General features: G+C 47.5%; 3 protein-coding genes and 1 pseudogene across 7 annotated transcripts; 2 read left to right on the forward strand and 2 right to left on the reverse strand.

Moving 5' to 3' along the window:
• Positions 1–34,202: 34,202 nt before the first annotated feature.
• COL26A1 (collagen type XXVI alpha 1 chain) lies at positions 34,203–191,492 on the reverse strand. Of its 3 annotated transcripts, none has more exons than XM_081131653.1 (13): positions 191,119–191,479; positions 149,125–149,247; positions 127,505–127,602; positions 53,668–53,729; positions 46,636–46,789; positions 44,335–44,433; positions 43,587–43,739; positions 41,592–41,675; positions 39,683–39,735; positions 38,505–38,540; positions 37,193–37,240; positions 35,312–35,396; positions 34,203–34,610 (listed from the first exon to the last, which is right to left on the reverse strand). In XM_081131653.1, exons 1-13 carry the CDS (start codon positions 191,274–191,276, stop codon positions 34,450–34,452), a joined length of 1,314 nt encoding a protein of 437 aa, XP_080987779.1. In that variant the 5' UTR covers positions 191,277–191,479; the 3' UTR covers positions 34,203–34,449. The 3 variants fall into 3 exon arrangements, with proteins under 3 accessions (XP_080987779.1, XP_080987781.1, XP_080987780.1); XM_081131655.1 differs by having other exon boundaries at positions 127,505–127,608; positions 191,119–191,463; XM_081131654.1 differs by lacking the exons at positions 43,587–43,739; positions 44,335–44,433 and having other exon boundaries at positions 127,505–127,608; positions 191,119–191,492.
• A 9,667-nt stretch (positions 191,493–201,159) lies between these two features.
• On the reverse strand, positions 201,160–201,708 carry LOC308554163 (large ribosomal subunit protein uL22 pseudogene; annotated as a pseudogene). The gene has a single exon. The product of its transcript is annotated as a large ribosomal subunit protein uL22 pseudogene (transcript).
• A 22,408-nt stretch (positions 201,709–224,116) lies between these two features.
• IFT22 (intraflagellar transport 22) lies at positions 224,117–230,512 on the forward strand. 2 transcript variants are annotated; one of them, XM_081131900.1, is made up of 5 exons: positions 224,117–224,490; positions 228,659–228,735; positions 228,846–228,935; positions 229,204–229,406; positions 230,014–230,512. In XM_081131900.1, exons 1-5 carry the CDS (start codon positions 224,452–224,454, stop codon positions 230,160–230,162), a joined length of 558 nt encoding a protein of 185 aa, XP_080988026.1. In that variant the 5' UTR covers positions 224,117–224,451; the 3' UTR covers positions 230,163–230,512. The 2 variants fall into 2 exon arrangements, 1 of the variants encoding a protein (XP_080988026.1); XR_013998423.1 differs by having other exon boundaries at positions 224,348–224,490; positions 229,204–229,617.
• A 43,766-nt stretch (positions 230,513–274,278) lies between these two features.
• FIS1 (fission, mitochondrial 1) lies at positions 274,279–278,040 on the forward strand. The gene is made up of 5 exons (XM_081133133.1): positions 274,279–274,437; positions 275,321–275,453; positions 276,794–276,870; positions 277,302–277,407; positions 277,742–278,040. The coding sequence occupies exons 1-5, from the start codon at positions 274,393–274,395 to the stop codon at positions 277,837–277,839; spliced, it is 459 nt and encodes a 152-aa protein (XP_080989259.1). The 5' UTR covers positions 274,279–274,392; the 3' UTR covers positions 277,840–278,040.
• Positions 278,041–279,544: the final 1,504 nt, after the last annotated feature.

Below are 279,544 nucleotides of genomic sequence, written 5' to 3' on the forward strand. Positions count from 1 at the left end.
AAGGAAAGGAAGGAGGGGAGGAATGCGTTCTTCCTTCCTTCCTCCTTTCTTTCCTTCCCCTCCTGGGACTATTGTCCATGCATGCCTGGTGGAGAGAGGAAGGGCGGGGGATCGGTGGCTTGTCGAGTGTGAGGCAGTGAGGTCAGGAGGCAGGTGGATGTTAGGGACGCAGCGGCCGGTGTGGGATGGAGAGCCGGGCCTGTACGAGCCAGCGTAGGAAGAGCAGGCAGTGCGACGAGAAGAACCCATGGACCAACCCAGAGCACTTCGAGCAGGAGGAGAACCAGGCAGAGATGGCAGTCGGCCGGCTGAGAGGTGGGAACTGGGGCTGGAGGATTTGATGAGGCCGAGATCAAGTGGAGAAATGCCAGCAACAGGGGATCCGACCTGCCAGGCCCCAGGCTCAGGTCCGTGTGTGCTTACTCATCTTATCTCTGTGAGTCTGGGAAGGGAAACTGAGGTCCAGAGCTTGCCCAAGTTCAGTGTCAGAGTGTGGAACCCAGGTACCCTGGCTCTGAGCCTGCATCTGTAAGTGCTCCCTAACACCGCCACCCAAAGCAGAGGGATGGGGGGCAGAGACTGAATTTGGGTTGACGAGTAGCTCCCGTTCCTTGTTCCCTTGCCCTCCTAAGCTCCTTGTTTCCTCTAGGGAAGGTGAGAAAAGAGCTGTCCCCATCAGCCCAGAGCTCCCCCGCTCAGAACACAAGAAAAAAGTTCAGTGAGCACTGGTGGGAGAGGCCGGAGGATGAGGAAGGGAAGTATCTGAAAGAGGCCTCCTGCCCAGGCCTCGCTCCCTCTGCTCTCTAAGAGTTTGGCTTTCCTGGAAATCAAGGACTCAGCTGCCCAGGAACTCATCAGACCTGTTTGTGTCCCAAGGAACCAGGCCAGAGCCAAGCTGGAAGGAGTGAGTGCCACGGGCACCAGCTCGCCTGCCTGGCAGCTCCCTGCTCCCCTGCTCCATGACACCTAGATCTGCCTGCTCTGCAGTGGCCTGGCTCCATGAGGACACAGGGTGACCAGTGGGGAAGGCCAGAGAGGCTCTGTGCAACTCAGGAGAGAAGACTAGGGCCATTCTTTTGCTCATTTATTCCTCCATTCTTCAGACATTCATCCACTTACACTCTCTCTGTTTCAGGGCCCACCTCTGTCTTCAAGGGGCTCTGGGTAGGGGAGCCACTGTGGCCTGGCTCCAGTGGCCTAGGAGAAAGAAGGTGGTAGGGGAGTGGTGGGCCAGTTGGTGACTCCAAGGCCCTCACCTCTGCCTCTCTTGGCATCTCTATGGCACGGCTTGCTTATGGCCCACCCCTCTTCCCCCCACTATGGGTTATTGGTAGCCTGGGCTGCCCCTGACCTGAGCCCACCACCACCTGCCTTCAGTCTCCATGACTCTCTATCCTGTTCTTGAGGGGTTTCTGGATTGGCTTCGTAAGATTGACTGATGGGGTTCCCCCAGGTCCTCCTCTGGTTGAGGCAGCTGGGGTGATCTACAGAGTTGCCCTTTCCAGGGGTGGAGGCTGAGGCTCCCGAAAACTAGAGTGAAAGTGGGAGGAACATGCATGTTGATGGATGCCTCATCTCTCCTGAGTCTTATCTGGAATCACCTTTTTAAAGGGACAAGAACTCCCATGGCCTCCCTAACCTCCCCTTGCACTGCTGTCCTTTTGGCTCCAGCTGCACAGCTTTGTTCAGTTCCTTGAGTGCCCTACATTTCCTTCCGCCATAGGGCCTTTGCATATACTATTCCTTCTGCCTGGAACACTATCCCACCTGGCACCACCCCTTTCTTTGCCCAATTACTCCCCACTGAGCTTTCTGCTCTCAGCTCCCCATCATATCCCTAGGCCCTGATGCCTGGAATAGGTCAAACCCCCTTCTGTGAGCTTCCATGGCACCATGTATTTTTAGTTAGGGAGATGTAGTGGTGTTTGTCTTCCCCACAAGGCGGTAAGGCTGCAGTCAGATTGGATCTTGTCCATCAGTGTACCCCCAGCACCCTGCACAGGGCCCAATACCTAGTAGACTCTTGGGAAACATTTAACCAACTCCAGGAGGCCTAGAGAGCTAACCCTGAATTGCAGAGGCCTCTGGAGGCAACTTCCATGACCAGCTGCTGTGTGCTCTGGGCCTCCAAGAAGACACTGTAGGCCAGAGGGTGAGGCCAGGACCTTCAACCAGTCCAGAGCCATCCCCTGGGCTCCATGGGGCCTGCCCTGTTTGTCTGGGCCTTAGTCTCCCCACAAACAGAATGGACTCTGTGGCTCTTGGGGTCTCAGGGATCTGCCATCCCTGGGCCTGCCTGGCTGTACTGCACTGAAGGTGATCTGTCTCAGGAGCTGGCCAGACTGGCTCTCCTGGAGTTCTTGGTGGCCCCAATCCGAGCTTGGTAGGTGATAGGCCAGCACCCCCAGGCATGACCATGGCAGGCCCTGGTATCCCCAGGAATCTGGCCCTGCCCTGGCCTCACTGGCTCCCCCAGCCAGCTGGGTCTCATTGAGGGTAATTAGTCCAGCGAGATGCCTGGGTCTTGGCATTTCATTTTCCACTGTGATCCATCAGCCCAGGCCTTCGGACTGTGGCCCCCCATATAAATCATGAGGGGGTAGCTGTTAAGAGAAACAGCAAATTCCTTCCACCCATGTGGCTGGCTAAATTGACTCTGAGAGCAGATTCCCTCCTGGCACTCTCTCAAGAATGGCCAAGTCCTTTGAAGGTCTTTCCAGGACAGACCCCAAGGGCTTGGAGCCGGCTGGGCGGGAATCTCCTGGGGAGCCTCTGCTGCTGAGGGAGGACAGGGCCCCTCCAGGACCACATGGCTGCTGGAGACACCCTGCCTGATGTGGCTTCATCATCACTCTATGTCTCTGTGGCAACCATGGGGGTGACTGCACCTTTTCTTTTTCACAGCCTGGAAGTGGCTGATGGTGGGGGGTTGTTGATGGGGTCCTCAGCCAGGGACACTAAACCTCAGAGCAGTGAAACATCCTGGTGGAATTTCAGGCCTCAGGGGTGGTGAATGCATGCGGTGAGGTTCCAAAGGGACCCCTGTAGCCACAGTCTGTTTGGTGGGAAATTCTACTCCATTCCTGCTGCAAGCTTAGCCTCGGGCTGAGCCAAGGTTTCAGTCTGGCTGAGGGTTAGTTAGGGCCTCCGGGAACCCCTAAGTGTCTGTGTCTGTTGGTCTCTTCCTGTCTGTCTCACACATAAAGCCCTCAACTCTCACTTGACAAAGGAAGAGAAGTTCTGCTAGGGAAACAGTGAAAGGTGGTAGGGACCTGTGCTGGCTCTGGAACCAGAGGACTGAGTTTGCATCTGGTTCCACCACTTCTAGGTGGGTGACTCTGGCCAAGTCACTAACTGTCATTGAGAGTGACATGATCACAGATGCAATTTAATATCCTAGGGTGACAAGTGCAAAGTCCGGAAAGGTCTGCGGAACTGAGGAAGCACAGAAGAGATGCCCAATCCAGCCTGGAAAGCTTCCTGGAGGAGGTGATAACCTGAAGAATAGCTGGGAGAAATGCAGGCAAAGAGGGGATGATGTCAGGTCTCCAGGTGAAAGATGGAGAAGGAATTTTCTTCCAGAAAAGTCCCTTACTGATCACATCAAGGAGAGGCTCGGTTTGGTGCTGGAAGTCTGGCCAGACCATTGCCCTTCTTGACAACCAGGGAGCAGACCACAGGCTGAGAGCCATCCTTTGGACACAGCAGCCAGCTAGGATTGAACAGCACGGCTTTGCTTCATTCTATATATTTTTATGGTCACCCTCTGTTGATGGCGTGTGAGACTAGCTTTTCATTTTTGGTAGAGAGGTTTTTAGAAAAGCTTTCTTTAAACTAAATGTATGTACATGAGTTGATTTAAGGAAAATGGTTAATGTAAACAATATTTAGGGGCACAAATCATAAATGTGGGATGGAATCACTGAGGCTTGGGAAGGGCTGAATTCTAGAGAAGAGGCTGTGAGAGACTATTCTGAAAGCAAATGTTCCAGAACTCTCGTAATACAGGTTCTAGAACCCCTATGCTGAAAGCGTGAGCTTTCAGTCTTGAGTTCAAATCTCCTTGAATGAAGAGACTCCATCCTGGAGCCAAGGGAATGTGGCTGCTTGTTGATAGACAGAGAGACAGACAGGCTCCCAACCACACGAGTGTTTGTTGCTGGGCACTCACATGAGCTTGGAGTTGATTGTCTTGAGGCTAAACTCCGTGGGCGATTCAGGAGCCATCTCAGTCCCGTGGATGTGGCATCTGACACTCTCCTAAGCCTGTCCCGGGTGGCGCTCTCTACCCCCACAACACCTGCCCCTCTGCACCAGCCTCTTCCAGCGAGTGTGGCCCGGGGTTCTCAGGCTTGCCTGGTGCCTATGTGATGAGGGCTGGAGCAGACGAGGTTTCAAAGCTTCCTTCTTGGTTCAGTTGGGACCATCCAGCCAAATTTGCTTGGTACAGGCAGAAGCCTTCAGTGCTATGACCCCAGCCTCTTGGGGTCAGCAGGCCTCACTGATCAGATGCTGAGGCCACTTAGGGGGAATCTTGGAGTGGCCTCAGCCAGGACCAAGGAGGGGATGGTTCTGCTCACCCCAGGAGGACTGGATCCCCCACTTCTGGGGAACTAACACAGACACAAGCCCAAGGGAGAGAGGCCAGAACAGAGATGGGGAGGCTGGGGACAGTGTCCTGTGGGCCTGTGTGAGCAGGGTGGGGATATCCTATCTTCAAATTCCTGTCCTGAGGCAGAAGTAGGACAGGTTCCTCGGGTGTCCCAGGAGGCAGAGCCAGGCAAGTATCTGGGAATGACAGGGACTCAGCCTTTGGTCTGTTCTGAGGAAGAACCTTTTGCCAGCCTGAGCCATTGTGCAAAAAGATGCCTCAGTAGAGAGTGAACTGCCCATGGCTTGAGGTATGCAAGCCAGTGGTGATGACCATGTGGCAGAGATGGGACAAGCTAGCTTTTAGAACCAGAGTCACTCCTCAGAGTAAAAAGTTAGGGGTACATAAATCACCGAGCCCATTGCCTGGCATGCAATGGGTGTCTCTCCCCCACCCCACAGCTTCAGTGTGGTCCAACCAGAATCAGAGCCCACAGCAGGCTAAGCCAGAAGGACCCTCTGGGGTATCTGAGGTACACAGTGCTCTGTGAACAGATGAGGAAGCTTAGGCCCAGAGGAAGATTTCCCTTCACAGCTGCTTCTCTGCTCCCTCCCCCTTTCCATTCAGCCCAGTCCCTGACCCTGCTCAGGATCACATTCCCGTCCAAGGCCTGTTACTGGGGTGATGGATGTCAGAGGGATGGGTGGGGGGGTGAGGGGGCACATTAACATGCTGCCTCTTGGGTGATGTTGGGGGATGTGAGGTGGGATTTCAGGTCTGCTGAGGGACTTGGGACTCTTAGCAGGGAGAAGGCATCCAGGGGAGGGGCTGTGTCTTGCCTCTCTGGGGTCCAGACCTGTCTGTGCCACAAGGACACTGAACTGGAGGTGGGAATGAGGGTGAGGCTGGGGCCATGGGTGAGGCTGGGGCCGTGGGCGTGGGCGTGGGCGTGGGCCTGGTGAAGGGACTGGGAGGGACAGGCCAGCCTGGAGCCGCCCTAATCTAGGGCTTAGCTCTGACTTCAAAGCTGGCGGATTCGTTGGAATGTCCAGCCCTGGTGGGGGCAAAAGGGGGATGCCTGGTTCCCATCAAGCTCCGGAGAGTAACTGCAGCCTCTTGGGGGCTGTGAGGATAAAGTGGGTGGCATGAGGGCAGGGCTGGGGATCTCAATGGAGGCATATGGTGTGGGGGAGCCCCAGCCCCTTACAGCTGTGTGATTTTGGGTCTGTGGCTTAACTTCTCTGGGCCCTTGTATTCCTCATCAGAGAAACAGGGTGAGTTTCCCAGGGCAGTACCTGGTGAAGCGCCTGGCCCAGGGTGGGGGGACCCCAGTCTGTGCGCGTGTCTGAGCACAAGCTTTTGCTGCAAGGGCGGCCTTTGTGGCCCCACAGCACCACCTACTGACAGCTGAGCAGCTGTGCCCAGCTCTGGCTTCCCCAAGACCTCCTGGGCTAGGCATCTTCTGGGTAGCCACCGGCACAAGTTAAAAGCACAATTTTGGAGCAGACAAGTCTGAATGTGAGTCCAGGCTGCCTCAATTTCTGGATGAATGATAAAGCAAGCTCTTTAACCTCTTCAGTTTCTGTTTCCTGAAAACGGTAACAGCAGGCAGAGTACTCACTGTTCCTTATATACATTCACATATGTCTCCCAAAGACCACAGGGAGTAGAGCCCATGGATCCCCATTTTATACATGGGGAAACTGAAGACTGAGAGGGTAAGATACTGGCCCTAGGCTGCACAGCCAGAAAGTGGCAGAACTGGGATCTGAATTCAAGCAGCACGCTCCTCGACACTTAGTTGTTGCCACTGGGCTAAGACACAGTTGGAGGTAAGAGTTACTCCTGGTAATTCAGCTGAAACCCTTGACTCAAGGTGGTATAGTATGGTGACTCCAGCACAGAATCTGCAGTTGTTCTGGGTTCAAGTCTCGGCTCCACCACTCACTGTGGGAACTGGGCAAGCCATTCAATGCTTGGTGCCTTAGTGTCCTCATTAATGGCTTGGTGCAAGGGTCACATGTGAGACACAGAAGGAACACAGCACCTGGCAACAGTGAGATCTTTGTTGTTCTCGTGTATCAGCAGTGTCCTTGCTCTGAGCAGGTGGCTGGTCCCCGTGCACCCAGGGATGGTACCTGAAGCAGTCCTCACACTACCACAGTCCTTTGTCCCTCAGGCACCAAGAGGCTGGTGATTGGGGAAGGGGACTGAATGCTCAGAGGAAAGGGACCTTCGCCCTGGTTCTGATGTCCAGGGGAGAGGGTGGAGGCTGCCTGAACCCTGGAGCTTCGAGGGGAGAGAGAGACAGCCAGGGTGAGGTCTCGCCTGTTGTAGCCTGATTCTCATCTTCCTCCAAATTTGTTGGGAGAAGGGGTCCCTCTCCTTGTGGGCCTCCAGGGGCCTCCTGTATAGCCTAACCCAACCACCTACTTGGGAACCCGGGGGTGGGGGCTCCCAGGACAATGATGTGGGTAGGAGGAAATGCCTGCCACCATCTGTCATGTGATCCCCTCTGAGACCCTTTATTTCCCAGTCTGCAAACAGGACTACCTTGTACCTCCAGCCATTTCCAGCTCTAAAACTCTCCCAACCTTTTCCTTCCCCCTCAGCACTCCCATCAGGTGTTGGGTAAGCCAAGGACATGGGCTCTAGGTCTCCACATACCTTTGTTAGCCATGGTGGGGGATGGAAGGGCCAAGGATGGGGCCACAAGGCTCAGGATCCAGGGACAGCCATTCCAGTCTAGCCTGCCCTCTTTCCACGTGGGCCTCCCCTTCAGCTCAATGCCCCTCCCAAAAATGCCCACTTCAGCTCTGTAATTACTGGTTCTTCTCCTTCCTGCCCCTCCCCCAAGCTTCATCAAGTCTTTGCCAGCAGACAGGAGTTGGCTGTAAAAGCTGGAGGCCTGAGCCAGCTTGAGCACATCCAAATAAAATGGAAAGGGAATTGGGCACCCCAGAAACCCACTGTCCAGATTGGGAGACTTTCGAATGGGATCACAGATCAAGCTGGGAGCAGAGGAGCCTTGGTGGGGAGCTAAGGACCCTCACTGAGCCACCATCCAGGGAGGCACTCCTGGACAGGGGCTGTCCCTCTAAAAACCTACCAGTGAGGGGGTGAGCTCCCTGTCACAGAGTACTGCCGGGGTGGATGAGGGGAGGCGAGGACTGGGCGACCTGGTACGTAGCCCTTGCCAGTCTCCGTTACACTTGGACCTCCACTCTGAGGCTCAGCCCTGCCACCTTCTGGGAGGTGGGCCAAGCAGGCAGAAGAGTCTATTTTACAGATGAGGAAGCTGAGGCCCAGAGAGGGAAAGCAGTTGCCTTTCCACATGCAGGCAGGAAGCGGCAAAGCGAACCCCCGAAGCTCTGAGCCCAGCGCTCTCCCCACTGCCTGCCCTGGGGCTCCAGCCCCTGACTTGAGTCTACTCCCTGGGGACTGAGCACAGAGGACGTGGGTCCCCAAAGAGTGCTCAAGGTTGGGGCTGCTGGGGCTTGGGAGTGGCTCTGGTCCTGGACCTTGGAGGTAGAAGAGGAAGGAGGGTTTAGATACAGCAGGGATGGAGAGGCAGGCGATGGGAGATGCTTGGAGCTGGAGAGGGAACTGGTACTTTTTGAGCACCTTCTTGTTGGGCCTGATGCCTTGGGCTTCATGTGGTTGATCTCTCTGAAACCTCTCTGAAGCCCTGTGAGATTGGCCACAATAGAGCTCAACAAAGAGCTCATATTCCAACTTTTTAAAAATCTTACATATCAATAATGGAAAGACAACACTCCACCCAAAACAAATAGGTAGGTGACAAAAAAAATATCCTAATGGCCAATAAAGACCTGAAAAGATGCTCAACCTCATTCCTCATAAGGAAAGCACAAATGAAAACTTCAATAAGGTGCGTGCCCACCAGAATGGTTAAAATGAAAAAGATGGGTGCTCATATCCCCATTCTGCAGACGAGGAGACTGAGGCTCGAAAAAGCTAAGACACTTGTCCAATCGCCAAGGACGTCCAGGGCTATCTGCCTTCAAAGCCTGCCGTGTTTCTGCTTCAAGGGTGTGGTCAGGCTGGCTTCCCCTGACAAGAGACTTCCTGAATGCCTCAGTCTCTTGACAAACCACTGGTGGGCACCTCCTTTGGCCAGTCCTGTGCTGGGCACTCGAAATCAGGGCTGGTTCACCCTCAGCCTCCATTTCTGAATAGTTGTGTCCAGAGAGCAATGGGCTGCACAGCGTCCTGTGGGGCCTGGAGAAGAGAAGCCCTTGCTCCCAGGGGCGGAGGGAGCAGCCTGGGCACTGATGAGCTGGGTTTGCCAGCGCAGGTGGAGCTCAGGAGGCAGCAGCCAGCCAAGCTCTGCGGGTGGTCGGGAGGCAGGCCCCGAGGGTCAGGCGACAGGGCCTTGGGCCTCCAGCCAGATCTAGGTGGTTGTACTGAGGGCACTGGAAGCTGCCTTCCAGGGCTCAGGCACTGTAGGCATGGCCTTCCCTGCAGGGAATGAATGGAAAGACCAGGCTGTCATCCACAGAGTGATGACAGAAGCCACTGCTGGACCCAGGGTGGGGCACCGTGAGAGGTGTGTGTGCCCGTCCTGGACTCCTTCCCTGTGAATACTTGGAGAAGGCAGAGGCTGCTGCCCTGTCTTCACAGAGGGCAGAGGGTAGCACTCTGCCCATTTAAGTTCCATTTTCTCTGGCTCAGCTTTGGCTCCCGAGTCATGCTCCGTGAGTTCACAGTAAAGTAGGCCTTCCCATTAGCTGCAGGCCAAGGCTTTCTGGCAGATTGCATCCAAGATGGAACCAGCTGCTCCCCTGGCTGGTCACTTCCCCATAGACAGCTGGTGGCCATTGAGGGACAAATCCCAGACCCAAAGTCCCTTTAGTTCCAGCCCCCAGCTGGGCCCAGTGTCGGGGCCACTAGTCTGGGGTAGTGTGTGTCTTCCTGATGTCACCAGTGAGCTTGCCAAAGCCGACTGACCAAAGCAAATGGGCTGCTGTGTCCTGAAGAGCAGGAACTGAGGGGGCTGAGCTGGCGCTGTCCTTCCAGGTACACAGGGCACTTGGTGGGGTCTGGGCCCCAGTCGGTCTGGGCTTACTGTCTAGGGCGGACACCCTGCTGGCTGCCTGCATATCCTGTAGTCCCACCATCTGCAGCCCTTTCTGGATTTAAATGTTTGTCCATGAAGTGGGGTGTTGGCCAGGCCTGGGAGGCCTGGGGGCCTGTGATTTGTGTTCTCCACACTGGGTCATCAGAGGCTTTATGAGGCCCTCTGGCAGGCCCACTGGGTTTCCACGAGGTGAGATCATGCACCTGAAAGCAGGTCCCTCCCAGCCCTGAGCCCTGAATGGGCCTCTTGTTCTCCAGAACCTGGCTGTCAGTGCCCAGCTTAGCGGGAAGGGGCTCTGGAGGCTGCTCCTGCCAGGCGAGAGTCTCTGCCAGGCGAGGGTGGCAAGAATTCAGGCATCTCAGCCTTGGCCTTGCATGTGGCCGCAGGTCAGGAGACCCTGACCTCTCTGCACCCCTGGTCCTAGCAGCTGTGCCGTGGGGAGGGGGTATCACATCACAGAAGCTGCACTGTCGGACCCTCTCAGCATCCTAGCAGTTTCTGATACCCAAACACTCAGTGAGAGCTTCGGGGCTCCTTCTTTCAGCAGCTGGACTCCAATGCTTCCCCTGGGGCCCAGTCACTGCTCTCGAGGTGCTTCCAGCCCAGGGAGGAGAATGACAAGTCAGTGAGTCTGAAGGATTTGGCATGGCAGGTGGGCTCCTCGAGGGACGAGCACAGAGAAGGGAGTGAATGCTGGCCCGGGGGTGAGAGGGGGCTGCAAGCGCTGCCCAGATGTCTAGGCAGGAAACGGAGGCTGGGAAGGCAAAGGAAGGAGTGAGGGCATGGTACATGCAGCAATCGGTGCAGGATCGGGGCTGGCCACTCACAGGCCCATGAGGCACTGGTGGAAGACAGAGAGGCAGGCAGGGGGCAAGGAGGGAGACAGCTGTTGTAACCCCCCAGCAAGAGGCATGAGGCCTGGAGCACTGGCCAGGGCAGAACGGTGGGGACAGTGGGGACAGGGGGGAGCAGGGGGATCAGGGGGGAGCAGAAGAAGGCAGGCTGTAGGAAAGTTGCACGGGCCTCCCTGTCCAGCTGGGCCCACTTTCAGGTCCATATTCTCTTTCTTCAAAATCCTCGGTCCCTCCCCATCTTCAGAAAGTTTCATTCTGACCTCTCCTCCATTGCTTTCATAACATTCCTCCCATAATTTGTTAAATATTTGCACAGTTTGCCATTTTTACACTCCTTAAAACTTTCAAACTTTTAAATACCAAACAAACAAATAAATAAGTCAGCAAAACCACAGTGTTGTTGTTGTTTTTAACTTAGTGGACTAAGTAAATAAATGCTCGGAAACACATATAAATACTTTTATGCAGTATTTTAAGTTCAAAATGATACATATTTAATGTTCTGCAGCAGAGGTTGGTAACTCCCTGTAAAGGGACAGACAGTAAATCCTTTAGGCTCTGCAGCCATACAGTCTCGGCCACAGCCACACAAGTCTGCCCTTGTTGTGCAGAAGCAGTCATGGACTATATGCAGATGAATGAGCCTGCCTGTGTTCCAATCACACTTTATTTATGGAGACCAAAATTTGAATTTCATATCATTTTCATGCATCGGTCACCAAATAATGTTCTTTTGATTTTTTTCCAGACATTTAAAAATGTAAAAATCATTCTTACTTTGCATGCTGCACAAAAACAAGCAGCTGGCTGTTTTCAGTAGTTTCCTAACTCCTGTTCTATAATGTAGAATGGTTAATCTTTTAAAAAATAATAAATACTTAGAAATGCATATACATCTAGTAAATGGGTATACCATTTGTCATAGTTACACACTGCTGCAACAAACAGCCCCCAAACTTAGGGTTTAAAGCAATAACCACCTTACTAAGTCTTGTGATCCCATGAATTGACTGTGCTCAGCTGGGAGGTTCTTCTGCTTCATGTGATGTTTGTTGGGGCTGCAGCTATCTGGGGGCTTCACTAGGCTGGAGCATCTCAGATGACTCATTCATGTGACTGGCAGCTGATGTCGGGTTTTGGCTGAGTTCTTAGCTGGGGTTGTCAACCAGAATGCTTGATTGTGGCTTCTCCACATGTTTTGGAGCATGATGGTTGGATTCCGTGGGGGGAAGAAGAGAGAGTGGAGAAAGTAGAAGCTGCCAGTGTTCTTAAAGGCTAGGACTGAAACTGACACTGTGTCCCTTCCATGGCATTCTATGGATTAAGCAATCAGGAGGCTAGCCGAGACTCAGGGGGAGAGGAAATAAATCCCTTGAAGGGAATGACACATAATCTGTCACCATCTTTAACCCACAATACTACCTGTCAAGGTCAACAGGTAGATGAATGAACTGGTGTGGGTTTCAAGTGATTGCTGGATGCTTGAATGTTCATTGACTACACATATGAGTACCACAGCCAGCCAGATAGTGAGGACATGTTTCTAGCCAATTAGTGGCTAACATTTATTGAGCACCTACAATAGGCTCATTGAAAGTATGATATTTTTGTATCTCATAATACCTTGTGAAGTAGAAACTTGTTATTCTAGTTTTACAGATGAGAAATAAAGGGTTAGAGAGCTCCACCTGGGAAGTTTAAGTTGCAATGTCCACGGGACACCCCATGATGAAGCCCAGATGTCAGGGAGTGCTGGGGTCTGGGTCTCAGAGGGATATCAGGGCTGAGTGGGGGCAAAATGGCTTAAATGGTAAGAAGTGACTTGTCCAAGGTCACCCCAGCATCATGAGTCTAGCTGAGACAAAAACTCAGTGCTCCCAACTCAAGGCCCTACCCCAGTAGGGGCTCACTCAGCATTACTCCCTGGACTTGGAGGAGAGAGCTCCACAATTTCCTTAAAACTTACTGTGAAATTAACAATAGGTTCTCAGAGCTGCCACAAGCAGGTTCCAGCACCAATGAGCTTTTACCCCCATCCTCCAGCTCCATGGAGCAGGGTAGAGTGGGGTGGGAGCACATGGATATCCATGGCCTGTATAAGGGGAGAAGTGGGCTAGTAACCATGGAGAAAGGATCCATATGTGGCCATCCCCTGAAACTCAGGGGGATTGGCTAGTTGTTTTATTTACTCATCTTTATTCTCTCCCACAAATAAATTCAAGGAATTTTATAGCGAGGAAGACAATGCAATAAGATGGAATGAATTAAGAAGAATTTGGGGACTGATAAAAGTTAGTGTTTTGAGGGAATCGAACAAGGCCAGCAGCGAGACCCAAAATTAAAGCCACAAATTATTTACCTTCTTCTGATCTCCTGGGCTGCCTCCCCTCCCTTGTGGTCCGATGATGCACTTGGCTCTCTGTGCCAGACTGACACCTGAGAAGTGAGAGGGTCTGGGGGAGAGAGGGCTCAAGGACACCACTGCTTTCTTTAAGTCTCTACAGGGACGTTCTGGGACAACAGGAATACACGGGGTCCACAGAGCAGAACTAGGATCAACATGGAGCTCCATCTGAGAAAGAGCAGTTCACAGTCAGAGCTGTTCATAGAGGAGCCTCACTGCCTAGGAAGGCAGCGAGTGTCTTGTCAGAGAAAGTGTATAAGCAGATGCTGGACAGCCACTGATTGGAGGTTTTCTGGTCACTTGACTTGAAGGCCCACAGTGCAGGCTGTTGACCAGTCAGTGCAAGGAAGAGGTTAAGAATGTGGCTCTGGGCCAATGTCCAGTTCAGCAGCTTCCTAGTCATGTAGTCAAATTTCTTATCCTCTCTCTCTGTGCCTGGGTTTTTCTGCCTCCTCACTTCCACCCTTATGCCCTCCAGGTACCCTCCTAACTGGACTCCTAGCAGAAATATTCCTGTTCTCCTAGTCTTCCCAAAGCAAGGTGAGCTTAAGAGGGGCAGGTGCATTAGTGGTGGTAAGAAGCATCAGTGCTCCGGGGCTCAGCCTTCCCTTTCAGCTCCTGACTATGCTTCTCTGCTGCTTCTGATGACCTTTCTCTGAGAGGGGGTACTGGAGGCAGGTCTCACTTCTGATCCCTCTCTGTCTCCCAGATCTCAACACAGGCCTGGCACATAGAAGGCCTCAGTGAGTGTTTGTTAAATGAATGGGTGAGAGGATGGATGGGTGGATAGAGGATGGATGTTGGGATTAATGGATGGATGGATGGATGGATGGATGGATGGGTGGATGGATAATTGGATGGGTAAATGGATGGGTTAGTTGATGAATGAATGATGGAATGAGTGGATGGGTGTATGGATGGGTGTAAGGATAAATGGATGGATGGATGGATGGATGGATGGATGGATGAGTAGACAGTACGTAGAGCAAGGAAGGGAGGGAGGGGTAGTGCAAGGCCCTTTAATACAATTGCAAAGCATTCTAAGCTCCTTTATTTTGTTTTATCTTCACTATTCTGTTTTGAAGGCATGGCTAGAACTATTAATTCCATCTACAGAATTGAACATTGAGTAAAAAACTGGTAAAGCAACTTGCTCCACAGCACACAGGGAGAAAGTGATTGAGGCATGTGAAGCAGACCTGCTCGCTGGCCTCAGGGAGCTCCTAGAGGAGCAAGTCCATGAGTAGTTGGATGGGATTGGGGCAGAGGCCTGAGCTAAGTGCTGGGGACCCCAAACAGTCTGGAAGGAGGACTCTGAGTTAGCATTTCTGAGAAGGTGAGGCAGGGCTGGACATGGAAGGCGATATTGGAGGTGGCCAGGTAGAGAAAGAGAAGGCCACTGATTTAGGGCCAAGGCTGTGTAGGACCCCAGGTCGCAGCAGCTCAGCTCCCCTCTGGGACAAGCCAGCCATCCTGGGCAGCTGAGGTGGGGGATGAGTGGTGGAGGGGGCAGGGCAAAGTCAGGGAGGGTGGTGGGGAGGGATCTGCGGATCATCCAGCTCCAGGCTGTGGAGTTGGGATCTCATCTGAGGCATGGGGAGTAAGGGGGTCTCCTTGCTGAGAGAGGAAGAGTGTCGGCCCTCGCTCAGGCTCTCTCCCCCCTCACCCGCCACCCCGCCCACTCTCGGCACCCAGCCACCTCCAGATGCACTGACCTCAGCCAGGTCTGGGCGGCAGTGCCACCCCCTGGGGCAGTGAAAAAGCCAGCCAGGGCAGGGGCCCACCCACGACTGCCCACCCCAGGAGCGTGGCCCGTCCGCCCCGGGCGCCTGCCGCTCCGCAGGACCCCAGGGCTGGGTTTGGGAGGCGCGGGCCTCAGAAGCTGCCTCGCAGCGCCAGGTGCGCCCGCGCTCATTAGGCCCCTTGCGAGGCCGGGCTTTCAGTGTCTTTCTGAGAATCCCCGAAGAAGAAAGAAATCAAAGGCTGGGGATTGAAAAACAAGGATGAGGAGATATAAAACAAGATTTCTATCTAAATAATTTCCTCTAATTGCTAGTAAGAGACATTAATTTTCCTTTTGAAGCTCCCCGCGGCCTGGGGCGCCCGGGCCGTGCCAACACGGCAGCGCGTCGAGCCGGATTAGCTCAGCGCCGCCCGCAGCGCTGGCGGGGCGCCCGCGGCGGGCGGGGGCGGCGGCGCGCTGGGTGCCGCTCGGCGGCTCCGGCTGGGGGTGCTCAGGGCGGGGGGCAGGGAGGGGAGAGCCGGGTCTGGTGTGCAGAGGCCCAAGTATGACAGGCCTTCGCAGCTTCCTGCCGTGGGTCCCCTGACCGCCCTGGGACGATGGAGAAGCATGGGGACCTTGGAGGCCTGGCGCCCTCTGTGTGTGGAACCACTGGGCCTTTGCACGTGTAACGCATTGGCGGGCTGAGGCCTAGGGGACTGACTGCTTTCCCGCCTCTCCCACCAGGCCTGACTGCAGCCCCATGGAGGAAGCCCCGGGAGGGCAGCAAGGGTGAGGCCCGGGTGACAGAGGCCAGAGCAGGTTCCTGCCTGCGCTCCTCACAGCTCCCACTCCTGGGTGAAGAAGGCCTCATTGTTTTCCCCATTTTAGAGATGAGGGCGGTGAGGTTTGAGGTTGAGGATAGGTCTCACTGTAGGAGGGAGTCTGGGCTGAATGGAGCTTCTGTCCCCGGGCCCTGGTCCTCAGATAGCTATGGGGAAAGCACAAGGGAAAATCTTAATTCTTTAGGAGTGCGTTCAGAACAGTCCTAATCTGTCCCCAGCTCTCTCCAGTCTTTTCTCTAATTGTCCCTTGTCCTGCTCTCTCCTGCAGCGGGGCTAGAGGCCTCTTCTGGGTCCCTCTAGCCCTGCTTTCACTAATCACACTAACTGCTATTCCCCCTCACTCGCTGGCACTCCCTCCCACCTGGGAGCACTTCAGGGTCTGGGCTGCAACTGAGACCCCTCAGTGTCCCATACCCGGCCTGGGGCACACATCTGTTGGGGTACACAGAGTTGCTGGATGGAAGGCAGGCCCATGCTCCCAGAGGTGTGAGGTGTTTTAGATGGTGATGGAACTCACATCGTCTTTACCCTAAGAGAGTTTTCCTTTCCTTTTGATCCCTTCCAAGTTATGAAAAATAGAACACATATGTTCCTGATTAATTTCTCCAAAATCACGGAAATGTTGACTTTTTAAAAGAGTGATTTTGTATGGAGTCTCCTTTTAGATTCTTTCAAGACTCCCTTTGCCCAGGAAGCTGAGTTTGGGGAAGAGAAGGGCCAGCTTGCCACCCACAGCCTCTCATTGTCACAAAGGCTGGCCCTGGTTGGCAGGTGTCCCAGGGAGTCCCCACTTCACTTACATTTCTCCTTGACTCTCCACAGCCCTCAGGATAAAGACTGGGCTCCTTTGCCTGGCATTCAAGGCCTCCACGGTGTAGCCTTCCCGCCCTCTGGGCCCCCCAATCTCTTCCCTCAGTCACCATAATATCCAGCCTCATTGACCTTCCACTTGCTCCCAGAACACACCAGTTGTTCCTTTCTCTATCCCTTTGCACATACTGTTTCCTCTGCTGGGAATGCTCTCCCTCTACTTTTCCCCCTGACAAACTTCTACTCATCCTCCAAAACCCAGTCCCAATGTTTCCTCATCTGCTCAGCATTTGCTGCCTCACCCAGGCAGCTCCCTGTGCTTGCCCCAACTTTCCAAGAAACAAATCCTCATTTGACCAAAGAGGCCTGGACACACTGCCTTTGGCCTGCCTCCCAGGGTCACTGAACCAGGCTCACAAAGATGAAAGGCTGGTATGTCGTGGTAAGAAGTAATACAAGGGGAAAGACAAACCTTCCCCAAATGAAAGCCATGCACAGTGTTTATTTTTGGTATTTTATGGGGTGCTTTTGAGGATGGAAGATGGAAAAAAAGAGTTCTACCAGGGACAAGCAGCAGATTTCACCCTTGGAGTGGGAGGAAGGAGAGAGGAAGAACTGCCCCTCTGGTCCAATGCTGACCTCTGGGCACCATCTAGGTTCCAGAGGAGCCAGAGTTGCTGCCCCAGCCCAGAGCTGGTCACAGGTAGGATTCTGGATCCCAACAGTGGGTTCCTCTGGCTCGCCCACCTTTCACCCCCATGCCTAGCCCCACCCTGAACCTCTTCTCAAGTGCTTTGTAGATAACCTTGTAAGGTAAGTAGGATCAATACAACCCCCATTTTATAGATGAACAAGCTGAGACCCAGGCATAAAAGGTTGGCTTAAGGCTGCATGTTCAATTAGCAGCCAGCAAGGACTAGAACTTGGAGCATCTGCCCCACAGTTTTGGCTGGTTCATTCTAGTCCAACTGTCTTCAGCCATTAAAGAGGCAGCCCTGGGAGGTTTCAGCCTCCTGCCCTGATAGCAGAGGGCACCGAATCAGTCTGTCTCCTCTAAGCACACCAGGCCCTGCCTTCCTGAACTTACTGCTTCCCCTCCTTACCACAACCTTCTCCTTCTATGCTTGAAGAAGGGGAGCAGACCATGCATGAAAAGTTATAGCCATGAAACCACATGCCTAGCTGTGGGAGGCTGTTCAGTGGACAGGTGGGCCCGGAGACAAGAAAGACCTTCTTATGCCAGATTGCCTCCCCCTTATCCTGATAAGGACAGAGGACCACAAGCAACCAACCCTCTCTCCAGACTCATGAGAGCTGGGGAAATCAGAGGGCTTCCTGCAGGTAGGGCCCAGCTGTGGGTGGGAGCCTTCCTCTCGTCTTCTTGAGTAATGGGAGCCTGAAACCACAAGAGAGGCTGGGAGGAGCTAGAGTCTGGGAAAGGCCATGGGTGCTGCTAGGTGTCAGCCCAAGGGAAGGGTGGTGGTGAGGATGTGAAGGGCAGACAGCGTGACCCTCGGGGAGCATGTATTCTATCATGGAAGACTGTGAGGCCTTGGATGAACCCCACTTCCTGAACACCTATTAGAAACCTGGTTCTGGGCCTTTTATAACCAGGCCCCAAGAGAGGCCTGATGGTGGACATAGACCATCATTTGCCATTTGAAAGGGGCCTGGGTGTAAATCCTTCTTCAACCAATCCCAGTCTAGATTCATTTCTGACATCTCAAGGCTCTGCTAGAGCCCCTTCTTGCCCTCTCTTGTGAGTTGCCCTTAATTAAACACTCACAACCAACCTGGCAGGAATGTAAATGCTCATCAATTAACCACACACATCTCTATTTCCCTGCATTTTTTGTGATTAGCCTGGGTCATGTGATTAGTTCTGGCCAATAGGATATAAGTGGAGGTTACCTGTGTCACTTCTGGGCTGCAGTAATCTTACTTATTTATTTAAATATACCTTTATTGATTTCAGAGAGAGGAAAGGAGAGGGAGAGAGAGATATAGAAACATCAATGAGGAGAGAGTCATTGATTGAGCCCGCAACCCGGGCATGTGCCCTGACCAGGAATCGAACCCCAACTGCCTGGATCCCAGGTCGATAGTCAACCTCTGAGCCATGCCTGGCCGGGCTGAGGGAATCTTAGAGGGACACTCATTTCTGATAATAAAGCTATAAGATGGAGGAAGACCTGCACACCAAACTTTACAGGGGCAAAAATTAAACCTTTGTGTTGGGTTAAGCAACTGAGGTTTGAGGCTTTCTCTAATACTCAGGTTGGTTACCTGAGTATTATTACCCCGAGTAACACAATCCTGGAACATAGAGATTTGAGTCTCTATCCTGCAGATGAACACACTGAGGCCCAGGAAAAGGACTTGGCAGCAATCTCTAGTTACAGGCCCACTTCAGCCCACAGTGACTGACTCCAGACCCCAAGAGGTGTTCCCTGCCCCTTGCATTGTCAGCATATTGAAAACAGCCCCAGGGACACAGGCCCAGGAGAGGGAAGAGGCAAGGAGCAGCTCTAACCTGTTTTCAAAAACTTGCATATTGTTAAAACCCCATCAGGCTCATGTAAACCATGATATGTGGGGCAGCTGCTGTTCAGGAAAGTACAAAGGAGGCCTAAAATGGAGCAGATGCCCGGGCCCCCCAGGACTGTGGAAGGATGTGCGTGGAGTTCGAGGGCAGCATGTGGGGCTGGCTGTCAGACGCTCCACCTGCAGCGCGATGGATGGCAGGTAGGGCCATTAGGACAATGGAAAGAAGGAGGAGATAGGGCCTGATTTACAAGCCCCGGGCAAGAAAATGCAGCCAAGATTTATGAGGGCTCAAGTGACTCATTGGAGCCGAGTTTATTATCCATCACATACATCTGAATGTATATTTATGACTTTCCAAATGATCCTGTCTCATTGAAAATTATGTCCAGAGAACATCGATAGCAGTTCATCAGCATTGAGAAGGGCCGATCCAGAGTAGAGTTCAAGGCCTCTCCTAGTCACCCAGGGACAGCAGCGGCTAGTCTCGTTTGTGTGTACACAGGTCCAAGAAGCAGGCACAGGCCAATGGGCACTCTGAGCCGGGCCCTGCACTGGAGCCAACGTGCAGAGAGGAACCCATCTCACAAGGTCCTGCCTGCACCCCACTGTGCCAGGCACCGAGCTAGGTGCTGGATCTCACAGGGATACTTAAGAGGCTGCCCAACGGGAGGGTGAGAATACTAGTTCTGTCACTTAACTGCTGAGTGACCCCAAACAAGCTATTTAACCTCTCTGAGCCTCAGTTTTCTCATCAAAAAGACGGAAGTAACAATGATGGTTACTCCACAGAGTAATTAGGAGGCATACAAGATACTACATGTAAAGTGCTTACCCCAGTGCCTGGCATTCAGTAAGTGCCCATAAATGTTATTTTTCTGTTATTATCATGATTATTACTTTAGGTATCATAATGTAATGTTTGGCAGAACCTGACCATCAAACCAAACAAAACAAGACAAATTTCTGGCTGAGGCCCCATTTAGTTGAAGAATGATCACTTACCTGGTTTGCACATGTGGATACCAGAGAGGGAGGCCCAGGCAGTCAGATAGCCATCAAGAAGACATTTTTATATTGGAACTTTATGATTACATATGAGAAATGATTATGAATGACTTAACCTGCCCAAGTCTCAGATCCATAGACGCTTTACTAAGCTCAGAACTTCATCACAAGTGGAAATAAGAGCTGATATTCTGCCAATACACACTAGTATGACTGTCTCTTCCATATGTGTCAGTAAATAGCAACCACCCTAAATGCTGAAGTGCTCTCCTGCTGCCCTGGCCACTCCACCAGGATCCCTTGTTTAAAGAACTGTGTTCTGATCCTTGATTATGGTTCAGACAAAGAGGCAGGCAGCCATTGTGGTTGCACATTCTCCCGTTGTTGCAAGCCTCTCCCCCTTTAGCTGAAGTGACCTCCAAGGAATTTAAAGAACTGGCATTCTTTCATCCACCTCCTTCCCTTTTTGCCTTTTCTTTGGGAGATAGACATCAAAGACTAAGACATCAAAAAACAGTCACATATGTTAGAAAAATTAGAAAGTGACCATGCATGACCAGGGAAAGGTTCAGTAAAGATCTGAAAAGACCTTATGTTTACATCTCAGGCTGATGATCCTTGGCACAGATACCTACCATAAATAATTGAAAAAACATTAAATAATGACCAAAAAACCAGCAAATCTGCCCTCGCTGGTGTGGATCAGTTGGTTGAGCGTTGTCCCACGCACTCAGTGGCTGGTTCAGTTCCCTGCCAGGGCACATGCCCAGGTTGTAGGTTCGATCCTAAGTTGGGGTGTGTGTGGGAGGCAACCAATCAATGTTTTTCTCTCACATCAATGTTCCTCTCTCTCTCCTTCTCCCTAAAATCAATAAAAACATATTCTTAAAAAACACAGCAAATCCTCAGGTATGAGAAGAATCTTATCTCCAGAGTTATCACATAATTTGGCATTCAACTGGATTCAAACTGGATCCAAGAGTCCAGTTTTCAACAAAAAAATATTACAAAGAAATCATAAAAATCAGTTGCATGTCAGCTGTAATTGGAAAGTAAATTAATTTTTTTTTTCTTTTTTTTTTTTAATATATTTTTATTGATTTCAGAGAGAGGAAAGGAGAGGGAGAGAGCGATAGAAACATCAATGAGGAGAGAGTCATTGATCGAGCCCGCAACCGGGCATGTGCCCTGACCAGGAATTGAACCCCGGTCGCCTGGATCCCAGGTCGACACTCAACCGCTGAGCCACCCCCAGCCTGGCGTAAATTAATTTTTTTAAATATAAAAGTGGGCAAGGGAAACAAAAGAAAAGACAAACATTTGGGCTACATCAAACTAAAAAGGTTTTGCACTGCAAAGAAAACCATCAACAAAATGAAAATATAACCCACTGAATAGGAGAACATATTCCCAAATGATACATCTGATAAGAGGTTAATATACAAAATTTATAAAGAACTTCTACAACTCAACATCAAAAGCAAACAATCCAAATTAAAAATGGGCAAAAGACCTGAAGAGACACCTCTCCAAAGAGGTCATACAAATGGCAATAGATATAAGAAAAGATGTTCAATGTCACTAATCATCAGAGAAATGCAAATTAAAACTACAATATTACCTCACATCTGTCAGAATGGCTATCATCAATACATCAACAAACAAGTGTTGGTGAGGATGTGGAGAAAAGGGAACCTTCATGCACTGTTGGTGGGAATGCAGATTGGTGCAGCCACTGTGGAAAGCAGGATGGAGTTACCTCAAAAAATTAAAAATGGAACCGCCTTATGACTCATCAATTACACTTCTGGGACTATAACTGAAGAAACTCAAAACTCTAATTCGAAAGAATATATGCACCCCTATGTGTACTGCAGGGTTATTTACAATAGCTAAGGTTTAGAAGCAGCCTAAGTGTCCGTTAGTAGATGAGTGGATAAAAAAGCTGTGGTACCGTTACACAGTGGAATACTACTCAGCTGTAAAAAAGAAGGAAATCTTACCCTTTGTGAGAGTATGGATGGACCTGGAGAGGATTATGCCAAGTGAAATAAACCAGTCAGAGAAAGACAAACACCATATGATTTCACTTAAATGTGGAATCTAATGAACAAAATAAACTAACGAACAAAATAGAAACAGACTCATAGAGACAGACTGACAGCTGTCAGAAGGGAGAGGTTAGGGTACTGGGTGAAAAAGGTGAAAGAATTAAGAAAAAAAAATCACAACCTCGTGGACATAGACAACATTATGGTGATTACCAGAAGGAAAGAGGGTGGGGAGGTAGAAGAGAGTAAAAAAAAGAGAAAAAGAAATAATTTTAAAAGCATGCAAATAAACAGAAAAGTATGGCCCATTCAAAGGAAAAAATAAACAGAAATTGGCACTAAAGAAGACCTGATGGCAGGTATACTAGACAACAACTTTAAAAGGACTGTCATAAAGATGTTCAAATCCAGTCAACCTGTTCCCCCTTCCCCACCCATTCCTTCTTAAAATCCACAATAAAGTCATTATTCATGCATTCCCCTTGCTCCTTCTGCCTACTGATTGATTCAGGTCCTTCCCCGTGTGGCACTACATAGCATGCCATGGCTTCTGTTTCTAGGGAACTGTGAGTAAAACGCCTTCCTTCACAGCAGTCTTCTCCTGATCTGTTGGCCGCATTATCCCTGATTAAAACAAATCCCAAGTACATTTTAATACAAGCTCCCAATCCTTCAGGGCATTTTCCTCAAACTGGCACTTTAGCTGAGCCTTAAATAGACAATTCCAATGGTCAACCAGGCTGACTGCTTCCAGGTAATTGTGATAGTGATAGTTAGAAGTAAAGTGGATCCTATTATCATGTATCTGTTGTCCCTCCTTTGCTGTAAAAATAGGCCTCAAGGTCAAAGGTATAGTTGTGAAGGATTCCAGGTTGGAAAATCAGTCACTTAATAAGCCAATGTATGATTGTAGCAGAGGCAGCAAACACATATCTGGAGCAGATGGACATTCATCTTCTCTTGCCTGTGGACAGCGGAGCTCCTGGTTCTCAGGCCTTCAGACTTGAGCTGAATTATACCACTGGCTTTCCTGTTTCTCCAGCTTGCAGGTGGCAAACTGTGGGACTTCTTGGCCTCCATGAGCCAATTTCTATAATGTACATCTCTCTGTTTCTCTGTCTCTCTTTCTCTATCTCTCTATACATATATGTATGTGTGTATATATATATATATATACACACACACACACCATATAGAATATATATATCCTATTGCTTCTGTTTTCCTGCAGAACCCTGACTCATACAGCATCACTGATTATTCTTTCCCTTGAAAATTATTGAAATTTTCCTGGTTCTTTGTAAGTTGAGTAACTTTGGATTTTATTCTGGAAATCTGCACATTATGGTAGGGAATTCTAGGTCCTATTAAAATCTTCTGATAAATGTTGATTTTTTTTTTTTTTTTCACAGAAGGAAATCATTATGGCTGGGTTCAGACCCCAAGTCTCGATGCTCTCTTTGAGCTGTGATTGCAGTGCAAGGTACATTTTTTAAAACCTTTGCAATGTTATTCTGGTCAACCCCATGTACACTCCCCAGAGGCCCGTTTGGGACAGTGGTAGTGGTCTATCCTAGGGGATAATAAAACTACGGCCTAGAAGTCAATCCAGTCTGTGGATTGTTGTGTAAAGGCCTATGAGATATTTGAAATGGGGGAGGAAAGAAGGAAGGAAGGAAGAAAAAGAAAGAGGGAGAGAGAGAGAGAGACAGAGAGAGAGAAACATGACAGAGAATGTAAGTTACCCCCAAAGCCTATTTACTATCCAGTCCCTTACAGAGAGGTCTCTGTCCTCTGTTCTCAAAGCCTCGCTATGCCGTCTCAGGGTAGTTTCACGCAGGCATAATTCAAGCCTTGGGGCTTTTCCCACACATTAAAGAACCCCTTTTTCTAGCTTCGTCCTCCTCAAGACCTCCCCCTACTCCAGCTCTCCAAGGCCCCTCTTTCTGGCTCTCACCGGAAAGCCAGGGTTTCAGTCTCTCTGTGCCACCCTGCACTTCCTACAGCGGGGTCCTTCTTAGGGAAAAGTGGCAGCAGAAAAGAGAAAATTATGGGGATTCTCCACCCTCTTCAGATTAAAAGGCCCCTTGCCCAAGTGATCAGAGAGAAGCTTTTCCTCTCAGGTTTAGGTGCATGTGTCACTGCTATTGTGGTCACCCCAGGACTGCAGATTCCTGGCTGGGCTTGCCTCGGGACAAGGACAGTTAAAAGCAAAAGAAAAACATTGGGATTTTCACCCGTGCTCAGTCCTGCAAGATACCCTGTTCCTGGTTCTCTGAACAGAAAGCCAGGGTCTTTCTTAGAGCTTATGCTCTTTACATGCACTTCAGGGTTCCAGGATTTAGGCTGTGCTAGAGCTTAACCTGGAAATGTGGAGGAAAACAAGCCAGGAAACTCATTGCTATTTCAGTTATTCTTTGAGTTTTGATTCCCCTCCCCAGCCTACTTCCTATGATTTACTCTTCAGAGTCCTTAGAGAGCCAGGGTTTTAGTCTGGTCACTTACGTATTCATGCTTTACATATTCTATCCAGGCTTTTTAGTTGTAATCAGTGGGAGCTCCAAGGTGGGCTGGCTCACACTATTTTAGCGGGACCCATCAGTCCTGTAATTGGGTATTGTACACTGACAGAGCTAAGCTCACTTATTAATCCTGACAAGTTGTTCACAGATCAAAATTTTTTTCTAAATGCAAAAGGATTTCATCTGGGAATAATGGCAATTTACTGCCTCCCTTCCAATCTTTACATCATTTTCTTGCTTTACTATAGGAGATGGCACACTTTTTCTGTAAAGGCCAGGTTGTATATATTTTAGACTTTTCAGGCCAGGTGGTTTCTGTTGCAAAGACTGAGCCCTTTAATTGCAGTGTGAAATAAGCTATAGACACTGTATAAATGAGTGACACAGCTGTGTTCCAATAAAATTGTCTTTACACAAACAGGTGGGGGGATACACTTCTGGAACTGCAGAGTAAGGACTGCAAAACATGCTGCCTCATAAAATCAATGAGAATGCTGACAAAAACTATCAAAATCAACTTTTTATGACTCTGGAAATTAACCAAAGGCTTGCAATAATCTGAGGAGCATTAATTTAAAAAAAAAAAAAAAAAAAAATGGCTGAATCACAGTGGGAACAGCAAGATTTGTGAAGTTTTTACCTGCCTTATTCCTGTTTCTCTCCCCACTGCTCTGTTGCAGACTTGAGAAGCGATGGCCTCGCAAGTCTGGTGGCTGTGAAAACCAGCATCCCAGAAGCCAATAGAAAGGGAAGAACAGGTTTGGTGCTTCCCAAAGGCCCCATCCCCAGAGAATCCTCACTATGTGACCTGTCTAGCAGCTCCCTGGAAAGCTCAGCTCCATTCTCAGAGACTGTCTTTATTTGACCTGACTCAGAGCTTGCTCTGTGTGAGCAGCACTAGAATCACTGAGACCCCCAGGTACTGTGCTGAATTCCCCACTCTGACTCTGAGGGAAGCTGTGGCTCCCCTCCACTCAACCAGTCAGACTTGCAGGATCAGCCCAGGCAGCCACAGGAAGCAGTATTCCCTGCAGAGCAGTACCCCCAGCAGTTTCCTCACCAGAAGGTTCTGGATTTGGGCTGTGTTGGTGGTTGTCTTGTTGACAGACTATTTTCTTTGTCTGGTTCTCCTGAGTTCTTGCTGATTTGGACCCCTCCAATATTCTCCCATTGAATTACTTTTCTGCTTTACCCAGACAAGCAGAGTAGGTTTTGATTGCCCACAGCTAACAACCCCTATTGTTATGCTATTTTCCACTTAACATTATATCACAGACACAGTACCGTGCCATTAAATATTATTCAAAATATTATTTTAATGGCTGCACAATATTTCATCATATTTATGTACCAAAATTTCTTTAGCCATGACTTAGTGCTTGAGTAAATTATAAATTTCTGTTAAATACTAACAATGAATGTTATTGTATTCACATTTTTAGCTTCAATTCTGGCCATCTCTTTAGGATGTCTTACGAATGAGGCTACCAAGTTAATGGTATGAACACTTTAAAAGTTCTTGTGGCATAAAACCAGTTTTCCCCTGGAACTTTTACACTAATTTGTACCCTCATATTTGTACCCTCACAGGTTAGAATGTTTTATTTCATTCTACTCAACAAGATTGGGTGATATAATTTTAAACAATCTTTGATAATCTGATAGGGGGAAATCTTATTGGTGTTTTAATGGGCATTTCTTTGAGTACCAGTGAAGCAGAATATCTTTAAATGTTAATTGCATACTTTTATTTCTTCTTTTGTACATTTCCTTTTGATCATTTTCCTATTGGAGTGTTCATTTTCATTGATTTGTAATTGCTTTTTATATATTGAGGTGTTAACCCTTTGTCATATTTTGTGCCTTGATTGTAGTTCCCCATAAATTTAATTAAATGGTTCTTTAAAACATAGAGTTTAAAATTTTTATGTGTTAAATTCTCTCTTATTCTTCCATATTTTTCCACTGCTTTTATGTTTAGAAAATCTTTACTCACCCCAAGATCAAATATTTGCCTACAGTTTCTTCTAGTTTTTTTTTATGATTTCCCTTTTTACGTTTAATTCTTTTAAATCCTCTGAAAGTTATATTGGAGTATGGTGTGAAGGAAAGAGCTAATTTTATTTCTTTCAAATAGCTAAGCAAATGTCCCAGCATCATTTATTGAATAATCTGTTCTTTCCCCACAGACTTGCAATGCCACCTCAGTAAGCTGAGACTTGGTAGTCGCCATGGTAACAGGGCTGCATTAAAAGCATTTGTTCTCACAAAGTGGAGGGCTGGTGCCCAGCAGGGCTCAGTCTGGCCTCACTGCACGTCTTCCCTAATTAAGATACACCTTTTGGTTTTGTCTTTTAAAAAAATTCTCCCTTTATAGCCACAATGTAGAAGGAAAATTAAGGCCAAGGCTCTTTCACGCTCAATCTGCTGAGTTGGGCATGCCAGTGTGGTTGCAGCGGCAGGGGGGCAAAGGATGGGAATCGAGGTGAGAAAGTGGACAGTGATTTGCTCCTATTATTTTCTGAGAACCTAGAGGTATATCATCAAGGTCCTTGAATAGCTGGAGGGTGGGGTAGGATGGTCATGTTGGGGAATGCAGCTCTAATGGAAAACAAAGCAGAGACTGCTCTGTTGGCCCAGCAGGAGCCCAGCTTGAGACCCTAAGCATCCCTTCCCCTCCTTGGATGGCATCTTCTGCCACCAACAGGCAGCAAAATCCATCCTGGAGCTTTTGGCCTTAGGTTCCTGGAGTCCACCTTCCTTATAGGGTATCTGTGTTTAGCCTTGGGGGCAGGGGGGACAGGGAGCAGGACCTGGGCCTGTACTCATCTGCCAAGAAGGAGGAGACCTTCTTACTTTGGGGAAAGTCCCAGGGAGCCTAAGCACTGTGGGGAGAAACCGTGAAGATGTTTGACTGCCACTTTGAACACTGGGTGAGTGCAAAGCCATCTCCTGCAAGAGGAGAGTGAGCAGAGGTCACAGCAAGCCACAGGAAGATGCAGAAGTCACAAGCAGGCAGAAACTCTGAGGCCGGACACAGAAAAACAGTGGCTGTGAGAGGGAGGATTCACCCAGAGCTGAGGTTAATCAGCAACCTCCTCCAGCTGCCCAGGCCCCAGGGATAAGTCAGAGCTGGCACTCTTCCCCTGGGACTTGACCCTACTCCCACCTGTCCTTGAGGTCCCCTGATATCCCTTGAGCCTTGCCCTAAGCCCCTGTTACTTGAGATACTTGGAGGGAACTGGGAGTGGTGCCATTGGCCTTCCACTTGACGTGTCTGCAAGCAGTGCTTTTGGCCCAGGGTCTCCAATCTTAACCACTAACCCCCTCCCTAGCCCTCCCTGAGAGCCCAGGTACCAAGGCCTGCTAGAGCACCGGTCCAGGTGTCTTTCCTCTTATTCCCTCTCTCCCTCTGCTCAACTGAGACAGAGAACAGTCTGAGGACCTGGTAGGTGAAGAACCTGGTAGTGGGAGGACCAGCACATCTCCTCCCCACTCACATCCAACAGGAGCATCCTTTGGGTGCAGGCCCTGACTCCTGAGGTCAGCCCTTCCCAGCCCTGTGCTGCGAATGGGCTCCAGGTGGGCTCAAGTGTTGGCCCTTGGAGGCTACCAGGGTGGTGCTGGGACAGCCAGAGACCTCAGCTGGGCACAGCTGCTAAGTGCAGCCCTGGTTATTTATCTCAAGTGCTGTGCAAATATCCTGTTCTCTGTGAGCTGTAAAGTGAGAAAGGTCAGGAAGTTCTACCCCAGTTGATAGAACAGCTTGACTTCAGGAGCGGCCAAGCCTTATGGCTGGCATTCTAGGTCACCCACTGGTACTGGCATTGCTGGGGTTCTTGCTGTGCCAGGAATCTTGTAGGGAGGACAGTGCTGGGGGGAGAAGGGTAAGTGACTCTGTCCCTGTAGAATCCTACAGAAGCCTCACAGATCAAGCCTCAGGGTTTGGATGAGATTTCTGGAATACGCTGATCCCACACATCTGCTGGGACCACAAGTCATCATAGTGGTTAAGGTGTAGGCTCCTGCTGGGCCATAAAGACTAATGAAGCATTGATATATGCCACATGGGTGAGCCTTGAAATCATTATGCTAAGTAAAAGGAGCTAGATGTAAAAAGGCCACACATTGTATGAATCCATTTGTATGAAATATCCGGAACAGGCAAATCCACAGGGACAGAAAGCGGATTGCTGGCTGCCTAGGGGTAGGGGGAATGGGAGGATTGGGGGTATTAATAAATGATACAGGGTTTCTTTGGGGGGGTGAATGTAATGTTCTGAAATTGATTGTGGTGATGATTGCACAACTCTGAATATAATAAAACCCCCTGAATTGTACACTTGAAATGGGTGAGTTGAACAGGATGTGAATTACAGCTCAGTAAAAAAAGCTAAATTACAAAAAAGAGGATGTAGGCTGCAGGGTTACATAGCTTGGGTTCAAATCCTGACCCTACCACTTACTATGTGGACATTGTTGGGCAAGTCACTTAGCAGCCTTGTGCATGAATTTGCTCACTTGCAAAATGAAGACAATTAAATCACCTGTTCCGTCAGGTTAGTGTGGGAATTAATACACATAATGGGCTCAGAACAGTGCCTGACACACAGTAGGCAGCTGCTCTTCCTAGTTCAGGGAAGCAAACCTTTATTGGACAAGGTGGAAAATGAGAGCCCAGAGAGGTTATGTGGCTTGCCCAGGGTCACACTGTAGGCTGAAGAACACCCTCCACCCCCAAATATATGTCCAAGTCCTAATCCCTGGACCCTCTGCATGTGACCTTATTTGGAAAGAGGGTCATTGTGGATGTGATTAAGTTAAGGATCTTAAGATGAAAAGATCATCGTGGATTACCTGACTGTTCATGAAGCCCAATGACAAGTGTCCTTGCTAGAGACACACAGAGGAAAAGATAGACATAGGGAAGGCAGCCATGTGAAGACAGAGGCAAAGGTTGGAGGGATGCAGCCACAAGCCAAAAGAACGCCTGGAGCCACTAGATGCTGAAAAAGGCAGGGAACAATTTTCCCTGGAGCTTTCGGAGGGAGCACGGCTCTGACAACACCTTGATTTCAGACTGTGGCCTCCAAAACTGTGAGGATACATTTCTGGCAGTTGTCAGAGCAGCTTCAGGAAACTTGTACAACCACTCAGCCCACAGTGCCAGGGCTGGGACTCCTGACTCCAGTGATCACTTGGGACCCTTCATTGCATTTATCTGTGAATAAAGAACAGCTTCAACCCCAGATACCATGAAGGTTCTGGAGGCGAGCTCTATGATCCCCTTTTACAGACAAGGACACTCAGGCCCTGTTGTCACTTGCCCATGTCACACACCCATGAATGTGGGAGCTGCGTAGACCTGTCTCCTCCAGCCACACCGCTCATTAGATTTACCAGCCCCTGCCTGGAACAGTATTTAATTTGCCTTTTACAATGCATCAGTTGCAAGTTCATTAACTGGCAACTGAAAGTTGTAGGTGATATTAGAATTTATTAATAACATTGGAAATAAATCTCCCTGGAATTCAAGTAATTAAAAATCTTGTGAAATCCTCTTTTTTATAATCTATAAAACAGGTCCGGAATTAGGTGTTCCAGAACCTGTGGGGGTGGTTAGGATTGCAGGTATGGGAAGTTGGGGTGGGGAGGGGCTTCTGTTCTACCCTAGGCCATTCTTGGATACCCTCCTGCCCTTGCCCACCACCCACTCACAAGTTAGAGACTGGCCCGCGTCTGTGCTCTTTCAGTGTCTTGGTCCCCCAGGCTCAGATGGGCAGGGGGGTGAGAAGGAGAGGGTCTCCTCCAGACAGTACAGTCACAGGCTAGGGCCTTGGGGCAACAAGGACTATGGCTGCTTTGGACCCCAGAGGAGGGGCCTGTAAAGGAAGTTGTCAGTGAAGTGCTGTCAGCCCATCCCACCACACACACACTTGTGCACATGCACACACGCACCTTCGCATGCTTGCACACATGTATGTACTCATGTATGTGTGTGCACACACTCATGCATGTACCAGGGGTGGGAGCCTGTTGGCATTTGAAAGGAAATGCTGGGTTTAATCTGGACGTTGGGACACAGGAGAGAAGTGTGTGCAGGAAGCAGCACCTAGCAAGAGACTGGGGAGCACCCTCAGGGGGTCAGGGGATAGAGAGCAGAGCAGACTTAGGGAGGAGACAGGCTGGGGTGGAGTAAGGGGTGGCCTTGCTAATTCTCCCTCATTAGCCCCCTGGGCACAGGGATGGGAACTCAGGGATGCCCTTCACTCTCCTCCTGCCTTGGGCTGACCCTCCTGAGCCCCCTCTGCAGGAGCTGGGAGAAGGGTAGTTTCAGGCAGTGGAGGTTGGCTGGACTCTGGACACCCAGTAATGGCATCTTAGCTGAGGGCACTGGGGGACTTGCTTCCCCATTCTGAGTCACCATTGGGCCCTTTAGGCTGAGCATTGAAGTGCAGGTTGGGGTTTGCACACATGAGCACAAGCATACTCACGGTACGGGACAGAATCAAGGACCAGAGTGTCCCAATCTGACTGGGTTGGGCTGCAGGGGTCAGAGAAGGTGATGCATGTGAGGATCTTGCCCAGAGCCAAGAGCTGTGGCCCTGCTGTGGCTGTAAGTGCCCAAAACTCCCTCAACCAGTACCCACAGGTTGACAGCGATGAGGCCAGCCAGTGAGAGAAGCCGTGGCCTGACTACCTGCCAGGTGCTGCCGTTTGTACAGCCGCAGCCTGAGGACAGCCTCAGGTTGCAGAGCCCAGGCTAGGGTCCAGGAACAGGGAGCCACTGCAGGTTCATGAGTAAGTGTGGGGTGCTGTCAGGTTTGCATTTCAGAAAGATAGTTCAAGCAAGGTGGAGGGGAAGGGGCAGACTGATGGTGAGAACTTGCCAAGGCTGCCTGTGGCTACCTGTCTCCTAAGGGTCAATTTCCTCTCCCTCCAGCGTTTGGGGTCCTCCAAGATCTGGTGCTTGGCAGCTGCTTCAGGGTCCTGTGAGAACTCCTTCTGCTTCCACCCCATTCTGCTCTGTTCATCACCCACCACCACCGGCCTCCGCTCACACGTGTCTCCCTTACGGTGCCACTCCTCGGTCTCTTGGTTTGTATGAACTCCTCTTTCCAGAACTCGGCAGCCAAGAGCAGCCTCCCCGAATCCCACAGACCTGTCCTGAAACCCACTTTCACTGTCGACTGGCTGTGTGATCTTGGGCAGGCCACTCAGCTTCTCTGGGGCTGATGACCCTCCACAAAATGGGGAAAGCAGCTGTGAAGCTGAAGGGAGGTGAGGCCTGCTGAGTGTTCAGCATGATGCCTCATCTCAGCCTTACGAAGGACCAGGTCATGTCCACCTCCTTGGAGAGAGCCTGTCCCATGACCCCAGCCCTGGGGACTGGGCCCTCCTCTGCAGTCTTGACCTGTCCACCTGCTGGCAGGGACCTCCCCTTGGAAGTTGGTTCCCTCCTGCACCTTTCCACCCCCAGTGGCTCTGAGGTGGGCTTGGGAGCACCTGGACATCCTGCTCCCTTCCTAGGGGCTCATTCCAGGCCTTCCTCCGACAGTGCAGGATCCAAGGCCAGGGGACAAGTGGAGGTTTCCCATATGTCTAAATATTTTAAAGTTATATGTTGCGTTAACCAGCTTAAATAAAATATGCTCTATGTTCCTCCTTTGACAAATATCCTTTACAGGGACCTAGATGGCCAGGTTGACTTCAGATTGCGACCTTGCAGAGTTATGTGCTGGAACACGACAGCTTATGGAGAGCCTGCCCCTGGCCCTTTGAACCAACACCTCCCCGCCTCCCTGCCTGCTTCCATCCTGTACTGAGGGGGTTTATGTGCATGTGTGGACAACCACCTGCACTCTGTTCAGTCCACACCCTCCCAAAGCAGCAGCCCCCTGGTCTAAGGGTGCATATGCTGGTGGTGAGTGGTCTGCCTTTAAAACGCAGGGAGAAGCCCATGCAGAGCCTGGGCTGGGGACCACCAGGGCAGCACATCTGGTGTCCTGGGGAAGCAGAACAGTATCTCTTAGGGCCTCATTCTGCCGATGGGTCTGGGAGGGTGAAGTGCTTCACTAAGGTGTAGAGGACTTAACTAGTCAGGTAGCATTAGGTCTGTGGGAGCCCCAGGGGGTGCTTGGGGCAGGACAGAGGCTCCAGTGAGCTAAGAAGGTGGCCTGGAGAAAGAGAAAGGGGCTCAGCCATCTGGGAGAAGTACTCACGCCTCTGCCAGCCCATCCTTTCCCTCCTGCATCCTTGCATGCGTGCTCTGTGTACATTTTGCCCAAGAGGTCACCAACGGGCCACCCTTCTCCTCCCTCCGAGCCTTGTCCCTTGCTGTCTGCCCTGCATGCAGAGTCCTTTCCTGTTTAGCTGACTCCTGCTGATCCCTGAAGATGCCTTTTTCCTCCATGGTCCTTCCTCATTAGCTGTCCCCTCTGCTGTATTGATATGACCCCGTGGCCACCTCCTGCCATATGTGTGGCACTGGCCAGGACTCACCTGTCTTCACATCCAGTCACACTGTTCCTTCTAGGAATAGCTTCCTGCAGCACCTGAGGGTCCCTATTGCCAGGCTCGCGAGGCCCCCCCACAGCCGCCCCCACACAATATGAGACCCCTCAGTGGGAAGAGCACCTTTATTGTCAGAGCGTCACAGGCTTCCTGCTGGCCTCTGACCCCCCCTCCACGGAGACAGGCCTGTGGGAGGCCGCACCTTAGCCTCAGGGACAGTTCTGCCTCAAAAGGGGCAGTCAGAGCCTTGAGGCAAAAGAGGTTACAGGGTGAGGAGCAGGCCGCAGCCTCCCAGGAGCACCTGGAGCACTGGGGGCCATCGCTCCTGCTGCGAGGGGAGACATGCTCGGGGTGGCGCCAGCACCTGTGAATCTGAGTCTGCTGCCCTCGCTTGAGTGTGGGTCCTGGCCCAGTGAGAGAGGAGCACCAGGGTGGCCAGGGTCACAGGGGACCCGTGGCCTTTGAGGCCTTGAATAACTTTGAGGGCTGTGGTCTGAGCTGCTCTGTCTGGGGCACCTGGGGTCTGTTGTGAAGCTGCCTGGGCGCACTGCCCTGAGGGAAGGCACATCTCCCCCAGCAGGCCTGGGACTCCTTCCTCCACTTCATCAAGGAGACATTAGACCTGTCATGTAATGCAGAAGTGGCCAACCCTACAGATCCTAGAGAGACTGGGAGAAGGCAGGGCTGCCAGGAATGCCCCTTGGGGGTGCATGTTCCCATTAAATCCCCCCTCCTCTGGTTCAGGGGAGGGCCCTGGTGGGGGTGGGCTCAGAGAGACTGGGAGGCATCAGTGGGCTATCCAGTTTGGTTTGAGGACTCCTGCACACCCAATGCTCCTTTCTCAATCCCCAGGCCCATGTGACTGCCATGGATTTATTGGAATTGAGGAAGGAGACCCAGGGCCCTGCCCTCCTTCCCACTGTCCAGTCCAGCCTCCCCATAGTCTTGTGCTCGCCCTGTCTGAGTTTCCCGTGAAGAGGGGAAGATGGCGAAGTAGAGAGTTCAGGAACTGAGAGGCCTAGGTCCAAATCCAGCCCCAGTCCTCCACGGCCTGGTGGCTTTGCAGGTTATTTGTCCTCTCCAAGCCTCTGTTCCCCATGTAAAGTGGGGATAACAAGCCTACCTCCTAAGGGTTAAATGAGACAATGTAGGGAGAGCTCCTTGGACAGGCCCAAATGTCACAGGAACTCAGTAAATGGTAAGTATTATGATTATTCTCAAATCCTGCCTGGCCCACCCAGGGGGTGGGAGGTGGGGGAAGGCAGGAATAAGAGCAGGGCTCTGCCAAGGGTGCTGGGCCCTCTGGACCCTGCCCCTGGAGGTGCCATCCATCTCCAAGGCCCCCAAGCCCTGGGAGCCAATGTTCCTCATGAGTATCCATGCCTGGAACCCAGTCCCATTAGGGGTGCCTTCAGGATCCAATGGCCACACAGGCTTCAGGGCTGGGTCTCTGGTGGGCTGGGCTTGTCCTGGAGAGTTGGGCCCTTACTTTCCACTGCTGGCCCGGCCAGTGCTCTTCTGCACAGGATTGGGGCCAAGCAGGGCAGCGAGGGAGCCATCGGGTGGTGCGCCACCACGCTTCATCTTGAGGTTGGCTCTCAGGGCGGCATCCTGGCCGGAGCCCCCCTCAGGGGAGGCCAGGGGATCTGGAAGGAGAGCAGGAGAATGGGCTTTGGGAGCACTGAAAGGAACCTTCACTTCTGCTCCCTGGCCAGCAAAGGGAGTGCTGTGCCCATCAAGGACAGGGTTTTCTACTCATGCATTCACTCACACACTCATTCATTCATTCATTCATTCATTCATTCTTCAACAAATGCTGACCAAGGCTGGGCTCCAGGCCCTGAAAAGGTGCCAGTTACCACCCTGCTACCCCATGGAAACCCTGCCCCATGAAGGAACAGAGGCTCTGAAGAGCACTGTGAGGAGAGAGGAGGTCGACTTCCCAGAAGTGAACTTGGAGCAGGTCCTGAAGTGGGAGTTGGTGTTTAGCAGGCAGAGGGACCAGCTGGAACAAAGGCATGGAGGTGGAGGGGGTGACTGGATGGTGGCTCTGTGTCACTGGACACCAGGCTAGGCTGGGAAGGGACTTAGGATCTGATGAACCTAGATGTCAGTCATGGGCAGCAGAGAGTCACTGAGAGTCCTTGAGCAGGGGAGGGACAGGGTCAGGCTGGGGTTTGGGGAAAACTATCCGGCAGCCAAGTGAAGGGAACGTGGAGACAGGGAGTCCAGAGACAGTGGCAGCCGTCATAAGGGCAGCAAGGAGGGGAAGGCGGGAGCAGAGGGAAAGTCCCAACTCCATGGCCAGCTGTGGCCTACCCATTCCTGGGCCCCGGTCACTGCTCACCGTGGATCCCAATCATGTGCTCCAGGATGAGGACCCTCTCTGCCAGGATCTTCAGGGCCTCCCGCAACTGCTGCACCCCCTCACCCTGGTGGGGAGGAAGCAGCGAGGGTCAGCGCCATTCCGCTTCGGTGTACATGTTGTCCCAGTCCTCCCCTTCCTGCCTCTTCCCTCCTGTCACCATCAATACAACAGCCACCATCCACCGCGTGCCAGGGATGGCGTTTGAATTCTTGTTCACAGACAAGGAACCTGAAGCACAGAGAGGGTAAGCAGCGTTCCCTGGACACACAGCCTGGAAGTGGCCAACAGGGGCTTCGCACCCAGATCTGTTCCCTCAAGTCTGGGCTCTTCCTGCTCCGCAGCTGTCTGACTGCTTCCCCTGTGAGCCCTTCTTTCTAGAAAATACCTTGCAGAGCACCTCGCAAGGACCCACGGCGGGGAGCTTTGCTGGTTTCTCCTCGGCACTGCCCGCCTGAGAGCCCACCTCCGAAAGAAAAGGGGAAGGACAGCCACCGCTTCTGGGGTGCTGCAGGAGCGCAGGATGGTGGCGAGTTTGCATCTCTGAGACCTGGCCTATATGTGGGCAAAGGACCTTGTGTGCCAGGACACGAGAGCAAGCTGATTTATTGAGAAGCAGGTATCAAGGCCACTTTGAAAAGAAAAGTGATGGTGAAGGGACAAGGCCCGCCTGGAGTCAGCAGCAAAACAGACACCTTTTGCTGGTTTAACATGGCAACTGTCATGACATTCAGATTAATTTAGCTTAAAACAAAACAAAAGAAAACCAAAAAGCATCCTACTAGGTTCCAGGAGAGGATTCCTCCCACCAGTGAACCAAAGTCCACCAGAAGCTGTGCTCTGGACAGTATCTGGGATGAGGGTATCCCCGGTGAGGAGCAGGGGGTTCAGGCCCCCCTGTCAGGGACCCAGCTGAGCCCTGTGTCCCTGGGCCACAGGTTGCATGCTTATGAAATGAGGAGGGAAAAGTCCCAGGTACCCTCTCAGTGGCCTGTGAATCTGTGCTCACGGCCCAGCTCGCACATCTTCCTCCCACTGCCTCCTGCGCCCACCATGGTTGCTCTGGTTCCAGCATCGTCCCCCTTTTCCAGTCCCACAAGGACCTCTGGAAGGTCTCTCAGCCCAGTCCACCTCCCACAGCTGCTTGCTTCTAATACCCATCTCACTAGATTCCACCCCCGCTTGGAACCTCCCCAAGCTCTCTCACTTAAGGGGAGCCACTTGCCTACTCAGGGGACTTATTCTCAGCTTGCCTCCCCTGCTGGGGCCTCCTCTGCTGGCCCCAGTACCCTTGCCCCCTTTATCCATCACCCCAGTCCCCCAGTGCCTCTCCGGCTCCCAGAAGGTAAAGGGTTCCCCATGGCCATGTCCTCACCCCGCTGCATCCCCCCCACACACCCCATTTGGGCCCCTGTGTGCTCCCATTCTCCCCACTGTCCTCTCTCACACCCACCAGCCATCTGTCCACCTGCCCCATGCATCCTTCAGTTTTCCAGCCCTTGACCCTGTGGCCACATCAGTGCTCCAGGTGCTGGTCATGAGAGAGCCCTGTCCCTGGAGAGGAACCCTGCATCCTGAAGCCTCCTCGGCAGGTCTGTGGCTCCTCCTGTCTTCTCCAGCAGGGGCTCCCCTGGCCCGCCGCCCTGGGCCAGTCACCCCATCTGTGCCATCCCCACAGCAGAATCTTCACACTGTGCTGTGATTTTCACTCATCTGTCTCCTACCCTGGGCTGGGACCCCATTTACCCTGTGGGAAGTGCTGGGGTCAGGGCTGAGAGGTGTCAGCACAATCTGTTGGGGACCGTTCTCCCACTAAGACACAGCGGAGGGGAGCAGGTAAGCAGGGGCCAACGGCACAGTTACCTCTGCGGCAGCTCTCTCCTCCTCTTCCCCCCTCCTGCCCGGCTCGCCCTAGGAAGAAAGTCACGCAGTCAACAGTGGCGCAGGGGGGTCTGGGGGGCTAGGGTGAGCAGAGCAGTGGAGGGCCAAGGCCCTGGTCACCCTGCGCAACCTCACTTGGGAGGTGTCTAAAGTTTACTTCAGGGGCTTAATTCTGCTTCTGGGGCAGGGGAGAGTCAGGTTTGGAACCTCATGAGCTTATGTTTTGGGCTCTTCCAGGGTTCAAGTCCCCTGCCTCTTAGGACTCTGCTTTCCTGTCCCTAAAATGGGGCTAGCCTCACAATAATATCTACCTGGTACTTACTCTTGTGTGACCTTGAGCAAGGTACTTGACCTCTCTGTGCCTCAGTGTTCTCTTCTCTACAATGGGGTAATAATAGTATCTACCTCATAGGCCTATCAGAAGGATTAAGTGAATTAGCATTGTAATGAGCTTAGATCGAGCCTAGTGCCTGGAACCAGAGATGCTGTGAAAGTGTTGTCAAACATTACTAGACAGGAGCCCGGGAGGAGGCACGGCTTTGGAGGCAAACACGCCTGGGTTTAAATCCTGCCTCTATGGTTGCCTTCCTGTGTGACCTTGGAAAAGTTACTTAACCTCTCTGGGCTGCCAGTTCTGGCAAATGGGGATAATAAAGCAGTCTTGCTGGGTTGCTGTGAAGCTTAAATACACTATGGATGAAGAGCACCTCCACTGTGGCTAGCACATAGTAGGTGCGCAGCAAAAATCCATCCTTCCTCCCTGGCCCCATTGCCTCTCCTCCTCCCCTCCCCGCTTCCCCATAAGGCTTTGGGCATGAAGGAGGTTCTCCTCCTAGGTGTAGGAGTTGAGGTTCATAAATTCTTGTTTCTAAGAATGGAAATTAGAAGTCAGCTTTCTAAGCCTCTTAAATTCTGGGAGGTTCAGAGTCAAGAAGGGATGTTCTATCTAGGTCCATAACACGTTAATTAAGGGGTCCCTGGAAGAGACCTTGGAACTCTCATCCAACCCGCTCTAACAGGAGGCTATTTCAGTCCTTGCTCACACTCCCAGTGAGGTGGCTCCTCACCTCCCAAGGTCACTCCTTCTCAATTTGGGCATCTGGGGCTGCACTCAGGTTGCCCCTTTCTGTCCTCTGCCCTATCCTGGCTGAGATGGATAAGGCCATGTTTGGGGAGGTTGTGGGGCTGAACTCGGGTAAGGCTGCCTGGGAGAGTTCCCACCCACCCGGTACCCTGGGCATGCACCAGAGCCCACTGCCCCAGGTGTGGCCTATCTAAATAGCCCCACACTTACAGATGGGCCTGTCATGCCCCGCTCTCCAGCCAGGCCCTGCAAAAAATCAAAGCAGATTAGTCCTTGCCTGCCCTCCTTGGCCAACCCCTCAGCCCTCCCCTCCTCATGCAATGGGCTCTGGATCTGAAAAATAGGACGAGAGGACAATGGCATGGAGGAAATGGAAAGGCCACACATGGGGGCCTCCCAGGCTCTAGAGCCACCTTCCTCTGGCTCCTAAGTGAGCCTCAGCTGAGACCTCGGTCTTCTTATCTACAAAATGGAGCAATCAGAAAAGGGGAATAGATGGCAAAGCACACATCCCCACCCTCACCCCCCACGTAAGAGAAAGACCCTCAAAGACTGAATGAGAGCAATGGTGATATCAAGGGAACCACACGTGGACTCCATCAGTGCTCATGCCCAGCTGGAAGGCTCCCAGAGTCCCAGTGTCTGACACAATCAAGGTCCCCGGAGATGTTTGGTTCATGAACAGCATTTATTAAGGGTCTACTCAGGGTTTGACATTTTCTATCTATTATCTCCTTGATCCCTCACAATAAACTTGCCTAGAAGGGATTTTTATCCTCATTTCACAGATGGGGAAACTGAGGCCCAGGGTCAGCAGCTGGAAATTGGCACAGCTAGGCTTCAAACCCCAGTCTGTCTGTCCTGCTGAGAGGAGAAAGTAGGGGCCACCTGGTCTTCCATTGCTGTCCCTTCTCACTCCTATCTGAGCCCTGTCTAGGAGGACCTCCCCCCAAATCCTCAGAGGCCTTGATTCCTTGGCAAGGGAAGGAGATGACAGTTAGGTCACCAGACTGGCCCCACCGTCCACAGTGAAGCCACAGTCCAGCCCCTCTGTGATGAGCAGAGGAGGCTGTGGATATTCTGACACTGTCAATATTTGAGCTAACCTTAGCCATGATGGAGGCCCAGACAGGCCCTAGCAGTGGGTCCTGGAAGAGCTTGTCCACTGTGGAATGATGCTGGCATAGAAGAAATGAGCAGCAAAGAACACTGCTGCTAATAAACCAGAATTTCATGCCTACTTTTCCCTGGGTCCCACCTGGGCCCAGGTGGAGACCGGCCAGGTAGACTGGTTCCTTCCTGAGCAACTCCTGCAGGCAAGAAGCCTGGCTCCTCCTTTCCTAGGAAGCCAATGCTCCCTCACATGCCTGAAATAGGAGAGGCCTTACCTGGGATCCAGGTGCACCTGGGGGTCCTGGGGGACCATGTGGTCCTGGGGGACCTGTTGGCAGAGTCACCGATGGTTAACTGGGGCCAGAGCAGCCCTCCTCCCCTCTGGAGAGGGACATTCCCACCCTCCCACCCCAGCCCCTGCCCTGGGTCTGTCTCCATGGGCAGCAAACAAAGATTTAGTGAATGAATTTGGTGAAGGAATGGGGAGCACACACTCTTGCCCAAACTCTTGCCTGGGTTACAACTGCTTCTTGATAACACCCTCCACGTGGACACCCAGAGCCCACCGCCACCCACTCTCTCCATGAGGCCCCTACACCCCAATCTGCTTCTCCTCCCAGGGCCTCTTCCATGGGGCCACTGTGCACCCTGTCCACAGCCAGCCAGTCTCCTGGCAAATCTCTCCTGGTTCTGGCCCTCCTTGGGACTTTGGACCGGACTCCTCCAAGGTCATCCTTCTTGCCTGGGTTACTACAACTGCTTCTTGATCAATCACCCTCCACGCGGACACCCAGGAACCAACCGTTCAGTGAGATCCCTCTCAGTTCCTCCATAGTCCCAGATACCCTCCCAGAAAGTCCCTCTACTTCTGTGCCTTTGCCAATGCTGTTCCTTCCTCTTGGAGCTTTTCCATTCCCTCCACATCCCTGCAAATTTTTCCCACTGGTCTTTCCTACTAATCTCAGGCTGAACGTCTCCTCCTCCAGGGAGCCTCCCCAGCACCTCTCCTCTAGGCAAACTTCTGACATGGACCAGCCACCACCCTGGCTGCGGTCAGTTTCCATGTCTGATTGCCTCATGGGTCAGAGAAAGTCCATGGTCAGGCGAGGCCACCTGTGCCCAGCTCAGGAGGCAGTGTTCGTGACTGAACTTAGAGCACGCTTGGAAGAGTGAGGCCCTTGTCCCTGCCTGTACAGGCCTGTGCCTCCTGAGCTGCAGGGAGGTCCCTGATGGGCTGTACCAATGTGCCCCCTGATGCTTGATGACCTGCAGGAAAGTGCATCCCAGGTAGGAGCACATCTTGACTCAGTTTAAAAACAACCCTTCTTTCCAGTCAGCAAGTCACCCGAGGCCCAAGTGCTCTCAAGCTCATTCCCTCACCTCATCTGAGCCTTTGCTCAATGCCACCTTTGAAATGAGGCGTGCCCTGGCCTGGCCCTCACCCAGCCCTGCTTTCCGTCCATCACCCTCTCAGATCTGTGGACTGACTTATGGTGTTTGAGTCAGGTTTGCCCTCTTCCACTACAGTAAGTACCAGCAGGACAGGAGCCTTTGTTTTATGAGCGTTTGCTTTGTGAGAGGGACCTAGGACACTGCCCAGCAGATAGGATTTGCTCAGTGAGTATTTGTAAAAGAGTAAATGATAGGGAGTGAGTGCTCTGGGCCTGGGGACATCCACATAGCCGGGCAGGCAGGGCTTTGGTGGCCTTGGCCCCATACTCCCCTCTCCTCCAGTGAGGACCCATGGAGGGTGGGGGTCAAGCCAGATCCAGGGTCACTGAGCCCCAAAGCCTCACTGAGCCCCAGGGTCATCCCTTCCCCCAGGGCTACTGGTTTCTGCCTAAAGGCCAGGGGCCTCGCGCCTCTCATATGCCCCACCCGAGCTGCTCCTGTGCTGACTTCATGTGCCCCAGGCCTTGGCCTCCGCGCATCCCGGTGCATCTACTACCCTGGTCCACATGAGGGCAGCTCTGAACTGCTTTATGTGGGCACCAGGAACTTGGGGCTCCTGTGTCCAGTCCCACAGATGAGCTGCCAAACACCAGTTTGGGGCAGCCCCAATCCTCAGCATCCTGCCAAGGCCACTGGCCCCCAAAAGGCCCCCCCAAGGCGCCTTGGCCAAGGCTAAGCCCAGGAGGGGGTACCCAGTCTGGGCCATCCTGTGCTGCTGCCCTCTGCACTTACCTGGAGGGCCAGGGGGACCCCGGGGTCCTGGGACACCGGCCAGTACCGTGTCCACGGCCGCAGAAGCCAGCTGTGAGTCTCCATCTGCAGAAAGAGCAGATGGCCTGTGACCCGGCAGGGTGGAGCCGGCAGAGCTGGGAGGCTGGGCCCGAGGTCCCCCAGAGTGGGGATGGGCACCCCGGACCCCACTGGGCCTCAAAGCAGCCCTGGCAAACAGATGCTATTGCTCCCACTGCTCAGAAGAGCACACTGAGGTCAGATCAAAGGGCAGCGAAAGCCCAGTGGGCTTCATATAAAGGAAACTCCTTCCTGAACATTCCAGACCCTTAGACTCACCTCCCCAAAGCCCCAGGCTGGCACTGTCTTTCAGGGTCTACCCCACATGCCTGTCCCGATGCACCCCACTGGTTCACTCATTTGGGGCCTTCTCTAGGAAGCCCTCCCTGCTCACCACTCTGAGCTGCCTCCATCCGGGCTCTGGGGCAAGGTGGGGTCTGTCTAATGACCTGTCTCCTCGGCTCCTCTAAGGTGAGCCCCGTGTGACTTCACCCTGCCCATCCCCAGAGCAGCTGGGCCCAGGAAATGTCTGGAATGAGTGTGGCTACCTCTGCCCCTCCTTCCACACAGGGAAGCCTGGACTGTCCTACCATAGGCCTCACAGCAGGCGGGCCCCTGAGGGTACTCAGTCCTCACCAGTTGTTTCCACTGGGACACCCCTATCTTCCCAAATGTTCACACCCCAAAGGCTGCCCTCCCTCAGGGACCTCAGGGCTGGGGGAAGGAGGGTCCTCTCTGAGGAGGGCTCTGGACACTGGAGGTGGTAGGGGGGCAAGGTCAGACACAGGGCATCATGGCCAGGCCAGCAGCCCTCGGATGGCTCCTCATGGCCCTGGGGTGTGGGCTGCTGAGCCCTGAGACTCTCAAGTGAATCACAAGTGCCATCCGTTCCCTCCCTGCCCAGGGGCATCTCTGAGCCCATATGCAGGTGAGAAAGCAGAGTGTTCAGTGAGTTAACATTCGCTCCATATCCCTGTAGAGAGCCAGGCCCCTTCCCAGGCCCTGCCCTGCTGGCCCGGCCCCTGCACTCACTGAGGACAGCCCAAGACCCCCAATTCACTTGAGGATGAGCCCCCCCTCTTGGTTCAGGCGATGGCTGGGGGCTGGCTGTGTTTTACAAGCCCAGAGCAACTCCATCAAGAAATATTATCATCCCTACTTTACAGATGGTAAAACTGAGGCTCAGAGAGGAACAGTGCAATTCAGGTCCAGGTCTTAATACTCAGGTGAGGGCTGTGCTGCCTGAAGGGACAGAGCACCAGCAGGACAGGGGTTGGGGTTTCTCTAACAGCTGACAAAAGGTCCCTTCCACCACAGTGCCCAGGATGTGCCCACTCATCCCCTCTCCTCAACGTTTTATGTCTATGATGTCACTTTGCTTCTTATAAAACCCTTCCAGGTTGCCCAGGACACTTAACAAAAATGATGTTCCCCAGGGGCCTCAGCTCCCTCAGCCGGGCTTCCCCAGGGCGGGCAGTGTTTCTGGAAGCTCAGAGGTGCCCTCTCGCACCAGCTTATGGCCCCTGAGGGCAGGAGTCTGCTTTTCTCACTGCTGTATCCCAGTGACTACACACAACAGGTGCTCAATCAACACTTGTCGGATGCCCTGCAGTGAGGGGACTTGTGATAAGGAGATGGGGTCACAGAGGACCTCAGTGGTGCTGCCATCACCAAGGAGGGAAACTGAAGCCAAAGAGCAGAGTGACCTTTGGAGGGGTCAGGACCCCAGGGGTAGGAGCTGAGCACCAAGGCAGGGACAAGTCATGCTGGGGTGGGGGTCAGTATCGGTCCCTCAGGGATCCCCGCCTGTCCAAGCCCACTCCCAAGCCAAAACCCCACTCTCTGATAGGTCCCTTTACCGGTCCTCTGGGGAGGGCTCATCCTCCAGCAGACAGTGTGGCTCAGGCCTGCCCCCCCCCCCCCCAGGCCAGCACTCACTGTCCTTGTCGGTGGGTGGCTGCAGAGAGTAGAGAACGCCTTGGGGGCCATTTTGAGGGAGACCCGGGCTGCCTGCTGGGCCGGGGGGACCAGGGGGTCCAGGGCGCCCCATCTCTCCAGGAAGCCCGCGGGGCCCTGGTGGCCCCAAGAGGCCTGCAATGGGGAGAAGAGGAGTCATGTGAGGGCTGAGCCTGGCAGCCAACATTACTGACAGGAAATAGGCCCTAAGGGGACAGGGTTGGCAAGGGTCAGTGACAGTCTCTAGACCGCAGTCTCCCTAGAGGGCTGTCTTAGAATGTAAGTAAAATGGCTTCCCCCTTCCCTGCCCTGTGCAGAGGCACCCGTGGGTCAGCTGGTGGCAGGGGGAGGAGGCAGGGACGGCTCTGGCCTGATGCCCTCTGCCCCCCCCCCCCAGGGACCTTAGCTCTGGAGCAGGAGCGCCAGGAGTGGCAGCCAGCCTGATGTGGGGTCACTCCCTGGCAGGACCCAAGAGGAGTCAGGGGCTCTCCTGAGGTGTTTAAATGATTAAGAACAACCCCAAGCCCCTGGCAGCCCCACCTCCACGTTGGCACCCACAGCCCCCAGAGCCTTCTCTTCTTCCTGCAGCCCAGGGTGAGAACAGGCCCTAAAGTGCCCTGGGTGGGCAGCATAGGGTGCTGGTGGGTGTATGAAATGATTTCCCTGCTTAGACTGGGGAGAAACCCCAGTCCCCATTCCCAGGGACAAAGGACAAAGTCACTGTCCTTACCAGGAGGCCCTGCTGGGCCTTTCTCTCCTGCCTGGCCCCGGTCACCTTTGGAGCCTGGGGGGCCTGCAGGCCCTGGTGGTCCTGTCTGCCCCGGGGGCCCTGGGAAGAGAATGAGATGAAGCCTGAGAATACTGTGGGCTGAGCTGGTGGCTCCTGGCCCGACCACCTAAGCTGTCTGGACGGACCTACACCCAGGAGCCCCGTCCACCTGAGGCTGCCCAGAATTGGCAAAGGGACCAGTCAGCTCGAGTTAGTCATTATAGTTGACATACCATTTTTGCACCGATTAACCTCTATGATTTCAAGAGCTGTTGTTTCCATTTGACAGGTGGGGAAACTGAGGCTCCAAAAGGTGTGGTCCCCTTGCTCAAGATCCCAGAGCCAGAGTGTGGATAAGTCCGGTTCCCTCTCTCCATGTCCTTATGTCTCCTGCTCAGAGTTGGAAAATGGGCTTGTGGCAGAGAGCTCCCCCTAAGGCCTCTTCCCAAGACTCCAGGAAGCCCCAAAGGACATGCCTGCCCACCTCTGGAGTCTCCAGACCCCACGGGTGAGTGAGAGGAGATAAAGACGTAAGAGGCCCACCATGTGGCAGGGGGACAGCCCCTTCTCCCTCTGGAATGCCTGGAGCGAGTGCTCAGAAATGCTTGCTGGACTGATGGAGGGACCTGAGCTGGCTCTTAAGGCCCTTCCATCTCTGACTGCATGTGATTGTGGCCTAGGAGGAAGGGCTTGACCGGCTGCTGGTTTGGAGAGGCTCCACCTGTGCTCTGGGATTCCAGGAGGAATCTGGGTGTCACCATTTGTAGGGTTTGTTCGCCACCTGGTGGCCATTCCCTGGGAATGCGCAAGGTCTGGCCCAGAGCCCCTCCCAGCCTTCCCCTCCACCTGCAAGGAGTTAAGGCCTGGGTCCTCCCCAGGATGAGAGGCCTCCTTCTTTCTCAGCCTCAGAAGAAAGATTTGAAGAACATGGATGCGGTGCAGCCCTTTGGGGTGAGACCTTGGGGACAGTGGCTAGAGAAGTGGGCCAGGGGACCCAGAGTGAGAGGCTCCCCCACACCCATTGCAGGCCTGAGCTCGTCCCTCCTCCCACAGCCTCAGCCCCTCATAGGAGTGCAGAATATCTGCTCCTCCCCCAGCCCCAGGACTGGCCACTGGAGGCAAACTGTCCCACTGCTGGGGGTCTCCCTCCCAGACTTGCTCCAGCTCCCAGGCAGAGGAAGCAAGGGAGGGGCTCGGGGCGTGTGCTCAGAGCAGAGTCTGGGGATTGCAAAGAAGCTGGGGGCTCAACTGAGAAAGAGGAAGAGAGGAGAGGGAGGGAGATCATGGCCTCCAAAGGGCTCCAGTGGGGCCAAGAATCATGGGGACAAAGAGCCCCTGGCTCACTCACTGGGTAACCCCAGGGGCCACTTCTCTGAGTCTGTTTTCTCCTCTGTAACCCCAAGCTTTATGAGCTTACCAGAATAACGAGGAAGGATGTTCACACTAGGGTGATGTGAAATATTTAATAACTGGTACAGCGTGGACACTGACCAGTCAGAAGGGACACCAACCTTAAACCCCTGAGTTCAGCCATACTGACAGGTGCCAGCTAAATGTCCACTCAGGTAAAGGCCCAGCACAGTGGCCAGTACAAGGCAGGCATTCAACAATTCGAGCTACTATTACTACAATTATTACTACTATCTGTAAGCTCAGAGAACAGAGTCCTGACCAATGGACGGAGGCTGCAGAAATAAATTTTTATCCCTGATTTTACCATGTGGAGGGAAGGGAGAAAATAACAGGACAGCAGATGTCCTCTAGCGAGGAACCCACAGAAGGTGGTAGGAGGCAGTAAGCTCCCCGTCCCCGGGGATATGCAGATAGGGGCTGCTGTACAGTGAGCCAGCCAGGGAGTGGGATGGGCTAAGCGCCTAAACGAAGACGCTAAGGGGCGTCAGGGCAGCAAATGAGGACAGTAGTTGGGTTGTATACAATAAGGAATGGGGGGTGGGGGGGGGCTGTGACAAACTGCAGAGCTTGGACAAGATCTGAGAGGCAGACATGACTTAGCTGCAGCCAGTTGTTTCCATGAGGGACTGTTAGCCCCAATGGCCAAATCCTCCATTTTTCTAAGAGAAGCCAGAAATCTTCATTTTTATGTGAATCCCCCAGTGTTTAAATGGTAGCTCAAATTTTTAAAATGCCATGCAGGCTTTTTTGACCCAGGGCCTAGTGTGTGACCTACTTGTGGACTCCCTGGGAGGCCATGCCTGGGACCTCTCTGGCTGGTCCGAGCCCTCTCTTGTGGGCTGCACTCACCAGCTGGGCCTGTGGGCCTTCTTCGGGGCCCTGGGTGGGCAAGAGGGATAGCGTCAGGGAGGAAGTCCTCATTCCAGGGTGGTGGGGTGCTCTGGGGGGCCGGCAGGTCATTGTCCGGGCTTGAGGGCCGCTCTGCTGCTTCCAGCAGGAGAACCTGGGCCAGAGAAGGGCAGAGGGTCAGGCCCGGGCCAAGACAGGGACACGTGTGGACAAGGAGAGTGCCCCATGAGACCTGCAGTTGCCCCTGCTGGGTTGGGGGTTGACCCTCCTCAGTGGGACCAGCATTCATTCCACTTGCTAGAATGCTCTCATCCCTGCCCTCCTCTCATTTCAGGAAAGCCCTCCTGGACCCTCAGGCTCAAACAAGTCCCCATTGGACACTTTCAGAGTCCCTGTACATTTTTTCTAGAGTGGCCATTACTGGGATTGGAGGTCTGTGGTTGTTTGAGTAATGACCATGGTCACCTCCACCTCACTGGCTCCTCCAAAGGTGGGGACTGGGCATGCTTGTCCCCCACACTGCTTGGCTCAGGGCATAAACAACATGGTCAGGGAATGTTTGTGGATGGATGGACAGATGGCAGGTGGGAAGGAGGGAGGTAAATAAGGAGAGGAAAAAGAAAAGGAAAGAGACTGAGGGAGAGAGGAAGGAATGAAGGAAGGAAAAGGAAGGGAGGGAGGGAGGGGCCTAGTGTGGTACATGAATTTTAGTAGGAGCTCTGGGAAAACAAAAGGAGGCTGTGATCACTCAGGGGCAGCCTGGAAAGCAGCCTGTCTTCTCCCCTTGAGGGAGTCAGTGGCCAAAGACTACAAAGTCCCAGGGCCTGGGCAAGGAAACTCTCCCTAATTCCCTTGAGCTGGGAGCCAGGTCTCTTGGTCCCAGCAAAACCCCGCTGCCTCTGAAGAGGCCAGCAGGGGGCGCTGTGTGCCCAGGATCAGGGCAGGGCAGACCAGCAGGTACCAGAACCTAGGTAGGCCCACCCAGGTAGTGTGGCAGGAGAGGGCACTGGGGTCCCTCAGCTGTATTAAATGGAGTCTGGCTTCCTGCTCATACCCAGTGGTGTGTCCCTGGTCCCATTGTCCCATCTGACCAATGGGGAGGAAGAAGTCTGGTGTTTCAGATTCACTACAGCTCTTGGGGTCCAGAGCCCTGAATCCTGCTAGAGTACTAACCCCTTACTTTCCCCATGATTAAGGGGGTCTGGGGATGGGGCAGAGGGTGGTAAGGGTGGGCCTGTCTGGGGGGCCCGCTGTTATCATGATCACTGATTCCACAGGCACTGTCACCCAAAAGCATCCGTACCCCAGCTCCCAGGCATAAACCCCCACCCTGTCCCATCCTGCACTCACTCCCTAGGACTCCACCTCCCCACTTCCAGGAGGGTCAGGACCTGTGCATTTGGCCTTTCCCAGGCCCCACCCCAGTGCCCCTCTGCCTGCAGTCACATGTCTCCCCTGGCCTGTGGCCCCAGGCTCCACAGCAGCCTCTTGCCTTCCCTACCTCCATTTGCCCCCTTCACCTCCGGGAGCCCCCCCACCCCACCCCCCACCACACACACAGCAGTGAGATGAAGACCTCATGCCAAATGAACCCTATCCAGTACCCGTCCAAACCACCAGTGTTCCCATACAGGTGCCCATCTGCCTCTCCTGGGCCTCACCTTTGGCTCCTCCACTCTGCTCCTTTCTAGCCACCCTAAATGACCCCTAGGCCCCCTCCTGACCCAAGACACCCTACCTCCAGCCCCTTGCTCCTTCATGGTCCTCTGCCAGCCCTGCCCTTCCCTCCTGAGGAAGATCCTGAGACTCCAGTGAGCCACCTCCTCCTCCCTACAGTCTGTCTCACCCTCTGGGCAGAGGGGGGCCCTCCGTTCCGCCCCTGTACACTCACTTTGTGCCAACGGCTGGCTAGAGCGAGCGGGAGCACAGGTTAAGTGCCACCTGCAGCTAGTTTGAATTCTGGCTTTCCCATGTGGCCGCTGTGTAACCTTGTGCAAGCATCATGACCTCTGTAAGCCTCAGTTTTTCCATCAGCAAAATGGGGATGATAACAAGCTACCTTCACAGAGCTCAGGCCTGGCCTGGGCTGAGGTTTCCCAGGAATGTGGCAAAGGGTCCTTCTAGGCACCCGCAACCCCACCAGTTCTGCAGTGTTCCTGGGCCTGGGTGACAGTCTCTGAGGATCCTTGGGAACCAAGTGTCTCATCTGTGTTGGGTAGCTGGGCTCCTGCCCTGTGAGGCTCCAGTGACTTCTTTGAGCCCCTTCCCTATCTGATCCTCACAAGACACCATGAGACAGGAAGGGTCACTGTGGCCACATCACAGGCAAGGTGGAAATAGAAGTTCAGAGACCACAAGTGTCTTGCCCAAGGTCACTCAGGAAGCAGATAGTAGGGCCAGGGCCCCATGTGATGCCTCGTTCACCTCTTCACATCTGGGCCCACAGCCTCAGCTTTAGCAGAGCTTCAGGAAGGCCAGGAAAAGGGGACCAGCTGGCTCAGGTCACACAGCAGCTTCGAGGTGGAACCTTGTCTCCTGATCCCGGAAACCCCATGAGGAGAAGAGGGTAAGATTCCTGCCTCAATTGCAGAGTTTTCACTGGAAGCTGGCTAGACAGTCACAGTCAGGGGCTCTGGGGCAGTGGAGGGGCTGGGGAGTGAGGAAAGCTGGCTGTCAGTAGCAGGAGATAGGGGGGGCCAGGACAGTGGATGTGAGGATGGGGGTGAGGAGAACTGGCAGGACCTGGTGCCCTGGTCTTGGGTTAGGGGTGGATGAAGGTGGGAGTGGCTCTCCCAATTTTGGCCTGGTTCTGGGGACAGTGGGATTGCCACCAGTCAAACAAAGGCATGGGAGAGGGTAAGACTGGAGGTGAAGATGACCTCTGTGGGGGTGGGTTCAGTGTCTGGGAGGGACCTCCATATGGACATATTTAACAGGGAGTAGGCAGGAGCAGTAGGGGGTAGGGGCAGCTTGGAGGTATTAAACGAGGGGTGCCTGACTTGGGCTCCTGGGGGCAAACCCTGTGTTCTTCCATGGCCAGGCTCTGGACACCCCTGAGGGGACCTGCCTCATGCAGCTTTGTCCCCACACAAAAGGCCTGGCCCACTTCTGCCTGGGGTACCTTCCCCCCACACACAAGGCCCACAGAGCCCACAGACCCAGGCAGAGGAGCACTGACCACGGCCAAGTTAGCATCAGCCCTGGCCGGAGTCCAAGCCCTCCTGGCCTGGCTGTGGCCAACCTTCTGGAGAAACTGATCCCACCCCTGCCGGGCATGAGATCACCAAGGCAGGCGGCAGTGGGTGTGGGGACTCAGCCCAAGAAAACCAGACCATGGACTTCCAGGGCAGTGGCCCTAATGACATCATTGTGGTCTGGCTGATTGGCACCAGACACCAGCAGAACTCCGAGGCTTCTATGACCCTCACGCAGGGAATTCCCTTCGGGCTCCCTCCCACTCCTTGTGGTCCATGATGTCAGAGTGTAAACTGAGGGGGAGGAGAGGAAGGAAGGAAAAAAGCTTTTTCCTGCTGGCCTACAGGCAGTGAAGATGGAGCTGACTCTGATAGCTGTCTGAACCCCACCACCCCTTCTTCCCTTGCTCCAGAACCCCCTATTGGGCCCCAGAGAAAGAATCATGATTGGCCAGGTAATCATTTTCCCAGCTCCCTTGCAACTAGGAGGTGAGCATATAGCCCAGTGCTGGCCAATGAGAAATGAGTTTGTTGGAGTTACTTTCTGCTTTTGAACATAGTGTTAGGATGTGATGCCTTGAGCTGCAGTAGCCACTTTGTAACCATGAGGCATGGACCATGAGAAGGAAAGATAATTCACTAAAGAGGTAAAGCAGGAAACTGTCAAGAGCCTGGGTTCTTGAGCCACAAAACCAATCCCAGGACTCCTATTTCTGGACATTTTGTTGAACAAACAATAAATGTCCTCAAGGAATATGCTGCCATTAGGTTGCTGTGACTTGTACCTGAATGCATCCCTCCTGACACACTAAAACAGGTTTCTTGTCTGAGGGAGCAGAAATCTCAGCTTTCAGGCTCTTAGGTTGCTGCTCTCTTATGTCAGCTGCTTGATTTGAATCCCGTCAGGGGTCTCGCCGCTTGGCTCTGCTGTCTGCCATCAGCCACCAGACCCCAGCCTCTGGCCTGGCTCACCCCAGCTCCATCTGACCCCTGCAGGCTCATCTGACCTTGGTACAGCCCTTGGAGCTGCAGGGCTGTCCAGAAAACTTGCCTAAATTGTGTCCCTCTCCTTCTCCAGGCCACTACCTCTCAAGGCTCTCTGACCCAGACCAACAAAATTCCTAGTGGCCTTATTTCTCTAGGAGATGCTTAGTCATGGAACAGGCAGGTGGGCAGCTAGAAGGCACAGGAGCTGAGACAGGAGCTTTCCAGCCCTTACCTGGGAATCCAGAAGAAAGTGGGCTGCTGAGCCGGGCTCCCTACAAGCAAGTTGGTGCAGCCACCTCTTTGCATAACCCAGACCCAAGCTACCTCCCCTCACTCCCCACTGAGCTTCCCCCTGCCTCAGAATGTCCCAGTGAGAAGCAGGGGAGTGACTCCTTCAACTTCTATTTTACCGGGCAGCAGAATGAGGCCCAGAGTTGAGAAGGGACGTGCCAAGGCAAGGCTACTGCTAGGACAGGAGCCCTAGCCCTGGTTCCTCCTACACATCCAGCTGTCTCCTCCATCCCCCAAAGTCTGCAGACGGGTCAGGATGCTCAGGGCAGAGAGCAAGCCTGGCCACCAGCCTGCTGCCCGAGGCCATGCTGCTGGGGCCGAGATGGAGGGAGGTTCAGGACTGGGGGGACGTGGGAAGGAATTGCTCATGGCAGGAGGGCATGGGTGAGGGCCAGGTGGGTGGGGACAGCTGGCACTGTACCAGTCTTCCCCCTGAGCTGTGACTTTTAACACCCCGAGGTGCTGGGCTGGAGCCAGGGCAGGCTGTGGGCCGATGCTCTGCCAAACCACGCGGAGGCTTCAGGTGCCTGGAAAAAGTCCGTCAGGCAGCTGGCCCAGGGACCCTGCCTTTTCTAAAATCTTGGGTGCCAGAAGTTTACCCCAGCATCTTCCCCAGGACCCGACCCCTTCAGGGCTGCCCTATCTCCGGCTTGACCCACGTAGCAACATCTGCTCCCTGAAGCCTTCCATCTCCAGCCCCCCAAAGCCACTGACCCCCAGGAAAGCAAAGGGTCCCCACCCAGGCCTGTGACCAGGAGCCTGGGCTGCTGGAGGAAACTCCCTCCCCCAGAAGGGGTCGAGGACAGAGAGGCCATTCATGCCCTGGGCTTTAATGTCCTGTGCTCCACACGAATGTCTCCCGGGCACCTGTGTCTTCATCTGTACAGCGGGAACAGAGAAGTGGAGATGATAACATGGACCCTCACGCCTATCTAGCACCCATTTCCAAAGCCGGGTCCCACCAGCGAATCACCTGAGGCTCCAGCACCCTGGGAAGCTGGTATTTTCATCCATCCCACAGATGAGGAGGTGGGAGCTGACTAAAGTCACCCAGCTGGTGGGTGGTGGTCCCACGTATGTCTCACTCCCCTTGACAGTCACCTGCAGCTCCCACCCGACTGGGCAGGTGCACTCACGGTCAAGCTTTCAAGGCAGGGGCAGGGCCAAAGGCAATGTAGGCTTGGCAAGGGCTGTGTATGTGTAGGTGTGTCTATGTGTCTATGTGTGCCGTATCTGTACGTGTCCCTGTGTGTATATATGGTATGTGTATGTTGTGTCTCTGTGTGTCTGTGTGTTCATGTGTATCTTTATGTGTCTCTCTGTGTGTATGTATGTGTGTTCATGTGTGTGTATCTGTATTTATGTCCATGTGTACCTGGTCTCTATGTGTTATCCATTTGTGTGTGTGTGTGTGTCTGCAGGGGGGACCTGCCAGTCAGACTCTCCTGGGCTTGAGGCCTGACCTCCGGACCTGCTCTCAGGGATCTTGCGTTGGGGGTCCCTCAGCCCACCTCAGTGCTCTCCTCACTCTGGCCTCCCCGGTAGCTGGCTGTTACCACGCCACCTTCTGTGGTTAAGACAGTCTCCCCTGGGCCAAACCACCTGCCCCAGCTGGGAGCTCTGCCTCAGGCTCAGGTAAATCCAGCCTCCCGGTGCTGACTCTGCCATGGGGCCAGGCAACCCTTCCCCTTGCAGTTTTGCGGCCCCAAGGGGTCTATCTTCCCCAAGCCCAGCGCCTCTCAGACCTCTGGAGTACTAAGGAGAAGAGAGCATAGCCCATGGCCCTCACTGCTTTGCCTGCTCCCTACCTATTCCTGCCAAGGGCTTTCTCTGGCCATGAGTGAGCTTGGGGGCAGGCAAAAGTTGCAGGGAACACCACCCAGCAGATGCCTCGCCCAAAGAGGGATGGGAGCACCCTGGGACCTCAAGGCCCCCTCTGCAGCAAACTGCACTGTCTCCCCAGGGGCCCTCACTGCCCCGCAACACACCTGCACCTCACACATTCAACCCTTCCCTGGCTTACTTCCTCTCTCTTCCCCCAATACCACCTGGGGCCATTCCCAAATAAATACTTACCTTTATCAAGTCCTTCTGCCTCTGGGGTGAGCTGCTCCTCCCCCTGATGTAGACAGGCCCAGGAATGGCTAGTGCTGGGAGGCTCTTCCTCCATCAGCTAGCTCCTCTGTGCCTATTCCCATGCCAGATAGCAGGAGGAGGGGCCAGAGATAGGGACAGCAGCCCTGGGGAGGGGGGGGCACTCCTTCCTCTTTCCTTTGAGGGGTTGACTTCTGGGCATCCAGTCTCCCAGCCCCCGAGGCCTATACCCAGACCAGCCTGCAGCCCAGCCCGGCCCAGCCCTTCAGATTTCTTGCTCTCTCTACTACTTTCCTCCACCCCAGAAGGAGCCACATAGACCCCAGCAGCACCAAACCCTGGGACCAGGCTGCTCAGGCCTGCTGGGCTCCCTGAGGTTAGGGTTTCCCCAGCCATACCCCGCAGATGCCTGATGCACCCTCCCCACAGCCAGCTCTCCTGACTCAGTTTCCCCAGTCTCTCTGACCTTGGCCTCCAGCGTAATCAGTCGCTCACTCATGTCGCTGAGCCGAGTACAGTTCATGCATTCTGAAAGAAAAAAGAAGCCCAGGTGAGAGTGGAGTGTAGATCCTGGGGAGAGAGCAGCCCAGCCACCAGGACAACCTCTGGATAAGCAGGCAGGGAAATCTTTGATATGCCTAGAAAACTCCTACCCATCTATCAGGGCCTCATCCTAAGTATCCCCTCCTCCATGTAGCCTGCCTGACCTCTGAGCCTCCTTTCTGAGTATCCACAGCACATAGTAGGGGCTCTGTTAATTCAGTGAAGTGTCTGAGCCAGCGCTGGGCCAGCACCTGGATGTCTTGTCAGCCTGGAAGCTTCATGAGGTCAGGGGTCTTGGTTTATTTTGTTTTCCCACGAATCTCAGACCTCACACAAAGTAAGGACTCAAAAATATCTGGTAGTTGATGAATGGACAGTAAATGAAATGTGCTCCCTGACTTTGAGAACTATAGTCTCAAAGACACAGCTGGTAAGGCCTATGCCAAAGTTGAAAGAACAGAACATGCAAGACAGCATCATGGGGAATGCCTCTGCCAGTCTGGGTGTGTGCGGGGTGGGGGGTTAGGGAGGGCATCCTGGAGTCAGTGGCATCAAAAGTGAGGCCTGAGGGATATACAGTGATTGGCCAGGTGAGGAAGAGGGGAAAGGCCAGGTTCAGCAGCGGGAAGAACAAGTGCTGAGGCCTGGAGGGGAGCAGGATGGGGGTCTGCCAGCAGCCTGGCCAAATCACAGCGCCTCTGGGGGCTACCGATGCTGGTGTGGGGGCCTTAACACAGAGGGCCTGGCAGAAGGACTCCTGAGGCCACCGGGCAACTGCTGGGAGGAGGTCAAAGTCAAGGGCAGTTTGCATTTTTAAAAGTTCACTCTGGCAGCAAAGTGCACAGTGATAGGAGTGGGAGCGACTGGAACCTGGAAGGCCAATTAAGAGACCAGTAACAGTTAATCCCAGCACACATCTCCCTGGGCAGTAATTATCTGTTTATGTCTGTCTTCCCAGAGAGCCAGAGCTCTTTAACGAGGAAATAGATGGTTCAAAGCTGTTCTAAAGAGCTTTTATTGCTCTGGAAGTCAGGGGACACCTGAATTCTTCACTCAGTTCAAAGCCTGACCCTACAGGAACCCATTCTGGTTAAACAGACACAGACACACGAGAGACTGGGTAACTCAATAGTCTCACTTGGTGTGTGGAGGCCCCTTGGCTGCAGTGAGGCCTGCAGGATCCATGGGGCCACACCAGCCTGTCCTTGGAAAGGTCCCCATCACTGTCACTGAAAGCAAATCACCTTGCTAATGTCCCTATTCTAAAATGGTGATTGCTCTGTGAGAGGTGGGGGTTGGGGGGGATGACCAGGGGGTCTCTGGGTCTCTGGGCCATGGGGATAGGTGGTTCAGGCTGTGTCCTTGCCAGGAGTACCAGCCTCAGGGAGGCCAGGGAGTGGACATCCACTGCTTTCTGCTCGCCAGCCCTACCTGGGTTTATAAGGCCTACTATGTGGGGGGCAGAGGCCCAGTGCATCCTTATCTCCCTCCCTGTTCCCCTGGGCTGGGCCCAGCTGGGGGTTTATAGGCATTTTTTAGGAACAGAACTTTTCTCCCCAATAAACCTTGTTAGTAACCTCAGTACATAAAACAGATTAAAGGCTGAGAGATAAACACTGAAACTTTAAAACAACTAGAAGAATGTATACAGTTGTCTGATTTGGGTCGGGGCAGGACTTCACAAAGACTAGCGAGAGAGGAACTGGTTTTTGGTTGAATGGGGGTGGGGGTTGTACACACTTGGTTCCCTCTAGTTTCTCCCGGGAAAGGGGTGGTAAAGAAATGGAAAGGGGTAAACCACAGAGCAAAGGGAAGGGCAGAGGAGAACCCGCAGAGAGGAGTGCCGCCAGTAAGTGAAACGCAGCTGGTGGCTGAGGCCCAGCCTCCTCGAAACACAGGGGCTCAGGCCCTCCAGGCTCCCGGCTCAGGCTGGGGCAGCCCCAGGTGGGAGAGGGCGGAGTCCTCCCCAGGACTCCCCACCTGAGGAGAAAGGCCCACAGGCCAGTCTGACATTGGGGGAGGCCCCCTGGTGAAATAGCTGGGTTCCCAAAGCCCCCCTGCCCCTCGCCCATCAACAAGGCCAAACCACAGGGAAAGAGCCCGAGAGGCTTTAGTGCCTCTTTCTTACAGACAGCCCAGTATTTCAGAATTCCTGGGCCTCTGAAAAAAGCCTGTAATGGGAAAGACAGAGATCAAAACAAACAGGGTCCCATTTATCCACCCACCCATCCTACACCCCATCCATCCATCCCACCACCACACAACCATCCCCTCATCCACCTGGCGGCGCGGGGCTGCCCAGGAGCCCCTTGGTGACTCTGTGCTAATACTGACAGGGTGGGCAGCAGGGCAGTAGGGTGGGGGTGCCTGCCCTCTGAGCAGAGGCCCCTGAACCGTCCTGAGCAGCTATGTCTTATGGGGAACAGGCTGGTTCCGGAGGACAGGCTGCGAGAGCCCCAGCTCCCCGCTCCTCACCACACGGGAGGGCGAGGGCCCACCCCATCCAGGGGCAGCAGGAAGAGCATGGAGTGGGTAGGTTGTAAATTAGGGCCCCAGCCCCACACACGGAACATTCTAGCAGTGTTTATGGACCTTCAACAGAGTGTTTCCAGGGCCTGAGGCAACAAATAGGACTCCTTGCAGGGGGCAAGGTCAGCAGAGAAAGGGGGAGTCTCGGGCTCTCTCAGGAACCTATTTCTGGAAAGTGTGCTGGGCTTAGGTCCAGTTTGCTCTGGCACTGGGCACCCTGTTTGGCAAGTGAGGAGCTTCTTGGCTGTTGGTGGGCACAGGGGGTCCAGTTCCCCAGCCGCAGAGAGGCCCGGGAGGCCCAGCCAGCAGGCAGGGGCAAGTCCGTCAGCTTGGCCTGCCCATGCCACCTGCCCTGGCAGGCACTCTGAGACCAGGCGGTTTTATGGTCCCCCTGGCATTCTGTCATCGACAGGCAATTAAGTTCTGTTTGTTTAGCTTTCTCTAATTATTCATGGAGAGGTGGAAACGTGGAAACTGCGCTGATGGGTAACTGGCTTTGTGACCGGCTCTGGGTCTTGATTTTCCTCACTAACATGAGGACTCCTTCTGGGATTCTGCAGGTTCCCACCCTCTTCCCCAGCACACACAGGCTCACGAGCACCTGCCCGCCGAACATGTCCTAGTGTCTAGGACACAGATGCAGAAACCTGTGTGAGGGAATCTTTGCCAATATGTACATATTGGAAGTGTGGATGTGCCAGACAAACCAGGGTGTGTGTGTGTGTGTGTGTGTGTGTGTGTGTGTGTGTGTGTGTAGGTGGGAGAGAGACACAAAGAGACAAAGAGAGAGACTGAGACTAACTCCTTGGTGCAGTCAGTGGAAAGAGAACTCTGTAGATGCCACTAACTCACTGTGCAGCTTGAGAGGCCCTCATTGCACCTCTCTGCACCTCAGCTTTCCTATCTGTAAAAGGAGTTTACTTTGGATCAGCTCCAAGGGCCTCAGCGTCCTGGACTCTTTGCTCCTGCCACCTGTACTCGCCCTGGGGCTCTTGCTGCTGGGCTCTGTCCACCTACAGCCAGATATTAGTTGCCAATCCACCTGCTATTTGCCTTTGGCCAGCACTGAGACTGGTGATGGCTCTGCACCCAAAATTCAGGACCTAGCTCCTGAATAAGGCTGAATTCCCAAGGCCTGACCCCTGCAAAGGACTTCATCCATAGGGTAGGAGTTGGCTACTGCAGAGGAATCTAAAGAGGCAGAGTGAGTCCACTCTGAGGCTTGGGCCATGAGGCTCCAATAGGGAGAACCAGGGCACAAGGGTGGTCCTATCCCCAGAGACCCACCTCCCTCTGTGAGAGGCCTTAGAGATGGGTCTGCAGGGAGGGGGCATGAACAGGGTGGATGTCACCAGAAGACCAACACAGCATGGCCCAGAGGGAGGAGATCCCTAAAATCCCCCTGAGAACTTTCACCCTAGCCAAGACTCTTAGATCCTGTTAAGAGAAGAAAGCTTCAAAGAGGTCAATGGAGCCAGATGCTGTAGGGACAGGGGTGGGGCAGGCCAGATAGGTTGGTCATGAATGTTCACAGGGGACCATAGGAATAAAGAGGTGATGAGTGGCCTTAGTTTCTTCAGTGGGACAAGAGATGGGCTGAGGTGAAACCTCCAGCACAAATACATCTGCACCTTTCTGTCTTACTACACAGAGGGTGAGCCCTGATCCCCTGAAAAGGTTAGCCTTGGGCCACACCTTTTAGTGTCTCCCTCCTCCCCCACTGGGGCCTGGAGGTCAATTAAGACCCTCCTCCACTAGTGAGACTTTGGTCACCTCACCCTCTCTCAGAAACACTGAACAGCTATCATTGCTTTCAGGACAAAGTCCTGTCTTGGCTAGGCTTAGCCAGCCTGCACTTGTCTCTTTGCCTTCCCCTCTCACCACCACACTCCTATCTAGGCCAGGTCAACCGCCTCCTGTCAGGACACCCTACCTGAGATTTTCCCAAAGCCCAAAGGCTCTCTCCAGTCTTCAAGACAGAGTTGTTCTTTTGAGGGAAGAGGATTTTCTGGCTAATATTCTGTACCCAGCTCGACTATCCCTCAAGGTTTGAAGAGAGAATGAAGACATTTGTACACATGCATGATCTCAAATATTTATATTCCAGGCACCCTTTCTCAAGATGTTGAGGATGCACTCCACCAAAACAAAGGAGTAAACTAGAGAAAGGACCCAAAACAAGGAAACAAAGACAAGTTCCACATGGGAGAGAGATCAAGGGATATCCTAAGAAGGAAAATGAAGGAATGTCACACTATGACAGTGTGCAGTAGGCTGGAGCACAACCCAACCACATTAGACCAAAAGACAGAGGGTTCTAGAAAGGAGAGAGCCCCTGGTGTGTGTGAATGTAAGGAAAGAAGAATTAAACTTCTTTTGGAAATACGGGGTGAATTAGTGGCATGCCAAGTGAAACACCTCTATAACATGGCATACAAAACTAAGCAAACAAAAATGAATTCTTAATTTCCAGAAAAATGAAAAGTCTAAAGTGAAGAGAAGCACCTTGGTACAAAACCTGAATCAACCATGAATAGCATTTGCTTTATTATAATACTCTATTCATTGTCTATTAAATCTAACCCAAATTGTGATACAATTATTTGGGAGTTGGGGAGGAGGAGACGACATGGGGGATGGATTAGGGGAGAAAAAACACACCAGAACCTTGCATAAGAGGAAGTCAACAGAAACTAAGATTAAAAACCAAGAGAAATAGCAATATGTAAATATTACTTAGCACTATGGAGGTAAGCACCCCCACCAAAAAAAAGTGCTTGACTAAAGGGAATCAAAATTGGGAGTAAAGAGGGACATAGAGGACTGCTCTATCTCTTTCTCGTTGTAAAAGCCTTAAAGGACTATTTGTCTTTATAAAACAATAAACATAGTTAATATACATAATTAAATTTTTAACTGGGTAAAAACATGAAACATGCTCATTATGTTATGTCAAAAATACACAAAATTGTATCTGTATTCTGTTTATAATTATGTAAAAGATGAACAGTCAAGGAATGGAATGTATTAAAACAGAAATAGTTGCAGTGGTAAGATTATGGGTGTTTTGCCCTTGTTTGTCTAAAATTTCTGAGTGATATTTTATTCTGTTGGCTTACTTTCTGGATTTAAAAATGGGGCCAACCATCCCTACCTCAATAAGGTTGCTATGTGGAGTGGGAGAACTGAGGGGGAGTGGTGTCTGCCTACCCTGGTCCCCTTGTCCTGGCTTTTGACAGTGACTCCCAGCACCTGGGTCCCTGGCTTCCTCATCTTCGCCAGCTCTCAGCTCCTGGCTTGGCTATCTCACCCTTCAAGGCCACTAACACCCTGAAGGCAGCTCCCTCTTCAAGTGGGGCTGGTGGCCTCTGTTCCCTTCTGCATCAACCCAGCTCTGGTTCCACATGGTGGCAGGCACACAGTAAGCTCTTAATAAATGTCCATGGATTGAATGAAACAGGTACCCCTCGAAGGCCATTTGTTCATAGTTCTCAGTCTTCTTAACAGAGCAAGAGAGGACCTTGAAAATCATTTATAGGTAGGGAAACCAAGGCCCAGAGAGGAAAGGGAGTTGGCCGAGTTCATGGCCTCATGACATATGAGCCACCCCACGTCTGTGAAGGTATTTTATAGATATGGTTAACACCTATAATCAGTTGACTTTAAGTAAAAGAGGTTACCTCAAATAATGTGAGTAGACTTCACCTGACCAGTTGAAGGTCTTAAGAGCAAAAACTGAGGTTTCCCAGAAAAGTAGGAATTCTGCTTGGAGACTGCATCAGCAGATCCTGCCTGAGTTTCCAGCCTGCTGGCCTGCCCTAAAGATTTCAGACTTGTCAGCCCCTATAATTGCATAAGCCAATTCTTTAATATGTATCTATAGAGATAGATAGATAGGTAGATCTACGTATGCAGGGTGTCCCAAAAAAAAGGAAATATACTTTGAATAATTACTAATTCCAATGGGTTAAATCTGAAAAAAAGAAACATCAATTGAGCTATCAAAAAATGTATGTGTATACATTTTTGGGGACACCCTACATATAGACACACACATATCTTCTTGGTTCTGTTTCTCTGGGGAACCTGACTGATACAAAGCCCTACAAACTAATAGGCCCTAACCAGACTCATCAGCCAGAGCAGTGTCTCTTGAACTCTTAGGAAGGTTCCGTAATTCAGCTCCAGCTGCCTTAAAGATAGTGCTATCAGACTTAGCAAGTAAAAACACAAAATTTTGGCAACCCTACTTAGTACTTCATTCCTTCTACAGATATGCTTTCTCTGGGACAAGGACCCAGAAATAAGCAGCCTTACCTTCAAGGGCCTCTGGACATGCTGAGGGACAGCGCCAGTCTGTGTGCCTCTCCTATGCTGAAGGATGGGGCCAACCCCAGCTAGGGGATATCAAGAGGGCTTCCTAACAGGTGGAGCTGAGCATGGAAAACTGCTAGTAAAACATTGCTGAGCACGTGCTCTGGCCTAAGCCCTTTACATTCTTTTTGTGTAAGCCACGGAGCAACCCTGAGGCAGGCACTAGATTGCTATCTCCAGTTTGCACATGGGAGAAGTGAGGCACAGTGAGGCAAATTTGTCAAAATTCTCCAAGCCAGAAACTGACCCAAAAGCACATACTCTTTGCTCTTAACCACTGACTATTTAAGGTCTGACATAAGGTTGCTGGTGTTCACCACACGCCTGCCCCACTCAGGCTCAGGTCTACGACTCTGCATGTACTGACACCTGAAATTCTTCCATCAGCCCACAAGGGACCCTTTTGTCCCTCCTACCTATGGAGGAGGAAGCAGACGGATGGTGATGACCCTCCAGCCCAATAGCACACAGCTCGAACAGGTGCCAGAGGCTGCTCCTGGCCCTCACTCCTCACTTTCATGGGATTCTTCCTAACCTCGCACTGGCAACCTGCCCAGGCAAACCTCACTCAGGGCCCTACTTAAGCTTCTGTAATAGGTAGGAATCCAGTCAGCCATGAGGATTGAAGAAGCTTGAGGGGACAGCAAGCCAACTGAACTCCGTGGGTTTCTAGAGGTCTCAGAGGTGTCCAGGCCCCTGGAGCAACCAGGGCATGATAATTCTAGATTTCTCCAGTCCTGGTATCTCCAGTTCAGCCTGCAGTTCTAAGGTGGCCACTGGTGCTCTGAGCCCAGCCCCGTGGATAGCAGAGAGGCCCTGGGCGTGGGAAGCCACCTGTCCAGTTAAGTTGTAGAGAGCTGCTTGTCCAGGTAATCTCGGACAGACTGGATTTTTCTGAAGCCACACATCCCAAAAGGAAGGGCAAAGAGAGCAAGGTCAGGCCAAATGTAGGGGCCCTGCCCTGTGCCTCCCCTGTGCTCCCCAACACATACCAGAGCAATGAATCCCATCAGGGGCCAGGGAGCCTGCTGGTCGGATAGCACTGTGGCTTCCTGCCAGTCCCAGCCATAGGGCTCGTGGACAGGACAGAATAATTAAATTCCATCCTTTTCTGTATCAGGGATCACAGAGAAGGCAAGATTATTCAAGAACTTCTGCCAAGACTTTTATTGAAGAGTAACTTGAGTTCCTTCTGGGAGAGGGGCAGCCTCGCATGGTGTCTTCACTGTAGAAACACTAATCCCCAAAGAACTGGCTGAGAAGCACTGAAGTTTCTCAGAATACAATGGTGGGTTGCCCACCTCCACCCCTACGGTTGGCACCCTTTCAGGAGCCCCTGGACTGTGGAACTTTCTGGCAATGTTCAGACTCACCCCCTGGGGAAAAGGGATAACACTAGTGAGTGAAATCAATTCAGCGATGTTTACCAGGCACTTAGTGGATGAGAGACAAAACTACCCTTCCTTGTGAGTAAGGAGGATGAGATTCAGAGAGGTTCAGCAACATACTCAAGGTCACATAGACTGTCGATTAAAGGCCAGAATCAGAACCCAGATTTCCTTCCCATAAGGCCATGTGGGCTGAGCTACGTGCCCTGGCCAGGGCAGCAACTTTCAATGTGATATGAAGACAAGTGCCTATGACATAGCTGGACATGGGCAAAGTCTGTGACTTCTATACCTCACCATGGCCCTAGGGGCTCTGCTGGCCTGGCTAGCCAAATCTGTCTTCCTCCCTCTCTACCTTCATATCCAGCCCAGAGTAGCTTTCCTCCAACAAAATCTAAAGAAGAATTATTAGAATTATTAAATTAATTGAGCAAGGTCACTGGAATACAAAGACAGTTTACAAAAAATCAACCATATTCCTATATACTAGTGATAAACAAATAGAAAATGAAAATTTTAAATACCACTCACAAAAGCACCATTGTTTAAGAATAAATCTACTGAAAACCATAAAACATCACTGAGAGAAATTAAAGATCTAAAAAAATGGAAAGATATACTATGTTCATGGTTTGGAAGCCCCAATATTATAAAGATGTTAATTCTCCCCCAGTTGATCTATAGAGTGAATGCAATTCCATTCAAAATCTCAGAAGGCTTTGTGTGTGTGTGTGTGTGTGTGTGTGTGTGTGTGTGTGTGTGTGTGTTGGCAAGTTGATTCTAAAATGTATGTGAAAATGCAAAGGTCTAAGAATAGCCAGGGCTATCTGGAAAAAATGGAAAACAATATAGAAGACTTATACTACCAGAATTGAGACCTATTATAAAAGTATAGTAATTAAGACACTATTGTTGATTCAAGGAAAGACCCATACTTACACAGTCACCCAGTGAAAGAAAAAGACACAAATGCAGTACAGTAGAGAAAGGATAGGCTCTTCAATAAATGGTGCTGGGTCAATTGAATATCTAAATGGAAAAGTAAAATTAAAAAAAGCAAACCCTAACTCACAACACACATGGAAGTCAATTTGTGACGGATTGTATATCTAAATATAAAAGATAAAACAATACATCTTTTAGAAGAAAACGTAGATGACTACCTTCATGACCTCAGAATAAAGATTTCTTAAACAAGACACAAAAAGCACTAACATTAAAGAAAACTTTGAAAAAGTGGACTGCATTAAAATTAAGATTTTCTTTTCACCCAGAAGACACCATTAAGAGAACAAAGAGGCCTATCACCAAGAGGAAGAGGATTCTTGGAATACTTATATCCACGAAATAAGATATCGAACTGGCCAATAGTCATATGTAGAGGGGCTCAATGCAGCCATATAAAGAAATGCAAATTAAACTGTGATACTCCCATACTCCCACAGGAATGGCTAGAATTAAAAAGACTAACACCACCAAGTACTGCAGAGGATGGGAGCCCCTGATCTCTCATACAGTGCTAATGGAGTGTCTGTGGCATAACCATTTAAAAATCATTTGGCAGTTTCTAATAGGGCTGATTAGAAGGCCACTCTCTGACTCAGCAATTCCATCCCCAGATATAATCTGACCAAATGAATAAATATGTTCACCAAGAGCCATGTACAAAAATATTCATGGAGCGCTGCTCATAATAACCAAAAGTTACAAAAAACCCCACAAATTCCCCTTGAGGAATTTGATAAATAAATTGAAAATCCACATGAAATACTACATAGTGACAAGTGTGCACAAACCGCACGCAGCCTGTGAATGAACCTCACAGAGATAATGCTAGGTGAAGGATGTCAGACCCAAAGAGCACACACTGTGTGATCCCATTTCTCCAAAGTTCCAACATGGACAAAACAGCTCTAAGGTGCTGGCATTCACAGTGGTTACCTCAGGGAGGGCAATTACTGGAAGAGGCAAGAGGAGGGCTCCTAAGATGATGAAAATGTGCTTTCTTGATGTGGGTACTGGTTTCTAGGTGAAAAGCATGAGCTGTTCTCTTGCTCATTCTGAACCACCAATCTGCCATGTCACCCTCTAATGCTCCCTATCACCCTGAGGAAAAACCCCACAAGCATGGGCTACATGCTCTGAGCACCTCACTCTTCTAGGCCTTTGGACTTTGCCTAACTTAACTCATTTAGAAATGGCTCCCAGCATACCTCATTGATAAGCTCTTTTTTAAGCACCACCTCCTCCAGGAAGCCTTCCTTGACCACTCCAGGTGGGCTTAGGCACCCACCGTCTCATCAGTTGCCATGTGCCCTGTGCATACCTTTCTTACAGCACTCGTCACCTTGGATGGAATGATGTTTTGGGTATCCCTCTTCCATGTGGGCTGTGAAACCCTTGAGAGCAGGGCCCATGTCTCAACCGTTCTTGTATTCTAAAAAATGGGGGGAGGCATATTCCACTGTCACATGGAGCTGCAAAGATGCTCATGTGTACTCTCAGGAAGTGTCAGTGCTGCCCGTGGGGAGTGAGGGTGTGCAGGAGGCCTACCCTGGAAGACCTCAGGGGACCAGGAAAGAGGAAGGGGGGCTGCTCGCCTCCTGCAGGGGAGGTGTGTGCCTGGGGGCATCTGTCCTTGTGCACCCTGGCAGCTCTGTGCCAGGAGCTTCCTTACTGTGCAAGGGAAGTGCTGCAGCCCCCAAGCAGCTGTTTTCCATTTCCACCAAGGCCAGAAAAAGCGGAAAGGGCTTAAGGTAGAGATAAGGAAGCCGTTTTGATGCTGAAGTTCATTATATTCTGGCTTGTGTCACCCTGGGAGGGGAGGAAGGGAGGAAACATTCTCTTCCGATTTCACAAGAGCAGAGTGTCTGGCCCATGTGGAGCGATATAGGTCATAACAATGATCAGAAAGAGAAAATGCAGACTTACATTCATGCACTTACCGTGAGCGGGCACTGTTGGAAGGGCTAGGCCTATGCTGATGCACCACTTTTCGTGTAAATTCATTCAATTCCTACAATAACCCAATGTGGTAGGGGCCATTATGATCTCCATTTTATAGATGAGGAAACAGAGGCACAGAGAGGTTAGGTAGCTTGCCCGAAGTTACACAGCTAGTAAGTGACAGCCTGGATCCAATCTGAGGCAGTCAGAGGGTGGCACCTGGCTCTTGACCAGCACCCTGGCTGGCTTTAGGAACTGGCCTGAAGTCCCAGAGGGCTCCTTGGGTCCCTGCCCTGATGGCTTTCTCCAGGCTCCAGCCCCCACCTTGCTGTCCTCTGGAATTCCTATCCCCACACTGCAGGCTCTGCGGTGGGACTCTACAGCCTTTCCCCAGATGTCATCCTGGCCCCCAGTCCCCGCTGAGGGTACTGTGGAATTTCCTTTCTAAAACATAAGGCCTTTGAGTTCTGTGGGGAAACAGCAGGAATTAAATAAATGCATTTCTTTAAGAAATGAGACCCCCTCCCCAAAGTTAGCTGTGTTCCTTTGCTATATGGGGCTCTCTTTTACCCACTCTTCCAGAGGGCAGCTGGGCCCAACTAAAAAGAAGCCCAAGCTGGCAGTGGCATGGGGTGGGGGCTCAGTGGCAGAGTGTTTGGTACTTGGGGTGGGACCTCAGGGCAACATCAGTGGCCCCGAGAGGGTCAAAGCACCACTGAGGGGTCTGAAATGTGGGAGGAGGCGGTCCACATGTCCATGTGCTGGAGTGCAGACATGCAAGAACATGCATGTGGGTGTGTACATGTGTATGTGTGTCTGTCTGTGTGTCTGGTCTTAGTCCTTACACATGGGCAGAAACTCAGAAACATTCTGCTGTGTGTTTCTATGCTGTGTGTCCTTAGGCAGGGTACAGCTCTCTCTGAGCCTTAGCTTCCCATGGGTTATATGCAGGGACAAACTGCACGCTGTCTCATGGCCCTGCCAGCCAATTGTTCTCTGAGTAACTGTAACTGGAGCCAGAAGGTGTACGAGCTGGGCATCCACCCTTCTCTCTCCTGTGGGAAAGGAGCAGACCTTTGCTTCCTGTGAGCAGACAGGCCATGTCATGGTAGCTCATTCTCAGGCTTCTGTGGTGAAATGTGATGCCCTGTGAAACATCCCACAGGCTGGAGACGCTGCTGCCCGCAGGCGCAGGCGGTGTCCGGGTGAGGAGTAGAGGCCCTGCTCCCATCTCGGTGCATCTGCTCCCTGTCAGTGGGCTCTCAGCTCTCCGCCAGGATAAAATAGGACAACAGTCCCTGCCCTGTGCGGCCAGGAGGCCCAGTCCAGACCTTTGCCACTAGCCCTTGGGAAGTCCTCTGGCCTTTAGTCCCTGCTGTTTGCCCAGGGAGAAAGTGCAGGGAGGGGACGGGCTCTCCCTATGTTCGTGCTGGGTAAGGCAGCTGCTGTGACATCCAGAAGCCCTCAGGAGCATCTTGGGGCTGAAGGTGGGGGCTCTGAGGGTCTCGGGCAATGCTCCTGGGTAAGCCCACCAAAAACACCATCTCTGGGGCATGCAGGGCAGCACAGCTAGGGTAAACAGAGGGCTCTCAGGACCCTCCAGGACTCCAGGTGACAAAGCCAGTCCTCTGCCCAGGAGAGCCTTTTGTATTTGGACCATTTTGGAGAAAAACTCATCTAAGAAGTGCCTGACCACCCATCCTATCAAGCAGAGGCACCCAAGCACCTCTGGAGGGCAGCTTACCCCTAAACTAAATGCCCGTCTCTACTGCAAACCTTCTCTCCGTCCCCACTAACTTCCAGGCTTTCTGAGCCCTGGCTTCCAGGTTTGCGTTTATGGTGGCCCTGAGTTCTCCTGCATGTTGATACTAATTCCCTGTGGCAAGTACTTTCTTTTCCATTCCCACTGGCTGTTTGTAATGATGTGACAAGAGCTGCACTGTCTGGGTACCTCTAGCTCTCTCCTGGGCATCACAATTGTTCATTACGAATCCTCACAATAGGTGTTTTGATTCCTGTTACAAATGATGAAAATGGGGACTTGGAGAGGTTGCTTGAAGTTGCTCCAGGCCCCACAAGCAGGGACAGGACCTGCTCCAAACCCTGCATTCAGAGACCTCCAAAGCCTGCGTTCTTTTCTGAATGATTCTCGGCTTCCTATTGCTTTGCCACCTTGGAGACCTCACAAGCAGGGCAGTTAGAACCCCACTGTCGGTAAGAGCACCCGAGAAGGGTATGTGAACTTTAGTGCCTGTCCCCTGAGGCCCCCAGAGGCTGCTCAGACCCTGTTGTGGCTGCATCACCTGCCAGGCAGGTTGCCCTGAGGCAAATAACTCACCTTTGGACAGGGAAGTTATAGCAGGTAAGTGAGTGTGACTCAGTTAATGTATTTCTTATCAGCACTGTTCCAAATGGGCTGCGGAATGGCTTTCCTTCAGACTGGCATGGCTGGGACAAGTCCCCAGAAACCAATGGCATGAGTATGGAGGGCGAGAATCCTGCAGGATAAAGTACTTTTGGGCCCTCGGTGGGGGACGGAGTGGGATCCCCGCACCCAGGGGGTGCTTGGATGAAGGCAGCCATGCTATAGTTTGCTCAGTGGAGGGTTTCGGGTCTCCTGAGTGTCCCTCAGGACTTGAAGATGATTTCATCACAACAAAAATAAGTGATCCAGTCTCTGTAGCCGTCTGGGATAGTGAGAAACTGGGAGGTGTCATCTGTATACATTTTCTCGTTCAAGGTTCAGTGATTCAGTTGCTTCTCTTGGGTGGATTTCTGAGGCTGATGTTGTTAATATGGAGTTATTGCTTAAAGCACTCTTACTCTCTTTTCCTCATCCAGAAAGAAATCATAAATATCTCCAGGGTACCACAGAGCTGGCAGGCAGCCTCACCTGGGCCTGAAAGATGACACCAGCCTTGCCGAGGGAGATAAGCACTGTGATTCTTGACCCGCTTGGACCTGTGGGGTCTGTGCTGCCATCGCTGTGTGTCACTGGGAAAGAATTCCTTTTAATAGGATTCCAAGCCCAAGGTCAAGGTTCAGGGGCCATAAATCGAAGGTGGCTGAGGAGGGTCCTCCAGACCATGGGAGGGGGCCTTCTGAACTCCAGGGGACTGTGAGGAGCACCCACAGCCTGGGACCTAGGGTGGGGTCTGCAGCACCAATCAAGGCTCAGTAGGGAGCAAGGAACTCTCTCGGAAACAGATGAGGTGCCCGAAAAGAGTAAGCAGGGGGTGGCATCTCTTTGGACACTGGGGTTTTTTCAGAAAGAAATGGTAGCAGAGTTTTAAGAACTAAAGACAAAGTCACTGGCCCTTCTCTAGGTTGGAGGTCTGGAGGGGGCAGCAGAGGAGGAGCCCCAGGAGAAGAGGAAGGAGGCCTGGGGAGCAACTCTGCACCTTTCTCTGCACGCACCTGGGCAGGTTCCTTCTTGTCTCGGGCTTCCCTACTCTTCTAGAGGCAAGGTGAAGGCCCAAGGTGGCTTCAGCTTTAACTCATGGTCCAGCTGAGCTCTAGGGAAGGCCCTGGTTTCCTCGTGAGGCCATCTGCCTTGTGATGGCTGTTTAGGGAAGCTGGGAGGTGAGTGTGGGCGCTTCCTCTGACACGGGGCCTCCAGAGTTCTCCATCAGAGATTAAATCCCAGGCTACAGGGACCACAGGCCTGACCTTCTGTTGCAGAAGGACTCAGGTAGTTCCCACATGCTTTTTTAAGAGGAAGAAGCCTTTTTCCTGTACTCAGTTGCTTCTGGGACCTAGATTGATAACAAATCAAAGAGAAGCTGCTCTGACTACAGAGGGTGGGAGCCCAGAGGTCCCAATCAGCACCTCCTACCCCCGGGCTCAAGGTGGGCAAGAGGAGGGCAGGTCTCAGTGCCCCAACCTCAGTTCTCAGACACCCAAGGAAGCAGCATGTGAAGAGGCCCGTCGCACATCTCACAAGGGTGTCATGCCCACACAGAAGCTACCTGCTTGGTGGCACTGGGCAGTATGAGCTGAATTCCCTCAGGCAGCATCTGGTGCTTCTGGACCTGGCCTGCCCTCTCCCTGCACACCCTACTCTCGGGGGCCACCATCCACTGGTTAGCTGCCCCCTCCATCCCTCCTAGCCAGAGTAGGTCTGGCTGGAGCCCAGGTCCACCTGGTCACTGGTTGAGACACAGTGGGAGGAGGCCAGGGAGGAGGGTTAGGCAGGGGAGGAGACTCCTGACTTTCAGGTTCAAATCTGGACCTCACATTTCCCAGCAGGAGGAGGTTGCCATGCACTTGAGGAGCACTTGAGGGAGCCCTGCTCTCAATAGGCACAGACCCTCACTGAGGACAGCTCTTTCTGCTAATTGCCTGTATTTTCCAGCCAGGAGGATCACTTGAACACAATCTGACTTTCTTAGAGACACTTCTTCCTGTCCCACTACCCCCTGGAATAGTTTAAAACACATTTGGACAATACACAGGTGTTTGCACAGGATTTACAGTGGTTGTCTAATAGTTTAAGGCTTAGTCACCTCTCTGCCCTTTCCCCCTTCCCCCCACCTCGATCTGTGTGACCTTGGGGAAGTTACTTCAGTTGCTTTGCCTGCAAGACAGGGAATATTCAAGGCCACCTCCTCAGGCCCTGACCTAGTTTGAGAGAAAGCAGGTTTAGCACAGAGTGTGTGTCAGAAAGGGCAGCTGTTCTTTGTACTCTGTATTAGAAAACAAATCTCCCATACAACTGTAAAAACCAGAAGGCTCTTAGAGCTATCTCATCCGGGACCTTTCTTTTTACAGATTAGAAAATAGTTCTGGGGTGGTAAGTGTCACAGTCATACATTTGAGGAGGTGGCCGAACCAGAGCTAAACCCCAGTTCTGGGCATGCATCCGGCAGCATTCGCACTCTCTTGGGGGGCACATCGTTACTTCTACTCAGTCATTTACACCATAGTGAGAATGAGTCCATACAATACTGCTGAGGGCACAACTTATCCCCACAATTAAGGAGGGCAAGAGATAATTCAGCCCAGAAAAGTGAAAGGTGGTCCAGGATCCAGAAATGCCAATCCTCCTCTTTGGTCAACAGTTCCATCGGTGTGCAGGTTTGAGGAAGGGCACAGGAAGCCGTCTGCTCAGGCACAGAGTGCAGTTACTGGGTTAGGGCTCCAGCACCCAGACGCTGGTCTGGAGAAGTTTCTGTTCCATGAACAGGCTGGCATCTAGTGTCCTATCCCAGGCTTCTGAGAACCTAGCTAGATTCACAGAGTGGCAGATGGGAGAAGGCTCAGGCCAGAAGCAAAGCCCTTGCAGGGGAAGTGAAAGGACAGCCAAAGGCTGACCTCAGAGTCTGATGCCTGCTCCCTGCTCAAAGCTGGGCTAGAGCATGGAGGAAGTGGAGAGCCCCAATCTCCTCCCCTCAGCCTCGGAGCTTTAGGGATATGACAGGGATGGGACTGGGGTGCAGGTTCTCATGGGAGAGAGATCTGTCCAAGTGTAAGGGAGGGCAGTCTGATCCAGTTCCCCCTAGTTGCCTTCTCCCTCTCTCCTACACCCAAACTCTGCAGACCAGCCCCACTGCATCTGGAGGCACATGTGGCTGCCTGGGAGGAGGGCCCTGACATGAGCAGATTCCAAGCAAGCAGTCTCAGCAGACCCCAAGGGCCTGGGCTGGGGTACAAGGTAGGGTGAGGGCAACTGGGATAGGACCTACACAACTCTGCTTTGGGACTGCTCACTGTCCCAACAGATCCAAGTCCTGAAGGACAACAGGAGTCAGGAATGAGCTTCCCTAATGGGAGGGGGGTCATCCAGTCCCCTGCTTCTTCCAATACTACTCCCCCAACCCCGGTAAGGGGGAACCCCCAGAGCCCTGACAGGCAGTCATCCAAGACTGCAAAAGTCTGCCGATCTGGTGTAAAATGCTATCTCATTGTGGTTTGAATTTGCATTTTCCACTTTGCTAATGAGGCTGAACATCTTTTTATAGGTTTTTGAGCCCTTTCTCTCCGCCCTGCCCCCCACCCATGTGAAATGCCTGTTCATGTTTTTGTTTTTTTTTAATTATTGATTTTAGAAAGGGGGAGGGAGGGGACAGACAGAAAAACAGAGAAATATTCATTGGTTGCTTCTTGTATGTGCCCCGACCAGAGATCGAACCCACGACCTTGGGGTATCAAGATGGCTTTCTAACTGAGCTGCCTGTCCAGGGCTCTGGTCTTTTTCTTGACCCATTTTTCCATTAAGTTGTTCTTTTTCATATTGATTCACAGGAGTTCTTTCTGTATTTCTAGTACCAATCCTTTGTTAATTATATGCATTGCAAATATGTCCTCCCAGTCTGTAACTTGTGGTTTTGGCTTGAAAACACCACCTTTTGTCATCTCCAAAGTTTTCCAATCTATTTACCTTTAATTCCTTTAACTCAGGAGTGGGGAATGTCTAGCTCTCAGGCCGTATACGGCCCGCAAAATCTTTTGGTCTGGCCCTGCCAAGGGAACCTCAGGTGGGATTCAAAATTCGATAAATCTAGGATCTTTTTTCATAGCTAATTTTGAAGTTGACAATTTTGTATGGCCAGCGAATGATAAATATCCAAATGGCCCTTGGCAGAAAAAAGGTTCCCCACCCCTGCTTTAACTCAAAGTATTTTGTGAAGTTGTGATAGTTACCTCTGAAATCCATTCATGACTTTAAAGGGACACAAATTGGTGCAATGTTGGCTGTGGGATTAGTAGTTGGTATATATGTAGCCAGAAGTTCTTTTCTCTGCCTGGTTTGCAGTTTTCATCATGAATAGGTGTTGAATTTTATCACTTAAACTGTAAATTAACTGAAATACATGAATAGGTTTTTCTAAACTCTGTATGTCTTCCTTGGAAAAGTGTCTATTTATGTCCTCTGCCCATTTTTAATTGGATTATTTGTTTTTTTGTTCTTCTCTACATAACATACATATATGTATAAATGTATACATATATTCACAAAACATGGTGGGTGGGTGGGTGGGTGTCCAAGGACCTTTCCAGCTCTGACATCCAAGCTCTGTATGCACATGAGGACTCTGATGCTGGGATCACACACATACGCATGCACCCGCAATATCAGGCGCACACATGTACGTACACAACATGGATGTCTCTTAAGCCTCCCTATAGTTCATTCCAAGCTGAACTTGACTCAAAGGCCAAGAGGTGAGACACCCCCTCTCAGCTCCCAAGGCCTGTGGAAAGTGAGGGTCTGCAAGAGCCGGGCAGGAACAGCGGCAGCCCCTGGAGGCAGGCTTGAGGCTGGATGTGAAGGATAGGATCAGCTTTCAGCACCAGCTCCTGGAATAGCCCCAGATGGAAATAACCCTGGAAAGTTCTGGAACACAGAATACTTTCTAAGGAAAGTAAGGCACTTCCCACTGCCCAACATTTGCAGCAATGGATAGTAAATGACCTCACAGATATTCATTTGAGAAACACTGTCCAACACCCTGGCCAGGAAGCACTGTCCTGAGCACTGGGGATTCAGAGCATGAGAACACAGACCCAGCATTTGATAGCTTCCTCTCCTGGGAGAGACAGCCCACAAGACCATGGTAACAGCAAGCCAAGGAGGTCTAGGGCTTCCTGAGGGTGGTGACATCAGAATATAAAGAACAAGTCAGAATTACTGAAAAGGGAAAGTGGTAATTGGATAGTTTCCAAACCTAATTTGGTTGATAATTCCCCAGACAGATGCTGTGAGTCTGAGGCTCCAGCTCATGTTTGACCAGGGCTCTGCCAGTTGTCTGAGGCAGCGAGATCTGTCCCCAACCATCAGAACCCTTTCCCAACACCTGGGGCTCATCTGACAGGCCCAGCAATCCCTATACACCCAGTGGGCTGTAATTACAGTTGACCACTTAGCAAACAATGAGGCCAAACCAGAGAGAGTAAGGATCTGCCCAAGGGTCTGCTGGTGGATCTACCCACCAGCCAGTCAGAGGCAAAGCTGAGCCAGAGCCTGGAGCCCACATGCCAGCTGCAGCAGGGCTCAGGCCTCTGCAAGTTCTTTGTGGCCCAGTCAGGGCTCCCTGCGCTGTTACCATTCTCTTAAAGAAAGTCTCAAATTCTCCGGACAACAGGCTCCCCACTACCCGTGGTGTAAAGGGTAAACTCCTCAGTTGGCCCTTCAAGGCCTCTGTGCCTCCCAGCCCGTCTCTCCACCCCTCCACCTCCCCACATTCTCTCTGCAATTCCCACAGACCTCACTACTCCCTGGCTCTTGGCCTCCACAAACCACCCCCTCCATGAGCAGAAGCTGCCAGAAGCCTCACAAGAGAAGATGCAGAAGCCCACGGTATGTGTGCCTATGTGTGAGCCTGTTTGCGTGTGTATGCCTGCGCATGTGTGTAAATGTGACACATTCCTGTTGGCCTGCGCATGCACATGCCCATGTGCACATGTTCACCATGGCTGTGCTTGTGTGAGCCTGTGTGTGTATGTGTGTTTTTAATAGAAAGGAGCTTTCATTTTTTTTAAAATATGCTTTTTATTGATTTTAGAGAGAGAGGAAGGGAGAGGGGGAGAGAGAGAAACATCGACGAGAGAATGAAACATTGATCTGCTACTTCCTGCATGCCCCCCATTAGGGATCAATTCTGCAAGTCCAGCATGTGCCCTGACCGGGAATCAAACCAGTGACCTCTCATGGGCGACGCTCAACCAACTGAGCCACACCGGCCAGGGCAACCTGCGTGTGTTTGTCCGGGTCTGTCTTGTACGCAGGGGTGTGGGTCGTGTTGTGTAAGCCTGTGTGTGAGTGTGTGAGGGGAAGGGAAGAGCTGCTGTCTGTGTGCCATCCTCCCACACATCTCAACCATGGCCGAGCAATGGACATCAAAGGAGCAGGGGCCATGTCAGGAGGCTGGGGGTCCCGGAGGGCTTCAAGATGCACCCGCCTTGATACTCCAGGCAGGGTTGGCTTTGCCAATATTTAGCACCTCTTATTCCTAAGCAGCCTTCAGTCCCACCCTTAGGACAAGACAAGGAGGCTGTGGGCTTCATCAAAGGCTCCAAAACCAAGGTCAAGTGCAAATTCAAGGAGGGACCTCAGCATCCTTCATTTTCTCTATGAAAATGGGGAAGCTGTTTACCTCGATTGAAGATAAAGAAATAGACTCAGGAGATGAGAATTAGCAAGATTACCCAGGATAAGCTCCCACTTGAATTTGGTCTGCCTGACTCCCAGTCCAGTGCTCTTTCCTCCACCCACACTGCCTCCCCAGGCCAGGTCTTGGGCTGGGGACCTCAGATGAAGAGTCAGCATCACTGCCCTGGACCAGCCATCTCCATGCAGGATACAGAGCTTCCATAAGCCTGAGGGTGGATGGCACCTCCAAGCTTTATGACCTGATGATGGGGGAAGACTCAGGAAACATCTCCAAGTGAGAGACTTTCATCTCCAGCGTCTGCCTTGGAAGGGCTGCCTCCAGCTCCATGAGTTCTTGAAGGCCTGGCAGCCTGAGCTCAGCTAAGACTCCAGGCAGCTCGAAGAGATGCAGGTCAGTGGCAGGAGCCCTTGGGGGCCTGCAAGGGGAGGAAGCGTCAGTCTGGTCCATCTTGGGAGGTGCACAAGGTGGCAGCAGGCCAGCATCATGACCTCCATGGTCATAAACCTAGAGCATAAACCTGGGGCTGGTAGAGAGGAGGGGAGAAGGGGATGGCTGGTAGGGAGGAAGGAATGGCTGGTTCACATCCTACATCTCTCCCTCTAGCTGGAGGAGGCCAAGGGTGCTGCGTCACTAAAGCTATTAGAGGCTGGGGGAGGAAAGGACCACACACTGATGCCAGGAATGGGAGAGTGCTTAGGAGAATATATCTCACTGAAAAGGCAGGGGATAATTCCCCCAAATGTATCCCCAGTCACACCCAGCAGGTACAAGGATTCCAGGCCCCAAAAGCCTGACTTGGTGGGGTGGCTTAGCAACTGTGTTAAGGCCAGTGGAGGGTTCAAAGCAGGACAGAACACCTCAGATGCTTCTCCCACTTTTTCTATGGTCAACCTTCCATCAGCCATTCATTCAGCAGATGCCTACTGTGCCCTGCTGTGGGTCAGGTTATGGCACATAGTGGCCAAAGAGTCCAACTTGCTCCTTGCCCTCAGGGAGCTTCAAGTCTGCTATAAGAGACATGGGGACACCAGGCAGCTACTACAGTGTCCCATGTGCTGTGGTGGTGGTAGTGATGGGCCATTTGGGAAACAAGAAGAGAAGCCTCGAGTCCAGACATGATTTGTAGGTGGAGACCCCCAGAGAGGGAGCAGGTGAAGATGGCAGGGAAGCTGGTCAGGTAGCGGGGCCAGCACGTGTAAAGACCCCAAGGGCAGGATGAGCTCATCATGTTCCAGGTCAAGGTGACTAGAACACAAGCTCCGGCCTCACCATGCCAGGCCCTGTGAGCCAGCTAAAGGCCTGGTATTTACGGCCTGGTATTTATCTTCAGAGATGCAGAAGCTGACGAACAATTTTAAAGAGAATAGGGAGCAGAGGGGCCTTGACTATGACTATGAAGCTTACACTTCTGGAAACTTCACTAGCAAGGACTCCTTCAAGGCCTCAAGGGAAACTCAGGCAATGTGTTCATATGCTCACGTGTTTTCATAAAATTCGACCAACAAGAGTTTTTTATGTACTCCTTTTATTAAAAAAACACCCTCAACTTGTATAAACGTCAGAGCCCATGAGCCCGGATCTGCCTCCGGGTGATGCGATCAGACTTGGTTGTTAGAAGGTGCTCCAGGCACAGGATGTACAGCACCAAGAAGCCCCCTGTACACTACGGACTTGGGCGGATTATGATGTGTCAGTGGCAGTTCATCAGTTGTGACAAATGCACCACTCTGGTGGGGGAAGTTGGTAATGGGTATGGACAGAGAAATCTTGTTCCCTGTGCTCAATTTTACTGTGAACCTAAAACTTCTCTAAAAAAATAGTCTTTAAAAAAAATTGCAGTTGGAAGGTGCTCCTGGGCAGAGTCGGGGTGATGGATGGGGTCCACTTTCAGAGCAGAGGGTCTTGCCCGTTTCTTCAGACATACAGTAGGTTCTTGGCCTGCACTGGGTGCTCTGGAAAAGCTGATGGAGGGAGAACTACCCTTTGAGGAAAGCTTTCTCAGCCTCACACTGAGGTGGATGCTGGATGCCAAGGGCACTTCCTACAGAGAAGAAAGGTCCCCGTCATTCCCAGCCTTGGCTCGGCTCTCGGTTGATGACCATGCCATCTCCCAGGCCCACACCTGACCCCGGGGGATGGGGCAGCTGCAGGGAGCTGGTGACAGAGCCCAGCCTGGGAAGACCAATAGCATCTAATATTCAGTCTGACATCATCTGGCTGCAGTTCCCAGAGACTAAAATTAGGCAGAGAAAATTTAGGATGTTGCTTCAGAGTTCCAAAAAAAACAGGAGCGAGGGCCAGAAAATGGATCATAAAAGAATTTTTGTGACTCAGTCCCAGCTAGAGAAAACAGGCATGAGCTCCACTCATGAAAAGAGGCTGAGGAATCTTTCATCCCCTCACTATAAAGGGAGACCCAAGCTCCCTGTGCTAACATGCTCCCACTAGGGGTTTCCCGGTTCAGCCCCACTTCATGGACGAACCAGAGAGATGCTGGGTCAGCTGGAAGCAAGCTGAGTTCTGTCTTGAGTCCACCTCCTCAGTACACTGCTCTGCTCCCCAAGAACATTTGGTTTCTTCCCCACTTATGAGGGGCGAGGGGGTCCCGAAGGGCCTGCTGCTCCATCAGAATTAAGTGTGTTTTTCCCCAAGAATCAGCTGAAAAAGGTGTGGGCCACTCTGATGGGCAAGCAAGTGCCTGAGATTTTGAAAGGCGACACCCCCACCCCCACCCCATGTGAAATGGGCTCAGCAAGGATTTGGGGTCTCCTTGTTCTACCACGGGAGCTGAAAGCTCTTAGGTACAGGCTTTTTAATGAGAGATCAAGCAACGCCTCCCCAGGCATTTACCGTCTCTGAACCCTTGGGAACTGTTAGCAAGAGTATCTACCTAGGCATGTTTTAGAAGAAACTGTCCAAAGCTTTGTCCAATCCTCAGAGTGAGGGATCCATGACACTCTACATGTTAAAACCATTGCCCTGACAGTCTAGTTCAATCCTTCTATTTATATATGAGAAACTGAGGGAGGGATGGTTTGAGATGCTAACACACACAGTGCAACAGGTCAAGAACAGGTGGAAATTGTTGAATGTCAGCTGTAATTGAAAAGTAAAATTAAAAATAAAACTATAAAAAAAAGAACAGGTAGAAAGATGGAGGAGGAAAATATATCAGGGCAGAAAAGTCAAATGAAGCCAGAGGTAAGTGAGGGCATAAAAAACAGAACTGGGAGAACTGCCACAATCATCAGTCATCAGGTACAAATGGGGCTCTAGGCTTTCCAGGAGGTGAAACAAAGGATCACATGTCTAGGACAGAAACCATCAGCTGCTGGAGAAAACTGAGCTTGCACTTCTGGCAAAGGTCTGAGAAGTTCCTACTGGGGCCTCACAAAAGGAGGGTAAGTGGGAGGGTAGTGATGTCCCCATACCTGCTGGGCAGAGATCCAATCAGCACTCACAGAACCTCCCCCAGGGTTTCCCAGGGCCTCCCAGGGCAAGCCAGGGTAAGGCAGCGCCCTCACCAGTCCTGTGGGCCATTCTATCGCCCTCACAGGGCTATGGTGAGAATTACAGGAGCAAGTGGACACAAATCCCAGCCCCACCCCCACATGGAGTCCGGCCCAGAGTTAGCAGGTGCTCTATACAGATGTGAGTTTCCTTCCTTAGAAGAAAGGAAAGGAAAGATCACCAATGAGCGCTGTTGAGAATGATGGAGGTTGCAGGGTGGGCATCGGTTAGGGCTCAAATTTTCTGACACCTTCTGGACAGCAGTATTCCCAGCACACCCTTCACGTCCCAACAAATCTGTAATCCTGGCAACACAGCAGAAACTTGGGTCTGATTTGGGGATTTCATTTCCAACTTATTTGGGCAAATTCTGTCAGAGTTGCAGAATAAATAAACAGGGAGGTGAATGGGAAGACTAGCATGGCCCCCAGAACAGGAGGTCGAAAGTCCAACCCCAATGCAAAATCTGCGGGAGAACAAGCTGCCAGAGACCTTGAAGATTTTCAGTAGCTGACCCAAAGGGAAAGGGAAATGTGCTCTCTGCAGAAGCCAGAGGGATAAACAAGAAGTGAGAGCAAGGAAGGGGCAATCCCCACCCCAGAGCAGCACAGCCAACTCAGAACTGGCCCACCCAAGGCATTTCCAACTCAGCACACAGAGCCTTTCTGAGGCTGCTACACAGCCTTAGTGGTGAGTAAACCCAAGGTTTTCATTTCAGAAACAAGGAAATGGAAGCTCAGAGAGAGTGAGATCCTCCCCACAGCACACGCTGGGCAGTGGCAGAGCCAGGGGAAGAACCATGCTTTTAAAATAAACCAGAACCATAGATCTATGGTGGACTGATTTTCAACAAGGGTGTCACGATCATTCCATGGGGAAAGAAAAGTCCCTTCAACACATGGTTCTCGGAACGACTGGATATCCACCTGTGAAAGAATGACATTAGACCCCTGTATACAAAAATTACCTTGAAATGGGTCAACAAACTAAATAAGAGATAAGACTCTTAGAAGAAAACACAGGGTAAGTCTCCATGATCTTGGATTTGGCAATGATTTCTTAGATATGACACCAAGCAACAAAAGAAAAAATGGATACACTGGACTGTATCAAAATTTAAAACTTTTGTGCCTCAGAGGACATTATCAAGAGAGTGGAAAGAACAATCTAAAGAATGGGAGAAATTATCTGCAAGTCATATATGGGTGGGCAAAAGTAAGTTTACAGTTGAGACACAAATACATAATAGAATAATTAATAAATAATAATATAAGAATAAACTCAGTGTTTCACGTCCTCATAACTGTAAACCTACTTTTCCCCACCCCTGTATACATTTGAAAAGGATCTAGTGTCCAGGATATATAAGTAACTCAACAGCAAAAAGACCAACAACCCAACTTAAAAAGGAACAAAGGATCTGAATAGACAGTTCTCCTAAAGTGACATACAAATGGCCAAAGAGTACATGAAAAGATGCTCAACATCATTAGTTATTAGAAACATATAAATCAAAACCATAATGAGCTACCGCTTCACACCCACTAGGAGGTTAACACTTAAAAAAATTTTTTAACAGAAAATCACAAATGTTGGTGAGGATGTGGAGAAATTGGAGCCTTTGTACATTACTGGCAGGAATGAAAAATGGCTCAGTTGCAATGGGAAACCATTTGGTGGTTATTTAAAAAGGTAAACAGAAGACCGAGTCATTCTACATTCAGATATCTACCCACAAGGATTGAAAACAGGTATTCAGACAACTACATATGTACACGAGCTCACTGTTCCGAGCCAAAGGTGGGAGCGGCCCAAATACCCACCAACGGATGAAGGAGTGAACCACCTGTGGCATGTTATTCCGCCTTTTTAGAAAGGCACCAAGTGCTGACACATGCTACATGCACCGTGGATGAACCTCCGAAACATTACACTAAGTGAAAGAAGCCAGACACAAAAGGCCACATATTGTGTGATTCTATTTATATGACATTATCAGAATAGGCAAGTCCATGGACACATGGAAACAGAATGTAGATTGGCAGTTGCCAGAGGCTGAGGGGAGGAGACAATGGGGAGAACCTGCTTAATTGCTTATGAGGTTTTACTTTAAAGTGATGGAAATAGTTTGGAATCAGAGAGGTGATGGCTGCACATTGTGAAGGTACTAGATGCCACTGAATTGTTCATTTTTAAATGGTTAATTTTATGTTGTGTGAATTTTACTTCAATAAATTATCTAAGAAATAAATAACCAGAAAATGTACTATAAACCACAGGATAAGCTTCCTGAGGCTGGATGGGCCCCCCATTCCTTCTCAGGGTCCTGAGCCAATAAGTCTTCACCTGCCCCATGGACAGCTCACACCAGCCTTTGCTGGAGCTGAGCCATAAAAGGACGCGTCCAGCCTGACATCTTGGGCTTTGCTCTGCTGCATGGACCCCGCCTCAGGAATGACAGACAAAGTTATGTCCAGTAGGAAGGGGTCTGGGTCTGAAATGGTACCACTTCCAGTTTGTAAATCCCTCCCAGGCTTCTGTCTCCTTTCAAAAAGGTAACTGCCATCCTCACTGGAGACTTCCTGCCCCACAGGCACTGCTTGTCTCTGGAGTCGATTTACATAGCCTTTCCCACAGCTGCCTGCAAGCCCCAGGCAGATGTGATATTAGCCTAGTGAAGCTGAGGCTCAGAGGGGTTAACAACTCTGCCAGGACCACATAGTGGGTGGCAGAGCTGGGACACGAGCCCAGGCTTCTGATCCCCAGGCTTGTGTGACACTCAATGTCCATTTCACCTCCAGCCTCCTACGGTACAATCTCGCTGCTCCCACAGGTCATGATGCCAAGACAAAGACTCTGAGGGCAAAGCTCTGGGCACCACCCATCCCATTGTATCTGACCCTTTCCCTATCTCTGCCCCTGGGGCTCCAGGCCCCCCCCACACACACACCAGAGCTTCCAGTCCTAAGACTTCAGGGCAAGAGCCAGCAGCTCTCAGACAAGCATGCTTCCTCACCTCTTCTCTTTAGGGGTCCTATTCCTCCCCTGCAGTCAGACCAGGCACTAATCCTAGATCCACCTGTTCTGACAAAGGGCTCTTGAGCAAATTCCTTACCCCCCAGGGCCTCGGTGTCCTCTTCCGTAAAATGGGACTATGAACAGGGTTGCTGTTGGTCTGGTGAGAAGACACAAAGGAGCTCACTATAGTGGTCAATTAATGTTAATTGTTATTATTCACTTTTCCCCTTTAGCTCCCTTTTGTAAAAGGGCTTACTTACTAAATAAATAACGTTTGCTAAGGAATGTTTAATTTTAAAAAGCAAAATGCTCAAAATGAGTGGAGATGATTTTCACAAGCTTTCGAAAGTTCCTACTCCGAGGCCAGGATTAGGCAGGGGTCTGAAGACTCAGACCCAAATACCACCTCATTCCTGCTGGCAAGAAGTCCGCAGTCCAGGGACATCCAAGCTTTTGTTAGGCCTGTGCCTGAGGACTGCCCAGGAACCAGGGAGCCTGGAGGAGGAGGGGAGTAGACCTGCCTGGCCCTGGTCAGGAAAGGCTTTCTGAGCCTTGAGACATGACAAGAAGCTGACCAAGCAGAGAAGAGGCAGATCAGAATGGGAGGGATTTCTCAGCAGAAAGAATGAATGCAAAAGCACAGAGGCGGGAGATAATAATAATATAAAAGAAAAATACTAATATAGTATTTTCAATGTGTCAAGCCCTATTTTAACATTTTGCAAATATTAACTCATTTAAACTTCACAACAACCCCATGAGAAAGTTCTTACCATTACCCCCATTTGACAGATGAAGAAGCTGATTGAACACAAAGGTAAAGGAACTTTAGAGCAGGTATGTGGTAGAGCTGGGATTCTGTCTCCTAAATCCACACTCTTGATCACCATGGTAGGGCATGTTTAGAGCCTCAAACAGCTCGATATCATGGGAGATTAAGATGTGAGTGGATGACAGGGACTGGAGACGTAAGGGTCCTTAGTTATCTAGCATTCCATGAGATGTTTGGATTCAGAACACCGCATGCACAACCCTAGGGGGCGCCATCACTGCACAGGCATCACTGATTTGTATGTTTATTACAATCATTTTCCAGCAGATGGCAGACAAGCGCCTTGAGGAAGGAGCACTTTCTCCTAATCTGCACAAAGACACGGTACACACTAGTGGCGGTGCTGTTTGGCTTATATCCAGAGAGCCTCAAACAAGGAAGGGGGATGTTTCATTTCCATCTTGAACTGGAAGCGGCTGGAGCAGTCCAGGTCATCGGTGGACGAGATCTAACCATTAAATGGTCAGGGTCAGAGAAGAGGAGATGGGTTCAAGGGCTTTGTACACAGAAGGATCCACAGGACTTGGGGATTCCTGGAACTGGGGCCACAAGGAGAAGAAAGAGTTGGGGCTTTGAGGTTTCTAGATTCAACAGCCAACAGATGGAATGGCACTCATCACTGAGCAAGGAGCATCAGAAAGGGTTCCAGGGAGTGGCAAGGAGTTGGCTTCTGGACATGTTGGGGTGAGGGGGCCGTGGGAATCTCAGAGGGACATCCAGAGGGTGGTTGGAAGTAAAGGAATGAACCTCATTCAGCTCGTGAGCTATCAATTCGAGATGCTAAGCACTCCAGTGGGAACCCCATGGTGGTCCAACCACCTTGCAGAGCCATTGTGAAAAACCTGGGCAGGAGCAGTATCTTCCTGTGTTTTCAGAGCAAGTTGAGGTGAAGCCAAGATACGTTTCCATCCCACCATAGGGAGACCCTGAGAGACTGTCCCCTTCCTGCACCATGGGGCTGCAGATCCCTCTTACTAATGAGAAAGAGTTTGTGTTTCTGGAAACACAAAGAGTTCTGAACTCCCAGGAACACTGCAGCTGCAAAGGGAAGAAAAAGAACCAGGGTCCCACAGTCTGGATACGGTGGACCCAGGTCGGCACTGAGGACCCACCTCCAGTTTCTAGACCAGCCATGTGGCCCACCCATGGTCTCAGGCCCCTTCTCAGCTCCCTTGAGCTGGAGCTGCTGTCCGAGGGGGCCAGGCGGGCAGGTCTGGACGGGGACTGGTTTGGTTTCTGCTAAGAGGCCCCCACCAGCTCTTTGATTAGCAGCCAAGACATGCTTCTTTCCAAGTCAAAAATAAAATAAAATAAAGCATGTTACAAAGTGATTCCCTCTCCTCCAGCTCATTTTAATGTGGTTTTCAGCATTGGTTTATTGTGAACAGCCCTGTGCACAGAAAACATGTGCTTGCAATATGCCTGTCACAGTCGGGATTCCAGGAGGCCGCCTGGCTTCAGCAATCAAGACGAGCAGGAAGGAAGTTAAAAGCATGTCTTTGAGGATCAGGTAATTGGTGACTCTCAAATATTTGTCCTAAAGGCTCTGAATGGGTCTGCTTTTACCGTGTTCTTTCCCTCTATAAAATCAAGGCTTTCTCCAGCCTGGCAGAGGGAAGGGGGAAGAACAGGATGGGGAATTTGAAGGCTGTGTCATGGTGCAGGGACCAGGGGTGGGGGGACAGCCCAGGGTATGATTTCTCCTGTCTTAGGGTCATTGGAAGTGGAATGAGGTGGGGAGGGAAGAACTCTCCAATAGGAGATCAGGAGACTGAGGGTCTAGCCTGTAACAACATTCTGTGTTACCTTTCACAAGTGCCTGTTTGTCCCTGGGCTGCTGGGCTTCAGTTTCCCCATCTATAAGAGAAGGTATTTGGCCTAGGTGTCAAAAGGTGACTTCCATCTCTGACATTCTCTGGTTCTCTGTGTGGGGACAGTGGAGCAGGGCTGGTGGCGTGGCCCAAGCCCCAACCGGATATTGTGGGGTCCTTGCAATTAGAGTCAGAGGGTGCCTTCAACATTATCGAGTCCACCCCAATGTGGTATCTGACTCTGTTTCAACATCCCCCATCAACAAGAAGGCCACTGTCTCTCTGAAAATTTGCCTTTGGGTCAGATTCTTAGTCTCTTGGTCCCAGGTGTGCCTGTTGGTCCTCCCTGAGAGACCCTGGTCCCCTTCCCCACCCATGACAGCTCTTTAGATGTCTAGGGACCACGGAAGAATCTTCCCTGGATCTGTGTCCTTGGCCCAATATCACCACTCTGCAGCCTCTACCTGCAAGTCCTGGTGTCCAGGCCTAACCATCTTGGGTAGGCTGGAGTGAATAAGAGCCAGTTCTGCTAACTGCCTCCCTAAAGGGGTTGAAGGAGGGAGAAAGGGCAGAGGAAGAACATTTCTTGAGCACCTATGATGTGCCAGTCATGCTTGTCCCATATATTCCATCATGTTCTCCTCGTGGGTACCCTGTTTTATAGTTGGCTAACTTGCCCAAAGTCAAACTACTTGCCTATAACACTCAGAAGTATCAGGAGGCAGTAAGCCCAGTGGTTAGGACCTGGGTCCTAGTCCAGCTTCATCTCTATTCAGCTGTGTGACCCCAGGCAAGTCGCTTAACATCTCCAAGGCCCAGTTTTTTATATGCAAAATTGGTGTAATAATAGCACCCACTTCCTTTGGCTGTGGTGGGATCTAGTTCACATAAAACACCTGTCACAGTAACCTGGCTTCACTGGACTCTCCTAGAGTGCTGGGGGACCAGCAGCCATCACACAAAGGACCTCTTTCAGGAGGGAGGCTGAAAGTCATATTTGGTTCTTTGAGAGATGGTGAAACCCTGTGGTCTCTAGAAGACTTCATCAAAGACCAAGGACTCTAAGCCCCTGCTCCCTGGAGCTGTCAGCTTGGCCTCACAGCCCTCGGGGGAGGTTCGGGCTTGGGGTGTGAGCTCCAATCACACACCCTGCTCTTCCTTTCTGTTCACCTTCCTTTCATTTACTGGATGCCTTGCCTCAGCTTACCAGAACTTTCTGGGGCCTGGTTCCCAAGGAGCTCTACTTTCTATAGATGCCAAAAAGGCTTCAGGGTGGGACACAAATAAAATGAAAAGCAAATATTACAGTGTGTGGTTTCCTATAATCACCCCAGTCTCAGAGCCATTTCTGAATGGCAGAGGAAGGACAAGTACACACACACACACACACACACACACTCACTGCAGGAAGGGCTGAAAGTGGACCAAGTCCCTGCCTGAGTCAGAGAATTTAGACAATCAAGAACCCAGGCTCTGGTGCTTGGTGGCTAGGGACTGTGGGCAAGTGACTAAACTCTGAGCTTGGGGACCTCATGTGTATACAGTAATGAGTAAGTAAAAAAGTCATAAAAACCCTCTCTGTCTTGCCAGCTTCTGGGGCCCTGGAGAAGGACCAACGAAGCAGCAGAGGGCAGATGTTTGTGAATTAGACCCCAGCACACATGCCAGTTCTCAGCAGCAGCAATGGAGTTGCCCCTACAGATAGAGATGCTGGAGCCTCGGGTGTGAAGAGCATGGTGGAAATCCCCAAATCAGGAATAGCATGGATGGGGAGGGCGCTGAACCGGGGTCCCTAAATCCCAAAGTGTGAGGAGGGGCAGCTTGAGGTAGAGGGGCACTGGCTTACACAGGGACAGTGAGCCCAGGGGAACAGGGAAGTTGGGGTCTGCAGGAGACAGACATAGAGAAAGGGTCAGCTGGTGCCGTATACACGGTCCCCTTCCCGTAAATCACTGTAAATATTGAACAAATGTAAAACACCTTTGCCACCAAGTGGGGTCCACAGACCAGCAGCCTCCAAATCTCCTAGAAGCTTGTTAGAAATGCAGACTTTCAGGCCTGGCCCCATACCCCCCCAATCCCAATCTGTTTGGTTTTTTAAAAATATATCTTTATTGATTTCAGAGAGAGGAAGGGAGAGGGAGAGAGAGAGAGAGATAAAACATCAATGATGAGAGAGTCATTGATCTGCTGCCTCCTGCACGCCCCTGACTGGGGATCGAGCCCGCAACCCCTACATGTGCCCTGACCGGGAATCGAACCCCAATCACCTGGATCCTAGGTCGATGCTCAACAGCTGAGCCACACCCTGCAGGACCTAATCTGCATTTTAACAGAACCCCAGGTGATTCATGTGCACAACACAGTGTGAAAAACACACACTGGGGTCAGTGTGCAGAGACCTCACAGGGTCCCAGCCCTCTCAGAGGAAGAGCTCCCTGCAGAGATTCTGGTCTGCCCCAGGAGGGGGGAAGAGTGTCCTCCCTAGAAACACCCAAGGAGAGAATGGACAGCAATTGGTGGGCATTCCAAGGGGAGGGTTGGTCCCCACAAAAAACATGGGTTGAGGCCGTCAAAGGCCAAAAGGCTCACCCATATTGGATCATGGAGGACTCCAGTCAAGCTGCCCCCCAGGGTGTAGCTGTAAGACCCCATTCATGGGTCCCTGGGGACTTGGGGACTCAGGCTCAACTCCTACCCAAGCCCTGTCTCCTCCCTGGCAGCTGTCAGTCCCTTAGAAGACTCAGTTTCCAGCTTTGAAGGAGTTTCTGAGTGGGGGCCAGTTGGTGTGGAATGCCTAATCCCCTCTCTGAGCCTCAGTTTGTCCACTTCAACAGAAAGGGGGTTGGGCCAATGACCTCGAAGGCTTGGGCAGGGGTGATATATCCTGTGTGTATTTTTCTAGAGAGCTGTTTTGAACTAAGATTATAAAACCATGCACACACAGCCCATTTATACACATAGCCCATCGTGTACACAAAGCCCATGCCCATACGTCCTATGTCCACATACACCAAACATACATACCATGTACACACACTGCCCATGCCTGCACATACAGTCTTTGCTTGCACAGCTCATGTTCACACACATCCCCAGCACACTCACATTGTATACACAGCCTATGCTTGCACACAAGGCACATGTACATGCCTGGCCAATGCACACACTGACACACACACACATGCACATATTCCATGAACATACAATACCAAGAGTCTGAGCACTATTGTGGACAAGGCTCTGTACTGGGCACTGTGGGGATGACCATCATGCCCAAATGGAGCACGCGGTTGAGCAAGAGATTCAAGCCTGGAGCAGAAACAGCAAGCAGAGAGGGACAAAGGCCAAAATGAGTGGCAGCTCCTGGAGAGCCTGCCTTCCTTCTAGATGCACTGGGAGAGGCATCCTGGAAGAGGTGCCAGTGAATCTGGAAAAAGAGTGAAGATTTTTGGGTGAAGAGATGGGCCATCACCAAGGGAGTCACCTCTGAGCTCATAGCCCCTCTTAGCCTCACCCCATCTCCACCTTTGAGGCAGGAGCCCCTGCAGATCCACAGGGTGGCAGCAGGAGCTGGCGCAGGGCAGGCGTGGGGATGTGTGCGTGTCTCTGGGCCAACAGCTCTCATGGTCACCAACCTATTTCTTCCCTAATCCCACAGGCTTATTTCAGTTGGCAGATACCTAAGTGATATTTAAAGGGCCTCGTTTAGATAATCAGGGCAATTTTCTTTTTAATAAGAATAAAAGTAAAACACCTCCGGATATGAGGCTTAATTCCTGAGCCTTGCAGTAAGATTCTGGTTCTAATGAAGCTGATAGCCCTGCCCCAAAAGCCTGGCTCCATCCTGTAGCCAAAGCTCCTGGACCAATGTGTGTATGTAGCCAGCTTACATGAGGGATGTTAAAGATGAGTGTGACTTAGGATCCAAAGACTAACACCCACAAGGAATACCCTAGGAGTCTGTGATCATGGGATTTGCTGTCAAAAGACCCCCCTCCTCCCCAGATCACAGATCTCTGCATAAGGCCAGGTGCAACAGGCTCCTTGGGCCTCATCATGACCTGGAAGAGATGCCGCCAGCCCATCAGGCCCATTTTCATGCCCACTGGACCACCTTTCTATGTGGTTCCCAGGCCCCTGGTATCCAAGCTCTGGGTATGTCAGCCAGTGGAAAAAGGGACCACCACTGGGCATTTTTACACACCCCACCTCAAACATGCCAACTCCCAATGGAGCCCTGAGTTCCACAGGAATTCAAGACGGAAGGGAAAGGTTTCCATGAAAACCCCTGCTCCTTCTAGCAAGGTGCAGATCAGCAGTTCAGACTGTGCTAAGGTCTTAAGGCTGCCCACAGGCAGAAACACTTCCAGCAAAATGAACTTTGGCTGTTGTCCTGGACCAGATATGGGTGTGCACACAGTGAGCTGTCCAGGGCATCAACTCAACTGCCCTCCATCTTGATGAATGAGACTCAGGAGAAGAAGTTTGAGGTGAAGTAATTTGCACACATGCTATTGCTGAGAATTGTAGTGGTGACTTGAACCCAGGTCTGCCTGAATCCCTAGCTCCCTCCTCCCCAGAACTGCTTCCGTGGGTTCCCTTGCCCCAGTACTGGGGTCCTGTCAGGAGCTACTCAGTGATTATTATGGTCCCCCAAGTGTTAATCCCTTTGGGGTCAGATTTTCCTTAATCTCTGAACCTCAGCTTTGCCATCTGCAAAGAGGGTGATCATCGGGCCTTACCTGTTCCCAGACCAAGGGGAGCACGTGCAGGCACGTAGAGAGCTGTGGAGTTTGCCCCTAGTCCCTGCACCTCTGGGGGCAGGAAGATAGAGACACACAAAGCCCATGTGTCAACTCCAGTGAGGAACAAGCTTCACACAAAACTGGCTCAAAGTGGCAGTGAAACAAGCTTCCTTGAACCTGAGTGAGGCCCCCTTGATGGCTTCTCCACTCCCCCTCTACCAACCCCTCGCCATATGTAGCAGAAGGTCGCCTTTCAGGACGCTGGGTGGTGTTGTGCTCATTCATTCACACATTCATTCACTCCTCAAGCATTTGTGGAGCCACAGGATACAGCAGGAAACATAGTAGACAAAGCCCTAGAGGGATCTACATTCCAGTGGAGAAGATAATTAGCATAATATTAAGTCAATTATGTAGTACTGGAATGCAGGGAGTGATAAGTGCCACGGGGAGAAAGAAAGCAGAATAAAGGAACAGGTCGAGTGAGGGGCATGCAAGATGGGAGAGTGTCCAGCTGAAGGAAACAGCACAGGCCCTAAGTTGCCCCATTTGGGGCAGAAGCCATGTTGGAGAAAGGGTACACACACCTGAGAACAGATCACAGAAGCTTTAGGAGGCAGGCATTCCCCAGTCCATTTCTGGAGCAAGGAAGAAGGGGCCTGGAGAGGGGTCCGGAGCTTCCAACTTCATCTGTGACTCAGCCCCCAGCAAGTCCCAGCACCACCACTGCTCAGCTCTAAACTGAGAGTCCCAATGCCCACCTCCCAGGGTGGCTGGGAGGACTCGGAGATCACAGCTGTGGACATAGGTCCCAGGGTCAGCCAGTGGCCTGTGTCCACACAGATAGCTGGGGGACTCCCACCACACGGCACCTCCTGCGGTGCCCCCCTCCACAGCCCGACCTTCCTGGGAAGGAGCATACCTCTGCTCCCCCAATCTGGAAAGCATTGAGGCCGAATGGCTCCATTTCAAGCACAATTATTACAAACCCTTCAGGGAATGTGAGTTCCAAAATGAAATCTCTCTGTCAAAACTTTCATTAATGTGCCGTTGCTGTGTGGGGATCGGCTTACACCCGTGCCTGTGAGCGCTCAATGGAGACCAGATTCTCGGGGGTGCCGCGCACAGAGCCAGCGCCCAGCCTTTCTGCCTCCTCCCAAGTTTGCAAACTCCAAAGAATCCAACTCCAGCCCGAGTCTCCAAAAGACAACAGCCTTTGTCTTGGGAACACGTCCACCTGATATCACCAATGCCGGTGACCAACACATCAAGGAAAACACACTATTACACGCTTGTTTCCAAGAACCCTCTCTGAACTCCAACCAGCATCACGAAATAACTCATTGGCGTGCAGCATCGTGAGCACGCCACGTGTGTTCCAGATAAGGAAGCGGGGCTGAGAGGAATGAGATGCAAGCCTCGTCCAGCTGCTCAGAGCCAAGGAGAACCCAGGGCTCCCAGCCCCTCACCTAGTGCTCACGCCGCCCCCAGGCCGCTGGGCCCGCACCTGGACCTCCTCCCTCAACCACTCTGATGCAGCTCGGACAGCCCCCGGATGCCCAGGGAAGCACCAAGGTTTAGTTTTCCTATAAGGCAAACTAAGGGCCTTAGTGTGGGGAAATTCCAGGGCCGGAAGCCCCAGGTCTCCCTTCCCACCAGCCCACATGGCTCTTCTCAAATGGACTGAGTGGTGAGACAGGGAAACAGCACAGCAGTGACCCCCACTGTCCCTGCGTCCCCTCCCGTGTCTGGAATCCTCCTCCTGGAATACCAGGGGGTCTTTCTGAAATAAGGGCCTGAACTCTGCTCACACCCTGCTCACTAACCTTGAATGGCTCCCCAAGGCCAAGAGAACCAGGTTCAGACCAGCCAGGGCGGGCAGCATCACCAGGTCCAGCCACCCTCTCTCCAAGCACCCGTGCCGCAGGGCACACAGAGCCACGAGCTTCTCCCGGAACCTACCTCCATGCCTTTGCACTTGCTGTTCCCCCATCCAGAGGGCCTTTCCAGCCCTTTTGTGGTTATTAATCCTCACCCAAGGATATTTTTTCCATTGCTTTTTTAGAGAAAGTGTAAAGGGGGGGGGGGAGAGGAACATCAATGTGAAAGAGACACATCGATTGGTTGCCTCCCACACACACCCTAACCGAGTGGGGATCGAACCTGCAACTCAGGTACATGCCCTTGGCCAAGAATTGAACCCGAGACCTCTTGGTGCATGGCTGATGTTCTAACCACTGAGCCACACCAGCCAGGGCTCCAACTCATTTTATTTGGCCAATCCCTCCTCACCTTTTCAGGTCCTCTTCCTCTGAGAAGCCCTCCCAGGCCCCTGGCGGAGCTGGCCATCCCGGCCCATCATCTCTTCTATTACAACACATATTGGCCATGTCCAGTTTGTCTGTGTCTGTCCCCTCACTGAGCTCCTCGGGGATAAGGACGGGGTCTTATTCCTCTTAGAATCTCCAGCATTTAGCACAGGATCTAACTATGAGATTTTGGTTCAGGGCACAGATCATTACAGGGTATAGGTCAAGTCCCAGCACTGGCGCTTACAAGCTGGGTGAGCTCAGGCAAACTATTCAACTTCTCTCATCCTTAAAGATGAGTTTCCTTATCTACAAAATGATCCCAGTCTCTCATGATTGTTGCAGGGATTAAATAAGGAAGGATTAAATGTCTTCCAAGGGCTCAGCCCAGTGGTGCTCAGCACAGGTTAGAGAAAATAAGATGAACACAAAATAGGATGAACCTCTTGTTCCCCAAGCTGTGGGTCATGGCTCCAAACACTGAGAGCACAGAGTGATCACCTGCCTCTCCCACAGCAACACACTGTCCAAGCCCTTACTTTGCTTCCCAAATGCTGCAGACTCAGTTTAGTAACAAACTAGATGCAGAGGAAGAAAGAAATGAAGGGTAAGAATGATGCAAGGTTTCCCACCTGCTAGGTGCACATGCCTGTGAGCCATAAACGCCCACCCCTTGGGGGCAGAAGCACCAAGGGGGCCCTTTCCCTAGGTCTCGCTCTGATAAGGCCATGGGGCCTCTGGCCCCTGGCAGGTACATGTTCCTCCTGGCCCATGTTAGGGGCCAGTGGCCCAAGCCACTCTTGGCTCCTGAACCCTGATGACTACTGTTGGGTGTGGCCTGCCATCAGCCCTGTGGCCCTGGACACAGCCCACTGGTCTGGGTGTGAGCTGGTTTGAGATCCTGCTCAGCAGGAGTGCTTCATTCCAGATGGTGGCAAATGGTCTTGGGAAATGTAATGTCAAGTTTGCCTGGAGACATGGAGCTGCTGGGGGCCAGACCACATCGAGTAACCATTTTCTGGTTGTGTGGAAGGCCTCTGAAAGGCCTAGAGTGTCTGAATGTGGTGGCACAGCACTCCAGGCTGCCCATAGTGCCTGCCTATTCCCTGGCACCAAATCCCTCTGTCAGAGGTCCCCTGGAAACTTGGGAAGCTAGACGACTTCTCTTGAGAAGAAAGGGAAATCAAGGCCACGTGCTGTACAAAGCCCCAACTGCCAAAGCCCCCAGTGCCAGTTCTGACTGACATCAGGATGTGTTGGGCAGATAACGTTACAGCGCTGCGTGCTGGTGACAGCTGGGCTGATGGCTCCTCTTCCCCGGGGCGGCTCCCTGATAGCCTGACATTCTCTGCAGATAGTGTAATGCCTCTTGAAGACAACACTCGATATCTTTTTTCTCCAGGCCAGAATAGTATCGGGTCAATTAATTTCTAAAACCGCAGCAGCTCCTTCAGGCTGCGTTTGCCAGGAGGAAGGTTTGGAAGCAGCGGGGAAGCCTGGGTGTGGCGAGCACAGACCCTCTCCCCAAGAGATGAGATGAACCACAGCCAGTTTGGGCAGCACGTGACAAGCACTGATTCAGAGGGAGTCAACCTGCAGGGCTCTGAGCAGGGTGTGCTCTTTATAACCTGCCAGGTTACCGCAAGTCACATTCACACCATTAAAGTAGAGCAGCTGGAGGACCAGAGCCTGTGGGGAGGAGGCCTGACCCCTGCAGCGCCTTCCTTCACTTAATTCACTCACTCGCTCAGTCCACAAACTGGCTGCTTGCTTGTCTGCATGGTCCAAACCAGGCATGACTTGAAGTACTGCGTTTCCAGTACTCCAACCCTGGCCAGCAAGGAACCCTGTCTCTGGAGCAGAGGTTGTTATTAGCCAGGGCCCATGGATAGGAATCAGGAGTTTGTAACTGTGATGAGAAATAGAATGATGTCTTTATTTTCACCAACCTCTGACATTTTGCACTTCTTTTCGAACTATTAGAGACGACATCAACCACAATGCAGAAGTAGAAGTAGCTGTATCTTTGTTCCCTGTAGAATTCATGGAGTTCAAAGTACAGTTGTTGCCTCTATCTCAAAATATCACTTACACTCATCACTACCTCGAAATCCTGGGAGTGGTCAAACCCACTGTTAGATCTTGCTATTTGTGTGTTAGTAAAGAAGCACATGCATTATTCTATATATCATTTGTTTTTTAATGTAATAACTGTATTTTGTGGTAATCTGTAATCCTGAGAATCTATTTTATGCATGTTAAAACATTATTATGAGAAAGGATCTGCAGGCTTTCACAGACAGTCGAAGGGGTTCGTGGCACTAGAAGTGAAGAAACGCTGGTCGAGACGCACAGTTTTCATACTGTGTCGAGGAATCTGACCTATGGAGCAAAGCCACCACTGCAGGACTCCTGAGGGGCCGGGTGGGGGCTCCACAGAGGTGCTGACTCCTGAACTGGGCCTTTGTAGTCAAGTAGAGCCCGCTGGGCAATCAGGGAAGGGGTAGGTGGGAGCCCTTCTCCCTAGGCTGGGATGAAGATGGGAAGAAGAGTGTCCAGTTTGGTGGGGTGGGGAGGGCTGAGGAGGGGAGGCAGGCTGCTCTGGGAGCAGCAAGGGTAAAAGTGGGGGCAGCATGGTCTGTCCCGACTTCACACTCCCTAGTGTAGTGTGGACGGGAAAGGATATGCTTTGGGCTCAGACACATCCTGTTCCACCCACCTCTGGCATTTACCCGCTGGATGCCCCTGTACAAGTGACCACTCCTCCCCAAGTCTTATTTTCTCCCCCATGAAAGTGGGACATTGACGCCTGCCTTTGTTTGAGGATTAAACGCAACAAGGACTATAGTCAGCTAACCACACATGGTACCTGGAGGCTGCCCAAGAAATGGTGACAAATCATCATCATCATTATCCATATTAGTTTTACATGAGTTGACCCTAGAACAACTCAGGGGTCAGGGCTGACCGTCGCACAGTCAAAAATCCCCATATAACATTTGACTCTCCAAAAACTTAACTACGGCCCTTTGAATCCACAAATTCAATCAACCATGGATCAAAAACAGTATTTTGATCAGTGGTTGGGAAACCGTGGTTGGGAATGCAAGAATAATACTGTTTTCAATCTGCGGTTGGTTAAATCTATGGATGTAAAACCCGTAGATTTGCAATAAGTACAGGTGCCAACTATATTTACTGGGGGGGAAAAATACACATATACAGCCATGCACCGTTAAACGATGGGATACATCCTGAGAAATGAATCATAAGCCAATTTCATGGTTGTGTGCATGTCATCGAGTGCATCACCTAGATGATGTAGCTACTGCATACCTACCCTATATGGTGTAGCCTATAAGCTCTGTTTTATAGGCCACAAGCCTGTGCAGCATGTTACTGTACAAAACAACATGAGATTAAATCAAGCACAAGAGAAAATAAAGTAATCAAGATAAGGTAAATATGAGAAGTGAGGGACTGCTGCCAGAGTAACATGGTGTCCTGTTTTACAGCAAACTTTTTTTTAATAAGTAGAAAGTACACTCTAAAATAATAATAAAAGGCATAGTATAGTAAATAGTCATTTATCATCATCATCAAGTATTTTGTACTGTACATAATTGTGCATTTACACAACTGGCAGCACGGTATGTGCTATACTTTTACACAGTTGGCTTGTTCACACCAGCAGCTCCACAAACGTGAGTGATACATCGCGCTACAACTTTATGAAGGCCACGATGTCAGTAGGTGACAGGAATTTTTCAGCTCTATTATAATCTTATGGGACCACGGTCACATTTGTGGTCCAGTGCTGACTGAAACGTCACTATGCAGCACACGATTGTTAAGTGGACCTGCACAGTTCAAATCCATGTTGATCAAGGGCCAACTGTACTTCTATCTACTGGGGTTTTTTCTTAAGAAAAAACGAAGAAGGATTTCCTAGAAAATCCTGTATGGGCAAGAGGAAGGAGTAGGAAATGTTACTTCCACAAGAGTTTAATTCTTATCCACTTAAATTCAGTATCTGTGCTGACCTGTTAAAACATAGTCCTCACACTCAGAAAGGAACAAGCATCCGGTGTACCACACGCCAAACACCTGCTCCACATTCCCACAGCCACCACTGGTGTGATGGCCAGTGCTCACCAACCAGCTCTCCATGGGGACAATCTCTCATTTGTAGTGCTTGCTGATTTCTATGGCATAAATATTCCCACTGTGGCCAAATTCAAGCTACTAACGTCACTTAACACACCATCTGTACAAAATCGGCTTTCATGAGTAAGTAGAAGGCAGCTTCAGTGCAGGCCTGACTGCACCCTGCAGGGAAGAGCACGACTGCTCCCATTTTACAGGTGAGGAAAATAAGACTTGGAGGGCCTAAGTCCATCAACCTAGAGACTCTGAATCTATGTCTCTGCTTTACCACGAGGCCTCCCATAAAAGTGTACTGTTTTCAGAATGGCCCTGGGGAGCTGGCAGAAGGACAAATGGACAGAGAGATGGGGGGGGGGGGATGCTATAATTGCTGGGAACCAGCTGCAAGGGGAGCCCCACCATTCACAGACCCCTGGAAGGGCCCTCCACCCCCACCCCCGTGCAGCCTTGGGCCCAAGGTGACCTGCCAGCTCAGAGACAGCTGTGGAAGGAAACTGAGCCTGCAGCTCCCCCAGTGACAGATGCATTTTTCCAACCAAATGAACAGCCACCCAGCAGGCGGTATTTACATTTCCCCTGCAAATGCTTTTTATTGTTTTGGTTTTTTCTTTAACAACTGCCTTTCTTCTCAACCAAACAAAAGCTCATTGTCTGAGCAGTTCCAGGCACCCAGGAATGTTGTTTGTTCCACTGGGGACCACATGGTTCCCTCTGCCTCTTGACTACCCCCCAACATATCAGTAGGAGGTCAGGGACCCTTTGCTGCTGCCCACCTGGCGGGAATGTGACCTTGGGCTGGTCACTTGACCTTCCTGAGGCTCTATAGGTTCATCTCTGAATGGGCAGCAGTGCTCATACCCACACTCTCACATCACAGGGATGTCCAAGGGCCAACCAGAGTGGACAGACATGGTGAGCTCAGTGTGGGCACTGGCACATAGGAAGTGCCTGCTGGTCCAAACCTGGCTGCAGGGCCTCAGCAGTAATATGAGTGAGTTGGCGAGACAGTCTCAGGGACCCTTCCAGCTCTGGCTGGCTGACCATGTAATTGCTGTCATTTGCTCCCAGGGTGACAAAGGATGGAACATATGTGGCACCTCTTTCCCCAGCTGGGCTCTAACAGCTGAAAAGACCCCAAGCCTTGCTCTTCTTACAGCTGGGTAAAGGCCCAGGCTGCAGCCCCTGCTCAGACTCAAGCTCCCTGGGGCCTGTGTGTGACTTTCTCATATGTCAGATAGAAACACCAACAGGTTCCCGTGAGGAATGGGGATGAATCCGCGAGGGGCATGCAGGGCATCCCCAGCCCAGCCATGTCCACATATTCCAACATCATGTGGAAATGTGACTTTGCCTGAGGACTTTCAGGGGTTAAACCACAGTTACCCCAGCTCCACAGACTTAAATATTGTTGTTAAAAAAACAATTCTAACCAAAGGAAAATCCATGGCTCTCTTACAAATATCAAATAAACATGTGTCAAAGATTTTATTTAATGTGTTAATTAAAGAGGGAACAAGCCAGTAAGATGCTACAAGCAGTTCAAAAGAAAACTGAGAATCATAAGAACATGTAGCAAATAAGGAATGCTGCAATGAACTTACAAATGAACACAACAGGCCCATCCCAGGGCAATCACCAACTGCATTCCCCTGCACTTCATTCATTTACATAATATGAACAAGAATCGTTTGCATTATCCCAAGTTTCATATAACTTTAGAGTTGTAAAAAACTCTAGGACCATGAAAGGTGGAGATAACCCTGTGTGAACAGGATACACAGTAAAACAGCTCACCCCCCCCCCTTAAAGTCTGCAATTTAATTGGGATGACGAAAAAGATCTGGAGATGAATCATGGCGATGGTTGCACAATGTGGACAGACTTAATACCACTGCATTGTCTACTTAAACCAGTTAAGATGGCACATTTTATCTTATGTATACTTTACCACATTTTTTTTTTTAAGTCTGCAATGTAAAAGGAACTGCAATAGCCCCATAGGTGATACTGTGGGTTCATTTTGTGGTCGCAAAGGCTCGTGTTGTAAAGGGCTCTGACCCCCCAGGAAGTGGTCTTTTCTACCTAGAACCTCTCCAGACCCAGCTTCAGGGGATGGACTCCCCTCACACAGAGGGTGGTCAATCAAGGGGCTGGCAGGCCGGCCCAAGGCCCTGAGGACAGTGGTAGCTGAGGTGGTGAAGCCTCAGGCCTGCCCTTGAGAGGCCATCTCGGTGGAGGAGGGGAGGCCTGGACAGCATCCCCCTCACAGCCTTCAAACACACACACACACACACACACACCCCGGCAGTGTGGCTGGTCCCGAGCCCCTTCCTCCAGAGAAGGTGTCCAGGCTGGTAGGGAGAAAGCACTGAACACCAGTCGTGTGAAGAAAGGTTGAAAAACCATGGAGGGAACGCCCCCAGGGACAAAGTCAGCTCCCAGCTCCCAAGGCCTGGCAGCAGGCAGAAGGCACAAGCATAGCTAGAGAGCCTTTAGGGGGACCAGGCTGCAGCCAGGCTATCTGGTGAGGAAGGGGCTGCCTCGCCAGGGAGGGAGGGAGCTCCTAGCCGGATGGCAGTAAGTGGCCGCAGCCTGATGGGGCAAAAGCAGAGTGGAAGCCACCAGAAACTCACCCCTCCTTTTTAGCCTTCCTGATATCAACTGCCCTGGGGGCAGGAGGCCCCCTCAGATCTGTCCAGGCAATGCACCCGTGGGCTCAGAGCCTGAAGTGTGTGTGCCAGGTCTGTGGCCCAAGGCACAGGGCACAGAAGAGACCCTAGTATCTCCCCTACCCTCTGGGCCTTATTTGAGAAGACTCCTAGGGACCCAGGCTCCTAGAGGCCTGGGTGCCTTTCTCTAATTCACACAAAGGCACCCTGTGGGGTGGCTACAGCCCTGCTCACCTGCCCAACAAGCAGGTGTAAGGGAGCCACCCTGGCTGGGGGCACACTAGGCCATGCATTGAACACCATCCCGTCCTTAGAAACAAAATCTGCAGACTTCTCCAGGGCTTGCACATGTCCACAACACTTCATCTATCTCAGCTTGGTGATGGCTCTGGGGAGAGAATGCCAGCCTCAGTGAGGGGCAATGACCCTCCCGGGTCAGCTGTGACCCTTAGATCCAGGCCTTGTGGGTCTAAGGGCAGTGTCTACTCACATGACACTGTCTAAAACAAATGCATGGCAGACAGAAGGCACCTCCCTGGGGCTTTGTCCCCTCAGGATGCCCAGAGTCCAGGTTCTCTCCTCCAGGAGCTCGAAAACCATGGTCCAGTGACCGGGACCAGCCCTGCAGGTTTGTTCATGGCTGGGTTGTTAGAACACCTGTGCCGCTTCCCCCAGCCCTGCATCCTCTCAGATTCCTTTGTCTGTACCAGCCCCCCAGGCCCAAGCTCCCCCTTCCCCCTCTCCCATGCCTGATTGGAATTCCCTTAATTGGGAGCTGTGGGCTGGGCTCCTTTCCTCCCCCTCTGGCCTGGGACTGTGCTTGGGTTCTCGGTGCCTGTCTGATGACCACAGGGGCAAACGTAGGGCTCTGGCCTCCCTGGAGATTGCCCAAAGGCTTCAGAATTAATAGTACAGAGTCTGATTCCAAAATAGCATAAATTACATCCTGGAATCCATTACGTTCTGATCTGTTAGGCAGGAGGAAACGTGGTCTGTAGCAAAATAAAAGACATCCTGGAACCCATTATGGACTCGATAGAAGACAAAGGCAGCAAAAAAGGACATTATGGGATCGACGTGCCTAATAAACGACGTGTTGGCATCCCCCTTCCACCGGGCCGAGGATTAACAACAGATGTACTACACTAATGTCGATTTGTATGCTAATCTAAAACAACTGCGTGGCCTTTGCAGACAGGAATTCTATCAATGCAGCTCAGTCCTGTTCCCCACAGCTGCCAGTGGCAGGGGCAGTGGCCGGCTGGTGGGGGCTGTCTCTAGCTAGCCCCCGCAGAGCAGCCTATGGAGGTCCCTGAGCCTAGCCTGCAAACCCCAAGACTTGGCTTGAAGAGTCCTCATGGGGTAAGACACAGAGAGCCTTAGGCTCTGGAGGGAACGTGGCACCAAGAATTCAGCTGTTTCCTCCACAGAGATGACAGTCCCTGACCATCCATTTTCCAAGGTTCAGCCATGCCAGAAGGGTAAAGGCAGATTCCAGAATCCCAGAGAATCTCAGACCCACTGGTGACTTTGATGCCCCCACCCACCATCTGGGATGAGAGTTGGAGGCTGAGGGAGAGAATATAGCCCTCCCAAAGTCACACGGATGCCGCGGCCAGGCCTGGACCCACTCTGAGCCTCCTTGGTCCACTTCCCCACAGCCCAAGCACCTACAGGTTTGTAGCGACCTGCTCCCAGGGATACCAGAAAGTCAGTTCTGTCCTACCAAAGAGCCTTTCCTGAAGCATCTTCAGGGCCAGGCCCTGTCCTGGACACTGGGGACACAGATGAATCAAATGAAGACCTCAGCGTCTTGCCCAAAGCAGCAATGTAAACAGAGGCAGCTACAGGTCAGGGGACAGAGGCCAGGACAAGCTACAGAGCAGCACAGAGAAGGAAGTGGCCATCAGGACCATGTCCTTTCAGGTCCATTAGCCAAAGTGTAGGGCCCAGGCGAACCTTGGTGGAACCCTGCAGCACAACAATGTATGGCACAGGGACCCAAATGCACACTAACATACAGCATCCATGTCCCAATATGGAATATGTCTCCAACTACATGTGTCTGCATGGCAGGACTAGCCCCCAGACTGTGGGGTGAACGCCTCACACAGGTGAGCTGGAAGGCTGATCAGGCACTTCCACTCCTAAGCTTCACAGAGAGACAGCATCGCCTCTTGGTGCCAACATGTCCAGAGTTCACCTCTGGACTGCTCTCACCTCCCTGCGTTTCTGCTTGTCCCTCTCTCTCTGGCTCTTTGTCTCCCCCATTAGAATACACGATATGGAGTCCTAAGGTAGAAGCCAAATTCTGGCCCTGCCACTGATTAGGTATTCTATCTTGTATGAGTTCCTTAACCTCTCTGAGCTTCGGTGTCCTCATACACAAAGCAACCTTGCAGCCCTGAGAGTTGAGAGAGGATGCACAGTGCTGGACACTTGGAAGGTGTTTGAGAAAAGTTCACTTCTTTCTGTTCTGCCTGTGGCAGAGACAGATGTAGTCATCAAAATCCCATTTCCTTCCCTACATTTCCTTCACCCCTTAGAGTTGATCAGGGTGGCACGACTAGTTTAGGCCAATAAGTTATAAGAGGTTGAAGCATGAAAAGTCCAAGTGCAACATTCCAGTCTCCTACCTGCTTCAGAGAGTATAGCGACCAGGCGGTGGCACTTCTGTTAACCCAGAAGTTAACAGCTCCTAAGGAGCTCAGTGATACTGGACCCTCCACTAACCTGCACTGGCCATGTAACTTTTGTTGCGTTAACCCCATGAAATCTTGGGCTGTTTGTTACCAAAGTGTAACTGGGTCCATCCTGACTGTTACAACATCTTACATCATGGGGTTAGTATGGGGATGATATGAGATCATTAATATTAATATTAATATAACTACAATAATACATGAACACTTTTAGTTTCATTGCTTTCTCCCCACCTTCTTATCAGGATAAATTTGGCACAGTTAAAGACCACAACTTGCAATTAGAGAAAATTAGCTATTTTATTTTCAAAGGCCTCCATCTACGCCCCACAAAAATACAGTCATGAGTAGCATAACAACATTTCAGTCAACAATGGAATGCATATGAGATGGTCATCCCACAAGATTATAATGGAGCTGAAAAATTCCTGTCACCTAGCAATGTCGTGGCTGTCATAACATCCAAATACAACATGTTACTCACATGTTTGTGATGATGCTGGTGTAAACAAACCTACTGTGCAGCCAGTCATATAAAAGTATAGCACATACAGTTATATAGAGTACATAATACTTGATAATAGTAATACATGACTATGTTACTGGTTTATGTATTTACCATTCTATACTTTTTATCATTATTTTAGAGTATATTCTTTCTATTTATAAAAAAACAAAAGTTTTCTGTAAAACAGTATGCCATGTTACACTGGAAGCAGATTCATGTATCTCGTGTTTACCTTGTGTCTTAATTGCATCATTTTCTCTCGTGCTTGATTTAATCTCATGCTGTTTGGTACAGTGACATGCTGTACAAGCTGGTAGGAGCAATAGGCTATATCATATAGCCTAGATGTGTAGTAGGCTATTCTATTTAGGTTGTGTAACTGCACTCTGTGATGTTCATACAAGGACCAGATCGCCTAACGACATATTTTTCAAAATGTCTCCCCATGATTAAGCAGGGCATGACTGTATCAATAAAGAGAAAAAACACATATGATATCAACGTAACGATAATCATTATTGTTAGCATTTATCAAGCACCTACCACATGGCTAGATTGTTTCCCTAAATCCTTACCTAATCCTGATAACACTCATAGAAGGTAACTTTATTCCCCCTTTATAAATGAAGAAATTAAGATCAAGGAGGTTAAGTAGAGATGCCTGGTTCTAACAAAGATGTGTATAAGAAAATCAGAAAACCTCTTGCTACAAATACTTAGAAGTGTTGGATAAAATATAATAAAAATTATTTTAAATGCATAGCTAAGTTCCCAAGAAAGAAAGGAGGTGCTTACAAGAATAAGGAGGAAACTAAAAATAAAGTTGCTACTATATGAGCAGATGCTGTAATTGACTGTGGGTTGGGTGTTGGGGTTTTCACACCCATATGTTTTGAAGGTCCACAAAATGAAGAAGGGCAGCAAGCTCCATGAAAGGTTTGCTGGAGGACTACCTGCCAGTCATAGGCAAGGGACAATGAAGCGTCTCCCTTTTACCCGAGTTCAAACAGAAAATCTCCCCTGATACATCCAAACCTCAGGCCTGTGCCCTGTGTGGGTCTGGGGTTTGAATTAATCTTAAAAATTCACAAGAATTTACCCAGAAATCCACAAACCAAGAAATTAACATAAAAATCTATTACCCCCTGACGATTCCCTGGAATGCCTTATAAAACGTTGTGGGAGAATGGTTCCACAATCCAGGCTATGAAGGATTCTCAGAGGAAAACAAGCTGTGACAAACATGAGCTCACCATAAAAAAATTATAAAACAAATAAAGAAATAAGCTACCACAACTGAGATACCAGGAGCAAACAAGACAATAGAGAAGATTAAATCCCAACAACATGAGAAAATATATTCCAATATGAAAGAAAACATAAAATATATATATATATAATAAGAATGTTTAAAAATATTAGAGAGCTAAAAGACAGAGTTGAAAATAGGACAGAAATTAAAAAGAACTAAATATAACTTTAAAAATTAAAAATAGAAATTAAAAATAGAAATGAAATGGATAGGTAAAAAGAAATATTGACCATTGCTCATGATAAGATTAATAAAATGAAAGCTAGATATGAGGATTCTATTTATCTAAAAGGAGTTCCAGAAGCAAAGAAAAAAGAAAATGGTAAAGGGGCAAAATTTGAAGAGATAACGGATTGGGGTTTTCTGGAATTGATTTTAAAATATATGTATCTTCATATATCAAGAATTGGAGGATTGCAATGAGTCCCAAACAGATAAGTAAACTGATCCATACCTAGACAAATTACTATGAATCTGCAGAACAGATAAAATCTTACAATCAAAGACAGATAAGATCTTACAATCAACCAAAAAAAAAGCTGAATTATCCCCAACGACAATTTCAGTAGACCTCTCAACAACAAAAGAGGCCAAAAGATAAGGGCATATTTCCAAAGAGCAGAGGAAAAATAATTGTCAACCTAGAATTTTATGCCCAACTAAAGTATCATTCAAGAGTAATGGCTGAATACAATACTTTTTGGACAAACAAGAACTGAAAGAAGCTAAAACTCAGATGTATTAGGGGAATGCAAATCTTTCAAATCACATATAATTTCTCATCCATCAGAGTTCAAATAAATCATGTCTGGTAACACCAAATATTGGCTAAGATATGGAGCAATGGGGAACTTTTCAAACACTGCTTGTGGAGTAAACATTGGAGCAATTAGTTTGGAGAGCCATTTGACACTATCTAGAAGAGTTAAAGATAAAAAATTTCAGTGTGGGCAAGCCTTTGTTCATATGCACAAGGATCCAAGGGTATAGTATTATCTACAGTACTGTTTTCAATTGTGAAAAAGTAAAAGCCATGTCTTTTAGTAGAGGTGTAATGAACTGTAATACATGTATGCAATGGAATACCACAAAGCAGTTAAAATAGATGAACTAGAAGTTAATAAGTCAATATGAATAGATCTCACAGGTATCTTAGGTGAAAAAGCAAACTTCAAAAGGATGAAATCAACAGAACATCATCTATGAACATTTTCAAACACATAAGTCTATGTGTATATATCTATAAACACATATTATTTATAGAAATAAATATATAGGGTGTCCCAAAAAATGCATACACACTTTACAGCTGATAGCTCAATTGATGTTTCTTTCTTTTTAGACTTAACCTATTGAAATTAATAATTATTCAAAGTGTGTAGACATTTTTTGAAACACCGTGTATATCTATAATAGTACAGAAATTTACCTGAAAATAACACACACCAACCTGAGATTAGAGCTATATGTGGGAAAGGAAAAGAGAAAAGGGATGGAGTTTGGGGCTTTAGCTGCACCTGACTTTAGTCATACCTGTAACATTTTATATCTGTAAAATACACTGTTCTGAATTATTTTAAAATAAAACGTTAAAAAGAAAAAACTGTGCTGCTGCAAATATGACATAATGCTAACAACTGTTTGTTTTCAGTGGTGGGTACATAAATATCTTATGGGGTGCTTTACGTATGTTTTAGTTAGTTAGAAATATTTATGTAAATTTTCAAAAGTCAGAGTTTAATTTTACATTAGGATGGCAAGAGGGACGACAAGTTGCTGAGCCAAACTGCCCAGTGCTGTGACCTCCCTCCACAAAGGGACATAGCATGTTTCTCGGCTCACCTGTTTGCGGCACGGACGGCAAACACACATTTACCACTACACTCTCCTGAAACCGCCCCCCACCGCAGCAACTGAAGTGTCAGAAAGAGCTGTTTTTTAAAAAGATATAGATGAACAAGGAAAAAGAAAATAGGAGAGAAGTCAACAGCGACAGACACCTTGAAACCGCAAAACAAATGAGCAAATGGTAGCTGACTCTGCTGTCCCAAGAACGCTCAGTCCTAGGTCAGCAGAGAGAGCTGGGCAAAGCTCACTTACACGGAGGAACACCCCTCCCCAAAATGACCGCATATCAGCTACTTAGAAGAGTGAAGATACACGGAGCTGCTAAAAACAGGACAGGTTCAAAGTCGATAAGGAGGAAGAGGTCAGCAGGTCCTCAGCCCTCTCAGGCAGAAAACTGGGCACTTATTTTCTAGAGAAAAAAGAGGCTCTCACATTTGAAGGATACCAGGCACAACTGAGCATGAGAGAGCCAGAATGAAGACCAGTAGGTTAAGTGCAAGTTTATGTACCGAATGTCGAGACACTCCACCCAGCCCACCTCCCCAACTCAGCTTCTAGAATGCAGGTGGCCAAACACCCTCCAAGTCCGAGATTAGACACATTTTCTCAGGGGAATCTAAGCAGTACAAGAGAACATCACTGAGGGCTTACTGCACACTCACTACACATCGGCACGCACTATGCACATATAAACCTCACACATTGCACACTAATGCACACAGATGTACAAACATTACACACACAATTCACTCACTACACACACAGCACACATACTACACAGACACACAATACCTTACAAACCATGCATGAACACACACATCTCATGCTCACACACATCCCACACATATGCAGGACACCCACCCCTCACAAATGCATGCACTCACACTAACGTTAGGCATACATGAAATATGCATCATCACCACACACTGTACACACTAGGTGCAGGCACACATCCTAAACACAACACGAATACTCACAATGCACACAGTTCATGCAAATACCTGTTCCATGAGTCCACTCTGTGACAGAGGGGCCCTGACACCCACCCTTGCCCTTGATCTCTGAATGAGGCCTCTGAAGACTTAGTCTGTTCCAAACCAACTGACCACGTGTTTCTTTTCACCATGGCCAGGCCTTCTCCCACAGCCCCGAGTCCCTGTGCAACAACAGCACAACCACGTATTTTAATCGTTTATTGACTCCTTTCCTCCTTAGTGAGTGCAGTGCAGTGCAAAGGCGAGCCCTGGTTTCTGGTCCAGGATCAATCACTTGCTAACCATGTAGCCTTCATCTAATCCCTTAATCATTTAACCCCATCTTGTTCATCTGTAAAACAAGAGCACGGTGACACTTGCCTGCTCCGTGGCATTACTGGGAAAGTAAGAGGAGGTAATGCTGTAGAGTCTGTGCTCTGCCAGCTGTGAGGCAGCACCTGCTTTCCATGTGTCAGCCAATAGGCCTATTCCCTGAGGGCTCACCAGGTGCTAGTCACTGAGCTGCACTCTCCAGAAGCCTCTAGACCTCCTAACATCCCTGCAAGGTAACCCCTAATTTTCCCATTTCATTGACAGGCAAAGTGAAGCTCAGGGAAATCCTTTGCTTGTCCAAAATTCCATAGCTAGGAGGTGGTGGGGCCATATTTGACTGTAAGTCTTGAGGCTCCAAATCCCTTTTTTCCCTCCTGTGGGTGGGAAGGGTCCCCACAGACCAAAAAGCATCAGAGAAAGATCCAACCCTCCTGCAGCTCACAGACTATTTAGGAAGATAAACACATAGGCAACTGAGAGGAAAAGAAGAAAAACAAGCATGTGAGAGAAGCCCTGAATGAGAGGCCCAGGCAATAAATAACTGTTCAAAGCAGAGTGAAGCATGAGGATTCTGGAATATTCCAGCTCCACGTCGGGAAACACAGCCCCTCCTGAGGGAAACTCCAAGCAATGCTTGGCCACAAAGAACATTTAGGAAGTTCTTGTGGGAACTGGGAACCCAGGGCCAAATGCACTTCCTCCACAGAGCCTGAGGGTCCCCTGGGTCCCTGCAACACTTCAGCTGGAAGAAGTGAGGGTTTGCACCACAGATTCCAGTGTTTATGGGTTTCTAAGATCATGTGGGCATTTCATAAATGTGATTTGAAACAGTTGGCTGAGAGAAGGGCTGTCCTCATCCCAGCTGCTCTGTGGTCTCCTGGGGGGCATTTTCCTCCACTGTGCTGCACACAACCCCGGTCCACATGTAGGAGGATCACAGAGCTCCATGTCCTCGGCACCAATGCCATCAGGATTGAAGGGTCCCCTACGTAGCAAAGGCACGGGCATCACGAAACACCAGCCATCCTGTTGAAATGCTCTGCAGTCCCTTAGCCATGTGTGTGAATGGAGCAGAGCCCTCGTGCTATGAAGTACATAATGTCTGGGGACAGGCCTCTATGCTATGCCCCATAGCTGTTGACCTCAATTATGTCTGTGGCATAATTTTACATATATATATATGTGTGTATGTATTTTTTGTTCCCAGTTCCTGGCAGAGAGCTCCTAAAACCCTTAGAATTTCCTGAATGATAGGACCATCTTTTGTTATTCAAAACAAGCCTCTTTCCACCATACTTGAGTTAATGCTAATGAGGTGACTCTAGGTGGACCCCTAGATAGCTTCTGGATGGGAGCTGGGTGCCAGAGGAACCAAATGAGTGATTAGAGGATTCAGCCTCACCCCCCCAACCTCCACCTCCTGGTCGCGGGGAGAGAAGCTGGAGCTTGAGTTCAATCACCAATGGCCAAATGATTTAATCACTCATGCCTACGTAATGGAACTCATATAAAAATCCTAAACAATGGGATTCGGAGAGCTTCCAGGTTGGTGCTGGGAGGGTGGTGGCGTATCTGGGAGAGTGTATGGAAGCTCTGTGCTCCTTCCCCCACACCTTGTCCTATGCATCTGTCCCATCTGGCTGCTCCTAAGTTGTATTCTTTATAATAAAACTCTAATCCTAAGTACGGCCATGCACTGCACAATGATGTTGTGGTCAACAATGGGTCATATATATGACAGTGGTCCCATAATATTATAACAGAACTGAAAAATTCCTATCACCTAGTGATGTCGTAGCCATCATAATGTTGTACAAAGCATTGCTCATGTGTTTGTGGAGATGCTCGTGTGAAAAAACCTACTGTGCTGTCAGTCATATGAAGATATAGCACATTGTATTATATATAGCACATAATACTTGATAATGACAGTAAATGACTATGCTACTGGTTTACGTATTTACCATACTATGCTTTTTATCATTATTTGAGAGTATACTCTTCCTACTTATAAAAATGTTTGCTGTAAAACAGTAAGAAGCGTGGCGCAGGCAGTGGCTTCATTCGTTTCGTGTTTACCTCATCTCTTGATAGCATCATTTTCTCTTGTGCTTGATTTAACCTTTTGTTGTTTTGTACAGCAACACGCTGCACAGGCTTGTAGGAGCAACAGGCTGTACCACATAGTCTAGGTGTGTAGCAGGCTACACCACCTAGGTGTGTGTAAGTGCACTCTGTGATGTTTCCACAATGACCAAATCGCCTAACACCACATTTCTCAGAACCCACCCCCTGCGTTCTGGGAGAAATTCTAAAGAATTATTGAACTTGAGGGGAGTGCTGTGGGAACCCACGAATCTGCAGTCAGCAGGGTGGCAGAAGTGCAGGTAGCCTGGAGATCACAGTTGCAACTGGTGTCTGAAGTGGGGGGCAGTCTTGTGGGGTCTGCGCTAACTCTGGGTAGTTAGTGTCAGAACTGACCTGAAGTGTTAAAGACCCAGTTGGTGTCGAAGAATTTGAGAATTGGGGTTGGAACGACGAATTTGGTGTCAGGAAAAAAAACAAACCCACACAACAGTGTCCATCTTTCCCACAAAGATAGCCCCTAAATTGCTACCAGCAGTTTTCAGCCCTTTTCAGAGGAGACCCCGGATTTCCAGGACAGGCCCCCTTATGTCAGTGCGGCACTTTACAGCCTACAGAGCCATTCCTCTGTCTTGCCAAATTTCTCATCACCACAGCCCCAGGAGGTAGGTCTTAAACTCAAAAAGGCATTCCTTTTACTCAACATGCGTGTCTACTGATTCTCTCTGCCAGGTCACAGAGGATCAGGCAATGGAAACATTCATGCCACAAGATTCTCTCCCGCCCCCCATTTTATAGATAAGGAGGTTGAGGCCCTGCAAGGCTGTGACTTGCCCAGCATCCACCCAGCTTAGCAGGCCAACCTCCAGCAACCAGGTCTAGAGAAACCCACGCTGAGCACTTCCCGCTCTGGAGGAAGCCAGATGGGACCAGAGTCTCCGCTGAGTCCTCAGGACCTCGCCTCAGAGGCAGGCCTGCGCTTGCAGATGGCCAAAGAGGAAGTGAAAAGGGAAGTGAGCCCCTCTCCTCCTCCCTCCCAGAACAGCCTTCCCCAGCACATGTTCAAGTCACAGAAATCTCTCGTTAAAGTTTTACAGTTTAACCACTGAACATGTTACTTTGTCTCCATAATTTATACCTGACCTGGGTGTCTAGACATGACATCATGGTAAGGTATGCCTCTTTCTGCGTTCTGCGGGAAGTTTACAATAACCAGAGCTCAGCGTCATAGTTACAAGGGCCTTGCTCTGCAGCAGCGGGAAGCCCCACCGAGGGGAGCACAGAGCCGCAGAGCCTCGGGCTTGCAGACCTCAAAGGTACCCCCTCCCCAGCAGAACAACTATTAGGAACTCTTTTCCAGAGGAGAAACCGGCAGCAGATGACTTACAAGGGTCAGGTGGCCAGCAACAGCCACAACTTCTGACCTCTAACCCCAAACTCTGTCCACACCACCTGCTGCCTCCCAAGTTCCATTCACAGCATCCACTGCCTTGAAGGGGAATTTGGTTGGACCCCAGGCCCTACCTGCAAATCTCTCCTCCCTATACTGTACCTTTGCAAGTGAGGCCACTCACCTGACCCTCAGCCCAGGGCTCCCAGAGCTGGCAGAAGGACCAGAGACTCCTAATATCCTCCACCTATCAGACTGCTCAGGGTCACTGGTGCCCAGGGAATCCGTGAGCCTAAACCCATGCTGTACTCAGACCCTGGTCATGCTAACACAAAGCAAAGACTGAAAATCAGTATACTCTCTCTCTCTCTCTCTCTCTCTCTCTCTCTCTCTCTCTCTCTCTCGGACATAACAAAGATTTTCAGATCCATTTCAGTTCTAAGCACCCGTATTCTGAAGGGTAAGACACCAAAATTAGTCAATATGGCCAGGCAGTGTTGCTCAGTGGTTGAATGTTGACCTATGAACCAGGAGGTCACAGTTCAATTCCCAGTTCGGGCACATGCCGAGGCTGAGAATTCGATCCCCAGTGGGGGGAGGGGGGTGCATAAAGCAGCTGATTGATGACCCTCTCATCATTGATGTGGTTTTTTTTGTTGTTTGTTTGGTTTTTTTAATATATCTTTATTGACTTCAGAGAGAGGAAAGGAGAGGGAGAGAGAGAGATAGAAACATCAATGATGAGAGAGTCATTGATCAAGCCCGCAACCTGGGCATGTGCCCTGACCGGGAATCGAACCCTGATCACCTGGATCCCAGGTCGACACTCAACCACTGAGCCACGCCTGGCCGGGCCATTGATGTTTTTATCTCTCTATCCCTCTCCCTTCCTCTCTCTGAAATCAATAAAAACGTATTTTTTAAAAATGAGTCTATATGTGTTTCTAATCCATTGTGCCTAGCACTGGGCAAGTTGGGAGAATAATAAAAGTAACAAGAAGCATTTATTATGGGCCTACTATGTGCCACATCACCTCATTTGATGTACAGTAGAATTAACAATTCTGCAAGACAGTCATCATGGTGCCACTTTATAGATGAGGAAACTGAGAATCAGAGAGAAGAAGTAACTGGCCCACTGAGTGTGTGAAACCAGGATTTCAGCCTTTGGTCTGGGTTGAAACCCACAGTCTTTCCACTGTCCAGGTAGGTGAAGGACACAGGGTCCCTCAAAAGGAACAGACTGTGCCAGAAGTGTAAACGATACACCAGCCAAGTGCAGATCCCATGGAAAACTGAGCTACCAGGAGCAAAGCAGTCAGCCAGTCAAATGACAATAGGAATGGGGAGGTGGTCAGCCCTTTCTTTCCTCCAGGCTCCAGGAAAGCCACTGTCCCCGTGGTGCTGCAAGGCACCCAGCTGGCCTGGCTCATTCTCCTGCTCTGGGTGGTCATGTGTGAGCCCCTGGGGACTCTTTGTCTATTAGTAAAACCCACACACTCTGTCCACGGGTTTCTGGTTACATAGGAAAGGTCTGGTGCCATATATCACCACCACCGGGATGTCACGCACAGAGCTGTAAGGGGATCAATGCTGACTGGGCAGCAAAGCTGGAACTTCCCCACCCCCTCCTCCAGCCCAGGGCCCAGGGACTGTGACTATTAAAATGGTGCAGAGAGAATGTTCCGGGCTCCTGTGGACCTCAAGCCAGACTTAGTCATGTGTCATTGTAAGAAAAATGTTTAAATGGAGTTGGGAAGGCATAGTTCATCAACCACGCACCTCAGTGGTGGGAGAACCAGGCAGAACAAGGGTGAGGCCGTGGTGGTCTGTCCGGTCTAGAAAAAGATTGGGGAAACTGAGTCCATTCAGCAAGGGAGAGGCAGAGACACCATATGATGGGGAACTACAAATACGAAGCAAGGTTTACATGCAGACACAAGGCCAGGGCGTGGCACAAGGATGAAATATAAAAGAAGCAGCCTCTCTCAAGGCAAAAACCCTCTACCCAGGATGTGAGAACCCACATATCTGTGCAGGGGCTGGACCACAGCAGACTCCCCAGGCCATCCAGCCCTTGCCTAAATCCCTGTCAGCCTTAAGATGTAATCTTGGCAGTCGAGGGCTGGGGCAGGAACCCAGCTACCCCTACACCACCTGTCGGGGAGATTGGGGCTGGAAAAGCACCAGAAGTCATGGACAAGCGGTTCCTTGGGCTGAATCTCCTCTGAAACATCACCCCACCTCAGAATAGGGGCTGTATTCAATCTGCAAGCTCAGGCTCTCTGAAGGTAGAAACATCTGATCAGAGAGAAGCTCCCAGTGCAAGGGGAGAGGAGGAGCAGTACCGCCTTGCTCTGGCACGCTCTGCTGCAATCACCTCTGGTCCACAGGAGCCCTCGAGCCCCCTTTACCTTCCCAACACAGGCGCAGGCCTCCCTCCAGGCCACTGGGCCCTGCCTTTCTGTCCCAACTGCTGCCAGCCCAGCCTCCAAATTTCCAAGTGGGAGGGAGACCTAGGCCGCCGGGTGGGCAGCGCTACAGGAGGCCTCTGGAACGTGAAGTCTCCTCTCTCATAACTCGTGGTGAAGGCAGCACAGGGCGGGGTGGGGGCGCACAGCTCAGACTTTTCCAAGAGGCCCTCCTGACTTTTTACTCTCACTTTGAATTACAAGAATAAACTGTCTCTGTGCTTCAGCTAAAACTTCCATTCTCTTGTCCTGATCCTTATCTTTCCCTTGGCACATTCGACAACAATAGGGAAGGTGTCCTGTGTCTCTTCACCGCACCCTTGTATTTTATAGGTGTGAAACCTAAAGCTCAAGGCTGTGGGCTGACAGCTCACCTTGTTCAGCCCCTTCAGGAGTTGCCTCAGCAGAGACAGATGGCCACAGCCAATCACCGGTCAACTTGAGAGTATAAAGGCCCATCCACTGGGACCCCCAGCTCAGAGCGGTTCTGAAGGGCTTTTCCAAGTCAGACCTCCCCTAGAGCAGGCTGAGGCCTTCACTTCCCACCTTGCTCCATCCATCCCGCTTGCCTTCCCATAACAGGTGATCCTCAGAGCACCCTCCAATAAGCTTCCTGCACCAATCTCCCTCCCAGAGTCTGTATCTTGGGGAACCCAGCCTGCTCCCCCGCCCACTTTCTTGATTCACATGTGTTTGGCTCCATGGACTGACTTGGCCAATTTGGGCCACAGTGAGTAGAGGTGGGGACCTTGCCTCAGAGGCCGTGACGGTTAATTTTATGTCAGCTTGGCTGAGCTAAAGGATGCCCAGAAAGCTGGTAAGACATTATTTCTGGGTTTGTCTTTGAGGGTGTTTCTGGAAGAGATCAGCATTTGGGTTCATGGGCTGAGTAAAGGTCACCCTCCCCAGTGCAGGTGAGCATCACCCAATCCTTTGAGGGCCTGAAGAGAACAAAACGTGGAAGAAGATTGAATTTGCTTTCTGATGGAGCTGGGGCACCCATCTTCTCCTGCCCTCAGATACCAATGTTCCTTCCTGGTGCTTGGATATTCAAGTTTGGACTGAACAACACCACTAGCTTCCTGGCCTCCAGCCTACAGATTGTGGGACTTCTCAGCCTCCATAATTGTGTGAGCCCCAAATTCAATAAACCTCTTCCTATATAGCTACATATATCCTATTGATTCTGCTCCCCTGGAAAACACTGAATAATACATGGGCAGAAAGTAGGTTGGCTTTTTTTTTTAATTAAGACAGCAAAATGCCTGAGGGCTTTCTCTTCAGAGCTAATATCAGGGGCCTCAGAGAGGCCAGCTTGGCCCACAGGGCAGGGCTACAGTAGCATTTCTCACACCCACAACTGGGACCCACATCGCTGACCTGGACTACCAGCACAGAGACCTTACCAGCACAGAGACCTTACCTGCACAGAGACCTTACCTGCGGAGGTTGTTAAACACACAGACACCTAGGTCCATCCCAAAGGTTCTTATTCCAGGGGCCTAGAAGGGCCTGGTGGTCTCAGTGTTTCACCTGTTCCCCAGACAGGCCAGCAAGCCAGGGACCATGAGGCACCCTCCAGCCTCCTTATCAGCAGCTAAGCCTCCAGCACCACAGTGAGGAAATGAAAATTAGTATTATCCAAGCTTCAGGTCTGCACTTACATGAGATTATCTAACGTAGTCAAATTCATAGAAACAGAAAGTAAAATGGCAGGAGAGGGAAATGGAGAGATGTTGTTTATTGGGTATAGAGTTTCAGTTTTTCAAGATAAAAAAGGTTGGAGATGGTTGTGCAGCAGAGTGAGCATACTTAATACTACTGAACTCTATACTTAAAATGGTTATGATGGTCAATTTTATGGGTTTTTCATCACAATTTTTTTAAAGTTGAGAGAAAAAAAGAGGTCCAGGCTCAGTGTCAGCTTTTTGGTCCAGGATAGTCCTGACCCAGAATCCCACCACCTGGAGAAGGCCTGGGCCAGAGGCACCTTAGACCGGGCTGAGTTTCATCTGCCCCCATTTTACAGATGAGGACATGGAGCGAGGACCTGGCTCAAGTTCAGATAGATGCTTGCACAGTCGTGTTGAAACAGAATCCTCAGAGCCCAGGCCAGGTTTTCTGAGCAGGGGCTCTCTCCCTGCACAGAACCCCAGGAGCTAAACTTTCGTGATTTAATGAACATTCATTGAGCATCTTCTATGTGCTGGGCCCTCTGCCAAGCACAAGGACACAGAGGAGTCAGACTCATGCCTGGTCATCCAGGAGCTCATGAGTTAGTGGTGGGAGAGGGGAGAGGGGCCTAACAAAGGTTCCATCACTCATCATCCAATGTGCTTACCTGCCATGATCGCGTACTCAGGGTGCAGAGATAGCACAGATGGTGATCACACCTCTCTCAATGGTGACGGGATGGGGAAGGCCAACAGAAGGAAGGGACAGCCACACAAGGGTTTAAGGGATGACAGAGAAGTTCCACAGTAAGGCAACATGGGGAAGAGCACTGACAACCTGGGAATAGCCAGTGGAAAGGCACAGACGGGAAGCAGTCTGATGTGTTTGTTTAGACTATTAAATTCGGCTCAGTTTTGCTGGAGCTTAAGGGGTGAGAGAAGACATGTAGTTAAAGCCAGAAAAAAACACAGGCCTAAGGAGTCAAGATGTCTTCCTAAGGGGAGTGGTGGAGGGTTTTCAGCAGGGCAGCAGCAAGGTCCGATTGCCCCTTACAGGGTCCCCCTGCTGGTTATGTGAAGAATGGGTTTGAGGGAGAGGTGTGAGGCAGGATCCCAGGGGGCTGCTGAAACTCAAATTCTCACCAATTGATTGCTTAGACCATGGAAGTCCCGAGGGACTCAGGGCAGCAGACAGTGACTGTCAACCAGGGGCCAGTAAACCTGGGTGGGCAGAGGCTTCAGACTGCAAGGTTCCCTTGGTATAACTGGGAACACCAGGGACAGGTCACATGAGTAAAGGGGGTGCTAAATAGCCAAGCATCCCTCTCCCAGGCCCAGCTGTTGAAGATTCAGGGGAAAAGAGGAGCTAAGGACTAAATTGGGTGCATTCCCCTAAAATTCATATTGAAGCCCTAACCCCAATGGTATTTGAAGATGGAGTCCTTGGGAGGTGATTAGGTTTAGAAGAGGTCATGAGGGAGGGACCCCATGCTGGGATTAGTGCTCTTTTAAGAAGGGACACAAGAGAGAGCTCTCTCCCTCTCCCTCTCCCACCCCCACCATGTGAGGACACAGTGAGGTGTCATCAGGAACTGAATCTGCCCATATCTTGATCTTCATCTTGGCAGCTTCCAGAATTGTGAAAAGTAAATGTCTTGTTTTTTTAAAGCCAGTCAGTCTATGGTATTCTATTATAACAGCCCAAGCTAAGACAAGTGAACTGGAAGAGAGCCTGTCATTGAGGCCACGTGAATACAAACTGTGCTGTCATCTCATTAAAATAAACTGGGTCAAGCTTCCCCTGAAGCACTAAGGGCAGCCCAGAGGTTCACTTTCCATTCTTCTTTTTTGTTCTGTTCTGTTTTGTTTTGTTAACCCTCACCGGAGGATATTTTTCCATTTATTTTTAGAGTGGAAGGGAGGGAGGAGAGGGAGAGAAAGAAGGAGAGGGAGAAAGAGAGAGAGAGAAATATATGTGAGACAGACACATCAACTAGTTGCCTCACACACACACCGCAACTGGGGCAGGGGATCAAGCCTGCAACTCAAGTACGTGCCCTTGACTAGGAATTGAACCTGCAACCCATTGGTGCGTGGGCCAACACTATAACCACTGAGCCACACCAGCCAGGGCATCTCCATTCTTTCTTAAGGGAGGACGGCTCCTCCACCATTCACAAAACAGAGCCTGGTGGGGCTGCGTCCTCAGGGCCCATGGATACAGCCTTAAGAGGTAGGGTGAATGAACTTGGTAACATCTGTGCAGGGTTCCAGCATCCCCACCATAAGGCACTGCACAAATCGCCTTCCTGCTCCAGGCTGACATCCCCAGCTCCAGTGTGGCTGGTGAGAATTATGGCCAGGCACCAAAAGCCCAGATTCACCCAGCTCTAGCACATAGTGATTTGCAAGGGCAGCTGACTCTGCAGTTCCAATTGTCAGCTCCACCCACACCTTTCCTCACCAGGAAGGCCCAGACCCTGTTTTCCTCTGGAAGTTCTCAACCCCAAGTTCTGAGAGCTGAGCCCACTCTGCCTGGCACTGAGATTAAATGTAAGAAAATGTCCCATCCAGCCTTTGGGAAAGCTGGATCCCCACCCACCCCACTCTCCTTTTCTAGAAAAGACTGAGCTTAGAGTCAGGATAGCAGCAGATTTTAACAGAGAAAAACTAGTCTAATGAGCCCACTTCTACTTGTCAGTTGTGGTCTGTCCTTGCTCTCTAAGAGGTGGGAAAACAGAGGTGGTTCCCACCTGCATTATTCCTTAAGATTATGTATCACTGTGGGAGCCCTCCCTGCAACCCCCCCTCAGCTCAGGCATGAGGCTTCTGGTTTGCTTTGCTCAGACTCTTCCTGCAGACACCTGTGTTCTCCACTCTTGGTACGTCTCGGTTCTAGGACTCTCGTGATAGGTCCAGCCTCGCCGGCTGCTGAGCTCTTCCTCCATCCCCCCACCTCTCCCCACACACACGTGTCACAGAGGACCAGAGGCATGGAGGTCCCAGGTAAGCAGTACAGGGAGTTGTTGGTGATGCTGCTGTTGGGATCCCAAGAGGACAAGCAAAAATACCCAGAAGATGGAGTTGTCATGTTACAAGTGCTTCTTGGGTGAGGTCCATTCATTGCCATCTACCACAAAAAGCCAAAGGTTCTGCTAAGCACAGGCAGCCCCCAAACAATCAACCCCAAAGACCCCAAGGGGTTGATGAGCTTATGGCTGATGGCATTGGTCAAGGCCCTTCCCCTTTCCTGGCCACAGTGTGGGTGAGATGTACTCACTGCCTAGGATCCCAGCCCCAGCCCAAAGGTTCTAGAAATGTTTCCCTGCAGTAGTGTGATGGGTTGAGCATTCTGGCCACCCAAAGCCAAACAGATTTGCTGAATAGTATAACTACCCTTTTCTTGATGTTTTCTCTTATTTTCCTAATGTAACCCCTACATCTCTACCCAGGTCATGTTCTAAAGTCTTCCACTCCCCCTCCTGAGTGGTCTGGAGAGAAGCCTACTCTAGACACGTTCTCTCTAGAACCTCAGAAACTAAATCAGGGGACCCCAGCCTCCACAAAAGCTGCCTTGGCCTAGCCATTCAGACAGGTGGAATGCACATCTTTTGCCCTTTCCTGGCCCTTCCTTCTTTCCCATCCATAGCCCCTCACCCACCCCCTACACATCTTACCCCCATAGCATTTGCACCATTCCAGGGTTCATATAGTCTAGTTCCCTGTCTCCAGGCTAGCTTCCACTCACCTCTCAAAGAGGTGGTCGACTAGAGTAAGAGACTGACTTCCCCAGGCTCTGTCCCACCCTTTCCTACATCTTGTCTCCCTCCCTGTGTTCAGCATGTTGGAGTGAGTGACAGGAGAACCTTGTCATGCACCCGGAGCCTCTGCCTTGGAGACGCAAGGTCCCTGTAGCCACCAGGGAAATGCCCAGGTTTTCCCCTGGTGGTCTCATCCAGACCCAGAAGAGTCTCAGAAAATTCATGAGCTTAGCGATCATGTCCCGTGGAATCACTCTGGCCCCTGTCACCCCTTGTAAAATGCCTGTGGGAGAAGAAGCCGCCATGGGGAGTGCTGAGAGCCATCTGGATATGCAGACAGCCTAGCAGCCAAGCTATGTGCCTGCGACATGGACCAGCCCCAGTGAAAGCTCTTTCATGAAAAAAAAAAAAGGCAGGTGACATCTGTGGATATTTACAGCCGCACACAGCAAGATGGGAGGTGTCGAAAGATGCTTGTCTGACAAAAAAACCCTTTCCAACAACTGGAACCACTCCAGGCTGGGATGAAGTATCGAAGGGCCCAGAATCTCATCGGCAAGGCCATGCTGTCTGTTGGAGCTGAGAGCAAGGGCAGACGCCAAGCGGAACAGGCCCTCAGCTCATCCTCCCTGGCAGGCCAGAGCCCAAAGTTCACCAAAGATGCCAGGAAAGAGGCAGGTGTTAAAAGTGACCGAGTGGTCAGGCCCTATAAAGTGTCCTCTTCAGCTCAGCCAGCCAGACAGCTGGAAACAACAGTGGCATCTTCCTAGTCCCATCACTCGCCTCCACCTTCCCCGTTGACCCTGCAGGGCCTCACATAGTAACATCAGTATTTTTCTAAGCCTCAATTACTCATCTATACAATGGAGACAATCATATATCTACCAGCTGAACCTCATATCTAACACACATGAAAACTGCCTTTGCAACCGTTCATTCATTTAAGCATGCCAGGTTCCAGCTCTTTGCCAGTGGCTGGGGAAGTAGAAACATACATGTCAAGAATATAACCTGCATGGAGGTCAGTCAATGAGAAGACTGTGCATGGTAAATGGGGCAGAGGCCCAGCCTCACAGGTTGGAGAAGACTCGAGAAGTAAGGAAGTTGAGTCGGGGAAGGTGGGCAGTTCTTTCAAGAAACTCGGCTGAGAAAGGAAGCCCAAGTTAGGGCCATGGTTTAAAAGCAATGCAAAATCAATAAAATTCTCTTCTTGAAAATGAGAATGCTTGATGTGCTCATGTGATGATGGGAAGGAGCCAGTGGGTGAGAAATATGGAAACTATAGAAGAGCACGGATGCCCAGTGGAGTGGAATCCTGAGAAAATGAGCTAAGCTGGATCCAGAAAGTCAGGCATTGATGAAGGAAGACCCCCTGTGTCCCTACCTCCCATGGGTCCCACAGCACCTCAAACATAACTTTAGCAGCACCCTTATTTCATAGTATTAGGATTATTAGCTCATTCCACTGGCCCATGCACCCCTTTCCCCTCCACACACACACCCTGGCTGGGAGCTCCTACGGTCTCCTTTTTATCAATGTGACCCAAGTATCTAGCACAGTGATGGAATCTCCCAGGCACTTAGCCACTTTGAAAAAATGGCACTACTTGCTTGTCCTCCCTTTAATGATAGCCATGGTAGGCAAGTCTCAGAACCATCATGAGATTCACTGAGAATCATTTCCCTAAAGTGCTGAGCTCTGCAGATTGGCCAGGAGGCTACAGCCTCCTCCCAGGAGAACTCTTTCTGGCTTTGAACCCTCAGCCATTCAAAACACAAACACACTCATACACAGAGCTCCAGCCAGGGGTGAAATATCAACATCATCTTGGACTCAAATCAATCAGTTCAAGGCTTGGATGCACTAGCTAAGCCACCTTGTCCCGGACCTGCCCCTGCTTATATGGGGGCCCAGAGGGTTCATTTCCTGTCCTGGCCAGGATTCCAGCTGGAAGAGAAAAAAAAAAGAGGAAAAATCCCCTACTTAAACTTTTCATCTCCTGAAGACTTTGTGGCAGATCTTCTCCACAACACCACGGCAACATTAGATCTGGCCTCTAATACACTATGGAACAGGCCATCTTAGGTAATGCAGGAAGGGGCCAGCCCAGAGTCCAGCTGATCCACTGTGCTAGGACAACTTGGGTCGAATTTCTCAAGACCTCAAAGGTCCCAGGTAGCTTAGAGTAAAAAGCACTCAATCAAGAGCAAAGATCCAGGTTCCAGTTCTGCATAGGCCACTTCTCAGCTGGTTGAACTTGGCCAAGTTCCTAGTTCATAAGCATCTGTCTTCTTCATGTGTCCTCACATGGCAGAAGCAGGGAGGGAGCTCTCTTTTATTAAGGTACAAATCCCATTCATAATGTCTCCACCCTCATGACCTACTCACCTCCCAAAGGCATCTTCTCTTAACATCATCACATCAGGGGGGACACACAAACATGCAACCTATAACAGCATCTATCCCTTGGTAATATAGAAATATATGACTGAAAGCTCTTTCGAAAGTGTTAAGTACCATTTCAAAAGTAAGAAATAATGGCATGCCCAGCCAGTATGGCTCAGTGGTTGAGGATCAACCTATGATCCAGGAGATGAAGGTTTGATTGCCAGTCAGGGCACATGCCCAGGTTGCGGGGTCAATCCCCAGCAGGGGGCACACAGGAGGCAGTCAATCTATGATATTTCTCTTTCATTGATGTTTCTCTCTATCCCTCTCCCTTCCTCTCTCTGAAATCAATAAAAACATATTTTTTTTTAAAAAAAGAAATAATGGCATGATGATACAATGTTGATGAAGGTGATGTAACCTCTACTGCCAGCCGACTGAACTAGCTGGAGGGACATCTACTGGTAGAATGTGGCCTAAAGAACTACTTTTTAAATTAAATCTGCTGGTGAAATAACTGTACTGTATACCATGCTTAATGTTGACTCCTTTGATCAGCACTGATGGAAATCATGTTCCATTTGCAGAGTGAGTCAACAGCCTTGAACCCTAAGAACTTAGAACCCTAACCAAGTGCTAGGCACTCTTTTGGGCACCACGAAGAGAAAAAGATGATGATAACCCTCCTTGCCTCCAGAACCTCTCAGTCTGTCCATACCAGTGTAATCAGCAACCTTTCTAAGGCATAATTTAGCAGTATGATTCAAAAGCCTTAACCAAATAATTCTGCAGGGATTTATTCTAAGGAAATTATTCAAGGTATGGGGAAAGATTTTAGCTAAAAAGATGTTCACAAAATTCCAGTTCCAGTAATGATGGAGTAGCTTGTATCAGACTAACTTGTTAAAAATTTTAAACAATGATTTAGATACTAGAAACCAACAAAATACCAGCAGAAACTGGGGGGAAAGTAATACTTGTAAAAAGGGAATAGCACTGAGTGAATTCTACATTATATGACTTTTCCCCTGAAGGTACACCTCAATTTAGGCAGTGCTGGGTGGCCATAAATCAAGTCAAATGCTCCAGTTTTTAGGTTTAAGGCTGCCAGAAGACCTGAAAACTGAAGGAAGAAATCTAATAAGAGAGTAGGCACACAGAGCAAAGAGCCCCAAACTCTGTATACAAACTCCCCTGAAATTGTTGGCTGACCCCTGAACTGTACAAGTGTATAAGAGATTCCAATGAGCTGAATAGAAAACAATATCTGGAAGGCTACAAAAGCTAAGCAGAGATATAAGCTGCTACCCAACAGAAGAAAGATGATTTAGAGCTTGAGTCTCTCCAAGTTAAGGGATTTAATTAACATCTAGGGCTTACCTTTGAAACCACACACAGTCTATACCTTAGAAGTAAAAACTATATCCCAAGCCTAAGGGGTTTACATTACCACCCCAATAAAATATAAAAAACAAGTCTTCATAAATTTAAAGTAAGTTAACTGCTTGCTAGAATAAAAATTAACACTCTTCAAGGAAACCAGAACCTCTACACCATGTCAAAGAGTTCAGCATATAACCAAAAGTTATTAACATGGGGAAGAAGGAAGGAAGGGGGGGAAGGAAGAAAGGAAGGAAGGAGCAATTGTAACCCAAGTCAAGAGAAAAGTGTCAATACATAGAAACCCTAAGATGACCTAAATGTTGGAAATATAAGACAAGAACTTAAAAGTTGCTATTATGTATAAGTTCTAGGATATTAAATAAATCATAGTCATAATGATTGAACAAAAGAGAAAATCTTATCAGGGAAACATTAACAAAAAATAAAATGGAAATTTTAGAAATGAAAACTATAATATCTGAAATGAAAATTTCACTGGATGGACTTGACAGAAGATCACAGATGTCAGAAGAAAGTCAATGAACTCTGAAGATAGATCAATAGAAATTATTCAATCTGAACAACAGAGGGGTAAAAAAATAGAATCTCAGTGACAATATCAAGCAATATAACATGTACAAACGGGATCTTGAGAGAATAGGGCAGAAAAATATTTGAAAAAACAATGAACAAAAATTTCCTAATTTGGTAAAAACAAAAACCAAAAAAACATTGACTTATAGATCAAAATGCTCAAATAACTCCAAACAGGATTATGAAAATCCCACCTGGTAACATCACAAATTGCTGAAAGACAAGGTTAAAAAAAAATCTTGAAAACAACCAGAGTGGGTGAGGAAACACATTCATAGAGGGGAAACAACAATATGAGTACAGCACACTTTTCACCAGAAACAATAAATTCTAAAAGACAATGGATCAACCAATTTGTTTCAAGTACTGAAATTTTAAAAAATCATCAATTCAGAATTATGAACTCAATGAAAATATTATTCAAAACTTAGTGAAAAATAAAGTATTGGAGATGATTGGAGAAAATAGAACACTGGAGAAAATAGAAAATTATACATTGCTAGTGGGAATGTAAAATGGTGCAGCCACTATGAAAACAGTTTTACAGTTCCTCAGCAAGTTAAACATAGAATTACCATATGATGCAGAAACCTCAATCCTAAGTATATATCAAAAAGAATCGAAAACAGGTGTTCAAACAAAAACTTATATGTGAATGTTCAAAACAGCACTATTCACAATGGCTGAAATGTGGAAAAAAAACAAATGTCCATCAATGGGTGAATGAAAAAACAAAATGTGGTATATCCATATAATGGAATTTTATTCATTATTCAGATATATGCCACAACTTGGATGAAGCTTTAAAACATTATGCTTGGTAAAGCCATATAATGGAATTTTATTCATTATTCAGATATATGACACAACTTGGATGAAGCTTTAAAATATTATGCTAAGTATAAGAAGCCAGGCACAAATGGCCACATAGTGTATGGTTCTATTTATATGAAATATCCAGAATAGGCAAATCAATAGAGACAGAAAGCAGATTTGTGGTTGCCAAGGGCTAAGGGAAGGGAGAATGAGGAATGACTGCTTAATGGGTATAGGATTTCCCTTTGGGGTGATAAAAATTAATTCTGGAGCTAGATAGTGGTGATGGTTGCAAAACATTGTGAATGTACTTAATACCACTGAATCATACATTTAAAATGGTCAATTTTATGCCTGTGTATTTTATCACAATTTAATTAACTAATTAAAATTAAGGCAAAGTGAATACTAAAATACCTTTTTTCTTTAGCTGAGAGAATTTACTGCCTGCAGATCTGCACTACAAGAAATGCTGAAATAACTTCTTGGGGTTGAGGAGAAAAGATACAAGATAGAGGCTAAGAGCTCCAAAAAGAAATTAAAGACTACTAAAAATGATAACTATGAGATAAATAAAAGACTATTTTTTCTCCTTTCACTTTAAAAGATTATCTGTCTGATTAATCCAAGAATTACAATATTGAATTTTGAATGTTATAACATATTTAGATTTCAAACATGTGACACCAATAGCACAAAGGATAGTGGAGGTGGATAAATAAAATTGTATTATTAATGATTTCTTCTAATTTACATGGAATAGCCCCATATTTAGTCTGATTACTATGATAACTTAAGGAAACAGACTGTGATCCTTAGAAGAACTACTAAGAAATAATGCAGAAAAATATAACTAAAAACCCAATAAAGGAAAATATTCAATTTCTGTTTCCAATCATACTAACTCACACTCTACTTGCCCTCCCACTACAGACAATTCGAAAATTGGACAAAATTTACAAACAAACGTTCACAGACATCGAACAATGCACAACAATGATTCCTGAGAGAAGAAAAACAAACAAGGTGATTCCTGAAGGTACCTTCTGGACCAAAGTGCATGGGGAGGGGACCAAGAAGAACATAGCAACCTCTCTGAACTGAAGAGAAAGCAATCCGAGTTCAGGGAGGTGAGGCACATGTGATGGACAGAGTACCAGAGAGAGAGAATAGAATTATGTATAAAATTATTCATGGGGTCAAAACTTACTAAACTGTACACTTTTGGTGTATGTAAATTAGATGTATATAGTAAGTTATATGTAAATTTCACCTCAATAAAGTTGATTTAAAAATGCATCATTATTAAAATAAAATATAGAAAACACGTATAGCCCTATATCTATAAAACCTGTTACCGATTTCATTTGATAACAACAAATTTGTTATCAAAAACTTCCCCACAAAGAAAACCACAGGTCCAGGTGGTTTCACTGTGAATTCTACTAAACATTTAAGGAAAAAGTTATACCAACTTTACAAAAAATAAAAAATGCTTTCAGAAAATAGAGGAGGGAGGAAAATTTCCCAGTTCTTTTTATGAGAACAGCATAACCCTCATAACTAAAGACTGGTAGACATTATAAGGGGGAAAATTACAGATAAATATCAAATATGGAAATATAAAAGAAAAACAATACATCCAAATGAAGTTTATTCCAGTAATAATAAGGTTACTCTCAGGAACAAAAGGTTGGGTTAGTATTCTAAATCAATGTAATTTGTCATATTAACGTAATAAAGAAAAAATATGATATTTCAATATAGATGCAGAAAAAGCATTTGGTGAAATTCAGTACCTATTCCTGATAAATATTCTTGAGAAAACTAAGAATAGAAGTGATTTTCTTCATCTGATAAATGGCATATATGAAAAATCTACTGCTAACAACATAAGTTATAGTGAAATATTGAGAAATTTTCCCCTATGACCAGAAACAGGGCAAATATGTCTGTTCTCACGACTTCTATTAAACATTTTACTAGAAGTTCAGGCAGTCCAATAAGGCAATAAAAAGAAATAAAAGTCATAAATACTTGAAAGGAAGAAGCAAAAATGTCTTTATTCACAGAGGCCATGATAGTTTTTGTAGAAATTCCAAATAAATAAATAAATAAACTACTAGAACTAATAAATAAATTTAGCATGGTTTTCAGATACAAGGTCAATATTTAAAAATCAAATACACTTTTATATATAGCATCAAAAATGAGAAAATATTTCCAAAAGCAATTTTATTTTTTAAAAAGGCCAGAAGTACAAAACATTTAGAAATAAATTTAATAAAACACAAGTAAGCCCTCTACTCTGAAAACTGGCTGAGAAAAATTAAAGAAGGAATAAATAAATGGAGAGCTATACCACGGATATTAAGATATCCACTGTCCCCAAATTGGTCTATAAATTCATCACAATCCTGATTCCAATTCCAACAGACAGCTTTGTGTAGACATTGATAAGCTGATTGTAAAATTTTTATGAAAATGCAAAGGAACTAGAGTGGTCAAAACAGTCTTTAAAAAGAAGAAATTACAATTATATTCCATTTCATTCCCACAGCTAAAATTAAAAAGACTAATACCACCAAATGTTGGCAAGAATATGAAGCAATTGGAACATACTTTGTTTGTGGGAATATAAACCGTTAAAACCTCTTTGGGAAACAGTTTGGCTGTTTTTTTATAAAATTAAACAACCCAATTGAAAATGGGCAAAAGTCTTAGACACTTCACAAAAGAATATATAAGAATGGCTGGTAAGCACATCAGATAGGCATTCAAAATGATGCTCAACATCATTAGTCAACAGGGAAGTACAAATTAAAATCACAATCAGAGAGCATTTCACACCCAGTGCAATGGCTAAAATAAAAAGACTGACACTACCAAATGTTAGCAAAGATATAGAGCAATTGAACATACTTTCTTGGTGGGACAGTAAAATGGTAAGCCACTTTGGAAAAAAGTTTTGGCTGTTTTTTATAATTTTTTTTAATATATCTTTATTGATTTCAGAGAGAGGAAGGGAGAGGGAGAGAGAGATAGAAACATCAATGATGAGAGAGTCATCATTGATCAACTGCCTCCTGCAAGCCTCCGACTGGGGATCGAGCCCACAACCCAGGCATGTGCCCTGACCAGGAATCGAACCGCGATCTCCTGGATCCTAGGTCGATGCTCAACCGCTGAGCCACGCCCAGCCAGGCCTCTTTTTCATAAATTTAAACATACACCATGACCTAGCAATTCTACTCCTAGGGATTTACCCAAGGGAAATAAAATATATGTCCACAGAAAGACATATATACAAGAATGTTCACAGAAGCTTTATTCATAAAGCCAAAAACTAGAAACAACTCAAATGATTATCCACAGGAGAATGAATAAAATTGTGGTCTTTTATACAATGGAGTAATACCCAGTAACAAAAATAAACTACTGATACACATGTAACAACATAAACACATCTCAAAAATTATGTTAAATGAAAGAAACCATACACAAAAGCAAATAATACCATATGAATCCATTTATATAAAGTTCAAGAATAGGTAAGACTGATATATGATGATAGAAAGTAGAACAGTGGGAACTTTCTGGGAAGTGATGGAATGTTTATGTATTTATAAAAATTCATCAAATTGTACATTTAGGATTGGAGCATTTCAATGTATGTAAATTTTACTTCAGTAAAAATATGTTTACAGCAATGTCATTAATAAATTAAAATTAGAAGCTACTTAGATACCTTATAGTAGGGGTTTAGTTAGTAAAGTATGTATCCAAATACCACAGCCACTAAAAATAATGCTATAGAAAGCTATCTATTGACAAAGAGAGGTGTTCATGACAACTTTTATGAAAAAGAAGTTATCAAACAACATATACATTACAACTGACCTGTAAGCACAAAAATGGTCTGGAGGCATTTCATGTAAGTGAGACTTGAGGTTAACTTAAAAGAGTGTTTTCACTTTTTCTACAATGAATATGTACTTAGTTTTGTAATAAGAAAAAATCTTTCCAGATATATAAATAGTTATAGATTCATAGGTACAGATAGTTTTTGTTATTCGTGGTAGTTATGTTCTATAAGCACACCAGGAAGTCTGAATTAGCAAATACTGACCCATTGCTCTTAGGGGAAACACAGAGTTAGGTTCCTACGAGTGTCACATTTTCATCAGCTGATCAATATGTAACCTTGTTTTATGTGTACTTCTACTTAAAGACATCTTATTGAATATGTACTGTTGATTCATTAACATTGAACTCATAGCCAACAGTAGTATAACCAATGCCTGAACAAAGCTTATTTATCACGTGCATTTTCTCCCTAAGGGAAGTCATAGCCTTTTTGCACTTAAAAACACTAGACATGGGAACATTTTAAACAATATCTCCCCCAAAAAAGCATAAAAATGTGAGAAGCATGGCATTAAACAGATTGTGAAAAGGACACTTGTCTGCAGTATGAGAGTTGAAATAAGAAGGCAGAGTTTCTCCTTGTTCAACCTCAGCTGGGAGCATACAAGTTGGGCAACTCAAATTTTTTGCTTCTCTGTGCATATTTGCAAATGACCATGAAAATACTGCTAGTATTGATTTGGGGGTTACAAATAAACTTCAGCAAGTAGGCCAACTCACAAATGCAGAATTTGCAAATAATTAGGATTGACTGCATATAGACATATCTATGAAACAAGGTATCCCCAAGCTTTTGATGTGCACTCCTGGGGCATCCGTGAAGGAAGGAGAGGAGGCTGATTGGAAGGGGGCCTGGAGAGACAAAGAAGGGAGGAAGCAGATCCAGAGAGAGGCCACCTGGGAAGCTGAAGTCACCTACCCCTAAGCAGTCACAAATCCACAGTCATAAGACCAGACAGACCTGAGCACTTGGAAGGAAGACCAGACACAGCAAGAGAAAAGCATGCTTCTCCTGGAGAAGCTCATCTGAACCAAAGCAGAACCCACTGACGAGAGAGCACCTCTGACCTGCAGGCTCTGCAGAGAGGCAGCAATGGGAGCAAGTGGAAATAATTGCCCCGGGACCCTCCAACCATCTTAGAAATGTGCTTAAAAGCACAGACACCGCCTTGATTTCACCTTCTGTCTTCATTGTTTCATTTTGGGGAGTGTAAAATCTTTTCAAAGGCTTTCAGGAGCCGGTCCCAAACTCAGCCCAGGCCCTTACACTCCCAGGAATCCTCAACCTCAGGCTCACAGCTAGAAAGGGGGCCACTCGATCCCCAGGCTCTGAAAGAGACACATATCCCACATTATCTGCATTTTTTCCACTCGGTCTGCAGGAAGAATTACCCTTTACCAAGACATAAACTTACCTAAAGAGAGGCCAGAAAGCCAAGGTTGAGGGAAGCTCCTATTTCCAAACACAAAACTGACACTTCAGCCTTCAGACTAGCCAGCCATGCTGGGAACAAGGGGGCTGCAAACCTGTTCGTTAGGCAGGCCCTGCTTTCCTTTGCTGTGAGCATGCTGGGGGGTTGCTGTTGGCCATCTCTGACTTCCACCTGAGTGCAGCCATCTGGCTCCATTGGGCTCCAGAGCCAGGATGAGCCTACTCAGGGCTCAGAAAGAAAGGCAGGCTCTAGGCCCCATTTTCCTGTCTTCCCTCTGGGCACCAGCCAGGCAGAAGGGCAGGGGCAATGGGTGAGGCCTTCCTTCTGCTGCTGCCTACCAGGTCCACCCGCCTCATACTGGCTCCAAGGCTGGGGGCCCTCATCTGCATTTGCTCAGAGCCTAAACTTCCAGCCCTGCCAGCCCCAGTTTCTGGGTGAGTCAGAACCAGAAAGAAATAGGCTGTGAGTTGAATTCCCTCCCCTGGACTTGGGCTTATGAGTCTCCTCCATTTCCCATCCCACCAACACACACAGGGACCAGCCTCAGTGCCAAGGGATGGGGGGCAGCTTCACCCCAGTTTGGTCAGTCCAGACCACTTGGTTCGGAGATGTTGGGTAAAGGAAGGAAAGAATATGGAGGAACAGAGATCTGCTCACAGGAGGACGGCAGAGGGAGAAGCACTTAGGACCTGGAAGCCCAGCCTGACCAGTGCCTGGTCCCCTGCCCCCATGTCCCAGTAGACTCACCCTCATCACAGTTGCTCCCAGTAAAGCCAGGGCAGCACCTCCACTCCAGCGCCGTCACCGTTCGGTAGGACACTCTGTATGTGGGTCTGATCAGAGTCCTGTAACTAACACAAGGGCAGCGTCAGGACAGTGTGAGAGCCCAACTGTCCACCCCAGACCCAATTCCTGCAGAGTCAGCCCAGTCCAGGGCTCTGGGAGCTACCCAGCCAGTGAATCCTGTGGCCCCAGCTCTGTGCCACTGGCTGTGTGGCTCTGGGCAAGTGACCATCCCTCTCTGTGCCAAGTGTGCTCTAAAGTGCCTTCCAGCTCTGCCTTTCTCAAAGTCTCCAGGTGTGACCACCTATGGTAGAAAAATGTCTTGCACACTGACTGCTATGGACTGAATTGTGTTCCCTAGAATTTATGTTGAAGCCCTAACTCCCCCCCCCCCCACACTGAGGAAAGGGCATGCGAGGACACAAAAGAAGACAGCTGCCTGAGAAAATAAAGTTCTGTTGTTTAAGCCACCCAGTCTGTGATATTTTGTTATGGCAGTTCAAGCTAAGACATCGACCAAAATAATGAATATAGAAAAGAAAAATATCATTAAAATCTTTATTTCCTTTTGTTGATTCATCCAATGAATGCTTTGAGTGCCAACTACATGCTCCACTGTGGTCACAGATGGATAAAACCGAGTCCCTATTTTGAAGAAAATCACAGCCTCTAGGATGAGAGAGAGACGTCAATGAAAACTTACAGTCCAGCAGCGGGACTCTAGCAGCGAGAAAATGCCCCACAAACTGCTGTGGCATCCAGAGTAAAATTCAAAGTCCTGGAGTTTTATTTTTTTCTCACAAGTAAGTTTGATACTTATTTCGTATCAAATTTATTTTGGGATTTTGTGAAACTCCATGGATAGTGACTATAACACATATGACCAAATTTCACAGGGGCACCAACTCAGCCGTTACTCATTCTACATGCGTCACTACAACTGAGCTGCTTCATCGTGTTGGCAAACTTCCTCTTGAAAGCAAACTCCATGACTCCACGGAATCTGAATCTGCTGACACTGAGCAACTTAATCAGTGAATGGGAAAATGATGAATTAATTGGTAGCAACAGGCGTGACATTTCAAGATGCACTGTTGACAGGAAAACACACGAGTCACATCTTGAATTTCAGAAATATTGCACCAAATCTGAAAAATCCTGTTACACTAATTTCTCTTTTTAAAATCCTCTCACTCATGTTTCGTAAACATTCCAGCAAACCAGCTTCCCCCTGGAGAGCTAAGGAGGGTGTGGCTGTGTGTAGCCAGGGGCAGGAACTTTTGAGTGAGGAGCCAAAAGTCTGCACGGAAAGGTGCCCACAGCTGGGACCTGGAGAGCAAGCCCAGGCCTCTGGACTCTAGATCGGCGCCCACTCCCCTTCCCCCACCCTCCGGAAAGCAATTGGCATAGGCCAATGGGAACAGGGAGTGACAAAGAAACAGTGTCATCATCACCAGTTTTTACAGCAGGTGGCCTGGTGGGACCTAGGTGGGTCAATGAGCCTGGGTCCAAGGAGTATAAATAGAATGTCTGTGCTATAAACACACTTTCACACTTATACACACACTCACTGGCACACTCACACCTCACATACTCACATATTCACACAGTCACATACATGCACACTCTCACATGCACACACATATGCTCACACACTCAACACTCACACAGCTCATTCACAGGCTCACACTCTCACATGCCTTCCTGCTACAGACCTCCAGTCTGAAGCAGGCCCAGCTGGGATATGGGTGAGGCTTTAATGTAGATAAAAGGTGCCAGGTATATTGTGGTAATCATTTCACAATATATGTAAATTAAACCATCAAGCTGTATACCTTAAACTTATACAGTGATATACATCAATTATTTCTCAATAAAACTGGGGGGGGAGGACAAAAAAATAAATTATCTAGCAAAAACATTTTTTTAAAGATGCCAGTTTTTAAATTAATTCCTGCAATTAGATTGTTGTTCTGGCTTAGAGAGATCAGAAAAGCTTCAGAATCTCCTAGGGCAGACGTGTAAAGCAGGAAAGGGTCAAGTTGTTTATTGTATTTGTGTCCTGAGCAGTGCATTTGATGCCATGAAAGGGTCCCTCCCATAACCTCAGCACCATGGGATAGATGGAGCCCTGGGCTCTGGACTCTGCCTCTAGTACACAAGGTGGACTTGCACACGTTCCTCAACCTCCCTGAGCCTATTTCCTGGTCTACATGACAAGGACCCTACATAAACCAGAATGTGATGTGCGAGGCTCCTTGGGAAAGCATATGTGCAAGGCATTGAGAGCAGAAAGGGGTGGACAGATGCTGGATTTGCAAAACACAGATCTGACCTCATTCCTCCCAGCCCACACCCTTCGTTCATCAGTCCTCACTGCAGTCAGGAGAGTCCGACCTGCTTAGCCATGTGTGCAGGTCCTTCTCCAGCTCACACAGCTACCCTGTATCATAGACTGCCCCTTGGCCTCCAGCCCGTGAGCCCTCCAAAATCCACCAGGCATTCTTCAGTCCATGCCTTGAATGACGACGATGATAAAAATACTAATGTGTAGATATAACAAGAGTTTTGATTGAGTGCTCACCATGTACCAGGTACTGCTCATAACAACCCGAACAGATGGATACTATTACTGTTCCTAATTTACAGATGAGAAAACCGAGGCAGAGAGGTTAAGTAACTTTCTCAAGGTGGTGGAACTAGGGACCCAAACGCAGGCAGAATTGGCAGAGCCTAGTAATACTAGTCTGTGTCCATTCTTTCCAACATATGCATGAGGTACTGATCTTGGGCCCCTGAACCAAAGGAAGAGCTCATCTTTCTGGCCCTCACTTTGAGGCCATGTCTCGTGCGGACATGGGACCAAAAGGAACCAGATGGCCTGTGAAGTCCAGGAGCAGAGCACACCAGTAGGTGGCGCTGCTTCACCAGCCCAGAGGGCCAGGGCTCAGAGTGGCTGACCCCTCCAGTATTACCAGGAGGCCCAAGGCAGGTTCAGTGCTCACAGCCTCTCCCTCAGTCTGGACAAGATGAGGAACTTCAGCCTTTTACATCCATAAAGAACTCCCAGCCCTTCTGCTTGAGTCCAGTATGCAAACCCAGATCTTTCTAAAATGCAGATCCAGTTTAGTGACTGCCCTCTCTTAAAATGGCTCCCAAAGACTAAAGACCAAACTCTTTAGGTCAGTAAATAAGGCCCTGCCTACCTTTCTACCACCCCTCCTCCTACCACCACCAGCCAAGGCTCCTACCACCAGCACACACCGAGCTGCCCTTCCAGCCGTGGGCTTTGCATGTGAATGCTCTTCTGCCTACCTGCTCTTCTCCTGTTCTCTGCCTGAGAAAAATCCCCAGGAGCTTTCAGGGTGACTCAAATGTCCCCTCCTCCTCTGTAAAGCACCTTCCCCCTGGCCAGAGTTGACAGGCTCCCTATTCAGCCCTCCTTCAACACCTTGTACCGATCATGGTGCTTGGTGTTAACCCAACACTCATTTGTGCATTCACAAATGCACACCAAGAGCCTGCTGGGTGCCAGGCACTGGGAATACAAGAATGAAGAAGGCAGGCATGGGCTTCACTTCGTCAGAGCTTGTGGCACTAATCATATCACACACGAGTACATGACCACGCACTGTTTGAGAAGGGCTATGAAGGAAAGCACTGAGTTCACTCTTCACATTATAATGGAATTTTTCTTGTGTTATTAAAATATAACTTACATACAATAAAATAAATAAATGTAATGTTTTGCTCAATGAACTTTAATGTGTGAGTACACCAACATTCCTATCACTCAAATGTCCCCTTGTGCCCCCTTCATGTCCATTACCCAGCCCCCACACATAACCACTCTTCTGACTTCTCTCAGCAGAGATTATTTTGCCTTTCCAAAAGTTCATAAATGGAACTTTATAGCATGCACTCGTTCGTGTCTGCCTTCTTTCACTCATCCATTATGTCTGAGTTTCATCCATGTTAAGTATACCAGTATTTTTTTCCTTTTATTGCTAAATAATATTCCATTATATAAATATACCACAATTTGTCCTTTCTCCTGTTGATGGATATTTGAATTGTTTCTAGTCTTGAGCTATAATGGGCAAAGATGCTATGAGAATTTGCATAGAGTCTTTGTAAACAGGTGTTTTTATTTCTCCAGATTATATACCTATGAACAGAACTGATGGGACATAGGATGGACATGTGTTAACTTTAGTAGATGGTACAAACAAATTTCCATGACCTGTTTGAATGAACCAGTCCACACACCTACCAGCAGCCTATGAGTTCCAGTTGCTCCATAACCTTGCCAACATTTGATATTGTCAGTCATTTTCATTTTAGTCATTCTAGGGTGTATGTAGTACACTTTCATTATGTTTTTATTTTGCAATTCCTGTTGACTAAATAAAATAACTCCTTTTCATGTCTGTCATTTGCATATCTTCTTATGTGAAGTGCCTGTTTGAGACTTTTGCCCACTCTTACACTGAGTTTTGTTTCTTTTTCTTATTGATTTGTAAGATATATATAGGATGGGGCAACAGTAGGTTTATAGTTGTGAGTACACAAAACACAGAGTTTATTCTTGTATTATTATTTCTTAATTATTGTATCATTTTCCATTCAAAACAAGTGTAAACCTACTTTTGCCCCACCTTGTATATTCTTTATAGGAGACCTTTACCTGATATATGTATTACAAATATTTTTTCCCAATTTGTGACTTGACCTTTCATTTTCTTAAATGTGTATTTATGATAATAAGTTTTTAATTTTATCAATTTTTAAAATTTTATTATTTGTTGGGTAGGAGTCAAGGTTCATTGCTTTCCTTTGGGCTATCCACTTGCCCCAGCACCACTTATTAAAAATACCTTCTTTTCCCTAGTTGAATTATTTTAGCCTTGTTGACAACCAAGTTATTATTTAAATGTAGGTCTGTTTCTGGACTCTCTATTCTATTCCATTGATCTGTTTTTCTATCTTTGCACCAAAACCACACACTGTCTTAATAAATGTAGCTTTATTGTAAGTTTCAAAATCTGGTAATCTAAGTCTTTCAATTTTGTTAGCCTTCAAAATTGTCTTGGATATTTAGGTTCTTTGCATTCCCATATTTTTTAAGTTGGCTTATAAATTTCTGCAAAAAAAATTCCACTATGATTTAGATAAAGATTACATGGAATCTATAGATCAATTTCTAAAGAACCAGTATCTTAATAATATTGAGTCTTCTTAGCCATGGCAGAACTGTCCATTTATTTAGATCTGCTTTAATTTTTCTCAGCAGGGTTCACATCTTTCATTAAACTTATGCCTAGGTATTTGTCTTAATCTGCTCAGGCTGCCATTACAAAATCGAAGATCAGAATTCCAGCCAATTCCGTTTCTGGTGAGGACTCTCTTCCTGACTAGCAGACTGCCACTTTCTCACTGTGTCCTCACATGGCCTTTCCTCAGAATTTGGGGGCGGGGGGCAGGGGGGCAGGAAGAGAGAGAGAGGAAATGCTAGTATCTCTTCTTAGAACACTAATCCTGTTGGATCAGGGCCCCACACTTAATGATTTCATTTAACCTTAATTACTTCCTTAGGGACCCCATTTCCAAATACACCCACATTGGGGGCTCCAACATATGAATTTGGGGGAATACAAACATTCACCCCATAACAGTATTTAATGCTTTTTTTATTTTACTGTGGCTCATAAATACAGAAATTTATTTCTCATAGTTCTGGAAGCTGGGAAACCCAAGATCAAAGTGCTGGCAGATTCCAGGTCTAGTAAAGGCTCACCCCCTCGTTCATAGACAACCATATTCTCTCTGTGTCCTCACAGGTAAGAAGGGAAAGGGGTCCCTGTGGAGTCCCCTTTATAAGAACACTAATCCCATTCTCATGAGGGCTCCACCCTCAGACCTAATCACCTTTCAAAGGCCCCATCTCCAAATACTATCATGCTGGGGTTATGATTTCAACATGTGAATTTGGAAGGGGGGAACACTTGTATCCAGTGAACCTTAATAAGTCCATTTATTAGTTCTAGTACTGTATTTGACTATTCTTTTGGATTTTCTAAGTACACAATAATGTTATCTGTGCATAAAGAGTTCTTTATATTCTGTTTCTGATCTGTATGCCTTTTATAGCTTCTCCTTGTGTTATTGCCTACAGTATAATGTTGACTAGAAGGGATAACAGTGATCCTTTTCTTGTCCCCATACTAAGGGGGAATGTGTACAATATTTCATCAATTAAGTATGGCATTAGCTGTTTTGTTATCTTTATTAGATGGAGGACATTCCCATCTATATCTAGTTTGCTGAGAGAATTTTTATCATGAACAGGTGCTGAATGTTATCAAATAATTTTTCTATATCTATTGAGATGATCATATGATTTTTATCCTTTATTCTGTTATTTTGATGAATCACATTAATTAATGTTCAAATGTTAAACCAACAAAACATTCCTAGGATAAGCCCCATTTGGTCATGATGGATTATCCTTTTCATATCTCACTGAATTCTATTTTCTAATATTTCATTTTGAATTTTTACATCTATATTTACAAAGGATATAGTTGGAATTCTTTATCTCTTGAAAAATCCACAAGAAATTGATAACAGGAATCACCTCTAGGGTGAATGGGGGCCATCGGTTTTACTCCATACTCTTTAATACTGTTTGGATTTTGAATTCTGTGCCTTTAAATCACTCAAAAAGGAATACAATGTAAATGCTAAATAAAAAACAGATGATGCTGTTATGGGCTGAATGTGTCTCCCCCACCCCAAATTCATATGTTAAAACCCTAACCCTCAAAGTGTTGGTATTTAGAGGTGGGGCCTTTGGGAGGTATCTGGTTTAGATGAGGTCATGAGGGTGGGGCCCCTGTGACAGGATTAATGTCCTTATAACAAGAATAAGAGAGATCAGCTGTCTACAAGCCAGAAAGAGGGCCTTCACCAGGAACCAAACCTGCAAGCACCTTTATCTTGGATTTCCCAAACTCAAGAACTATGAAAAATAAATATTTGTTGCTTAATCCACCCAGTTGATAGCATTTTGTTACAGCAGCCCAAGGAGACTAATACAGATGTACATTAAGTATTTAACACAATTTCCAGGAGATGAAAATGCTAACAAATGTTACCTATTGTGATGTTTATTTTTTTCTAAATTTTTTTAAATTTATTGATTTTTTTTAGAGAGAGAGAGGAAGAAAGGAAGAGAGTGAGTGAGAAACGTCAATTTATTGTTCCACCCATCCATGCATTCATTGGTCAACTCCTGCATGTGCCCTGACCAGGGATCATACCCAAAACCCTGGAAAACTGGGACAACACTCCAACCGAGCCACCCAGGCAGGGCTGTGACGGTTAGTTTTACGTATCAACTTTACTGAGTTAAAGGATGCCCAGATAACTGGCAAAACATTTTTTCTGGGTGTGTCTATGAGGATGTTACCAGAAAAGGTCAGCATTTGAATTGGTGGACTGAGTAAAGAAGATCACTGTTGGTGGAATTGTAAATTGGTGCAGCCACTATGGAAAATAGTATGGAAGGTTCCTTAAAAAATTAAAAATAGAATTATTATATGATCCAGCAATCCCACTTCTGGGTATATATCCAAAGGAAACCAAACCAGTGTTCCTTGCAATATCATTCACAATAGTTAAGACATGGAAACAACCTAAACGTCCATCAACAGATCAATGTATAAAGAAAATGTGACACCAATAAATTTAAATTTTTAAATTTCATTAAAAAAGAGGGGGGAAATTTGATTTATATACACATACACAGTGGAATATTATTCAGCCATAAAAAAGAAGGAAATCCTGCCATTTGCAACAACGTGGATGAACCTGGAGGACAGTATACTAAGTGAAATAAACCAGACACAGGGAGACAAATATGTCATGATCTCATATATAGAACAAAAAAAAAAAAAAAGAGGTTGAGCTCATAGTAACAAAGAGTAGAATGGTGGTTACCTGAGGCTAGGCGGTGGGGGATTAGGGGAGACATTGACCAAACTTTCAGTTATAAGAGGAGTAAGTTCTGGAAACTTAATGTACAGCATGGCCACCATGGTTAATAATAATGTATGATATACTTGAAATTTGCTAAGAGAGCAGATTCCAAGTGGTCTCACCACACACAAAATATGGTAAATATAAGAGGCAATAGATATGTTAATTACCTTGATTGTGGTAATCATTTCATGATGTGTATATATATCAAAACATCACATTGTACACCTTAAATGTGCACAGTTTTTATTTGTCAAAAATAAAAGTATACACATACAGAGTCCTGAGGGCCTATGTGAGACAAGAGGTCAAGGCTGATTCAAGAGAGGTCTCTTGCCCCACTCCCACCCCTCACCCCAGGGACCATTCCTTTCAGATCAGACCAGCCCCCCAGACCACCTCCACAATAAGACAAACAGCCATAATCCCAGGGTCTACAGACTTCATTTAACCTCGGATGGCCTTGAGGCCATTCTCAGCTGAGGACACTGAGAAGAACCCAGCTTGCCTGAGGATCTGCAGAGAGGCCACACCCTGCACAGGGCTCACCCCACCAGTGATATGGTGGTGTCAGCCTCACTCCTTGACAGCAGACTGAGGGCCAAGGACAAGGTCCTGGGCAGGGGCCACATAGAACCAGGACTGTCCTCCCACCACCAAGGCTTTACTGACCTCCAGATATTGAGAGAGAAACAAGATTGCCTCCTAAGGCCTGAATTCTTCCCAAAGTGGAGACGCCTCTTCATCCTGACTTCCTCCTGATTTTGTGGTGCTGCGGTGTCCAAGTGGGATGGCAAGCAAACTCCACATTGAGGCTCCAGCATCCACCAGGTTTCCCCAGTGTCCCTGTGCCCCTCACTCACATTTTCCAGCTATCCTTAATGGCTGTGCATCTCTCTCTCTCTCTTCTCTCCCTCCCTCTCCCAATTAAGGCCTAGTCACCTCCATCCTCACCTCAAAGGCCCTCTCCTCCAGGAAGCCCTCCTGAAGTCTCCAACCAGATCAATGTTCCCAGCTTGCTGCCTGTGCCCTGCCTTCATAGCACTTACTCCAGATTGCAAGCTGTATTTTTATGTGTGGCTATTAATCGATGCCCATATCTCTGCCACACCATGAGCTCTAGGAGGGCAGGAACCTTGCTTGTGTCTGGCACACAGTAGGTGGGCAACACTATGTATCCACTGACTGGTGGAGGATCTGACCCCTGTGATATGGCAATTCTCCTGGAGCCTGTGGCCAACAGGCATCCAAGGCCACACAACTGTGGAAATGGGCTGAAGGAGGGGCAGCCCCTCGCTGGTCCACGAACAGTGCTATATATGTCCACTTCACAAATGGCAAAATCAGCTCAGGAAAGCAAGGGGAATGTAAGGGAGTTGTATCCGCTGAACACCTAGGTGCTCAGCCCACTCATACTGTGAGAGTCTTACCGTCCCGCTTATGGATGAAGACACTGAGCCCTTGCCTGTGCTGTGCGGCTGGTGGGCAGCTGAGCCCCAACTCAGCTACACGCCTCCCCAGACTCCTGTCTTTCCATCAGCTGCCACCTGCCCTCAACCCTGGACATGTCTGAGAGGTCAGATGAGGCTTCTCTGGTTCCTTTGGCCCAGCTGAGATGGGGACACAGCGAGTGAGACACTGGGGGGGGGGTGCAGGATGACTCCCCCAAAGACAGTCCAGGCTGACTCAGAGCTCGAGAGGAGCAACACAGGCAGGACAAACACAGGGCTTTCCCGCTGCTTTTTTTCTAGTTGATTCCAATGCATCTCTGCCCATCTGTGAGCACTGAGTGAGTCCCCCTTCTCTGAGCCCCTGTCAAGTCTGAGTGGGATGTAACAACCTAAAGGTCCCTTCCAAACCTGAAAGCTTCCAAATACAATTTGGAGTCTCCATCTGGTGTCTCCCACCTCACTGGCCCTGAGTTTTTTCCCAAGACAGCCCAATTCTAGGGACTTCTAACCTCTCTGCATTTGCTCCTTCTGATTGGCAGATCCTGGGGCTTCCCTCATTGTCATTTGGCAAATCCGAGGACATACATTATCCTGGGGGATATTCACTCAACAAATAGCCGCAGAAATCTTGACCCCACCACATTCTGGCCCCTCCCTTCACTGAGTCCAGGAAGTTCTTCCTCCACCACGATCCTACCAGCCCACTGCTCTCCTCCCACCTGTCCTGTCCAGCCTCCATCGCCTCCTTCCTAGACAGGGGCAATGGTCCCTAACTGTTTCCTAGCGTCACTTCCACCTCCAGTATTCCGGACTCCACACAGATGTTCCTGTGATATTTTCAAAGTACAAATTTCCTCCATAACCCTGCCTAGCTTATCTTCAATCTTAGGACAAAACCCAAATCCATAGTATGACCACGTGGACTTCTAAGATCTGGCCACTGGCCACCTTGGCTGCCTTCCCACTCACCCCTCCCTCAATTCCACTTAAAATCCCAGCAGAGCTCCTTCCCATATCAGCTTGTCATCTGCTGTTCCCTCTGCCTGAGACACCCTCTAACTCCAACTCAGTCCCTAGGGCTCACCAGAAGTGCCACCTCCTCAGAGAGACTCTCTTTGACCAGCCCACTCTCAGTTCCACCCACCCCTACAGGCTGGATTCCCTCGATTTACACTGTCATAGAAACCTGACTTCTTTTCCAAACACTCATCACCCTTATAATTATACACCCATCAGGCAATCATTTGTCTGATGTCTATCTCCTCCACTAAGCTGCTGGCTGCAGCCCAGGCCTAGCTCAGGGTGGGGCACATCATATGCACTCAATAAAGATTGGTGGAATGAGTGAAACAATCAATAAACAGTGTGTGCCAGATGGAGTCCCAGGCTGGGAACTGCAATGCTAACCAAGATATGGTGGCTCCCTGGAGGAACTCAGGGTGTCTGGCTGGGGAACATCCATGGAAATTGATGGTTGCAGGGATGGGGGGCAGGGCATGGTCACTTCTACCAGGAGGGGCCAGAAAAAGCCCCCCACCTTGGGGGTACACTCGGGTGACCTCAAGGCAAGGAGGCAGCCAGCACCAAGAGAGCCAGGAGGTTGTTTGGGATGAAATTTGGTGCATTTGGGGGCAGAGTGCTTGGATAGGTAGCAGGGCACAGACAAGGCAGCTCGTGAGGGCTAGGCTATGAGAACCTCAAATGCTGGCAAAGAGTTAACTAGGTATGTGCACATAGTGCTGGCCAGAGCTCTCCAAGCTCTCTAGAGCATACTCCAGATCAGTAAACTATTTTTGAGCCCACAATATATGCATATTAATGTATATATGTGTATGTACATGTATTATTTACTGTCTTTGCATATACTAAAAATCAGCACAGCTTAACTTTGCTCTTATTTTATGTAGGTTAAAAAAGAATACTTTCCACCCTGCAACAGAAAGTCTTTTGGACCCACCATGATACCACCCCTCCTGGCCATGGTGAGGCCACCCAGGGACTGTGGCCCAGAGGAGTATCATGATCAGGTTTGCTTTCAAGAAATACCCCGCCCAGCCGGTATTGCTCAGTGGTTGACCTATGAACCAAGAGGTCGCTGGTTCAATGCAATTCCGGGTCAGGGCACATGCCTGGGTTGCAAGCTCGATTCCCAGTAGGGGGCGTGCAGGAGGCAGTCAATCGATGTTTCTCTCTCTATCCCTCTCCCTTCCTCTCTATCTCTCTAAAAAAAAAAGAAACACCCCACTTGTGGCTGCATAGCAGCCAAATGGGAAGGGAGAGATGGGAATCAGGTGGCTGAGAAAGGGGAGCAGGGCAGGGATGAACAGCCTCACTTTGCAGGGGGGAAACTGAGGCCAAGGAAGAGCTCAGGGTCAGTCTCCAGGTTCTAAAGTGGCAGAGGTTTGAGGGAACCAGGCCTTTTTATGGGGCTGAAATGCTCTCATCTGCTCAACAGTGCACAGAAGTTGATCCCCAACCTTGAGCTGTGGAGGCTGGCCTTGCCCTTTGTAGGTCCCGAAGACCCTCCAGGGAGCATGGAGGGTGAGGTCACAAGGTCTTCCAAGGGGCCCAGCTGAAGTCCTATAGCTGCTCAATAACTGTTCCACAAAGGGTGCAAATGTGTCCTGTGTGTCCCCAAAGGTGCCCCTGGGCTCACAGAGTAACATGAGAGGGCGTTTGAAGAAAAGAATCCCAGGAGGGGTGAAGTGCCCATCACTGGAGGTCTGTAAGCAGAGACCATGGCTTGTTGGCCTCCAAAGGCAATGTCCCCAAAGCATCCTGAGGTGCTTCAGTAGGTTCCAGGACAGGGAAAGACTCTGCCAGTCCAGAGACCTCGCCTAGGGGAGCAGGTATCCCCTCCCTGCCTGGGCACATCAACTCGCAGGCCTCTGCTCCTGCCCTGGCCCCACGTCCTCACCAGGGACCACCTCTAGGAGGATCAGACTGGGAGGTACCGAGACAGGCTGGAGACTCAACAGGAAATGGGAGTGGGGGTTTCTGAGAGGGAGGCAGTAGATTATTAATCTCTTGATTAATAGCAGAGGGCCAGCGGGAGGGGAAGGGGCTGTCCCACTGCAGTTCTGAGGCAGGAGGCAGGGGTCTCCAGCCTCTGGCCTCCTCAGAATCCATGCCAGTCATTCCTAAATGCCAGGTGGAAATCACAGCAGCCCCGTGAGTAGTGTCTTCTGCTCAGGCCTCCCCTCCCACTCAAGACCAGGACCACAGACCACTTGAGGGGCCCGGTCGGGGTAGGTGGCGGCAGCCCAGACAAGCTCCCACTGCTGTGGTGGGCAGCCCTGGAGAGCTTCTCGACCCACACAGGCCGCCTAGAGGAGGAGGGGCAGGAAAGAAGGCCACGTTTTTGAGAAAGTACTAAGTCCAGGACTTCATGTGGCCTTGCGGGCAGCAGGCAACCCAACCGGAGGAGGGAGGCCGGCTGGCAGGGGGCCGTCTGGCAGAGAGGATTGAAGGAGGCAGATGAAGCCCCGGAGAGTTCCGGCAAAACCCTCCACTCAGCACATCTGGAAAAGGTTGGCTTGTACGCCATCAAAGAGCTCTGAGGGGCTAGGAGACAGAGGAGGGCAGGGAAGCGGGTGAGGAAAACTTAACCCCGGAGGCCCTGGGGCTGGTCCTTCCGAATTCATCAGGCCCTGTGATCTGCCCCCCCCTTCCCACAGCAAAACAGGGGCGCAGGAGGGCAGGAGGGCAAGAGGGCAGGAGGGCATGTCAATACGGCCTGACGCCCCGCTGCAAGGCACAGCCACTGTGTGATTTTCACCCCAGAGCAAGGCAGGGGCTTATCTCCAGTTCCCAGAAAGGGAAACTCAGGCTCAGGGAGGGGTGGCACGCTTGTCCTTGCTGCCTTCCTTCAGGCCTCAGCTGGGTCTGAGGGCCCCTCACAGGGAACTCTCCGGGTCCAGGCCCCTCACTAAGGAGCTGGCTGGAGAAGCCAGCAGGGAGGGCACCGCCCAGGGCACCTGCCCCCAGGCAAGGCCTCCCTCTTCGACCCCTTGCTGGGCCCTACTGGCTGCTTCCTCTTCCTCACCTGCACTTCTTTTCCTGGTGAAATCCCCTCATCGCCCCCCCATCACCCCTCACCCCGCACCCCCCCCCATCTCTGCTCTAATGTTTCTCCCAAGGAAACCAGGGCCTGGTCTCATAAGGACACCCCTCATTTCTGTGAGTCCTTAACTGACATGCCCCCCTCCACAAGCTCTGTGAGGGCGGGGCCGTGCTCTTTTGCACAATAGTGCTTGGCACTTGGGTGCCCAATAAGGACCGAAAAAACAACTGCACAGACCAAACACATATCTGAGAAACCTGAGGCAGGGCTGCAGTTTCCAGAAGCCAGACCGGTCCCAGCAGAGCCCCCCCACCTTCTCTTCACACTAGCTGCTAACTGGGCATCTGGCACGGTCTCTGGGCCTCATGTTTGTCCATAAACATTAGTTTGGAGGGTTACCCTTATTCCCATCTCACACTCACACACACACATCCTACAAAAATCCAATATAAAAAAATCACAGAATGGGAAAATCCACATGGGATACAGTTGCATTACAATTTTTTTTTTCATTTAACAAACGGATGAATTCCTTTAATGAACGTTGTTAAGCACCTTAATGTGCCAGACCTGCACTACGCCCTGGAGTAATGGGATGAGGGCATCATGGTCCTGCTTTCCAGGCACTCATGGTTGGCGAAAGGAGTCAGCCTCAAAATCAAACCATCTCAGGGTCACATGGGTGACGGATGTCCCCATCTCAGCCTTCCCTCCCGTTGCTCCGACAAGGCTGCTTCCCCCCAACACTCCGGGTCCACTCCCCCAGGCCTCTTCTCTGAACTTCACTCCTACAGCCAGCGTCCCCCCAGCTTCGCCAGCTCTTCTCCCGGCTCATTTCTGGCAGTTTACAAACATGATCCTGTATCTCCTATCTTAAAGTCACCCAACCAAACAAAAACCTCCGTTACCTCCTGCTGCTTTCAGCTTCTGAGCCCTATTTCATTTCATGCTTCCTTCACACAAAACTTCTTTAAAGAGTTTTCTAGTCTCCCAGTCTCTGTTTCCTCACCTATCATTTTTCTCCGCCACTCTTGGCATCTCAGACTCCATCCCCTCTACTCCCAAAAACTGCACTTGCCAGGGTGCCCAGTGACCTCACATTCCCAAATCCAATGGTCACTCCTTGGCCCTCCACCCCACTAATTCATCAAAAAACACAAACTACCAAAACTCACTCAATATGAAATAGATTATTTGAATAGCCCTATAACTATTAAGGAAATTAAATTTGTAACTTAGAAACTCCCAAAAATGAAATCTCTAGATCCAGATGGTTTCACTGGAATTCAACCAAATTAAATCTTTAAGAAGAATTAATACCAATGCTACACAATCTCTTCCAGAAAATACAAGAGGGAGCACTTCTTAACTCACTTTATGAGACCTTGATACCAAAGTCAGACAGCACAAAACAAGAAAACAACAGACCAATATCTGTCATGAATATAGACCCAAAAATCCTTAACAAAATATTAGCAAAAGAATTCAGCAACATAGAAAAAGATTACACACCATGACCAAGTGAAGTTTATTCCAGGGATGCAGTACTGGTTCAATATTCCAAAATCAACTAATGTAATCACCATATTAACAGGCTAAAGAAAAAAATCACATGACCATGTTAATCAATAAAAAAAGAAAAAATTTAACAAAATTTAGTACCCATGAAAAAAACTCTCAGAAAAATAGTCATAGAGGGAACTTCCTTGACTTGATAAAGAACATCTGCCTGGCCAGGCGTGGCTCAGCGGTTGAGCACTGACCGAGGATCCCGGAGGTCAAGGTTCGATTCTGAGTCAGGACACGTGCCTGGGTTTCGGGCTCGATCCCCAGTGGGGCGTGCAGGAGGCAGCTGATCAATGACTCTCATCATTGATGTTTCAACTCTCTCTCTCTCCTTCTCCCTTCCTCTAAAATCAGTAAAGATCAAATCAATCCCCCCACCACCGCCAAAAAAAAAAAATCTAAAAAAAAACAAAACCTAATTAACATACTTAATGGTGAACTGTTTCCCCATACAACTGGGAACAAAGCATCCTCTCCCCTCTCTCCACTCTTATTCAATGAGTGCTGGAAATTCTAGCCACTGAAAGGGCAAGAAAAGGAAATAACAGACATATGGATCAGAAAGGAAAAAGTAAGACTGTCTCTATTTACAGATGGCATGGCTGAATTGTAGAGAATCTCAAGGAATCTACCAAAAAACCTCTCAGAATTAAGATATGTTTAGCAAGGTCAGAGGCTACAAGATAAACATACAAAAAAATGTATTTCTATATACTATCAGTGAACACTTGGACATCAAAATTTTAAATACAATTTTACAAAAAAATATTTATAGTTATCAAAAACAATTAACAGGATTTGTATGCTGGAAACTATAAGAAATCAATGAAGAAAGGTAAAATAAATAAAAAATGATCTAAGAAGTGGAAAGACATGCCATATTTCTGAACTGGAAGACTCAACAGAGTAAAAATATCAATTCTCCCCAAGTGGATATACAGGTTTAATGCAATTCCTGGAAAAATCTCACAAAGATTTTGGTAGCTACAGACAAGATTATCCTAGAGTTTACATGAAAAGAGAAAGGAACTGTAGCAGCTAAAACAATTTTGGAAAAGAAGAACAAAGTGGGGAAAATCAGTCTACCTGGTTTCAAGACTTACTATACAGCTACAGCAATCAAGACTGTGTGGATGGGAAGAACTACAGACATATACCAATGGGACAGAACAGAGAACGTAGAAGCAGACTCACACAAATATGCCCGAATGATTTTTGACAAACATGCACAAACCATTCAATGGAGGAAGAATGGCCTTTTCAACAAATGCTGGTGGAGCAGCTGGGATATCCACAGACAAAAAACAAACAAACTTCACCCTAAACATCACACCTTATGCAAAAATTAACTCAAAATGAATCATGGCCTTAAATGTCAAGCCTAAAACTATAAAATGTTTGGAAAAAACCGTAGGAGAAAATCTTCAGCATGTAAAGGCAGGCAAAGAGTTCTTAGACTTGACACAACAGCACAATCCAGAAAACGAAAAACTGATAAATTGGACTTCATTAAAATTAAAAACATTTGTTCTGCAAAAGACTCTCAAGGGGACGAAAAGACAAGCCACAGAGTGGAAGAAAGTATGTGCTAACCAATAACTAACAATGAGTTAATATCTAGAACATATAACGAAATCTCAAAACTCAACAGTAAAAACACAAATAATGCAATTAAATGCGCAAAAGATGGCCCATTTAATGGGCAAAAAACATGAAGAGACATTTCATCGAAGAAGATATACAGCTGGCAAATAAACACATGAAAAGATTTTCAACATTATTAGCCATGAAGGAAACACAAATTAAAACCACAGTGAAACTGACTACACAGAATGGCTAAAGTAAAATACAATGACAACACCAAATGCTGGCAGGGACACAGAGAAACGGGATCACTCAGACATTGCTGGTGGGAATGTAAAATGGTACAGCCACTCTGGAAACAGTTTGGCGGTTTCTTAAAAAACTAAACATGCAACTACCATATGACCCAACAATTGCACTCCTGGGCATTTACCCAGAAAAATGAAAACTTATGTTTACGCAAAACCCTGAATATACACAAATGTTTATAGCAGCTTTATTCCCAAGAGCGCCGAACTGGAAACAGTTCATCTTTCAACAGATGAATGATTAACTGTGGTACATCCATATTGTGGAATACTACTCAGCAATAAAAAGAAATAACTTTTTTTTAATGCAGGAACAGATTTTTTTTTTTAATCCTCACCCAAGAATATGTTTGTTTATTATTGATTTTAGAGAGAGAAACATCGATCGGTTGCCTCTCACGTGACCAGCCCAGGAAACCAACCTGCAACCTAGGTATGTGCCCTGACCAGGAATTGAACCCGTGACCTTTGGGTGTATAGGACAATGCTCCAACTGACTGAGCCATTTGGCCAGGGCATGAATAACTACTGGTACACCCAAAAGCCTGGGCGAATGTCCAGAAAAGAATGATGAGTGAACAGATGCATTGTAAAGGTTATATGCTGTCCGATTCCATTCTTGAAATGTCAAATTATAGAAGTGGAGAGCAGATCAGTGGTTGCCAGAGGTTGAGGAGGGGCTAGGGTTGGAGAAAAGTAGGTAAGGCTATAAAAGGGCAACATGAGGGGTGCTTGTGGGGAAGGAAATGCTCTGTATCTTGACTGCATCATTGTCAATCCTGGTTGCGACACTGCACTATAGTTTTGCAAGATGTTATCACTGAGAGGAAAAGAGTAAAAAGGACATGGGATCTCTCTGTATTATTTCTTACAACTACATGTGAATTTACAATTATCTCAAAATAAAAAGTTTCATTTAAAAACAAACACCTAAATCAGGTCATTCCTCATCTCTACTTAAAACCCTCAATGGCTTTCCAATATGCTTACAATAAAATTCAAACTTAAGCTCTACCTATACTCTCTTCCTCTCCTGTTCTGCTTCTGGACACTGACCTTCTCTCTGTTCCTTTATCCAGGACCTCCCTGCCCCAGGGCCTTTGCACTAACTATCTTCACCCAATCTTCACACGGAGGCTCTTTGCTCAGCATGAATGTCGTCTCTTCAAAGAGTCTCTCTCCTACCTCCTCTAAAGTAGCCCCAATTCATGCTCAGTCACATCACCCTGCTTGAAGTTCCTGTGCTCATTATGAGGGGTATTTATTCTTGTTTTCATATTTGGGTGAATATAAATTCCGTGAAAGAGAGAGGATTTGGTGTAATTCTCCATCCTATTCAGCCCGCCCCCAGCACATAGTATGTTCTCAATATTTGTTGAAAAGGCTGAGTGAATGAATAAATGCAAGGAAAGTGTATACACAGGGCTCCTGGGGGGGCAGGTGAGGGCACAGGGAGGGGTTTAGGGCACATGCCAACCCTAGTGCATTCCAAATAGGCTTCAATGTGCCTGGATTCTGCTATACTCACGTTTTTACAACCACACCCTCCCTTCACCCACCTGCACACTTTGTCATAAAAATGTCATCAGAATGAAATGAGATGACTTCATAGCCCTCTGCAAAGAGAGGCCCCACCAAGGATTTTGGCCACCCTGATCCCCAAATCTAACTATGCAGAAATGCTGGCACTTCTTCCTGCCTTTGCCCAGGCTTTGCACTGAGTGGGGGTGGGCGGCAGGAGGACACTGAGGCAGGTGCCCCAATCACTCAGGTGGCAAACTAGATCTGGCGTTCTCTCACCAGCTGCTGCTTGCTCACTTAATATTGTATCTCTTCTCAGAGAATCAAATCTCTTCTCAGGGCTTAACACAAGCCAGGCACTGGCCTAGAAACGCCATGGCACAGGCACTGAATCCCCCCAGTAGTTTCATGAGGTGGGTCCAGTCATCATTTTTACAATCAAATCAAGTGAGACCCCAACCTCCACTCCTTCTCTTCCTACCCTCAGCTCCAACCTACACACCATGTGTGAACCCAACCCACGTGTCCCAGCTCCATCTACACTTCCCACTCTCACAAACAGTCATCCCTTGCCTGCCCCTTGGGGCTTGAAGTGTGCCCACTACAGGCACAGTCTCCTACATTCAGGGGAGAGGCCAGTGCAGGCCTAGAAACCACTTGGGGCTGTTTAGCCAGGTACCCAGGTCTAGAAGAGGGGCACAGGGCCCAGATGGACATATTCCCCTGGCCTCATGGATGCCTTGCCCTATGAGGATGAGTATGGCTAGAGGAAGGCCAGAGTGGCTTCCCTAAAGGACAAGGGTACTCCTTTTCTTGGTGGAAAGGCCACATGCCCTAAGAACTCTGCTCTGTGGCCCAGGGGGCAGGCAGGCTCTTGGTCATGCCCAAGTACCATTCCATCTTTCACGGTTCCACAGATGGCAAAGCGTAGGGACCCTGATCCTCTCAGAAAATCCAGAGCTCTAAGCAAGCAGAACCCTCCCAGGCACAAGTTTGGCTACTCCCATGCAAGGAGCATGACTGGCAGGAGTCAGAGTTCTGAGGCAGAACTGCAGACTTGGTCCTCAGTGGCCTGCATTACAAGAACAGCCAGGTACTGGCATGAAAACAGACATGTAGATCAATGGAACAACAGAGAACCCAGAAATAAGTCTACACCATTATGGTCAATTAATCTATAACAAAGGAGTCAAGAATATACCATGGGGTAAAAACAGTCTCTTCAATAAATGGTCTTGGGAAAACTGGACAGATACATGCAAAAGAATGAAATTCACTTTGTTACACTATATACAAAAATAAACTCAAAATGGATTAAAAATTTAAATGAAAGACCCTAAACCATGAAACTCCCAGAAGAAAACATAGGCAGTAAACTCTTTGACATCACTCTTAGCAATATTTTTTTTATATATATTCTCGGGCAAAGGAAACAAAAGAAAAAAATAAACAAACAGACTACAGCAAACTAAACAGTTTTTGCACAGCAAAGGAAACCATAAGCAAGTCAAAAAGAAACCTACTGAAAGGGAGAAAATATTCACCAATGATATATCTAATAAGGGGTTAATATCCAAAATATATTAGGAACTTATAAAATTCAACACCAAAAACACAAACAATCCAATTTAAAAAGGGCAGAGAACCTGAATAGACATTTCTCACAGGAAGACATGCAGATGGCCAATAGACATATGAAAAGATGTTCAACGTCACTCATCATCAGGGAGATGCAAATTAAAACCACAATGAGGTATCACCTCACACTTGTCAAAATGGCTATTATCAATAAATCAACAAACAAGTGTTGGTGATGATGTGAAGAAAAGGGAACCCTTGTCCACTATTGATGAGATTGTAAATTATTGCAGCCACTATAGAAAACAGTATGGAGGTTCCTCAAAAAATTAAAAATAGAACTACTATATGACCCAATGATTCCACTTCTGGGTATTTGTCTAAAGAAACCCAAAACACCAATTCAAAAGAATATATGCACCCCTATGTTCACTGCAGCATTATTTACAATAGCCAAGATATAGAAGCAACCTAAGTGTCCATCAACAGACGAATGAATAAAAAAGACATGGTGTATATATATACAATGGAATATTACTCAACCATAAAAAAAAGAATGAAATTTTGTCATTTGCGACAACATGGACCTAGAGGGTATTATGATAAGTGAAATAAGTCAGACAGAGAAAAACAAATACCATATGATTTCACTTATATGTGGAATTTAAAACACAAAATAAACAAACAAACAAAACAGAAACAAACTCATGGATACTGAGAACAAATTGATGGTTGCCAGATGGGAGGGGGTTTGGAGATAAGGGTGAAAAAGGTAAACGATACAAATTGGCAGTTATAAAAATAGTCATGGGGATGTAAAGTACAGCATGGGGCATATAGTCAGTAACACTGTAATAACTATGTATGGCATCAGATGGGTACTAGACTTATTGGGGTGACCACTTTGTAAGTTATATAAATGTCTGATTTATATGTTTTACACCTGAAACTAATATAATATTGTATGTCAACTGTAATTAAGAAATTTTTAATTTTTAAAAATTAAAGAAAAAAGAAATCTCTCCCTGTGAATGCTGAGAGCCACTGAAAGCTAGGGTCCAGAGTGGGGTTCGTGAGAGGGTAGAGCCATGAGAGAGATGGGGCTGGAGGCAGGCTGGACTTTCAAGGGCATCATGGATGCACATTCTAGTCTGGAGCCCCAGAGCAGGCTGGTTTATCTTCAGCCTCACCTGGCCGTCTCCCGCCCCTTCCATCTCCTTATCCTACCCACTAACCATTGTGAGTTTCTGCTGATCAAACGCCCACTGGATTGTGAGGTTCTGTCAGGATTGTGAGGTTCTCCCTTTCATCTTTGCACACACATACCCCCCATACACAGAAGGTGCTCCCTAAACGCATGCTCGGCTTTTGTTTCTGAGCATCAACCCACCTCCCCCCACAGCTGTGCTGGGGCTGGATTCATCCAAGGGAGCAGAAAAGAAGGGCAGAGCCAGCCAGCCCTGCGGCCTTTACCTCACAAGGTTGGCACAGGGCCCGGGCCACCGGCAGCTCTGGTACACACGCTGGACCACTGTCTCCGAGCCGTTCTGCACCTGGCAGGACACCGTCCGTGTTACTGTGTGATGGCACCAGTGCCTGTGGGGAGAACAACAGTCATGTCAGCACCGGCTGCTCCTGAGCTGCCGACTGCTGGTCGAAAGTCCCCTCCACAAGCCTGGGGGCATGTCCTCTTGGGTAAGAGTCCCACTGAGACCCTCTGTTCAGGTCTAAGAGGAAGGGACAATACCACCCCTTTTGGCTACCAAACCCTCACATCATCAGAGCCATCAAACACTCCATGTGGAATCAGTGAAAAAGCTGCCCCCGCCTGCTGGGAAATCTCACTCCGGTGGAGAAGAGAGACGATTACAACCCGAAGGAACACGGGTCATAAGTACAACCACATCATGAGCAAGGGAGCTACAGAAACAAAGCAGGGCACCCAGCCCAGGTCCTAAGAAAGCTGACCACCTGAGTTCTAAAAGATAAGAGGCAGCTGACCAAAAGCATGGGGCCATGAGGGGAGTGGCATTAGCAGTGGAGGGAGCAGTGAGAGCAGAGACAGGGCAGTGAGATAGACCATGGTATGCAGCGATCTCACAAGGGCCTGAGTGCAGTCAGACCAGGCCCAGAGGCTGTGGGAAGGGGAGGAGTCAAGATAAAGAAGGAGGCCTGGTACCCTGCCAAGCAAGGCGTGGGTGTTACCAGGAAGTCAGTGGGAAGCCACTGAAGGACTCTGAGCAGGGAAATGACCTGCGTGGGCCTGCGGTTATTGTCAGAGGACCATAGTGGAAGGAGCCCGACAGGTAGGACCCAGATTCCCATCCCTGCTGGTATCAAGAATCAGGTATGGGACTCAGCTGTTTTGAGACAGGTGTGGTCAGAGTGCCTAAAAAGCTGATGACCTCCAGGAGAAACTGAAACCTCTCAAGGTCAGGCAACAAACTCTTGCACACTTTCTACCCCTCACTTATGCCACCAACCCTCAAAAAGGCAAAGTAGCAGTAAACAGAGAAATAGAGACAAACAAATGGAAAACCGCAAATACAAGGAATTTCAAATTACTTTAGAAAAAAGGCTAACACCGTGAAAAAAGGCACTGCCTCGACAGAGAATAAATCACACCTCAGGGGGAAAAAAAACACAATTAATAAAGCAAATAGATGGAAATAATTTTTAAAGCATAATTAATGTTCTCAAAAGACAAGAGAATTTTTCACTCATAAAAAAATATTATGAAATAAAAAATAGATATCTTGGAAATGAAATGTATGGCTGTGAAAATGAAAAGCTCAACAGATGGTCTGAAAAACAGAATGGACACAGCTAAAGAGTAAGCTGATGAGCTGGAAATCTGAGCCATGAACTTTCCTAGGATGCACTGGAAAGGAAAAAAAGAATGGAAAATGAAGAGGGAAAGGTGAGGGACCTAGAAGGCAGAACAAGTTCCAATATATATCTATTAGCAGTTCTGGAAGGGGAGATCAGAGAGAACAAAGGGAAGTATATAGCTGAAGAAATAACAAAAATCAAAATTCTGAGAACTAAAGAAAGACGTATGGTTTTCATTTGAAAGGCCCCACTGAGTGCTAAGCAAGATGAATAAAAACAGATTGTGGTGACATTTTAGAATACTCAGGATGACGAGAAACTACTAAATGCTGTAGAAAGAAAAGAAAAACAGATTACAATAGATTGAAATTAGATTTCTTATTAGCAACATCATAATCAAGAGTATAGTGACACAATTACTTCAAAACTCCTAGAGGAAATATTTAGAACCCAGAATTCTATACCTTGGCAAACTCTCCTTCAAAGGCAAAGGTGAGATAAAGGCATTGTCAGGTGCACAAGAAATCAGAAAGTTACTAGTCACCTTTTCTGAAAGAATTACTAAAGGATGTATTGCAGCAAAATAAAATTAAGGACATAAGAGGAACATATTAAACATGAGAAGCAGTTATGAACAAAGAAACAATAATAAGACTTAATAATAGCCTAGATCTAAAATCCAAGATGATTGCAATATGGAAGATGGCAAAGAGGGGAAGTTGTATGGGGGACAGAAGGAACCAAAAGTTACTGAGATTTTTGTCTTGTTTAAGGAAAGGATATAGAAGCTATGCAACTTTAAGTGCAGTAGAAAAATATACAATTAAATATATTCTTGAATTTGAAGATAAATACTAATGAGACAAGAAAGAGGACACAAAACTGACCAACCACACAAAAAAACATGAAACAAAATTCTATTAACCCAATAAAACACTAGGAAAGCAAGAAAGTAGCCACAGAAAATAAAGCAATTAGAAGGCAGTGTAGGTAGAAAGGAGAAGAAAGGAATTAAGAAAGATGCAAGCAGAAATTAATGAAATAGATTACTTTAAAAAGTGAATCTATAAAACCAAGCACAGGTTTAAAAAAAAAAAATCAAATAGACAAAGCATAGGCGATTCTTAATGAGAAACAAACAAAAGACATAGACATTAAGAACAAGAAAAAAATCCAAAAAGAGATTAGAAATTATAAGTAAATATTATATATGACCTTACATCATCAAAATCTTGACAATTTTCTAGGAAAATATATATCCCCAATATCTGCACAGAAGAAAATGCAAAAGTAGTCAAAAGTTGTTCCCTCTCCCCAAAGGCACCAGGAGACTTCGTTCAAAACCTGGTTCCATCATCAACCTTCTGTGTGACTTGAGCAAAGTTATGTCCCTTCTCTGAACCTCAGTTAAATGAAAAATTCTACCTTTCAAGGTGTGAGTTCTAAACGAGCACATCTAGGTTAGTGGTATGTAAATCGCGCATCACTACAAAAGGCAAGGTTTCATTATTGATTAGCTCGCTACTGAAACCCCACCATGTTTATAAGAGCCTAAGGTTTGTCCTTCCTATTTTGCAGCTTGGAAAAGAAGTACTGGGAGGTTAAACCTCGCTTCCCATAGCTAAAACCTGAGCCTGAACTGGGGAGGGGATCCAGCCTATCTGCCCAGGGGACCAGCAGGGTCCCACCTACAAACCTAGATTTCTGTATCTGCCAGTTACTCAGGGAAACTGGGTCTGGAACTTGTGTGAGATGTCAGAGGCCTGAGCTCTTCCTTCATTTCTACCAGGGAGCATCAGCACCATCTTAGTGTGAGTCTCTTCAGGATGAACTACTGTCCAAACCAAGGATAGAACTCCACCCCGAGATCTGCCCCCAGCTGTCTGGAACAAACAGACCATCCAGCCATCTCTGAATCACACCGGGTCAGGGCTTTCTATAGGGAAATGAGCTGTGAATTCTAAAACATTTTCAAATGCCACGATTCATCATCTCCAGACATTTGATCTTTTAATGGGCTGTAAATGGCTTCCCAAATCAAAACCTGGCCAAAAACAACCAAGAAGGTAGGCCGAGACAAGGAAAGAAGGCTCCGGGGCTTTCGGATGGAATTCAAAACCTTGTCCATCTGCAGGCACCTGAGGTTCTGGGAAGTCTGGCTGCCTCTTAGGACCCCCATGTCCTGAGCATTATGTATGTCTTCTGTTTGGTGAGTGACCTCACGCCACTGCCCATCCCCACCCCACACCCGTCAGTGATGGGTGAGCAGGGTTGTATGGGCTACAGATCACTCCACCCAGAAACTAGCTTGGCAGGAGATGTCCATACCTTTCAGGATCCTCCTGGAAGGATGGTCCAGGAGCATAGAATTTGGGAGTTGCAGAGCTGATCCTTGACTGCCTAGGGAGTGAGGGTGCCCTCCTCAACAGCCTCAGGATGGGAAGGAACTGGCGTCATCTTTGGGCATCATTCAGCAACGTCTCTTCGTCTGCTCCCCTCACCTTCCCCAGCTGAGCTCTCCTGAAGGGTCCAGAATGGGAAACTCACCCCCAGCCTTGGGGACAGATCTGTTCCTCTCCAGGTCCCTTCCTGATAAGAAGGGGTCCACTCCCAGATGGGAAGGAGCAGCTAACTTGGCCCTGCTCTATTAGGCTCATGGGCTGCTCCCACAGCAGCTTTAACTAAGTGTTTGGCTCCATGACTTGGCTGAGCCATGAAATCCTTAATTTAGGGTCCTTTGAGAAAACAAGTGCTAAGTGCCTTCAGGAAATTATGTCACAATGGTATGGAGGGGTTTTCAGGAGGATGTCCCTACCCCATGCCCACCTCTGAACATGACTAACCAACCTGTCTTCAATGCTGCCTGCCACCCAGGAAGATGCCACTGCAGCAGCCCTCGTTCCCCCTCCCCCACACAGGCACTGAGCCCATTTTCCTATTTGAGCTTTGCTTTGGGACCTGATCTTATGTTTCCTTTCCATCCCCAGGACCCTGTGCTCTGAGCCTAAACCAAGCCCCAGGGCTTTGACAGTGCCTCCCAGTCTGCCCCCATTCCCTGTCCCATGCTCTGCTCCACCTCCATGTGGAGTCACCTCAATGCTTCTTCTCGTATGTGCCCCACTTGCTGGACAGTGGTCACACTTCATCATAGCCCATGGAACACCACAAGTCACACCATTTCAGTCTGTCCAATACTGAGCCCATAAATATCCAACCCTAAGTCGTTCCATCTTGGTGACAGCACCACTAAGCTCCAGGTCCCCTTACCCAGAACTCCCAGGGGCAAATTGCCCCAGACTCCACCTTTCTCCCTCACTCCCCATGGCCAGTTAGCCCCCATGCCAGGCAAGTCTGCCTCCTGTGCCCTTTCCTGCCCTTTTCCCATCATCCTGACTCAAGTATGCTCATCTTTCACCCTCAGCCTCTGCCCCTGTTGGTCTCCCTATATAGTCTCCTCTGTCTGCCACCAAACACAAATCTGGCCCAGTCTCCTCCCTTCTTGAAACTTTCTTAGCTCCCAATCCCCCACGGTTCCCACCCACCTCTCAGGTTCCACTTCCCACCATGCTCAGTCTTGTCATCTACACTGTCACACTGTCTTTCCTGGCATGCCATCCCACCTTCTTTCTTTCGGCCAATTCTTACTCACCCTTCCATTCTCCATTCCGGCTCCAACCCCTCCTGGAAGCCCTTCCTGATCCCCTGACCCTAGGGCTGTGTGCGTCCTTCTGTCCTAGCCCTTATCATACCAGAAAACTGCAGACAGGCCCCTGAGGGCAGCAGGCTCAGGGCAGACCTCTTAAAGGTGTGCTGATCTCACCCCAAGCCCTATGTTCCAGGAGGACCTTCTCCCATCCACACTCACTCACTGAAAAAACTGCTTCTTGGGTTCTGCTGTGCAGGCCTGGGGCCCCAGCAGATTCTGCACCCATGGCTGCAGCCACATACCTCAAGGTTGGGGGTGTCCAGTTTCAGGCCCCTCCCCACCTGCTTCTCATTCTAATTACCTGGCCACATCCTGCCTAACCCCCAGAGAGGTGAGTTCCAGGGGTTTCCCTGCTAGCTGAGCTCAAGAAGCTCTGGAAGAACTGAGGTTTGCCTCCTGAAAGTAATGAATGACCCAACGGATGGACAATCCAGATGACTGAGGTCACACCCATGAAGCAGGTCCCATGGGGCTTTGGTTGGTCCCCAGGGAGATGTTGGCAGAGGAGCCAGCTCCCAGCCCCCACCAAAGAGAGAGAACAGCTCTGGCACAAACAGCCAGCCCAGCTCCTGATCATGAACTCTCCAGTGAGTAGTCAGGCCCAGCACCCCAAGACCTGTTTTATGGTTGGCAGAGCAGTTTCACATACTGTTATGGGCTGAATTGTGTACCCCCAAAGTCATATGTTAAAGCCTTAACTCCAAGTACTTTAGAATGTATTTGAAGATGTATGGGGTCTTTAAAGAGATAATTAAGTTAAAATGAGGTCATTAGGGTGGGTTCTATTCCAATATGACTGGTGTCATAGAAAGAGGAAATTGGGATGCAAATATGTACAGAGGGAAGATGATGTGAAGAGACAGGGAGAAGGAGGCCATCTGCAAGCCAAGAAGAGAGGCCTCTGTAGAAACCCCAACCTGCTGATACCTTGATCTTGGACTCCCAGCCTCTGAAACTATGAGGAAATTAATTTCTGCTGTTTAACCCCTTGGTGGAACTTTGTTATGGCATCTGTAGTAAACTAACACACATGTGACCTCATTTAATCTTCTCAATAGTTCTCAGGTGGAAGTTTTATAGAGAAAGAACCTAAGACTCTAGAGGAGCCTCAAGGTCACACATCAGTACGTGGTCTGTTGAAAGCTCAGACTTCTAATTCCAAACTCTGCTGCATCCACCTTGTCAGCGAGGACTGTGAGAGTCAGACAGCAAATACAATATCCCCTGGCAGCCAAGTCCCTCAGGGGACCATCTCACATACAAACAGCAAGCAGGAGAAACTTGTGCCTACTGCATGTGGGAAACCATTGAGACATAGTTGAGGGCAGGTCAGGCCATAACAGGGCTCATGGGTGGGCTTGGAGCTGGTCCTGCTCCCTGCCCCCTCCTCAGTGCAGCTACCTAGGTCAGACTTTCATTCATCTTTACACAACCCTAGGCAGTAAGGAATGTTATTATTCCACTTTTACAGATAAGGAAACTGAGGCACAGTTTGTAACATGTCCAAGGTAAGCGGTGAGTATCCACAGGAAGAGGACAGGTCAGAAGCCTAAGTTTGTAACATGTCCAAGGCTGCCCCAGAAGTCAACAGGCAACCAAGATTCAAGCTCAGCCCTTAGCTACTTGGCTACATTGTCAGGTTGACTTGAAGTCCGCCCCAGAGTGCCTGGGTATCCACCTGCGGCCATGCCACCAGGAGAGGTCCAAGCAGCAGACCGTGATGGAGGCAGCCTTGCTTAAGGAAACTGCGGAAGACCAGGAGCTGGCAGACACAGGGGCCTGGGTCTTGGGAGAGAGTCAAAATCCAAACTAGATCTCCCCAACCCTGAGCAAGGAGCCAAATCTAACAAGATGAAACATGACCAGGCGAATGTGGAGTCCGGCACTGTATCCCCAAAACCCAGTGGACAAGCCCCAGATGGGGCGTAGAGGTTCTCGCCAACAATAAGTTCAGTGTGAGTCAGCAGTATGTGCTGTGGCTTCCAAAACACAAAAGCAACCTCAGGCTGTCTTAATAGAATAATGTAAAGAAAACCCCTGCTCCTCTCTTTCCCTACTGACCAGCCATGTGTGGTGGACACTGGGCTGTGCCACCCAGATCCCCTTCAATGAAGGGCCTTGAGCCCCAGCTGCCAGAAGCGCTGCCTCAGCTGCCCAGAGCTGCCTCGCCCAAGGCCCAGCTCTTCCCAGGGCAGTCCCCATCCAGTGCCTGCTTGTCAAGACAACTCTGAAGGACCATTCCAGCTGCAGAGCTCCCCGGGAGGTCACTGGTAGCTGTTCCTGGGCCTGCATCACAGCTCGACCGCTTCTTCTATGCCCTCCTGCTCTGTCCTCCCCTTCCACAGGCATCACTCCTAAGAGCTGTGCCAAATGCACATCTTCCTTGTCAGAGCCCATCTCAAAATCTGCTTCCTGGGGCTCAGCCTGGTGTCTGCCGTGAGCCCCAACAGGGAAAAAGACAAGCTAAGATCCAGTGCCCTGGAAAGAGAGGGCTGTGGCCGCTGTCCTATGAGTAGATGACAGGGCTCCATGAGAGGAAGGGCTGATCTGCAGAGCGGTGAGTATCCATAGGAAGAGGACAGGTCAGAAGCCCAAGATTTGTGGAGATGGAGGGGAAGGCCCCAGGCCCTCGGGTGCATATCTGCCATCTCCAACAGGTGAGACTATTGGCAATGGGCCATTCAGCTATACTGAGGAGAAATAAGCTGAGGGCCATGGTGGGAGAGGGCAGCTCCGGGAGTCCAGCTCTCCTCCCCAGATGCCAGCAGGGGAACCAGACGAGACTTGCTTACATGGCCCAGAGGCCCAGAGTCAGGTCAGAACCTTTGAAAGCTAAGGAGGAACCTGCTCCTGGGAGAACTGGCCACGGGTGCAGTGAGCTGCCCACAATGGTTGTAGTAAGTGCCCCATCCTGGGAGGAGTGAACAGAGGCAGGAGTGAACAGAAGATACACCAAAGGATTAAGAAGTACAAATTGGTGGTTACAAAACAGTCATGGGTATGTAAAGTACAGCATAGGGAATACAGTTAATAATATTGTAATAACTATGCATGGTGCCAGATAGGTACTAGATTTATCAGGGGGATCACTTTGTAAGTTATATAAATGTCTAACTACTATGCTGTACACCTGAAATTAATATTGAACATCAACCATAATTGAAAAAAAAATTGTTTAAAGATACACAATTGGCCTGTGAGGAGCTTGGCAACGCACCCTATTGGAAAAGAAGCGGTGAATACATGGAAGGTTTTTTACTAGAGGGGAACCCGGTCAATGGGGTTCCAGGAGGACTCTCTGATGGCATAGGGTGGGGAGAGAGGTAGACAGAGGCTGGAGGCTGAGCCCAGTTGGGATAAATGGGCACAGTCCATGAAAGCACTCATGGCTGCAGCCCCCTTAGATGGTTTTCTCCATCATCTGTCTCCCATTCGGGCAAACTGGGTCCGAATCAGGCCAACCCTTGGATTAACACACAATCTCTCCCAACTGTGTATGTGTCTGTGGCTGATGTTTCTCTCCACCTCTCATCCACTTAAACCACTATTCAAAGTTATGGTTTTGTTCATGTAAGAATAACTGAGTGTATGTTACACTAAGTCCTGCTCAGTTTTTAGGACACAGGAACCAGTAGGTGTGTTTGCATAAGCAGACAGATTTGCCTGCGTTACCTCCCAATCCTTTTTACTGGAATTGTCCATTTGGAGGCAATACCAGAGAGGATTTTAAATAAATTTAAGGCCGCTGAATTTTAGAGGGAAAGGGTGCTGATCTGAAAGCCCACAGAAGTGACTCAGTCTTTCTGTGAAAACAGGAGGATGACAACATGGACTCCGGGGGCCAGCACTGAGGCCCCATGGGACACCGAGGTGTGGATTCCTGTGGACCCGTGCGGATCTCACAGACCACTTGGGTCTGTGAGAGACAGAGCTGATGCGCCCCAATGAGCACCACTGTGCCACAGGCAGCCTCTCAGATTCGTTATCCTCAGGGCTTCTTCTCCAGCACTTTCCACAGCAGGAATTCCTGAGGCCTCCCCACCCGAAAGAAGGCTGGAGAGAGCCCTGCATCGCCCTGGCCGGGTGGCTCAGTTGGTTGGAGCATGGTCCCGTACACCCAAAGGTTGTAAGTTCAATTCCCAGTCAGGGAACCTACGTTGCAAGTTCGATCCCCAGTCAGAGCCCAAACGGGAGGCAACCAATTGATGTTTCTCACATAGATGTTTTTCTCTCTCCTCTCTCTCTCTCTCTCTCTCTCTAAATCAATGAGAAACATATCCTCGAGTGAGAATTTTAAAAAAGTAACCTTGCATGGAACATCAGCCACTTACAGATTGAATTTCCCATTCGCATTGGGGCAGCTAAGGGAGTATATGATTTGGCCAAACAGATGGTGTGGTTTTGAGCATTTCAATAGTGATCCCCAGCTACTTCCATTAATAGGTGTGCCAGAGTCGACAAGTTGTGAGAGGATGGTGCCAAATGCCTTCCATGGGATCAGTATCTCTGCACACATTTAGGGTGACCAGGTGCTGAGAAACACTCTGGCTACGCAGAACCCAGTACCAGAACTGGAACCGACCAGCACTTTTATCTAAAAAGGAGCTTCACCTTTGTTCTGGACCCGATGACAATCTTCAATGTCCACCAGGGACCATGAGGCCTTTGGCCAGAGAGTAACCTCTGCAGAAATCAGAGCTTTCTGTGTGCCCAAGATCTGGCAGGACCCAGCAGTTGTTTCCTCCATGGTCCTTCTCAAATGGACCATCTCTCAAAACCAACGCTGCCACAGAATGTGGGGACAGGCCCAGGGATATGCACATATAACAGGCTTCCAGGTGATGCTGAGGGAGGAAGGTGGCCCTATCTACCTGATGGAAGCTGGAAACTAAAACAGAAATAAGAGTAACTAATGTTTACTGAGCACTTACAACGTGCCAGGCATTGTGGCAAGCCTCTCACACATCTCCCTCCTGCAATCCTTATAAAAACCTACAAGTAAGAACTGTCACCTGCCTGTGATACAGAGGAAGCCAGGCAGGCTAAGTAACTTCCCCCAAAAGAAAGAGTGTGTACTTAGTGACGAGATTGGTCAACATGCTGGTCTGAGCTTCTTATTTCCTTGCAGACCACACTCTGAGTGACCTCATTCTCTCCCGGGCCTATTTCCTGAGACACAGAGAGACTCTGGCCCAGCTCCTCCTTCGGCCCCAAGCCCCTGCAGGCCTAGTTGCTTTGGGTCACATGCTCAACCCTGGTCCAGTTGGCTGTGAGGGAAGTCACATGGCACAAAATGGGAGGCTTAGGACCCCCTGCAGTAGGCACTCTATGTCCTTTAGAACAGATTGTGAGAGAAGCAGGGGCAAACTGAACTCCGATACATGACACGTGTCCCCAACAGTAATCTCCTCCTCCTTCCCAGCTAACAAAACCCGTTTTCAGACTCTGGGCATCAGGAAGTTCAAGAAAGGTGGGCAAAATCATCATCTCGTTGATCAAGTTTTTGGCGTATTCACTCAGCTCTGGTTAATGACAAGTAAGAGAAAGTCAGCTGAGACGCATCTGAAAAACATTATCCTCTGGGGGGCAGGGGAAGTTGCAAGAAAAGAAGCTCATCCTGATTTCTGTGCACAGTTTTGTGAGGATGTGATGCCTAGAGCAGTGGCAGCCACCTTAGAGCCATGAGGGAGGACAGCCTGGAGAAGGCAGAGCAAAAAGCAAGGGCTTTGAGCATTTGATACTGTCAAATTAGCGAACCCTGGAGCCACCCATTTCTCAATATGTGTAATATTAAATGACCTTGTTGTTTAAGCCCATATCAGTAAGGTTTTTATGACTCACATCTGAAAGCATTCTAATAAAAATAACCTGCTCTCAAACAGTACAACCAAGGCATAAGAATGTAAAACCAGGAGGCCTAGTTTGTGTCCTACTTGCACTACCTACCACCTGCATAGCTTTGAGCAAGTCTCAACTACAGAGCCTTGGTTTCCTCATCTACAAAATAGGAGCCCAACTTCCAAGGGCTGCCAGAAGTCTCAAGACCAATAACAACTCTGTGGATATAATCTGTGGACTGCAAAGCTCTAGACAGATAGTAGGGGTTACTATTAAACTATAAATGATTGTACTTCATAATGGAAATATAATCACAATCCTGAACTAGCTAAATCTCTTTAAAGCAAAAAGACTGTGCTCTTTACCCACATGGTATCTGCACTTTTCTCTCCACTAGATCATCTTCATGGACAGTCTCATAGCCTGTATCTGGGTCAGTGAGGGGCAGACTGCTCTGGCTTGACCAGCCTCTTGGTTTGGGATTTTAGGCTCCTTGGGATACAGATGTTTCACTTCCATTAACTTCACTGTAGCAAGCGCCTCATGACTCCCATTACTGACTGCCAGCCAAGGTGCTGGCTCTGAATGGTGTGGACCACGGTGGCATCAGTCACCATTTCCTCAAATGGTTATAGAGACCCTGCCTCATGTAAAGACTAACTGTGGGGTAACTGTAGAGGCACAGGACATGGATGGGGCAAGAGAGCCAGCCTCCAGTTTTGCTCTAATCGAATGGGCTTTGCCATGCCTGAGCCTCAGTCGCCTCATCTATAAAATGGGAATAATAGCATACAACCTGAGATCAACACAAATAAATGAATAGGTAAGCAGTCTGTCACTTGTAAAAGAACACCAGTGGTAGCTACTGTCATGATTATTATTACAATTAAGTATAGCCCAAGGCAACACAGTGAACTCCCTGAAAGCACAGCTGCTTGGAACTCAGAATGCCAGTCTCTAAGAGGCTCAGCTGCAGCATTTCAGGGGGTGGAGCACTTCTCCTCAAGGGAGAGACACATGGAAAGGCCACCACTCCTGAGCTCCCACCACTCCTGAGCTGCTGCAAGTGCGCTGGAAGAGCCTCCCACTCTGTGAAGCACACAGAATTTTGTCTGGGAGTATTTTCCAGAAAGCATCTCACTGTGGACTTGGATAGAGAATTATGAAAGCTTTGCACTGCAAGGAGACTTTCAAAGGGCATCTTGCCCCAACCCCCTCTTTACAGGTGAAAAAACAAGGCCCCAAGAAGGGAAGAACCCAAGGTGGCACAGCAAGCTGGTGACAGAGTGGAGCTGGTGGCAGAGTCAGGAGGAAAGCCAAGCCTCCTCTGTTTCTAATTTTCTCCCATCCTCCTGCAATCAGCGGGATGACTGGTTCCCAGTGTTCACTTGAGGGAAAAAACCCTGATAAGAATCTGAGGAATGTGACTGCTGAAAGGGACTGGCTGTGGAATTTGGCATTCGATACCCGCCAGAGGATCACACACAATTGCATCCTAGCCAGTCTCTGTGAGCAAGACACCTTCTGGACGTGCACCCATTTCCAGGAGAATGGTGGCACCCCTATAACTCACAGCTGTCTGCTCCTCTAAGAAATTTCTCAGTTCTCCTCAGAAGGGCAGGCCCCGGAGAACTTGAAGCAATTCTGATTCCGGGGGAATGGACATGACATTCCGAATTCAATCCTGCTGTTGACGAAGCCTTTTATTTGTGATCACCACTTCTCCTCAAACCTGCCTTTTCTTCCTACCTCTTAGAGGCACCTTGCTACCAGCACTCAGCAGCTCATTAAACCTCCTAGCAGGAGATGCAGAAAAGGTGGGTTAGACACCACTGGGAACTGCATTTTCCCTCTGAGATAAGCCAGTGGGTTCCAGGGCTCTTCCTCACAAGAGCTTCCAGAGCCCTGGGTAGCAGGTCCAACTGTGGGAATGGTCCTGTGACCTCGCTCCAGGCCTGTCCCACTCTGGGCCTCCACCTCCTCCACAGCAGATGGAGCAGGAACGCAGGACAGGCAGGAGAAGGGCCGGCGCAGTGCTGCCTCTCGCCCAGAGCTCAGACAGTTGGGAAACCAGACCAGCTGAGCAAGTGGCCTCTTCATGTCCTCCAGCTGGTCAGGGCCAGGTTTCTACAGCCCACTGCGCTGGAGCTGTCAGGGAAAGCTTTAGCCCTACAACCTCTCCAGACAGGCAGTTTGCCCACGGCTGGGTCTGCAAAGTCACCCCCAAGCCAGGGCTCAGTGAGGATTTCTAGAAAAGCTGCCACCTGTGTGGTGCACGTCCTATGCAGATGTGCACAGCTGTACATCTGCCCTGTCTAACGGCCACTTCCAGAGGCAGACACACTGAGCTCCTGTCTCCCTGGTCCCTGTCCTGAATGTAGCACAGGGTGCACATTAGTGAATATGTGTTGAATGAACAAATGAATGAAGAAGGAAGGGCAGAGATGGTATGGACTGAGGCCTGGAAGTTACAAAGTCCACTCCCAGCTGCCATCCCCTGAGGGTCTCTATAATTGAGCCCTGTCTGGCCGTTTGCAGCCCCTCTCCAAGCTCCCCCTACAACATGGGTCCTGCCATCCCCTACCTAGGCTGAGCTGTTCCCCTCCCCCATCTGGGCTTCTAGCCCCCAGTAGTCTCTTCCAAGAATGCCCCTTCCTGCCCTTCTCATCTGCCCCTCCTTCCTCAAATCTTTGCTGTCTCTTTGGACAAGCCTGACCCTCTTCTTTTGGTCTCCGAAACTCTGCCCACCCAATTATAGCCACAGTAACTCTCCCTCCTCCCACCAGGGCACTTGGGGGCTCATACCACCATCTCTATCTCCCTGGTCTCTGAGAGCAGAAACCCACTTGGCTTGTATCTCCAAACCAGTGCCTGGCACCAAGTGGGTGACAAGTGAAATGTCTGGGAATGAGTGAGTTCAATGGAAGAAGTGAATGTACATAAACTGTGTATTGGAAAAAGCAACTTTAAGAGTCTTACATTCAAATTCTAACATATTTTACCATCAGGTTATTTCCCATAAGGAAGCATCCTTAAGACTAGAATGAAAGTCCATTAGAAATAGGATTCTTTATACAAATATTTGCCCACATTTAGAGACTATGTATAATATACGAGAGAAGAAATGCAGCACAGTGCAATACACAGGTGTGTTTGAGGAACATCTGTGGCTGTGACTGGCCAGGCACACGGGGAGGGCCCGCCCAGTTCCTGGCTGTTATGTGACCCTGCATCACCCCGAGGGCACCCTCAGTAGCCAGGTTCAGAGAACAAGAATGGGACATGGGCCAGAGGTCCCTCCCTCTCCCTCCTCGATCCACTATCCTCACCTGTAAAACAGGTATAACCTGAGGCACCTTGGTCAGCTGACTTAACTTCTCTCAGCTCACTCCCCAGGTACAAAATTAGGATAACAATACCTAAAGTGTTGTGTGAAAATTAAATTATTAAATCCTGTGGGGTACCAGGACGCAGTCAATGGCAGGTAGTTTTATTCACTCATTCATCCTGCTCCCTGGATTGTGATTAGGCATTGGGTGGATGACTCATCTGAATGTCACTGTATTCTGTTAGTTTTCACACACATTTTCATCTCTAATCTAGAAGATTAGAGACCCACACTGAGCGTGTTAGGGCCCTGCCCACACCCACGGGGCACACTCCACCCCTAGGAGGGCAGCCCTCGCCCATCCTCCCCAGGACTAACACCTTCCCATATCCGCCACCCAATTCCCTGTAACCTGGCTAGTGAAGAAGGACCTCACCTCAGCAAAGTCCACACCCCTCCCCTGCAGAGTCCCTCCGAGGACTCTATCCCTGCTTTGGGGAGTGATGACAATTAGGGAGGAAACTGGGAACATGCTTCCCTCGCACCACGGACTAGGAAGCGGGAATGAGAAGATAAATAATGCAGATAAGGCCTTGCACTGGGTCTGGCTCACAGTAAATGCGGGAATAAAGGCAGCTGCTATCACTGACTATTGCTGTTATTGTTGTCAGGAAGTGAGATCTTGGACACCCTGGACACTGCCCAGGCCTCTGTGACCTGCTGACTTTCCCAGGGCCCTAAATGGTCAAACATTGGGCTCTGTGTGGACCTGGTACCCTAAACCCAAGAAGAGGCACCAGCTGGACTTGGTTCTGAGGAAGCTCTGGAGTCTGTATTTCTGCCCTTTTAGGGAGTAGTCCAGGAAATGGGAGTCTCACACTGGCTTTACCTGTGACTCTGCAGGCAACCTAGGGTGACCCCTAATCTCAACCTCAATCTCCTCATTTGAAAATGGCAGCTTCAAACCAAGGCTCTCCAGCTCTTATTCACCCACAGAGTATAAAACGGGTGTCAGGAAACAACCCAAATGTCCATCAAGAGAACAAAAAATGAAGTCTTGAACTCACACAACAGAACTCTACACAGCAGAGAAAGAGAAAACTTGGCCCCTGCAACAACATAAGTGAGTCTCACAGACAATGTTGAAAGAAGACAAACAGTCTACACTGAAGGATTCTGTTTACAAGAACAAGCAGAGCTATTCTATGGAGAAGAAATCAGAACAGTGGTACCTGTGGGTGCACTACCTGGGCAGGGGTGCCCAGGAGCCCTCAGATCCTGGAAATGCTCTCTCTCTGGATCTGAACAGCGGTTATGTGAGAGTGCACAGAGAAACTCGTCAAACTGTCCGGTTAAGTTTGTGCCTTTTACTGTATTTAAGTCATGCTTTGGGGGAAAAAGTTTAAAAATAAAAAACAACAAAAACTAGATCAGGCAATTCTAAGCCATTTGGTCAGTTAACATTTATTAAGCCCTCTCTAGACACCAGACCCTGACACAGTCATTGGTTGACAACACTGAAAAGGAGACCTGCAATCTGGGGGGAGAACACAGATGACACACACAAAAAACACTGAAATATGAGGCAGGTGACAAGAATAAGCAAGGACTTGGGGTGCTGGGGGAGCTCTGAGGAAGAGGTGCCTGGCTCTGCCTGGGAGGGATGGAAAGGTCAAAGCCACCACAGCACAGGGACTCTGATCCCCCAAAACCCCACCTCCTTGCTCCTCTGCCTCCTGATCTTACAGCCCTGTCCACCCAGCAACGCCTAGGCCTGGGCTACAGGAAGAACACCCCCAACCACACAGTGTGGAGCCCCCTCAGAGCCACAGCCCCGTCTGGGCCCAGCCCTCCATGCTGGTGGCAGTTGGGCCTTCCCTGGGCCCCTTCCCCTCCTCCTCCTCTCTCCCTTACCTACGGGCAGCACCACCTCCCAATCCACTGGGAATGCTGAGCCCACAGGAGAGCTGAGCCCACAGAGAGCACCGCCGACTCCTTCCCCAGCCCCTCCCAGCTCACCTGGGACCCCTTCCCCAACCCGCATGTTCTCCCCTGGCTCTTGCTCCAGTGACCAGACTGCTCCAGGCTCTCACATCATACCCTGGCCTCCACGCTTCTCTCCTCCGCTCTTCTTCAGGGCCACGGCTCTCAAAAGAGGAGTCCACACTTCCAGGTTCAGCTTCCTCCCTGGACTCCCCCCTCGGCCTGCTGTCATCCTGTCCCTTCCCCTCCACCAACCACACCTGCATTGTCCAGCCAGGGCCTCTTCTCTGTCCCTCTCTTCCCGGACCTCTTGGTGATATAACACTTCTCAATCCCCTTCTTCTAAGTCTCCCCTCCCGATTCTCTGAGCTCCACCAGCACCTGCCTTTCCTCCTCCCTCACTGAGCCTCCTCTGGATGTGGGGTCCCCAGGTCCCATGAGGCTTTCCTCCTTCCTCCTGTGCCTTGAGAGAGCTTGTCCACTCCAGACTTCTACGGGCTCAAACACAAACTCAGCATCCTACACACAAAAGTGGCTTCCCTTTCCCTGGCCCTTCTCTTGGCAAACACCACCATTCTCCAGGTACCTCCTCTCAGGCCCCTCGCCCACATCACAGCTTCATGCCATCTCCTTAGCACCCACTTGGCCATTTCCCACCCCTCTCACTCCTGCCATGTTGGTCCAGGCTTCAAAGGTCCCTCCCAGAACACACGAAATCCTGCTTCGTCCAGGACCCCTATGCTGAATGAGGGCAGAGATGGAAAGGACAAGATCCTGCTCAACTCTGTGTGCCCCAGCATCCAGCATCAGCCTGACTCCAAGTCAGGGCTGAGGAACGTTCATAAGGAGCATGGGCTTTCGCAGGGACCGAAAAGCTCTGGGGTTGCCAGAGGAGCAGCTCTGTGGGGCTGGAAGGGAGGTTGAGGATAGGAAGTGGGCTGGGAAGAGCTGAGCCACAAAAGGCCTTGAATGCCACACCTCGGGGTTCCAGCCTCGGCCTGACACCTGGGGAGCCATCAGAGCAGTTTTTAAGCAAGGACAGGATGTGAACAGAGCTAAGTTCAGAAGGTTTTCTTCAGCAGCCCTTTCCTGCACCACCTTGGGGCTGAGACCCCACCAAAAGGCTGCAGCTCCAGAGAACCCCAGCTGCCCTGATCGAATGCAATTCCTCACCTCCCTTCATTCTCTATTGTGATTGAAAGCGGACGTCCCTCTAGCCCAGCAGCCCATCTACCCCTCACCTTTCCCCTTTCATCTGACCACAAGGAAGGCATAAAATCACAGGAGAGGAATTTCAACTCTCCCCTGGCATCCAGTGGAGAGACCCATTTCAAGTTCTTGGTTTGTTTCTGTAGAGCCATTTCCCTCCAGCCTCATTAAGGAGCCTTCTTCCCAGTAACCCCTGCAGACAGGAGATTCCCAGAGGGCAACTCAGAGGATGGGCTTCCCAAACCTTGAAGGGTCCCAGGGGCACTGCCGCCTAGAGAGGGCCCAGCCAATGCGCTTCTATTTTTTTATGGTTTCACTGTGGGATCAAAACAGAAAATTAAATCCATCGCAAGCTGCAGAATGCTCTGAATCAGGCCACCCAATGGTCACACATGAAAAAGCTGAAAACTAATGACTTGCAGTTTCCCTTCTAAGAAGGTTTCTTTTAATCAGTCCTGTGGTGGGATGGCTGAGCTTTTGGTTAAAATTCCTCAGGATAAGGTTTTCTCCCCTCCAGAAGAGACCTCACAACAGGACACTTGGAACCATATGACAGTGAAGACTGAAAGCCTACTTTTTTTTTCTAAGCCACTTTATTGAGGGACGTTTGACATACAAACAGCTGCGGGTTAATGGATACAACTTGATAAGTTTGGAGATAAGTACACACTTGTGAAACCATCACCACAGTCTATGCCATAAACATATACGCCACTTCCAAAAGTCTCCTCTATTTGTCGTCGTTAATTTTTGTTATAAGAACACTTAACATAAGATCTTCCTCTTAGCAAATGTTTAAGTGTACAATTCAGTACTAACTACAGGCCCTAGCTGTACAGTAGATCTCCAGGTCTTACTCATCTTGTCTAACTGAACTCTGTACCCTTTGACTAGCACTTCCCAGAATGGTAACCACACTCCACTCTGTTCCTATGAGTTTGGCTATTTTAGATTCCTCATATAACTGGAATCATATAATATTTGTCCTTCTGTATCCTTAGTATACTGTCCTCCAGGTTCACCCATGTTGTCACAAATGGCAGGATTTCTTTCTTTTTTAAGGTTGAATAATATTCCTTTGCATGTAAATACCACATTTGCTTTATCAGGTCATCTGTTGATGGGCAGAAACCTGCTTTATTGTGGCATAAAGTTTCAGCAACAGTTATTGCTGCTGTAACAAAGTACCTCCAACTTTGTGATGTAAAATGACAAGTATTTATTATCTTACAGTTCTGGAGGTCAGAAGTCTAAATCAGTCTCACTGGCCAAAGTCACAGTATTGGCAGGACCAGTTTCCTCCCTAGGCTCTCGGGGAGATCCTGTTCCTTGTCTTTTCCACCTCCCGGAGGCCGCCTGCATTCCTTGGCTAGAGGCGCTTCCTCACATCACTCCAACCTCTCACTTCCATTGTCACATCTATTCATTCCGACCCTCCTGCCTCCCTCTCATAAATACCCTAGGATTAGGGTGTGTCCATTGGGATAATTCAGAATAATATCCCATCTCAACATTTTTATTTAATAACATCTGCAAAGTGATGTTATCACATAAGGTAACATAGTCGCAGGCTTGGGGATTAGGATATGGATATCCTCGGGGTTGCTATTCTGCCTCCCACACATGGCTGGTCCCAGGACACACAGCCGGAAGGTGGTCACACTGGGCCTGTGGAGGGAGGCACAGTTCAGACAATGGGAACTGGGTCAGAAACCTCCATCACCCTTTCGGAGCTCCCAGAGGTCACCACAGTTTTGGAAACCTGGTCCCTAGTTAATAAAGAGAGCATGTGTTTCAAAACAACGGATGCAAAAAGAAACTGTGCAAAGAGGTACCTACTGGTGGGATGCAGGTGGGTGCACATGGCTCAAACGTACCAGACCCTCTGCCTGCCCACAGGGCACCTCTGCTCCTGCTGTTTCCACCAACCTGGAGAACCCTTCCCATCCCTGCACCCACCTCCTCCATCTCAGCTCTGCCTGGAAACCCACAGCAACTTGTCACCCCTCTGCCTGAAATGACTTCCTTCCCCAGCTGCTTAAATCCTCTTGCCTCAGGCCCACCTCCCCTGACCGTACCCTCTCCACCTGCCTCTCTGCTCCCACGCTGCTCTGCTTTACTCCTAGAATACACCCCCACCGCCCGGGTGCAGACATGGGTGCATATGGCCCTCCCCCAACTGGGTGGACCACGACATCCTCATCTGTGTATCCCTTAGCGCTCATCCACCATTCTCAAGCACTAAGAGGTCACAGTAGTAATAGGCAGACATGGACAGCCTGGGTTCAAATCCTGACTCTGCCCCTATTAGCTGTGTGACCAGGGACAAGCTGTTTAACCTCCCTGTTTCTCAGTTTCCCCTTAGATTGCGGATAATGATAGCACCTAATCTGTGGGTTAATTTTTGAGGAATAAATGAGTTAATAATATACCTAACACACTTAGAATACCACTTGGCACATAGTAACCACCAAGTAAGTGTGTGCCATTGTCATTAGACATCTAGGATGTTCCAAGCACTGGAGTGAGCAGCACAGACGTGGTCTCTATGCTCAGAAGCTCATAGTCTAACAGAAAACACTGATATTAAACAAAAAATTAGTTAAATAATGAATTACTAAGTCAAAATGGGGTGTAGAGATAATGTGTGCCCTTACCTCAACAGTGGCTCCTCCATCCCCAATAGCCAACACCTGCACTTGCTCCTGAGCTGGCAACACACAGAGATGGGCACATATAGGACCCTGTGTATTAGCCGTGTTTCTAGTTTCTATAAACCTGATGCTCTAACACCTACATGCACACACCAGACACTCTTTGTTCTGGACAACCTGGGTCACCTTGCCTTGGCCTCCTGCTCCCTCATTGCCCTCCCTTCCCCAGTCCTGCTCCCAGGTCACACTCTTCAAATACAAACCAATGAATCCAGAGTCCCCACCCCAACCACCCCCTTTATGGAGTTCTCACACTTAGAACTCCAGGACCAGGTACCAGACAATTAGGGACAGCCTTCATAGCCCAGAGCCCACAGAAATTACTCATACTAGTCAACCCTAAACCTGCTTCCCCTCACTCACCTGCTCCTCCCTTCAAAAACCACAACAAAGGCTCTTGTTCCACCCCAACCCCACCCCCCTTAACTCCTCACTAATAGACCCTGGTGCTTCCCCAGGTGGTCCTGTGTGGCTCAGCCTGCCCTTCCTCTTGGGAACTGTAATAAATATCTATACCTCACATTTTCTATGAATACACTATATTCTACTACACCCTGCCACCCCATCAATCCAAATACAGACCTTAAGCTGAATGAGCAGATGATGCAGGATATGAAGCCAGAAAACCCAGATTTCAGCTCTGGCTCAGCCATACCCCAGCTACATGACCTTGCACAAGTCCCTCTTTGCCTCGCAGTGTTTTTCCCCAAGGTGAGGATGGGGCAAGACCTGCCCCTAAAATGAAGAACAAGCCCGAGCTCCAGGGGTCAGCCTAGAACTCCGAAGGTTAGCATTAATCCCCCACCTGAAGCCTGCAGAATGTGAAAAGCCTCTAAAACTGGTTCCAAATGCAGAGATCCCTCCCTCCCCTGGAGAATCATGGAGAAGAATGAAAGGACTGACAAGGAAGAGGAAGACTCCTTTCCTCCTGAAATCTCCTAGGTCCAACTATCACTGACACACTACCACTGCCGAGGACCCTTCACGGCCACACACCCAGCAGATCCAGCGCACGGGGGTGTGTCACAGCTCTGCCCTGGTTGAATTCACACCCCAAAGTCAGGCCCTTGGGAAGGTAAACAACAACCAGAATCCCCATCAGGCCTCAGCACTTCCAGAAAAACGGGGGTGACCCACACCCCCACACACACTCCCACATGTGCTGTGTGTAAGCAAACTCCAGAGACCAAAGAAACTTCCATCTTGTACTAGAACTGGACCCCCAGAGAGACAAACAAGCCCATGTTTTTCTTCACCATCTGCTCCTGCTCTGAGGGCTGGGGCCCTCCCCTTCCCCCCTTTCCTTCCTCTGCCCTGTCCCCCATGAAGCCTCTGTTACCACAGCCAGGCTGTGTTGACCTCCGCACAGAAGGCTTTCATTAGCAGGTCAGTCTGAGAGGCAGGGTGGGGGCAAAGGGCACAGGCCAAAGAGGAGACCTGAGGAGGGGGAATGCTCCCCTGAGGGAGCCGTGAAGCCACATGGGGAGGAGAGAGGGGTGCAGAGCTGGGGGTGGGGTCTGTGGAGGCTCACCAGCAAGACCCCCTCCCCGCATAGCCTGGCGGGCTACACAGCCCCCTGCAGTGGGCCCTCAACTCCCCAGCCTCAGAGAAGTGGTTCCCAATCCCTGAGACTGTACCAGATATTTACATTGAGGCTATCTCAAGAAATTTTCTGGAAAACTTCCTTTTCTCCACCCACTCCCACTTCAAAGCAAGAAGCAAGACCCCTAAAGCTGGTGGCCTCCGTGGCTTCTTTAAAGTGGCTTCTGGAAAGCTGATCTGGTGGAACAAATTGCAGACAAAGACCTCACTCCAGGGCCCCTTGAAATTACAGACCTGCTCTGGGGGAAGGAAGAGTGCCTCAGTTTCCTGAAGAAAGCAGTCACTCATACGTTTACTTATTTGTCCCTTGCTTTTGTCCTCAGTTGTTTGCACCCGTGACTGGGCATCACATCTGGTGGCCCGTGTTCCTCCTGTCCTTCCAGGCGTCAATGCAATCCTTGTGGTCCCCAGGATGAACCACGGCTTCTCCACCGGGCAGGTCATGCCCTCCACTGCATGGCTCACACTCACCTCCATCCTTGTTGCCCGCCTCTTGTTTTCAGAACCCAGGACCAAGCCATGCAGGGCTCTCTCTCACCTCCTTGTTGAGCCTATGCACACTCCCTGTTCTCAGCCTTCCCCTTCTCTGCCTCTTCTTCGAGAGCCACCTCAAATGTCACCCCCTTTGGGAAGCCTCCCCAGCTTTCCTGGGTACCACATGGCTCCTGCCTCTATTCCATGTCCCTTTGTCCAGATCTTTGTGACTCCAGACCTCCTGTGATAACTGTTCATTTATTCTCCTCTGTCAGACTTTGAAGGCCAGTGGCCCCTTCTGAATCATTTCTGCACACTCAACAACTGACACAGTCCCTCATAAACCGTGGGCATCTAGAACATCTACAGAATGAACGAAGACCACTTCATTGAGGTTTCTGGGAAAATGTGTTAAAAGGCAGGACTCAAAACTAAATATACTGACCTTCCTTCTTCATATATCCTGTGTGATCTCAACTCTGCAAAATGATGATAGATATAGATAGATGATAGATAGATAGATAGATAGATAGATAGATAGATAGATAGATAGATGATAGATAGATAGATATATAGATGATAGATAGATGATAGATAGATAGATAGATAGATAGATAGATAGATAGATAGATAGATGATAGATAGAGACACATAAATAGCTAGATAAGCAAGCAAAGAACAAAAACCAAAAGGAAATATGACTCTCAAAAATGGAATTACAGGAAATGGATAGTCTTTTCAACAAATGGTGTTGAAAAAATTGGATATCCACATGTAAAAGAATCAAACTGAACCTTTATCTTACACCATATACAAAAATTAACTCAAACTGGATCAAAGACCTAAACATATGTTCTGAAAGAATAAAACTCTTAGGGCAAATCATAGAAGAAAACATAGGGCAAAAGCTTCCTGCCCTGGCCGGGTAGTTCGGTTGGTTAGAGCTTTGTCCCAATACACCAAGGTTGCGGGTGTGATTCCTGGTCAGGGCACACGCCCAGGTTGCAGGCTCGATCCCCGGTGGGGGGCAGGCAGGAGGCAGCCGATCAATGTGTTTCACTCACATCAATGTTTCTCTCTCCCTCTCCCTTCCTGTCTCTAGAAATCAATTTTAAGAAAAAAATGAGCAAAGGACTTGAATAGAAATTTCCCCAAAGATGATATACAAATGGCCAATAAACACATGAAAAGACGCTTAACATTAAGAATCATTGGAGAAATGCAAATCAAAACCACAGTGAGATACCACTTCACACCCATTAGGATGGCTACTATCCAAAAAAAATCAGAAAATAAGTGTTAGCAAGGATGTGAGAAACTGGAACGCTTTTTGCTGTTCATGGTGAATGTAAAATGGTGCAGCCGCTGTGAAAACCAGTATGGTGGTTCCTCAAAAAATTAAAAATAGAATTATCCAGTGATCTAGCAATTCCATTTCTGGGTATATATACCCAAAAGAATTGAAAGCAGGGACACAAAGAAATATTTGTACACCCATGTTCACAGCAGCATTATTCCTAATAGCCAGAAAGTACAAGAAACTCAGGTGCCCACTGACAGATGAACGGATAAACAAAACGTGGTCTGTCCACACGCTGGAATAGTATTCAGCCTCACAACTAGGAAATTCTGACACATGCCACAACGTGGATGAACCCATGGACATTATGCCATGTGAAATAAGCCAGTCACCAAAGGAAAAATACTATATGATTCCACTTATATGAAGTACCGAGAGTAGTCAAATTAGAGACAGAGAGTAGAATGGTGGGTGCCAGGGGCTGGGGGAGGGGAACGGGGCATTAGGGCTTAATGGGGACAGAGTTTCTGTTTTGAAAGATTAAAAGAGCCTGGGGATGGACGCCAGTGATGGTTGCACAACAATGTGAATGTACTTAATGCCACTGAACTGTATGCTTAAAAGTGGTTAAGATGGTAAATTTTACATTATGTGTATTTTACCACAATAAAAAGAATACAAAAGTTAAAACTTACAAAATGAAATTATAAATGATTTCTTTCTTTTAACTTTTCCATATTTCCCAAGTGATCTATAATAAATAAAAAAGAAACCTTTTTTTCTTTTTTTAAGAAAATATGTCAGGCCCCTTTCACCTAAACATCTGGACTGGCCATCGGAGCCGGAGCCTCCACCACTCCTAGGCCTGCTGGGCCGCGGGCTTCCATCAGCTTTCTCTACCTGACACCAACATTTGGTTTCCATTCCCAACTCTTGGAGATCAGCTCCTGCTGGTTTCAGGTCCAGCGGAAAGAAAGCAGCTCTTGGGAGGGTCGGCTTGCATCCCAAGGGGGTGAATCTGGCTCCACCAGTGGTGAGCTGCCTTGCCCAGACACCCCCAGGCCCTGGAGCCATCCATCCTGCAGACTACCCACCCACTGTCAGCAGGGCAGGCGAATTTCCTGGCGCGGTAACCCAAGCCCCTCTCTGCTCCCCACGGGCTCTGTTATTAATCTCAGGGCAGATCCTATGTCCGAAGCTGAGACAGCTGTCCCCACGTGCAGCTGCTCCAGGCCAACAAGCAGATGACTTCCAGCATTACCACCTCCCTGCCAATGACCAGGCAGAAAACTGGGCTTTCCTGCCAAAACCCTTGCTCATGCAATTGCCTGGGCCTTCACACCACCACATCAGGGTCCACTGGGCTCCCTCTTCACTCCCTGGTTCATTCCAGGTTAGACTGCAACTCCAGGCTCGTGAGCTCCTGAGCAACTTGGACTTCTTGGACTGAAAAGGAACACAGTGGTGTCCCAGTTGGTCCTATTGTGGTTGAATCAATAAGAGATTGTTTTAGCCCACAATCGATGCTTGGCCCTGGGTTACCTACCATGGCAGACAAAGCCATCTAGAATGGGGCTCCTGACCCCAGGGGCATGCAGCCCAGTGGCAGAGCAAGAGCAGAAAACAAGAACAAAGCAAGCCAAGACAGGACTAGGGGGAAGTGGCTCATGGCAGACACTCGGCCAGATGCCACACAATCCAGAACACAGCACAACCAACTGCAGGAACCACTGTTCACACTGGATTCCAAGTGCAACACACAGCATTGATTTAAATGGCTCACTAACGCTCCCACAGGAAGTTGCTTTGATTAGTCCCATCTTACAGATGTGTAAACAGGTGCATGTTAACAGTAACTTGCCCACAGCTAGAGGTAGAGCCGAGTTTCTAACGTAGATGTGCCTGACTCCAAAGTTCTGAGTATGAGATCTGTTATCAGGCCCAGCCACCACACCCCAACTTAGCTGAGCCTTTATAAACTTATCCACCAACCTACACACAGCTGGCAGATACCCACCCAGCATAAACATAATTCTGGTTCTATATTGGCAGATACCAGGGACATAGAGATGACCAAGGAAGACAATCCCTGATCCCAGAAGCTTCCCTGCTAGGGTGTCCCAAGATTCCACGCACTTGTGATTTGGGCCCTCTGTATTTTCTAGGACACAGCTGTGACTCAGTCTTAACTGCCCCTATGATTCCCCAACATGCACACCAACAGGCACAGAAGGATCAGTGTCAGCCCATATGGTCAGCCCCATATGGACAGCTAATACCTGGACCAAGATACAACTAGCATCAGTCTATAGAAGTTCATCATGTCTGTCTGAAACACTGTTCTCAGTCTTAGGAATCCTTTGGGCCATCTGTGGTTTAGTTGGGACACCACTCACCGAGGACACCTTTGTGGAGGGACACAGCTTCATGTGTTTGGCTCTGCCAGTCAAGATGGCCCTTGGTTTTCATTTCAACTGCATTTCCCAGCATAGGACAAGCTGAGCTGGGGAGGAAGGAAGCTCACACTCCCCACCCTTAAGTTCAGCACTCAGACCCCCGAGGAGAAAGAGAAAGACCAAACAGAAACTGACAGCTCATGGTCTAGTCCAGAGCTGTTTTCAGGAAAAATAAGTTATTGCTGATGGCAGGAGGAGAGAGGGGCACATGGGCAATAATGGCAGAAACGATTTAGCCTCAGATCAAAATTACTGGCCCTACAAAGAGTCTAGAAACCACAGTCCATTATTTGGCTCTTGATTTAATAACTGGGGACAGGTAGGGGAGAGAAAGGTAGGTGAATCCAGGGTCCTCTGATGCCAAAAAAAATGCCCTATCTATAAATCAAGAAGTGAGGCAAAGATATCACCCTATTTTAACCATGTCCTGGACCCACACATCTGCCCCCCTCTACAGAGTGAACAGGGAGGAAGAAAGGAGGAGAGATGATGACTGTAAGTGGAATCAAACTACCATTCACTTTCCAGTACCTCTTTCTCTCTCCTCAGAGCCCTCCTCCTCTGCCATCCTTTGTAAGAAATGTGAAGCCCCTTCCTTCCAGCTCAGCCAAAGTTTTGACTTACACAGTGACCAACATGAGCGTGCACACACACACACACACACACACACACACACACACAGACCAATATACACACAAAAACCTTCAAGAATCACCTGAAAAACTATTAAAATAATTTTTTTAATGCATGAAGGTAGCTGGGTATAAGATCAACATGCTCCAGGTCAACAGCTTTCCTATTTGCCAGACATAAACATTTACAAACATCAAAGAACAAAAGGATCGCATTCACGACAGTGAAAAAAACTATAAAATGCCTAAGAAAATCTAACAAGATCTGGATAAATGGAGCATATCTTGTTCCTGAAAAACACACGATATTATAAACACTGAATCCTATTCATCCATTAAGTCAACACAACCTAAATCAAAACCCCAATGGCATGTTTGATAGAACTAGAAGAGATGATTCTAAAATGCATGCACCCCCAAAAGTGTACAAAAACAGCTAAATTTATTTTGACAAAGATGAGCAGTGAAGGGGAAATTGCTCTATCAGCTAAGGAAACATACGATAAAGGTAGAGTAATTAAAATAGTGTGGTTTTGGCACCAAATAAAATTGAGAGTTCAGAAAAAGGACCATGTCCATAGGGAAATTTAGAATGTGATTAAAGTGGTGTTTTAAATTATTGGGAAAGAATAGATTATTCATTATAAATGTGAGGGAAGGTTGGGAAAAAACTAAAGTTAAATTCCTACCTCGGAGCCTACTTTTATGTAAAAACCTGAATGGGAAAGCCATGTGTTTATCATGATTCTTCACACAAGGCTGTCTTAATAGGTTTTTGATGCTCAAAGCCACTGTCAGTCCTAATACTGCTTGAAATCTGGGATCAATCTAACTCTCCAAGGCCTCAACTATCTGATGTAGCTTTCCCTTTTCATTTCTGTTTGTGTGGTAGGCTAAATAATCACCCCCAAAGATGTCTTCATCCTAATCCCTGGAACCTGTGAATATGTTTTCTTACATGAGAAAAGGGACTTTGCAGCTGTGATTAAATTAAGGATCTTAAGGTGAGATGATCCTAGATTATCTACATGGGCTCAACCTAATCACAAGGGTCCTTATAAGATGGTGAGCAGAAGGATCAGGGTCAGAGAAAAAGGAAATGTTAGAAAAAGACATTGGAAGATGCCATTTGAAGATGAAGGAATGAGCTATAAGTCAAGGAATGCCAGCATCTTCTAGAAGCTGGAAAAAGCAAGGAAAGGGACTCTCCCTTGGAGCCTCCAGAAGGATCGGTCCTTTGAATACCTTTCAACCCAGTGAGAGCCAATTTGGACTTTTGACCTGGAGAACTGTAAGATAATTAATTTGTGTTGTTTTAAGCCACGAAGCTTATGGTTATTTGTTACAGCAGCAGTACAAAACTAATACAGCTTACAAAGTGGTTATTCCTGCCTTAGCCAGTTTGCTTAGAGCATCAACCTAAGGAATGAAGGATTTCAGGTTCGAAACCAGTCAAGGGCACGTACCTTGGTTGCAGACACATCAATCAGTTGATGTATCTCTCTCATATAGATGTTTCTCTCTCTCTCTCTCAAAAGTAATGGAAAAAATAACCTCAGGTGAGGATTTAAAAAAACAAAAAACAGTAAAAAACAAGGTGATTATTCCTTTCCAGGGAACTTTCTGCAATAGCCTAGAGATATAGCACCAAATAAGACAGATGGGATCCCTGCCCTCAGAGAACTTACAACCTCGGGGTAGATAACTAACCATCAATCAATTAATTATAGGATTTGACTTACAGTTATTATGAGCTTCTAAGTCAGAGAGCAAGCTCTGAGGGCATGTAAAAAAGGGGTCTGACCTTACCTTGGGGGACAGCAAAAGTTTCCCTGAAGATATGATGTTTAAGCTGATCTCTGAGCTTTGAGCAGAAGTTAGTTAGCCCAAGAGAAAACAAAGACTGGTCAAGGCAGGAAGCCGCCTGAGGTTAAAAGGCAACCTTGGTGGTGAGCAGAGAACCCAGAGACAGGAGCCAGGATAAAACTCCCTCCAGGCCCCTGATGTAGGGGTCTCCCCCGCCTGCTCAGCTGCCTCTCCAGGGAGGCCCACATGTTCAGAGCTCTTGCATGAAGAGTTTCAGGGACTGAGCTAATTATTATCATCAGCTGTGGGACAAGAGAGGAAGAGCCTGGCAAACCCGTTAGAGGTCCAGGATTTCATCACCCCAGAAACAGGGGTGCCCAGGCAGGCTGAGACCTCTGAGAGCCAGAGAATCTGCCTAGAATCAGCCGTGTGGCCAAGTCAATCACAAAGAGGCAGGAAGAAGGAAGTGCTGATTTCCTAGATAAGCCCTTCCAGGGGAGCAGGAATGACAAAAATGCCAGATGCCAGAGGCAACTGGCTGGGCACTGACAGCAGAAGCCAAATCAGAAAAGAACTGCTACCCTTCTCTTAAAGGCTTCCCAAGTGCGACTGGGTGTGTGGCGGGTCCTGGCGCCTCCTAGGGCCAGCAGGGTGGCAGAATCGGCAGGCAGCCTGCAGCAGCCCTGATTCCAGAGGCTACACCCTGGGGAAGAGGGAAGCCTAGCCTTTCACAATGGCTCCAAGCAAGGAAGACCCTCTGCTGGGCCTCCTGGGGCTAGGATCTGAGGGCTTCTCAGAACAAGGAAGGGGATAGGACCAGATACTTTCAAACAAAGACATAAAATGTTTGGGCTGCAAACTGAAGCCAGTCATGGATGCAAACAACTTAAACACACACATACTCCCTTCGGTAAGTGTTGGCGGCCCCCCCCCCATCTTGTTCAGAGATAAAAGTAGGGTGAGGGAGCTGTAAAGCAGGGCCTTCATCCAGTGAGCAGGAACCGCTGAGTAATAATTAGTCTGCATATTTAACCCATTTCCTCATTTAATCTCAGCCCAATCCTATTAGTTTCATGTTACTTATGAGGCACCGAGTCAACGGAGGGAAGTGCCGGCTTGACTTCGAGTCATGACAGGCGGCTGCAGGAGACACGCCAGAAGTACTTAGGGTTCCCTTGGCTCTCATGCCCCCTGGGACACGAAGCTCATCAGAACTCCTCGGCCACTGACCTCACTATGGGCATCTCAGGGCCTCCAGACCCTCTAACCTGCTCCCCAGTCAAATTCTGGGGCAACCCTCTGTGCTCACCCCCCAGGAGCTGTGGTTCCACTGGAAGCTAGGCCTGCCCCCGACCCCTCTCTCAAAGCCTTGAAAACCTGAGCAGGGGATCTGAAAATCCAACAGCACCCTGGCTTCTATATTTCTCTGGCTCCCCCAAAGCAGCAGGGTGGGCGACTACAGGGTGAGGTTGGAAATGACCCTAGGGAGAGCGCTTTGGATCAGCTCCTGCAGGGTAAAGGGCACGATAACTGCTGAGGCATTTAACCTTGACTCACTAAGCCACAGTTTCCCAGAGCACATCGTCTAGAACACCATCTTAAGGAAACACTCCCAGAAAAGGATCTGGTGGCCTCAGATGCCTATGAAACGCCCCATTTCCCAGGCTTTGCAAGGCCCGTCAGTACACTGCCCGTTCTGAGAAAGCCTCTATCATTTCAAGAGGCTGCATAGTGTTTACTAGATATTGTTCTAAGCACTTCATTAACAATAACTCCTTTAAGCCCCAGAATGACCTGATGAAGTACTAGGATCGCTCCCTTTTTCAGATGGGGACACTGAGGCACAGAAAGGTCAGATGACTGGATCAGGGTCACCAAGAGCAGGGATTCAGACCCAGGAAGCCTGCTCTTCACACCCTCCCTCTTTATTAAGGAAACTCTTGAACTTGGTTCGCAAGCTTCTTCTCGTAACTCCCGTTAACACCTAACGGAACAAGCTCCGGATGTTCGTCCAGGTAGGGGGAGCTGGCGAAGGTCAGCAGGCGGCCTGGCCAGCTCTGACCTCTTGCAGAGCACTCTGGAGGCAGCTGGGGGTGGGGCAGACAGCGAGGCGCGGGTGGTGGGAGCCCACACCTCTCTCTCTGAGTGTTACAGAATTAACCTGGACTGGGTCCAGCTCCTTTCAAGGTGGTCTCATACAGGCCACCAAAGAGAAACATCTAGACCCTGGTTTCTGGGAGGCGAGAAAAGGAAGACCAGGCAAGAAAAGCTGAGACCCCTGACTCCTCAGAGAGAACAGTGTGCCGTGTGTCTACTTCCATAGGATCGGCTGCAGGATTCCCAAAAATCCTCCAACAGTTAGTTATTGTTACTCTATTCCCCTGCCCCAGGCAGAGTTGGTCGGGGTCCAGCTCACACACTCTCGAAGCGGCAATGAAGTGTCGGACCAGTGCAAGCCAAGAGAAGCCTGCAGTGGTGTTCTTATTGCCATAGGAATTGTTTCTCTGGGAATGGATTTTAAAATAACAGACAAGCTGGGCTGGAGGAGAGGAGAGAGATGAAGAGAGAGGAGATTCAGAAAACTGCGGGGCCTTAGGAAAAGGCCATTCCGTGTGATCTTCAGGAAAACTCCCCCTTTTCCACCTATTCCTACTTCAAAGGAAAGAGCAGGAATCCCTAAAGCGGGTGGCATCCCTGGCTCTTCTAAACGTGGCTTCCAGAGCTGGCCTGGTGGAGACAAAGCACAGACAAGGACCCTTCTCCAGGACCCCTCAGATCGACAGGCCTGTATGGGGCCAAAGACCACAGCCTCGGTTCCCCAGAGAAGAGAGAACAAGGCATTTGTTCATTCATCCATTCAACAAGCAGCCACAGAATACCTGATATGTGCAAGCCGAGTGCTAGATACTAAAATTAGGCTACAAAACCCCATGGAGGAAAAACACAAGTATCTTACAAAAACGCAGAGTGCGTGAACACCAGGCCGTGCTGCCTTTTCAAAGCTGAGAAACACTGCAGTCCTTGCGACGTTCCAAGGAGCAAAGCAGCTGGGTCCCAGCATCCCCCGAGCCCTGGCAAGGGCCAGAAACCCGTCTGCAACTTGCCCTGTCTATCTGGTCCACAGGGGCCGGGGGCTGCCAGCTGCACAGACTAAGCACTCCTCTCCCTGTTGCTCCACCCCCACTGTCTCTGGCCAGCTTCGGGTCTCTCGCACTGTTAACTGGCTTCCCTCCTCTGGCTCTTCCTCCTTTGCCCCATCTCCCTGCACCAGCAAAGCTGGCACCAGTCCCACTATGATCCTGACTCAACATAAAGCCCAAGCTCCTTAGGGTGGCAGAAAACGGGCTTTGTATTCAGGCTCCAAAGGTCCAGCCTGCCCTGCCCCCACCCGCCTGCCTGCAGCCCATGGTCCAGTCATTTTTTTTTTTTTTTTGAGCAAGAAGGAGAGAAACATTGATTTGTGTTCCACTTATTTATACGTTCATTGGTTGCTTCTTATATGTGCCTTGATTGGAGATCAAACCCGTAACCTTGGCGCATCGGGACAACACTCTAATCAACTGAGTACCTATCCAGGGCCCATGGTCCAGTCATTCTAAACTCAACTGCACTAACCACATGCCAGGCACTGTTGCGCCTCCCTGCCCTTACATGGCTGTTCTGTCCACCCAAAATGCACTCCCCTGTGACTGCTGAGCACACCCTGCTCATCCTACAAGACTCACTTAAAACATGACTCCTCTGGGGATCCACTAGGCCAGTATTTCCCAAAGTATGGAGTCTGGAACCCCATCTGTGACCTCCCATATTGTGAAACCTCCCAACCTTTGCGAGGCACAGTAGCACACTACACATCACTAGCCCTAGTAGTGTTGACTACATGTTTTCCTAACCACTTTATTAATTCATTTAAGCCCTAGGACAACTTAATGAAGTAAATACTATGATCACCCCATTTTACAGAGGAGAAAGCTGAGGTACAAAGACACTCAAATTCACACATACCCCAACTCTCCTGGACAAGTACTTGCTTACATGCCCCTTGCCTGCACACCCCACTTCACACGCATTTGTGTCACAGAAAATTCCACGGTGGTTCATGGGTCTGCCTTTCCCAACCAGTCTCTGAGTTCATCAAGGCCAGAGGCTGGGTCTGATTACCCATCATCTCACTACCCCCAGGGCCAAGTACACAGTAGGTGCTCAATAGTAACTTCTTGAAAGTAAGGCATCAGGGTAACTGCCCTCCTGTTTGAGTCCCCAGCTCTAGCCTGCCTACTGTGGGTCTGGTGATGGATGGGTGGTTAAATGCCTGGCCTGGATAAGCTCACATTCCCAAGAGGCAGGGGTGGGTGATGGGCAGTGAAGGTTCGAGCACTCATGTCCCAGGTAGACCAGTCAGGGCCATGCTGGGGCATAAACAGGTAGGAGAAATGACTCTATCTGTGGGGAGGGAAAGTAGGAAGTGAGTTCTCAGTACTCACACCGCAAACAATCACAGACACAAGAGGCACAGGGAGCTGCTCACAGAGAGGTGAACGGAGCAGAGGTCCGGAAGACTTCCTGAAGGAAGGCTGCTCCAGGAGAGGGTGGAGCCCAGGAATGGTAGAGGCATTGGGGTGAGGAAGGGACACACCAGGCACCTTAGCTCCACTGAAACGACAAGAAAGAGACTTGAGAGTCAGACAGAGTCTGGAAGGCCAGGAGGACAAACTGGAAAGCATGGGAGGCGAAGAGACCCCTGCACTCCCCCAGGGAGTAGGGTCTCCCACTGCAGGTCTTAGCCCAGAAGGGCTGTGGAATCAGTTTTCTGAGTCTTGGCAAGCACTTTTTTATGAACTAGAGAGAATACAATAAAAAAGGGAGTATCACATATGGTAACAGTAAGCATTATTTTGTGAAACTTGTTTCAGATGTGTAGTATGCATGCGAAGGCAGGCGTCCTCAGTCACCATATAAAAGGTATTTCTTATTATGGGTCATGATGAAATAATCTCAAAAAAACCCCATTCTCTATGCAGTGCTTCCTAAACCTGGCTGCACCCAAAAAGCACCTGGGAGGCCATTAAAACACATCTCTAGGCCCTAGACTTCCTGAGTCATGGATAGGCCTAGATATCCAATTCTTTTATCTCCCCAGTTGATCCTGATAAGTCCATCAGCACTCTGCTGCTTAGGGGATACTGCTCCTAAAGCATGGGATCAAGACCAGCTAAATAATTTGTGGAGCGCAGTGCAAAATAAAATGCAGGGCCTCTCGTTTGGAAAGCTGGTGAAATGTGCCACTAAAAGTACTAAACTGTCCTGGCCCATGTGGCTCAGTGGTTAGAGCGTCAGCCCCCCACACACACACCTCGACCCTCTCTACCTCCCACACTGAAGGGTGGCAGGTTCAATTCCCAGTTAAGGGCATGTACCTGGGTTGTAGGTTCAATCCCCAGCCCTGGTCCAGATGAGTGCGGGAGGCAACCAATCGATGTGTCTCTCTCACATCGATGTATCTCTCTCTCTCACTCCTCCGTCTCTCCCCCCCTCCATCCCTCCTTTCCACTCTCCCTGAAAAGCAATGGAAAAAATATCCTCAGGTGAGAATTAACAAAACAACAAAAAAAGTACGAAACTACATAGCTTTTCCCCTTGCTTCTTAGGTCTCTCTCTCTCTTGACCTGTCATTTGTGTTCTGTTTCACGTGTGCTCCCTAGGGCACAGGGATACAGGTGAGACAAGTGCAGACCCTCACAGGCACCCTTGCAACCCTCCCTGCAACTCCAAGGTGTGCAAGCACACACATGTGCAACCCTTCCCACCAGCCACGCATGGGACTGAAGCTCAGTGCCCTGCAGGGGGCAGAGAAGTCAGGCCAGGCCCTTCCCAAGGGCCCGCTATCCTACAGCGGACAGGCAACCCTCAAGCATACTGCCATCTCTGCCTCAAGACACAGTGGGAACCAGGGTGGCAAGAGGCTCTCCCTTGCTGGGTCACCCCGCTGAACACTCTGTGGCAATGCCAGACCAAGGCAGGGACTACAGCCACCAAGTTCTACTCCGGGATGTCACAGGGTACGTGCACCCAATCCCAGCCCTCCCTGAGCCCACACCCAAGTTCTAGCCAGAGGCAGAGGGTGGCAGTGGTCACTGGGAAGGAGTAGAAAGGGGGAAGCCAGGTGGACTCGAGGTGCCAGAGGATGGAGGCCAAGCAGCTGAGAATCCTCCTGAGGAGGGGGCAGGAGAAATGATAGGAAGTGGTGAGAGCTGGGACATGGCACAGGCTGAGAATCAAGTCCCCGAGTATGCTCCATTGTCCCATGAGATTTCACTTACAAAGCACATATTCTTTTTTTTTTAATCCTCATCAGAGGATATTTTTTCCAGTGTTTTTCCGAAAGAAAGGAAGGGAGAGAGAGGGAGATAGAAACATCTATATGAGAGAGACACATAGATTGGCTGCCTCAACTGAGATACGTGCCCTTGGCCAGAATTGAACCCGGGACCCTTCAGTCCGCAGGCCAACGCTCTAACCACTGAGCCAAACAAAGTAGGGCACAAAGCACACATTTAAAAATAAGAGTATTGCCCTGACCGGGTGGCTCAGTTGGTTGAGCATAATCCCGTGCACAGAAAGGTCGCCAGTTTGATTCCCAGTCAGTACACATACCCAGGTCTTGGATTTGCTCCCCAGTCGGGGTGGGTATGGGAGGCAACCAACTGACGTTTCTCTCTCACATCAATGTTTCTCTCTCTCCCTCTCTTCCTCTTTCTCTAAAAAAAATCAATAAAAACATATTTTTTAAAAAAGATAAAGAGTTTTGAGAATTTCAAAATGCTGAGCGCAAAGCATTAAACCCCAAGCATGGGACCCTGCTTAGCACCAGGCCCTGGCCTCTGCGCTGGTCAAATGGCCCTGCCTGGGGAGACCTGAAGGGAGGAGGGAGACCGCAAGGGAGGGACAGAGAGGGAAGCAGGAGAAGTGGGAGAGGAGAGAAGGGGAGGGACGAGTCCCAATGCAGCAGTGTCATCCTGTCAGGGATCAAACCCTTTCCAAAGCTGACTTGCCAGAGAGTTCCTGAATGGAAAACAGAAAGAGGCTTTGGATTCCTTGCCATTGCTTCTTAGAATCATCTGAAAATGGGTAAAAATCCTGAACATCGGGCCAGAATACAGCCGTGTTTTGAAAAGAACAGAAGCAAGTTTCCCTGAGCAGCCCTGGAGCCTTCCTTCCTGGTGCGCCGGGTCATTTCTAAAAGAGGTCTGTCCATCCAGGGCCACTGTGTGACTGATGCCACAGGGACAGCAAAGTGACCCTTGGTAGGACCCATATCAGCTCTATATTCACGGCCTCAGTGGGTCCTTGGTGGATGCGATTTGTTTCACTCAACACAGCTGGCAGAGCCCGACTCTGGTTTGAGCCCTGGGCTGGACCCAAAAACAAGCAGGTGAGTGATGTCCCACTGGCACTCACAGTGTACCATTGGCACTCACTGCCTACCATTGGTACTCACAGTTTATCAGGGGATGAAGAGCAGTTAAGGCTGAGAAGATACGGGAAGGAAACATTTGAACACAGACAACTTAACTGGGTCACTGTGATGCAGCCTTTATGACCAGGGACATTTGGGAAAAGGTCATTCAACTTGTGAGGATTTGGGGTGCACATGTCCCACTCCACATGTCCCCATAGGTGACATTTACACAGACTGCCTTAAACCTTGGCAAGAGGAGCCCCACTCTGGCCCCCCTCCAGCCACACCCCTCCCCACAGGGCACAGAGACTGTGGGGTCAAGGGGACATAACCCCCAAGGCCCACAGCCCCCTTGTAGACCAAGTGTAGGTACCCAGGGGCCTGGAATTCCCTCCCGAAACAGCTGAGCCCAAGGTATGGCCAAGTGGCAGCTGTTAGGGTGAGGGGAGGAGCCTGGACTGGGGATAAAGTGTCCACAATGTGTGTGCACCAGGGGCAAGGTGAAACAAAGAGGAAAGTGAAGGGTGACTCTCCCTGAGCCACTGAGTCTAGCACAAAATTCAAGGAAACCAGGAGTTGTAACCGTGAACCTGGTCCCCTGGGTCATTAGGAGGATGTGTTTGTCAAAGTTAATGATAGAATATATTTTAACAGTTTGTAAGCTTGATTTATAACTTTTAAATATTCACACATATAGTATGTGGGCCTTCATTTGTACCCTAGCCCCAGGCCCCACAAATATTAGGGGTGTCCCACACTTGCAGGTGGCAAAGGCCAGGGAAGTCTACAGTCATCCCTGCAAAGTCATTTGGACCGGGCATCATTAAATGGCTTCTCCAAAATATACCTCCTAGGAAAAATTGCTGATGGGAATGGAAAATGATAGATCTCCAGTGGGTGATTTGACACTAACAAAACTATGTATGCATTTACCTTTCCACTCACACTTTTTAAAAATGTATCCTAAAGATTCATTGGCAAAAATATGAAATGAATAATGCACAATAACACATAACGTGGCATCGTATGCAACACAAAAGGTTAGAACAACACGATGTCTCTCAGTAGGGGGTGAGCTGTGTAAACCGTAGTCGTTCACAGCCCACAGAACTATGGAGCTATGAAAATGAATGCAGGAGACAGTCACAGTGGGGGCCTCCTCTCACTGTGCCCACCCCCCGTGAAATGACGAGTCTGTGGGCCCAAGAGGAAGAACCCACCCAATCCCTTGCCTCCTTCTAGACCTTCTAGACCCAGCTCTGGGGGCCCAGTTCTGGACATGGATGGTGCTGACGGATGCACAACACTAGAAGTGTGTTTAATACCACTGAACTGTACACTTAAAGATGATTAATTAAGATGGTAAATTTTGTTACATGTATTTTAACCACAGATTTTTAAATTGACAAAAAAATATGAATGCAGAAGGTACCTGTCCTGATATAGAACAGTCTCCATAACACATTATAAAGCAAAAAAAAAAAAAAGAAAAAAGGCCAAGTGCGGGACAGTGTAACTAGTACACCACCTCCGTATACAGCAGGGAGGAAGACACACACACACACACACACCCTTACATCTGCAAAAAGAAACAATGAAAAGATAAACCAAAAACTAATTCAAAACATAGCTACCTACAAATAGTAGATAAACATAAAATTCTTTATACAAGTATCCCAGTAATTAAATGAAAAAGAAATGTCAGAATTAGACTAGAACCATTTTGCAACCCTTAATGAAATAATGATGTAGACAAAGATCATCAACACATGACAAGAGGGAGCAATGACCAAACATTGTGGGATTTCTGAGATGATTCTTGACACTGGGCTTTGGAGAGCCACACACCTGAACATCTGGGTGCCCAAAATAATGGCAGAATGGGGAGGGGAAGGGAGGGAGTAGGCAGCCTCAAATGGTGTGGTAAGAATGACAGGTTCACTCAAATAAAGGAGAGGGATGGGCCAAACCCTCACCTGCTGAGGGTTCAGGAGAAACTGTCACTTATTCATTAGCATCAGCAGCATGAGAAGTGTGATCTCAGCGAGAGCACCCAGTATACCTGGATGACCTGCAGGAGCAGCCAGTGAGCAGGTAAATGGGCTCAGGGAGTTTAAGGAATGTGTGCAAGTTCACACTATTAATTAGAGGCAGAGTCGGAAACCCCCACCCCACTGTGGTGAGAGGAGCAGTGGCCCTCAGACCCACAAAGAGGCCCTGCCCTGAGCCCTACACTTGAGAGGACCCTGCTCTTGCCTCCTCTCACTGTGACACACACACTTCCGCAGTGAAATGCCGAGTCTGTGGGGCTAAGAGGAAGTACCTACCCAATCCCCTGCCTCCTTCTAGACCCTGCTCTGAGGGCTCAGGTTCCCTGCCCAAGTGGTCCCAAGCCCAAGCCCAGGGCCACTTCTCCCAGGCCATCCTTCCAGACCAGACCCACAGCCAGTATGCCCACTTCTAGGCTAAGGGGTATGGACTGAACTTGGACATGCAGGTTAAGGGATCCTAGGCCTGTGCATAACCCTCAGTATGAGAGGAATCCAGGGTAGATGATGGGCCAGGGCCAGCCTCCCCCACTGACATCTTCCAGAGCAGAATTCTAAGGCATCTAAGAATTTCTCATTTGAACCTGGCCTCCAGGTAGGTCATTGTGAAGGTATACTCACGGAGGCTGGAGGGCAGAACTTGCTTCACCTACTCATTTAACCACCATTAACTTGATGCATAGCCTATTTAGCCCTACAGCATGTGATTTCCACTTGTCCTCGGGCCTCAGGCCCTGTATAGAAAGAAGTAAGTGGTTTATGGAATGAGTATCATTCTTCAGGAGAGAAGCAAAAAGCAAACACTGTCCTTTGTCCCCTGGCCCACGAACCCGTTCTCTGGACATATTCATTCCCTTCTCTGCTGAAATCCAGCAGGTCCCACAGCTCTTCTGATTTCTCATAATCAGAACACTCTCTAAGAATTAATATTAAAACTTCCTCTTTTGTTCAAATTAAAACTTCTCCCTCCTCCAGCTGGGAGATGTGCTCCACTAATGGAATACAGGCCCTTCTCTGGTCTTATTCCTTGAGTCCTGAGCCCTGATCGCCTGCTGCTATTTTGGCCCTTTTCAGGTAGGATATGAGGTGAGGAGACAACAGATGAGATCCTTAATAAAAATCTGTGGGAGGGAGGAAGGGAAGTGAGTGAGATTTGCATACTTTAAAGAGTGTCACAAATGTATTGTCTTTACTGGAGTAGAATGGAAGAACTAGGGCACTGGGGAGGGAATTTGGGGACTCGGTTCTTAGTGCAGCCCTCCAGTCAATTAATGTTCCATTCCCCTTCAGCTTTTATTTGGCATCTGAACAGCTCTGCAGGATTCTTTTTAAAATATATATATGTGTGAGTTTTTTATTGCATTTTAGAGAGAGAGAAAGAGAAATATTGATGTGAGAGTGGAACATCAATCGGCTGCCCCTTGCACCACCCTCTCACACACTGAGGATCAAGCCTGCAACCCAGGGATGTGCCCTGCATGGGAATCAAACTGGCAACCTTCTGGTGTGCAGGACAACGCCCAACCAACTGAACCACACAGGCTAAGGTCTGCTCTGCAAGATTCTACTGGAAACAGCCCTCCAAGGAATTGGAGTCCCCTTCTTTTTGCCAAAATAGCTTAAACAAAGGGCTTCTGGTGGAGATGACCAGAGCAGAGCATTCCTGGGTAAGGCAAGATGCCCCGAACACATTTCAGAGCCAGACTCCTGGCTAGGAGGGTAGACACATGCAGAGTGAAAGGGAGGGAGAGGGAGGGAGAGATGATAAGAACACACCACGTCCAAAAATCAGATACCAACAGGAACAATACCATGAAATAAAGGAAGACTGTTTGTCAAAAAACAACTCTGTTGCTTTGCCTGTCAACTGAGACCAAGCCACTATAAACACACACAAAGCCAAAGCTGTGAAGGGCACCATGCCAAACACTGTCCCCAAGCTGCATCTTCTGGGGCTCTTGAATTTCAAGGACATGGGCCACCTGTGACTGATAGCTAATGGGTTACCAGGCCAGCTCAAGCCTGCAATGCCCACACTGGGCTTTGCATGGAAGGGCTCAGTTATGCTCTGGAGCATCAATCTCAAGCATTTGAAACCTTCTCCAAGTCCCCTTAACACCTCCTAGTATCCTATTCAGGAATCTATTTTCCACAAATTCATCCAGATCCTCCCTGAGCCTAATTACACCTTCTCCCTGCTCCCAATCTGATGGAAAGAGTTCTGGAAGATTAGCACATTTGTTTCGGTCTCTTTTTATTTGTGCTAAAACAATTCCTTCCAAGTTCCTGCAGCGGTCCCCAAGTTCCAGCCCACGGAACACCAGAACCCCCATCTCCATTCCCTAACTCCCTTCATGGACATCACCCTTAGCTCCTCTCAGAGTGCGTATTCCAAGCTACAGGAGCCTGGGGGTTTTCCTTCCCACATTTTTTAATTATAAAGTAATGCATGAATATACACTCCTTGTAAAACATGCAAACAGGACATAGGCAAAGGAAAAAATGGAAGTTCTCTTTTACTCTCTGCCCTCCCCAACCCCAGCCCCAGGTCTCTCCATATAGGTAACCATGGAAAATGGTTTCCTACAAACTTTTTTTCCAGGCACTTATATACCTAGACATAGATCAGAATTTTTTTTCATAAATGAGATCATGCTATACATATCATTCTGCAACTTGAAAAGCTTATTTTTCAGACTATTCTCATACGGAATTGTGCAGAGGCCACACTACTGAGGGTGTTTGGAGAACAGAAGCTTTGGGTAAGTATTTCCAAACATAATGGGGGAAATAAAATAGCGTGCAAAGTTTTCCAGAAGCACTTTTATAAGCTTTTCTGAGTCTCGCTTTATCCAACCATTAAGTGTATGTTCTTCCCAGCACAAAATATCCCTGTCTCCTTCCTATAAGACATTGCCAGAATTCAACTTGGTCGCCCTCCCAGGTTTGGTCAATACAAGGAGAAAAGGCCCGGAGTCTGTCTCTTGCCTTTCTCCATAGCAATAACCAGAACAGTGCCAGAAAGCACAGGATTTGGAGAAATTGTACTGGAGGTCAGTCCTGAGTCGCCACTGAATTGGGGGCCCCTCTCCGGCCCTCAGTTTTCTCTGTTAAAGGAAAAGTAATACCCTAATAGTTATCGCTGGAAGGGTTTTAGGATCAAAAGAGATGGATGGTAGGAATGCAGGTTGTGTGTTCTAGAGAGCTACTATAGTCGTGTGAGTCGTAATAATTACTAAATGCGGAAAAGCTCATTTCGAGCGGGTTGCAGAAATAAGGTGTTTGGCAGCTTTTACTTGCGCGTTACGCGTTTTCTAGGGGAACTCGACCGCGGAGCGCGGGGACGCTGCCTCAGCCTTCGCTGGAGTGGCCAGGGCGCCACCTGCCGGCGCAGGAGGAGGGAGCCGCGGGCCCGGGAGCCGCGAGTCCGGGCACCGCGGGCTCGGCGACCCGGCTGCTTCTCAGACCCACCGCGGGTCCATCCGATCCGAGCAGGCTCCGCGTCTCCAGGTGGCTGGGGAGCCGCAGCCGAGGCTCCTCCGCGGACCCAGACCAAATACCGGACAGAATTGCCCCTCCGGTGTCCCTGGGCAGCCGACAGGAGAGGCGGGGGACCCGGACGCACGGCCTCGGAAACCCGGGAACCTGCTGCCCAACACAAAGCCGCGGGCGCGCAGGTGAGCGCGGCGGCGCCACGTGAGCCGGGACCGCCCGGGGACTGCGCCGCCCAACCCCACCCCGCCTCCGTCGCCTCCCCGCGCCCCGCCGCAGGTTTCGGCCACCTCCGCTCCAAGCCGGGAGCCAAAGGGGAGAAGGTTGGGAGAGCAGGGAAAAGAGGAGAGAGGGTGGGCCCCGCACCTTTAGTCCCTCGGCCCGCGCCCCCAGCCCCCACTGTCTTATCCCCAGCCCCCAACCGCCCCTCGTCCCCAGCCCCCAGTCCCCGACCGCCTGGCGCCCCCAGCCCCCACTGCCCCTATCCCCAGCCCCAGACCACCCTCGCCTCCAGCCCCCGTCCCCGACCGCCCCGAGCTCCCAGCCTCCTCCAGCCCCTGCCCCAGGCCCGCCGGCCTCGCTACTCACCGGCGGCCCCCGTAGCCGCTGCCCGGGGAGCCGGCGCCCGGCTCGGGGTAGCCGTGCTGCTGCAGGGCTGCGGCCGGAAAGGGGTAGAGAAAGCCGGTGGCCAGCGCCGACCCGCAGAGGCAGCAGCACGCCCAGGGCAGGAGGAGAGCCAGCTTCATCTTGCGCGGCCGCCTGCGGGGACCCGGAGTCCCGGGCCGGAGGACGGGGGGAGCGCACCAGCCCCGGGACCGAGCCCGCTGCCCCGGCCCGGAGGAGAGCGAGGGAGCCGGCGAGCGAGCGGAGCCCGGGTCCGAGCCGAAAGTGACTGGGGGGCGCCCACGCCTCTCCGGGGCCGCCTTTTCTAATTCAGCGAGGTGGGCTCTTCGCCGTCAAAGGGGGCGTGGGGCTTTCTCATTAACCCTCCGCAGTCCGGGGCGGAGGAGGCGGCAGTGGACGCAGAGTTGAGTTTCGCACTCCGTTGGGGGTCCCAGAAGCCGCAAGCGTGCGCCTGGGTCGCGCACACACACAATGTTTAGAACCTTCCTAACCAAACCCTCTTCGAGTCCGCAAACGCTTGTGGAGCACCCACGCCTTGCCTGGCAATTTCACCAGGCAGAGTTGTTTAAATCCCCACAACATTGCTCTCTTTATTAGGCTCTCCCCATTTTTCAGAGGTGGAAACTGAGGCTCAAAAACATTAAGCCAGAAAAATACACGCTCCTTGTCCAGGACTCTTTGGACCAAGCCATTGCACACCCAGTCTCCCCCTTTCACCTCCTGCCCTGACCTCCAAAGCTGTCTCTGAGAGGGGAGAAGTAGCTGGGGATGAGGGAAGCTCTCAGTTTGGGTGAGGATTTGTCCCTAGAATCACAGATGCATGAGTCATCCGATCTCTAGAGGAGCTGGGGAAGCTTTAATACCTCACCTTTTACAGATGAAAAGGCTGAGTCCCAGTTCACACATGAGCCCTCCTCCCCAAGTTGGTCCTATCTGAGCTGCAGGATCCCCACAGCACTTTACGCTGCCCAAGAGACAGGTACCACCTGAAATCTACCCTGTGCCTCACCCCCCAAGTTGGGAGTCTTCTAATTCTCCCAAAAGAATCCTAGGGGCTGGCAGGGGCCCTGAGACTGGCTCTGCCCCTGCTAACAGTAGAGCTCCTGGTCCGTAAAATACCTATAGAACTGAAGAAAAGCCACCAAGTATGGAAGTGCTTAATGGACTGCAACATTCCTGGGGCTTTTGCTCTCTTGTTTGCATTTTCCAATATGTATCCATATGTACATGCCCCATATGTACCCCTGGAGTACATATCCCAGGATATCATATGCAATCAACTTCACCCTCTCTCCAGACTACCCACCCTCATCCACTCAGTCCCCTCAAATCCTGCTGGGAGCCTTTTAAATGGAACTTCCACACTTCCCAAGTCCAGAGTCTCCATCTCAAACTAGGGATGGGTAGAGTCCATCTCAGAGTGGACACCCCCTAATGGGAAACATAACTGGATTTAGGACTACTTCCTTCTTCTCACTCTCCATCCCTCTCTCAAGGCCTAAAAGATTTGGAGAATTTGGGTTATCAGGGGATTTTCAGTGCCTCCCCCAAAAGGAATCTGAACTGTGTTCCTTGGGCAGTTGGCCAACACACAATAAATGATGAGGTCATCCCCCTACCCCAGGAATTTGTAAGCATTCTTTCTCCTTCCCCTCCTTTACTTGCATAATGAGATCTTAAAGACCAGAAAATTCCATGTTGCTGTGAATTGGCTCCATGCTGCGAGCATTACAGTAAGGGAACAAGAATTTCATTTTTATCTTAAACTCATTTTTCCAGTGCCAGGGGCTGCACCCAAGCTAGAGGGACCAAGGAGAGGAAGAGAAAACACTACTCCATATATCACAGGATTCTTTAGGGCAAAAGGCTCTAAGAAAAGAATGAATACATCCCAGAAACCTCAGGACTGAGGCAGTAGTCCGAGTTTGGTATTCCTCTTCACACAAGGACACTAAGTTCATTCTGACCCCATGACCATGTACCAGGAAACTTCTGTGTGTCCAGCATTGTGCCAGATGCAGTGAAGGCTGTTAGAGAAGCAAATAACATGGTTCTCACCCTCAAGGTGCTTATACTATTCTGTAGGAAGGCATTAAAATGGCCTTTTTCCTTCAAAAGATCGCAGGCAGTAGGGACAAATGGTCTGCAAACAAGAAGAGGTTCCATTTAGATGATGAGGGGTAAAAACACAAATGCATAAAATCAAGAAATGTGCTATCGCCCATACTACCCAGACCTAGAAGCCCCAGGTCAGCTCCTGGCTCCCCTACTAATTTGCTGGGTGACCTGGAGTAAACAGTGAGAGGGGAGTGGCTTGTCTCTGAAGACCTTTCCAGTTGTGGCCTTCTGGAACTCACTTTTCCCTTCATCCCCCTCTCCTGTCTCCAAGGCAACAGTGGATATACCCAATGGTATTAAGTGGTCACTCTTGTAGGCAAGATTTTCAGCTGCAGCACCCCCAGCGGGGCCATGGGAACCAAGAAGAATGAAGATTTTGTGACATCCCACTGTAAACCCCTCCCCACCTCAGAACACCAGTTAGTTAGAGTCCAACTCTAACAAGTACCAGCTGTGTGACCTTGGACAAGTTATTTAACCTCTCTGAGCATCCTCATCTGTAAAATCATCATCATCATAATAGCACCTAATTATAGATTTGCTAAAAGAAGTCAATGAATGATTCACATAAAGTACTTGGAATGGTATGCCTGACACATTATAATGCTCAGTAAGCTTAATTATTATTTGCAAGGCTTTGGTGAGGGATAAAATTAAAGAACACGCCCTTCTCAAACCCTCAAAGTGGGTGTTCAGAGCTTTCTCAGAAGACTTGGAGCCCCAGGGTAACCTAACACATCTTACTCCATGGTCAACAATTTAAAACAAAACTATTTTAAAACAGATATTGGCCCTGGCCAGTTTTCTCAGTGGTTAGAGCATCGGTCCACGGACCGCAGGGTCAAGGGTTCGATTCCTGGTCAAGGGCACATACCTAGGTTGCAGGCCCTGGGGAGGCAACAAATCAACGTGCCTCTCTCACGTTGATGTTTCTCTCTCTCCCTCTCTCTCCCCCCTCCCTCCCTTCCACTCTCTCTCAAAAAAAAAAAAAAGGAAAAATATATCCTCTGGTGAGGATAAAAAAAAGGATACTGTACTGAAATGTTATTGAGCAGAATGCACAATTTACATTATTTTTTTTTTTCAATATAAGACACACTGTGGTGGGCGGCAAGAATGGGAAAGTTTGAGCAGCCCTGGAAAAAGCTGGAGCAGCAGTGCCCTGGGAAGGTCTATCACATTTTCAAGTACTAGCATCCCTGGTTGGCCTCTGATTAGCGCTCTACACAAATGCTTGTCTTTATATTTCAAACTATGCCCCCGGAACGCCCTAAGTACATGTTAAAATCTCAGTAGAGGCAGAAGCCACTGTTCCTAAGAGCCCAAGTAAGGGAAGATTAAAGGCTTGGAGTTGGGAGCCCTGTTGCAGAACTGGCACCTTCTTCCCCAATTCCTTGGTGACCTTTGGTGGTCATATAACCCCTGGAATCCAGATAAAATGAAAACTGGACAAATAAGTGTCGGGTGTGTTGCACTGAACTTTTGCTTCCTCAAACACGGACAGGCAGGCGTTCTCATAATCCGGCTTTTTCAGACAAGGAGATGAGAGAAAAAGTGATTTTTTTCTGGGGTCCTGTGCTCTCCCCTTTCTTAAGTTCAAAGGCACCTTAAAACCGGGGTTGTTTGTACAGAGAGAGATCAGATTTCTTTGTGGAAGAAGACAATCCCACCCCCCACACCACCACCACCAGAGAAGTGGGCTCCTCTGCAACTGTTTCCAGGCCTTTCCGATAAGAAAATATCAGTCAGCATCCTCTTCAGCAGACAAAAAGCAGATCTTCGCTTCTGCTGAAGTCAGCAGAGAAAGCCACTGAACAAAGAAGTAAATACTCATCAAGCTGGAGCCAAGGTAAATATTGACCTTCTGGCATGATAAATCCTCCTGTTAATCTAAAACAGAAATCTCCCTCTCCGGGTTGCCCTATAAGACATGGATTCTGCAGTTCTCCCAGAAGTTCAGGGAGGCAATGTAAGAACAGAGTGGTTTTCATACTGATTTCTCTAGCAGCCCATGTTCCCAGCTGTTCCAATCCCAGGACCGCACAGAAATGGGCTGGGGTTGACTCAAAGTAGCAGGACGGTCACAACAGAAGGGCTTCTTTGTTTTGCTCCAAACTTTGCGCTTGGCCAGGGCAAAATATGAGCAGAACACGGATATTTTGGAGATGCTGACCCTGAGTTTTCTTCTTTATCTGGACACCCCCAAAATTCCCCCCAGGCCCTATGCAAGGAAAGGTTCTTTGCTCAGCATACCTACAAGTGTTAGCCTACCTGTTTGCCCAAGCATTGGCAGTGGAACAGACATTCAGAAGACAGCAAGACAGATGGCTCCCACAAATAGCCCATCACTAGAGGCGTAACAACTTTGTAAAACATTGTAATTAAGCAGAAAGCACTACCGATGGCCCTGAGACTGTGATTCTAGACCCCAGAGGCAAGAAAGGGGTCTAAGCAACTGTAGAATTTTCCCCAAACAAATGTGAATAAGTATTGTAGACTCTGTTGGTGCTCACCAATGTCTGGATCTCCTGTCCACTCTGGGCACAGAAAAGACCTCCCTCAGAAGCCCCTTGCTGCTAGACAGAGCCATGGACTAGCTCTGGCCAGTGGACTATGAGCAGAAAGAACCTGTGCCACTTCTGAGCCAAAGAGAGAAGAGGGAGTGTGGGTTCTCCAAGCCCTCTTTGTCCCTGTCACAGCAAACCTTCCCTGGGCTGCACACTGGTCAGCCTGGGTCCCTGAGAACAGAACACAACTCCCCACCCACTCCACCCTCTGACTAGCCTCAGATATCCTTTATTTTGAGATGTCAGTTGTCACTGCAGCATCAATTAGCCTTTTCTGATTAATATACCAAGAACATATGCGTTGTTTAGGGGCTTGGTGAAAAGTGGCCCTTTGCCCTGCAAAAGCTGTTAAAATGACCTCGTGAGGGCAAGGTTGGGCCTTTATCTGCATTTCTGCCTGATCTAGGTCACTTTCCCAGCTGTATCCTTCATTCTCAATGAGCAAACCCTCATCTATGACAAACAAAACTGCACAGGTGAGGCTCTATGCCAGGCCCTGGTGGTGCCCAGTCCGGTTAGATATCATTTTCACCCTTAGTTGGACTTACAGGATCCTTAGGAAGGGTGCAAATAAAGAGACATTGTCCCTGATGCCATATGATCCAAAGTTAACAGCTCAGAGGAGCGAGTGGAGGCTGAGAGTCTGGTGGTACTTTGAGCAGGAGCATGGCAAAGGGGCGAAGGCAGGATTGTGTGCTGTGTTGAAAGGGCTGGGAAGCAAGAACGGCTGGGATGGAGCAGGCGTATGCCCAGCACAACACACCTGTGCACACATCAGGTACACGCAGGTGCCTACAGGCACAAACAAAAGCTTGAGAGAGGCCATCTCCCAAAGGAGCCACCCAGGTGAGGGAGGGCTCTGGGTTGGGATGCAGTCTGTCCCCTGACACCTTTTGTCCCCCCACCCCTAACCCTAGGATTCCATCCTCACCTCCAGCTCCATCTGGAAGGCCAGGGCTCGTGCAAAAACCCATGAGGAGTAGTTGTTTGTGGGACTTTGGGGGCCAGGCTCAGGCTAGAGGTAGCATCAGGGTGTCAAAGTCTGAATTCGGAGAGCTGAGTGGGGTGGGGATTACAGATTCAGGGAGCAAAATCAAAGGTGTGTGCCAAAGGCGGGCAAGACAGAGCAGCCCAGTGCTGCTGCTCGGTGCCATTGCTCTGAATGCCCCGTCCTCTAAGTGCCCTGGGCTGTTGCCGTGGATCACCCCTCGGGCATCTACATCCCCATCTCCCCGAGGCCTTCAAACTCAGTGGGTTAAGAGCTGAATTCCATTCTGCCTGCCCACACTTCTGCAAATTAGGAAAAGGTGCTCCCTATTTTTTGGATGGACACAGCCCCCGGCAGGCTCGACCCACAGAGCCCAGGCTGGGTGTCAGCACCCACTCGCTCCTCTGCAGAGATGAGCAGGACATCCACAGCACTGTGGGCCAACCCCCACCCCACCTTGCACCCACCACCCAGAATGAAATCCAGCCCCCCTGCCCCATGTCTGATGGGGTCTACAAGCCCAGTCTATTCTAGATAACTCTTAGATCCTTTCCCTGCACACTCTCACCCCTACCAGCTCTCACAATTGCTGCCAAGGTGCTTGTTCATCTGGCCTTTGTCAAGTCCTCTACAGGCTTTTAGAATAACTCCCAAACAGGTGCCCTGGCCTCCTGTGTCCCCTCCTTCTGCCCTTTCTTCTGTTTGGCTGCCAGAAAGTTCCTCCCAAACACAGTGTGATTCCTTCATTCTTGGAGACAGACCTCTGTTGGCTCCCAATCCTCACCTCCTTGACTGGGCACTTAAGTCCTCTGCCACCTGTTCCTGGACTGTCTTCCCTGCCTATCCTCTCCCTCCCCTTAAACACACCCACTCCTCCATCACCCTCTCCCGTTCCCTACACCCTTCCCCATGCTCCAGCCACAGAGCAACACTTGGAATCCCTCAGTGGGCCAGCCGAGATCTTTCTCATTGCCATGGCTGCACAGACTGCTCCCTCTGTATAGAACGCCCTTTGCTAGAGACGGAACGTTTCTGTCCCCTCCCACCCCAAAATTCATGTGTTGAAATCCTAATCCCTAATGCGATGGTATTAGGTGGTTTGGCCTTTGGGAGGTGCTTGGGTCATGAAGGTGGAGTCCTCATGAATGGGATCAGTGCCCTTATGCAAAGGAGATGCCCCAGAGCTCCCGCACCCCTTCTGCCCTGTGAGGACACAGCAAGGAGATGGATGTCCATGAACCAGGAAGAGGTGCTCACCACATGGAATCTTCCAGAGCCTTGATTTTGGACTTCCAAGCCTCCAGCACTGTGAGAAATAAATGTCTGTTGTTTGTAAGTCCCCCAGTCTGTGGTATTCTGTTACAGTAGCCCTCACAAACCAAGACACTCTCCCAGCCTCATTCTGTGTCCTCCTGGTGAGCCTTCTTCAGGATCCAGCCCTTCCCCAACCCCTCCCACAGGATGGATGCCCACTCTGCGCTCCCAGAGGTCCCTCCACAGCCTCCTGTATGGTCCCTCTTCCCCTTGCCATGCTTGCTTCTTAACACGTTTGCTATCTCCACAACACACCAAGACCAACGGTAATTTCCCACTCTCCTCTGTCTCCCTGGACATAAAGATCACTCAGTCAGAACTTAATAAATATTAGCTGGATATCTGAGTAAATCAGTGAATCATTTGGTTCATTCTCCCAAGCCCCCAGGAAGAGGAGAGCCAAGGCCAAGCTGCCCTCCAAGAGGTGGCATCTGGAAGGCATCCATTACAGTTTTGGGCCCTGAGCAACACAACGCGTTCCTTATTTCTTGGTATGTGATGAAGAAAAAGAGAGAAACGCAAATGAAAATCTCAGGTGAGTCCTGCAGATGACCAGACCAAAGAAGGAACTCGCCGTTCATTCCAAGAGGCACTGATGCCTGCCCTGCTCACATCTCTATCCAAAATCATTGAACTTAGCACTTAAGAAAGAATTGTCAGGTGTTATCTTCAAACCAGAAGTCTCCAGATAGCCTCATAAATATCAGCCCACCATCATCTTATGAGGACTTACCGCGGAGGCCTTTGTTGTGCATAATCTAAACCACCTTCCCTGTGCTCCTCAGAGGCGTGTTTTGCTGAAAACCGGAGGGAAGGCAGGCCATATTCCCTAAGGGGTGGCTTTGATTCCAAGGCCCAGAAAGAGAATGAAAGGTCGTTCCACTTGATAAGACCTTATTGCAATTTACTATTAAGAAGTGTCTGTTTGAAGTTGAAACAAGTTCTAGATAAGCCCTTCATTGAGAAACCAGGGAAACAAGGGGGGAAGAGGGGAGATAAAGCAGTTGGAGTGGAACTCTGATTAGAGAGTCATTAATTAAGACCATGAAAGTCCTGTGGAGTTTCCTTTGATTGGAAAAATAGAGGACTGCAGAATTAAAGGCTTTGGTGGGGGGATCTTTTCATGCTAAAAGAGCCAAAAATTATTTCAAGGATTTTAAAATTAAGGCATTATTAAAGCTAAGGCGTTCGTTGTAACCAGAAGACCCTGTCAATTTAATGAAAATCTTATGGGGATGAGGGGGACAAAGAAAGTAACCCATTTTGTTTCAAAGCCCCATGCAGCTATCTGATTCCACTCAAAGGTACTTTCAGTCTGGTATGTGTGCTCTCCCAGAGCCACCCAGAGGGACTTGACCATGGGGAGGAAGCCGCCCTACAGTCCAGTGCACACCTCCTGGTGCCACCCAGAGGCTGCTGCCTATCTGGTGTGAGTGCTGTGCTCAGGGTGCAGCGCCAGCCTGGATCTGCCTGAGGCTCTCCCTGGTTTTCCTCTGTGGCCTCCAGGCTCTCCAGCAAGGGCTCAGGTCCAACAGGACCCCAGCTTAGACACTTACTATAGGGTGCTTTAGGCTACTTTCTTTTTTTAATGTTTTTATTTATTTTAGAGAGAGAGGAAGGAAAAAGGAGAAACATCGATCGATTGCCTCCCATAAGCACCCCAACCAGGGACCCAATCCACAACCCAGGCATGTGCCCTGAGTGGGAATCGAACCTGTGACCTTCCTCAGTGCATGGAACAACACTCTGCCTGGCTGCTTTCTTAACCTCAGCTGAGAAACCTTCAGTTTCCTCCTCTCTGTGTAAGTTGGAAAGAATGTCTCCCCTAGGGTCACCAGGGAAATGCATCCCTACGTACATTCCTAGATATAAAATTAGAAAAGGGCCTGGCCTATAGAAGCTCAAGATGCATTGGTTCTCTTCCTCACTTTCTCCCTCCAACCCATCCCTAAGTAACTTTCAGAAAAGATGGTTCTAGAATGCAGATCATTTCATTCCCCTCTAGGCCTTTGCAGAAGGTGCCAAGGATTTGGATGTAACCTCACTCAGGCCAAAATGCCCTCTTGGCCTCATCCCTTGTCCCAGCTGCTACCCTCTAACACCTGCAGTGACTCCCTGTTGTCTACAGAATAAAGTCTGAACTCTCCTTGGCCTGGCAGTCACCTGACCCAAACTACCTTTCTAAAATTATCTCTCTCCACTTTCTTTTATATACATAAATCCCAGACAAGCCATATTTGCAGGGTTGGAAAACTGCAGGAGTTAAGATGACATTGTACATGGCTCAGTGCCCAGGACCCAGAGGCAAGAGACACAGTTCCTGTCCTAAGGAATTGGGAAGACAGATTAGTGAACCCACAGGTATAAGCAGTGTGATACCTGCTGAAACAGAAACATGCACGAGGTGTTTAGGAAGTGCCAGGAGAGGAACCAACTGCTAGATCAGCCTCTGGGGGTTACAGGTGTCTCAGAAGAGACCTACATGAGCCAAGTCCTAGGGATAGGTAGGAGTTCACTCACAAGAAAATGAGGAGGGTGTCAGAAGGGGGAACAGCCAGAGCAGGGAATGGCACAGAAGGAGGCTGAGCAGAGAGGATCTGGGGGAGGACAAGAAATGAGGCTATATGGCTGCACTGGCAAGGACACATCATTAGGGGCTTAGTAGGCCAAAGCTGTCCCATTAGCAGCGGATGGAGCACCCCTAAAGGAGTTTCAACCTGGCAAGAAATGATCAGGTTTGCATTTGGGGAACATTTCTCTGGGGGCAGAAAGTAAAGCAAACAGGAGCAGGGAAGGTCAGAGGCTGGGAAACCAGTTTGGAGACTCTTGCAGAGAGGTGTTCAGAGCAAAACTTAGATTAGTGGTCATGGTGATGAGGGAGCAGATTAAAGAGAATTCACAAAACTTGCTGACCAGTGAGACCTGCACCATCTCATACTGTAGCCACCAGCACATGGGGCCATCGAGCTCTTTGTGTGTGTTTTTTCCACTTTTATTAGTATTTATTTTATGTTGAATTTACTCCCAGGCCATAAGTTTTTGTTTCTTCAGTTTCTTCTGGGATATCTTTTGCTTCTGTGCCACCTCCTCTTCTGGCTTGGGAACAATCTGCTCTTTCAGTAAGGATCATCTCAATGTGGCAGGGAGAGCTCATGTATGGGTTAATCCACCCAAGAGCTCTATTAGTTCTGCACCAGGTCTTGGGAGCTTTGTTCACCTGGATGTGCTCAATGACTGGAGAATCTACATCTAAACCCTTAAGTTCAGCATTACTCTCTGCATTTTTAAGCATGTGCAGCAAGATTCAGCACTTTTGGGGCCACAGACCCTGTGTCCAGCCCCACTGTTTCACCTGGGAACATCTACCAACCATACCACTGTAACAACAGAATGGCACACATTGCTTCTGTAAAGCGGCATCCTTCAGATATTTGGTAGCTTTTTGAATATGCGTATCCTTGATGGCCTGGGCAGTTTCACAAGTGTTCTTAAAGTGAACACGAAGACTTGAGCCTCTTGATTTGCATGATTTTGTGGGGTTTTCGGGTCAAGTGAATAGCGACCCATTTTCAGAGGGCACCTCTGGCTGCTTTCAGGAAGAACACCATTGAGCTCTTGAGGTCCAAAATGAGATGGCTGTAAGTATAGCATGCGCACCAGGTTTTGAAGAGGTAGTTCTCAATTTTAAAAAATATATAAAATATCTCACTAACAACTTTTATATTGTTTCTATGTTAAAATGATCAAATTATTTATATTGAGCTAAATAAATTTGTTAAAATTAATTTTCCTTAATTATTTTTAATGTTTTAATGTGGCTGTTAGAAAATTCAAAATCTCATATAAAGCTTACATCATATTTCTGTTGGGTGGTGCTGGATTAGCAGGACCATAAAATGGGGAGGAGTATCTAAGATGACTGTGGGTCCCCACCCAGGAGACAGAGTGATGATAACGGTGACACCAGTAGGCTGGGTGGCACATGCAACCCCAGCTTACTGGATGCAGATACTTTCCCAAGCACCTTAACTATATACTCTGTTATTCCTCCAAACAATCTAATGAGCTGAGTGCCATTATTATTTCCATTTTACAGATGGAAAACTAAGGCACAGAGAGGTCATGGGCAGAGTTGGGATTTGAATCCAGGCAGTCTGTCTCCAGGGTCCAGGCCCTTCGTCACTACAAATACTGCCCACTTTTAGAAGTGCCACAAACTGAGTGTGGGAGTGGGGAAGCAGGCTGGCCAGGTGGAAGGAAGGAATTCATTTGGAGATGCATTGAATGTGGCCCTCTTGGACATCCAGGGAGATTTTTCAGGGAGGTCACTGAAGGGACAGACCTGGAGCTCAGGAGACAAATCCATGCTGGAGACCGAGACTATGAAGTCATGGAACAGATCATAAGGATCCCGGGAGGGAGCCCAGCCAGACTACTCCCCACTCAGCCTGCCCTGCACTCCTTTCCCCCTCCCTCCCCCTCTAATGCCCTGCCCCAATAGAATCATCAATTCATTGATTCATTTGACAAATATTTATTGAGTGCCTAGGACATGCCAGGCACTTAACTATAAAAAATTTTTTATTGCAGCAGGAGAATCTTTTGAAAGAAAAGCCCTAAGAAAACAAATAGATTAAATTAGGGGAGGAAGAGATTTCTCAACTTCATATAAAACCACTGGAAAGGAAAAGACCATGTGTTTAGTGAACAAGACAGACCAAGACCCTGACATGAGGACACTTATGTTCTGCTCAAGCGTTCTGGCAACAAACAAGAAAACAATAGGAATTCCATTTTTAAATCTCAGGTGTTATGAGGGCTAGAGGACACTGCTTTAGATGGAGAGGTAGGGGCTGGCCTCTGGGAAGAGGTGACATTGAAGCAGAGACTTTAATGATGTGAAGGAGTGCATATGAGAAGCTCCAAGCAGAGGGAACTGTAAATGCTAGATGCTAGATCACGACATGTTCAAAGAGCAAGGAAACTGGGGCAAGCAAAGGAGAGGGGATAGGGAGGGTCCAGACCATTCTAAGTGTTACAGGAAGCCAGAGGAAGGACGAGAGTAGGAGCTGGAAACCAGTGTCAGGGGTGGATGGCAATACTGCCATAGAATAGAAGAAGGAAGCTGGTGGCATGGCCTTGAGCCACAGTGTTCCTCTCTGGGTCCACAGGGCCAAGACAGGTGTTCCATTCTGAGGGGGTGCCTGTGAACCCCAGGGCATCTTCCCAGGGTCCTGACGCACATCCTGCCACTGTTGGCTACCTCCATCCCCTTCACACACTGACTGTGCCGATTTACTTCCCCGTCAGGGTCCAACATGGTTTAGGAAAAAAAGCACCCAATATTTTGAAAGGGTTGTGACTGGCCCTGGCCAGTTTGGCTCAGTGGTTAGAGTGGCGGTCCATGGGCTGAAGGGTCCGGGGTTCGATTCCAGCCAAGACACCTACCTTGATTGCAGGCTTGGTCCCCAGCCTCAGTAGGGGTATATACGGGAGGAAACCAAGCAATGTGTTTCTTTCACGTTGATGTTTCTTTCTCTCTCTCCCCCTTTTACTCTTCCTCTCTGAAAAAGCAATGGGAAAAATATCCTCAGGTGAGGATTAAAAATAAATAAATAAATAAATAAATAATAAATAAATAAATAATAGGGGTTGTGACTGCAATGAAGGAATGGTGAGTAGAGGGTCTTAGATCTAATATCCAATCCTGGATTACCTGAAGTGCTGGCTTTTCTCTGTTTGGCACCCCACCACCCTCCAAAGTCACCACCTACCCTTCCTTACCCTTCTCTGAGCCTGGATCCTGAACCCCATTGACTGCATCACCTGGCTGCCTTTGGTCAGCCAATGGGAGGAACCCGCAAAAGAGAGGAGGCCATGAGGAGAGTGAGAGTAAGATTAGGGTATTTCTTTCCTGTTCTGTGCTGGTTTAGGACCCAAGTCTCTGGCAATAACTGTGTTCTTCTTTAGCTCCAGCTGCTTGCCAGGGGCCCCTTCCACACTCCATCTCTCAGTGGGCCCCAACAGCATTAGTCCCAGTGTTTCCCCATCCCTTGTTTGCTTCCTTAACCCTGCCCACCCCTCTAGAAGAGCCCCTTCATTGAAGCCTCTTCATTTGAATCATGTGGGGTCCATTCTGTTTCCTGCCAGGATCCTGACTAGTGCAGCCAGTTCATAGGAAATAAAACTGGGGACCCATAGAGTGCTGTGCAACTCCCCGGCCAGCCACATGTGTTTCTATAGATTGTAGACTGCACAACTGCACGGGCTGCCATTCACTTTGCAACCTGTGGGAGTAATTCACCCTGGATTTATGCAGCACACATGCTGCATAGCTGAACCCGATGGCCCTGAATTTGTCCAAGGTCAGTCAGCTCCTGGCTCTCACGGCAGAGTCCTGACCTATGTCCCATGGCTGTTGCGTCACCCCAAGCTGACTCTCCACTCTGCCATACCTTTCAGCGGATGAGCTGAGCCAAGTTGCAAAGTCCATTTCACCTCCCTCATTCCAGGCGCAGCTCAGCCCCCAGCCCTTCCACATTTGCAGTATCTCTCTGAAGAATGAGACGGAGGTAGCCCACTTGTTCCTGTTTTGCAAACTTCTTATCATTGATAATGAGAACCTCTGAGTGTTTATTTTAAGGATAGACGATTAACATCCATATTTTGCCACTGGTAAGAGCTGATTAAAAAAACATCTTCAATGAGACATCTAAAAAAAACCTGTCTAATGCAAAAAGAATACTAACCCAAAGAGAAAGAAACTTGAGTTTCAAAAAAGTGCAATCATAGATAGAATAGATATGTAATGTGGGGTGAAATAGTCCTCCAAAAATCACTGCAGGTGGGACCTCCAGACATGATGTGCCTCACAATGTGATGTAATGGGACCATTCATGAAGAATCTGTGTCTGAAAAGGAAATGAAACCTCAGTCCAGTGAAGCCTCTACAGCAAACCATGAATGCATAGGAAATACAGGAGAGACAAGTTTAACAGCACCAGAAGGAAGCAATCAGCCAAGTCCAAACGCAGGACATTCTCCAGCCAGTTGACCTGGTTTCTCCAAACATCAATGGTGTGAAGGGGGAAAAAAGAAGGTGAACTGTTATAAATTAAAAGAGACTTACCAAATGCATTGGATTGGATCCTGGAACAGAAAAAGGACATTGGTGGAAAAACTGATGAAATACAAATAAACTCTGAAATTTAGTTAATAGTCGTGTACCAACATTAATTTCTTACTTTTGACAAATGCACCGCCGTTGTGTAAGATATTAGCTTTAGAGGAAACTGGATGAAGGGTATATGGGAACTCTGTATTAGCTTTGTAACTTTTCTGTAAAGCTAAAATTATTCCAAAATTAAGAGGTAATTTTAAAAAGTTAGAGAGAGAGATTTTAAAAGTATAACAGCCAGATACAATGGGTGGCCTTTGTTTGGATCCTGGTTTCAACAAATGAATTGTAAAAACATCTTAAAGACAATCAGGGAAATTTGAATATGGGCTGGATATTGGATGCTATTAAGGAATTGTTGTTCATTTTATTAGGTGTGATAATGACATGGTGGTTATGCTTTTTAAAAAGCCCCTATCTGTTAAACACATGTATGTACTGGTGAAATGACATGATGTCTGGGACTTGCTTTAAAATACTCCAGAAAAAAAAAGCGATGATGGTAGATAAATGAGACTGAAAATGGGTGATAATTGTTGAAACAGATGATGGGGATATATCTTAAATTGTCTGTATAAACAAGTTAAGAAAAAGAAGATAAGGCCCTGGCCCAGTGCCTCGGCCGGTTGAAGGGTCATCCCATCTACCACAAAGGTTGCGGTTTGATTCCGGTCAGGGCACGTGCCTAGGTTCGCGTACAGGAGACAGCCTATCGATGTTTCTCTCTCTCTCTCTCTTTCTCTCAAACCAATAAAAACATATCCTCTGCTGAGGATTAAAAAGAAGGAAGAGGGGGAGGAGAGGGGGAGGAGAAAGGGGGGAGGAGAGAGGAGGGGGAGGGGGGAGTCTGTGTGCACCCTTCCCCTTTAAGGAGCTTAGGGACTTCCCTCTGAGATGGAACAGTCTGGTCACCAGTTTGCTTTTTTCCCTGATTAATGCTCACTGCCGAGCCACCAAGTGACATACTTTCAACCGTAACGATGGGACCACTAAGGTAGCGATACAGGGTAGTGCTGGGGATTTGGGTCCTGGCAGCCTTTGTTCAAATCCTGGATGGCCTTGAACAAGTTAGTTTCTGTGTCTTGGTTCTACCTGCTGTAAAATACAGAAGGTAATAAAAGTGCCTACAAATTAGGTTGTTGAAAATTTTAAATGAGTTGATATGTGCGAAGTGCTTCAAGTTGGGTGTAGTACCAAGTAAGGACTCAACAAACGTTAGCTGATTTCATCACCATGAATACATACGGTTCTTCCCACACTCACTCACACACACACACCACCCCGCGATGCCTCACGTTCTCCATTCACTACAACTTGGTGGCCAAAGCATTCCTGTCTCCAGCTTTCCAGTCTCTCCTTGGCTTCATAACATATCCCACATGAATGTTAAGAATCGCCTCAAGTCATTTGGCCAGAACTGTGCCTTTTAGTTTTCACATGCTCCTAATTTTCAAATTAAATTCTCTTATTTTCATGGTCTTTGTCACAAACAATTTGACTAATCCCCTTCACCATTTTGAGAGACTTCAGTTGGGTCAAAGAGATCTTTTTTCAAATAAGAACTTGCCAAACCTCTCCAGCCTTTCCTTATAACTGGCTGACGATTGATGACAGAATCGATGTGATGTTGATCCTCAATGCCGCATCCCCCAGGGGACCTCACGTCTATCCATCCTGTGGCTCTGGGTAGGTTCTTCTGCCATCAAAGTAAAAGGAAGCACGCCTTTGATTTATGATGGGCTCTGCCATTCTGCAGCCCAGAGTCCTGTCCAGCCTTTGCACTAGAGCTGTGCCATAAGCCAAGAGCTTGCGAGGGACATTTAAAGGAATCCTCTCCTGACATGTTAACCCCATACGAGCACACTTGCTCTTTCAGGGCAGGTATTTAGCTAGTCAGTCTACCTTTGATGGCACTACACAACACAACCAAGCCGCTTCCTGGTCTTAACTTGTAGTGATCTGAAGCCCCTGTCTTTGCAGCTTTTTATGCCTATGGAGAATGACAAGTCTTTGAAACAGCACTACGCTGGAGCTGGGCCAGGTTTGCACAGTTATAAAATCTGACAGTGATGGAGTCCTGCCCAGGTGCCAGGAACTGAGCTGAGTTCCTTGGGTGAGTTGGCACATTTATTCTCACAACAGTCTACAAAGCAGGTGTTATTACTATGGCCATTTTACAGGCAAGATAATTGAGGCATAAAACAGTTAAGTAGCTAGTTCAAGGTCACCCATCTGGGAAGTAGTTGTAGCGCCACACTTTGAACTCAGATTGTCCAGCTGCAGAGCCTCAACTCCTTGCACACCCATCGCTGCCTTGCACAGCTGCCCACCCAACAACAGGCAGGGACAGCAATGCTCCAGTCTGATTTGTTGTGATGTTTTTTGGATGTCACTGAACTGAATGAATCAAACCATTTTGTTGTTGGTGGTGATGATGATGATGATGATGATGATGTTTGGTCCATTTGGTTGTTTGGTTCATTTGGTTGTTTGGTTAGTCTGTTGGTTGGTTGTTTGGTTGGTTGGTTAGTTGGTTCTATCTGAATGAATTAATGTCTGGCTACAATGTGTCAAACATCTTCATGTCCATTATCTCACTTTATTGTTCCAAGAATCCTATGACATACAGCTTACTATTCCTATTTTACAGAGGCTCAAACAAGATTTAACCCTTACCCAAAAGTACATTGCTAGTATTTAGACAGAATTCAGAAAGCCTGAGTTGCCGATGGCTATGGGCAAGGACCTTCAGCTCACAGACTAATAACGCCAAAAGTCCACCAAGATATCCAGAGAGAAGGCAGGGTCCACACTAAAGCAGGGCTCTCCCACAGGAGACCAGCAGGAAGAAACCACAGGAAATCCGCCTTCTGCTCCTTGTCACATTGCCTTGTGCTGTCCTGACTTGCAGGCACCATCACATGAGGAAAACTCTCTTCCTTTCCACAACCTGCTATGAGATTGATTAGATAATGGTAGCAACGTGTTTTGAAGGGAAGCGATGGAGGAAACACCCTGTGTTTGTTTTTGGGTTGATTCCCAGGGGACTTCAGACAAGATTAAAGCCAACGAATAGGTCTGCTCAGATCCCTGGGCTGCTTTGTATGAGAAAGTAATTGTTTCCCCAAACAAGTCTCCTACAGGGGCTGCCAAAATCACCCAGCTCTGCTCCACACCCAAACATGTCTTCCTTCAACTTGGCTGTCACACAAGGAAAAGGAAACTTACACAGTCAGTTCAATCACAGACGGGTCCATGAAATGTTGACATATACTTGGACATCAAAGTGTGCCTTTAGTGAAAAACAATTGCCAAATGTTTTAAAACATGACTCTAATATGTAAGTTTTATCAGGAGGGAAAAAGAAAATGAGATTAATAGATGAGACATATTATCAAACCAGACAATCAGAAGGGAAGGAACATCCAGGATGTTTAGTCCAACCCCATCCATGGTCAAGTCTACTCCTCCCCTCCCAGAATGCTTTCCTGCTGAGGCCAAGTGGCCACCAGCCTGTGTCTGCACACCTGTACACACTGGGCAGGTTGTATATGAATTCCCAGCTGATAAGAGAAGAAACATCAGAGAAGTTAGCTGATATTTTCAACATAAATATCCCTGTCCCAAGCCATAGGCATCATTAGTTTGGAAACTTTGAAACTTAATTTTATATTATACTCTGTTGATGACGCTGTAAAGAAACAGGGACTGTTACCCATTGCTGGTGGAAGTACAAAATGACACAGCCTTGACAGAGAGCAACTTAGTTCTATTTATTCAAATCAAAAGTGCATATACCCTTTAACCCAGCAATCCCATTTCTGGGAATTTATGCTGTCTGTACACCAGTACACATCAGAAATGAGATACATATGGTCTTAATTGCAACATGGTTTGCAACCGTATCATGCTGGGAACCACCAAGTGCACATCAAAATGTGTCTGATTAAAGTATGGTACAACCACATGGTGGAATACTATTCAGCAGTAAAAAAGGCAATGAAAGCTCTCCTCTTGAATCCCTATCCCAGTCATCTCCTGTACAAACATGAAAAGATCTCCAGGCTATACTGTTAAGTGAAGGAGAGTAAGGTATTAAACAGGATATATAGAGTATGGTGACTTTTGTGCAATAAAAAGAGAAATAATATCATATATTAATATTTGCTTTTATGAGGAAACAATGCAAGACCAATAAGAAACTAATAAAAGTGCTAATCTATCTGGGGAGGAGGTGGGGAATGCGGTGAATGGGAGTAGAGTGAGAGAAAGACCTCTTCCGGATTAACCATTTTCTAACATTCTTATTTTGAACTATTTGAATATGTTACCTGCTTTAAAACACACAGAAACACAAAAAGAACAAAATTTAGCCTTGAGCTTTATGGAAGAAAGTTAATGAGCAGATATCAGAGTATCCTGCTTGTCCCAAGGTCTCTCTTCCATCTCCTCCACCATCCAGCCTTCCAGTGATCCACCCATGCTATGGAATCGTCCACCCCTCCCCACAGGGAGAGGAGACCTTGCCCTTCTCTCCCTCCCTGGGTGTTGCAGTCTCCAGAGCCTCAGGCTTTGTCCACAGCCTACTGAAGCCCTGACTAGCCCAAGGGGAAAGCTGAGGAAAGCTGGGGGGATCCCACTCCAGTTCCCTACCAGCCAGGGTTGCAGATGATTTCCTCCTTGATTATTCCCAAGCCACAATAAAGGCTCTTGCCGGATTATTCTCTAAGTCAAATAACGGTTTCAGGAGCCAATGTCATCTAGTGTCACAGGAGGAGAACATGCTCCTCCCGTCTTGGGGAAAGAGTGACCTGGCATTATTCTGCTGGGCGTTTTTATGCTCCCTGAGCCAGGCCTGGAGTAGAGGCGCCACCGTGAGGAAACAGCTGCTCACAGCTCCTCCTCCCCGGCCAGGGAGCCAGGCAATGCAGGGTTTCCCTCACCCTAGCTCTCCCACCTGTGAAAGAGGAGCTGAAGGAGTTTTCCGCACTTCATCGCAAAATAATTACGCCTCCAAATGCAGCTTATTAGCAAAAGGTTTAAATATATGGCATTAAAACAATAAAACAACCTGCAATCCATAGCAAGTGATAAAAACGAAGTCTATAAAAATAATCACGTTTCTTGAAAGGCAAAAAGTACATGTTCTAATATATTAACTAATATCAAGTGATGGGCTTTTGTATTAATAGTGTGTTTCTGCTGCTTTGATATCTCAGGCCTTGAAGACCCTGAAGAGACTGCCCCTCTCAGGATTATTCCCAGAGACTATAAACTCAATGCTGAGCACACCATCCATATGCAAATAAACCAATCTTGAATCCCTATCCCAGTCATCTCCTTTTCTGTCTCTCAAACTCTGGATGCTATCCTGCCACCCTAATCACTCCAGGGCCTAGTGCCAAACAATTAGAGACAGCCCCTATGCCCCAAAAGCCACCAAAATCATTCAAACTGGCCAACCCTAAACCTGCTTACTCTGCCTTCCCCATTTCTTCCTGAAGAAATCACAGTAAAGGCTCTTGCCTACATTTTTCCATTGATCCCTCTGCCTTGTGAGCAACCCTGGTGCTTCCCTGTGAGCCGCCCAACCATGTGGTGATGTGCACCTCCTCCTGGGAACTGTGAGTAACAAACTGTCTTTTCAATGGCAGCCATCTCCAGATCTGTCTGACTTACCATATCTGAATGCCAATAAAGCCTACATTTTAAAACAGCTTTATATGAAGGTGACATTTATTCAGAAAAGAAGGTTCTAGAATCATCTTGGTTAAATTTCAGATTAAAGCCTGGCCCAAGAAGAGACAATGCACCAAATCTGAAATTGCCTTTTTCATGGATGCATAAAGGCGGCACACTCCATAATGCACAATTTCCAAGCAACCCACAGGTTCATCACAGTCATTCCGAGGTGTTGTCAGCGACATTTTCACATGCCTACATAATCTAATTTGCTCTTAAACATATACACAGTGAGGAAGGTGTATAAAAGAAGACTTCTTGAGGTAATGAGTGCAGGTGGAATCTGCAGCTGCATGTTTAATGTACAGTAGCCTTCATTTTAAGCAAATATACAGAATTTGGAGCTAAGTTGAAAAAGCAGGAAATTAGCTAACTTTAGCAAGAGTAAAATAGCTATATGTAAGATATTTTAGCAGGAATACATCATGTGTTAGTCAGAGGCATTAACTTATTTGTGATAGGTTAAACATATGACATAAATTCTCTCTGAGAGAGATGGTTGGTAGGGAGAGAGGAAGGAAAGGAGGAAGGAAGGAAAGAAAACAGGAAGGGAGGGAAGAAAGGAGGGAGGGAGAATGGAAGGAAAGGAAGAAAGAAAGAGAGAGAGAGAGGGAGGGAAAGAGGGAAGGAAGGAGGGAGGGAGGGAGGGAGGGAGGGAGGGAGGGAAGGAAAGGAAAGGAAAAGTATAATTGGTGTAATAAGAAAATTCTTGTGATCATGGCTGTAGAAAGAGTGAGTCAAAAGCATCACAAAATTGTTATAAAGGCCTGAGAGTGTTACAAGTGACATGAGCTACCAGATATCAACCACCTAATGTGCCAGGAAATGAGCTAAATTGCTCACATGTCTCATCTCACTCTATTCTCCTAACAACCCTATAGGATGGCTTAGAAGTCTCAGTTCAGTAGGTGGGAAACTAAAGTATTGTGTTCGTTATCAATTGCTACATAACAAATTCCCCCAAGACTTGGCAACTTAAAACAACTTATTACCTTGTACAGTTTCTGTAGGTCAGGAATTTGGGAGCAGCTTAGTTGGGTGGTTCTGGCTCAGGATCTCTCTTGAGGTTGTAGTGAAGATGTTGGCTGGGGCTGCAGTCATCTGAACGCTTGACTGGAGCTGGAGGACCACCTCCAGGGTGACTCACTCACGTCTCGCAGGTTGATGGCAGTAGGTAGGCAAGAGGCCTCAGTTTCTCACCACGTGGAGCCCTCCACAGGGCTGCTTGTGTACTCAAAACATGGCAACTGGCTTGCACCAGAGTAATTGATCGAAGAGAGTGGAAGGCAGGAGCTACAATGTCTTTTTATGGCCCAGCCTCAGAGGTCACACATCCCTCAGATTTCTATTGGTTACACAGGTCAGCCCTACTCAGTGTGAGAGGGGGCTACACAAAAGCATTCATACCAAGAGGTAAACATCATTGGGGCCATCTTGGATGCTGGCTTCCACTGAGCACAAGAGTTTAAGTAGCTTTTTAAAGATCTCTCAGCTAATTTCAAATTCTGCCTTACTCCGAAATCAGTACTCTTTCTGCTGCACAACAGCCTCCCAAAGCCTGCATGCAGGACACTGCCAAATGAAGACAAAAGGTCCTGGTTAAGCCACATCCCTGTTTCATCGTTTTTTTGCCAAAAGTTTTATCTTCAATCCACTGGGAAATATTTTGTTATATTGAGAGCATAGCTCAGGCTTTCTAATGGAAATTGATGAAAAATAATTTTACTTTATTGATTTTGCCCTAAACCAATCTTGCTGACTTCATCCCTGGCTAAAGCTTTTTTTTTTTTTTTTAAAGAAGGGGATGCCTGTACTAATAGAAGACAAAATACTTCCAGGTTGCAAATCATTTTGCGATCATTCCTCTTTTCGAGAGCTGAACTGAATATGTTCAGATCTCTGTGTTGTATGAGGAGGTGATTGAAGGGCATTTTTATCCCCTTGAATAATAGGAAATCCATCGTTTATTCTTCAGTAATAAAAACTGCATGTGTAAGAATTGGGACCATGGAAGGTCAACTCAAATTAAAGATTTTATGACTGGCGGTTATATTAAATCTTTTCAACAATTTATAGAAAGGATTTGAAATATGTCAAACATATTTCCTTAAGTTTTTTCAAGTGAGAGATTTTATTGCATCAAGTCACATAATCAGGAGGAAAATTACTCTTAGGTCATCCAGTCCTGGCCCCTGCCAATGTCATATTGCTCCCTTCAGGACCAAAGGCTGGGTATTAAGCTGTCTGAAGTCAACCTCCTCTAATTAAAATTAAAGTCATAAAGCAAAGTATTTCAATAATCTACAATAATAATAATCCTAAATTTATATAGTATATCCAAGAAATGTAAATCAGTTCACATTTTTTATTTCTCTCACCTGGAAACAAAAACTTAAAGGCCTATGGCAAGTCTAAGAGAACATTCATTAACTTAAATATTTATACAGTAACTGAATGTGCATGTGTGTCTGTGTGTGTGTGTGTGTGTGCTGGGGAAAAGAGAGAGGGAACTGACATTTATTGAGCACCTACTGTATACCAGGCTTTGAAATAAGTCCAGTGGACATAAACATGAATGAGACCCTTCAAGAAGTCACGGGTTGTTAAGGATGTAGCACCTCCCAGTGCAATAAAGTACACACAAGGCCTGAGGAAGCCCGGGCTCTGGATCCCACGGCTGGGGTAAACCAAGAGGGGCAAATCCATTTCTGTGCACAGAGAGGACATGTCATCTTTTCACAAAGAAAAAACTGGAAAAGCCTCATGGTTCTTGCCTCCTGCCTGACATCAGTTTAGGGCTTGTACACATCACCTGCCTTTCAGTAATATTCCAACTGTAAATTAAAATAAGATTATATATGGAAAGGCACTTGACAAGGTGAAAAGCACTATGTAGGTTGGTCTCCCATCTAGAGGAGGAGTTCCCTGGGGGCAGGGACCATGTAGATCCACCTTGGAACCCAGTCCCCACCCAAGCACCCAGCACTGGTTCTCCCAAACCCCCAGCCAGACATCGAAGTAGATGTTTCATGTCAAAAAGAGGGGAGAAGCAAAATTCCCTCAAACTTTTCCAGATGTGAAGAGGAACAGTTTTTTTGAGGTTCCTTGGACTTTTGAAACTTTTAATTTTTTTAAATACATACAAAGGAATGTGTATAATATTTGATGGTCATGAAGTAATATTAATAAAATAACCACCTGGGAACATTTATTGGTGCCAAAAAGTAAAAAAGAGCTCACAGAAGGACAGAGAGATTTCAAAAGTACACAGAAACCAGCTTAAAGTTTCTCGCAATGGCCAAACCAAGGACAATTTCAGCATCAAAATAAACAATGATGGTAACAGATTACAGTTGATCCTTGAACAACGCAGGGGTTAGAGGTCCCCCACCGCCACTTTATTTGTAACTTTTGGCTTCCCCAAAACTTATCTACCCTCGGTATCCGAAGGGGATTGGTTCTAGGACCCCCTGCCAATGCCAAAATCGCGGATGCTCAAGTCCCCTACATAAAATGGCGTAGATCAATGCATAAAGTCAGCCTTTGTATCCTCAAACTCCCAACTGATTGAAAATAGTACAGATATTTATTTATTGGAGGGAAAAACATACAGGTGGACCCATGCAATTCAAACTCATGTTGCTCAAGGGTCAACTGTATGACCAAGTGAATAAAATAGGAAACCAGGAACCAGGAGAGAGAAATAATAAGACCCATCAATTTCATTCCTAAATATGTATTTACTCAAGAGAAACGAAAACATATGTCCACACAAAGCTTTATTTGTAGCAGCTGTGTTTATAATAGCCAAAAACTAGAAATAGCCCAACCCAAATGTCAGCCAACAGGAGAATGGACCAACAAATGAAGGTATATTCATATGTGGCATACTACTCAGCAACAAAAAGGAATGAACTATTTATACACACGACATGGATAAATATCAAAATTATTATTCTGAGTAAAAGGAACCAGACACAAAAATCTAGGTATTGTGTGATTCCGTTTATATGAAATTCTAGAACAGGCAAAATTAATCTATAGTGACAAAATGTATAGCAGAGGTTTTCTAGGGCCAGGGCTAGCAGAGAGTTGACTGTAAAGAAACATGAGAACTTATTAGGTGATGGAAATATTCTGTATCTTGAGTAAAATAGCAATTATATGAGTCTATACATTTTTTTTAAAACTCAAAGAACACTTAAAACAGGTATACTTTAATATACATTTATGTTTAAATTTAGTGATTTATAACTTAATGTTAATTTTTTACAAAGGACAAACTCAATTGGCAACGTGCTTGCTATTCCCTCCTTTTCTTTCCTTAATTGCAGGCATGATGCCTGGAGGTACAGCAGCTATCTTTTGACTAAGAGGTAACAAACATGAGGACAAAGATTAAACCTAAGGATAGAGGAGAAAAAAAGGCGGAAAGAGCCATTTTCCACTCCCTGGTGCCTGAGGCCGTTTTTGAACTGCCATACCATCCCTAGACTGTCAAGCTCCAGATCTCCTTGTTGCCACTGTTACAGGGTTTTGTTATTTCAGTCACATTAATTCCCAGCCAGAATACAAAGTCCTTCCATCCAGATTGTTTTCACTCCATCTTCATTTTCCATCAACTGAGAATGCATCCCTCCTCCCTCTCTAGAACCCTAAACCAAGGACTCAAACACATAATCTTCAAAGGTGCATTTTGAAAATGGGGACTAAGTGAAGTTAATTGCTGATCCTCAAGATTTCTATAACTATCTTAGTCAAGATGGCATCATGGTGAATCCAAAGGGCCAAGAAGAGTTGGAAGAACACCCTGAGAAACAGCATAGAAGCCTTGAGAGATGATGAGAAGATGGAGGGAAGACTTCACAGTAGATATGGATGGGAATTAGACTGAATAGGTAGGTAGTAGCCAATATACACAGGGCTTTCAAATATTATACTTGTCCAGTGTCACAAATCAATTATTTCTATACGTGATCATTAAGGCAGCAATATTGATTAGTGAACATTAACATTTTAAATAAGCTATATCATATTGGGATCCTAAACTATTTTTAATAGTCTATGTTTTCACCTCTATCACCTTATAAATTATACACTTTTTTACAATCCTTTAGTCACCTGAAGTATTGAAGCATGCATTCTTGATTTATCAAAGTCTAATATTAAATGGGATCTTCACTCTCTTCCTGAATGTTGCAAAGAACTTAAAGTACTTTAAGTCCATTTTCCCAGCTTCTGACTTTAAATATGTCATATATACTATATATGTACTATATATGCATTATAGTATATAATCTATTTGTTTTATAGCTTATATATAATATATTTAGTTACATCATTAATACAAATCTAAATGTAATATAAAAATAAAATATGTATTTTAAATCCAATAAGGTATTATTATTATACAGTCAATATTTACTAAGTTTATCCAGCTATTTAACATTTTCAGTGCTCTTCATTTATGTCCAAACTTCTACCTAGGTCATTTTCCTTCTGCCTAAAAGACACTATTTATTATTTCCTTTAAAGCAGGATGCTGGCAACCAACATTTTGATTACTTGAAACTGTATTTATTCCACCTCATTCTTGAAAGATATTTTTGCTGCATATAGAACTCTAATCTGACTGTTATTCTCTTTCAGTGCTTTAAAAATATCATTCTATTGTCTCTGGCTTCCATTGCTTCTGGTGAGAAGTCAGCTGAAAGTCTAATGTTTGCACTTTTGAAGACAAAGTGTCTCTTTTCTCTGGCTACATTTAAAATCTCTTCTTTGAATTTGGTTTTCAGTAGCTTTACTCTGTTTTATGTCAAAATATAGCTTTCTTGTTGTTTATCCTGCTTGGATTTTATTTGGGCTTCTTTAATCTGTGGTTTGTTTCACTTTTGACAAAATCTTAGCCATGAGCTCTTTAACATAACTGCTGCCCATTCTCTCTTCCCTCTCTTTCTGGGGCTCCAGGTAAACATGTGTTACAACTTTTCACTATATCCTCTATATCTTTTGTCCTCTCTTTTGATTTTTCCTTCCTTTTTTCTCTCTGTGTTTCAGTCTGGATATTTTCTTCTGATCTAACTTCCCTGTTGCTAATTCACTCTTCAGCCTTTCCAATTTGCTGTTAAATTCATTTATTTATTTCTTAACCTTGTTTTTTTCTATTTTTCAGTTATAGAGTTTCTGCTTGGTTTCTTTTATTTGTGAATATATATTATATAAATTTAAGTATATATTTATATAGTTTTGGGTTTTCTGATAAAATTTTCAATCTTATTTTTGGCCTCCTTATTTAATCTTCTTGTATTTTAAAAACCCTTATTTTTATCTAGTATAATAAACATAGAAAGTATATTTACTTTGAAGTCTGTATCAGATAATTCAATAAACTTGGGTCCTTCTTTGCTGTTTACATTTCTTTTCTTTCCATGTCACTTTGTCTTTCATGTGTCTAATTATTTTCATTATAAGCTAGACATGGTAAGTACAAGTTGTATAAGTAATTTATGACCCAGGATGATGTATCTTCCTCCAGAAAGGATCTGTTTCCTTTGCCTAGTTAGCTGGGCACTAGCAATCTTGGATCACCTTTACACAGATTCAACAATTATGAAGACCTGAAACTGAGCCACAGTCCCTGCCAGGACTTGTTTACCTCCATTTTACCTTGATCCTGGGGTGAAGCCCTGCAGGACCTTAACCTCCCCTGGAGGGAGGTTCATAAGTGCCCTAACCCCACTTGGCAGACCTTAATCTCTATTCCATGGCCCCATGGCTCAAGATGTTCTGTTATTCAGTCTTTCAGTCTCTTGGCTGTCCCCTCAGAAATAGGCAAACACATCCAGGGGAAATCCAGCCCCAAACACGGGGCTCCTCCCCTTGGACCTTCATCCTCCTCTGATCCTGATCAGATAATTCTTCACTATTCTGTTCTTTCTCTGGTGCCTCCAGGCAAATAATTTTATATTTATTTAGCTCTTTTATTTGTTACATAGCAGAAGGGTTGGTCCAAATTTTCTAGACTGCCTTTACAGAAAGCACAAACTCCTCCTTGTAATCAATAAGTACATTGAAAATGGCAGGGGTTTTTTCCTTATGAAAAGCTATTATTAAATTGACAGTGTTTTATAATCAGCCTTTAAGTTGGCCCCAAATGATACATATGTCCTGGTATTCACGTCCTTATATAATCCCCTCCATTCAGTGTGTGCTGGACCTAATTACTTACTTCTCAGGAATATAGCAAATATGATGAGATGTCACTTCTAAGTTTAGGTTACAAAGAGACTATGGCTTCTATTTTGCTCACCCTCCCTTGTTATCTCATTTGCTCACTCTGATAGAAGCCAGCTGCCATATTACAAGCCACCTTATATAGAGACTTACATGGCAAGAAAGTGAGGGAGGTCTCTGGCCAATAGCCAGCAAGGAACTGAGACCCCCAGGAACTGGAACCTGCCAAAAGCCAGAGGAGTGGTCTTGGAAGTGGATCTTCCCCAACTCAAGCTTTAAGGTGGCTACAGCCCTAGCCAACATCTTGATTGAAGCCTAGTGAGAAACTCTTAAGACAGAGACACTTCTAGGTCATGCCCAGGTTTCTGATCCACAGAAATTGTGAGATATAAATGCTTATTGTTTTAAGGCACAAAGTTACATAACAATAGATAACTATTATACCTCCCAGTCTCTTTTAACCAGTAGTCAGATTTTCTTTCTCATCACTCTACTGAGACCATTTGTCAAGATCATTATTATGAAAACACATATTATTGACAAAAATTAATGCTGATGAAACAATGTTAAAACAGGTAATCTGGCAATAGCTATTAATATTTAAAACACACATCTCCCTTGACATTGCAATCCTCTTCCTGTTCCATAGAGTCCATACAGGTAAAGGCACCAGTATGTAAATCCATACATTCAAAGTCACTATTGCATCATTGCTTTTAGTGGCCCTAAACTAGAATGTCCATCATTAAGAAAATGTCTGAATAACTGTGGTATATTCAGACTATAAAGAGCATAAAACCTTAAAAAAAAATGTAATAGAACTACAACAAATGATTTGGAGCAAGGTATTGTTAAAAAAAGAAAACAAACTATAATACTTAGGTTGTTGTTTTGTAAAATAATGACCAAAAAAATAGTGAGTGTGTGTGTGTGTATGTGTGTGTGTGTGTTGAACCAGTACATTAAGCTGAACTTGATAAACTTATTTATTCAAACAACTTTATTCTTTCTCCCAAATGTTTCCTTCAAACCTTTTCTATAGACCAACTCTTCCCCACCCCTTAGATGAAATCTCAGGCACTTCCCATAACTTTTCAGTCAATCCCAAGTAACAGTAAGCCCCCTAGCACCTTCAACTCCAAGAATAATCTCTTCTGTTAAAAATGTCCTGTCCACTGTAGTAATCAAGTCTGTGTTTTATTCAAAGTTAAAGCCACCACCACCCTCTACCCCACCCCTACCTTCAGCCCCAGGCCAGTTGCAGGCCAGTAGGACTGAAGAAGAAAGGGGCATGGCCATTTTCTTTCCTTTTTGCTAGTCTCATTCTTCTACTCCTACTTCCCCAAGTCTCATTCCAGGCTACTTCAGGTTATTCCACAGTTGAGTTTGGGGTGAGGTAGGAGGAGAGAGAAGGGAAAGAACAGGTCTTATTTAACAAGTGCAGATATAATCTAGCACTGGTGCTCTCTGGCAGTAGCAGATGTCCCATGCTAATTCACATATCACTGGGGAACTTTTAAGGGCTCCTGGAAACTTCTTGACACTAGGCTCTGACTACTGCTTCCTTATAATGCCTCCCCATCTTCAGATAAAGGCTTGCAATGTCTTCCCTAAGCCGGGGGCATCCAGTAGTCCACCTTCTCTGGGAAGTTCACTTCCTCCAGGGAGTTCTCAAAGACAAAATCCAAAATGACTCAAAGCCCACCCCCTCCCACCTCAGGTCCCTAGGAAAATCTCTTGTATCCTTGGCGACTCCCAGTGCACCCTCTTTCTTCCCCTACCCTCTTGCCTTGGACCAGGTCTCCCCACAGCTTCTCAAGCCTGTCCTCATGCTGCCCAAATTCCAGGGGCCAAAGGTTCTCTGAAGCCCTATGTCTCACTTGACCCAAGGTGAGCAAACAGCATACACTGCAAAGAAATTCTCCTCTCCCTCTTCATCCTCACGACTCTTTGATAACTTCCAGGTGATCTGCTAAGTTCTACTGAAATGGACTAGAATCTGGAAGACACTTAAATGTCTTGTGAGCCTTTAAAGCCTCAGCCAAAATGAGGAGAGTCACGTTTTGGCAACTGTTACAGATCTGTCTGTATGTATATAAAACTATGTAGAATGGGGATATATCAAAGTTATAAAGAAAAATATTGAAAGATTCATCCAAGATTGTTAGCATGGACTCCCTGTTGGGGATTTACTCATTGTCTATCTCTTCACTGGAACAAAAACTTCAACTAATAAGAAGTGAAGGAGAGAGGTCAAGGGTGAATTAAGGGAACCAAAAGGACAGGGGGAGATTGCACCAAAAGAAAGAAAGTACATGATCATATTTAGCTATTATTACAAAATTACATCTATGTATGGATATATGTTTAAAGATATTAAGTGAAAAGTATTTTCTAAGTGATCAATAACTTCCATCTCATCACATTCAAAGGTCAATTCCTTGACCTCACTGGACCTCTTAGAAGCATTTGACAAAAGGGATCACTCCCTTTCTTGCGATACTGTCCTCACTCAACTTGCATGATGCCATTTCTCCTAGTTTTCCTCGCACCTTCCTGGATGTTCTTTTTCAGCCTCCTGTGCTGAATTCTCCTCTAAGTAGCAGAGTGTCCCAGTGCACCCTCTGTCTACACTTGTCTTGTCTGCCTACACTTACTCCCTACTTGTTTCTACCTAGTTTGTGGCTTTAATGGCACTCTAGTCCTGACCTCTCCCATAAGGTACAGAATCTATATACCGTTTGTTCCTCAACAACTAATAGGCATTTCAAAATTGACGTAATAAAAACAGAGCCATTGATCCCCCAGCCCCTAACCCTACTCCTCCCTTAGCCTTCCCAAGTCTGGTAATGGAAAAAGTCCTTCACCCAACCACTTAAGTCAATGTCCTGGAAGTCATCCTTAACTCCTCTTTCCCTCACACTTAACATCTAATCCATCAGCAAACCCTGCTGGCTCTTCCTTCAAAGTATGTTCCCAATCCAACCTCCACTGTTACCACCATGATCCCTCTCTTAAGCTACATGAAAACCCTCCTAATTAGCACCTATATGTCCACTGTTGCCCTCTTTGCTCCACACAGCAGCTCAGCAATCACTTTTTAAAAACAATGAAATGGTTTTATTCCTAATTTTTAGTTTCCATACAGTTTACAAATACACTTTTGCTCTGATAATATGACTTTGCAACTAGCAGAGCAGTTGAACTAACATCCATAAATACAGGTGGGGAGACAATTAACATCCACTAATGTTTCTCTACATAAACTATTCTTTTAATGTCACTTTTTAAAAAACAACTGCAAATAGACTACATATTTGTGGGCAAAAATGCAACTAAGTGAATCTCTTGAAATACTAAATGTATAACAAACTCATATTATCAACATTTACATGATTCACATCAAAATGATGACATCTTAAAAAGTATTTCTTTCAAAGGATATTTATCAATAAAATATTACATATCTTTTAACACTCTAGTACAATACTTCATATACTGCAGGGAAATTAAATGTCGGTCTAGTCATCAGATTAGTAAGGGATCCTTTTCCATTAGTTTTTATTAATAAAAGAATCACAATTAGGTCATAAATAAAGCATGCAAATTATTAATTACATGATTTGAGGTTTAGGATGAAAGCATTTAATATTAGTATCATATACAACAAAGTAAAACACCACACTAAAACCAACTGTTTAATATTTTTGGCTTGTGTGAACTGCCCATAGTGAAAGAAAGAGCAAACATTTTAATGATGGGAGATGCTTAAAACATAAATCAGATCATGTCAATTCCCTTCTCAGAAACTCATAATGACTTTTTGGCTAGCCAGTTTCCTAGGCGACGTCAGCTTTCCCCTCACTACCTCTGCCCTCATTCTTGGGAAAGGCAACGTGCTTTTCCCCAGATTCCCTTGCAGTTAGGGAGGCCCTGTGATCCAGTTCTAACCAATGACACAAAAGGAGAAATCTCTGGCCCGGCCAGGCGTGGCTCAGCGGTGAGCGGTGACCTAGGATCCAGGCGATCAGGGTTCGATTCCCGGTCAGGGCACATGCCTGGGTTGCAGGCTCGATTCCCAGTCAGGGGCATGCAGGAGGCAGATGATCAATGACTCTCTCATCATTGATGTTTCTCTCTCTCTCTCTCTCTCTCCCTCTCCTTGCCTCTCTATGAAATCAATAAAGATATATTTTTTTAAAAGGAGAAATCTCTGGATAGGGATTCTAAGAAAGCTACTGTTTTCCGAGAAAAGGGGAGACTCTAGTGCCATACACCCTTTGACATTTGTTCTCTTTTGTTCTTTCCTAAAATGCAAAAGCCCAAAGGTAGAGCAGCCATGCCAAAGATGTTAGGACAGGAAGGAAGAAGAGATCTTTTCCCTTGAGCAGCTGCATCAGTTCTTGTATGCCCATCCTTTGCTTCCTTGTTAGGTGAGAAAAAAATCAATCCTTCACTTGGCTAAACCACTATGGAGAAGTTTCTATTACACATAGCTAAATACAATCCTGGCACAAGCTTCCTATCACCTTAGAATAAATTCCCAAAGTCTTACATGATTTCTCCAACAACATCCCAGACTGTACTGTCCCTTATTCTTCCTACACCCACCTCATGGGCCCTCTGGGCTGATTTTGGAATATGCCAAGTTTATTTCTACCTCAGTATTTTTTGCCCTTGCTTTTCTGCTGGAAAGCTATTCCTTCAAATCTCTCACATCATTTGTCTGAGCCCTCTCTTCACTCAGCTTCCTGCCTTAATGTCACCTCCGCATCAAAGTCTTGCCTTAACCATTCCATCCAAAATTGACTCCTTCACACTCTAACTCTTAAGTGATTTCTTTTTATTCACAGCACTTACCTAAAATTGTCTCTAGCCCTAGCCGGTTTGGCTTAGTGGTTAGAGCGTCAGCCCACAGACTGAAGGGTCCAGGGTTCGATTCCAGCCAAGGGCACATACGTAGGTTGCAGGCTTGATCCCCAGCCTGGCTGGGGCACGTATAGGAGGCAACCAATCAATGTGTCTCTCTCACATCAGTGTTTCTCTTTCCCTCCCTCTCTCTCTCTCCCTTCCACTCTCTCTGAAAATCAACAGAAAAAATGTTCTAGGGTGAGGATTAAAAAATAATAAAATAAAATTATCCCTACTTGAGAGTATGTTATTTATTTGTTTACTTAATGTCCACCTACTCTACTGGAATGGCAGGTTCAAGAGGTGCAGGAACATCCCTCGTGCCTAGAAGAGTGCCTGGTATAAAGTAGGCATTCAACAGTTATTTAGCCAATCAATTCATGGCATCTTGGTACTGAAGACCCTCTCTTACAGTTCACTCAGCAGTTCTTTGTAATACAGAGACTATATACCTAGCCTACCAAAAAGTAAAGATTGGGTTTTAGTATTTTGGGGGGTCACGTCAGCACCTTTTGGGGCTAGTATATCTCCTATCGGCACTCTTGGCGCCTAGACGCTTAGTTTCATGGTCTCGCCCGAAATTGGGCACTGGGTCTGTAACTTAGGACGGATCCGATGACTGCGTTTAGCAGCAACGTGCGCGGCCACCGGCACTGACGCTGAACACGCCGTGTCCTTATGGTTTCTTCCAGATCACCCAAGGAGGGTGAGTGATGAGCCCCTTTACAGAAACCAGAGGCTCCTTTCCTTGACCTCTTCGAGACTGGGCCAGGGAGATGGTAAACCCGTTCTCCGTGTAGCCAGTATCATGCCAGAGTGACGGTCAGGGGCTGGTTCCTACCCCAGCTCACCAGCTACGGGACTTGTTTGAGCGGCTGCAGTTACAGCGAGAAATAAAATGACCCTCCCTACAAAGAGAGATAGAAGCCAGACTCGTGAGCTCTACGGTCCTCCCCGCTCCGAAGACAGTCTGAATCGGGTTTCTGTTTCCCTCCTACCCTCTCCCAGTGCCTTGCGCGCAGTCTCCTCAGCCTGAAGCCGCCGCCGCCTGGCCCGGGACTCGGCCGGCATCCCGGAGCCTACGTGCGCTCGGAACCGCCCACTCCCGTCGGCCCCCGCGGGCCGCTCCCGGTCTCCATGGAAACAAAGGCAGCCAATCGGCGCGGCGACTTCCGCTCGGTTCTGACCACAGCTGTCTCAGACGACGCTGGAGTGGGCTCGGGTGGGCCTGCTGTCGGCCGACCGGGATGCTGAAGGCCAAGATCCTCTTCGTGGGGCCCTGCGAGGTGAGGCCGGGGCCGGGGGCGGCGAGAGGAGGCGGGGGTGCCCCGGTGCCCGGCGCCGGGAGCCCCCCAGGTAGTGGGAACCCAGCCCCACCGCTCCCACTCGGTGTGCGCCGCTCGCCTTACCGGGAACTCGGCGCCTCCAGACATTGACCCTGTGTCACTGAGGCCTGAAGGCCCAAGCTAGTGAGTGGCGTTATGGAACCAGAACCTAGATCTCACTGCATTCGAGGCTGCCCCTAATGAATATGACTGTGGGACGAGAAACCTAGGAGGAAAGACTGGACTATTACCTGGTCTTGGAACAATTAGTTATTAATGTACGTGTGGTGGTGGTGGTGGTGGGGATTAAATCTACATGCGTACGTCACACCGTACACAAAAATAAAATTCAGATGGACTAAAGCTAAACGTAGGGGGTGGGAGGGAGACCACGGAAGTAGTAAATGAATGGGAATTTGCATTTTGCTGATGGTGTTCCCCCAGGGACCACGCTTTGAGAACACTGTAGTAGATGAATATATGGAAAGACAGGTTTTTAATCTTCAGATAGGGAAGGTCTTCTTAAGTACAACACAAAAATGAAGAAGCCTTAAAAGAAATGACAGAGAAGTTAAAGCCTAGGGAAAGTATTTGCAAAATATATCACAAAGGATTAATAGGTAGATCACAAGGAAAGTTTAAAAACCAGTAAAGAGAAATAACTCAATAGAAAACTGAGCAAAGGCTCTGCACACAAGAAATGTAACTGACCAATAAGTGTGAGAAGATGCCCCGCTTCATAGTCACAGGAACACAATTTAAAACAAAAAGATGACATGCTTGGGGCGAGAGTGGCTCTGTGCGCTCCAGCATCGACCTATGATCCAGGAGATCTCAGTTCAGTTCCCAGTCAGGGCATATGCCTGGGTTGTGGGCTCCATCCTCATGGAGGCATGCAGAAAGCAACTGATCAGTGACTCTCATCACTGATGTTTCTCTCTCCCTCTCCCTTCCTCACTCTGAAATCAATAAATATATAGCCCAGCTGGGCATGGCTCAGCAGTTGAGCGTCGACCTAGGATCCAGGCAATCAGGGTTCGATTCCCAGTCAGGGCACATGCCCGGGTTGTAGGCTCAGTCCCCAGTCGGGGGGCGTGCAGGGAGCAGCCGATCGATGACTCATCATTGATGTCTCTCTCCCTCTCCTTTCCTCTCTCTGAAATCAATAAAGATTTTTTTTTTAATTTAAATAAATTTAAAAAAAAAAAGATGAAATTCATTTACCCATTAGATTGAATGAGAAAAGTTTAGAAAAGTCATAATACCCACCGTTCGGATGCTTGTAGGGTAATGAGTACTCTAGGATTCTGTTGATGGTGCTATAAATTGATAAAAGCTTTTTTGGTGATCAAATTATTAAAATTTAAAATGTGCCTAGCTTTTAGTACTGCACATGTCTCAGAATCTACAGTAGCTAAATACTTGTCCATGTTCCCCATGAATCATGTACAATATTGAACAGTTAGAAACATTGTAGGTGCCATTAATAAGAAAGTATTGAAATAAACTAAGGTACATTCTCAGTCTGGAAGATTGTGCAGCCAGAAGTTAAACAAAACAAGTCAAGTCTGTGTGTACTGACATGGAGAACTCTCCAAGACATAAATTATTAAGTGAAATAGACAAGTAATAACAATATGCAGAGAATCATGAAAACAAAACAAGCATAGATATCTTTTGTAATGGAAATTCTCAAATATATTCAAGGGAGAAAGAATTATGAATTCCTAGCACCCATCACTCAGCTTCAACAACAAAATATATTTCTGCATATACATTTCACTCTCCCTCACTACTCTTCAAACTTACAAACTTTCTATTCCTTTAACATGCTGTGCCCATTCCTGCCCCAGCCTTTGAACTAGCTATTTCCCCTGCTTGGAAGCCTCAGTTGACTCAATTTAAAATTCATCTAGGCTTTCCCTGAGCACCCAATTCAAGGTCTCTGTCACATCACCCTGCTTTATTTTTATCCTAGTACTTTATCACTACCTCATCTTTTTCTAGTTTATTTTTAATTGATTTTAGAGAGAGGAAGGGGGAGAGAGAGAGAAGCATCAATGTGGGAGAGAAACATTGATTGGTTGCCTCCCACACATACCCCAACCAGGAATTGAACCCAAAACCTGGGCATGTGTACGGGATGACACCTCAACCAACTGAGCCATATCAGCCAGGGCTCATCTTTTTCTAATTTATTCAACAGTAGCTGGCACAAGGTAGACACTTAAAAATACCTATGGGTCTAACAGGCAATTTTTTCATTTTCCCATAAGAACCCACCCCATTAAGAAATTGGTTTTAGCCAACTAATATATATAAACTTTAAGGGCATAGATGAAATATACAAATATATTTTTATAATGTTTTATGTATCAGTGTAGCTATATACACATGTAAAGTTACATTAAGTTATATGTTAACTTGGAAATACTGTTTTATTCCATTCTTGCATTTCATGACAGTTTTCTTCAAGCCCCTCACATGCACCTCTGACTAGAGCCACTTTTTTTTTTTAATGTATCTTTATTGATTTCAGAGAGAGGAAGGGAGAGAGAGAGAGAGTTGAAAAATCAATGATGAAAGAGTCATTGATCAGCTGCCTCCTGCACAACCCCGGACTGGGGATCAAGCCCGCAACCCAGGCATGTGCCCTGACCGGGAATTGAACTGCTATCTCCTGGATCCTAGGTCGATGCTCAACCGCTGAGCCACACCTGGCCGGGCACCACTTTTTGAATCACCTAACAAAGCACAACACCTAAATAGTTTAGGATATAGCACTTTTTGAATCTGTGTATAAACCTGTTCCTGGAAATGTGTTCCAACTCAAAGAATAGTTCCTATAACATCAGGCCATTTACTTTATTCATTCATCCTGTAGATAAATATTCATGATGTCCACAACATAACCACTTATTGTGTTATTGTTAAGTGATAATTGATTTGCGGGGCCATATCCTCAGGGAAAATTACCAGAACAATGTTAAGCTCCTCCCCTTCCTTTTATTTATTTTCCTGATTCCATCCAGTGACCTCTACAAGCCTCCCAAACTGGCACTGATTGAGGTCATTCTAATCAAGCAGTTGGTGTTCAAAATAAAGTAATTGAAATGCAGCGCATAATTTGAGAGACTTTTATAAGGACTCAAGTGTAAGAGATTCCCCTTCTGAGGAATAAGTTGGGTGGAGAGAAAAACTTGTTTTGCATCCGGGCATATACAGTGTTTGTTAAGTGAATGATGCAAGTGTATGGAAAAGACCTGAAAAACATCCTTGTTACCTTTGGGGGACCTTCGGGATGGATAGACGGGTGCATGCTCTGGGTGGAGGGACCAGGAGGGCTGCTTGTTCTTTTTTTATATATAAGAATGTGTATTGCCTGGCCAGCATGGCTCAGCGGTTAAGCATCCACCTATGACCCAGGAGATCTAGGTTCGATTCCCGGTCTGGTTGTGGGCTTGACCCCCAGCAGGGGTCGTGCAGGAGGCAGCCGATCAATGATTCTCTCTCATCATTGATGTTTCTATCTCTCTCTCTCCCTCTCTCGTCCTCTCTCTGAAATCAATAAAGATATATTTAAAAAAAAAAAAAAAAAAAAGAATGCATATTACCTAGAAGGAGAAACAGCCCTACAAGAGAGTGTGACATAGCCAGCCTGGAGTACCCAGACCTGTGACCCAGCTCTGACTTTGAACTTCTCTGTGACCTTGAGGAACTCCCTTCCCCTTTCTTGGCCTCAGTGGCTTCATAATGAGCTGTGACAGACTGGGGTTTTCCTTGAAGTTGTGGAAAGGAGCAAGTGAGGAAAAGCTCACATTAATGATCTTTTTTCTGTTCTTAGATGAGTTAACTGAGAGCCAGCCGGGGAAATCCACATGGGTCAAGTCACTCAGTGGCAGAGCCAGTTCTGGAATCCCCTGCTCCATGGGTCCCAGAGCAGACTGTGCCCACCACGCAGAGCAAGTCAGCAAGTCCACCCAACCAGAGAGAGCCCTCTGCCCTGGTGATTCCAGGGTGGTCGTGGCCTACACCCCATCACACCTGGCTCCAAGCCAGCTATTAGAGGGCTCGTTTAAGGTTTACTTTTCTGCTCTTCCGAAAAGATTTTTATTATCTTCATTTTCAGAGTGGAAAAACTGTTTTGGCCAACTTCCTGACAGAATCCTCTGACATCACTGAATATAACCCAACCCAAGGAGTGAGGTGAGCACTGATGAATCTGTGTCCCAGAGACCCTCTACTTTGGATGTTCGTGGCGTTCCAAAAGTATAATATTTCCAAAGTAGTGATGCTGCTGCTGTTTCTGTTTATAGGATCCTGGAATTTGAGAACCCACACGTTACCAGCAACAACAAAGGCACAGCATGCGAATTTGAGCTATGGGATTGTGGTGGCGATCCAAAGTACGTCTCCTTTAAGAGGGTTTGGTTCATCAGATGGCTCAAAAATCAGCTGCCCATCAGGCACCTTGGCCTAGCACACTTCCTATCATGTACTAGGGCCTTCGTCAATTGTTTGGTGACATGCATTGCTATTGAAACTTTAGTGATTGGGTTTTAATACCATGAGAAGTCATCCATCAATTATCAATAGTAACATATTATTTTTAAAGTCCGCTGTTAGAAACCAGGACCACCTAACATTCACTGTGAATCCTTTGCTGCCTTGCAGGTTCGAGTCTTGCTGGCCAGCCCTGATGAAGGACTCTCATGGAGTGGTGATCATTTTCAACGCTGACATCCCAAGCCACCTGAAGGAAATCGAGATGTGGTATTCCTGCTTTGTTCAGCAGCAGTTCTTACAGGATACTCAGTGTCTGTTAATTGCACACCACAAACCAGGCTCTGGAAGTGATAAAGGAAACCTGTCTTTGTGTAAGGAGACTGCAATTCTCCTTTCTGCTTTTGCCTTCCGTGTTCTGGCCATTTGTATATTGCTGTGTGTCTTTGAAAGCAGTAGCTGTGTGCCGTTAGTGAGCACCTAGTATGTCCTAGGCATTTGTTTTTCTCACCATGTAAATCAGAATTGCCAGATTGGAAGATCTGCCACACCATCCAGGCCAGGATAGAGACACTTTAAAAGCAGGTAAATAACAAGAGGGGGAAACACCTGGCTTTAGCCACTTACCAGTCACTCTTTCCTGACTGGCCTTTTCTCAAGAAAAACTCCAATTTACATGTGACACATACCATTACAGAGGTGACAATGTGATCATAGAAAATGACTGACAATATTCAGCAATGTCTTCCTTTCTGGTATAAGAACAAAGAGGGCCTGGCAGTGGCTTGTAGAGTTGTCATCCTATTGTCAGGTGGCAGTGTGGTGACACCTTCCTTTGTTAAATTACGTCAAGCAAGACACAACTTTATTTTGGACTTTAGAAAGTTAAACGAGTTGGCTTCTGTAAGACTCGGGTCATTTGGAACTAAAACTGGCCCGCAGTAAAAGTTCATGCCTAATGACTTTATTTTCCTTTTTAAGCACCACCCTTGAACAAGCTGAAGCTGGTGCACTCGAATCTTGAGGATGACCCGGAAGAGATCCGGATGGAATTCATAAAGTATTTAAAAAGCATAATCAACTCAGTGTCTGAGAGCAGAGACCGAGAGGAGATGTCAATTATTACCTAACTAGCCTTCATTTGGACTCTTCCACATCCCAAGTGAGGTCAACTTCTTTCCCAATGCAGAGCTGAAATCTTGCCCAGCTACTGATATTTTCTTCTCCCTATGGCTCTAGAAGAAATTTTCCTTATCTGCTCAAAGGTACCAGTTACCCGAGGAGTTGAATCATTCCATGTTCTCTGTCTTAACCTAGCTCTGTATTTCCCTTGGAGCAATGCTTTGGTATTTACTATTCCAGTGTTCGTGGTGACTTTATAGAACATAATGACCATGAATAATGAGAATCCACTGTATTTCCCTCTCTTGCAATGTGAAGTTTTCAGGTTATTTCTGTCTCTAATAAATAATTAATTCAAGATTACAATCCACTTCCACTATGTTCTCCCTAACATGGTATCAGAGTGTCTGGACAGCATTTGTGCCCTTGTTGGGGTGGGGCCGTTCCAAGGGCAGATCCTCAAGTTCCCCCCCTTACTTCTGTTAAGATGTCAATGGCCACACTACTGGCCATCTCCTGCCAAGTGCAAGACTGGTAAGGCTTGTGGCATGGGCTCTCCCCATAGAACCAGCGGTCCCCAGGCTGAGCTGACCTCATCCTGGCTGGGGCTGGCCCTGCATATCTCTGAAAACCATCTGTGTCCCCCATCCATCCCATATTTCTTTGTATCTGTATGGCAGGATCACTTTACCCCTTGTCATAGCTGACATGTCCAATTCATTCTCCATGCTCAGCTTACTTGGAAGAAAACATAATTTGGGGTGGGGTGGCACTTGAATATTTTCAAAATATTATCCCATTACAATAGTAAGAAATGCAATGATATCTTCATTATAAACCTACAAGAAGGTTTACCTCATCACTTAAGATATTTATAAAATTTTAACATACTGTTACCCTTTTTTAATTGTAAAATATACATGACATAAAATTTACCATTTTAGCCATTTTTACATATATATTTTGTGGCACTAAGTGCATTCACATTATTACTGGGCAGCTATCCCCACCATCCAGCTCTATGGCTTTTTCGTCGTCTCAAACTGGAACTCCGCACTAATGCTTCATCCTCTCCCCCAGCCCCTGGCAACCGCGATTCCACTGTCTCTGTGAATTTGACCACTCTAGGTACTTCATATGCGTGGAATCTTATAGTGTTTGTCCTTTTGTTACTGGCTTACTTCACTTAGCATAATGTCCTCAAGGTTCATCCAAGTTGTAACGTGTCAGAATTTCCTTCCTTTTTGAGGCTGAATCCTACTCCATTGTCTGTATATGCTGTATTTTGTTTACCGATTCATCTGTTGATGGACATTTGGGGTGTTTCCACCTTTTGGCTATTGTAATTTGCTAGGAACATTGGTGTACAGTTCACCTAGAATATTTTTAAAGAATATTAGCATTTAACCTCTCCAGTATTTCACTTTTACTTAGATGTCCTTGATATCTGGATACCACACACAGTGAAAAGTAGAATACATATATATCTTTTAAAACATCTTTTATTACTTCAGGGGAATTTAATTCATCAATAGTATTTCATTAATATTTAAAAAGCAATATAATGTAATAACACCTAATTCATGAAAATGATCGGGAGATTTAATTAGTATTCAAAAGAACCAAATTTGGTGAATGTATAGTTTTATGTAGAAGATTTTTGTTTAATAATAATCTTAGGAGTTATTGTTCATTCATAGTTTTTATACTTGTAATTTTTTAACATAGCCAACCTGAAAATACATTAAGTAGATTTAAAGTTAGATGTAGGTCTACTCAACTGACAGTGGGAGGAAAGAAGAGGCACTTAAGACGAATAAATATGGTTAGGTACATTTCACTTTTACAGTGAGGAATGTAGCTTTGTGGGATTTCTGAGAGAGTGGTATTTCCAGGTCAGGCCAACCCCCTGGTAAATTTAGATTGAACTGCAGTCAACTCTTAGTGCACTGTCTGGGTTATCCGTGAGCACATTTTAAGCTCAGGTTAATTTCCTTCTGTTGTCCAACCAGCTCTCAGTTGGGACACATGCAAAGAACACAAAATAACATTAATGCAAACTGAAGCAAATCATCTTTACATAATAGCTGCAGTAATAATCATTGATCTTGCAGAATACAGACTCAGAAAGAAAAATATTTTTATCTGATCTTTAATAATTATCCCAGAGCTCAATAGAAAACCCCAGAAGCTTTCATTGATGTTAATGGTGAGAGTACAACCCTTGTAAGTCTTTGAAATGAGAAAAATGTTTTTGATTTTAATAGGCCACACATGCACAAGTTACAAGAGAACATTCAATGAAGAAGTCTCCCTGTCTTCCCTGTCCCTCAGTTCCCTTCCCCCTCTCCAGAAGCCCCCAAGCTTACCTTCCGTATTCTGTCAAAGGCAATCTGTGCACCTACAAATGTGTTTTATTAATGGACACAGTGGCAAACTATTCACACTTTTCTACAGCTTGCTTTTTTCACTTTTTTATCTTGAGGATTTGCACAGTATTTCACATAACCATTTATATTGCCATGTTATATTAGATATTTTAAGTAACCATTTATGTTGAAATTTATTTTTACTGATTGACATTTTTAATGGTATTAAAAAACATGAGTTGGGATATACATATGTTTAAGTGTGGAATTTTAGGGAGGTGGTTTCAGCCATCAGGGGAGGGGAGTGTCAGGAGAGGACAGGGTCAAATCGAGAAGGGCCTCTTAGGAGCCTGGGTTTTATCTTACAGGCATTAAGATGCCATTGAAAGATTTTGACTGCGCATTCATGTGGTCAGATCTCTATTTTAGAAAAACCCCTCTGATGGCAGTATGAGGGCTGGTGTAAAAGGAGGACAAGTATCGAGGTGGCTGCTGTCACTTCTTGGTTTGTGGCAGCATCCCTACAATCTTCAAGGCCAGAATCTTCTAAATCTCTGCTCCCTCTTCACATTGCCTTCTTCTCTGTGTATCTGACTCAAATCTCCCTCTTTCGCTCCCTGATAAGGACACTCAGATAACCCAGGATAATGTCTCCACCTAAGGATCCTTAGTCACAATTGCAAAGATGCTTTTTCCAAGAAAAGTAACATTTACAGGTTCCAGGGATTAAGACCAGATATCTTTGGTCCTAATAATATCATTATTCATCCTACCACAGATGCCATTCACTGAGGCTCTAATGGAAAACGAGCAGCAGGTTTGGGGGAAGAATATGATAAATAACTAGTCCAAGATGACCCAGCAAATTAGGGACAGAAATGAACCCCTGATCTTTCCACCATCTGGGCAGAGTCCACAAGTGGATATGGCTCATAGTATCACCCTCTGAGACTAAACCTAGTAAAGCAACACAACCATAGCAACAACAGGGAAAATAACCATTTTTGAAGTTGAAAATGGTTTGCAAGTACGTTGTCAATAGAACTAGCATATTTCTTGGAACCAATCAAATGACCAAGTATTCTGGAGCTCTATCTGTTGTAAATACAAGCATGACTTATTCACTTACATTGTAACTTGAAAGCTCATATCTCAAAATTGTTCAGGAAAGTTCCTGGAGATCAGTATACTTTTTGTGATACACCAGAAGACAGTTATGTCAGTAGGGTAGGCAAAATTGCTATAACAAAGAGTAGAGCTTTGTGGTAACTGAGGACACATACACAGGTTAATACAAAAGCAGTATTCCTGATACCCACTGAAAAGGTAACTGCATTTGTACCTTTAAAAAATTACTCTGAACTATGGTTCTTCTCAATCTTGACTTCAGCCTCCCCTACCTAATTGGTGAGAATTACATGAATATTCTGGCCTTGGCTGATGCTTCTCAACAAATATACTCTCTCCTTAGGCAAGAAATGAATGATTTCACGTTCAAAAACCAAAACCAAAGAAATTAAATAATGAGGGAGGAAATTCTGCTTTAGAATGTTAAGAATAGATAACATATTTTTGATGTGACTTCTTAACTGCTTTATCAGTTAAATAATTTTCTACATTTATGATACAGGCCATTCTTCCTACCTAAGTTAAAAGCCAATGGAAATTGCATGTCTTCCAAGTATTCCCACTTCAAAAGGAAAGTTTTTAGTGCTTTGATGTAAGCAACACCTCATCTATCTTTCTGCACTCTACAGTTCATTCCTATCTAGGCTTTTTGATAGCCTTTAAAAGTATGCCTCCCCTCTCTGGTTCATGGCCACAGTGTTGGAGTTCCCAGAGCTCAAGGAATCTCCCCAGGCCTCCAGCAGCATGATCACCTTGACCTGGCTCAGGGAAGCCACAAGGAAGCAGCCTGGCAGCCAGCCCAGCAAAGCCAACACAGGGCCTCCATCCTGAGTGGCCCCCACCAGCCACCAGACTTCTAGAGGCCCTAGGCTCTTTTGAGCCCCTCTCACCACCCCTCCTCAACCCCCTTTCCCCATCCCCACCCCACCCCTTAGACTAGGCAGGCTACTGCAAACAAAAGCAGTTGGGTTCTTTTACATGTCAAAACAGCAAAACAATAAGGAAGTTGAGAGAGCCCCGCCCTTTACTATCCAAGCCACACACAAGCCTTCCTGACACCCTCATAACTGTGTGCCTTGCACCAAGTGGAAAATAAGCAGCCAAAAAAAAAGTATGCCTCCCTTCTCTAAAGCCTCAGTACAATTCACTCCACACTTACTCTCTTTGGATCAGGTGTAATTATAGATTCCAAATGTGTAAAATAAAAATCTCTCATATATTTTACATTTATAGTCTTACTGGAGTTTTGTGGTAAGTACTTTATACAATAACCATCCTCTTTTAATCTTTTGTGTGACTTTACAAGGCCTAGAAAACACCTAGGTATGAGTTAACCATATCACGTAATAAAATATTTTGTTCAGAGGAAAGAAATTCTAATTTTATCAGTATGAGGAATTGAATTTCTACTTAGAGAAACCTATTTCAAGTACTTTTCAAGAATACTTTTCAAATCTAACTACACTTGGAATTTATCACACTTTTTTGGGTGCAACTGTTAAAAGCAGGTAGTTATGCTCTGCATTTTTAAAAGTAGTTGACAACAGCTTTAAATCAATCACATGAGATGAAGAACCATCCAGAGCATCAATCACATGAGATAAAGAACCATCCAGAGCAGCAACTTCCAACCTTTTTCATCTCATAGCACACATAAATTACTAAAATTATGCAATGCACCAAAAAGTGTTTTTTTTGCCTATCTGACCAAAGATAGGTATAATTTTGATTCATTCACACCAGACAGCTATTATGTTAGCTGTTGTCATTTTTTGTTATTTTAAAAATTCATGCAGCACACTGGTTGAAAAATCACTGATCTAGAGGATGGTTCTTATGTATGAGAAGGCTATCGGGAGACAGTAGGTGAGGGCAAATATACATGCCAGCCAAGGAGCATGGCCTTGATTCTATTAGCCACTGAAGAGCCTTAAGCAAAGCAGGGACAATTACTTTGGTGGCAGCGTAGAGGACAGACTTAAGGGGAACAAGACTGGGAGCAGGTTGACCCGGAAATGCAGAGTGTCTGAAATACAGCGCTGAGGGCTGGCATGAAGAGAAAGGCACAGATTCCGTAAATACTAGAAAGGTAAAATATGTGTTTCAGTGGACAAGAAGGGTTTGTCCCCTTTGCTCAGCAAGCCTGGCTGATTGCAGGGGCTCAAAGTAGTGGCAGTTGATGACTACATTTCCCACAGTCCTTAAGGCAAAGTCCCCTGCATTACCCAGGGGGCTAAGCGATGCTAGCACAGGCCATAGGAGTCCGTGGAAACAAAAAAGGTAAACGGAAGGGGTTGCGCTTCTTAACGCTGCTTTATAACAAAATGTGCCATTCTCCTTCCCCACTTCATCCCTCTTCTCTGCCTCCGCTCCTCTGTTCACGGGTTTAAGGAGCCCAAATACCCGGGGACTTGTCTCCTTGGCAACAACTCCACGTTTCCGTTTTGGTGCCGCACAACCGGAAGTGGACTGTGTCGGGCGCCTCCTGGGAAATGTAGTCCGTCCTCCCCGAAGCCCCTGACCCCCCCCAGAGTGTTTCTCGCTCACCAGAACCAAGGGCTGGGTGACTGGGGCGTCTTTGGGGTGGGGGCCGTTCTGCGCACGTTCACCTGCAGGCCCAGTTCACGGATGGTCGCGGAGCCACGAACCCCTGGCGAAGGGCTCTCCGCAGCCGATTCCGAGAATTGCGGTTGGGCGGGGCCAGGTGTGCGCCCCGCGGCCCGCGCCGCCATCGTTACCGCGGGCCGAGCGCTCCGCTGCCTACTCGCCCTGCGGGTGGTGAGACTCTTCCGGCGCTTGGGCCGAGCTGCTCTGGCGTCACCTGGGCTTCCAAGCACGCAGGCCGGCGGGCGGCCCTCAGCCCCGCCGCCGGGTCCTGGCGAGAGGTCCCAGGGAATATATTTGGCTGGCGTGGACCCGACAGCGGATCACAGTGACGAGAGCGGGTCCAGGGGGGTCCGTGTGAATCAGAGAGGAGCCTTTAGAGAGCATCTAGTCCAAACTAGAGAAACCCAGGCCCAGAGAGTCAAGGAATTGCCCAGATCGAGGGCCGGCCCGTGGCTGTCCGCTCGCGCCTGTATTTCCAGCAAGAAGCACAGGGCCCCTCGCAGAACCGGCGCTCAGGCGTTTAAGAGTCATTTCCTTCTGAGACCAAACAGCTGAAATACTTCAAGTTGCAAGATAAAAATAATTTGAGGGAAGTGGACCTGTAGAGGAAGAGACTTATCAGCCAAATGCAACGTGTAGACCTTATTTGGATCATGATTCTAACAAATCGTGAATTTTTTAAAAATCAGAAAAATGCGAGCATTGATGATATTAAGGAATTGTTTTACATTTTTAGTTGGGATAATGCTATTGGGGTTGTGCTTTGAAAGGAAAATAGTTTTAGCCCCAGCCAGTTTGCTCAGTGGTTAGAGCTTCCGCCTGTGGACTGAAGGGTCCGGGTTTGATCCCGGCCAAGGGCAGGTACCTCTGTTGCAGGCCCCATCCCCTGCGGCAGGCGGGAGGCAGCCAATCCATGTGTCTCTTTCATATCAGTGTTTCTCTCTCTCTCCCTTCCACTTTCTCTGAAAAGCAATGGAATATATATATGTGTGTGTGTATACACACACACACACACATACATACAGTGGTACCTTGGTTTTCAAATGTCTCTGTTTAGGAACGCCCTAAACCCCGAAGGAAATGCTTCGGTTTTCGAACTCGCCTCAAAGTGGAACATGCCACACGGCTTCTGCTGAGGGCAAGACCCTGAGGCCTCGCTGTCGGCTGTCGATCCCTCGGTTTTCAAACATTTCCGAACTCAAACAGTCTTCTGGAATGGATTACATTCGAAAACCAAAGTACCACTGTATCTCCTCAGGTGAGGATTAAAAAAAAAAAAGGAAAATAGTTTTAGAAATACATACTGCAGACTTTGTGGGTGAAATAATGTCTGAGATTTTGCTTGAAAAATATCCAGCAGGGTGGGGGAGAGCAGATGAAAGGAGATTGGCCAGGTGTCAATAATTATTGGAGGTAGTGATGGGTACAGGGAGATCACTAAACTATTCTCTCTACTATCGTATTTTTTAAAAATTCAATACATATCTGAGTTACCTATCAGAAAAAGAAGGTATACTGTGTGTAGGATTTGCTTTAAAGTACTACACACACACACATACAGAAAGTGTGATGGGGCATGAAGGAAACAAGAATGGCAGAAAATAAGGGACCCTGAGCTATGGAACCTGAGTGATGGGCATGTGAGAGTTCATTGTATTATTGTATTCTCTTTAGTGGGACTGAAAATTTCCATAATTGGGTTTTATTTAATTTTTTTAATGTATTTTATATTTTTCAGAAAGTGTCTAAAATATAAAGAAGCTTATGAGAAATTTCTCTGAAAATTTACCTTTCCTTGGCATAAGTGAGCCTCCTTGGGGACTTCTCTCGTCAAGAATAACCACAGCATACGGGGGGGGGGGGGGAGCTGTGTCCTTTGTCACCCAGGTCCCTCAAATACAGGACAGAATTCTGATGGTGAAGGTGGAGGCAGAGGACCACTTGGGGGTAGGGGTGGAAAAGAGACCTTACTACTGAGGAAACTTCCAGCCAGGAGCTGGGTTGTCCACACTTCAGACAGTTCAAGGACCAATAGGTTTGGGATCCCATGAGGTTCTGCCACGTTCCTGGGAGTTCTGCTGCCTGTGGCTGAGGCCTGAGATGCACTCCAAGGAGCTGAACCTGAAGCTGCTGGTGCTGGAGAAGTTCCTGGCCACTCTGCCCTGGGAGCTGCAGTGCTGGGGCTGGGACAACCACCTGGGCGTTGGAGAGGAGGTGGAGCTCATCCTGGAGGGAGACAGTGAGACCTTAATGGACCAGTCCAGAAGTTAGAAGAGAGAACAGATATGTAAGAATAGGGAGGGGTTCATCCTCCAGAGAAAGACCAAATCTGTGTTGACCCAGCGCTGTGTCTATTCCTCTTAGCAATTGCCTTTTACCTTTGGGACATAAATTGGATCTTTGATGACTTCCTAGAGTTTTGGGAGGTTTTTCCTATGACACTCTGATTCTCATTTTTACCTGGGCATGCTTCATTTAAAGCATTATTTAAACCACCCAATTTTATTTTATTTTTTTAAATATATCTTTATTGATTTCAGAGAGAGAAAGGGAGAGAGAGATAGAAACAATGATTAGAGAGTCATTGATGGCTGCAGCCCGCAACCTGGGCATGTGCCCTGACTGGGAATCGAACCCTGATCTCCTGGATCCCAGGCCGACGCTCAACCGCTGAGCCACGCCCGGCCGGGCTAAACCACTCAATTTTTAAATCATCCTCTACAGAAACTAAAATGAATATTCCACAATACAGAATCAAATGCAGGTTTCACATTGCTGGCTGCACTTTCCATTCCTGGAGCTCTTCTTGAAACTGAGAAGTAAGGGCTTTGACTCTGTACCCCTTTTGTTTACCTTTTTGCTGAAAGACTAACCATGGGACGCTGAGGTATGTTATCTTTCCACATTCTGTTCCTAGCAAACTTATCTCTGGGGACACAGGTCCAAAGCTTGAAAAAATTCCTGGTCTCAGCAGACATCTTAGCCTCATCCTCATAAGGAACCCTGAGCTAGAACCACCCAGCTCGTCTGCTCCCCAATTTCCCACCCTCAGAGACTGAGAAAATTCATGTTTGGTGTTTTAAGTTGCTGAGTTTTAGAGTAATTTGTTACTCAGCAATAGAAAACTAATACAAGCATCCTAACAAAGGATCTGGATACTGTTTCCAGATTTTAGAAGCCAACTGGGAGAGATAGGTTGGATTTTTAAAACTGAAATTTCTGGGCTGTTCTGATCTCTTTGAAAACAACTAGACAGAATATTTGAAACTAGGACATTTAGGGAAAAATTCAGGAAATACGGTCATACCAATAGACCCAACTTATATTTACTTCAATGTAAGTCAAAGTTATGTAGTTTTCAAAATAACTAATTTATCAAAATTTAATTTGAAATCAAGTTGTATACCTTAAATATATATAACTTTTAATTACATAATAAACCTGGGAAAAACTTTTTTAAATAAAATACATTTTTTAAAATTTACATTATTTCTGAGAAATAGGATTATAACAGACTTTCTCTTTGAACATTTTTTTAATATGCCTTTATTGATTTCAGAGAGAGGACAGAGAAGGAGAGAGAGAGAGAAAGAGAGAGGATCATTGATCGGCTGCCCCCTGCACGCCGCCTACTGGGAACCAAGCCCGCAACCCTGGCATGTGCCCTGACTGGGAATCAAACCATGACCTCCTGGATCCTAGGTCGATACTCAACCGCTGAGTCCTGTGCTGGCTGGGCTCTTTGAACATTTTTATTAAATATGTAGCATTTAATTATTTTTTGCAGTGAACACATGTTGCTTTGTAATCAGAAAATAATTTTTGAAGAAATACACTGGGGGGAAACATCTAACAAGAGCAAGTAATTATTTCTTTCAGAGCTCCCAATCTTCTTAACTCTCTCCAAGACAGGACATTGTCTGGGGGGAGATAGCACCTCCACCACCTTCACAAGATTCCCAGCTTCACCCAATTGAGCCCCAGTTGAAACGGGAGTCTTGGGAGCACCACTCCCTCTAAGGAGGCAGCATCCCCTGGGGAAGAGATCAGGTCTTTGTTCCTTTTTCCAGGGCCTTCCTGTGTTGAAAAGCTGGACAGAACATCACAGCTTAAGGTCTGTGATCAGAGCCAAGTGTGGTCATGAAACTAGTATGACGCCTTAAGTCCAGAACTCAGAGGTACTGAGGTCGTTGGAGGACAGCAAAGGGAACAAAAACCCTGGTCTCAGTCATTGACAGGCACCCCAGCTATGGCTGAGTGTCCCAAAGAGTTACACAGGGTACAGTATTTGGCTGTTTTGAATTCTGGTGTGATGGCTTTTTAGCCGAATCACACTTAATGGTATAGCTCATGGAGAACTTTACTGATAATAACATTATCTTTTCTTCTTTCCTACATGTAGCTTGTATTCAGATTTGAAGGGAACCTGGGAGATCCAGCCACCCTGTGGGGTATATGGAGGGGGCTCCGCTTCAGGGAAAGGCAGGGGGGTTGGGAATCAAGGGAACAGACCCTATGAGGTATCCACCCCAACCCGAGGGGGGAGCATGCAGGGTGGAGGGGCTGGACACACTCCTGTGTCTTTCAGAGAGGAGTCAGTACATCACTGTTTCTGTTTGCTGTGAATTCTCAGAACTCCGCACACCTTTGTAACAGGACTGTATATGCTCATTGCAAAGCCAAGTAACACCACGAGGGGGCTGCTGCTTTAGATCAGCAATGTCTGCTGATCTTTGCATGAACACAAGGAACCAAGAGCTGACTTCACAGATTGGACATGCCCATGGACACCTACATCAGGGGGAACTTCAACTCTCTTCTTGTGGGAGAGAGCTTCTTTCAGTTCACCTACTGAAATAAGTGACACATTAGACAGCTTCTAGATTCTCCTGTCTCTCTTGGGATCTCTGGGACACACAACTAGGGGAGGCCAGAGGCAGGGATGACATTCATCTGGTGCCCACCAGAGTGGATGGATGGGTTGTTAAAAGTATTGAAATGCTTCTGGTTGGTAAGTAGCTTCTGCTGTGTCCCCAAGTGCCCTGACAGCCACCTTGGCTACTCCAGTGACTCCCCCTGACCCTCAGACCTTTCCAGATCCAGCATCTAATGGTTATCACTGGGTTCTACAAGAGGCCTCCAAGTCCCTGCCTCTGGATCTGCAGAGGAGCCCAGCATCTGTGCTAATCAGGCAGTATTTGATCCCTACCAGTAGTTAAGTGTTTGTAATGCCCACCTTGGCCTCAGGCCTTTATTCACCTTCACTGCCTGTGCTCATGAAGAACAACTGAGTATCACAGCCCAAGAGAATGAACACTGGACCCAACTGGATTTGGGTCCTGGCTCCACTATGTACTAGCTGTGTGATCTCGGGCAAATCCTTTAACTTCTCTGAGCCTCTGTTTCCTCATTTGTAAGCATCAAGTAAAATAATAAATGAGAAATGTAAACTACAAAGTGCTTACATATAAAATTATTTTTTAAGTTATTTATGATGTGTATGAGTTATTTATCCAACACAGGACCATACCTTCAAACCCTCTTTTCTTCCCTCTGCCTGGGCCCCTTCCTTTTTACCCATCCTGTAGTTACCTCAAGCCTCCATCCCCTGCCCTCCTCCAAGGGACACGCCAGGACTTCACTCCTTGGAGGTCACTAACCTTGGCCCCTTGGGGCAATTTCCTTAGCAGCTGCCTAGCAATGCCCTCTCGCTGTGTGGCCAGGAGAGCTCATGCTATTCTTCCCAAGCTTCTCAAACTCCCCTCCTGTCACCCCACCTCCACTTCGATGCCCTGCTTTTCCCCATCCACTCCCCAGGTTTGTAAAATAACAATTTGAGACATCTTATAAAAGTAACACATGTTTATTATAGAATATTTAGAAAACACAAATATGGCTAAAAAGAAAGTGAAAGTAACTCAATCTTACTACGTGTATAGTATTTATAACCTTTTTTTTTTTAATGTGTGATCATCCATTACAACCTCATTTTTTATTGCTATATCACATGCCATTATTTATGTAATCAATCCCCTATGATTGGCATGGGTTTTATTTCAATGGCTTTTTTTAAATTTTTACAACAAAGAGGTGAATTTGGACTTTCTATGTATAATTCCAGTTGGTGACCTCAGGACTGAGGACAAGGAGTTCAGCTCAGATCAGGAGCTTGCTGAAAGAAGCCCCCACAAGTGACTCATGCAGACTCCAGGGAAGCTCTGCAGGCACCAGTGCTGGGAGATACCTCGGAATGTGCCAGTACTTTAGACCAGCATCAGGGAACCTCCCAGAGGGGAGGTCAATCAGCTTCCCTGCGCATGAGAAAAGTTTTAAGCAGGAGAGACAGAAGCTGTGAAGGTGACAAGAGTGACCAAATCTGCAGGCCAGGTGAGCCCCTTGTTCCAAATCAGAAAAGTTGTCCAGGCAAAGACCCCACAGGTGTAGTACATGTGGCAGACCCAGCCCTCAGTCAGCATCAGAGCCACACAGGACAGAACCCTCAAGCATGAGCATGTGGAATAGACTTCCAGATCGCCCAGAACCTGGCTGTCAGGCCCACCTGAGTGAACAGATCAGGATGGTATTGCTTTTGAGCGAAGGGGGAGCACAAGAGAGAAAGGCAGAAGAGCGGAGACCACCAAAGCCATGGGCGGGAGAGGCTGGGCTATGTATGAGCTCAAGGGGCATGAAGGACATGGCTAGAGAGAGAGCAGGTAAGACATCCTTTAGGAAGCCTGGTCCCCCAAAACAGACCCTCTCTGTATGGCTTTGTAACCAACCAGGTTTGTAACGTGATACATTTTTTTCCTCTTTATTTTTTTAACAAAAGTAATCCATATCCATAACAGAAACTTTAAAAATACCTATGAAGCCTGGGCAGCGTGGCTCAGTAGTTGAGCATCCACCTATGAGCCAGGAAGTCACCGTTGGATTCCAGGTCAGGGCACATGCCTCGGGTTTTGGGCTCTGTCCCCAGTAGGGGGCGTGCTGGAAGCAGCCAATCAATGATCATTGATGTTTCCATCTCTCTCTCTCCCTCTCCCTTTCTCTCTCTCAAATCAATTTTTTTTAAAAACACATTTTTTTTAAAGTATGAAAAAAAAATGTAATCACCTATTCCAGGATCACTGGTAACATTAAATGTCTTCCTAGCATTTTTTTCTAAATTTATATACAGGTTTCTCAAAAAAAGAGGTGGGGAACCTCCTGGGATCCACAGGTTCTTGCGCCGACTACCTTTTACCTGGCTTTTGCGACGAGAACCAAGGTACCCTCAGGCCCGGCTGTGAACACAATTGCAATACCGCTCTAGGCCACAAGAGGGGGGTGTTTGCTCACGCACATCTCTCCCAAAGCCTCCCCTGGGGAACCATGAAGTCTCCTGCCTCCGGTCCAGGAACCCGCATCTCCGTTGGGGCCGCCTGTAGTTAGTCCTCTCTGTGTTATTCATTCTGCTCGCTGCATCTCTTGAAACCTTGGTTCATGAGGAAAGGAGACAACTCACATTCTCATTCTTTTACCACATCTGCACCAGTTTAACGAGTCCTTCAACAGCTCTCTCCTACTGTTACAGCCTTGGGCTTCTGCGTGAGGGAATAAACTACAAACCTGATCCGGTCATCCCTCAACCCCAACACTCTTCACAGTTCCCCATTGTTCTTAGGGTCCAGTCTAAGGGCCCTTGTTGACCTGGTCCCTCCTTTCCTCCCTCCACCCCATATTCTGTGATCCTCACATACACTGCACTGCCCGCCTTCAGTTCCTCTCATTCTGCTCCATGACTAACACATTTTCTAGTGTGTTTCTCTCTGGAAGGTGCTTCTCAGCACATACCAGGCTGGAACTTATTCTTTCAGGTCTTAGCTGACATATTACTTCCTCCCAGAACTCACCTCAACCCTGTAAATCTGGGTTATGTGATTCTCCTCTGTGCTTAGCATGTGTGAGCCTGTGGAATGGACTTCAGCTCTCCCGGCACCTGGCAGTCAGGCCCACCTATGTAACCAGGTCAGCAGGGTGTGTCTGTGGTGAGAGAAAGATGGGCACATGAGAGAAAGGCAGAAGGGCAGGGACTGCCTAGGCCATGGGCAGGAGAGGCAGCCCACAGCACAGCATACTGGGTTGTCTGCCTCCTTCTAGAATGGTCCATGAGGGCAGGGACCATGTCAGTCTTATTCATTCACATTCCTGGCACCAGAGCACAGTGCCTGGCACTCCACAGGTCTCGATAAAGATTTATGCAATGGACGAAGGAATGAATGAGTGTGCCTTTCCCTGTTCCTTAAAGTCTTCAAAAGCCAGCCCACTTCTCTCTTTCCATCCCCTCACCCTCCCAGTTCACCAGGTGCCTCTTGTTGTCCCCTAAGTCTGTGGAAACACACCCAAGGAACAGTGGTGCTAAAGGACCGGTTCTCTCCCTTGTGATGGTTGGGAGACAGTGGGATTTGTAATGAGACGATCTAGCTTCAAGTGAGGCTCTGCCACTTACTAGCTGTGCACGCACCTTATTTTCTTTATTTACGAAGTGGAGATAATGGGTGGCAGGCTTGCATGGTTGCTCTGAGAAATCATATTCTGGCCTGACACACAGTAGACAGTCATTAGATCAGAGTTCTTTCTCCCTCCCTCCCCAGTGCTCTCTGCTAACACCCCTCCACCTCAAAACCTTGGGACACAGATACCCCTGCAGTCTCAAAGATGCTACTGTTTCCTGATTCCCTCTCTTTTCCCCAAAGTTGCCAAGCCACTTGCTGCTGACACCTCCTCCTTCCCTGTCCTTCAGCATAGATAATAGTGCCAGGTGGAGATTAGAGCAGATGCTAAAAAGATACTGGCTGAATGAATGGATAAATAAATAAAGGAACCAGTCACTGCAGCATCCCCTGGGGCATGCTTGCCAGTTGTCAAACATGTAAGGGTAGTCACCAGCCTGTTGATGGGCAGGTGGCCTCCTGCCCTCTGGACAACACCAGTAGGAGACTGGGCACAAGTGAAGACACAAGGCCAAGACTTTACTGAAGAAAGAAGAGGAAGGAAGAGGCAATGAAGAAACATTGTAGCCCCGTGGGAAAGGAAATTGCCAAGAGCTATGGAGCCCAGATTCTTCTCTTATGCACAGATTAGGTGCCCCTGCATGTGGACCCCAGGATTACATGTGCACTCTGTGTCCGCTGAACAAGCTCTCTCCCACGGGGTGCCTGCATTCCCTATAGCCAAAGTCTCTGTCTGCATTTCGGTACTAAAAGTACAAGTTCCAATAAAATTGTGTTCTAAATTTGCCCTTTCATCATGTTTTCTCTTATGAGGCTCCTCTGACAGTCTTCTCTGGGCCCTGCATGGTCTCCAGTGTTTCAGGAGCTCCATCATTCATAACGAGCAGTGGCCCTCTCTCCCGTCAGAATCTCCGGGTGATGAATAAGGGCTGATTTCTCCTCAAATGATCACCACCCCCAATTCATTGCATTTGAAAGATTTAGCTCCAGAATGGCTAATCTGTTGGGTGAGGTCTGCTTTCTCAGTGCGTCATTCCACTCATTGAGGATGTGCATTTTCTCCTGTGCGAGACTCTAAAGGTTGAGCTCTGACGTGGGTTCTGCTCCATCTGTACTGTAGCCCAGCCCTGTGATTTTCTTCTCTCTGACAGCTGCTCACTTCCCTCTGAGGATTTTCCTACACTGGTGCTATTCATAGGGTGTCTCTCTAGTGTGAATTAGGAGATGAATGGAAATTTTCTCTATTCATAATATTCAAAGATTCTCTCTGCTCTATGAGTTCTTTGATATTCTGCCAGAATTCTGTCCAAATGTTTGGCCACGTGTATCATTCCAGTGGAGCAAGGTTTGGGCTTAGAGTCTGGTTTCCCAAAGTGATATCTTGATCAGCATTAAGTCCCCAGATCCTGGCCTCTGAAGAGAAGCAGTGCTCCCAGGACGACCCCACAGTTCTACTTTCGCAGGAAGGCTGAGTATTTGTGGTGACAACACACCCTGACCCCAGCTTCACACTGTGCTGACACAATAGGAAATGAGAGTGTCACAAGCTCCCCCATCTCTGAGAAATCTCCGTGTAATTAAATGGCAGCCTCTGGCTTTTTCCTCTTGTGATTACAGCAGGAGCAGAGAAAGCATTGGTTGAACCCTTTACTTCACAAGGGAATGGAGAGTGACCCATGTTCTGAGCACCCATGGTCATTGCTCATGTAGCACTCCCCCTGGAATGCAGCCCCCCACCAAATTCTGCCTATCCTCCAAGCCTGGCCCAAAGCCCACTTCCTCCCTGAAGCCTTCCTGAGAGTCTGCGGCCTGCAACTGGGTTTCCGCTCTGCACATCTGTGAGAGTTCACTGCCCTGAAACCCACTTAGCACTCAGCGTGGTAACGTTCTAGTCCTTCATGACCTTTTTATAGAAAGCCTTTTTCTTCTCAAACAGACCTAAAGTTCTTTGAGAGGAAAAAAAAGTCACACCTCGTCCTTTATGTTCTTCACGGCACCTCTGAGAGACTCGAGAGACACCGAGAGCCTCAGGACGACTTGGGGACTGGCCACTGCCTGTGGCTGTGGACACTGCCATCGAAGCTGGTGGATTTGTGGTTCAGGGCAGGCGTGGATGCAGGTGCGTGTGCCTTTGAAGACAGAGCCTGCCTTCACCGGGGTGGCTGTCGGTCGGTCTCTTCCAGGCCACACAGGAGGAAGGTGATCTCATCCTGATTCTACCTCCTCCACCTGACACCTCCCCTCCCCACCAGGCAGACCGGCCAGATTGGCCTCGATGCCCATAAAGTGGCAGAGGCTTCGTCCCGTTGCCTCAGCTCCGCCTGAGAGCTGTTGCTATCCGTGCATTGTGCTCATCCTCGGAATGTCCTTGGGGAGGGGAAGAGGGAGGCAGGGGACAGGTAAGACATCAGCCTTGTTGCAGAGCTGTCCTCCAGAGTGTCCTGGCTAAGTATGGCTGGCTTGGGGACCACCTTCAGCATGAACTTGGAGCTCCCTAAGGAGGGTCTAGCTTAACACCTAGTAGGTATCCTTCTGGCGCGGAGTATGTGAATTGTGTCTACAGTTACCAACAGCCGAGGAGTTCATGGAGGTAGTGAGAACAGATGTTAATGACGTAGTGAATGGCCATCTGTGCCGCTCCCACTCCCCCAGTGAGAGTGTGTCATCCCTTTGGTGTATAGCAAAGTTCTGGGCCCCAAGCACAAAATGCAGAAAAGGCTTCTTGCCTTTTGTTAGCTGCAAAATTTCTACCTCCCCTGCAAAAGAAGGGGGGGGGACATTCTGTGCATATATCTAGGGTTTTATAGAGCCTTGAGGCTCTCTTCTACCTTTCTTCTTTTTTTGTTAATCCTTACCTGAGGATATTTTTCCCCTTGCTTTTCAGGGAGGGAGGAAGGGAGGGGGGCTGGGGGGAGAACCATCAATATGAGAGCAACACATCGGCTGGCTGATTCCCACATGCACCCCAACTGCGGGCGGGGAGCAAACCCACAACCCAGGTAAGTTGACCTTGACCAGGAATCAAACCTGCAACTCTTCAGTGCTCGGGCCGACACTCTAACCACTGAGCCACTCCAGCTGGGCATCTTCCGCCTTTCTTTAACAGCTAATAAGTTAGATTGTCCTTGGCGGGGTAGTCAGGGCTGGTCCCCAGTGCTTGCACTGCCTGTGAAAACTGCATTTCTTAGGGACCAAGGCTGCTGCTAAGCAGCTGGACTTCAAACCTGGTGAAGATGTGAGCCCGTCATTGAGAATTAAGGAGAGGGCGAAAGGGGCCCCTGCCAGCGGCCTCTTCACTGGCTGACCGGGGCTCACGCGCTCATGCAGTTGTCTCTAGACAGAAGGACAGCTGGTCACTGGGGCTTTGTGCTCCAGTCTTGGAAGTTTATAGTTGGAATGTCATTGACAGTTGGTTTCCAGAATTCCCTCTCCAATCACTTCTCGAGTGACTATGCCAAGACCAAATTGACTAAGATCATGGAAACAGGCAGAGGAGGTTGAAATGGATAACGAAGTGAAGGCTACTGAAGGAGGAAGGGGCTGGAGGGACAGGTGACTCTAAGCTCCGCACTCCTAGGGAGCTGGCCAAGGCTGTTCCAAAGGCTTTAGGAAGTTGCTCAGGAAGTCAGGTCTACAAGGAAAGCTATCAAGTGCCTTATGGTATGTAAAGACCCCACCCCCCTCTCCCCACCACAGCAGACACCGGGAGAGTTCCTGCCCAGAACAGCAGGGCGGCCTCTTGATGTTCAGTGGCAAGCAGACTATTCTTGCTGGGGCTCTGACCCCACTCACAAAGTGGGTAAGACACTGACAATTGCAGTGACTAATGTGACTTTACTGCCAGCCATGCCAAGTGCTTCGCATGCAGTATTTCATTTAATTCTCCTATGAAATAGGATGTTTCTATCCTCATGTTACAGATCAAGGAAATAAGACAGAGATAAATAACTTGCCCAAGGTCATGCAACTAATAAGTAAATGTGCAAGGATTCAAATCCAGGTCTGCCCGTTACCTATGCTCTTGAAAGTTCTACTTTTCACATTGCAGGATTTTGAATTCCATTTGCTGGGATGACCATTCCACTTTCTGTCTCTGTTTTGTGGTCATATTGAAATAGTCTTGCATCCACCATCCCTTCCTCAGCATGTCAGGGCCACAAAGTGGTTCATAGGAGATAAAGTCCAGTAGGTATTGACAACTTCTAATCCCTATTAAAGCGTGTTCCTGAGAGACATCAGCTTTCTCCAAGGAGTCACTGGAATTTCTGCTGTGGGAACTCGGGGAGGCTGAGTCATGGCAGACTCAAAAATCTGATTTGCTGTCAATCCTGTAAGGTGTTCAGGCAGGACAAAGCAGGAGCAATTTATTTCTGCCTCACCATGTCTGGGTCTCAACTGGAGTGGCCAGATGGCTGGATTTGACTGTGATGGTGGGACTATGGCCATAGGCCAGGTTCTGTCTGCCAACCAGATTCCTCCACGTCTCTCCATATGGCATCTACTGAAATGGGACTGAAATGTCCAAAATGGCTTTTTCACTCATGTGTTTCATGCCCTCCTTCGTCTTCTCCCGTGTGAACTCTCTCTTGACAGAGTAGCCTAAACTTATATTGCTCCACTCCACTGTACCTGCCCTACCCCACGACCGCTTTTGTGGGGAGCTGCCTCACTCAGCCCTCACTGCCAGGTGACATGACCCCGCCTCTCTGCCCCTCACCCCACACACACGTACAAGGCCACTGGACCAGGCTCCACTATAGACTGGCCAAAGGCTTCTGAAGCCACCTGGCTCAAGAATATAAAGAAACCTAGTCAGACCAGTCAGATTCTCCTTATGGGAAATTTGAACCAAAAAATCAGACAGTATAAGGCAGTGTGCGACAGGATGTTCTGAGGACAAGGAGGGCCTGATGGATCAGTGCGCTGCCCAAAATTAAATTGCAGAAACTGGGAGGTTGAAGGAAAAGAAAAGCTATGACACGGTGACCATGCACTTATAGTGGAAGGAACAGTGAGCCTGGTTTGGGCAGTAAGATAAGGGAGGGATAACCAAAGCAGAGTTGGGACTCCCGGAAAGGCAGAGAGAGGTGCCAGCCCCAGAGGCACCCTGGCACCCCATGGCTCACCAGGCCCAGACTTGCCCGTGTGTGTCATTGCAGCAGCTGGTTATTTATTTCCTTTGCTGTCAGTTGGCTTAGAAATGGGCATGGGACTTAGTTCTGCCTAAACATATTAGGAAATGGCTAGAGGACCTTCTGGGAAGAATTTTGCTTTTTAATTCAAGGACAGGTAGAGAAGAGGTCTATCCTTTCTTTCTGCTTTGAACATGGATGTTTGAGGAGATGACCCTTAGAGCTATAGCAGCCATCCTGAGACCATGAGGCAACAAGGACAAGAAAAAAAACCCACCATACCAAGGTTGGCCCAGCAGACAAACAAAAAGAACCTGGGTCATTGATGATATTGTTGAGCCACTATACCTATCCTCGAACCACCTAATTCCAGTCTTATTGATGTAGTACTTAAATGGTTTATTTTCTAAGCAGATTTCTGCTATTTGAAGGCATTTTAAACCAGTATAGCACTCCCCTGAACCTCTACATCTTCAACTCCTTAGCTCTTGTCAACCCCATGGCTCTTGTTATAGCTCCAAATGGAAAATTAACCCAAGCTTAGACATTGGAAATCTTACTTATATGGTAGGAAATATAGTCAAGATTTCTCATAGCCTACAGAGCAATTTCAGCACTTAGTCCCAATTCCCAGGATCTACAGAACACAGACAAGGGAAAAACATGGATCCAGAAAAATTCTACATGTATGAGTATGAATTTTCCAAAATGGGGCTCAGCCCAGCTAGTGTGCTTAGCAGTTGAGCATCAGCCTATGATCCAGGAGATCGAGGTACAATTCCCAGTCAGGGCACATACCCTGGGTTTTGGGCTCGATCCCCAGTAGGGGGCATGCAGGAGGCAGCTGATCAATGATTCCTTCATTACTGATGTTTTTCTCTCTCCCCCCTCCCTTCCTGTCTCTGAAATCAATAAAGACATATTTAATAAAATAAAGTAAAATAAAATAAATTGGGGCTCAACGTTGAATTTTAGGAAGACCAAGTTCAGCCGGAGGGGGTTGGGGGTGGGGATGGTGTTAATGCCTGAGCTGCAGAGCCTAAGCACAAGCCGGGGAGCCATGGAAAGCACCCAGAGGAGCAGTAAGCTGGTATAGGCAAATGGTGGGTGGGTTGGATGACTTCTGGAGAAGGAGACTAGTGTCCACAGCAGGATTGTTTTTAGCTCCAAGTAGTTTATGACAGCTGGAACTAAATTCGTGGAAAACTAGGCCTTTAATTACTCTCCAGCCAGCTATAGTGACATTTTAGATGCTCTTAGAAATAAGGCAGCCTGGATGGTAGCCATTCCCGTGTTGGGTACTCCCCACATTCTTCATTCTTTGTTCTCCATTTCTCCTTTTTCTCTCTATTTTTTCTTCCTGTCTTCTCTAAGCAAAGCCAGGAGGCAGAAATGCACAAGAACCGAATCTCTGCTATGTCAGTGGGAGAGTGAATATAGCGGAAACCTTAAAATCCTAAGCTGGGAGTAAGGAGTTAGGTTGGGAGGGGAGAAAGCAGTCAGTTGATAAGATATTAAAGTCAAAATTCTATGAGATAATCAGAGAAAGAAACGAAAGCTTTGGTTGGGGTGGAGGAAGCAAGAAGTGTAAACCCCTACTTAATGCAATTAGTGTTTTCATGTGACACTTAATAAGCCCCAAATTTTCTCCAAGTTTCCCCATATATCACTAAAGATTCTCTGAAAATCAATAAAGGCAAGAACTGAAGGCTTTTCCGCATTCTTCATAATCAGGCTTTTTCTCCAGAATGAATTAGCCTGATTACTGACTGAACACCCTCACACAGTCTTTAGAAGACGAGCGTGTCTTTCCTGTGAATTCTGCAATGATGAGAAAGGGTTACACTGTCCCCAGATGATTCTCCACTGCGATGCTGCTCACAGGCCTCTCTCTAGGATGAATCATCTGCCTGGTGTTCAGTGCGTTCCGCGCCTCCCCTAGCCACTCTTCCATATTCATCACCCACGACTGCTTTAAGTCCAAAGTGAATTAGCCGACATTGTCTCAGGATGGAACTCTGATTAAAGGTTCTTCCTCAGCCTTTATGCTCCTCGCTGCCTCGCAATCCCAGATGTCTAATTAGCTCTGAGCACTGCTTAAAAGCGTTTTTACTTCCATTACGTGCATATGGTTTTTCTCCAGTGTGAATTCTCTGACGTTAAACGAGCTTTATTTTTGTGAAAGCGTTCACATTTATTGCGTTTGTAGAGTTTCTATTACATGTGAATTTGCTGATGTCATGCGGTGCTGGGTTGCTGACAGATGCCTCCCACAAACAGGGATTCTCTCCAAGATGAACGTTAGGATGTTTAGGAGGATGGTAGCCCCAAGAAAGTTTGCCTGTATTCATAACAAAGATGTTCTCTCCAATATGACGACTGTAATACTGAATAAATTTTGAATTCTCTTCTAAGATTTGGTCACACTTATCATTTTAAGATTTTCTCCCTTCTAAAATATGTAGATAGAATTGCAAAGTTTTCAACTATTCATCACATTCGTGGGTGGGACCCCTGTTGTTTCTCTGGGATGTCTCCATATTCACAGACCTCTGCCAACGCAGGGACCTGTCAGCACTCCACAGGGACCTTCTCATTGCACCGCTCACGAGTCGACCACTGTCAGAAGTTTTGGTTTGGGATCAGTTTCTGCTCTTGGTCCCAGTCGCACAACATGAAATGTAAATAGAATTCAGAAAATGTAAATATCAACCATTCTTTCTTAAAGGACAAGAAGATTTCTTGGGCTGGGAATGAAAGATCTGGGGAGAAGATTTAAGAATAAGAGTGTCGCCCACCCGGCTGGGCGTGGCTCAGCGGTTGAGCGTCGACCTGGGATCCAGGCGATCAGGGTTCGATTCCCGGTCAGGGCACATGCCTGGGTTGCGGGCTCGATCAATGGCTCTCTCATCATTGATGTTTCTCTCTCACTCTTTCGCTCTCCTTTCCTCTCTCTGAAATCAATAAAGATATATTTAAAAAAAAAAAGAATAAGAGTGTCTGAGGTAATATACTGTATAAAATGATGGGCGTCGCCGACTGCCAGCTACTTATATAGCTTTTTCTTTCTTTCTTTCTTTTTAATTAAATTTATTTGGGTGACATTGGTTAACAAGTTTTAGATGTACAATTCTATAATACATCATCTCTATGTTGTATTATGTGTTCACCACCCCAAGTGAAGTCCCCTTCCTACACCATTTATCCCCCTTTAACTTACCCTCTTCTATCTCCCTCCACCCACGTTTCCCTCTTGTAATCACCACACTGTTGTCTGTGTCTATAAGTGATTTTTTTTCTTTGCTTAGAGAACCCTAAAGAGTCCAGCAAAGAATGGTTGCTTTTTCTTAATGAACCCACTCCTGGTCACAATGAAAATGTACCCATTAAAAATACCTTCCCTAGTGACTGAGAGAGCACATGGGGAGTTGCAAGGAGGCTCTTCCCACTTGGTTTCTTGATATGGATGCTGGCCAGGTGGGTGTGTTCACTTTGTGAAAATCCAGGCGTGGTATACTTAGGATTTGTGCACTTTAGATGATGAAAATTTAAGAATAAACCACTTCGCCGTCCTACCACACATCCATGGGAAGGTCCTGGCAAATGTGATAAGAGCAGAATTGGGTTCCAAGAAAACTTGTTAAAGAAACAAGTACCCTCTGGAGCAGGAACCTCTTCCCTGCCTGACCCCCTTCTTCCTGTGGATCCTGGATGTGATGCCTGAAGGTGCAGCAGCCACCTGGGGAACATGTGGAGAAGGACCATGTGCAAAAGGTAGCACAGCGGGCCTGAGGAAGGTGCTGGGCCCTGATGGCCTTGAATTTCTCACCTCAGGACTTTTTACTATTTTTAGTCTAATGGGTGGAGAATGATTTCTATTTTATTGGGAGCTTAGGCATCTCTCCCTATGTTTATGCTTAATTTATTTGTCTTTCTCCTTTTGTAAAACTCTGTGTTCATTGAAGATATTAGCTCTTTGTGTGTCGAATGTGTTACAAATGGCCTTCCAAATTTGTCATTTGCCTTTTGAGTTTGTGTATGTGAGCGTGTGTGTTTATTTTATTTTGGGGTTTTGGGTAGATCATTGTTAACTTTTCTGTGGTTTAGTTAGTTAGGGGTGTGTGTGTGGGTGGGTGTGTGTGTGTTAAAACAAACAGAGGTGAGTATGTTTTTATTTTATGGCTTCTGAACTTTGTACAATATTTATACTTTCTCTACTCCAGAATGTTAAAATATGGATCCTTTCTAACAGCACTTTCATGTTTTCATTTCCTGTTAAAATCTGGGATCCAAGTGGAATTTCACACAATGCAGGAATGAGTAAGGATCTAGCCTCCCCTCCCTCATTGCCTCTTGCCATCATCTAGTGAATAACTATCTTGTTCCAGCAATTTTGAAATGCTGCCTTTATCATGTGTTAAATTCTCATTTGAATTTGGGTCTTTTTCTTGAACTTCTATTCCATTTATCTTTACCTTCTCCACTACAAAATTATTTTTAACTGTTTTACAAGTTGTTTTAATATCTGATAAGGTTTCTTCTCTCATTACTCTTCTTTTTCAAAGTGCTCATGGTGAAAATCAGGTGGATAAGCTGGAGCTGCTGAGAGTTACTCAGAGGCTGAACTGTCTTTGAGAGGTGTTAGGTCACTGCGATCACCTGTTTATGTGACCAACACAGTCAATAAAATGAACAAAGATGCAGAATAACGTAACATCACAAGCTATTATGTTTCCCGTGTTGTCAGGGATTGCACAAGGGTTCCTTAATACGGACAGCATTACAGCAAGACCTTTATTTAAACGGTCATCCTTTTTCTCTACACTGTATTTCTGGGACCATTTTGTAAAAAAGTCATATTTCCTCTTATCCAGAAATTCAACAGCAAACCAATTAATAAATATGTCATAAAAGCAAAAACATAAAATTTCTGATGATCTTTAGTAATATAAAAGGGTAATGTTATGCTCCAAGTCCCATTACACAGATACATGTGCACTCAAGATGATTATTCTACAGGCCTGGATGTACTGTGAAGTCTACACAAAGCACGAGTGATTCTGCCGTTCTTTCTAGTCTGAGAATAGGCCTATCTCTGACGAGAGAACAAATATAACTAGCAATTGTGCTTCCCTTTTGGAATTTAGGAGAGTCATGAGGAAATATGTGTAGGAGCCAAGTCTCTTTTTAAATTAAGCTTTCCAAAGAAAGCAGAAATGATTCTATTTTTTCTGAGAAATTTTCTTGAAACAAGCAGAATACTTCCCTTGATATTGTAGCTGCATATGATTCTAGGTTTTTCCTTAAAATGAGTATCATAGTATTTAGGCTTTATTAGGACATCAGTTTTGAGTGCATGAAAGTATTACGAGAACTAGTCTCTCAATCATGCCTTTTGTTCATCTTTTCTTTGCTACATAAATGTTTTGTATTGGCATAATGAGCATTAAAATGAAATATTTGCAAAAATATGAACCCATTAAAAATTAATGCCTCCAATATGTCAAAGTTTGTAAAAGGAAAACAAGATCTGATGTGTTAAAAAGTATATTATACTGGCTGCTCACAGTAACTTCTAAAGACTGTAGTATAGAACGGGGTGAGGGTGGGGGTGGAAAAGGAACTTTACAATGGAGAAGCCTGGAAAACACGGCCTCGGCCAGGTAATCAAGGTCAACATCAACAGCCATAAGTCATGTTGATAGTACATACCCTTGATATGTGATGACTACGGCACTTTACCTCTGTGGTCTTTGTCCCCAAAACCCGTAACTCCCGTCTAATCATGAGGAAAACATCAGACAAATCCCAACTGAGGGAAATTCTACAAAATACCTGACTTCTTAAAACTGTCAGGGTCATTAAAAACAAAGAAAATCTGAGAAACTGTCACATCCAAGAAGAGCCTAAGAAGATTTCACAACAATCAAAGAGCGAGAGAGAGATCAATTTGTTGTATCACTTATTTATGCATTCATTGGTTGGTTCTTTTTTCTAAATTTTATTTTATTTTTTCCATCACCTTTTATCCCCTCTATGCCCCCCACCCATCCCGCTCTACCCACGCAATCACCACACTGTTGTCCATGTCATTGGTTGATTCTTGTATGTGCCCTGACTGGGAACTGAACACACTGCCTTTTGGTGCATGGGATGACCCTTCAACCAACTGAGCGACACAGCCAGGGCTTGAATTTATAGTTTAAAAAACAACTTTCTGGCCCTGGCCAGGTAACTCAGTTGGTTAGAGTCATCCCGATACACCAAGGTTGTGGGTTTGATCCCCAGTCAGGGCATATACAAAAATCAACCAATGAATGCATAACTAAGTGGAACAACAAACTGATGTTTCTCTCTCTTCTTTTCCTTCTCTCTCTCTCAAATCAATAAATAAAAAATTTTAAAATTCCTGTCTCAGTGGCCCCCCAAGTAGTTTGGTGATTCACTGGAAGGACTCAGGACTCCACATAAAGTTATATTCAAGATTTATTACATCAAGCATACAATGCAGGAAGAGCAGGAAAAAGATATTCATGGGCAAAGGCAGGAGGGGTCAAATGTACATTTTCTTATCTCTCTTCAGGCAGAGCACAGACACATCTTTGCCACATGCAAACTGCAGGGACATATGTGAGATGTCCTTTTCCAGGAAATCCTACTTGAGTCTTGAAGTCAAAGTGTTTAAAGGGCTGGCCACATACCAGCTGGTGACCAGCCTGGTCCCAAACCAGGCACCAGGTGCACATCACGAATCTTTATGTTTACTTTAAACATGCTGACAACCTGGTTTATCTTGACCCACTGCTTTGGGCATAGAAAATAACATCTTACCCGTTGCTATGTGAATATTCCAGGAGTTTAGTTCTCAGAGTTTGACCAAGGGTCATCACCATGGATACTTAAATAAGTGAGAAATGAGTGAAACAGACCTGCTATGTTCACTCTTACCTCACACTCTTAAAAAAGAAATCTCTAGACCCAGACAGTTTCACTGGAGAATTCTACCCATATTTAAAGAAATATTAACACCAACGATACACAGTCTTCGCTAAATAGAAGAAGAGGCACTCCCTACCATGTATTATGAGGCCAGTATTACCATGATACCAAAATCAGACAGAGGCTTAAGACCAATATTCCTCATAAACACAGATGCAAAATCCTAAAAAATAGTAACAAATTGAATCCAGCACTACATAAAAACAATTTTACCCTCTAACCAAGTAGGGTTAATTCCAAAAATGTAAGGGTGGTTCCATATTCAAAAATTAAACAATGTAATCCATCATATTAGTAGGCTAAAGAAGAAAAACCACATGAGCTTACCAATTGACATAGAAAAGTATTTGCCAGAATTCAACACCCATTCATGATCAAAACTCTCAGCAAACTTGGAATACAAGGGAACTTCTTCAACACAATCAAGAGCATCTACAGAAACATCTACAGCTAACATTTTACTTAATGGTGAAAGGCTGAGCGCTTTCCCCCCATGACTGAGCACAAGGCAAAGATTTCTGCTCTCATCACTCTGATCAATGTCGAACTGGAAGTCCTAACCAGCACAATAAGGAAAGAAAAGGAAAGAAAAAGCAAACAGATTGGAAGGAAGAAATATAACCATCCCTATTTTTCAGATGACACGATTGTCTACAAAAAACCCTCAAAAATCAATTTTAAAAAATTAGAACTAATCAATGAGTTCAACAAATTCTCATGATACAAGACCAACATACAAAAATTAATTATATTTCAACATACTAACAATGAACATTTGGAAACTAAACTTTAAAATATAACATTTCCAAACACTCAAAACATTAAATATGTAGGTATAAAGTATAAATCTAACAGAGTTTGTATACAGAAAACTACAAAACGCTAATAAAAAAAAGATCTAAATATATAGAGAGAAATGTCATACTCATGTACTGAAAGACTTAACACAGTAAAGATTTCAATTTTTCCCAAATCTATAGATTTGATGCAATTTCTATTGAAATCTTAGCAAGGTTTTTTTGTTGATATTGACAAGCTTACTCTAAAATATATATGTGGAAAGGGAAATGAACTAGAATAGCCAAAACAGCTTTGAAAAGATTAAAGTGATAGGTATAACTCTACCTGATTTCAAGACTTCCTGTATAGCTACAGTGATCAAGAATGTGGTATCAGCAGAGGGAGTCATAGTTAACACCTGATCTTAGCCAAAAGGCTGACAAGTAGAATATAACTCAACCAAGAAATAGACCCCTACAAATAAATAGACCCAAATGATTTTTGACAAGGGAGCAAAAGCAATTTGATAGAAGAAAGATAGTCTTTTCACCAAATGATACTGAACCAATTAGACATGGGGGGGGGGGAGAACCTCAACCTAAACCTCACACCCTATACAAAATTAATTCATAGACTTTGTGTAAAATGTAAAACTTTTAGAAGAAAGCAGGAGAAAAATCTTTGAGACCTAAAGTTAGGCTAGTGATTCTCAACCGAAAGTGATATTGCCCCACAAAGTACATTTGCCAATGTCTGGAGACATTTGGGGGGGGGGGGGGGGTGAGTGTGTTACTGGCATCTAGTGGATATAAGTCAGAGATGATGATAAACATCCTATAAGACACAGGACAGCCCCCCAAAACAAAGAATTACCCATCCAAAAGGTCAGTAGTACCAAGGTTGAGAACTCTGGTCTAGGAAAAAGGTTCTTAGACATGACATTGAAAGCATGATCCATGAAAGAAAAAAAATTATAAATTTAACTTTATAAAAATTAAAACTTTTGTTCTGCAAAAGACCTTGTTAAGAGGATAAAAAGACTAGCTACAGACTGGGGCAAAACATTTATAATCCACATACCTGACAAAGGACCTGTATCTAGAGTATATAAAGAAGTCAGTAGTAAAAAAATACCAAAAAAAAAAAAAAAAAAATCCCAATAACCCAATTAGAATGTGGACAAAATATATAAACAGGCTTTTCAACAAAGAGGATATAAAGTGTTCAGCATCATTAGTTTTTAGAGAAATGCAAATTATAGAAATAGCATTAAACATCTCTAATGAGAAATGCTGATAAACTGAAAAATGCTGATAATAGCAAGTACTGGCAAGAGTGCAGAGAAATTAGATCTCTCACACATTTCCAATGGGACAATTGGAAATTCCAATTCACTTTTGCAACATGCCTGGGGCACTATCAGTACCATAACCACTTCATTTAAACTCCCTGCTTAAATTTTTTTGTACCATCTCTGAGATGCAAATTTAGTCTACTGTTCCTCAGAAAGCCTGGGTTTGTTTTACTCTCTCACAGGAATCTTGCACCAAAAGAACATAGGTTTACATCTGGCCTAACCTTACCCTGTATGTGTGTTTTGGGTGGTGAGTGGTGGGGAGTTGTTTTTTTCTGACCTCTCTTTTTAGATGTCCCTTGGACCTTCACTTCTGTCCCTCTCAAGCCTTGAGGCAAGTGAGCAAAACTGCAACTCAGTTTCATAAGTTTCCTGCTGAATTGGTAAATGCCTTCAGGGCGAAAGCAGTTTTAAGAGCTCATTTAGCCCTGGCCAGTGTGGCTCAGTTGGTTGGAGCATTCCCCGTACACCAAACGGCTGCAGGTGCGATTTCTGGTCAGGGCACATACCCAGGTTGTGGATTCAGTCCCCAGGCCCGGGCATGTACCGGAGGGAACTAATCAACGTTTCTCCCCCACATCGATGTTCCTCTCTCTCTCTCTCTTTCTCTCTCTTTCTCTCTCTCTAAAATCAGTATAAACATATCCTCGGTGAGGATTAAAAATAAAAGCCTGTAAATAATGTTTCTGTAGAATTATAGAAGAAGTAATGTTCTCCTGCAAAATGATTTCTGCATGTTGTATTAGTTAGGGCTCCGTAACAAAGTTCCACAGACCAGGTGGCTCAAACAGCAGACATTTATTTTCTCACAGTTCTGGAGGCTGGAAGTCCAAGATCAAAGTGTCAGCAGCTTTGGTTCCCTCCAAGGCCTCTCTCCTCAGCGTGCAGATAGCTGTCTTCTCCCTGTGTCTTCACGTGGTCTTCCCTCTGTGTGTGTCTATTTACAGGACACCAGTCAGACTGGATTATGGTCCATCCTCCTGACCTCATTTTAACTTAATTACCTATTTAAAGACCCTGTCTCCAAATATAGTCATTCTGAGAAATTTCAGCATATGAGTTGGTGATGAGGGCACAATTCAGCCCATAACACATGGAAAGCTCAGGAAATTCAACATTGAACAAAAACCTTCCAAGCATTTAAATATGTATTAAATTACAAATTTCTTCAGGTTTTTTCACAGCTTTCACCCTATATCAGCTGTTAATAAAAGTCCCAACATTTTAAAAATACACTTTTGACATTTACGAAGGTCAATGCCTTAGCTAGCTCTCGGATTAGCCCAGCTTGATATGATCTCATTTTTTCAGAGGAAGCAGCTTCTATTCAGCTCTTAGTCACAGCAGGACTTCTGGAACATCTAGCATCTGAATACTTCCAAATGGTGGGAGGGGATGTTTTTTTAGACTGGAACATTTTAAGTAATCTAGTTCACGCAGGCATTCTTCATGAATGACTGAGCTACCTGACTTTTTACCAGAAACAGATCATTTTGTATCAGAATTATGATTTTTTAAGGAGTTAATCTACCGCATAGCAAAAGAGATAATAATGCGTAGAAAAACTGCTGTAGACTGAGAACCAGGAGACCTAGGAACTTTGAGAAAATTACTTCACCTCTTTAGTCCTGTTTTTTTCACTTGAAACATGAGTGGCTGAATTAAAGGTCTTCCTGCTATAAAATTAAAATTCCTTCCTGCTATAACATTCTAAAAGTTTAATATAAAACAAATGCTGCTTTCATCACACTGGCATCCTCCTAATTCACCCTTAAAAGTGATTATTACATTGAATCCTGACCTTAAGCACAGTTGCCCAACTATTACCCATCTCCGATATACCTTAGCAATGCAGAGATGCAGGCCATGGGCTTGACCTGGTTTATAGGTCACAACTGCTACCGAACTCCAGGGGTTCGCTGCTTGGGGTGCTCTATTACAAAAGAGATGTGATTGTCCCAAGGTACTTTCATTTATTTGCAGCAAGTAAAGGAGACAGGGGATTCATATCTATAGCTCTGTTGATTTCTTCTTTGCAGTTGGCTACACTGATCAGGTTCCTGTGAAGCTTGGCCTGTTTACAGCTGGTCTGCAAAATTCTGTGCTACATTTTAATATTTAGTAAGAATAGCATTTAGTAAAAACGGTCCAGACCTTGAGACCCTTGTCCTCTCTAACAAAGTGAACATGCTGTGTTGATATTAGAACTCTGCCACTAGGCCTCCCATCTCAAAACAGATTCTTCTGACTTGGCTCTCATGCTCCCTCAATGTCTATGGGCACCTTCCCATCACGATTTACAAAAGTCCTTGATTTCCTACATTTAATACTTTAAGGATCTGATGAAAGCCAGGGGCCCTGTCTTCCGCCCCCAAGTATATATGCATATGTGTTGTATACATTTTCTTCTGCACTCAGTTTTCTGGAGTTCATGAACTTTTTCAAGCCCATCCATAAACACTGTCACCCCTACCCCCCAGGTAAAGGACCCTAAATGTCTGCTGAACTATTAGGAAGAAAGAGAATGGGGTGTTCAGCGACCAACCTCGCTTTACTCTTTGAAAAAAGTTCAGTTAAAAACAGATAAGTTATTTTAACCATTAAAAGCGTGGCTATTTTTGTCAAGAAATTTATAGATTTTAAAATATGTTTTGATTTTTAAACCACTGTGCTTGTGTTTTTTACAGAGTTTTACATGGGGTGAGGCTGGGGCTGGGATTCTGGAAGAAACAGATACATAGCACATCAGGAAGTTACACTGTATCTCTCTGGTAGGTGGGGAACGGTTCAAAAGTTTGCTGAAAATATTCTTTTTCAACTGCTTTTATAAAAGAATTCTTTTAAGATCAATTTCATGCCAACCAGATAGGTCTTCTGAAAATTGACTTGATTTCTTTGAAAATAAGTGCCCTATGTGCAGATGGAGGTTCCCCATCTTGGAAGAGGTGTAGCTCCTTTAATTTTCTTTATAGCCCTGTAAGCCCAGTGGCATGTTGCTGGTCAAGTTCAAGAGAACAGAGATAGGGGTTTAGTGATTAAAATGTTTAATGATAAATATTTTAAATGTCTTCAGTCCCTTAATGTGCCTCAACCTCTCGAACTCCCTGCTGTTCAGATAAACCTGGCAAACTACTATATAGAAAAAGGTGCTTCAGCAGTGACGAGATTGGAAATAGACCAAGTAAAGCCTTAGGGTGACCATGAAGAATTCTGCTGAGAATACGTGGACAGAGTGTCTTAAAATGGTATTTCGCATGGTGTAAATGATCTCCATGCCAACATTCAGCAATTATCACAATTACCTGCTATAAATTGGCATTCTGGAGTAACAGTCTTCTTCAAATTAGATCATTATACATTGGTAGGCTTCAGTCGGAACATGAAACAACCCTGAGTTCCATGAAGATGCCCTAGAATCTTGAAAACCAGAGTGGTCCCAGATGCACCCGCATCATTTGGAACTTGTTTAGAAATACGGATTCTTGGTCCCTGTGTCAGACCTACTGATTCAGAAACTCTGGGGATGTGAGCCAGCTCTCTGTGTTCTAATAAACTCATGTGATTCTGGTGCATCCAAAGTTTGAAAACCACTGCTCTAAAAATCAAGTAAAGACCTGGGGCTCAGTGTCAGCTAAAACCAAATCTAAATAGGGAAGCAAACAGTAACTAACATCTGGGTGAATTTGTGATGTAGGGTTCAGGACAGGAGTGATGATGAAAGGAGCCCTTTCCAACCTATATGACTAAGGTGACTAGATATTTGGTTTCCCAGGACAGTCCCAGTTTACTCCTGTTGTCCTTGTATATATAACTATTGATATCACCGCTGTTTCACTCCCAAAAATGTCCCTATTTGGATAATAAATTATATGGCCACCAACATGATGCTTTATTTCATTAGTCATGGTGGGAAGGGGAACATCACTGAAAAGTCCTTTCTATCCCATGCATGCAAGAAATCTGTATTTAATTTAACATGTGATAGATAAGCATGGAAGGTTTGAGCAACAGAATGAAATGATCCACTGTGCAAGGATCCCTCAGGCTGCTGTTGGGGAAAAGGCTGTAGGGGTGAGAATGAAAACAGGAAGGCGGCTAGGAGGCTGCTGTGGTGGCCCAGGCAAGAGACAGTGGTGACCTGGTCTACAGCAGTGGTAGTGGAGGTGAAGGGATTTAGGATATGTGGCCAGAAGTACAGTAGGCAGGGCTTGCTGATGTCCCGGATGTGTGAGAGGCCAGGAAGACAACAGATAGGTTTTGCCCCGACCCACCTGAGCTCTCAGCTCTAAGACTCTCCCTTAGAGAAGACCCTCTCTGTCATCCAGACTAGGCGAGGGCTGCTGTGGAGAGGGAGAACGATACCTGTCCTACATTTTCAGAATATGAAACCGGAGCCTGCACATTCCTGTCTTCGTTAGCAGTGGTTTTTGTGAGCCACGCAAGTATTGGTTTGGGTACGGTGATAAAACCCGCTGGGGGCCAGAGACTCTACTCTGTTCTCATCGATTTTTTCCTACGTAAAGGAATGCTCAGGGGACATGTGGCCAAAAACCACACCAGGAAAAGACATAATAAGCCCCAGGCTGTTTGGCTCGGTGGTTAGAGCAGCAGCCCCAGGACTGAAGGGTCTCGGGTTCGATTCCAGTGAAATCCCGGTCAAGGGCACATTCCTTGGTTGCAGGCTCCATCCCTGGCCAGTCAGGGAGTGTGGGCGGGCAGGAGGCAACCATCTGATGTCCCTCACTCACATTGCCTCCCCATAACAGAGTCACTAGGAAGGCATTAGTATTTTTATCCTGATTTTTCAGCTGAAAAAACTGGAGCTTAGCTCAGAGCCACAAGTCTGTGGAGGGGTGAGGTTCATTCAATTTGACCTTCCCCCTGTCCAGAGATTCTCACACTCCAGCCTGCATCAGAATCACCTACAGGACTCCCCAAAACACAGCTGCTGGGCCCCACTCCCAGGCTTTCTGATCGGCAGGTGTGAAGTAGGGGCGATCATTTACATTTCTAACAATTCCCAGGTGATCCCTTGCTCACCTGGAATGCACTTTGAGAACCACTGTTTCACACCTTTGCTCCTCAAAGTGTGTCAGAGAGTCCGTAGCATTGGCTTCCCCTGGGCACTTGTTATAACCGCCGGCGCACCCTAGACCTACTGAATCAGGCTCTGCGTTTTTAACAAGATCCCAGGTGACTCGTGCTCACGTTGTTTGTGCGCACTCATCACACACTTTTGGACGAGATAGACTCTAAAGGAGGCAACAGGTAAGTTTTAATTCACAGAGAGCGTCTCCGGGGCAAGGGTTAGCATGGAGGACTCGGGTCACCACTGGGCCACGGGGGCGGGATAGGGACCGGCGGGCCTGGGGGCGAGGTTCGGGACTCCCGGGCCTCGGCACCGCCCCCTCCACGTCCCAGTAACATCTTCTCCCCGCCCCTCCCGCGGAGTCGTGCGCGTTAATTGGCCAGCGGATCCCCCCCCCCCGCCCCGCCCCTCGGAAGACGACTACAGCGCAGACGCAGACGCAGACGCCGTGCTTTCCCCTTGCACCTCCGCGGGTGCTTCGAACCACCGAGCCCTTCTGCTAGAGCAGCCCCCCAGGAGACACTCGCTTCTCCCTTCCTCAGGAGCTAACCGAACGGCCACCCGGAAGTGCAGACCTCTCAGAGGTTCCTAACGTCCGTTTTCCTCTTTCGTTTGCCCCACAAACGATTCTTTTGGATGCCTGCCCTTTGGCAGGGAGATGAACGAGGCACAGTCCCTGTCCACTTAAAGGACTGTAGGATTGGGTGATAAATGCTGTACCTCGTCGGAGCTGGAGGCGCAGAGCTGGATAGAAGAAAGCTGTCCCGCAGGGGTAACGGCCCTGAGCCTGGCAGTTGCCTGCCATGTAGATACTCAGGTGTTTGGAGGATGGCGATCCCCGATTGGAGAACACTGGGGTGGAAGAAAGGTGGCATGAAAACGTCTCCGTGTACAGGACGCGTGGGTGCCTAGAGATGAAGGTGGAGAGGTAAGCAGGGGCGATCCTGAAGGGCTTCATGTGCATAAGAAATTGAAACGATGTCCTGAGTAGCCTAGACGGTATTTTCATCAGGAAATATGAACTGTTATTTGCATTTTAAAATACAGTTGGCGCCCTGGCTGGTTTGGCTCAGTGATTAGAGCATCATCCGCCGGCGGACTGAAGGGTCCGGGTTCCATCCGGGCCCTGGGCAGGACTCCCACAGGCGGCAGCCGGTGGATGTGATGTGTCTCCCTCACATGGATGTTTCTCTCTCTCTCACTCTCTCTGAAAAGCAATGGAGCCCGGCCGGGGGTGGCTCAGCGGTTGAGCATCGACCTGGGATCCAGGCAATCAGGGTTAGATTCCCAGTCAGGGCACATGCCCGGGTTGTGGGCTGCAGCCGATCAATGACTCTCTCATCATTGATGTTTCTCTCTCTCTCTCCCTCTCCTTTCCTCTCCCTGAAGTCAATAAAGATATATTTAAAAAAAGAAAAAAAGAAAGAAAAGCAGTGGAAAAAATATCCTAGGGTAAGGATTAAAAATAACAAAAATAAAATACAACTGGCATTCAGGCTGCGTCCGACCAGGAAAAAACCTGAAGGCTGTTGGAGTATGGAGGCAGGGTGGCCTGATATCATATGTTTATTCATTATTCAGTCTTGTCTCCTCTGCTAAGATGTAACCTCCATGAGAAGGACTATGTCTGTTTAGTTCATTTCTCGTAACCAGCACTTAGAAGAGTACCTAACACCCACTACACCCTGAACAAATGTTTGTTGGATGAATAAATCACCTTGATAAGACTTCCTAACTGATTGGATAGCAGATGAAAGTGGGAAGTGGAGACCAATCCCTGAAGATTGGAAGAACACAAATAGTGAAATCCTGTTCAGTGGGTATTTGCTGAGCACTTCTCCTAGGCTGGCCACCAACAAGATGCTGTGGGGAAGAAGTCCAGAACAGGCTCCAGCTTCTGCTGTAGTCAAGGGAGGGGCCCAGCGCCCAGAACCTGCTAACAAGTACCAGTTCTAGGTTTTAGTCTCCCCAACAAAAAATATGTCAGTTTCCATTCTGCCCCTTAGGTGATTGAATTTGAGAAGTACATGCCCTCTTTTGTTTTGTTTTGAATGTTACCATCCACATGTATAGAATCCATATGACTAGTTGTTTACCTTCACAGAGAATGCAGAAATGAATATCTTCATGCCTTTTTTTCTTTTGTTGAATATTTTCCCACAGGAGAGTCTAGTCAAATAATATTACATCTTATAGGCCTTGTTATATATTGTCTCATTGCTTTCCCAAAAGTTAATCATGGTAACAGCAATATCCACTTATGCAACAATTACAAATTGAGCATCTGCTGATGTTAGGCACTGAGCTGGGCTCTAGGGGAATAATAGACACAGATCCTGCCCTTATGTAGCTTCCAGTCTAGTACAGGAGGGTGGCATTAATCAGATCATCACACAAGTGTTTAATTACAGACTGACAAATAGTGTAAATTAAAAATACTGGCCACTAGCCAGGAGGCAGAAACCAGTTTTACAACAGTTTCAGCAGCACTGGTGGTGGTTGGGGGCCTTGCATTTAAAAATTTACTACTGGCCCGGCTGGACGTGGCTCAGCGGTTGAGCATCGACCTCGGATCCAGGCGATCTGAGTTCAATTCCCGGTCAGGGCACATGCCTAGATTACGGGCTCGATCCCCAGTTGAGGGTGTGCAGGAGGCAGCCAATCAATGATTCTCTCATCATTGATGTTTCTATCTCTCTCTCTCCCTCTCCTTTCCTCTCTCTGAAATCAATAAAGATATATTAAATAAATAAATAAATAAATAAATAAATAAATAAATAAATAAAAATTTACTTCTGTATTAGCTTTAAAAAATGACTTCTCAGGATTCCTTTGCCTGTTTTGGTTTTGAATTAACCTGAGGTGTTCCTTCCTAGTTCACTTGCTGCTTAAGGGAAATCCTCTATTGTAAACCAACAACAACAACAAAAATTACAAATTTTTGCCTAAATTTTTAGAAGATGAATAACTAGCCCTGGCCGGTGTGGCTCAGTGGTTAGAGCATTAGCTGTGGACCAAGGGGTCTCGGGTTCGATTCCCAAACAAGGTTATATACCTGGGTTGCAGGTTCCATCCCCTGCTGGGTTAGGGCATGTGTGGGAAGCAACCTATCAATGTGTCTTTTTCACATAGATATTTCTCTCTCTCCTCTCTCTCCCTCCCCCTCTCTCCCTTCCACTCTCTCTAAAAATCAATGGAAAAAATATCCTTGGGTGAGGATTAACAACAACAGAAAGATGAATAACTAGAGTGTACTTACAAACTTTTCCTCCTCTTTCCTCCTTTTATCCTATAACTGACTCCTCCTCTACTCTGAGCATATAGCTCTGTCTCTTAGCTGAAGCAGGACTCGGATTTGAATCCCAGCTCTTCCATTTCTAGCTCTGTGACCTTGGGCACATTGCTTAACCTTTTTGAGCCTCAGTTTCGTCATGGGTCAAATGGCGCTAATCACACCTTCCTGGTGTAATTTTTGGCCACGTCCGCTGAGCATTTATGTAGAAAAAAATCGATGAGAACAGAATAGAGTCCCTGAACCCAGCAGGTTTTATCACCGTACCCAAACCAATATTTGCATGGTTCACAAAAACCACTGCTAACAAAGACAGGAATGTGCAGGCTCCAGTTTCATATTCTGAAAATGTAGGACAGGTATCATTCACCCTCTCTACAGGAGCCCTCGCCTAGTCTGGATGACAGAGGTCTTTTCTAAGGGAGAGTCTTAGAGCTTAGAACTCAGGTAGGTCGGGGCAAAACCTATCTGTTGTCTTCCTGGCCTCTCACACATCCGGGACATCAGCAAGCCCTGCCTACTGTACTTCTGGCCACATATCCTAAATCCCTTCACCTCCACTACCACTGCTGTAGACCAGGTCACCACTGTCTCTTGCCTGGGCCACCACAGCAGCCTCCTAGCCGCCTTCCTGTTTTCATTCTCACCCCTACAGCCTTTTCCCCAACAGCAGCCTGAGGGATCCTTGCACAGTGGATCATTTCATTCTGTTGCTCAAACCTTCCATGCTTATCTATCACATGTTAAATTAAATACAGATTCCTTACCAAAGTCTACAAGACCCTATATATTCCCCTGGCTACCTTTCTGCCCTCATTTTCTGTCACTTCTTCCTTTGCCCGCCTTCTCCTCTCCAGTCACATTGACTTCCTGGCGGGACTCAAATAACCCATGTACGTTCCCTCCTCAACATGTTTCACTTGCTGCTTTGTCTGCCTGGAATTTTCTTCCTTGTTTACCTGCATGGCTTATTCATTCACTCAGTGCTCTCTGCCCAGGTGTCAGCTCTCCAGTGGGGATTTCTTTAAATATATCTTTTATTGATTTCAGAGAGAGGGAAGGAGAGGGAGAGAGAGAGATAGAAACATCAATGATGAGAAAGTCATCGATCAAGCCCGCAACCCGGGCATGTGCCCTGACCGGGAATCGAACCCTGATCGCCTGGATCCTAGGTTGATGCTCAACCGCTGAGCCACGCCCAGCCAGGCCAGTGAGAGTTTCTTTGGGCACTCCTCTTCTCTCACAATTCCTTTATCCTGATTTATTTTTCATAGCACTTTCAATTCCTGACATTATTGTTTTTAGTTATTTACTTGTTCAATTATTTTTTCTGTTTCCCCCGTTAAAAAGCAAGCTCCATGAGAACAGGAACTTAATTTTATTTAGTGCCAGTGCCTGGCACATAGTAGGTGCTCGATAAGTATACAGTGGTCCCTCGGTTTTTGAATGTGATCCGTTTCAGAAGACCGTTCAAATTCTGAAACGTTCGAAAACTGAGGGATCAACAGCCAGCAGCTAGGCCTCAGGATTTTGCACTCAGCGGAAGCCGTGTGGCATGTTCGACTTCCGAGGTGTATTTCAAAACCGAAGCATTTCCTTCCCGGTTTATGGCATTCATAAACCGAAGTGTTCGTCAATGGAGACGTTCGAAAACCGAGGTACCACTATATGTTGAATGAATTAAATCATGAATGAATGAATGAGCCAAATAAGAAAGGGGAGGGGATAGATGTTCCAGATGGAGGGGACTGTCTGTGCAGAGGGCCTGTGCCAGTAGGGGTTTTCAGAACTGAAAGAAGCCCCTTGGAGCTGGGCTACAAACCAGGAGAGGTAGTGTTAAAGAGAAAACCACAGGCCTAAAATGGTATCACTTGTGCTAAGGCCAGTGATATCAAACTTAGATTTAATACCTGATGTAATTGCAGCTTCAATGTAATCTTAAAAATGTAATCTTAATCACTCAGTCTGGAATTGTCTGACCAAGCACAATGAAGGTGATATGTCACTTGTACTCCCTCTGACCTCCATAGAAAGAAGAGTCAGCTCGCATGATAAAAGTTCTTGCCATTTCCATCCTCCAGCCCCAAAAGAAGATGTCCTAGACAAAATAATCTTTTGTCTTAATAGCTCCCTTGCCTACCCTTCTTCTTATAAAAGCCTTCCATTTTGCACAACCACTTGGAGTTGCTAGATGGGATGCTGCCCAGTTCATGAATGTCATAATAAAGTCAATTAGATCTTCAAGTTTACTTAGTTGAATTTTGTTTTTTAACTGTAGTGATGAAGAAATGAGGCAGAGAGTTAAGCGTGGATCAGACTATAGAGGACCTTGCAGGCTGTGTTACAAGATTTGGCCTTTGTTCTAACGGCAGTGAGATCAGCCATTAAAATGTTTCAGGTGAATTGAGAACTATGTTTTTATAAGATCCTTCTGACTATTGGGTGGTATAAATCAATAGTAATGGGCCAAGAATGGATGCAGTTTGGCTCAGTGGATAGAGTGTCGGCCTGTGGACTGAAGGGTCCCAGGTTCAATTCCTGCAAAGGGCCCATAACTTGGTTGCAGGCTTGATCCCTGGCCCTGTGCAGGAGGTAACCAATCATGTCTCTCTCTCTCCCCCTTCCTTCCATTCTCTCTGAAGTGGGGAAAAAATATTCTCAGGCCAGGATTACTAAATAAAAAGAATGGACGCATGGGACCAGTGGGGGAAAAAAAAAAATGGATGCATGGAACCAGTGAGGTGACTGTCAAAGTCATCTAGGCAGAAATGACAGTGGTTTGCATTTGGGTTCTGCATTCTGGTTGAAGAAAATGGACAAACAATTTGGATGTAAAATTAATAGGCACTATTTCCAACCTTATGATCCAAGGTGGACAGCTATGTTAACTAGACCCAAAAAGATACCAACTCAAACTTAAGACCTCTTCATTGGCACAGAATTGAGTCAACTAAGGCATTCTCCCTCCCTCCCCCCATATAGATATTCAACAAACTCTGATGGAGCTTTTGCCACTAGGCGCTAGGCCTGTGCCAAGAGTTGCAGAGATAGAAAGATGATTAAGGTGCAGCAGGCCACCCCACAGAAGTAACATTCTAATAAAAATAATACCTTTGGCCTTCCTTTATTCCCTGCATTGCCAGTACTTGCTCTCTTGGGTTAACCAAGGCTCAGCCAGAATTAGGGTTCAATGCAACTTTGAATGATCATGAACTTTTCTCCTTGACTATTATGCTAGTGGTCATAAAGGAGCCAGTTCTCCAAACTGAAGTTTGTGTCAAAATTTACCGAGCTCATGTCAGTCATTTCAACTACCCAAGCCAAACAGAGAATAACATGCCTACCTAACTCATAAGGCTATTATGAGGAAAAGAAAAAAAAAATTAAGGGGATTTGCAAACGTGAAAGGTGGTTTGTATGATAATCTCTGCATTTGCACCGCCCTCTTTACAGTCACCGGCTGCAATGCGTATATGAAGGTGGTCCCATTAGATTTTAATGGAGCTGAAAATTTTCTATTGCCTAGTGATGTTATAATTCATAGCATAACACATTACATGAATACCATTGTGTTACAGTTGCCTACCGTATTCAGTACAGTAACATGCTGTACAGGTTTGTGGCATATACTGTAGGGGAATAGGATTTGTCACCCCAAAATATGTCTATTTGGCATAAGGATTATTTTAGGCCAGTTAATTTTAAGAAATAGCAGACTTGGGAGAAACTCTGAGAACCATGTAGAAGTTACCCTTTGTAAAAGACATTTACTACATTGTAAGGGAAATTTACACTTGTAAGGGCGCCTCCCTTTCTATACCAGGAGTTCTCTTTAGGAACTCTTACCACTCTGAAAGCAAAGACTTAAATCTGCATAACAGACTTACCCTTTTTTACTGTGCTTTTCCTATAATCTCCCATAACTGACTCCTCCCACTCCCAACATCTTTTCAGCTGAAGATGATATTTAAGGTGGTGGCTTCCGCCATTTTGGTTAGTTACTCAGTTTTCCTGGGTCTCTCCCAAGTATACTGGAGGTATACATGTTATTAAACTTTTATTTGTTTTTATACTACTAATCTGTCTTATTACAGGGATGTCTCAGTCAAGAACCCAGAAGGGTAAAGGGAAAATTATTTTCTCTCCCCTACAGAGCAATAGGCTATACCATATAGCCTAGGTGTATAGTAGACTATACCGTCTAGGTTTGTGTAAGTGCACTCTGATATTCACACAAGGAAATCGCCTAACAATTCATTTCTCAGAATGTATCCCCATCATTAAGCAGGGTATGGTTGTACTAGTGTTGGCTTTATTTCATGTTTATTAAACAAATATTTATTGAACATTGATCTTGTGCTAGTGTTAGCATCAAAACAGCACCAGTATGTTACCAGCAATTGGACCTGGGTTCAGCATCCTCAGTACTTGAGTTCTGGTAAGAAAGAATTCAGAGCCAAGATTCAAATACTAGTAAAAGTTTATTTAGAAAGTCACAGAGGTAAAAAAGGTGAGCCAGCTGGGCTGCATGGGCTCAGGAAACAAATTACAGAAGCAAAAGAAGAGCCCTTGGAACTCACAAGAAAGAAAGCAAGGATATATGCTCCTGTGGGAAGGAGACGGGGAAAGGCTCTGGCATGCTACAGAGAGCAACTGCTGGGGAAAGAAGGGTGTGGGGAAAGGCAGGCATGCTCAATGGTGTGGGGAGGGGGAAGCAGAAGTATAAAGAGAACACACTGAGTCTTTTCTGAGTTGTTTTTTTAATCCTCACCCAAAGACATTTTTTCCATTGCTTTTTCAGAGAGAGTAGAAGGAAGAGAGAGAGCAACATCGGGTGGTTGCCTCCCACTTGGGGCCGAGCCTATAACCGTGATACATGTTCTTGGCCAGAAGCGGGCCAACACTCTAACCACTGAGCCAAACCAGCTAGGTCGAGAGTTGTTTGTCTTAAGGGGTTTTACCTGTTTCCCAAAGGCAGGGATTTTAGGGGAAGTCTCAGGGGAGGATCTGAACAGAATATTGATCAGCTTTCTAGGTGTGTCCTCTCTCATCATGGTCTCCACTGGTTAATGGTGCCAGGGCAGGGGGTCATTAGTCATCATAGCTGGTCCTGATAACAACCTTGGCATCGCCCTGCCTGGCCTTGCTGCTTTTCTGGGCCTGGAGCTGAAACACAACTGAGGCCTAGATGATATCTCCAGGGCTTAATGCTCAAAGGAGTCATGATGCTATTCTCTGGCTCCCTTGTTCCTCCTCTAAGGGTGTTGTCTACCTCATGACTAGTGACATGCCAGGGGAGGAAAGATCAGGGGAAGGTCTGAACCGCATGACCAGATATGCTAGGGGAGAGAAGGTCACCCTGGGGGGCAAGGTCCCACCCCAGTTTTGCCCATTGGTAGGAACCAGGGGTATTCCTACTCTGCTCATGCCTGTCTACCTACCTACTGCACCAGTAGCTGAAGATGCAAGGATAAACAAGATTCAGTCCCGGCTTTCATAGAACTTACATTCTAATGTGTACTGGAGCACTGTGGATCAAGGTTGTTAAAAAAATAAATTCAACAGAGTAAATTTGCAGATCTAATTAGCTTTATTAAATGATTCACTGGGTAGCATCCCATGTAGCAATTAGAAGGGTGCTCCTAGGGGGTTGTATGAAATGGAGCTATTAACAAAAGAAAAGAAAGGATTATTTTTAGACCAGGACCTCTTTTAGGGGGAAAGGAATGGCAAGGGTTTTCATCATGCAGACTGCCTCTTCATTCTTGGGGGGTATAGGGGGCACATGACAGATTTACCGTGTTGGTGCTTGACCAGAAAACTCCAGATTTAAGATTACATTTCTAGGAGAGATTGAATCTTCAATTAAATTAGGTATTAAATCTAGTTTTAATAGCATGGTTTTTAAACTGAGTGATGCTATTTTGGGCCTGTGGTTTTCTTTTTAAAAGGGTAAAAGAAGCCTGGCTGGGGTGGCTCAGTGGTTGACCGTCAACCCATGAACCAGGAGGTGATGGTTGGATTCTGGTCAGGGCACATGCCTGGGTTTTGGGCTCCATCCCCATTAGGGGCCATGTAGGAGGCAACAGATCAATGACTCATCATTGATGTTCCTATCTCTCCCTCTCCCTTCCTCTCTCTGAAATCAATTAAAAATATATATTTTTTTTAAAAAGGTAAAAAGAATTTGAGTCACTAGCTACCCAGTCCCATCACTGCATAGAACAGATGCCAGAGAAGCCAGCAGCATTTCCCCTTTCTATGCTTTTTCCTCCTCACTGCCAAGCTCCTCATTGCCCTTGACCCTCGGGGGGAATATTATCTAAGTAATATTTTAAAAATCGGACTCTTTTTGCAAGTAATGGCAACTGCTTTTCTTTAAATTCCCAATAGTCTCCCCTATTATTGTCTACTATAGTCTCTGAGTGTATGGTTAACAGATCCAGTTTCTGTCCTCTTGCACTGTAGGAGTAGCAGAGGCCCTGGAAACCCTGGTGGTAGTTCTCATTTTCTTGCAGGCACTGAGAGTCACAGAGCCTCCAGGGTCCCAGATTTCTGGGAGGGTCCTATAGCTCATCTTTGGGTAGAGGGTGGGACGGGCAGGGTTAGACTGGTCCCTAAGATTATGTGATCCATGCCTGGCTCTCCACATTCCTCTTTCCGCTATTTGGAGGAAGGCACATGCAAAGCACCCAGGAAGACGAACGTGGGGACAGGAGTGGTAATGTACACAGCCCGCGGACGGTGGGATTGACCGTGGGACCCTTCTGCGCGAACGAATTACCCCACCAGCGCGCCCTCTGTGCGGGGAGGAAGGGGCGGGGCTCCACTCGCTGGCCGGGGGCGGGCTTGGCGTGGGCTACGTGACGTGATTGGCTCTGCGTAGGGGAGGGGCCCGTTTCCGCTGAACGCCGGAAGTTGCTCTCTCCTGCCAGTGGGCCATGGAGTTGGTGGCACAGTAACGTCTGAGGTGTGAGGATTGCGGGGCCGGCGGCCATGGAGGCCGTGCTGAACGAGCTGGTGTCTGTGGAAGACCTGGTGGTGAGGCCTGGCCCCGAGAGAAGGAGAGAAAATATTCGGGCGGGCGGGTCCTGAGGAGAATCGGATAGGGGCCGAACCCTTTTCTCATCATCAGCTTTGCCTAGGAACGTCGAACTACTGCTCCCGGCAGCCTTTGCAGTGTCCGGCTCCTGCCGAGAGGTTCCACTTTGCCCCAGAGGCTAATGGGAGTTGTAGTTTCCTGCGCCGCCACGCCTCAGACTCAAGGCCTGGAGCCTGGCGTGGGAAGACTGACGGGTTCTGGGTGCGTGCAACACTTAGGAGGTCAGAGTCCTAACCTGTTTTTGAGTACTCCCTCAGTGGTGGGGGACTATAGCGACCACCATAAAGTTTTATATATTACTCACTGTATCCGGCACAGTGCTAAGTGCATTGCAGGCGATATCTCAATCTTTGAGTTAAAAAAGGTAGGCACTATCTTGTTCCCATTTTGCAGATAAGAAAAAGTCCAGACCCGGCAAGGTGGGGCAGGATGGGGGAAGCAGTCTCCGACAAGGGACCTTGTGGGCTGTTGAGCAGTTATGACTGTAGTTGAACAGCATGTTTACTGTTTAGCCACTCGGGTTCAGTTGCTCTGGGAGCGGTGCCCGGAACCACCACCAGGTGGCATCTCCACTCAGTACCACTAGGGGGAGGGAGTGGGAGTGGGGGAGACTGTCCAAGGAGACACCTCACCCACAAGAAACAGAAAGCCTGGGTCCCGGAGATGGAGATAGAACCTGTGGAGCCAGGTATGATGGCCCGCGAGGGAAATGTTGCAGAGACTGGGGAAGATGGATTGTAACTGGGAAATGGACTCTGGGTCCTGATAGAGAATGGTTTGCCTCCTTCATTTCTAAATGACTCCTCTCCTCTCCTATGGCAGAAGTTTGAAAAGAAATTTCAGGCTGAGAAGGCAGCAGGCTCGGTGTCCAAGAGCACGCAGTTTGAGTATGCCTGGTGCTTGGTGCGGAGCCAGTACAACGATGACATCCGTAAAGGCATTGCACTGCTGGAGGGTGAGGCGCTAGGCTACCCTACTCTCCCCTTCCCAACTGCAGTCAGAGTCTGCCCTTCTCTACTGCCATTGATCATTCTCTTCCTCCATCTCAAGTGCTGGGGTTCTTTTTCAACATGGTACCCTGTATTACAATCACCTCACAGTTATTTTACAATAAACTCACTCTAACAAAGGGCTATACACATTAGCCTGGCTTCTCCCAGTGTACTTTGGGCTCATTACCATCTCATCATTGTTTTGCCAAACAGTCAAACCATGTCAGTTTCCACAGGAGGTTGGTGATCTGGTAGTCTAACCATAAAGAAAGTGACTTGTTTGAAGTCCCACAGCTATTAATGGCTGAATTAGGACTAGAGGTTCCTGTCTTATGTGTCCCAGTCCTGTGCTCTTTGCCCCCCACCATGCTGCTTATTCAGCAGCTGTTGTTGAAAACCTTTTGTTAGAGTGGCATGGAAGAAGTGCAGAAGACAGTCCCAAAAACCTGTGAGCAGATGATGCTTTTTTGACTGGAATCCTAGTTCCCATTGTTTTGGGATGGGTCACCATTTGTCAAAGGCCACAATATTTGACCTTTAAATTTCTCTGAACCCCCTCTGTCTTGGTCAAGTAATCGTATATAAGCAAACAGTAGTGTACTAGCAAAAGATGCCTATTGCAAATCTGTAAAACTTCTTAATGCAAATAATCTCACCCTATATTTGTCTAATTTGCCAATTCAGATTTTTTCAGGTTTCCTTTACAACAGGGCACAGCTGTAGAAGAAGTGGTCTCTAAGGGTTGCCAGTCTAGTTGAGGAGATAGTACAGACACTTGGGAAGATTTATAAATACCCACACAACTACTTAGCAATAAATTCTAGTGCACAGAGTACAACTGAACACATAAGCCTCTGGAAAGTCACTGAATTAAGAGTCAGGTGGGGTTATTCAGGAAAGGCTAACTGAAGGTCAGTTTTCAGCAGACTTTTTTAAAGGGGGTGGGAAGTACAAACTTATTTTTAACACTTATTGGGGCAACTAGATACTATAGTTGAAGCACAACAGGTGTCAAAACTGAGTAGAGATGCCTCTTGGCCTTTCCAGTGCCTTGATTTCTTTTCAGTTCACTGTAGTATTGGTACCAGGGTGTTGATCACCAGAGTGTTTAGGCAGCCTGGGTTTATGCTTCCCAGAGCTCTCACCAGGAAGTCAAGTGTGACTTGAGCTGAAACAGGCACTCAGGACAGTGACTTTCTCCCAGGATTACATAGGGATTCAGAGAGTGGGAGCGGTCTCTGGGACGCAAGTACTAGGAAAAGAGAGAAGCGATTTTCATCCTTTCCTCTCTCCTCCTCCCCAGAGCTGTTGCCCAAAGGGAGCAAAGAGGAGCAGCGGGATTATGTCTTCTACCTGGCTGTGGGGAACTACCGGCTCAAGGTAAGGCAGAGAGCTCCCTTTCCACTCCATCCTACTTCAATGGGCCACATCACCCTCTCCTTTTCCCCAGGGTAGAGCCTAAAGAGGGCAGTAGGCAGGGGGTGATATTGGGTACAGAGGTGCAAGGTGATAGGTCAGGATGCTGAAGGAAGGTGAGAGACAGAGGATCAGGGTGCCGAGGGTGTGGGGAAAAGGTGACGTCAGGATTGGGGTGCAGCCCCGGGCCTTGGGTTGTTATCTCCCCTAGCTTATCATCCCCACACAGATGGAGTTGTTTGTGGACTCTACTCCATTGGGTGGGGCTGGAGTGAGGGAGGGGGTGGAGGTAGAGGGAGGAGCCCCCAGGGCAAGTGAAGGGAAGGCCCCTCTGATGGGCAGAAGCAGTGCTGAAATACTAAGGGGGTGTGTGTGTATGTGTTTTCCGAGTGTAGGAATATGAAAAGGCCCTAAAGTATGTGCGAGGGCTGCTACAGACAGAGCCCCAAAACAACCAGGCCAAGGAACTGGAACGGCTCATTGACAAGGCCATGAAGAAAGGTGAACTCCTTTCCCTTTGTCTTGCTCCAATCCCCACTCTCCTGTCTCCCTGGCTCCCATCATCCCCAGGTCCTTCTCAACTATTAGTTTAGTCTTCTTCCTCTCCCCCCACCTCATATCTGGGCCCTCTGGTCTCTCTTTAAATGACACCCTCCCAGCAATTCCTCCTCACATCCCCGGAAGCCTTCATTGTCCAGCCCTTGGAGTCCCTCACCTCAGTCATCCAAGTGGGGAGGCACATCTGTTGAGGAGCGGCTGGCTGGAAGAAGATAGTAGATAGGGTCCTGGTGGGTTGGGGCTCAACTCCTGACAATCTCCCTTTTCTTCTCCCCAGATGGACTGGTGGGCATGGCCATTGTTGGAGGCATGGCCCTGGGTGTGGCAGGACTGGCTGGACTCATCGGATTTGCTGTATCCAAGTCCAAAACCTGAATGAGACTGCACCTCTGCCCAGGGATACGTGGGAGCCCATGAAAGATACTCAGAGGGGCCCATCCATCCTCGCTGTCCCTTCTCCTGCACCCTATCACTGTCCTCCGTGGCCTCAACCTCCTCTCCCCTGAGATCTGTCCTCTAGCCCCAGGTCATGTGCTTTAGGATGAATGTAAATAAAATTGGGCTTTAACTTGGGAACCTCTGTGTCTGTTGAGGAAGGGGCAGGTTCCCTTGGGCCCAGAAGTGGGGGTAACGCATGGTCCTTTCCTGTTCTGTGTTCTTCTATTACCTTCATGCTGGTAGGGGGTTCTCCTTTATCTGCAGAGCTGCCCAGATCCCACGCCCTTCTTCCCTTCTCCCCACCAAAAGCCACATGGCCTTCACACAACCCTAGGATCCTGAGAGAAAGCGACAGGCGGTGGGAAGGGCAGAGCTGAAGGGACAGGCTTGGATTTATGTCTCCTGTCTCCTCTGACCCACTCAGCTGCCTCTCAGCACGTGGAGTTTTCCACTCCAGGGGCCCCCCCACTCAGTTTCCTCCAAAACCTCCGCCCTTCCCCTCCCTTTGTCTTCCGGCTTCCTGCTCTTCCTCCTACCCAAGCCTCCTTAGGAGAGGGGGCGCTGTTGGGGAGGTGGGGGGAGGAAACAAGTATTTGGCATGGAGTTGGCAGGAGTTTTAGAAGAGGTTAGGAACCCAGGACACCCCAATTGTAGCCTCCGAGATGGAAGGTGGGGACCCAGTCCCCACCCAGCCTGCTTTGCCTCATACCCACCTTGTGCCAGGCTCCGCTTGGGCCTGTCTTGCTTCACTGCATGCCTCTCATTCCACAGCCAAGCCAGTCCAGCTGGGGGGTTGGGTGGAGGCCCCTGAGGGGAGCACAGAGGAGCCTGATACCTGAAGGAGGGCAATGGGGGTTTACGCTTCAATCCAGTGATGTATTGTATGATTGCCTGGGTGTGGTGTCAGCCCCTTGGAGACTAAGCCTCAGCCACACTTGCCAGAAGAGAACTAGGGCTGTCCTGCTATAGCCTTGGAGCAGGAAATGAGACGTCTGCACCAGGACAGGTGCTCAGCTTTGGTTTGGGGTGGGTACCCAGAGGTTTCTAATCCATCATAATTAACAGAGCCGGTGACAGTTCTGATAACAATGAGCTGCTTAGATTAACCACCCACGGGATCACCTGTGCCTGAGGTATACCCCCCCTCCCCCCACCCAGGGACCCTTGGCAGCAAGATCAAGGTTGTTGCTGAGGGTCAAAGATCAACCCACCAAAGGGGCAAAATCAAGTTCAGGAAGTTGAAGTTTGCAGGAAAGCAACCCCTGATGGCTTCACCCTGGGTCTGCCGCACCCAGACCCAGAACAATCAACAAGTATCGAGTAATTCGTACACGTGGGGAGCATTGATCTGTCACAATTCTCATTACACCTTATGAGGTGAGTAGTAGTAGTGTTAGTTCACAGAAGTAGAAATGAACTGACTGGGCTCCAATTTTATTCCTATCATTTTGGTAAATGATGGGGTCTGGTTTGAATCTAGGTTGGCTGGACTCCAGAGCCATCTCTCTCCCACAGACCCTGTTCCCTTCTTCAACCTTAATCTTCCTGGAAGACCCAATGCTCAATCCCTAGGTCTTTTGATTTTCCTGAATTGTTCTCACCAACATCAACAGATAGTGGCTCTGCTCCTTGTTCCTTCCCC

Source organism: Miniopterus schreibersii (assembly GCF_964146895.1).
Source record: "Miniopterus schreibersii genome assembly, chromosome: 3".
Taxonomy (NCBI): domain Eukaryota; kingdom Metazoa; phylum Chordata; class Mammalia; order Chiroptera; family Miniopteridae; genus Miniopterus; species Miniopterus schreibersii.

Excerpts from the sequence above, each read along its gene's own strand:
- IFT22 (XM_081131900.1), top strand. The coding sequence starts at position 224,452 with ATGCTGAAGGCCAAGATCCTCTTCGTGGGGCCCTGCGAG. Across the intron at positions 228,736-228,845 it reads AACCCAACCCAAGGAGTGAG|GATCCTGGAATTTGAGAACC; the intron begins GTGAGCACTGAT and ends TTCTGTTTATAG. Across the intron at positions 228,936-229,203 it reads GATTGTGGTGGCGATCCAAA|GTTCGAGTCTTGCTGGCCAG; the intron begins GTACGTCTCCTT and ends GCTGCCTTGCAG.
- FIS1 (XM_081133133.1), top strand. The coding sequence starts at position 274,393 with ATGGAGGCCGTGCTGAACGAGCTGGTGTCTGTGGAAGACCTGGTG. Across the intron at positions 275,454-276,793 it reads AGGCATTGCACTGCTGGAGG|AGCTGTTGCCCAAAGGGAGC; the intron begins GTGAGGCGCTAG and ends CCTCCTCCCCAG. Across the intron at positions 276,871-277,301 it reads TGGGGAACTACCGGCTCAAG|GAATATGAAAAGGCCCTAAA; the intron begins GTAAGGCAGAGA and ends TTCCGAGTGTAG.
- COL26A1 (XM_081131655.1), bottom strand. The coding sequence starts at position 191,276 with ATGAAGCTGGCTCTCCTCCTGCCCTGGGCGTGCTGCTGCCTCTGCGGG. Across the intron at positions 41,676-43,586 it reads GCCACCCACCGACAAGGACA|ATGGAGACTCACAGCTGGCT; the intron begins GTGAGTGCTGGC and ends CTCTTTCTGCAG. Across the intron at positions 39,736-41,591 it reads GGGTCCCCCTGGCCCTCCAG|GTCCCCCAGGACCACATGGT; the intron begins GTAAGTGCAGAG and ends CTCTGCCAACAG.